The sequence below is a fragment of the Globicephala melas genome, chromosome 15 (genome assembly GCF_963455315.2).
Source record: "Globicephala melas chromosome 15, mGloMel1.2, whole genome shotgun sequence".
NCBI lineage: Eukaryota > Metazoa > Chordata > Mammalia > Artiodactyla > Delphinidae > Globicephala > Globicephala melas.
In genome coordinates, this window is record NC_083328.1 from 392,620 (window position 1) to 671,404 (window position 278,785).

Here is a 278,785-nt window from a genome sequence, read left to right on the forward strand (position 1 = left end):
CATGTTGGGAGCAGCCTTCACTCTGGCCCATCCGGTTCCTGGGTCACTATTTTCATGCTGCCCTTTCCCCTTGGAACGGGTTAAAGCCCCCAAGCAGGTGGGTTTTATAATCAGTGGGAGGATTTCATCCACAGGAGGTACCTCGGGGAGGCTGCTTTCCAGATGCCACAAAATTGTACTAAAATTCACATAACATTTACCAACTTAACCATTTTTCAATGTCCAGTTTAGGGGTATTAAGAATGTTCACATTGTTGTGCAACGTCACCACTGTCTGTCTCCAGAACTTTCTCATCTTCCCAAACTGAGACTCTGCCCCCATTAAACACTAACCCCCATCCCCCTCCTCCAGCCCCTGGTGCCCACCCTCCTCCTTGCTGTCTCTGTGACCCTGACTGCTCCAGGGACCCTCCCCCTGAACTTGCTTGCGCCGTCCACACGCCCGCCGTTACTCGGTGTCGTCCACTCTGATGGTTGCCAATCTGATGGGGGTAGAGTGGAGTGGAGTTACTTGAATTTGCATTTCTCTGATTACTAATGGGCTGAAGCAACTCTTTATTATATTCTTGTCCTGCATTTAAGTTTCTTTTTCTGTGGATTGCCTGTTCCCATCCTTTGCCCATTTTCCTATTGCATTCCTCTTTTTCTTGTTGATTTGCAGGAGCTTCTTGTATATTCTAAACAGTAGCTCCTTGTCTTTTAAAGATGGCAGATATCTTCTGACCTGTCATTTGTCTACTGGCTTGTTCGTGGTATCTTTATTGAGCAGACATCTTTCATTTTGATGTAATCAGATCCATCAATGTTTCATCATAAGGTCTGTGCTTTTGAGGTTTGTTTTAAGAAATCCTTCCCCACCCCTGGGAAACAGAGCCTCCTTCATTATCTTCTTTTGACATCGTAGTGTTCCTTTTCTTTTTTTAATTTAATTTTTTTATTTGTTTAATTTTTGGCTGCGTTGGGTCTTTGTTGCTGCACGAAGGCTTTCTCTTGTTGCGGAGCACGGGCTCTAGGTGTGCGTGCTTCAGTAGTTGTGGCGCCCGGACTTAGTTGCTCCGCGGCACGTGGGATCTTCCCGCACCAGGGCTCGAACTCACGTCCCTTGCATTGGCAGGCAGATTCTCAACCACGGTGCCACCAGGGAAGCCCCCCTAGTGTTCCTTTTCATTTAGGTGGTCATTCATCAGGAATCTTGTTTTATTTCTTTAAAAATAAAATTTCAATGAGAAAACGGCAAAATATTAGTAGTTGTTAATTTAGGACAGTGGAGTCAGTGTGCATATTACTGTACTTTTTCCATAGTTTAACATTTCTAAACTTCTAAAATTTGTAAAAATTTCTTAGTATTTTGTGCAAAATACAGGTAAAGTCAAATAAGAAAACAATTTACGAAGCCCCACTTGGATAGAATCACTGGCAATTTTCTGTGCTCTGTGTGTGTGTGTGTGTGTGTGTGTCTATACACACACGGAATCATATAGAACCTACATTTTTCAGTTAACAGCTTGTCATTTCCTGAGTACATTTCATGCCCCGTCTCTGCACATATGACACTGTGAGCGCTGTTTTCTTTTTCAAGGAAAACTAGCTTTGTTCTTGGAGTTTATCTCTTCCCTCCTGTGATCTAACTCCATAAGACATCAGGCTCCAGGTTAGCTTCCTGCACTGTGATTGTCTCACTCCAACTACCTGTCACCTGAAGAATTCTTTTGTTTTTCCATCTAGAAAGCAGTGTTTCCACCCATTTTGCTTTCTTGAATAGTGAATTCTCACTCTGTAGGCATAAGACACACGCACAAACACACGTATCTGTTACGCAAGTCTCTTCCTGCTGGAAGCAGGCGTGTCAGGTGGGCAGCAAACTTGATTTTCATCGGTGGATCCCAACACCTACTAAGTATGGGGCACACAGTAGGCATGCAGTAAACATATGTTAAATTAATGCAGTCCCAATAAGAAGAAAGACTGGGAGTAAGTGCCCAAGAAGCTGTCCAGGTGAGCACGCTGGGGTCGAAGTCAAGGGGCACAGGTGGGCACGGGTGGGCACAGGCGGGGAAGACCTCGTGGAGTAGGACCACAGCAAGAGGGAGACGGAATGCAGAAAGCATGGGCACCGGGGCCAGCACGGCGAGGGGAGGGAAGACTCCCAACGCCCCTGACGGTGCCTATGGGGAAGTCTCTTCCTGCTCGGGCCTCGGCCTCCAGAGGAGCAGGGCTGGCTGCTCTCCAGGTGTCTGTGGCTGTGCTGAAGGGCCCGGAGCAGCTGCAGTGCCAGGTGAACTCATTCATACCCACCCACCGGTACAGACCGATACCAACCAGCTGAAGCCGGCCGAAGCCAGCGTAAACGAGATGGAAGTGGTCAGGGTGGGCACAGTCCCTCCAGAGAAGACCTCCAGGCCTCACCTGAGTCGGCACCAGGGGGGTCTGTCCCTGGTTGCAGCCTCTTTCCCTGCAGGTGGAGGAGACACGAGCAGGGAGAGTCATGGGTTTCCTCCCATCACTGTGTGCTGGAGGTGGGGGGCTGTCAGCTACTGCTTCCTCCATCAGGGCATCTTGTCCTGCTTGTTTCCTCTTGCTGGTGAGTGTTCTAAGGGCCTGTTTCTGTTGTTTTTTTTGCCAGGGACATTTCCCCGTTCCCCGTGTCCCCCCGCCCCCGCCGGCTGCTCCCCACTCCTCAGCCTGGAGGCCTAAATCGTGAGCCCAGCCTTGGTGCTCACCTCCACCAAGGCTGAGAGGCATTCAGATTCCGGATTCTGAGCTGGGGAGGGAGCGGGTGGGGCTGAAGTGATTTGAGAGGCTGCTGGCCTTGCCTCGCACCACCACGGGCCCAGGATGGGAAGCACCGGCTTCTACTCTCAAAGGCTTTTTCGTGCCTTTCCCGATGCTGCCTGCACATCCTCTGCTGTTCCTCTCAAACTTGGCGGGACCCTCAGGATTTCATGAGCTTCCTTTCATCATGTACTGGGGGGTCCCATGGAGCCCCGCCAGTATCTCATCCCCTCCTTTGGCCTTATGGCATGTGGCTTTGCACGCTTCCCTGTTTGTTGTTGCCGGTGAAATATCTTTTCTTCTTTTAAGCTGGTCTCGGTCATTTCGTAATTATCGAGAGGAAGAAGATTGCTTCTGTGACCTGCCTTCCGTGTGGAATCCTTACCCAGAAGTGTCCGCGGATGTCTACACTGCTGTCCACTAGAAACACCATGAGTGCCACCTGTGAAATCTCACATTTTCTAGTCGCTGCATTAAAAACGCAGAGAGAAACAGATGAAATTAATTTGATAATGTTTTATTTAACCAACATATCCAAAATATTACAACTTAACACATAAGCAATATTTTAAAATATTAGTGAGGTATTTTACCTTCTTTTTCATACTTAGTCTTCAAAATTCTGTTTTATACACACACAGCTCACCTCAGTTCAGGCTAGCCACGTTTCCAGTGATCAACAGTTACATGTGGCCAGTAGCTACTCTAGCTACTAGACTTAATCCAGATCTTTATTCTCCTCAGTCCACCCCCCGCCCTCCCAGGCAACACTCAAAAAACACAACCTTCTCTCCTCTCTCTGCCAGTGCTCTTGTTGAACACCTACCCTGCTTATGAAACACCTACCGCCATCTGTAAAATTTATACCAGGGATGAGACTTCCTACAAGCTCAGCTAAAGCCACAGCCCCTGTGCTGTGAGTTAATAAACTAAGAGAAGAAAAAGGCCATCCTTTTTCTTCCTAAACCCTACAAGGACAGCCAGCTAACACTGCATTAGTCCATTGCCATTACTGTAATAAATATGTTCTCATTAAAATGGCCCATGCAACTGGATTTTCCGTTTCAGCCCTGGAAGTCTTTTCCTGAGCGGGCAATGTGGTAGGCTCTTCCCGCCCTCACCCGCCCCCTAACCCGCTGGAGCCGCGTTTCCTCTTTTGTAAAGTAGGATCATAATAGCTTCTTTATCTACCTGGCAAGTCGGTTGTGAAACTTAAAGAGATAGTAAAGGGCAGGGCTCAGCCACTGCAAAAACCCACCCAAAAGTGGCCTGTTGTTATCTGTGTGGTCCGTGGTTGGAGAAGCCTGCAGGTCAGGAAGGCGCAGGTGTCCTCGGCAGGCCCCGGGGCAGCAGCCGGAGGGCCCAGCTCCGCCACGTTCCGCCTCGGAGGAGCGCACCTGCGGCCAGGCGCGCACACCTGGGAAAGCGGACGGAGCTCGGAGACCGCACAGTTTCTGGGTGTGGGGAGCAGGGGCTCGAAGACAGCCACGGAGCGCAGGGACGGGTGTTGCAGGGATGGCGGCCACGGCGCGGGACGGCCTGGCTGTTGCCGGCCGAGACCCAGGTTCTCCTGAGACCGGGGTCCTCCTCTGGACAGAGACCCTCCCTGAGACTGGAGCCCCTCCGCCCCTCCTCCCGGCTCTCTCGCCCCGCCCCCTCCGCGCCGCGCACCGCCCCTGAGCCCCGCCCATTTCCCCGCCCCACGGCTCGGCAACAGTTCTCGATTGGCTGGGAGCCTAGGTAGGCCGCCTCCGCATTGGCCGAGGAGCTTCGAGTGGCGCGCTCGTGATTGGTGGACGTCCGCGTTTCTCCCAGGCGCGGCGCGCGATTGGCTGGCAGAGGCACGGTCTGCGGGGCCTGGGCGGTGCAGACGAGGCCTCAGGCGGAGGCTGCTGCGGGGGGGCGGCAACGGTGGCGGTGGCGGCGCCTGGCAGGTGAGCTGCAGCCGGGGGTCGGGGCGGGGGTCCGGGCGGAGTGGGGCCGGGGCCCGGGCGTCCCTCGTGGCGGGCGCGGGTGGAGGCGGGCTGCGGTCCCCGCTACGGCCGCCAACGGCCGCGGCGCTTCAGCCCCGCTGCCCCCGCGCCCCCTCTCAGCCTGGCATCGCCGCCCCGGCGCCTCAGTCCCCTCCCCCTCAGCCCGCTCCTCCTCAGTCCGCTGGCCCCAGGCGCCCTCTGCCTCACCCCGTCCTGCTTGAGCGCCCCCGCGCCCCCTCCCCAACCCGGCGCGCCCCCGTCAGCTCCCCTCCCCCCACCACGGCGCCTCCTCCCCGGCCCGCCGACCCCCGCCTGCCAGCACCCGGCGCGGCCCCGGGACGTCGCACCCCACGCCGGCTGCCCAGCTCGCGTGCCCGGGCTCGGCGCTCTGCCCGGGGGTCGCGCGTGCCGGCCGCTGCCCGCGGAGGCCGCTGACGTCGGGCGGGGCCCGCTCGGTGCCGGGTCCTGTGCCAGGTCCTCCGTGCACTACCCGTTCCCTCGCTCCGCCCTCCCAGCTCGGAAACGTGAGCGGTTCGGGTCTGTTTTCGTCCATTTCGCTGGACGCTTCAGAGTTCCTTTAAGTCTGGAAACGCGGGACGGTTGGGTAGTTCTGGGGAATTTTCTGTTTATTTGGTTTGACAATTCTCTCTTTTTTCTTAATCTTCTCTTTTCTGTGTGTTTTGGGAATGCTACTGTATTGGGGTACTGGACCTCTTGGACCGGTTTTCTATTTTTTCAGCTTTCTCCCCCGCTTTCCAGCTTTGTCTTCTTGTTCGACTTTCTAGATTCTTCAGTTTTGTAACTCATGTGTTGGACGTTTTATTTGGGCCATCAAATTTTAAATTTTCCAGAGGTTTTTGGTGGTTATTGTTTTTCCTCTAAAATTTAGTAACACGTTCTTGTTTCTGAATGCCGTGGCGTCGCAGTCTCCGTCCGTGGCCTAAGTGTTCGCTGGCGTGAGTCCGCCTGTCCTGAAGCGTCGGGTGATCTTGCTTGAACTCGCACAGCTGAGAGCGGGACCCTGCCCAGCGCTTCGGAAGTTCTCTGCGCCTGCGCTGGTCCTGTCACCGTTGGCTAGGAAAACGGGTGGGGTTACCTCGAGGGACGCTCAGTGTCATTGTTTTTACTGGACTTGTTAGATTCCCAAAGATGGGCTTTCCAGCCTCCTGCCTCGTTGTAGAAGTCAGGTAGAAGAGTGGGGCTGTGGCCTCCCCAAATTAGCAGGGAAGTGCTCACTTATCCCCCTTCACAGGAAGGCATTCTAGAACTCAGCTATGCCTCTTACCCTCTGGTCTAGAGAGCCCTTGGCTTTATGCCCCAGTCTTTGTTCGGGGCAGGCAGGAAGGGGATCCATGCAGAGTAGCTAACTGCTTTCTTTTTAATTGTGGTAAAAATACACAATATAAAATTTACCTTTTTAACCTGTACTGTTCCTTGGCATTAAGTATGTTCACAGTGCTGTGCAACCATCCCCACTATCTAGTTGCACAACTTTTTTTTATCACCCTGAATGGAAACCCTTTTCCCATTAGCAGTCGCTCCCCATTATCCGCTGCTCCTAGCCTCTGGCAACAGCTAGTCTTTCTTCTGTCTCTGTGAATGTGCCTGTTGTGGATTTTTTATGTAAATGGATTCATACAGTATGTGGCCTTTTGTGTTGACTTTTTTCACTTAGCACTGTGTTTTCAAGGTTTATCCATGTTGTAGTGTGTGTCAGAGCTTCATTTTTCTTTACAACTGAATAATATTCCATTGTATGAATATATTCCAATTTGCTTATCCATTCATCTGTTAATGGACATTTGAGTTGTTTCCACTTTTTGCCTATTATGAGTAATGCTGCTATGAACATTTGTATACAGGTTTTGTTTGAGCACCTGTTTTCATTCTTGCGCTATATCTTGATAACTAGGAGTGGAATTGCAGGTCACGTGGTAATTCTAGGTTTAACGTATAGAGGAACCACCAAACTGTTTTCCACAGCAGCTGCACCGTTTTACATTCCCACCAACAGTGTGAGAGGGTCCCGATTTCTCCATATCCTCTCCAACACTTATTTTCCATTTCGTTTTATTATGGCCATCCTAGTGGTTGTGAGGTGGTGTCTCATTTTGATTTTGATTTGCATTTCCTTAATGACTGATGATGTTGAGCAACTTTTTATGTACTTGTTGGCCATTTATATATCTTTGGAGAACTGTCCATTCCAGTCCATCGTCCATTTTTGTTTGTTTTTTTTGTTGTTGTTGTTTTGCGGTACGCGGGCCGCTCACTGTTGTGGCCTCTCCCTTTGCGGAGCACAGGCTCTGGACGCGCAGGCTCAGCGGCCATGGCTCACGGGCCCAGCCGCTCCGCGGCATGTGGGATCCTCCCGGACCGGGGCACGAACCCGCGTCCCCTGCATCGGCAGGCGGACTCTCAACCACTGCGCCCCCAGGGCAGCCCTTCCTTTCCAGTTGGGATGCCATCTATTTCTTTTTCTTGCCTAATTGCTCTGGCTAGAGTTCCAGTACAATCTTGAATAGCAGTGGTGAAAGCAATGTCTTTGTTTTGTTTCTGATTTTAGGGGAAAGCTTTCAGCTTTTCACCATTGACTGTGGTGTTAGCTGTGGGTTTTAGTAAATGCCCTTGCCTGATTGAGGAAGTTCTCTTCTATTTCTAGTTTGTTGAATGTTTTTGTAATGAAAGAGTTGGATTTTAACAGGTGCTTTTCCTGTACCAGTTGAGATGATCCCATGGTTTTGCCTAACTGCTTCTTAAACAGACTTTCGTCGTTTGACTCATCCTGTATTTTGATTCCACTCTACATCCTTACTCCCAAATGTTCACAGGTGTCACTATCTTAAGCCTTTGGGGTTCTGTGATGAAAATTGGGTTATTTCTAAGTGTTCCTCATTGCAGGCTTATCAGCTTTTTCTGGCCCAAGTCAGTTTTCATTCATCCATTTGCTTTCTAGTTTTTGAGTTTCTTGCTTTTGTTTTTTCTCCCTTTCAATAAATGCCAGGCACTTTTGGTAGAGGTGGTGATAGGATGAAACCATCCTTCAGCATTGCAGCACCTGCCCTTAGCTCAATATTTCAAGGTGAGGTGAGAGCCCAGGGAATTGCAGGGCATTTCGTAGGGCCCAGTGTCAGGCTAAGTGTCCTGAGCACATCCCAAATTTGAGCACCCACATTGGGGTTTGCAGGGCAGTGGGAACAAGACAGTGATGCCAGCCAAGCACAAGTGGTGTTGCAGTGAATATTTTGGTGGGTAGTTATGCTCAATGCCGCCTGCAGGAAGGTTGCAGTATTATTTTGTTGACTGAAAACACCTTCATCTTCTTCCTCGTCTTCTTCCTAAATTTGGAACTCATTGCTATTTTTGGACAGCTCAGGCCACTCGATTTCCAGTTAGGAGAGACGAGGCCTGCTGCATTTGAAACTGTTTACTTCCTTTGGGCCAAAATAAGCTTAGGGTTGATAGAGGGAAAGTACAGACCATGATGTTGCTGTTATAACATGCTGTTTATTATAATCACATGTTGTAATTGACTCTACTTCATTAAGTGACTTGTGTGATTCATTAGTCAGTTTTGTAGTTTGAATTATATCTGTAATAGTGCTCATTAGTTGGGTGCTTTGTTTTTCATTTAGTCACATAGGGGCATTCAGTGAATGGTCACTGGCTGCGAATTTTAGTTGAGGAGCTGAGAATCATGTGACAGACGGGTTTTTGACATTTGTGTGGAATAAAACTGCGGGTGCCAGACTTCGGTAGTGTGAGAGTGATTAAGTGTAGATCAGTGATTCCCACTGGGGCATGAGGGGCTCCTCAGGGGCATGCATGGCTTGAAAACAAAGCAGTGCTCTGCCTAGTTGCTTTGGTCTTAAGTCATTCTACTTGCTTTATTTGATCTTGGAAGATGGGAACTATATGTAGAATATGAAAACCGTCAATTGAAAGGTTTCTTTACTTGCTATTTATGCTACAAACCTTTTCAGTACTGGAGAGTGCTCACTTTTAGCCCCGTACTTACATGTGGGAGGGCAGAGCATTAAAGGGTGATCTCAGAAATGGTGTGGATTAACTGTTTACATTTATAGTAGAAATAAAATCCTGTAATTGTTGTTTCTGATTGTTCCCAATTATAGTTGGAAATGAAACAGAGTGGACGCCACTGTTCTGATTAGATGAGGAAACATAAGAAGTGCTTCAAATTCATTAGAAGGAGTAAGGAGGCCAAATACGTGGGACCCTCACTGATCGTCACGAATTCATCTAGCATTTGGGGCATGGTTTTTCCAGGATGTTGTCAGACGTGGAGCGACAGAGGGATGAGGGGAACCCAAGAATATTTTTGGGTTGAAGGCAAAGCAACATGATAGCAACGAGTTCTCCCATTTCTCTGGGCACCTATGAGATGTTCATTGGTTCTGCAAGTCAGGGTTAGCACCTACCCTCAGAGAGTTCATGGTCTAGTTGGAGAGAAAGACTCTAATAAACAAATATTACAATTTCTGTTAAGTGGTAAATGCCAGGGAGCACTAAAATTGGCACCTAACTGGGATATGTGGGTTGGGGGCATCCAGGAGAGCTTCCTGGAGGTGGTATCTCAGGTATAGCCTAAGGATGAGTAGAAGTTAGCTGGGAGTGATTGGGGTGGAAAGAGAACAAGGGATTGGGGAATCAGCGATCAGGAAGGCATCCCAGACAAGGAGAGAGCACAGAACAGTATGTAAATGGGGTGCGGGGAGAGGGTTACCTGAGGCCAGGTTCTCAGTGAAGCTGCGATATGGGTGGTGGGAGACAGAGAAGTGGGGTGTTGAACAGAGGGTTTACTTGCAGGTGCTGGGAAGCCGTGGTGGGATCTGAAGGGAGGGAGATGGTCAGGTCTCTTTTTAGGTGGACTGTTCTGGCAGTTTTCTGGCTTGAGAAGGCAAGACTGGAGACAGGGAAATTAAGGGCACTCCCCCGCAGGAAGCCAGCCAGAGATGGTGCAGCAGGGGACCAGCTGGAGGGAGGGCGCTGCTGTTCTGAAGAGGGGGGAGCAGTTGGACACATTGAATTTAGTTACTTGTGGGTGACTTGCAGAAATGCTCCACGAGAAGTAAAATCAGAAGCCTACCTCAGTGTATACAAAGGAATTACAAATGGATTAGGTGAATTAAAAATGGTGGGAAATGTGAAAGTCAAATCAGTAAGAGTAGTAGAATCCATGACACACTATTCATGTGTTCTTGGATTAGGAAGGTCTTTCTTCTTTTTTTTTGTTTTAATTTTGCATTGTTTTGATTCTTTTTTTTAACAGAAACTTTAAATCCACATATTATCAAGGGAATTTATTATTTTTTAAAATTTATTTTCTTTTTTTATTTATTTTTGGCTGCGTTAGGTCTTCGTTGCTGCACACAGGCTTTCTCTGGTTTCAGTGAGTGGGGGCTACTCTTTGTTGCGGTGCACGGGCTTCTCACTGTGGTGGCTTCTCTTGTTGCAGAGTACAGGCTTTAGGCGCGTGGGCTTCAGTAGTTGTGGCACGCAGGCTCTAGAGTGCAGGCTCAGTAGTTGTGGTGCATGGGCTTAGTTGCTCCGCGGCATGTGGGATCTTCCCGGACCAGGGATCGAGTCCCCTGCATCGGCAGGCGGATTCTTAACCACTGGGCCACTAGGGAAGTCCCTGGGAAGGCCTTTCTAAGCTGGACAGGGAAGGACTGACTGTGCAGCCCAAGTCACCATAAGTTTGTTCAGTAACAGACGGAGGCCATCCCAGGCGTGTGTGACATAACTACGGTTGATGTCCTATAAAACAGAGAAAAAGACAAACCTCCAGTAGGTTGAGATATAGGGCTGGCCTTCGCCTGTCAGAGTGGCCCTGCAGAGTTGACCACTTCCAGTGTTGGGAGGAGCACTGTCAGGTTAGGGGGTCCCAGAACTGCCACCCAGCATTCCTTCCAGAAGACACTCGCTGTCATTCGCTGTCGCTGAGCTCTTTCCACTGGAAGAGCCGTGCGTAGCTCTCTAACTGTACCAGTTGTGAGAAAATTCAGAGCACTCTAGGTTTGAAGCAATACATAAAACCGTGTGGTTCATGTTTTCTGTATTCTAAGAAGAAAGACCCTTTACAGTAACATGCATAAAGTAAATTGTCTTTTGCTGAAACACTGAAACAAATCTCACTGTAAGAGGAAATGCAGCTTTTATTTAAAAGATCGGGAGCACATATAATTGGGAGATGTAAGCATGTGATAATGCATCTTCACGTAGAAGGAATTATTTTCCCTAAAACTCAGCTATTAGGTAAACAAACCCATCTAGCCTGCATCTTTCCTGTTTCATTTCCAAAAAAAGGAAAGAAACATCGGATCTTGGCTAGAAACTGTCAGTACATAGTTGCTGCAGAAAATAACTAACTCCTGTTGAGTGTTTTCACCCTTGTGCCAGGAAGCGCTGAGCGGGTTAGGTGTGGTAACTGGTTGAATCCTGCAGCAACACTGAGAGTCCGGTGCCACGTAGAGTGAGTAATGGTACCAAGGGTTGAGTAAGAACCCTGCAGGTCTGGCTGCCCCACACTGCTTCACAATGAAGGCCATTTTTTTTTTTTTTGAAAATAATAGTTACTTGTTTAAATTTTTTTTTGAAAATAATAGTTAATTGTTTATATTATAAGACCAAAACCTACTCTTTTTTTTTAACTTTTTATTTTATGTTGGAGTATAGTTGATTAACAGTGTTGTGTTGGTTTCAGGTGTACAGCAAAGTGATTGTTATTCATATGCATGTATCTGTTTTTTTTCAAATTCTTTTCCCAGTTAGCAAAACCTACTCTTTTTAAAAAATGTTGAATAGTACCCGAGGGGGTAAGTGAAAAGTAGAAATCCCATTCTCTGTAATTTTACCATTAAGTTTAGTGTAGTATTTTTCCTGAAGTTTTAAAAATATATTCAAGTATATATATAACATGTATAGCATTCTGTAAAGGTCTTTCAAATATTTTTAGGTTATAGTCATTTGTTTCTCATTTGCAGGTTTAAATAACGAGTTCATTTTTAAGGACTCTCACAGGATAAATCATAGTTTTTCATAAACTAACAATGTTTTGCTTCCTTAAAATGAAAACAGGTATGTGAGGCTTATTCCTGTTTGTTATGTTGTGGAAGTAATTACACTGAACATGATATTTGGAAAACAATCATTTCTAACCCATTTTATGATTTTTTTAATCTGTAGGGAAAATAACTTAATTTTTTTAGTCTCTCCGTTATGCAGTTTTAACAGGATTAAGTCTGAGCAGAGTAATTATGTTAAGGTTTAGTACTCTGGGCTTCCCTGGTGGTCCAGTGGTTAAGACTCCGTGCTTCCACTGAAGGGGGCATGAGTTCAATCCCTGGTCAGGGAACTAAGATCCCGCATGCCACATAGCAAAGCCAAAAAAAAAAAAAAAAAGATTTGATACTAAATGTTTTTTTTTTTTTTTTTTTGGTATGCGGGCCTCTCACTGTCGTGGCCTCTCCCTTTGCGGAGCACAGGCTCCAGACGTGCAGGCTCAGCGGCCATGGCTCACGGGCCCAGCCGCTTCGCGGCATGTGGGATCCTCCTGGACCAGGGCACGAACCCGCGTCCCCTGCATCGGCAGGCGGACTCTCAACCACTGCGCCACCAGGGAAGCCCTTGATACTAAATTTTAAAGGGCACCTCTGAATTTTAGTTTTAAAATTCTTCTCTACAAGGCATGGAACACCTGATTGCGCAGGTGCGCATTGAAAACCAAGCCCTGGGTGATGAAGAGTTGGCGGGGGTGGAGCTAGACCGCGTTTGCGGGTGCAAGGCCCTCAGGGGGCCCTGTGGGCCTGTGCTGTCAGCTCACGGGGCCCTCGGAGACGGCCCTGTGGCAGATGGCAGTGTCTGGAGCTGTGCCCAGAGTGGGGAGGAGGGTGCTGCTTGGAGCCGTCCCCTTGGACTGCTGTGCTTTCTGTGGACGGGCTGCAGTGCTGATGGTGGATTTGGACGGGGCTAACGAGGTCGGTCTGTGCAAGCTACTCCTGAGGATTTATGCCGGGGAAGCCGTGTTAGCCCGTGTCAGCCGGGCTCGCTTCTTGTCTCAGCCTACTTGGTCCGCGACCCCATCAGTTCATAGAAAGCTTGATTTGTAACATGCTTGTCTTTATAAACACAGTGCTTTCAGAGCAAATATCTAGTTGCCTTATACATGGTTTAATACAAAATAATTATTTACTAGGTGACGATGCTTGTGGTTTATGATGATGAGAAGAAATGCTGCTCACCATTTTTAAAGTTTGTCTTTTTCTAGTTTTATTTTAGAACTGGTAGCGTTTCCTAAGAAAATATTTTATGCTAGTTTATTTCAGGACCATTAACAGTTTTATTTTTTCTTTGGTTTTGCCATTTGCTGCAAGCTCTGTTTTCAACCTTGTGTGACTTGTAATTTTTGATATTTTTCAGACATGTTTTCTAGATTGTTACTAGTTTAGTACAGATGTTCTAAATAGTAGAGATTCAAATTATATGTGGTGGTTGAACTAAAATCCATTTTTGACCAAAGCATTCAAGAACAAAAATGGAGCTTTATATTTCATTTCTACCTTGTGATGCAGATGTTGCATACAATATGTACTAGGCAAGGTAAAGGGTATTAAAGGAGAAACCAAGTGTCACTTATGAAGCATCTTAACTCAGATTTTAAAACCCTGCTAGGACCTTCATGTTTGTAAAGATACTTAATTTCTTAGGTTTGAAACCAAAGTTTGCTCCCTATACAGAGGACCTCTTTTGGCTGTGCTTGCCGGCTCATGTGTGCTTAGTCACTAGTGAAAGCGAGATAGGAGGGAGACACCGGGGTGATTTATGATGATAGTGCTTCCTTTTCCGCTGGAAGATGTCGCTCTTGGCCCACCGTCTCCTGAGGTGAGCACTTTTCCCTCTTGGGACTGGCTGCTGCAAATCGAAAGCCGTTAAAGAGCTCTGTTTTCTGGGACGTGGGGAGGCTCCCCTGAGCGCCCTCTCCCTCCCCCCATGTTAAGCCGCTGGGCCTGGAAAAGGGGGGGTGCCTGGTGTGAGCCCGGGCTCCGGCTCTGCTGTGCAGTCCCTCCCTCCCATGTCTGGGACAGTCACGAGCACGTGGCCTGTGAGGAGGTCATCCCAGTCGTAACACTTTCGGGAGAAGGGAGTGGCCAGGAAGAGTCTAGAGAAATGAGGACAGTGAAGCCTGCAAGGGCACGTCTCTGTAAACAAACGTGTTTACAAAGTGTTGACTTTGTATTCATTCCAAGATTTTCTGATGTGTTGAAAACATTTTCAATCCATTTTTTCACTTGCTCTTTCAATACTGCTCAGATTATAAATGCAAATCAGATCTCCCTTGAGTCACAGGCTGAGGCCGCCTTTAGGCCATGCAGCAAGTAGGAAGGCTCTAATGTTACACGCGGGCTTGAAGTAGCAGTGATGTAAGGGGAGACTGGGAACGGCATTGTGAACATGCCAAGCACTGTTAGCGGGAGAACTGGTATCACAATTGCACTTTTGCTGCTGGGGTCCTGATGAGCTGAGAGAGACCGGACCTGGTGTTCTAGTCTGCTGGCCCCAGGAGCCATCTGAGCTGCTGCTGGACTTCGTCGTTTATTTAGGTTGGGGCTGAGTGAGTGTTCCATCTCAGGGATTGTCAACTCAGAAGGAAAAAAAAAATGCTTTATTTTTTTTTTTTGCGGTACATGGGCCTCTCACTGTTGTGGCCTCTCCTGTCGCGGAGCACAGGCTCCGGACGCGCAGGCTCAGCGGCCATGGCTCACGGGCCCAGCCGCTCCGCGGCATGTGGGATCTTCCCGGACCGGGGCACGAACCCGCGTACCCTGCATCGGCAGGCGGACTCCCAACCACTGCGCCACCAGGGAAGCCCAAAAAAATCCTTTTTTAAAAAAAAATTTAGAACAGGCTATGTAAGTTTATTCCACAAACTAATTAAAGCTAACTTTTCGAGTGCTTGTCATGTGTCAGGCACTGCTTTACAGACATTATTTCATTTAATTCTCTCTTTTTTACTTTATTTTATTCTATAATTTTATCTAATGCTCACATTTTACGAGAGGAACTAAAGATTAATTTTGAAGTGTTCTGAGTCCATATCATTATCTGTCCAGGGAGGAAGAATGAGGCAGCAGGGTTGATGGCGGACAAGCCGGGTGTGGAAGGAAGCAGCAAAACGCATTCTAGTAAGATACATGATCACACTGTGTGATGCGGTCCACAGTGAACGCAGGAGACGGCGCTGGTCATCACTCCCTAACTCGTTACTGAGTCACGCTTGGTGTGGCCTCTGCTGCTGCTTTTGGAGTGTCTGCTTGGAGAGGTGGTCTTCCGGGCTGTGGAGGAAGTACTGGCCAAAACAGCATTTACCTGGGCCATGGGTCTGATTAAGCAGGGGCAGGATTCTGCGTATAGTTGTATAGTTTTATACGTACATGTGTTTCACTGGAGAACAGAACATAAAATTCACATGGTTACAGGAGCGAAATCAGAATGAGTAGAAAAAAGTGAGGGCATCCAATCGCATGCTCCCTTTCCTTCCACTGTCATAGCCACTGAGCTCTGACTGTGACGGGCCTTGGCCTCCCTGCCCTGTCTCCTGTCTGCCTTTCCTCCAGAGCCGCATGGCCTGCTCTTCCTAGAGTTGTGTGTGTCCACACTGGTGCTCTCTTGATGGTGTTATCTTTGGGCATTTTATTACGTTTGAAGCTCCTCTCATAAAACATTTAGCCAAAAGTCTACCACTGTGCCTGCCACTCAGCTCGTGTCTCTGTGTTGTCACCCGCAGGACTTTTACGTGGTCACTCTCCTGTAATCCTGTCTTGCTTGTGATAGGCTTGTGATGGCCAGTAGCTGCATTTGGTTCTTTGATAGAATTTTATTTCAGAGACAAGAAATTAAATTTCTTTTTAAATTGTGGTATAAGGCCTTCATTAAACCCAACTAGGGTGGTGTCGCACAGCTTTATCTGTCTCATCGATTGGGAGAACCAGGTTGAACAGTGTGGTCCACTGTGTCTCTGACAGCTTTTGAAAACACCGTTTGTTATGCATTAGAAATTAACCTCTCTTTTAGGTAGATGAAAATGTGAGAACATATTGATGTAACTTTTAAAAGTAAAAAGACTGTAATAGATAAACAACATGGACCTTTGTATAGCACAGGGAACTATCAATATATTCAATATTTTGTAATAACCTATAACAGAAAAGAATGAAAAAGAATATATATATGTGTATATATATGTTTGTATGTATATATAACTGAATCACTTTGCCGTACACCTGAAATCTTGTAGATCAACTATACTTCAATTTAAAAAAATTAGGAAGCATTAGGACTTCCCTCATGGTGCAGTGGTTAAGAATCCACCTGTCAATGCAGGGGACATGGGTTTGAGCCCTGGTTTGGGAAGATCCCCACATGCTGCGGAGCAACTAAGCCTGTGAGCCACAACTACTGAGCCTGCGTGTCACAACTACTGAAGCCTGCATGCTAGAGCCCGTGCTTCGCAACAAGAGAAGCCACCACAATGAGAAGCATGCACACTGCAATGAAGAGTAGCCATCACTTACAGCAACTAGAGAAAGCCCGTGTGCAGCAACAGAGACCCAATGCAGCCAAAAATAAGTTAAAAAATAAAAAAAGTATGAAGTAAAGATGTCCAAAAAAAAGAAAGCATTAAAAAAATACATTGGGGCATCCCTGGTGGCGCAGTGGTTGAGAGTCCGCCTGCTGATGCAGGGGACACGTGTTCGTGCCCCGGTCCGGCAAGATCCCACATGCCGTGGAGCAGCTGAGCCCGTGAGCCATGGCCGCTGGGCCTGCGTGTCCGGAGCCTGTGCTCTGCAACGGGAGAGGCTACAACAGTGAGAGGCCCGCATACCGCAAAAAAAAAAAAACCACACAAAAAAAACACATTGCATGGGACTTCCCTGGTGGCACAGTGGTTAAGAATCTGCCTGCCAATTCAGGGGACACGGGTTCAAGCCCTGGTCCAGGAAGATCCCACATGCCGCAGAGCAACTAAGCCAGTGCGACACAACTACTGAGCCTGTGCTCTAGAGCCCGCGAGCCACAACTACTGAGCCCGTGTGCCTAGAGCCCGTGCTCCGCAACAAGAGAAGCCACCGCAGTGAGAAGCCCGTGCACTGCAACAAAGAGTAGCCCCCTCTCACCGCAACTAGAGAAAGCCTGCTCACAGCAAGGAAGACCCAACAGAGCCAATACATACATACATACATACATGCAAGTGAAATAAAAAGGCTGTTAGTTCTTGCACATGTCCTCCTCACCAGGCTCTAACTGCTCCTTCTGTGCTGAGTCATGGGCTGGACCTCCTTGGGCTGGACCTCCTTGGATCCCTTCAGTGGCCTTGCCAATAGCGCCGCTGCCACCCTGCTTCACAGATGGAGCTTCCTGTGTGCGAGGAGCTGGCCTCAGGGCAGTCAGTCAGCTTGTGGGCAGAGCTGGGATCAGAGCCCAGATCTGTAGGGGTCAGTCCCTGTTCTTAGCTGGACGCTCTATTGTCTCCATGTCATATTCATGATGTTTAAATTAAATGCTGCTTTCGGGCACCTGCCATTCACTTGTTTATAACACTGTAAACCAGTTTCTGTAAACCGGTCCAAATACTCAGTTCACTAAAGACATCTTGAATTCTTTTTTTTTTCTTAAATAAATTTATTTGTTTGTTTATTTTTGGCTGTGTTGGGTCTTCATTGCTGTGCACGGGCTTCCTCTAGTTGCGGCGAGTGGGAGCTACACTTTGTTGTGGTGCGCAGACTTCTCATTGCGGTGGCTTCTCCTGTTGCAGAGCACCGGCTCTAGGTGCGCGAGCTTCAGTAGTTGTGGCTCGTGGGCTCTAGAGGGCAGGCTCAGTAGTTGTGGCGCACGGGCTTAGTTGCTCCATGCCGTCTGGGATCTTCCTGGCCCAGGGATCGAACCCGTGTCCCCTGCGTTGGCAGGCGGATTCTTAACCACTGCACCACCAGGGAAGCCCCCGTCTTAAATTCTTGAATACGAGTTGTAGAGAAGTTGGTAGAAGTTAGCAGCAGTTAGAACTGCTTTAACCGGGGGTTGGTAATGTGGATGTAGTAAAACATGGAAGTGAAAGATCACTTTGAGAGTTAGGAAGTAAAAATCAGTTACATCTTCTCTAGAGGATGAGAGCAGTTTTGGGGTATTAGTATTGTTATGGTTGCTTAGTAAGTCATTACTAACCACAGCGCAGTCAGAAGCCATTATTACACAGCTGCTGGGTGTGGCTGTGTTCTGCGGGGAGCTGGGAGGAGAGGTGAGCCAGGAGGCTGCCCCTCGTGTGCTGTTCCTCAGTCTATGTGCCCTTGAACCTGGGCTCCAGTGCTGGTGGAGGAGACAGAGGGGAGCTCGAGGCAAGTGAACAGGTACTGAACAAATACATGGACTCGTTCTCAAAGGTAAGTATTTGCAGCAAGAGATTTACGTGTCTATTAATAGAATGAATTGTACTTGTTGAGTGTGTATTCTACCTGGGCTGGCAGGCCAGGTCCCTGAGAGGAACTGAGCAATGTTGAAATTAGTAGGCACAGTAAAGTTTTTATATATAAACAATGGTCCTTATTTCTATGGGTGCTTAATTTTTAAAAGAATATTTGGGGCTTCCCTGGTGGCGCAGTGGTTGAGAATCTGCCTGCTAATGCAGGGGACACGGGTTCGAGCCCTGATCTGAGAGGATCCCACATGCCGCAGAGCAACTAGGCCCGTGAGCCACAGCTACTGAGCCTGCGCATCCGGAGCCTGTGCTCCACAACGAGAGGCCGCGATAGTGAGGCCCGCGCACCGCGATGAAGAGTGACCCCCGCTTGCCACAGCTAGAGAAAGCCCTCGCACAGAAACGAAGACCCAACACAGCAAAAAAAAAAAAAAAAAATTAATAAACTCCTACCCCCAATATCTTCTCTAAAAAAAAAAAAATATATATATATATTTATATATATGAACTGTTTCGAAGAATATGGAGTGAATTTAAGTATTTTTGGCTTAGTTTATAGAAATCAGTCATTTATACCTGAATATTTTTTGTCTAGGTTTATCTTCCTTGATCTTTCAACAGCAGATTATGATTCACATTACTCCTACGAGGGTGTGGGGTTTTTTTTGAAGTGTGTGTGTGTGTGTGTGTATTTTTAGCCAGAGGAAAGTTTGAGTCATTCCAAAGAAATGTAGGTGATAACATGAAAAACAATATGCTCAAAACTTTTTAATTTAAAAATAATCTGTGTTTTCCTTTGGGGAAAAATAAAAGTATTAACAGTGCCTTAAGCTTATCTCTTATTCACCCTGCAGTTTTCTGATTCTGAGCTGCTTGTAAAAATTTTGCTGTCTAGGAAAGTATGGGAGTGTTTCTTGACCACGGAACAAGAATCAGTTCTGCTTTACTAAATAACAATAAAAATTTATTCCAGAAGAATGAGAACATTTTGACACCTTCAGGAATTTAAAAGTACGTTTTAGAAAGGATTCTGAGTGACTTTCTGTATTCTTTTCATCATTTTAAGTCAGTTGATCTAGGATTTCCCCTTGTTGCTTTTGTAGATTTATAATCCTAGGGAACTAAGTATGACAACTGTGTTCTGGACTTGCACCCGTGAGAAAACTTGTCTCCTTTGCTTAAAAAAAAAAAAAACCAAACCAGCCCTGCTTTACTGGCCTTGTTTAATCAAAGTGTTGACGGTGACTCTAGTCAGTCTGCATTGGGCCACCACAGACAGGGCTCCTCTGTGTGTTCCAGCCTTTAACAGACTGCATTGCTTTTCCCGCCTTCTGCAGTATGCTTTGAGACCGTGAACATGGACTTTTCTCGGCTCCACATGTACACTCCTCCCCAGTGTGTGCCCGAGAACACTGGCTACACGTATGCACTCAGGTGAGCTGCTCGCGTGCGTGTTACGTTGTCTTGCCTGGGCTGTTCTTGAATGCCTTTGGGTTAGTGGGGGCTTTATGGTACTTGCACCCAACTGCTCTGTGTTGAAAGTGAAAATATCTATGAACTTTATGTTATGCTCTGGTTTTACAAAACTGCCAAACTGACTTGGAAATTATGAGGTTGTTTTGAAAACCGAAAGTTTCTGATGACTCAGTGATTAGTCATTGCAAATGAATGACTGTTTTTGCCTCCACCCAGGTGGCTGTGGTCTCAAGAACACATCTGTGTGGTTATGGTGGGGTTTTGTGATTTATATTAATGGCTGAGTATTTTAAAATTAACAGAACTAACCTGGAAAGTGACTTGGCTTTGAGAGGAGCCATCATAAATAGAATTTTGATGAAGCCCACGGTTTCGAGACCACAACTTCTGTCAAATGCACTGAGTTTTCTGTTTTTATTTGTATCTGATTTGATGCTGAACCTTGAAGTTTGAGTCTTAGAAGCTGTTGACTTGCTCTTTGCCTTTCTAGTTTACCAAGTATTGATAGAAAGGATGATTGAGACGAAACTTAAGTGTTATAAAATTATGGGCTACTGCCAAAGGGAAAACATTCCTGGATTGGTGAAGATTTGATTGGCAGATAGAAAAACCTTTGCATCCCGGCAAGATGTTTGAAGCACACAAGGAAAATGCTAGTGTCAGTTTTATCAATGGCTTATCTTCTAAAGGGTAAAAATGTAATTGAAACTTAAAGAAAATTGGAAGATATTTTAAGAAAACTGCTTCTTAACAGCATTAGTCAAATCTCATATTTAATGATTGAGTTTTTAGTCACAATTTTAGATCATGTCACACTTTCTGTAGTAACACACTTTGTTTTTGTTAAAAGTCCTGTAGTATTTTAGAACAAAATGAGTGGGCCAACTCAAGTAAAATTCCTCCTTATTCTGTATTGTGGAGCATAAAAAATAATAGTTCCTGGTAATTTATTTTTAGCTTTTATAACCCATTTTATTTTGTTTTTATATTTATTTATTATAACCCATTTTAAATACAGTTTTTAAAAGTTGCCTATGTCTGGGTCTCTACAGAGAACCCAACCCTCGTCCAGTGAGGCATGCAGCTGGATCGGAAGTGGATGAGAACTGAAGTGGGAAAGGCGGGCGGACTGAGCTGTGCTGGGAGGTGGGCCTGTGTTTGAGGGCGGTGGGGGGGGGGGGCGGGGAGGGCAGCGAAGGGTTTCAGCCGGGCGGGGTGGGTGGAACCAGGGTTATGCAGATATGGAGAGTGGGGCGGTGCTGGTCAGAGACCGGCAGGAGTTCGGGGGCCCTGACCACTCACTGCAGTGCTGGGCAGGGCGTGGGGAGGGAGGGATTCGGGAGGGAACGCTGGGGGCCTTGTGCTTGACTGGAGGAAGGGGATGAAGGAGGAGGCAAGCGTGACAGTCACGGCTTGGCGTGGGCACAGGAGCAGGACCACCAGTCAGCGGGAGGGGGTGTGAGACCCAGGCTCAGGAGCCATGTGGGCGGCAGTTCTGGTCTGGCCATCAGCAGGCCATGATGGCAGCCCGAGGGTGTCCTGGGTGCCGAGGGCCCACAGAGGCCCAGGAAGCGGTGATGGGCGGGCGCCGCAGCACGAGGAGCAGAACTCCTGCCGAGGGTCCCAGCCACCCGACACCCAGTCTGGAGGGGGCACGCCCAGCTGTGGACTGGCCTCACGTGGCAGTGCTGAGGCGGCTCTGTCCTTACCTGCCCTTCCCTCTCCTGCCAGTGTGTCTCTACGTCCCCACCCTTCAGTGAAGCCTCTGTTTACCGTCCAGCTCCAGCAGCAACTCATGGTCCCTGGAGGCTGGGTTTCCCTGTAGCCTTTCCCCGCAGCCCTTGGCCACCTGGCCTGGCCCAAAATTGTCCTCCTCATATCCTTGTCCTTCCAGACCCTCCCCTTCCACCTGCTAAACTCCCAACTCTGACCGTCTGTCTCATTACCACCTGGGTAGCCCCTGGCTGACCACCCCATGTCCAGCACTGCTGGCCTGCAGCCTCAGCACTTTTAGTAAACACGTAAAGGATCCTGCAGCATCCTGGTCATGCCATTTCTTTAAGATGTTTTTCTGTTATGGAAAATGCCAAACAGTGTGAAAGTTTGGAGAATAGTGATGATAAGCCCCTTCGCCTCTCACTTATTTTCAGCAGTTACCAGTACTTGGTCTCCCCTCCCCAGTGGGTTGTTTTGAAGCAAATCTCTAAAAGATAATGATATTTTTAAAACAACTAGTCAGAATACCAGGTGTTGAGAACCCAAGGTAGAAGGAGGGGAGAGGAGAGAGTCTGGGGCAGGTGACTGTCACACATGTTGCTAGGCAGTCGGGACCTGCTGGGCCCTGGGTGCATCTGTCTATAGGAACCTGTTACAGATGATGGTTGGGATCCCAGCCTAGGGCAGGAGGGCACAGGCGCTGGTGGAGCGCTCACAGAGTCGTGGGGTGGGCACCCCTCAGGTGCAGACAGAGGCGCTTGTCAACATTCAGGTCTGAACTCAGCACAGAACTGTTGGTCCCCGCCTCCCTCCCTCCCCCACTCCCTCACTCCCTCACTCCCTATATCCCTCTCTCTCCCCCGCTGTGAACACTGCTGCAGCTTCTGTTTAGCTGAGCACTATCCAGCTCAAAGTGAAAGTACACATGGTCCTACCTCCTCTCAACTCCAGAGGTAACTATTGTTACCGGTTTGGAGGTGTTTTCTGAGCTCTTAACCATCTGTGTTGGTAATATGTGCTTTTATTTATTATTGAATATTTAATTTATTTATTTGTTTTTGGCATTGCTGCACAGCTTGCTGGATCTTAGTTCCCCGACCATGGGTTGAACCCTGTGCTTTTATGTTATATATATATTTAAAAACATGAATAGGATGATAATAGAGTATTTCTTTTTTCATTTAACAGTATATCTTGGAGGTCTTTCTGTGACAGTATATATAGATCTTTTATGTTTTCTAACGGCCTCACTGCATTACATAAGGTACATGTATCCTAGTTTATTTCATCATCCCCTTATTAATGGACATTTCCCAGTCGTTTGCTCTTTTCTTTTTTTTGGCCATGCTGCGCGGCTTGCAGGATCTCAGTTCCCCAACGAGGGATTGAATCCGGGGTCATGGCAGTGAAAGTATGGAATCCTAACCACTAGGCCACCGGGAACTCCCTCATTTGCTCTTACAAACAGCCGCTATACTGGCTTCTTCCCAGGGCCCTCTCTAATCAAAGTAACAGGTATTTGGAACACCCTTCTGCCGGCAGGGGCATTGTGTTAGAGGTCCTGTGTTGGAAAGCCAGGACCCTCTCCAGACTGGCAGCGTTGTCATGTCCCCTGAGTTGCAGCCTCTGGGGCGTGTGGGGGTGGGAGACAGAGGTCTGGGTGCCGTCGTCAGCTTCTTGCCTTCTGCACGTTTGCGTATTTGTCTAGGTTGCTCCTCGAGACACACACCTGGTCTGGGGCCTGACAGAGGCCGGTGGACTTGAACTGCACTGTCCTCTCTTGATGTTCAAGTTCATAAATGGCCGTCCTCTAAACCCAGGACTTAGGTTAAGAGAAAGATGGTGGAGGGGTACTGGTCCATTCTTACGTGGTAGATTCTGACTTGAAATAACAATTTTCTTAAACGAGAATTGTAGTTATGTAAAATACTAAAAATAATCTTGGAAGAAAAGTAAGCATATTTTATACTAAAATTAGGTAGAGTTTAGCATCCTTGCTGCTCAGTGTGGGTTAGGGCAGCCTCTGTCTTGCCCCACTCCAGCCTCTCAAGTTGAGGAGGACCTTTTCCTGAAGTTATGTGTGACGCCTCAAATGGATATGACAACTTGAAGCAATTTGTAATAACTTTCTGAGGGTTTGATTTAACAGTTTCTAGTGTCATATCTGATAAGTTTATGATGAATTTGATTCTGAAAATATTTTTATAATATAAAATAAAACGCGGAAATGTTCTTAAGCCCATTTACTTTAACTCAGATACCCCTGGTTACCGTGGATTTCCAGACCCTTAGCCCAGTGGTCTGCTGTCCTGAGCGGGGTCTGTCCTCCCACTGCCTGCTGGATGTGCCCCCAGCGTCTCCACCTCCTCCTGCGGATAAACTACCTGAGGGGTTTGGAGCTCCCTTCTCTGCCACAGCGGGGCCTGCCCAGGGCCTCCAGGGTGCAGGCTGTCCTCTAGCGTGCATGCGCACGAAGGCCCTTTGGTTGAAGCCAGGACCGAGGTTCTCTTGCAGCCCCACCTTCTGTGCCTTGGGCTGCAGTTCCTCTCTTGGCCTGCTTTGCTTCCTGTGGCAGTCGTGGCCTCTCCCTCCCTCTCTCACCTTCCTCCTTCCTGTCGGGTTGTGAGCTCACCTCCTGGAGGTGCGGAGTCCTCACTGTTTGGTGGCCCCGGCTGCTGGACTGTCTGTAGGATCCCCACCCCCAAGGAGGCACAGAACAGGTTCTCAACTCACGTTTCTGGATTTGGAAAACTTGCTGACAGCACAGAAGGATCTGTGTTTTGGTTTAAGATAATAATGTGGAAGGGTAGTGGAGTGGCTTTTCTGTGTACTAGTTTGTCTCTGGGTTTATGATGAATTAAATGCAAAGTGCGCCGGTGGCTCAGTCACTGGCTTTTCCTTTTCTCCTTACATGGATTCATTCAGTGACGTACTGGGATCTCGGGTTAAATGCCACGTAGTGGTCACTGTCTTGTTAACTGCTTTATCAGACAGTGTCTGCTAGTAAACGGTTATCATTTTCTAACAACGTTGATCTCATTCCTAGGTGGGGAGTCTCGTGAATTTAGCACGTCCTCACGTGCTCCCCAGGGCCGGGTGTAGCCTTGAACACCAGGCAGCTGGGGGATTCATTTCACATGTGCTGTGATCAGAGCAAATGTAGGGGCATCAGTTGTTGAGCAAGTTGGGTGCCAGCTTGCTTTTGCTCTGTCGGAAAGGCTTCACATAGTGATGGCTGTTTTTCTCGTTTAAAAAAAATATATTTTATTTATTTATTTATTTTGGCTGCGCCAGGTCTTAGTTGTGGCATGCGGGATCTTTGTTGCAGCATGCAGACTCTTAGTTGTGGCATGTGCTGTTTTTAAAAATTCATACTAGGTTGCACGTTCTGTTATTTGTTTGTTTTTCAAAGTGGTGTGGTAAGCGGTGTTCATCTATGATGAGGTTTTTTCCTTCTAGTTCAAGTTATTCTTCTGATGCTCTGGATTTCGAGACTGAGCACAAATTGGATCCTGTATTTGATTCTCCAAGAATGTCCCGCCGCAGTTTGCGCCTGGTCACCACAGCCCGAGCCGCTGAGGATGGCCCCGCTGGGGACAGAGCGGCCAGGTGAGCGAAAACAGTTAAAACCAAACACATGAGGTTTCGGTCTGTAAAACTTCACTCTCTCGAATTTACAGATATGTGTGTACACACACAACTGCACACATGGTCGTAGCTTTACTGTGAATGAGGCTGAAACCAGGGCTGGGGTGTGCGGGTTGTTTGGCGCTGGTGTAAAGAGGGATGCGGGCACCCATCCCGTTCGGGGCAAGTGTTCCCAGCTCATCTGCGTAGCAGGCCCCACCAGCAGTTAAGGGAGGAGCCCTGCCCATCATCATGTGGCCTTGCAGGTGTCTGTGTTGTTAGTGCTTTAAGTCTGTATACAAAATCTGTGTGAACTGACAGATACAGGCGTGAAGTTTAGATGTTTACCTGTATTTATGATTGTCCTATTCACTTGATTTCTGAACTCTCCACGTGCCCATCACTTATTTGTGCCCAAGAAGGGGCAAAAGTGTGCAGGATCTTTGTGCCATTTAGAGATAAAGAATAAAAGTAACAGCTTTCCTTTAACATCACTCATGTAAGAGTGACGAGCTTCCTGCCTGAGTGGTCCACTCTTGGGAGTGGGATGGTGGCTGTTGAGAGGTGATGGGACACTGGCCTGACAGCAAGGCTGGGTGCTGGTGTCTGTGGCGTCACCTCCCCATCTGTGGTTCACACTCACACACTGCACGCCCAGTGGCCTCCTGGGGTTCATTTGCAGTGAGGTTCTTGGATATCCTGGTTTGGGGTGTTCATGCAGGTACTGCTATGGGAACCACGGCTGTAACAGGCTGGTTCTCTGTCCCTGAGCAACGCTGGAACCAGGTTTCCCGGTGCATCTGCTCATGGGGGCCTTCCTGTCTCTGCTCCCTGCCTTTTGCTCACTTCTCGCTCCCTCAGTGGGGAGGGTCTTCAAGGGCTTTGTCTCCATCCTTGTGGTAGATCCAGTACAGGAAGGATTTTGGCGACAGCCTCTCCTCGCTGTACCTGATGCTGTTCCACCTTTACTAGTGACTGAGAAACAGTGCGGAATGTGCCTGTGGATGCAGTTACTTGTTTTAAATGGTGGGGGGGACACTAAATCTATAAATCATATAATTTCAAAATATAGGTCATTTTTATTCTTAGGTTATTTTTAGTTTGAACCACTTTTGGGTCATGAGGCCCCAAATAATCTGAGAACTACTTTGTGTGTACAATTTTAGGAGGAGTTCTTGAGCCCAGCTTAACAATTCCTTTTTTAGATTAACATGTCTCATTACAGCAGAAAGGGCATAAGAACACGTTGCCTTAACAGTAGTATATTCATTCTCAGGCAAAGATTTTGTGTTGGTAAAATGTAATCATTTGTATATACTAGAAAAAGTCTGTAGACTTGCTCCTTTCTCCTTCCTTTTTAGACTAGCAAAGCAGCACAGCAGTGCACACAAGCCGGCATTTAGTATCAACCACACCTCGAGGAAGGTCCTGTCCTTGGCTGTCAGCCAGAGCGGCTCCAGTGCCATGCGGGCTGCGGCTTGTCTGCGGCCTCCTGTGCTGGACGAGTCTCTGATCCGCGAGCAGACCAAAGTGGACCACTTCTGGGGTGAGTCATCTCCAGTGCTTTCTCCGGTTCTTCTGGGAAGAAGGGGTGTCATGGCCAGGTTGTCCCTTTTCCCCTTACTGGGGGGAAGGAGCCCCAGGAAGTTTGGAGGCCTTCCTCTGGACTGAGATGGGAAACACAGGGAAACTGCTTCCAGCTGCCGATTGTGTGTCGCGATGTGGAAGATGGAGTGGAGTGGTCAGGGCAGTCTGATGAACTCTGTGTGTCTAAATGCATGACTTGTGGGGTGTTTAAGCAAAGTCATTGGTAAACTCACCGGCATGATGTCAAGTTCCAGACAGCAATTTTTGTCTCACTGGAAAGCATCTAGTGTAGATGAATTGACCCTAGGAAACGATGTGGCTTGTGACCTGTATTGACTAAGGCAGCAGCGTGACCCCGGTCCTCCCTGTGGAGGACTCGATGGCCACAGGGGCCATGGCTTTGAGGGGCCGCAAAGCTGCTTGTGTCCCCTTGATGTTCCGGTTGGCCCTTCTGAGAAGAATTAAAGGTTAGATTAGTTCCAGAAACCTCATGTGCTGAGTTGGGAAGCCCTGGAGCTCGTATTCTGTTTTGCTCACTAGCAAAGTAGCCCGCGGGCAGCAGAGGAGGCGAGTGTGCTGGTGCTGAGGTTCCTGCCTGTTCTTCTGTGCACAGCGTGTGTGTGTGTGTAGACAGTGTGAGAGTGCGTGAGAACAGAGCGTGTGGGAAGGTATTTTCTCCAGAGCTGTGCTTTCACCTGGAATTGAAAGCTAGCATCTGCATGTACCTGGAGACATTTCTGTTAGTTCTAGGCGTTGTAGGAAGTCAATCTTGACCAGTGCCATGATACTGATTTATTAACCATTGTAACCTTTACTTTTGAGTTTGTGTATTTTGTTCTGTTTTAATAATTTGAGCTCAACAGCAAAAATATGTGTGTGTTTTAGGTCTTGACGATGACGGAGAGCTTAAAGGTAATTTCATCCTTTTCTTCCCCACATTTTTCAAGATGGAGGTTTTAGTTAGGTGTTTGCAGATTGTAATAAGCAGGTTCCATCTCCTTCTTGCAAACTTCAGGTGGGAATAAAGCTGCCATTCAGGGAAACGGCGATGTGGCCGCAGGGGCCGTAGAAGCAGCAGGGAGCAACGGCTACACCTGCAACGACTGCAGCCTCCTTTCTGAGCGCAAAGGCGCGCTCACCGCGTACTCCGCTGCCCGTGGCCCGGCCTCAAGGATTTACTCGAGGGATAGGAGTCAGAAACGTAAGTCTTGCTCTTTTAAAAGTTAGAAAAAGAGTTCACGTCCAAATATTAGATATTTCCTTTTCTTTTCGTCAACCTTGTCTTATAGGCCTCAGTGTCTGCACTGTTTCTACTGTAGACTCGAACTCAAAGTTATCCTTTAAAAGTTTAAGAGATGCACCAAAAATTAGCTTTGTTCCTCCTCTCTCAACTTACATCTGATGTGGTTGGTCTTTTTGTACCTGGGAGTGTTTGGAATTCCATAAATTTGAACTTGGAGTAAGCAGGAGAAACCTCGTCCTGAACTGGACCTGTGGGCTGTGCAGTCACCTGCAGACGCTCCTTCTTTTCCTAGGGGCGCAGATGCCAGGCGCCCAGGGAGTCAGGGTGGGAGGCGGTGATGCTTGAGGCAGGGACGTGTTGTCTCTGGTCTCTGTTGTGGGTGAGAGTCCGTGACCGCAGGGGCAGCTTACCGGGAGTGTGCAGCTTCTGGGGGGCACATGGCACACCAGCCTTGTTTGGGAGGGCGGCAGGCACGGTGGAAGGTCTCGCGGGGCAACCTTGGCCCTGCTGCCCGGCAGAGGAGGCCCTTGGGACCCCGGTGCGCCAGCTTGACCACAGAGGGCCCGGGCCTGCCCATGTTCCCAGCTCTGATCAACACCTGGGCCAGACTGAGTCGGCCTCGCTGCTGGGCCCCTGGGGAGAACACAGCTACAGAGGCCCTTCTGGGGGCCACCGTGTGACCGATGTGCCCCTCCAGGCTCGGGGCTCCGCGGCTGCTGTGATCACTGTTTGCCTTAAGGGAACACATAGGGAGGCTGGGAGTCCTCGACTTGAAATGTGTCGCCTTGTTTCCAAGCCCTTGGTACCTTGTCTGTTTAATCTGAGCACTGGAGTGCTTGGCAGAGCCAGAGGACATGCTCGGGCAGGTGGACAGGGTCTGGACAGAACAGTGCAGGAGGGCGGGGCGCTGTCTGTCTATCCCTGTGTTCCTGGCTGTGCCCTGCGCACGAGGATGCCCAGTTCATACTTCTCAAATGGTGACTTTGACATGATGAAGGATGATGCCTGGACTGACAGTTATTTCTATTTCGGCGTCTCATCGTCGTTTCTAGGCCTTTGGGTTTTGGCTGCTGTAGTGTTGCCGACCTCCTTAGCGTTGATAGAGCAGTGTGGGAGTACAGTGAGGGGAGGGGGTGGCAGAATCAATGTGAGCGTCTCCTCTGCAACAGTTTCTGGATCGTGTGGGTGCTGTAGAGACCAGCATCGCTGAGCGCTCACTCTGCCTCCTGCGCTCTGTACCCGTGACCTCGCTGACCCTCATAGCGGCCCTGCTGGGCAGTTGTCACCCTCATTGTACAGACCAGTAAACTGACGTTCAGCCAGCTTCAGACACTTGCTGGTAAGTGATGGAGCTTGGACCTGGCCCCAGGCATCTCGCCTGCAGGGCGCCCTCCCCGAGACGCTGTGTCCTCTGAGTGCTCTCCCAGGGCCGGGACTCCGCGCCTGGCATGCCGTGTATCGGGTTTTGAGGCTGCATTTTGAAGTGTGCCGTTGCTGAGTTGAGCACAACACCTTTCTCAGAGTAAAAGCACGTTCCGCAAACGGTACCTGGTGGAGTCGTGGTGCTCACAGGTCGCCGCCTGTCTGTGGCAGTGTTTGCTGCTGTCCCCCAGCTACGTCTGCGTCACCAACAATGCAGCCACTTGTTCTGACAGCATGGAGGATGGTGGGCCTGAACCCAGCTGTGTGGTTGCTGTGTCTTCAGAGGGAAGGTCAGCCGTGGTAGCTTTGGTGGCAGCTTCTGGAAACTCATCCCACTTCCTGCTTAAATCGGTCTTAAGTATTTTGGTGGAGTAAACAAGTTACTATACTGTTATTTGCTTTGAGCTTCTATTCTTATCATGCCCCTTGCTCTTTTAGATTATAGCAGTGGTTTGTAGACCCAATGCTAATTTGTTACCTTTGAAAAAATTAGTTTCTAATTATTTGAGTAAAACATTTATCAAAGAACTTTTGAAAACCACAGAGGTGTGCAAGGAAGAAAATTAAAATCACCCATAACCTACACCCAGAGGCTTTTCACTCTTATTGCGTGGTTGAGGGCACACCGCATGAATTTGTTACATGGGCATATTTACTCAAAATATGGGTAACTCTTCACAATCATAAGTTAACCCCCACCCCACATTTCCTTTCTTTCTATTCTTTTTCTTATATTCTCACTGTGAAATCTTTAAACCTTTAAATTTATCTATTTATTTACTAGATGAATTAAGTCACCCCTTGTCCCTCCCCAGTCCCTGTCTGGTTTCCCTTCTGGAGGGAGCTGCAGCTAATCCTGTTCATTGTGGGTTCTCCTGCCTTTTTAATGAGGTGAAAATCATATAACATGAAATTAACCGACTATTTTAAAGTGTACAATCCACTGGTATTTCACAGTGTTGTGTAAGCACCACCTGAATTTTGCTTTCATGTTCCTACAGAAACATGGAGTGTGTTTTTGTCTTTACTTCAAATACATGGTTTTGCAATTTTTTTCATTTTAAATGGTAATTGCGATGAACTTCATTCTTTTTGATGCCTGTCTAATACTGCATTTATGGTTGTATCGAAATTTGTTTAGTCAGTGTCTAGGTGGACGTTCAGGCTTTCTTGTTTGTACACTTTTAAAAGCAGTGTTTTCTTTGGGTGTATTTGTGTATGTGCACAAGTCTTCGGGGTAGGCAGGCCAGAAGGAGCGTAAGTGTGCATTAAACATCATTCATCCCGCCTGAGCCACGTAGTTTCTGATTCTGAAACCTTTTGAGGTTCAGGTTGAGTGCATTGTTGACAAAACGTGATTTTCTGGGCCACGTCAGAAAGGCTTTAAAAGCCTTCCATGTGTTTTCCCTGGGACATCGAACAGCGCTCACCAAAGCAAGGTGCTGATAGGATGCGTGCAGATGGACAGATTCAGTACTCCTGTGAGGGCTGGCACCTGTGTGAGAAACCTGTAGGGGCTGGAGACCCGGGAGACCCGGCTCTGCCAAAAGGCGCTCCTATGTGGGCCAGCGCGCCTCGGGCCTCCCTGGCCCCTGGGCTAACCGCACAGAAGGACCCAGGGAATTGGAATCTGAAAACACACACTTCTGTGTTTTTTCTCTTGCCTAAGGCAATGCTTGCGTCCCCCAGTAGAAGGTGTAAACTAACTTAGAAAAGATAGGTCTGAATGAATGAATGAGTGAATGAAAAGTCATTCCTTTGAAACTTTGTCGGTTGTCTTGGGTGCTTTGAGCAGAATTTTGCTAATTGAATCAGCCTTAGTCTTTAGAGAAGTAAGGACTGAAACGTCTGCTGCTTCCGGGAGAGGGACCAGCCAACTTGGCTGACTTCGGGGTTGGACAGCTGTGACTGCCGAGCGGCTGAGGCTGAAGTGGGCGGCGTGGCACGCTGCGGCTTGGCCTCTGAGCTGAGCAGCTGAAATACTACTGACCGGCTTTATGGAGGAGCAGCTCTGATGGAGCCCGTCCTCCTGAAGAAACCGCGATTAGCGACTAAATATATTTTAAAAAGTGTTCCGCCCAGCAGCTTCTAAATAAATACTTATCACTGCTGAGAAAAGAAGATTGTTTACAATTTCAGTTTAAATAGATTCTTCCAGTTGACTTCCCAAAAGACTGACCAGGATTGCCCTCTCCCTATGGCCACGTGAGGGTCCCCATTCCATGTACTCTTGCTAAATAAGTGTTTATATTTTTGTTCTTTTAAAATGTTGCCGATTTGATGAATGAAAAATGGATTTTGGTGTCGCTGATTGTCAGTGAGACAGATCCTGCGTTACCTCTTCATGAATTTTTCTGTTTTTGTCCGACCTCTGTATAAAGTTCATGCTGCGGTGTAAAACAAAGAAGAGTGTGAGTGGGGTAACACAGAGTTGGCCCTGACACTCGGGGGCTCCTGGCCCCAGGTTTACATTTGTTTTGGTTCAGGGCTCCAATTCACAGATAGCCTACTCCTTTATTCAGGCTATCTGCGGGGGGAAAGCTCTGATTTTATTTCTTCTGAAATCACTCCAACTCAGACCTCTCCAGTCCCCACTGGCCTCACGCATGTACCCTAAACTCAGGGAGCTGAGCCGGGGGTGAGTGAACGGGCTGGGTATTTGTGCATTTGGGTACGTTGGCGAGCAGCCCCGGCTGCAGGCCGTCCCATGGAGTCACTGTGCAGGAACAAGCCTCATACTTCAGCTGCCACTCAGTGAAGAAACTTTTTTTTTAAACATCTTTATTGGAGTATAATTGCTTTACAACGTTGTGTTAGTTCCTGCCGTATAACAAAGTGAATCAGTTATGTGTATACATATATCCCTATATCCCCTCCCTCTTGCGTCTCCCTCCCTCCCACCCTCCCTATCCCACCCCTCTAGGTGGTCACAGAGCACCGAGCTGAACTCCCTGTGCTGTGCGGCTGCTTCCAACTAGCTATCTATTTTACATTTGGTAGTGTATAGATGTCCATGCCACTCTCTCACTTTGTCCCAGCTCACCCTTCCCCCTCCCCGTGTCCTCAAGTCCATTCTCTACGTCTGCATCTTTATTCCTGTCCTGTCCTGCCCCTAGGTTCACGAGAACCTTTTTTTTAGATTCCATATATGTGTTAGGATATGGTATTTGTTTTTCTCTTTCTGACTTACTTTACTCTATATGACAGGCTCTAGGTTCATCCACCTCACTACAAATAACTTTTTTAAGAATAAAAACTTCTAGCCACTGTGATTTGCAGACTGTCACCCTGCACATTGTAGGTTATAGAGGTCGCACTGTCCTGGTGCTCCAGGTGCTGAGGAAAAGGAGCCTCAGGTGGCCACGTCGGGTGTCTCTGTGTACCCTGCGGCACGTGCTGTAGCGGACGTCCTTGAAGGGGCTGCTTCTCGCTGACAGGCCTTCTCGAGGCTGGGAACACAGTGGGATGGCTGGGCCGGAGGTCAGGGAAGAGAAGTCGTTTGCCAATTTCTAAAGATGGTAGCGTGTGCATAAACAGCATTGGGGTGAAGTGACCTCAGATTGGATGTTTTATGGAAGACGGCCTGTGGGAGAGATGTGGTGCTGCTGGCGCTCCAGGATGGGGCTGGTTTGCAACTCGGCCCGAGTGTGTGTCTCTGGTGTCCATTTAAAAAAGTGGGTTCCAGGGAATTCCCTGGCCATCCAGTGGTTAAGACTCTGCACTTTCACCGCCCGAGCTTATTAGGTTGGGGAACTAAGACCCTGCAAGCCGCAAGGCACAGCCGAAAAAAAAGTGGGTTCCACTTTGCCCAAAGTGAGTAATCAGGCTCTGACATAGGGAGCGCGTGCTGCGAGAGGAGTAACTGTGTTCACGGTTTCTCACTAGGCCGCGCCGCTCGCTGCAGGGATAGCATCTTGTCGCTGGTCACGCGCACCTCGGCGTCCTTTCCTTCGTTCTTAGTTCAGCTCTTCCAAGTGGCTTTAATGAAGCTCAATTATGAATCAGAAAATTACAAATTGAAAAGTTATGAATCAAAAGATCGCGAATCAAAAAGCTGTGAGTCAAAAAGCCATGAATCAAAAGGTATTTAAATACTTTCTTCCTTCTTTTTCCACCAAATAGAGCTTTCAAGGTGGAGAAAACACTCTTTTCCCCGCGTGGCGCTTCGCTCACGCCCTCTCCTCGCGTCGTTTGCGGCCTCGCTCTCTCGCAGCCTTGCTGTGCATCTCTCTCCCTGTTCTCTGTGCAGTTCTGGATGTTTCCTGGAAGTTGATCAGGGTTTAAACATTAAATAAAAAGTGAACACACTCATCTTTTTATTCTTACGACCATCTTCAAAGCAAAAAATTTATCTGACTGGCATTTAGAATGATGTTTCAAAAATGTTTGAAGCCGGCCCATCCTGTGTGGTGGTCGGGGCATGCCCAAGGTTGGCGGGACTTGACGGCATTTCCTGAGCGAGGCAGTTACCTCGCCCCCGGCCTGCACCCCCACCACCACCCCGACCCGGCCACTCTGCAGAGCTCCTGTCCCGGGCTCAGGCCCCTCTCGCCTGTGTTGCAGCTCATTCCAGTCACTGTGGGAGGATGAATGTGAGAGAGCCCCTCGGCGAGGACGGCCACCTCCGTGCAAACGGGGCGTCGCTGTGTAAGTATGGCTCGGCCGCACCTGTGCCATCCTTTTAGGCCGTCCTGGGGCCCCACTGGTTAGGACGGGGCCGGGGCTCTCACTGCCCCCTTCACACCAGGAGCCTACAGCCACCAGGGGACACTGGCTGGGATTTTGGTTTTTCATAATTGAGTTTCCTAGTTTTTTCAAACTGCCGTTGCTGCGCACCGTTGAGATTGACAGGGTTTGCGTGTTCATCTGTCCAATTAACTGCTTGTCCCACCCCACAGGCGATGACTGTAAGGGGAGGAAGCACCTGGAAACACACACCGCCACCCGCTCGCAGCCCTCATGGCCAGGAGGGCTGGCAGGGACCGTGGGGCTCGCCTTGTCCCATGCAGGTTGTCTCTCGCGCTTTTGTGTTTTGTTTCTGTCGTGTTTTCGCAAATGCTCCTTGTTCGTTGTTTCTTTGTGTTTGGAATTCAGGTGTTCAGTAAAAACAGGAATATAATAACTGTCTTAAAATATGGAGAATATGGCTCTTGAAAAGCTTCTTTGTAAGTGTATTTAGTATAAAGTAAGCGTATGGGAAGTTACGTATTTCAGGTGAAATGAACGGTTTAGAAGAAGCTGTGTCCTGCATGGGGTACAGTCGGCCTGCGCCCGGGAAACGGGCCGCGCCCTGAGCCTGCGCAGCCGGGCTGCTATGGAGAAATCCAGTTTGTACCTGTCAGTGTCTTGCCGAGGGGTGCCTTTATAGCAGCTTTTTTTAAAAGCTGAACTTCAAAATTTGTTGTCTCTTAACTGTTAATTAATAAACATAAAGCAATAGATTTTTTAAAAACCGTTTCTTTGCACGTCAGCCGTGTTGGAATTGCTTAATGTTTTCAGGAGTCAACACGCAAATGCTGGTGTGGGTGTATTACTTCCAGCGGTCACTCTTTAAAAATGAAAGGAATTGATTTCACGAGCAGTTTTCTGCTTTATATGTGTGGCTTTCGGTATAAAGTTAATTGTGTTTTATTTTGTCATCCAGTGGGACTACCGGTTATAATTCCAAAATATTTTTTCACTGGGCTGTAGGAAGATTTTCATCTTGCTGTTTGCGTAACTCTTGTCTCACCCAGAGCATGTTAACTGCTGGTGTCCATGGAATCTTACTTGCTTTAAACGATTGTGCTGTCTTTCCAATACCCATTCTGCCAGCAGCAGCTGTGCACACGTGTAGGGTAGCTGCCAGCCAGGCCCCGCGGGTTTATAGGAAACGTCTGCATTTTACATCCTACGTGTCGATAGGCAGAAGCGAGTGAAAACTGTTCAGACACAGAGCAGGGTTTTCATAAGTTAGTTTCAGCATCTTGCTTGGACTTCAAGTAGTCGATTGTTTTTCTTGAGGAGAGACTGTTGACTGTCTGATGCGAGAGGATTTTGGTACAGTGCCACGAGGTGGGTGTCTCTTGCCGCGTCGGGACTGTGGGGCTGGTGTTTGAAGGTGCCCCTCCCGCCCAAATCTTCTCCGGCACAGGTCACTTCTCGGTGCAGGCGCTGCGCGAGGTCGGAGCCACGGGAGGGTTTGTGTCCAGGACGGTGTCAGCGGTGCTGTGGTTGGCGGTGGCCTGTCCAGGTGGTTATTTTGGCTTTCCATGTTAGCGTTCGCTCCTAGGCTGTTGGCAGTTAAGCACCTGCAGTAAACTGTTCACCTAACCAAGTCAACATTGCATTTTCGGTTTACGTGCTTTGATCCTTGATGTAACGTGTTCCATCCTTTATTACTTAGAAATGCTAACATACTGTGCTTTTGGCTGCATGGCATTCATTGTTTCTCCAGTGTATTGGGTGTTGTTGTAAGTACTGTACTTGAGAACGCATGGGTTTGGTGTTTACTCTTTTGTATCTTGTCTTGTGTATGACTTATTGCTTTGTGGCTTATTTACGTTCCTGTGTTTGAGTTATGGATATTCCTGCTGTGATGACTAAGCATTGTCCTAATATACTTCATCCCTAACTTCCTTCATCTTAATATACTTTCAAAGCATCTGCTAGCTTGGCCTTCACAAAACCAGTCCATTAGGAGTTTGGTTTTCCTACGAACGTTTCCTTAGAATGTGTGGTGTTTTCTCTTTTAGGGAAGGCAGCATCTGAAGTATTCTGGTGGCTTGGGGTTGGATGGTACCAGTTTGTTACTTTGGTTTCTTGGCTGAATGTGTTTCTTCTTACAAGGTAAGGAAACTGATACCGTGTCAGCTTGGTGTTTTAAAGAACTGATTTTGTGCTAATTTCATGGTATCATTTGATTTAATCATTTTATATTTTGCAAAGTGCTTTCATAGTCTTAATTTTTCAAACCACTCCTGTTAGAAAGGAAAAGCAGGTGTCATCCTTGAAGAAAACCGGATGCGCAACGTTTAAGTGACGTGTCCAGGATTACACAGCTGGGAGGGTGTGCTCGGGACTGTAGGCCTGGACCTTCTGGTGCACTTGCCCCAGCACCAGGTTGCCTCAGTGGGTCGATGACCAAGGTCCTTAAGTGCCCTCCTGTGCACCCAGCCCAGCGTGTTGGCAGTTAACTGACCTGCTGGGTTGTTCGCATGGGCCTGGGAGACAGCACCGTGTGGCCAGGTTTTCCTTCAGGCAGCCACTTACCTTGTAGATAAAACTAACTGCATTTCTCAGCCTGTGACTTCCACTTTAAATTAGGGAGGGGGTATTTTGTATAAAATTATCTAGAGAGGTCATATAGAATAGTGAGCCCTGCCTTTTACTTTTTCCAAGTTAAATGTTTTGATTTTTTTTTTTTTTTTTTTTTTGCGGTACGCGGACCTCTCACCGCCGTGGCCTCTCCCGTTGTGGAGCACAGGCTCCCGACTCGCAGGCTTAGCGGCCGTGGCTCACGGGCCCAGCTGCTCCGCGGCATGTGGGATCCTCCCAGACCGGGGCACGAACCCGTGTCCCCTGCATCGGCAGGCGGACTCCCAACCACTGTGCCACCAGGGAAGCCCTAATGTTTTTCTTTTCATTCCTTAGGTGCCTTCGAAATATTTGCAAGTTTTTAATCTTGCTCATTCCAGTATTACTTTTACTAGGTAAGTAAAATTTTACTTTGTTACCTAAGATGACTAATATGTACACGTGCATATATATGTAAATCAGTGAAAGAATTGAACATTTAAGTACACCTTTTGAAAAGCACTGTATGTACATGTGTATACAGTTGCTTTTCTCTCCTTCAAGGTGCAAGTATTTCATTATGGGGCCAGGGTGATGTTCTTTCACTCCTGCCTGTGTTAAACTGGATGCACAGCCACAGAGCACAGAGGGTGGATGACCCTAGGACCATGCTCACACCCGACACTTCGCACCCGAACCAGCCTCTGCAGGTAATCAGTTAGGATGTGCTCTTCCCTGGCGTTGCCAGTCTGTGTTCTCCAGAGTAAGTTTCCATATTACTTGTAAACTGCAAGGTAGTTCAGCTGGGCACTCTGTCTTAGAAAATATTTTAAAACGTCAAATAAGCATGTCTTACAGCTCCTTAAATGTTCCGAAACACTTCAAGTAATGCATACAGGCGCACCTCAGAGATACTGCGTGTTCAGCTCCAGTATCATACGAATTTTTTGGCTTCCTGGTGCATATAAAAGTTATCTTTACAGTGTACTATAGTCTGTTAAGTGTGCAATAGCATTATGTCTAAAAAAATAGTGTACAGACCTTTATTGACAATACTTTATTGCTAAAAAATGCTAACCATCATTTGAGCCTTTAATGAGCTGTAATCTTTTTGCTGGTGGAGGGTTTGAAATATTTTGAGAATTACCAAAGTGTGACACAGAGACACAAAGCGAGCAGATGCTGTTGGGGAGATGCGAGGACAGACTCACTGGGCGCAGGGACCCCACAGCCCTTCATTTGTGAGCCATGCAGTATCTGCGAAGTGCAGTAGAGCGAGGCGTGCCTGTATTTCAAGCAGTCTCATTATTTAGTTCATTTTCATTAAAAAAAAAGCTTTCATTACTTTGGAAAATACAGAAAGCATAAAGAAGAAAATAAAAACCACCCATAGTCTGCCACGTAAAGGAAATCACTAATGATGAACATTTTCATGTCTTTTCCTTTGGGGGTGTGTGTGTATTGTAGTTGACGTTTTCCTGTAATGCTCTGTTTCGTTGTTTTGACTTATCCTGTACTGTACTCTCCTTTGCCAGGTTGACCTTCTCATTTGTGTCACCTTTGGAACCTCTTACTGTTTCAGGTTGGCGATGAGGTTTTCCACTGGCATCGGATGAGTGAAGTGGAAAGGCAGGTGGCTGCATTGTCGGGACAGTGTCACAGCCATGACAAGAAGCTTGGAGAGTTGTCAACCTTGCTCCAGAAACTGCAGGCGCGGGTGGACCGGGCAGATGGCAGCAATGAGGGGGTGTGGCCCCCGGTGAGGAGCGTGGTGGGGGCAGCGTCTCAAGGGGGCTGGCACTGGTGGGCTGTCGGGCTCCCAGGTGATGCCACCTTGGAGTTCTCGGGTGTTGTGTTTTCCTTTTGGGGACAAGGAATAGGAGGGCCCTGCAGTGAGAGGTGGCCGCACGGATGGCAGGTGGGTTCCTGGCCTGCAGTGGCGGGGAGCTGCGGTAGGTGCCCCCGGAGGAGATGCCACGTCTGAGGCAGGGTAGGGGGTGGGGTGCACCCTGGGAGCAGGCAGGGTTGGGGGAGGGGGTGGAGGCGCGTGGGTGACGCCCAAGAGTGAGGTCAGGCTGCGGCGGGACAGACGGGTGTCCCTATCCTGCGTTTTAATTGGTGAATGGATTGAACACAATTCGATGAAATTTTTCTGGCACTGAACGGAAAAGCTCAAATTTGTGATTTAAAATATCTCAAGATCATGAAATAGTTAAGTAGCTACTATTCCTTATGAAACCGTAGGCCTGTATATATGTGTCTCACTTATTTGGTTCTCAAGGAAAGGCTTGTCAGTCCATTTTCCTCAAAACTGATGTTTATTTTCTTAAGTTCCACAATAATTCAATTTAGGTATTTTGGATTGAAATCTTTAAAATAGGCATTGCCCCTTGTCTCCACAAGTGCTTTTCCCTGATCCTGTTTTCTCAGCAAAGAGCCCACTACCCACCCAACTGTTCGCACTCCGACCGGAGGGGACCCTCCACCCCTGATCATGCATGTCTTGTCAGCCTGCGGACCCCTCAGGGCTCCCCGTGGCCCCACCGTGCTCTCGAGCAGCCTGGCTCTGCCTGGCTTCGCCGGAGCCTGCCTCGACTTGTCTCGGGGTGGGTGCCCCTTGCTGGCTGTTTCCTGACTGGGCTCGGGAAACTGAGCTCTCCTGTCCCGGCATCAGCTTGCGCCCCTGTTTGTAGCTGCCGCTGGCTTAATCCACTGTGTTCCACCTGTTGGGGGCAGAATGTGTGAATCTTCTCGATTCCGGTTGGGTCCCTGTAACGTGCTGACAGGCACTGGTTCCCAAAGTTACTAGGCGTGTTCCACCTTCTCTGCGTGGCCCCCGGGTGCCTGCTTGGGGTTCTCACATCCAAAGGCCACCGGGCGTCCTGCGTTGATTCCTCACTAGTTGCTTATTTTTGGCTTCTCAGCCGTAGAACTGAGATGATTTCAGTGAGATCCAGTTAACACCGTTACGAGTGTTCTGTTCCTTGTTTTAAAATGAGATTCGAGATGTGCTGAGCTGAGTGCAGATTTAGCTCATCCTTCCCACGCTGTCCTCCACCACTTACCCCTATTCAGGTGTGATTGTGACGGTGACCCTGGGAGGTTGAAGCTTGGTTCTGCGGCTGCCACACACTGGTGGTCAGCGTGCTGACTACCTGTTACCCTTCCCTGAGCGGCTGGCACAGGTTTATCCCACGTGTGTCTCCAGGAGAGTGGGCCACCTGCTGCATGTGGCTGTGCGAGTTTAAAGTAACTAACGCTTAGGGACTTCCCTGGCGGTCTGGTGGTTAGGGCTCGGCGCTCTCACTGCCGTGGCCCGGGTTCCACCCCTGGTCCGGGAACTGAGATCCCACAAGCCACGAGGCCCCCCCACCGCCACACACACAAATTAACACTAAGTAACATTTAGCTTCTCTTTCAGTTGCCCCAGCCACACATCAGGTGCTCCGGGGCACATGTGGCCGCCATGCTGGGCAGAGGCCGTCCCGCTGTGCCCAGGGCCAGCGGGCTGTACAGTAGGAGACCCGGCCTGGCCGTGAGGACGTGCAGCCGAGTCCAGCGGCTGACCCTCCCGCATCCCAGTGCCCTGGGGTCATCCTCCCAGCTGCCCTTCATCCCTTAGCTTTGCTTCACCTGATTTGTCATCTTATGTTTTTATAAGTCATTGTGGTTATATTTTGGAACAAGGTGGGGTATAAAATCAGTGGATGAAACTCCTGTAATAAGAGTGTATAATGACTTACTGTTTTTCTTTCTGACTGGATTTTAGTGGTTCAGAATGTGCAGGCGTTCTTTGCTGCTGGTGGTGTCTCCTGTGTGGATGTCCTTTGATTATATAACTGGCAGAGATTTTTCTAGACCTTCCCAGGGAGTGTATCTGATACGCTTACTCCAGATTTACCTTCTAAGAACTGCTGAAGAGATGGGTGGGGATGTGCTGGACAAAGGCTGTTTTCAAAGTTACTTATGTTGAGAAAAAAATCTTATTTTCTCTCTGCCGCTGTGCTGATCACCTGTGTCCCTGGGCCGGGGGGTCGGGGGGGGAACGTGCCTGTTGGCCGCCTGATCTGAGCTTTCTTCCCCTGATCAGCACTGTTCTGAGGGCTCTAGCACCGGTTCTGATGACCATTGAGATGTCACACACTTTATACGAATATGAAAGATCAAGAAGGAGTGAGTGGGCCCTTGGTGGTTGTGGTGTAAGTGTCTGGGTACAGCAGGTGCCTGGGGAGTGTGTGTTGAATGAATGGTAATTGCTCTGCTGTCCATGCAGGTGTTTTTGATAATTACCAGTCTTCTGAACGAATATTCTGTGACTAGAAAAGCTGTTTGTGCCTTTTATCTTAGGGCAGGTCTCAGAGGCGGAGATGAGGACGTCACTGAGGTCACCCCCATGGGATGCTGTGCCCAGCTGTGACCACAGTCTCTGGCTGCTGTGCTGTGTAGAAACGGCGTGGCCTGACTGGCCAGGTTTGGGCTTATTTGTTGCTTAACTTTCTCTACCATTTGTTCATTCATTTTCCTTTTCAAGACCGACTATGTGACTCTCCGCCAAGAACATGAATTGCGCATCTCCAGCCTGGAAGATATTCTTGGAAAACTGACAGAAAGATCTGAGGTATTCATGCTCTTGACCTTTCACTTGCAGCCCCAGCACCGTGATTTCCTTGAGAAGCGTCAGCTGCAGTTACTGTGCTCACAGCCCCCAGCCTTTAAAGTGCTTCTTTTAGGGTGTTTGCTGCCATCCTTTATAAAACGAAAGGGAAATATTCTTTTTTTTTTTAATTTTTAAAAATTTTTCTATTTATGTATTTTTATTTTTGGCTGCGTTGGGTCTTCATTGCTGCGCGCGGGCTTTCTGTAGCTGCGGTGAGCAGGGGCCACTCTTCGTTGCGGTGCGCGGGCTTCGCACAGTGGTGGCTTCTCTTGCTGTGGAGCACGGGGTCTAGGCGTGCGGGCTCAGTAGTTGTGGCACGCGGGCTTCAGTAGTTGTGGCTCGCGGGCTCTAGAGCGCAGGCTCAGCAGTTGTGGCGCACAGGCTTAGTTGCTCCGTGGCATGTGGGATCTTCCTGGACCAGGGCTCGAACCCATGTGCCCTGCATTGGCAGGCGGATTCTTAACCACTGCGCCACCAGGGAAGCCCCCATTGTGTTGCTTTAATGTTTTGTAAGTGTGTCCAGCTCACTGGCTCCCAGGTGGGGGCGGTTCTCCTCGCTGTCACCCAGCCTCCACAGGGTGACGGTGTCTGTGGGCAAGGGAGTGAAGGTTCACCCTGGACCTTCTGACCGGGGATTTTCTGGTCAGAAAGCCTAGTCTTGTCAGGTGTTGGGCAGGCGGAGGGAGGAGACGGCACCTGCGTGGACATGGACAAGGACTGGGGGCGCCGAGTGGGTGGCCTGGACCCCCTGATGGGCCTCAGGGGAGACGCACAGCCCTCGGGAGCTCAGGACTGGCCGCTGCGTTGCTGACAGTGTCAGAGGGGAGCAGTTCAGTCCATCCGTTGATGAGATGTTTCCAGGGTGCCTGAGGAGGAAGCGCACCTCCGTGAGGGAGCTGGCGTTGGTCCTGTCTGTGTCGCCCGCCTCTGTCGAGTTACGGCCTCCGTGGCCGCTGGGCCTCGGCTCGCGTGGGGCGGTGCGCGCCCGCGCCTGTGAACAGGCCGTGTTAATAAGTCGTGCCTTCATGTGTGAGTCTGCCGTCCTCCTCCTTGTCCAGCCACGCTGAAAGCACTTACCCGAGGTGGTGGCGGCGGCAGCGGCGGCGTCTGGCTTCCTGGCCTGCGTCCTGGTTACAGGAGCTGCTTATTTTGTATGACCTGTGCACCTCTCTAAGTATACGTTGTGTGTCGTCTTTTAAAAGTCTGCTTTGAAAAGTGAACATCCCTTACCTGCCTGCCAGCAGGCAGGTCTGGGCTTTAAATTAAGGGGGGAAAAATCCTAGATAAATATGTGTATTTCTATTTCTGTTTATAGAGTCAAGTATATGATTTTATGGAAAGTTGGTATGTAACTTGTGTATTTAAACGGATTGTTTCTCCTACATTTTAGGCCATCCAGAAGGAATTAGAACAGACTGCACTAAGAACAGTCAGGTAGGATAATTCCAGATAAATTCCTCTTCTGTCTTCTGTGCTCCTCTCTGTCACGTGGGGCTGTGCCGTCCTTAGCAAGGGGCACTGTTTGCACCTGGGATGACTGGGCTGTGTTGGTGGTAACAGTCCCAACTGTTGTCTTTCTGGGAGACCCTTCAGGGCACCTGAGGATGGAGGAGGGGTCGGGGAGCTTGTTACCATCCACCTCCATGCAGCACCAAAGACAGCGGGGTCCCCGGCTTTGCTCTGGGGGGAATCCCTGCCCGGATGTGCCGGGAGGGTCCTCAGGGCGCGAGGAACGGGCCGTGAGTTCATGGCACAGCGTGGAGTGGGCTTCCTGCCTGGACCTCTGCTGGCTCTGCGGGCATCACAGTTCAACCCTGGTCCCCCGCTCGGCAGCCCCTCGAGGGGGCCAGACATGCGCCTTCTGAGCTGCAAGGCTCTCACCAAGGCTGGGCCTCCTCTGAGCCCTTTCTTTGTTGCTAAACAGCCCTGGTCCCTCAGCAGTTTCAGGGGGGTGGCGTTTGGTCCCTCGTAGCCTGGTTGCTTTTCTTCCGCACATTTGTCAGCTTCCCTGAAGTCCCCTGGCAGCATGGAGCTTCTTCCTGTCTCAGAGCCGCTCACCGTTTTCACACCCTTGGTTTTGTCACCTGGGTTCTCTCCACCCCATTATCTGAATAGGACACTGTTACCCTTTTGTTACTCCAGCCACTCCAGTCACCGGCTCAACGCTCAACTCAGGAGAGAGCAGATGACGAGCGTTAACCTCTCATCTTCCCGCTCTCGCTCCTGTGTGTTTCTCTGGGTCCTATCGTGGGATTTGAGACCTCACCCACCCTCCTCTCGGGATGGGTATGAGTGTTAGCACGCTTTTAACTTTCCTTTAGAGCCTTTACGTATCAAAACACCTTTTGGCTGAAGCCATGTGGCTCCTGCAGTGTTTACCCCAGAGTGCACTCTGCTGAGATATGAGCTGTTGGTGTCTCAACAACTATAACTACCTATAGACAACTATAAATGTAATATCGTAGTATTTCATCATGTGCAATACCTACATTAAAATAGAATTGTTAATGTTGTAGTTTATCTTAGGACAGGGCCGAAAGCAAGCTCATCCCACGAGATGGACTGTGCCGAAGCCCAGCAGTAGAGGGCCGCCGCCCGCTCAGGCAGAACAGCGCCGTCTGTCCTGCTGCGGTAGCTTTTATTGGAGCATTATCTAGGTTTACACTTTAAGACTTGTTTTCTTAACCCTTCAGAAGTGCCAAAGCAGCACCCTGTGTTTTGATTAATTATACAAGCAATAATTCGCTTTCTTGAGAACCTGCCGTGCTTTGTCCTTGAGCGCAAAAGCAGCACAGAGTTCCCACCATTATTTTGATTAGACTGAAGTAGCACAAGGACATCTCCTTGCGTTCCCACCACTGATTATACTAGGACATCTCATGGATCAGTGCCCAAAGCACTCAATGCTTCTCTGCAGACCCCCGGTTTGCTGGGGGTGCTCAAAGCAATCAGGACTGTTTGCAGTTCTGGCTTATTCGCCAGCCCCCAGTTTGCTGAGGGGGGGCTGATGGGTCACGTCTCCTTTCCATGTCCTCAGTTATTCCACTACAGGTAAAACCCTGAAGCCATATGTTTTTAGTTTTCTCTTCCAGTAGCATGAAAAATTCATATTTAATTTTATAGTGATTATCAGTAAACACTGTCACTTCTCTGAAGTCTTTTTCAGAATTTTAAGGCGATAGGTACAGGTTTAAATATTAAATAGTATATGAGAGTCCGCACCAGCACCCAGAGAAGCATAACCGCTGCCCATGGCAGGTTTGGCCCCCGCCCGGGCAGGTGTGCGTGTCTGTGTGCGTGCGGACCTTGAGGTGGGAACAGTCTCCGGGGCCTTGGCTTGAAACTTGTGTGCTGCTGAGGGACAGGGTGGTGTGTTCACAGCTGACCTGCCCGGGGAACACGGGCGTTTCTCCTGCACGTACTGTTGGCAGGACTGACCTATCCTGTCGTCACCCCCCGCTGCAGCAGAGCCGACGAGGAGCCGCGCCTCCTTGCCGTGGCCCGGCGTCTGGAGCAGGAGCTGGGGCGTCTGAAAGCAGGCTTGTCCGGGCGGCAGCGGTTGGGAGCCAGCCGGGAGGAGGTGGACGCGGCATCCGAAAGAGTAGGTGTCCTCAGCTTTACGTTTTGTTTTATCATGGAAGATAAAAACACTCGAGTTGATATGTTTATTAAGTTAATTTCAACTTCCTTTAAAAATTTTGTTTTACTATATTTGAAGTTTTTAACCATCTTGAATAGAATAATTAAAAATTCAGCTCCCCTCGAATTCCCGCCTCTCCAGTGACACGAGATGTCTTTCCTTCCTTTACACACGCATGGCCAAGGGCTCACCTTTATGGGGGGCAGGGCCAGTTGTGTATCTTCTCACCAAAGTAGAGTCATGCTGCGGTTTCGTATCACATCCTCACGTCACGGACATTGCTTCAGGCCTCTATCCACGTGCAGAAGAAGAAATCTAGACATTCATAGCTACGTGAAAATGGAAACACGGACATTGGAGTGGCACAGGTCATCCTAAGTCAAAGGCGGATGGTTGTTGGGGAGGAGGTCTCGCAGGCCCAGGGTGACAGTTTGCGGTGCAGGGAGCTACTGAGGCCGACGGGGCAGTGCAGCAGAGATGTGGCCCAGCCCGGCAGGCAACCCGTCTCCCTGAATGGGTTTGCAGGTCACATGAATGACTGCTCCTCAGTCCTCAGGATGGCGAGGTGGTGACAGTCTCCTCCGGGGCTGGCTCGGGACACAGGTGTCCTCATGGCTGGGGGACTGTGAATGCCTGCAGCCTTTGGGGGGAAGATCTTGAGATGGTCATGGGTCACAGAGGCACACAGGCTTTGAGACGAGCAGCCACTCTCCTGGGACTCCGGGCGCAGAGGTGAAAGCGCCAGTGCAGGGGCCACGGACGAGTGTGCAGTGTTGTGACAGTAGCACTGAGGTGGCCCAAGTGCCCGCGTCCGGGCCGCGGCTGAGCTGTGCGGCGGAGCATTCCAGAGCCTGCAAGTGAGGAGGTCGATGTGCTCGCTTTGTCACAATGCTGTGCTTTTCCTGGTGCTTCTGCCCCGTCTTCCGCTCTCTGTGGGGCAAGGAGAGGAGCTTATACACATAACGGTGTGTGTGTAGAAATAATGCACTTGGACGCTTCCAGCCTGCGTAAAGTTACGTTTTCAGTTGTGTGTGTGACTGTTTCCTTCTCAGACTGAGTTTGAAGACGAGGGGCCCTGTCATCTGCACCTCACCTGGGGCAGGGCCCCTCTCCTGCTGTCCCGTGGGCACCCAGGGCACCTAGGCTGTGCTGTCCTCTATCCCTGTTCCCCTGAGTGTATTTCAGCCTCTTTGGAGGGTTCTTAAGTTTCGGAAGGGAAGGGAAGGGAAGAAACCGTGTCAAGTTTCCATTATGGATTTTGAACTGCTGTGTGATCTTTCCAGGGTATCTAAGGTGACAGAGTGAAGAGTTGAAATGATTTCGCTAAAACAGTAGATTCATGTTATATTCACCAATGATTTTACTAGGTGGACGCCCAAGTCAGAGAAACTCTCAGACTCATGTTCTCCGGAGATCAGCACGAATCTTCTCTCGAGTGGCTGCTCCAGAAACTGTCTGCTCAATTTGTAAATAAGGATAACTTGCAGATTTTATTACGAGATTTAGAGCTGCAGATACTGAAGAACATTACCCACCACATTTCTGTGACAAAACAGATGCCAACTTCTGAAACTGTAGTATCTGCTGTGAATGGAGCGGGCGTTTCTGGAATAACAGAAGCGGTAAGTAGACGATGAGAATTGTTTAAAATACACATGGTAGTGAAACTGATCATCTAGGTATTAAGCTAGCAGATTTTTAAATTTATTTATTATGCATGTATGTATGTATTCAGCTAGCTAGCTGCGCCTGGTCTTAGTCGCAGCACGCCGGATCTTTAGTTGCGGCACGTGGGATCTAGCTCCCTGACCAGGGATCAAACCCAGGCCCCCTGCATTGGGAGCGTGGAGTCTTCCCCACTGGACCACCAGGGAAGTCCCAAGCTAGCAGATTTTGATGTTTTGTTCTACGAATGGTCTTCTAGGGATGTGATTATGATATAAAAAGTGCTTAGCACCATGCAGGGTGCTGGGAACGGTAAGCTTCGGGTGTTATTGTTATCACACTACTTCTTAGGAGTACTTTATACTTTATTAATCTTTTTGTCCCAAAGACTTGGTCTCCCTGGGTGGCCACATACCTTCTGGAATTACACAAAAATTTCCCATAATACAGTCCCAAGTTACCATCTCTAACGCTAGTCCTTGCTTTGTCCACTTTTTATGGCACTGGGAGTTCCGGCTCTGAGACTTTCTTGCCTGTGTCTGAGCCGGGATCCCCGCAGTTGAGAGCAGGACTGAAGTTTGGGATTGCTGAGACAGCCCCCGTGCCTGTTGTCCCCAAATAGAGTTAACTGAAAACATGTCCTTCATTTCTGGGGTCGTCTCCGTGTGTGCCTCCACTGCCCAGCAAGCGCGTGCCATCGTGAACAGCGCCCTGAGGCTGTACTCCCAGGACAAGACTGGCATGGTGGACTTCGCCCTGGAGTCCGGGGGTGAGTGCCAGACCCCTGACCCAAAAGTGCTACTGTCAGCGGGAGACCACTCAAGAGGCTGTTACCTGCCCCACGCCCAACAGTAGGGAGCTTGTTAGAACTTTCAAAGATCTGAGAAAGAGCATTATTCTAGGCGGGCCCCTAGTGTTCTGCCTCAGAGCACAGCCAGGTTCCCCCAGGAGCTCTGGTGGCTGTGCTTGCAGCTCACGCGTCAGCTGTGGGTGTGAGCCTGTGAGATGACACACATCAGCAAAATCTCAGTTTGGGGGCCTTTCAGTAGCTTTTAGGTTTTTCTGGCCATATGAGAGTTTACCACCACAGAAATTATTGATTATTCACTTATGATCTTGTGTGTTGTAAAGTGTGTGGGTTTTTTTAAGTATAGAGTTCAGTAAAAAGAAACTGACCCTAGAGCAGCATGGGTCAAGCTGAATGAATAGAGGGAAGGATGGGGGTGCTATTCTGGTTTCTCGAGGAAGTGGTCCATTGAGTCTGGAAGTGCTGCGTGGACATGGCACAGGCTCTGGACCAGGTGTATTGGATAAACCAGACTTGGTTTAGTGAAGCATCGTGTCCGTGGACTTCTGTCACCATCCCTCGGTGGCGTCCAGGGCAGCACACCCGGATCACACATGGGAACACGTCTGTGAAAACGGGAATGACGTCTTGTCAATGCAGGGAGCATTTTGCCACCATACGTGTTAGAGAAAATCTTGGTTTTCTGAATTTTTAAAACTTAGGAATTGCAGATGAGGGCTGGGTGACTAATACGGTCTCTTGGAGGAAAGGAGGTTCTTGATAACACTTCAGTAATAAAGGGTGAGGGCCTGTGGGAGGGGTGGGGACATCAACCCACAGTGAGTGTCAGTCACCTGCCCCAGCCATTCAGAGCACCAGGCGATGGGGCTCAGAGCGGCCTGGCGGGAGCTGCGGCCCGTCCCCATCGCTCACCTTCTCACGGGGGCTGAACAGACAGTGCAGGAGGCTGCCGCTCCCGGCAGACACCGCCAGGTTCTTCCAGCATCAGAAGTTAGTAAGGCTGCTAACTGCTCTTCGGTATATTTTGTTTAGAATGACTGTTTTAGAATATTAAATGATTTTAGTTTTGTGTTTTGAAATTCAGTGATTTCTGAAGAAATCATTTTTGCAATTCAGAGACATCAAATGACGATTTAACAGTTCAGTGGGACCAGTAGTTGTCATTTTTTCTTAGAGGCTTAATGAGTCCTCACAGGTTGGTATGTTATTAATTCAGAATTCTGATAATCCTGACAAGGCTGAACTGAACGTTCTGTTACTGAACAAAACATACATTGGCTCTTTTTAAGTGAAAAAAGTGAGTCAGTGTATTTAAGAAGACACTTTTTTAGAATGAGAATAAGATATTTTAAAAAGAATTCAGTGGTTCAGAAGTTTGGACCTGCTGATCAGCTATGTCAAAATCACATTGTTTTCTTGTTTAAAATTCCATCCCATCCAATCCCCTCCCCCGTTATCGGGTGAGAAGCTCTAAAAGGGGCCTGCGGCTGCGTTTGCAGATGTTCCGAGGGGTCGTGATGTGCAGCCAGGTTAGGGACTGTTGGCTCTTAGCATACAGACTGCTCAGGACTTTTTAGTTTTATTACTCACTTATTTGTTTTTCTTTTTAATTTATTTTAGTTGATGTTTCTTCCCACACCATGTTGTTTTGGCCTGCTTTGGCACCAACATCCTGTCTGTCCTGTTTCCGGCAAAGTGGACTTTTTTTTTTTTTTAACACTCTTTATTATTATTATTGAGGTATAATTCACATAACAAACTTCACCATTTTCAAGTGTACAGTTTCATGGCTTTTAGTATATTTATTATGTTGTACAACAGTCACCACTACCTAATTCCAGGACTTTTTTTTTTTTTTTTAATTTATTTATTTTTTGGCTGCATTGAGTCTTCGTTGCTGCATGTGGGCTTTCTCTAGTTACGGCAAGCAGGGGCTACTCTTTGTCGTGCGCGGGCTTCTCATTGCGGTGGCTTCTCTTGTTGCAGAGCACGGGCTCTAGGCACGCAGGCTTCAGTAGTTGTGGCACACAGGCTCAGTAGCTGTGGCTCACGGGCTCTAGAGCACGGGCTCAGCAGTTGTGGCGCTCGGGCTTAGCTGCTCCGCGGCGTGTGGGATCTTCCCGGACCAGGGCGTGAACCCGTGTTCCCTGCACTGGCAGGCAGATTCTTAACCACTGCGCCACCAAAGAAGCCCCAGGACATTTCTGTTTATTTCCAAATAGAAACCCTGTCCTTGTTAGCAACTTCCTATTTACCCCAGCAATTGGTAATCGTCATAATATTTTATCCCTTTGGCCTATTAAGTAGGTCCTCTGAAAACCTGACAGGTAACACTGGTGCCGGGTTGAATTCGTCATTATTTATTTTAAAACGTGAACAAAAGTTCACTCAGTCGCTGTCCCTACAGTGGCAGGCGGGGAGCCCAGTGTTTTAAGAGTCTTTGGTGGGTGGGAGGGACTGCGTGTCCTAAAGTAGTTGTGAGCTGTTGGCCCTGAATTTGGAAACAGTAAGAATAGAGCCGACCTGCAAGCAGAAGGTTCTTCATGGAAGTTAGAGACGTGAGAACTTTAGAGCACTTCAGATAAACCTCTACAGGTGGGCAGTGATATTGTTTCTGAGACAGTAGGACAAGATACTGAGACACATTTCAACTCTGCTGTAGGTGGGAGCATCCTGAGTACCCGCTGCTCTGAGACGTATGAGACCAAGACCGCACTCATAAGCCTGTTCGGTGTCCCGCTCTGGTACTTCTCCCAGTCCCCCCGCGTGGCCATCCAGGTGAGCAGGTGTCCGGATCATCGTGTGCGGGTCGAGGCCTCCAGCACAGTCATGGTGCCGGCTGAGCCGTTTTAGGGGTGTGCTTGCTTACCTTGTTGTTGAGGTGTAAGCTGGAGCATGCGGACCCTCAGTCTACAGCTCAGGGGATCTGCATCAAGCGGGCACGTCTGTGGACCCAGGAGCACAGTCCCAGCGCCTCTAGGTCCCCTGTTGCCCCCTCTCACCTCAAAGGTGACTTCCGACGCCATCTGTTGGTTCTGCTTGTGTTTGATTGGTGCAGGCGAGGCTGCCTATCCTGTCCTGTGTCTGACTTCACCCATTTCTCTGGGGTGTCGCTCACCGTCAGAGCTGGAGGGCCTTCCACGAGGAGGTTGTGTGTTGCGCTTCCTCGGTGTTTCAGGAGGTGGAACGGGTGGAGACGCGCAGGTGGCGTCAGGAGGAGCCCCTCTCCCTCTGCATGTCACACCCACGGCTGCTCAGGGGACTGTAGGGCCCTGTCCTCCAGTGCCTTCTGCAGAGGCGCTGGGCGCCCCGCTGCTGCAGAGCCTCCCTTCACCGCCCGGGCTGTGCCCACGCAGGGCTCAGGGACAGAGAGCTGCAGCGCTCAGCGACGTCCACCGGACCTCGGCGCTAACGTTAATGACAGTGTTTGAAGGAAGGTCCAATAACTCCCTCTGTGTGAACCATGCACACAGTAGCCGTCTCTCACTTAAAAAGCGCAAATCCGATCTCAGAGTCGGGAGTTGACTTGGGCATCCAGTCAGGGTCAGTGAACCTCATGTTTTGGGTGCTCCAGTCCCGTCCTAGTGGCCGTCTTGTCCTTGGGGGCTGCCCGGCTTGGCATTTGTCGTCTGAGCTGCTTGGACTGACCCCGCTGCCCTTGGCCCCAAGCTGCAGGGCTGTCCCAGAGGTCGAAGGGCTCCAGAGGTCTCGACGTTCTGCAGCAGGTCCACAGCCTTGTCCCTGGGCTGCAGGTTGGGTCTGGAGCTTAGGTAGCGGCCAGTACCTAGGTGCTGGGTGGATGTGAAGGGGCAAGTGGAGGCGGGCCTGCTGGGAACAGCCTCTCGGGAGAACCGCACGGCACCCTGGACGGGAGAGTTGACACCGAGGGACTGTGAGTCATAGGTGAGGGGCTGCTCACGGGAAGCCAGAGTCTGCAAAGGATCCAGGATCGGCCCCTCTGCTGCGGCTCAGATCCAGGCCTGTCTGAGAGGGCACAGCCCGGCTCACCCCAGTGGAGCCTGGCAGCCTCTGCGGGCGGGAGGGCTGTGCCAAGGGCCTGAGCCCCTCACGCAGGTGGGCAGCGGCGTGTTTGGAGGGGCAGGAGACGCACGCGTGGCATCAGGATGAACGGGGAGTGGGGGCCCACATCGTCCTGGCCTCTGAAGACACGCGGCTCCGCCGACTTGACCAAGCCCTGGCGTGGGCTTGTGGCTCCTCTGCTGCTGTTAAAAGTGCTGTCACGCTGAGTGTGCCGCCTCTGCGTCTTGTGCCTGTGCCCACACGCGCTCGGCTGGAGGTGGCTCTCCCGTCAGTCAGAGGGTAGCCGCATACGCCGATGCTTGGTCTTCCCGGCGCTGCTTCCCTCGGCGACTGTGTCAGTGTGCAAGAGTGCACGTCCTCGCAGCGTGCACAGCAGGTTTTGTTCGGTTCAGGGTTATTGGCAATCTGTGAGGTGAGACATGGTGGCACCCCGTCATTTAAATTCGTAATTTCTTGTTTTCTGTAGGGCGGCGCATCTTTTCCTGTCTGAGGACCACCGAGAGCTGTGTTTCTCTGAGATGTGTGCCGCCCTTTCTCTTTAAGGTTCTGGCTGACTCAGCACTCGCCTCACACTGCACACAGTGGGCCTTTGGGATTAAGTCACAAATGCCTTGCCTCACTTCATCTTTTGATTTTGCTCACGACCGTTTCTTACCAGCAAAAATTCCATTTCCACCCCCCAATGTTAACCAGTTTTTTCTCTTACTGCTCCTTTTTTTCGAGTGGTTAAGAGCTTGTTCAGCTATTGAGTTTTAGTGTTTGCCTTTTCCCCAGCCTGACATCTATCCAGGGAACTGCTGGGCGTTCAGAGGCTCCCAGGGGTACCTCGTGGTGAGGCTGTCGATGAAGATCCACCCGACCACCTTCACCCTAGAGCACATACCAAGGACTCTGTCACCCACGGGGAACATCACCAGCGCCCCCAAGGACTTCGCGGTCTACGTGAGTGCACCCCGTCCCGGGGCGGCCCTCCTCACCCCGTCTGGGAATCTCCTGGAGACGAGCCCTGCAAACGCTGGGGACTTGAGTATATTACCGGTGTCGCCGTCCCCCCCTCTGCCCACTGACCTCTGAGTAGCCAGTAAATGTGGAGGGAGATGTTCCAGGGCTTCCCCAGGGAGGGAGGCTTGGGGCGCAGGGGGACAACAACAGCCCGGCTGTGGGAGGACTGGCCTCTCATCTGCTCGGCCGTAAAGTCTGTTCTGACAACAGCGTGAGGCTGAATGTACAGAACAGCACGAGGACGTTGGGGAAAAGGACACCCAGAATCCCAGCACCACAGAAGTCACCACCAACACTGGTATTTTCCCTTAAAAAGTGCAGTGGAGGGACTTCCCTGGCAGTCCGGTGGTTAAGACTCCACGCTTCCACTGCAGGGGCCACGGGTTCAGTCCCTGGTTGGGGAGCTAAGGTCTCGCGTGCCGAAAAAGAAGTACAGTTGAGACAAAACCATTCATAAAATTTCACTTCCTGCCTTAAAGAAACAAATTGGCCGTTAAGTATTTGTCCATGGCATTGAGCTTTACTGTGCCAGTTTCAGGTGTACAGACAGCAGCAGCATCTGAAATCTGAACACATTAGAGCGTCACCACCAGTCACCCACGCTGGACCCCTGGCCCTCTCACCCACAGGGTGTGAAGTGAGATCTTCACATGCTTCTTTAAAGAGCAGCACAGAGTGCCCTTGTCCACGTCCCCAGTTCGCCGTTGTTGACTGTTTCCACTCCCCACGTTTCAGGATAAGCCTCTTCACTTTTTGGTGATCCTTCAGGCTAGACACTCAGGTGGCGTTATGTTTCAGGGGTTCAAAGGGGGCCTTGGATTCATCGCACCATACGCATTGTTAGTATGAGAAGCGTTCCTTATCTTGTAGTTCCCTTTCTAATTGAGTCCTCTTCTTTCTAAATCTCTGCTAATTCGATAGATCTTACTTTAATCCACATTTCTATGTATTTCACATGCATGTTTCCTTTTTTGTAGATTCTGGTTTTGTTTCTATTCATTTATCTTTCGGTATCTTAGTTTCCTTATGAATATTTGAGCTTTTTAATATAAAAATATTAATCATGTGTTATTCTGTTACAGATATACTTCCCACTGTCAGTCTTAATTTTGTTTAGTTACACCTGCTCATTACCTGTAATTTCTTCCATGGCATTCTTGTACCTAGAAAGTCCTTTCCCTTTATGAAACAGACATTCAAATTAGTCACCTGTACTTCCTACTTGGTTACTTCTTTACTGTGGGAAAATACACAGAACATAAAACCTACCATCTTAAGCGTTTTTAAGTGTGCATGCAGTTCAGGGGCATCAAGTACATTCACACTGTCGTAAAGCCATCACCACTGTCATCTCCAGGATGCTTGTCATCTTCCCAAACTGAGACTCTGTCCCTGTTAAACACTGTCTCCTGTCCCCCAGCCCCCCGGCGCCTGTCCTCCTCTTCTTGGCTGTGTGAGTTGACCTCCTTGGGGCCCCACACTCTGCTGACCTGCTCTCCTTTCCCCAGGCTCATCACGTGCCCTTGGGTTTCCACTTGGGAGCATGGAGGGCTACAGTGGGCCACGTGGGTGTCGAGTGTGTTCTGCTACCTGTTAGCTTGCCCTCTCCCAGCTTCAGTTTTCCTGATCTGTATAACGGGAGGAATAATGCCTACCTCACGGGCTTTGTGATCTGCGAGAAGCCCTTAATAAAATGCCCAGCACACAGAGGGCCTTACTTTAATGGAACAGTAATTTCCCTCTCCCAGTTACCTCACTAACCGTTTTTCCTTTATTTAGTGACTAGATGGTTTTGTTTCAGGGATTAGAAAATGAGTATCAAGAAGAAGGGCAGCTCCTGGGGCAGTTTACCTACGATCAAGAAGGGGAGTCACTACAGATGTTCTCTGCCCCGGTAAGGATCCTTGGCTTCACACAGGCTTCAGGCTCCCGGGTCTCCTCCCTGCTGCCTGCATCCACAGGACCTGCCAACACTCACGAAAATGCCCACGGGGTGTGAGGGCCAACTTCTGAGAAAGCGGATCTGAGCTTCCTAGCTTTTCTGTTCCTGAGTGAGCCTTTTTAGTATACAATTTGTTCTGCATAAATGTGTCAAGGGTGATGAGTTCTCAAGAGTTTCACCTGAACTTTGCGTCCTGTGATAGATGATATAGTTCACGTTGAAAGCTTAATCTCCAACTTGGCTGTTTGATCTCAAATCTCTTACCTGGGGAAGTGATTGGGCTTGGTGGTAGTAATATGAAATAAATGTGTTTTGTTTTTGTTTTTTTCCCCTCCTCAATTGCAGAAAAGACCAGAAAGAGCTTTCCAAATAGTGGAACTTCGGATTTTTTCTAACTGGGGCCATCCCGAATACACGTGTCTTTACCGGTTCAGAGTTCACGGAGAGCCTATCAAGTAAAGAGACTACTCACTGTTCTTGTACATTTTGTATATACTGGGACAGCCTGGAACACTGGAATCCTTCACGGACACGGGCATACAGAGAGCAGTATAATGTCACCCCTGAAATAAACGCACTGACTGCCAGCAGGACGTGGGTGTGGAAGCGATAAATGCCGACACCCAGCTTGCTGTTCTGTCCACAGGAAACACTGCATGTTGACTGCTTGGGCTCAGAGACCCGCTAGCTACAGGTGGTCTCTGTGGAGATTCATCTGAATGTATAGTTCACAAAGATACTTACTTTTGGCCTCTGGGGGATTTGTTTTTGAACATAAAACTCTTTGTATTTGCTTGACATCAGGAACAAAGCAAAGGAAGTTAAAAGGTTTGGAGTGTTCTTGAAGCCTTGACAGCGGCCTTCACTGGCCCTTTTAAAAAGGACCTTTTGGGGCAGATATGTGTTCAACCCAGCACACGTTTCTTTCAGGGAAGAACAGTGTCACCAAAGTTCAGAGTTCTGAACTCCCTTTCTTTAGGGTGAGATTCTCCTCTGTTCGGCACCAGTAGTTCTTTCAAGTCACCAGGTGGGGAAGTAATGAAAACGGGTTCTCCTGCCTAGTTTGCTCCCACTTCTGAGAACGATTTTCCGTCAGGGCTTGGCGTGTGAACATCCGTTCAGGAACCCTGGAGAGTTTCCCTTTGCAGGTTGAAGTGGGTCTGCTTCGAAAGGGGATGGTCTGGATCTACACAAACATGTAAATAGAGTTCTCAGGTCTCCACTGGGCTCATCCCATCAGATTTTCCCTGCAGTTTTACTTCACACTATGAATAGGAACCAAGAAATCCAATCTTTTGGATATGTTCAGGTTTTGTTTTGAATTTTTCTGGAAAAGCAAACACTAACATGCTCTACGTCTTTCAGAGGCTTATGCTTCTATTCCACTGATGGTTATTAAAGGAGATTGTCCGGTGTGGCAAATTCATGAAACCAGGACATTTGGTGATTAGGTTTTCTTACAGCAGCACTTTGTACTGGCTCTGGTTGGGATTTGCCTTTTATTATAGCTGTTGGCCATTCTCTCTCAATTCCTGTGAGACTTGCTTTGGTTATAATTAGTATTTAATATTTAGACTATTTTACTGAGCAGACTTTATAAATGAGATATCTGCAAGGCACTTAAGGTGTTACAGATGTTTTACCTTAAAAATTATTTAAGTTTTATTGGGTTAAGACAGTCTTTTGGTGTCCCATACATGTTGTATTTTCAGAAAAAGATAAAATGATGGTGCTGACTGGTTTTCTGAAGAGTTTTATGTATATTGCACAACAGTCCTCAGATATACAAAAACTACATAAACTAGCATTTTTTTTCACTCTTGTTAGAATTGAAATTAATGCCTATGCAGTTAAGTTGGGTAAAACGTATACAGATGTTTCATATATTACAGGATACATATATAGATCAAAATTTCCTATATAAAACTAAATTTGGGAGATGGGGTGGAAATATTTTGAATATTAATTTATTTTTAAAGATGAGAGATAGGACTTTGTGCAATGTATTTTTGTAAATGCTTTTCAAAATATTTGTCATTGGTAGAGCTTCTTTTCGCTGCCACCAAATTGGTAAGATGCTATCGAAACGTTTAAATAAAGAGCTTTAATTTTTAAAAAAATGCATGTGATATTTCAGATGAACAATAAACAGTGTGTTTCTTTTCTGTACCTGCTTGGTCTCTGCCCCGGGCGGGGAGGGGAACACAGCGCGTGGAGCGGCCCCTCCCAGGACCACTCTGGGCCGGGAGCGCGTCCGGCCCGCGTTGTGGGGCCGCCGGACTCGGGGCCGCGTGCGTCCCTGCCGTGCGCGCCCCGCTCGCGGGCGTGTCTCCGCGCTTCCACACGAACCACTTACGAGAGAAGAGCGGCGTGTTTGGGTCTCGGACGTCGGGGCGAGCGCTGATCCCGAGCGCCCGAGTGGGAAAGCTGCCCGGGACCCCGAGCCGCCGGCATACCCGGAACGTATTCATTGGAAAGTCTAAATACCTCAGCGGCCTCAGTTACAGCAAGGACCACCCTCCCCGCGGCTGAGCTGCATTTTCCCAGCCGCCTGCCCGCCATCGTAGTGCCAGCTCCGCCCCGCGGAGTCACGTGTCCCCCTCAGCCGCGCCGCCGCGGTCGTCGTCTGCAGGCCGCGCCGTCACTCCGGAGCCCCGCCCTTTGATTGTGTGCCCGCCCTCCCCGTGCTGCGCGGGCACGCCCCTCGGTCACGTGGCCGCCCGCGTACCGCCCGCGGCTCCTCGTGAGCCACCGTAGAAGGCTTCGGGCGGCCGCCGGGACGGAAGCCGCGAGGCGCCGCCGACCGCGCCTGCGACAGCGTCGGCCCTGCGCGGAGCGCCGGCCTGATGGCGGCGGCGGCGATGGCCGAGCAGGAGAGCGCCCGGAACGGCGCCCGCAACCGCGGCGGCGTCCAGCGCGTGGAGGGCAAGCTGCGGGCCAGCGTCGAGAAGGGCGACTATTATGAGGCGCACCAGATGTACCGGACCCTCTTCTTCAGGTAGCCACTGCGCCGCGGCCGCCGCCTTCCAGGGCTTTCCGCCCGGCCGCCGAGTCCGGTGCCCCGCCCTCGGCCGCTTCCCATTGGCCGCGCCGCGCCGCCCCGCGCCCCCATTGGCCCATGCCGCTGTCCGTCGCCTGGGCGGTGGGAGCAGGGGCCGTGCGGCGTCCGGGGGAGGGCTGCGGCCGGGGAGCGAGACCCGGGACCCCGACCCAGAACCGTGACCGAGACCCCAGACTCCGCCCAGACTCTGGACTCAGACGCAGACTGAGACCCCAGACCCAGCCCGGACTCTGGAAGCCGACGCAGACCGAGACCCCAGACCCGGCCCAGATTCTGGACTCCGGCCCAAACCCCTGGCCGAGCCCCAGACCCAACGCAGACCCCTGGTCAAGACCCCAGACCCGGCCCAGACTCCGGAGCCCGCCCCAGAACCCTGATCCGGCCCAGACTCCGGACCCAGACCCAAAGCCCTGGCCGAGACCCCAGACTCCGGACCCAGACCCGAACCGCAGACGCAGACTCCGGACCCCAGTCCCCGGCCCAGACCACCCTCCCCCTCCCCCGCCCCGAGCGCCTTTGGGTTTGAAGCCCCAGCTCTGAGTTCCACGGTTTTCCTGCCTCTGGGAGTCCCGTCGCGAGGCTGTAAACGTCTTTCTCCTCTTGTTGTGTAGCCCTTGCTCACCCGAGTGTCTTGTTACTAAACCAGCTGTTCCCATAAAGCCGGTATTTTTGTTGTACCTGCGCTGCCTGGCCACGTGCGGCAGTTGAGCTTCTGAAATGTGAGTCCCTAACGGCCTGGGCGGTGAGGGTAAAAACACGGCCTTCAAAGACTTAGCGCAGAGAAAATGTCAGGTATTAGGAACCTTCAACTCTTGATCGCACGTTGAAGTGATGCTTGAATATGTTGGATTAAATAAAATGTCTTTTTTTAGTGTGGCCTTAGGAATTTAGGTTTTCTTAAACCTAGCTCAGTTTTCTTTTGGACTGCAGTGTGTCACACCGTTTCTGCTGTCACGCAGCTACTGCTGTAGTTTTTTAGTTCTTACATGTGTAAGGCATTCCTGTATATTACACACGTTCTGTTAGCCTTCAGGTTTCTTGCCAGAAAACATTTGAGACACTCGTTAGCATTTAAAGATAGTTTTAGAGGATTTCGTCTGTTCTGTGGAATGCCTTTTCGTTCTAAACTGGTGCAGAACAGCAAATACTTTGCTGTGATATCTAAAGGCATTCATGCCTGCCTTACACCGTTTAGGCCTAGATTTAAATTTCTTCTTCAAATAGCAAGTTGAATCAATATTTTGGGAACTCTGGCAGTACTTTCTGCTTTGGTTGTAGTTGGGTTTAGACGTAACGCTTCGTGTCCCAGACCGAGTTTGAGCTCTGGCGCCAGAGGACCCGGTAGGGGTGAGTTGATTGTTCTTCACGGGATGAGCCAAAGATGTAAGGAGGCTCTAAGGTCTGTAACGTCGAGCTTTCGGCCTGGCAGCTTAGCCAGTCAGATCTGTGTGATGGGGAGCTTTCGTAGCGCTCAAGATTTGTCGTGGTGCTTGCTTTTCTTGGGGACTTTTATATAAAGTATTTGCCCCGGTGACTAGTCAACAAAACTGGATCTTCCCAAAGATAAACATGGTGTTCCTTGTTTTGAGCCAGTTCTGCAGTTGCTGCCGTACCAGGAGCGTGATTGTTGATTAGCTTTGAAGAGGCCAGTCTCTGTGCGCAGAGTGTGCTTTGTGGTGACGTGGGGACAGATGCAGGCCGTCCACCAGCCCGGCCTTGACCTGGGTTCGCATTCTCTCTCTGCTCTGTGACCTGTGATCCAGGACAACTTGTTGAATCTCTTCTCTGAGCCTTGGCTTCCTCTTTGATCTTTTAGGGGTTCTTACACCTCTTCAGAACTCCTGAGAAGTAAGTGGTCTCCTGTGGGCCTCTTTGGGGGATGCGGTGAACTCAGGCACCGTAGCAGTTGTGGCCGTCCGGGGGCCCAGCTGAATAGGCCTGGAGTCGTCCCTGTCTCTGCTGGGTACCGTCCACGTTCAGACCTGCGCTTGCAGCCCTGGTTTAGAGCTCTGCACGGGGGCCCTGAGAAGTCAGCTTCGCTCTTTTGATGTCTTTCTATAAATAAGTGCTTTTAAGTGTTTATAGAAAATGTAAAACTTGATGGGTTTTGACATATGTGTACACCCAAGAAATTATCACCAATCAAGGTACTGAAAATACCCATCATCCCCAAAAGCCTTCTCACCTGCCTTTACGGTGAATTCTTCACCACTTGCCCCCAGATGCCCGCTGATCTCTCTGTCATGGTAGATGGGTTTGCGTTTTTGGACTTTTATGTACGTAGGATTGTACAGTACGTCCTCTTTTTATGCGGCTTTCTGAATTCCCTCAGCACGATCATTTCAAGATTCGCCTTTATGTGTATCGTTAGTTAATTTCTATTGTTGAGTGGTGTTCCGTCGTATGGGTGGACTACAGTTTGCCCATCCACCTGCTGGATAAGTTCACCAATCTGTGCTATTTTAATTCACTTACACTGTGTCCCCCAGCAGTTTGAGGAGGAGAGGAGGAACTGGGCAGCCCGGGAGGTTGGACTTATGGGGGGTGGGGTGCCGCCGCCCGGGGCAGGAGCCAATGGTTCTGAGAGAGGCTGAGCTCCGTCTCCTCGAAGGTGCGGGTGCCCAGGGCGCTCCCTTGCCTCTCCAGCCTTCTCTCTGCAGGGACGGGGGAGGGTCCGTTTTCCAGGCCTGATGGGTTGTCGGTACTTTGGCGACTGCTCTGTAGGGTGGCCTGTGGCCTGGAGGGGCCTCTGCACCCGCCAGGATTTAACTGTGGAAGGGGCCTCGCTGCCCAGGGGCCTTCCTGAGATGAGTGTCGATTGTGGGTGTTTTGTGTCTTAAATCAAATGAAGAAATTTTTTGAAAGAGGAACTTCAAACCTGTGTACTCAACCACCTGGGGGTAGGATGGAGCGCCCGGGAGAGGGCGTCTGCGCCGTTAGTGTTACGCTTGTGTCTATGCTCTGCTTTAAAAAAAAGTGCAAAATGAACGATTGCACAGACGCAGCGCGGGGGGGTGGGGGGCTGCGGTGGGGGAGGGGCGGTGGTGCTCTGAGCCCCCAGGCCTCGGTGGCACCCCGCCCCCTCTGGCTCGGGCACCGGGGAGCCACATCCACCCTTGCCAGGGCTCTGCGGTGCCCAGAGAGCACGTCCGGCTTTCAGGGTGCCTGTCGCTGCTGCGGGGTTTCCAGCTCCAGGCCCCCTCCTGCAGGGCAGGGCTGCCCAGGGCCGTGCGGCTTTGGTCACTGGGGAAGCCGCCCCAGGAATCCAGCCTGTCTGCCTCTCAGGGCTCCGCTCCCTCCCCAACCTTCTAGGCATTCATCTCTTGCTGTGCCTGGGGAGGAGAGTCCGGAGCCCTGTCGTGTCCCCAGAGCTGAGCGGGGCTGCGTGACTGTCCCCTAGGAGGCGTGCCCGCCGTCCGGGCGTCTGTGCCGGTGGCGGCGTGAGGGCTCATTTTTCCAGAAGGCCCCGTTCCGTGCCCACGCCCCCAGGTGCCCCGTCTGCCCCGCGAGGTGCGCGGGGTTCTCCTGGTCCAGCCCGGGTGCTGACTGGGACGGGGCTGCTGCTCCCGAGCCTGGTGCACAACAGTCCTTTTCTGTGGTTGGTCCCGGCCTGAGCCTCGGGCCGCGAGCCAGAGGGCAGCGGGGCTCCCCTGGCTCCGTCTCCGCCTCCAGCGCGCGCCTGCAGGCCTCGTCTCTGACTCCGCTTGTCTGGGCCGGGACGCAGGTCTGACCGGCTGGGCGGGTTTCCTTCCTGATCGTCCCTGAGAGGAACGTGCAGCCGTGGGCTCCGTGTCCTGCACTCCTCTCGGGCCTGGCCCCGCCCCCCTGAACGTCTGTCTCACTTATCGTGGACGGAGCATCCTTTCTGTCCCGTGTGTGCCGGGTTGCCTGTCAGGCTCTCATCCGTCTGCAGTTCGGCAAGCCGGCTTTTCCCAGCTTCCGTCCCTGGTGAGAAGCGTCCCCGGTGGAAAGTGGTCGGGGTGGAGGGGGCAGCAGAGGGGGCGGCCCGGCAGGCCCTCGGCCCCAACGTGTGGCCCTCGCCCCGTTCTTGCTGCTCCTCACCACAGCCAGGCCTGTGCTTGAAGCTGGAAGTGGCCCCCGGCCCCCCGCTGGTCCCTCTGCTGAGACCCCTGCCCAGCTGCAGGGAGGCTCTGCTTCTGGTCCGTTTGGGCGGAGAGAGTGCCTGGCACACTGTCATCAGACGGTGCTGCTGCTGCCGCGGGGCGCCTCGTGGGCGGGAGGGCTGGGCCGTGGGCGCCCAGCACCGGCCTGGACAGATGGGGGTCGGGGGCAGCTCCGGGAGGTGCCCTCGGGACCCGAAGCCCAGCTCCGCTCCGTTCTCAGCGGAGGCGTATGTGGGGCGGGTGCTCGCTTCCTACTCGGAGGCCGAGTCTTTGGGATCTCATCTCTGAAACGAGCCCTGTGAGATCCCGGCCCTGGCCGGCCCTGCCCTTCTCTCCGTGCAGGTACATGGCCCAGAGCAAGCACGCCGAGGCCCGCGAGCTCATGTGCTCAGGAGCTCTGCTGTTCTTCAGCCACGGCCAGGTGAGCCGTCTGCCCGGGGCCAGGGTTGGCGTGGGGGGCCAGGGAGAGGCCTGGTGAGCAGCCTGGGCTGAGCGCCCCTGTGTCCCAGCACCAGTGTGGGGCCTGAAGGCTAGTGGCCTTGGTGCTCAGAACCATCTCTTAGGTGCAGTCGGTCGCTGGTTTCTAACTGGAAACCAGAGCCACTGCCCAGCCTCACCGTCTTCTGAAAACGGGCCAGAGCCTCGCGTCCCACTGACAGTCCTTTTGTATGTTTTATAGCAAAACAGTGCAGCTGATTTGTCCATGCTGGTCCTGGAGTCGCTGGAGAAGGCAGAGGTCGAGGTGGTCGAGGAGCTGCTGGGTGAGATGGAGTGGACACGCGTGCCGTTGCCACATCACCACGCCATTCCCCCGCCCCCACCCCCCCAGACGCACCCAGCCTCCCTGGCGCGTGGTGGGTGCCACGTGGTCTGGAGCCCCTGCCCCGTTGGGCGAGCCCTGCTGCGAGCTGCCCGGCCGGAGAGGCGCGCGCGGATCCCCACTGGGGCGGCCCCCCTCCCTTCTGCTCCCCGACACAGGCTCAGCTGTGGGGAGGCGTCACAGTGAGGACGGTTGGGGTGGCCCCAGGACCCCCCCGGTGTGCCTGCCGCTTCTGCGCTTTCTTTCAACGTGAACCAGTTGTTCTTAATTAATTTCTGTGAGCTGCATAACACGGCAGCAGCCGCGGCTTCCTCTGGCTCAGGCTTGTGTGGGTGTCGTTTGCAGAAAGTCTGGCCAAGCTGTTCAGCCTGATGGATCCCAACTCCCCGGAGCGAGTGGCATTTGTGTCTCGAGCCCTGAAGTGGTCCAGTGGGGGGTCCGGGAAGCTGGGCCACCCCCGGCTCCACCAGCTGCTGGCCCGCACCCTGTGGAAAGGTAGGCCGTGGGTGGGCGGGGGCCCCTGCGGGCAGGTGGGCCAGGGAACAGGCGGCCCTTCTGATGCTCTCCGGGCTGCTGCTGGCAGGGTCCGTTCGGATCAATTACAATCATCTGCGCTGCTGACGGGGGTTGGGGGGTGGCCCTCAGAGTCCCAAGCCGCCGCTGCTCTGAGTGTGAACACCTGCTGCGCTCGGGTGGGCGGGGCGTTCCCTTTAATGGAGCTTCCGGTCCCCTGCCGGCCACCCGCTCCCCCGCGCTGGGGCCTCCTTCCAGGACGTCCTTCCCCCGGTCCTTCCGCCGCTTCTGTTGTCTTCTAAGTGAGCGTTTGCGGGGGCTGTTCAGGCCACGAGAGGGGGTCAGGCCCGGGCTCAGGCAGAGGAAGGGGAGCGGCCTGAGTCACTCTTGGGCGGGTGTGAGGGAGCTGTGGCACCTGGGGCCTCGCGTGGCGGCCGTGTGTGCAGCTCATCCACGTGGTGGTCCAGGGGTCTGGGCCCCACCGGCCAGGTCGGCTCTGTGCCTCGTCCTCACGGGCCGTCACCCGGGTGGGGTCAGGCGGAGGGACGGCGACCTTGGGCAGGTGTCTTGGGATCGCGCGAGCGGGCCCGACCTCGTCTGTCTGAGGCTGTGGGAATTTGGAAGGTCTAGAGACCTCTGGACGCTCGTGCTGGGGCTCTGTCGATGGTTCCGTTCAGCCAGCGGCCGCCCTCCGCACTGCCTCGTCGGCCGTGCGGGCCACCTGCAGCATCAGTGCCTCGATTCACACCCGCCTCACTCAGCCTGTGTGCCAAGGTGCCAGGCAGAGCTGGAGGGGGCCCGTGTCTGTGGGACCCGTGTTACTGGGACCGGCGCCTGGCGTGAAGCAGGGAGTGTGGCACCTGCTCAGTGGCTGAAGAGCTGCTCAGAGGCCTCGCTGGGGTCGAGAGCTGTTAAGCTCTCGTATATTTAACGTTAAATGTTTGAACCTCAAGACCCAGGCATCTTACGGTGTCACGTCAGGAACGGATGGCGAGTGAGGCCAGCGGGCCCCGCACCTGTGGGAGGCCGTGCTGAGGGGCATCTGCAGGGCCCCGGCGGTGGGCGGCCTCCAGGCAGGCGTGTGGTGTGGCCCGGGGCCCGCCATGCTGTGCAGGGCGCCGTGGGAGACCTGCCTACTCTCGGTGTCCCCGCTCCGCTGGGGTTTCGCGCAGGCGCCTCTCCGGGGCTTGAGGGCGCCTAGTGGCCTGCCGGATTTCTCTTCTCACGTGGAGGCTCTAAAACCGAAAGGTCGCTCTTGGGGCTGGAGGGAGAGGAGACCAACAGAACACAACGACACAGAGCACGCTCTTCTCTGAAGTCACCTGCAGTGCTGGCAGCTGATGCTGGGGGGCAGTGGCGATCTGGGGGTGCCCAGGTGGGAGGAGAGTGCTGGTGGAAGGTGGGAGAAGGCCCAGCCTGGGAGGCGTGCCCTCTGTCCGGAAGGAGAGGGAGCCAGTGCGGCGTGTGAGTGGGAACTGGGGGGCTGCCCTGGAACTGGGTCTCTGCCTTAGCACCGCTGACCCCGGGCGTCCTTCCCGCGCTGCAGGGTGCCGAGTGGCATCCCTGGGCTCCCCAGCTAGGTGCCAGAAGCACCCCCAGCTGTGACGGCTGACGCCGGCTCCAGACCTTTCCCTGCGTCTGGAGTAGGGGTCGAGTCGCTCTGGGTGAGAGCCATCGGCGTGGAGGGTGGATCCAAGGGGGAGGAGGGGGTGTGTGTGTCCAGGTGAAACTGGGGAGGTTGGGAGCTTGGTCGCTTTTTAAGAAAACAGACCATTAGAACCCCCTTAGAGCTCAGTAGCCGGTTTAGAGTCAAAGGCTCAGAACAGCAGAGCATCAGAGGAAGCACCGTCCTGGAGGGCTGGCATCCAGCCCTGTCCTGGTCCTCGTCAGAACGGCAGACTCGGGGCCAAGAGGGCCGCTGGGCTCCGTCGTGCACACACCGCACTGGCGGGATGCGGGTTCTGCCCCAGGGCTTGAGGCCGCCTTCCTGTCCAGCTCCCAGGTGACCCCGATTCGAGTGGGGACAGTCTGGTCTCTGCTGGGGACACAGCCCAGGTGGAAGTCAGCGCGGCGATGACGTAGGACCGCCATCCTCCCTGCCTGCGGGGCAGGGGGAGGAGGGGCACTCACAGCTGCCTGCTTGCCTGCCTCCGCAGAACAGAACTACTGCGAGTCCCGGTACCACTTCCTGCACTCCAGCGACGGGGAGGGCTGTGCCAACATGCTGGTGGAGTACTCCACGGCCCGGGGCTTCCGCAGCGAGGTGGACATGTTCGTGGCCCAGGCTGTCCTCCAGTAGGTACCCGCTTGCTGTCCGGCCCTTGCGTCCGTGGCCTCCTGGGGTCCAGGGCTAGCCTCTGGTTGAGCCTCGCGTGAGGACAGGCCTGAAGTCACTCAGTGTCCCACACGCAGCTCACGTCCCCCAGTGTGACCCCTGCTGCTGACCTCCGGGCACCCCAGACGTGCCCCTCAGCTCCCCTAGGCCGACTTGTAACGTTTCCATTGGCGGTAGAAGTACTTTCTGTGCTTTAAATTAGCGTTTTGTTGCCGTTGATTTTCTATTTTCCCCATTATCTATCACGTTTGGGGGCGGTGGTTAGTGGTGTGCAACTATTTTTTTTAGGACACGTACACTTACCAAATTTTCAGCCTCCTGGGATGTTACGTGCGCGTGCATCACAGCCTTTGTTCAAAGGCCGTTTGCCTTCCCAGGTGTTTTGTGCGTCCAGACACAGTGATGGGGGAGTTGCCCGCCCACTCCGCACCCCAGCTCTGTGTCTCTGCCCCTCTGTCCCCGTTGGGCCTCCTCTTCTTTTGTTTTCTCTCGACAATTTATTTTGAAGATACTGAAACAGCAGAGTCGCTAGAGGCGTGAGCATCCTGTTGGGCTCACACAGCCGAGAGCACGCGTTGGGTGACCTGGGGCCTGACCTCCCTTGCCACTGGACCATGTGTTTGTCCCACCACATGTCTGTCGACGAGATTACTCCCTCCCAGGGAAGCACTTGCATCTGGTGGCCGGGCCTTGGGATGGGGTGTGTCCCTGAGTTGGGGTGGACGGGGAGCTTCCGAGCTCTGACATGTCACCACTTGTTGCTGAATCTGCGACTTTGAAAACGAAACCTGTTTAAAATCCAGGACTCGCTGGCCCTGGCTTTGGCATGTGCTGGCAGTGTTTCCTCTGGCGCGAGCCCTTTCTCGCCCATCCACCTCTGTCGAGGGCGTGCACCACAGTGAAGTCCGGCCGTGGACACGCCCTCCACGGGGCGGAAACAGGAGCCCGGGCAGCCTCTGGGCCACCGTGCTCTCGCGGGCAGGGGCAGACAGGTGTGGGACAGGTTCAGGGAGCCCTGCCGTCTCCTGGATCTGCTGAGCTTGAACACGTCACCTTCTCAAGTTAGTTCTCCCCGGCCATAAACCTTGGGACTCCCTGGGGTGGCTGGTCCATGCGAGGGGCCTGGCTGGTGCCCTCGGTGTGTTGCACGGGGGCACGGGCCACATGGGGCCCTCTGGGCAGGCGCTTGTAGAAACCCGTTTCCTCCTCCTCCGGTCAGGTGTGCCCACTCACTGGGATCTTATTTGCAGGTTTCTCTGTTTAAAAAACAAGAGCAGCGCGTCAGTGGTGTTCACGACGTACACACGGAAACACCCGTCCATCGAGAGCGGCCCTCCCTTCGTGCAGCCCCTGCTCAACTTCCTCTGGTTTCTGCTGCTGGCCGTCGATGGGTGAGCGTGCCTGCGTGCGTGTAGAGGCGTGTGGGTGAGGCGTGCGCACGTGCTTGTGTGGAGGGGCGCACACGTGTGCGTGGAAGCACGCAGAGATGTGTGGGTGAGCGCGTGGGGGGGTGGAGTCGTGCGGTTTCTGTCCACGTCCTTGGTCTCGTGTGGGCATCGGCTATGCTGCGCTCTGTCCTGTTCCAGGGGGAAGCTGACGGTGTTCACGGTGCTGTGTGAACAGTACCAGCCATCCCTCCGGCGGGACCCCATGTACAACGAGGTGAGGCGGGGGGCAGCCGCTGGAGGGGGAGGGGGAGAGACGCTGTGCGCGGGGTCCGCGTGCAGCCTCGGGCTCAGCGCCCTCCGCGACCACGCCTGTGCCTCTTCCAGTACCTCGACAGGATAGGACAGCTCTTCTTCGGCGTGCCACCCAAGCAGACGTCTTCCTACGGAGGCTTGCTAGGTGAGGGGCTCGTGGGGCGGGGGGCTCATAGTGGGGGCTTGTGGGTGAGGCCGAGTGTGGTGTGCCGGCCGGGGGAGCGGAGCAGGCAGGGGCCTGGAGCGGGGCCCAGTGCCAGCAGGAGGGTTGCGGGCTCCTAGCTGTTTCCCTCTGCGTGTTCCCCTAGCAGAGCTCGTACGGCCCCCGATGAATAATTGTCCCCTGGGGTCCCTCTCCGTTGGCCACAGGATCGAAGCCAGATTTCTTTTTTTTGTGGTAAAGTACACATTACGTACAATTCCCCACCTTAACCGTGCTTAAGCACGCAGGACAGTTGTGTGAACTGCATGCACACTGTTGTGCAGCGGATCTCCGGAACTTTCCGTCTTCCCAAACTGAGACTCTGCCCCCATTACACACTGGCTCCCAGTGCCCACCCCCTACTTTCTGTCTCTGTGAACCTCCAGGGACTTCACATAAGTGGAATCACACAGTGTCCTCCTTTGCCGGCTTATGTCACTGTCAGGTTCAACCCTGTTGTAGCAGGTGCCAGGATTTCCTTCCTTTTTAAGGCTGATTCATGTTCCATCGTGTGGATAAGACTGCATCTTCAGTGGACACCTGGGTTCTTCCACCTTTGGCTGCTGTGAATGTGGGTGTGCAAGTTACCTCCTTAAGGCCTTGCTTTCGGTGCTTCTGGGACACCCAGAAGCAGAATTGCTGGATCTGTTTAATGTTTTGAGGAAACGCCATACTGTGTTCCCACAGCAGCTGCTCCCCAGCAGGGCACAGGGGTCCCAGTTCCTCCACGTTCTTACCAGCAGTTGCTGTTTTCTGGTCTTTTTGACAGTTGTCATCTTACTAATGGGTCTGAGGTGGGTCTCTGGTTTGATCGTCCTGATTTGCATTTCCCTAGTGACTAAGCACGCGGCGTATCTTTCGCGTGCTTATTGGCCATTTGTGTGTTTGCCTGTTCGTGTCATTTGCTTAGTTTTGAATCGTGTTGGTGGTTTTACAGGTTCTCTACACTGGGTATTAATTCCCTTCCAGATACACGATTTGCAAATATTTCTCCCATTCTGCGGGTTGCCTTCTTTATTTTTTTTAAAGACTTTATTTTTTAAAAGCAGTTACAGATTGACAGCAAAATTAAGAGGACGGTACAGAGATTTCGCATAAATACCCCTTCCCCGCCACAGGCGCGGCCTGCCCATTATCAGCGTCCCCCAGCAGAGGGTACATTTATTATGGGTGAACCTGTATTGACATGTCATTATCACCGGAAGGCCAACATATTGATACATAAATTAGGGTTCGTTTTTGGTGTTTACCTTCTGTGGGTTTGGACAAATATGTGATGACGTGTATCCACCATTATACTATTGTGCAGAGTCGTCGTGGTGCCCTAAAAAATTCTCTGTGTTCCACCTGTTCGTCCTTCCCTCCCTTGTTGCCTTTTTACTCCCTGGAGTGTCTTTTGATGCACAAAATATTTTACTTTTCATGAAGTCTAATTTGTCTATTTTCCTTTTGTTGCTTCTGCCTTTGGTGTCATTTCCAAATCCAGTGTCACAAAGCTTTTGCCCTGTGGTTTCTTCTAAGAGTTTTATTATTTTAGGTCTTCCATTTAGGTCCTTGATCCATTTTGAGGTGGTTTTTTTATGTGGTGTTCTACTTATATAAGGGTCCAGCTTCATTCTTTGGCATGTGGATTTCCAGTTTTCCCAGCACCAGTTGTTGAATAGACTGTCCTTTCCCCATCAAGTGGGCACAGAACCCTTGTCAAAAATCATTTGCCCATACATGCGAGGGTTCGTTTCTGGGTTCTGTATTCCATTGGTCGATATCTGTCTCTATGCCAGGACCACACTCTTTTGACGACTACAGCTTTGTAGTAAATTTTGAAATGAGGAAGTGTGAGACTTCCAGCTTTGTTCTTTGTCAAGATTGTTTTGGCCATTTGAGTTCCCTGAGATTCCGTATGAATTTTAGGATGGGTTTTTCTATTTCTGCAAAAGAATGTTTTGGGGATTTGAGCTTTCATTAAATCTGTAGGTTGCTTTGGGTAGCGTGACATTTTAACAATATTAAGTCCTTTAGTCTAGGAACGTGGGATGTTTGCATTTATTTACGTCTTGAATTTCTTTCAGAATTTTTTATAGTTTTGATTGTACAGTTTTCCACCTCTTTGGGTCAGCTGATTACTAGGTATTTTATTCTTCTCGAGGCTGTTGTAAATGGAGTTGTCACCGTAAAGAAGTTATTGTGTAGACTCTTCAGAAATGTTTACGACAAGTAAAATCGTATCACTTGCAAGCAGATCATTTCACTACTCTTCTTCAACTTGGAATTCTTTTATTTCTTTTTCTTGCCTAATTGCTCTGGCTAGAACTTCAGGTTCAGTTGACCCTTGAACAGCGTGGAGGTTAGGGGTGCTGACCCCCTGCACGGTTGAAAATTGGCATATTAACTTACAGTTGGCCCATCGTATCTGTGGATTCAACCAACTGCAGACCAGGTAGTACTTCAGTATGTATATAGAAAACAGTGCACAATAAGTGGGCCCGTACAGTGCAAACCCGTGTTGTTCAGGGGTCACCTGTACCATGTTGGACACGAGTGGTGGGAGCAGCACTCTCGCCTTGTTCCTGGTCTCAGAGGAAGAGCTTTGACTCTGTCGCCGCTGAGCGTGATGTCTGCTGTGGGCTGTTCATATATGCCTTTTATTACATCGTAACATGAGATGGTTTCCTTATGTTCTTTCTGGGTGAGTGTTTTCATGAAAGAGTGTGGCATTTGTCCCGTGCTTTTTGTGCATCATTTGAGGTGATCACTGGTTTTTCCTTCACTCTGTTGTGGTGCATCGTGTTGACTGATTTTCACATGTTGAGCCGTCTGCACTCCAGGAGCAGATCCCACTTGGTCATGGCGTCTGATTCTTCCACTGTGCTGCTGAATTCGGTTTGCTAGTATTGTGTTGAGGATTTTTGCATCAGTGTTCATAAGGGATATTGGTCTGTAGTTTTCTTTTCTCATAGTGTCTTTTCTGGGTTTGGTAGTGGAAGGATGGGTGGTACCAATTCAGTAGCTTCCCCAGTGAAGCCGCGAAGTTCAGGGCTTTCCTTGTTGGGAGAGATTACACAGTCTCCTTACTCATTAGAGTCTCTTCAGAGTATGTATTTCTTCGTGCTTCAGTCTTGGTAGGTGCTGGTGGCCAGATCGCTGACCCTACCTCTCAAGGCCAGGCCACCTCCCCGTGTCCTGCCCGTTCTTCTGATGCAGCCTCGGGGCTCCTAATCGGACTCCTGCCCTCCAGCAGGGTGGGGACCAGTGTAGGCCTGCACTTAAAAGTGGGTTTTGCCATCCTTAATGTTTTATTTTTGAATAGGTAAAGCTTGTCTCACAGAGTCCAGATGTGCAGGCTCGTACCCAGCCCTGCCACTGTCCCATGGTGACTTGCAGGCCAGGCAGTGCTAGGTTTCCTTAGCTTCCTTCCAGGGGGAACTTTGCAGGCACGCGGACGGCCTGCAGTGGCAGGACCGCCAGGCTGGCCCCTCGGCGCCTGGTCTCGCTGCTCCGACGAGTTGCTGCTCCTGGCCCTGCCTCGTGGGGCTCTCCTGGGGGGAGGGTGGAATGAGCGTTTGTCGTTTTCGTTGCCATCGTCAAACTCTGCTCCGTGGAAAGGTCTTCCTGTCTCCCAGATTATTTGAAAGGCTGTTTCCCCTTAAATACAAGTTGGACTTTTTACCTGTAAACTGGGTCTGTCTGGAGTTTTAGTGGAAGGTGTGGGGGGCCACTTCCCTTCTCCAGGCTCTCATGTCACAGCCACTCGTCTCGGTGGCTGTGTCCTGTCCTGCCCACGCCTTGGGCTTCTGCAGCGTCTGTCCGTCCACAGTCGTGGTGACATTTTAGCATGTTCAGTCTCGGGCTGCTGTGGCTGTCAGCTACTGCGTTCCGTCTGACTCCCTGCGTTTTCCCACAGAACTTCCAAGCGCGTTGGCGCCAGGCGCGGTGACGGGGCCGAGCTCGCCGCAGCTCGAGGCGGCTTTTACCCTGAGGGCGCCGCTGGCCCTTTGTTGTTCCCCTTCGCGAGTTGGTTTAGCGCACTTTTTAAACTTCGCTTTTCTATTGACATGATGGTTCTTTGGATAAAAATTAGGTAAAAAGGAAAAGTGTCCATCCTGACAAGGCCCACAGCAGTTAACGTTGTCACGTGTAGCCTTCGGAACTGTAACATGTGACTGACTTCTGTGTCACTTGAGAGTTAACACGTGAGCGAGTTACCTGCCGATCGGCCGCCCGTGATCCTCCCAGGCCCGTCCTGGCGGCTGTGCAGCGGCCCCTCGACAGGCACCTGGGTCTTCTCCCCTCGCGGCCCCAGCAGGATCCCTGCGTCTCCAGGCGCGGCAGACGCGTTTCTGTGGACAGACCCCCGGAGGGGGCTCCGGGGTTGGGCTGCTGTTGTCTTGCCAGGCCCCGGTCACGCGCCGTGGGAGGAGGCGGCGTCCGGGGGTCGGGCAGCGGGCGAGGTGCGGCCGTGGCCCTGACAGCGCCGTGCACCTCCTTCCAGGGAACCTTCTGAGCAGCCTCATGGGCTCCTCGGAGCAGGAGGGCGAGGACAGTCAGGACGACAGCAGCCCCATTGAGCTCGACTGACGCCCGCGGACCTGCACGGACTCGGCCTGGACTGCGGCGGGTGCGGCTCCCGATGCGGGTCCAGACCTGGGCCCCCCGGGCTCCGGCCAAGGCCGAGGGGCCGCACGGCGGGTGTTCTGGGGCTGCCGGGGCCGTGCTGGCCAGGCCGCCGTGTACCCTGAGATGACCCCAATAAAGCACAGGCCCTGCCGCGCCTCCTCTCCCGGCCCGTGTGTCTGGTTTGCTTGGGGAGGGCTGGGTCTCGCACAGGAGGGCCCTGTGGCACGCGGCGGGGGTGCCATGCCCTCAGGCGGGGCGGGGGTGGCCTGGCACGTGTCCTGGGGAGCGCCTGCTCCGTGCTACACCCCAGGAGCTGCAGCCGAGCGCCCAGCCGTCGGAAAGGCGTCTCGTCTGGGAGGCTGCAGGACCGTCCGCCATCGTGGGGCAGTATTTATTGTCTCCAGGTGACAATGTTTTAGGGTTTAACCAAATGATCGGCCCAGGAACGAGCGGGTCTGTCCCTTCTCACCGATTGTGTCTGTCAGATGCCCCAGGATAGTTACAAAATGGGAAACACTTTTATTTTTTCACAATTATAAGAGTCGTAGATTAATACCCAGTGATCATGCATGGGAAGGAACGGAATACACAATTTTATTATTTACTGTAAAAATGGAATTTAAAGGAAGGTTGGTGTTCGTGTTGAGTTTAAATAAATCCTTTATACTGGGCTTGGCAGCACTGGTCCTTTCTGAGTGAGCTCCTGGGGCTGGTCGTGGGCTGGGCCACGGGGCTGGGGCTGTGAGCAGTGGCCAGGGAGCCCCCCGCGAGGGGCATGGGCACCGTGACCGGTGTTGTCCAGTTCTGTCCGGAGTGTGTCCTTGGTGGGCGGTGGCCGGTGTTGAGAGTGTCGCGACTGTAGACGTAAATATACAGTGTTTTATTCCAATCTGCGGACAGGTGAGGCCTCCCAGGCTCTGCAAGCAGCCTGCGGGGCTGGGGCGCCCTGCGGTCTCAGCGCTGTGATGGGGACACGTCGTGCTGTTGTCGCAGGCGGCCGCCTGTGTCTGCGACTCCCCCACCTCTGTGCAGGGGCTCCCCAAGCCTGCGCCAGCCTCGGGCCTGAGGATCAGGGCGGGGGCCCTGCCAGCAGGAGGGGCGGGCCTGGTGTGGACCATACGGGTCCTGCCTCATCCGAGAAATTCTTCCCAGCGGTCGTGCAGCTGTTCAGGGTGTTTTGTCGTTTCTCTCTGGACTTCTTTTCTGGGTAGAGCGTGTGGGTGTGCACACGCTCAGACAAGGGCACAGACCTCACACTGGTGCTGAGCGGGCGCCCGAGCTCCCAGGGCCTGAGGCTGAGTCCACGAGGGCGCGTGGGTGGGTGGGTGGCCCTGCATGGTCATGAAGGTCTAGGGGAGCCCGGGCTTTCGCTTCTGACCCAGGGCGAGTCCTTCTGCCTCATCTGGAAGACAGTGGACCTGGGTTCTCAGGGAAAGGGTGGCCCCCGCAGCCTCGCCTGGGCTAGGAGGCACTGCCTGGGGCAGGAAGGGTTTAGGGGAGAAAGGGACCATGGCCCTGGGTGACCCTGCAGCTGTTCTCACCCCCAGCCCAGCCATCTTGGGGCCCCCACTGCCAGGGGAGGGGGGCCTTGTGCTCCCCCTTTTACCCTGCAGTCCCTGCTCAGAATCCAGGTGCACGATGGGTCTGAGCTGTGGGCGTTTGCTCAGATGAGAGGGGAGATGATGATGGGGGCTCGGAGGAAGGGTGCCTTCCCTCATCCTCTGCGTGTCGCCCACAGCCGGGCCGAGGCCCTTGGGTGCCCCTCTCCTGGGGGTGTCCCTTTCCTGGCAGGTCCTCCTGGGGGCCCAGAGCCCCCACTTTATTCCAAGATGTGACATGGAGGGGGGGGACACCCTGGCTCAGGGCCCCTCTCCTGGTCCCAACAGCTGGACCAGGGCTCCCCTGGGAGCACGTCTCAGCCACACAGGATGCCGCCCAGATAACCCAGCAGGTGAGATTTCCTGGGGAGACGGGACCCCTATGCACGTCCTGCCCCCAAGTTCTCCACCACACAGGGTCCCTTCCCTCCCTCACCTCCTCCCCCAGGTATGTTCTCATAGATGTCCCCCATCCCCCCAGGGCACCCGGGGAGAGGCACGCTGGGGTCCGGGCAGCGGCGCGGACGCGGGCCTCCATCCTCCAAGGGTTCGAAGACCGTGAGGGCAGGCGGAGGGCGGGTCATGTCAGCACGGAGTCCGGAGCCGGTGTGGGAAGTGCCCCGGCTGGGGGCGGGGGTGGGTGCAGCCAGCCCTGTGGCCCAGGCCCGGGGGGCTCCAGCCGTTGGGGCCTCTGACCCCCGGGACCCTCGCGGACATGGGGTCGGCGTGCTGAGGGAGCCAGGGCCCTGTCTGCCACTCCAGCCCCTGGGACCCCACAGCTGACAGCGGGTGTTCAGTAAGTACTTGCTGGGGGAGGGTGGGGGGAGTGAGGGGACACGGCGGGGTGGGGGGCATGCAGGCAGGCCCGCTGTCCCCGCAGCCCAGCCTCCTGGTCAGGGGTGCGGTCCCGCGGAGGTGGGTGGCGGCAGCTGGGGGGCCTCAGAAGGAGGCGGTCTGGCGGGCGGGGAGGCGAGTGGGGGGCCGTGGGCGTCACACCGGGGGCAGCGGCACGGCGGGGTCGGGCTGGGCCGGCTCCCGGTGGCGTCCCAGTGGCGTTCCAGAGAAATGGGTCCTAGCAGCTCGAGCTCAGGCCCCACCTGACCACGTCGGGGGCTGCCGAGTCCCTCCTTCCGCTGCCGCCTCGCCTGCCACGTCTGGCGAGTCCGGAGCCCTCAGGCCTCCAGGACCGTCTCGTGCTAGGGTTTGTGCTTGAAGTGGGCTTCCACTGGAAAAGGGACAGGGTGCCAACCGGTCAGGGCCGCTCGGGGCCATGGGACTGGGGCCCCAGGCCGCCCCGCCCACCTCACCTGCGTACTCCTGGGGCAGCATGGGCCTGTCCACCACCTTCCGGAAGGCCTCCATCCACGCCCGCTGCTCCGACTCCGTTTCGCAGGCTAGTAGGAACCGGCGCTCTGGCGTGACGATGGTGATGCCGTGCGGCCAGTGGTGGCCCTGGGTGGACGGCGGGAGCCCGTCCAGCACTGTGTAGCCGCTCTCCCTGCTGCCGATGAAGACCTCCCCACGGGCGAAGGCGTCCTGGGTGGGGGGACCGGGCTGAGCGCTGCTCAGAGCCGCGTGCGGCCCCCAGGCCCGGCCCCTCCTTGCCAACCGGGCCTGCCACCTCCAGCTCACCCAGCAAATGCTGGTCGGCGCCTCCCAGGCAGGCGGGTGACCCAGGAGGGCGCATCCACGCCGCGGGGGCCCTGGGGCCGCGGCCCATCCTTACCAGGGGGTCCTTGAAGTACATGAGCCTCCGGTCGTCCATGGTGAACCAGCGCTTGCGGAAGCCTTCCGTCTGCTGGGGGTCGAGGGAGCCACTGGTCGGCCCGAGGCAGGCCCTGCCCCTACTGCCTGTCCCCCCTCCCTCAGGGCAGGGCCGCCAGCACGTCCACTCCCCTTCCGCGCGTGCTCGCGGGGCCCCATCTGGGCTGTGGGACCACCTGGGTCCTGGGAGCCGAGTCCCCCGTGTCTGCCCCCATCCCCCACGTGGCAGGGACCTGGGGGTGCACAGGGACACGTTGGGGGGGGGTGGGGCCAGGGCAGGAGGCAGGGCTCGCAGCTGGCTGGGGCTGGACCCAGAGCCCCAAGTCAGTGGAGCCCGCGCTCTCGCAAAGCACTGGGAGTGGGGGGGGGGGGCGCAAGTGTCACTGGCTGGCACTGCTGACACGCCCCCCCCCCCCCCCCCCGGGATACGACCTCAGAGTGAGGCCTGGGCATCTGGGGTTCCAGGTCAGACCCACCTTGGGCCCCGTCTTCTCCATGTAGCCTTCCTGAAGGTAGTTCCTGGACAGCTTCGGCACCAGCTAGGGCAGAACCACTTGGGCTGGGCCCTGGGAGCCCCTCCCCAGCTGCCCCCTCCCCTCCCGCCCTTCTCCCCCCTCGCCCTCCCAGCGAAGCTAAAACACCCCGGAATAAAGCAGGTCTGCAGGGGCCTCAGGCCAGTCAGCAGTGGGGGTCTCGGGGGGGGAGGGGTCCACGTGGGCCCTGGGTCGGCTCCCAATCCCGTCCCAGCCTGGGGCACACGTCCCCCGACCCGGGTCAAAGGTAGCAGCCACTCACGTCTGCGTCGCTGGCCCCTGGGAAGGCCACCTGCAGGTAGTGGAAGCGGGCAGCACGGAGCGCGTTGAACCAGTCCACCATCTCCTGGGGGGTCAGAGGCTGGGTGTGGGCTGCGGCCTCAAGGCTCCTGCACACACACCCCATCCCTCAGCGCCCGGGCCTGCTCGGGGGACACCCCCGGGGTGGCCGGTGGGGGTGGACAGGGAAGGCTCCACCGCAGGGGCACCAGGCCTCAGGGCCAGTGTGGCCCGACACCCAGGCAGCAGGAGTGGGCCGCGCCACAGACAGCCACCTCCGGACAGGCGGGGACAGCGGGTGCGGGGCTGCCGTCCAAGCTGCCCCCAAGCCCTGCTGCTGCTTCCGGCACGGGGCGGTCTCTTCTCCTCTCGGATCGTTCTGTCTTTATGACCTGCTATCTCTAGCCTAGAGGGAGGCCCATTTATTTATAAACCCACCCGGAGCTGCCACCTCCCCGCCACCGCCACCGCGGGAAGGAGGGCAGAGCTGTTCCCGGAGGCCGGCCCTCGCCCCACGGGGGCGTGCAGAGGACCGGCTCCCCAGGCTGAAGCGTCACAGCCCAGGTGCTGCCACACCGTCCCTCCCACCCCAGGCCCAGCGCCCCACCCTCCTGTTACCTCTCATTCCTCCTGGCTGCCATGCTCGCTGCCCCAGGGACCCCTGCCCACCCCTCGTCCCCGCCACAGGCTCCCCCATCTCTCCCCTCCCAGGCCCTTCCAGGCCGAGGTCTCCCACAACCCTGGATGGACCGAACATCTGCTCTCCCTGCCGACACCTGGACAGACAGCGCCCTCCCTGATCTCCAGGTCCCCTGGGTCCTGCAGTGTCACCCCGACGCCCACCTCCAGCCACACCTGAGGCCCCACTCACCTCCCTGCCCACCTCAGTGCTCTGTCCCTCCTGCCTCGGCGCACGGGACCCCCAGCCCAGCCCACACAATCCAGGCTGCGACATAGCCTCTGGGCACTGCCAGGGAGCCCTGCTCGGGCCTAGGTGCCCCCCAGCCCCATTCCAGCGCACCGAGTCCCTCTGGCCCCTCCCCTGCCCGGTCCCTAGCACTGCCCCCCGCTCGGCTCAGGACCTCGCTTGACTCACGGAAACCAGAGGGATGCTCCGGAAATTCAAGTTGGGCGGCAACACCCTCCCCCCACTGCATCTCCAGTATAGATGGACATCTGCAGGGTCGGGCCAGCCCCCTCAGCAGGACCGCCTCATGCTGTGCCCCACCCCTTCCTCTTCTCCTTTCCCCCATCCTCAGCAGAGTCTCGGTCACGGGGCCTTTGCACGGCCGTGTCCTCACCCCTCAGGACATCACCTGTTCTCTCACTCTTCCCAGCACTCGGCACAGTTGGGGTTTTAGTCGCCCGTGTGACAGACTCTATCTCCTGCCAGACTGTGCTGTCACTCACCAAGACAGAGCCACATCAGACAGGCTCAGCTGCACCTACGCACAGGCCCTGGTGCAGAGCAGGTGCCCACAGCCCTCTGGGGACGCGGGCCAGGCCAGCATCCACTGCTCGTGCAGAAAGCGTCTGGGCTCCCGGCACCTACCCTCTGCCTTCCCTGGGCTCAGTCTCCCCACAAGGAAAGTGAAGGCAGAGGCTTCTGGGTAAAACTGCAGACTTGCTCACGTTCCTTGAGCCAGGTTCCCTCCCAAATCCTGTTAGTACTGCATAAGGGATTGTTTTTTCAGGGCTTAACCCCACGAGATGGCGAGAACGGTCACAAGGTGCCAGGAGCTGGCAGACAGGTGGGGGTGTGACCCGCAGGGGAAAGCGGAGGCACAGCCCAGTCTGTACTGCAGGCCCCAAAGGGCTTGGGAATGCAGAGCTCTAGGCTCCCCTGGAAGTGAGGGGGGTTCTCAGCAGGAGAACTGGCTAAGAGACGGCCCCTCCGCCACCCTGGCAGAAGATGGGCCTTTACTCTTTGCAGGGGGTAGAAATAGAGGGTCTCAGGGGAGAGTTGTGCCAGGCACAGGGTGTGTGTGGGGGCGGGGGAGGCACCATTCCAGAAAGAGTGAAGCTACATGACTGCACACCAAGCTTGAGGCCCCTCCTGTTCCCTCTCAGCTCCCTCAGCGCTGGGACTCAAAGGCATCTGCACCAGGCAGGAGGGGTTTCCTCCAGAGAATCTGAGCAGCCCCAAAAATCTCTCACATGGAAGTCAGAGAACAGAGCACACAAACAGGAAATAGCCACTTAGAAGAAATAAACATTGTTCAAGGGTAAGTAAGCTTCAAATTTAACATTAATAATCAGAGATAAGACACTACAATCAAGAAACAAGAACAATGTACTCTGAAAAAGGGACACTGCAAAACCCAAGAGCAGCTCTGAAGACTGAAACATTGAGAGCAGAAAGAAAACTAAATAGGAAAGTTGCAAGACAAAGTTGAAATTTTCTAGAAATGAGGGAAAAAGTGGGACTAGAATGAGAGAACCAATCTAAGACAGCCAATATCTGAATAACAGTTCTAGAAAATGAGAACAGAGAAAATAGAGGAGGAAATTATTAAAGAAATAAGAACTATTCCCCCACCTCATGGATGTAAATTACTAGGCAAGGAGGACTCACCAAGCTCCCAACACAGAGAAGGAAGACAGACCCAAGGCCAGGCTGTCATTGGAAAACCCTGAAGTGGAAGTTAGGATTTTCAGATGTGCAAGGTCTGTGGAAGCTTGCCTCCAAGGCACTCCTTCAGGAAGCTACTAAAGGGTTTGTTCCACCAGGAGGAGGGAGTAAACCAAGAAAGACTTAGGTTCCAGGAAATGGAATCAGCCCAGGACTGAGATGTGGTCACAGGAGAGAGGATTCCAGAAGGGTGAAGTTGGTTGCTGCCCAGGACATATCCAGGGACTTGGACAGTCGGTGGCGAGGTGAGTCAGTAATGAGGACGTGGTTAACTGGGGGGAAAGGCAGCTCTTAGCTGTAGGAGAAACGAAAGTGCAGGAAGGGAAAAGTCACGGCTAAGGCTTGAGAGCATTTCTGTGGTCATGGTAACATACACTCTGAGTACACGTGCGGACAGAATAGCAACGTAAGGGTGACGGGTGAGGTGGGAGAGGCGCAGGCCTGGGCGAGGTGAGGGGTGGGGACTGGAGAAAGCCAGCGCCTCATCCGCGTGCTGGGAAGTCATCAGGCGATGGGAACGTGGACAGGTCTGGCAGCAGCTCGAGCATGTTATGCACGCACCTGGATGTGGGTTCCCAAGGGATCAGCTAAAAGCTGAAAAGAGGATTCTGGGAACATGGGGTAGGAAGCACTGGGAATCTGTCTCCCCACCTGGAAAACAAGGGCACTGGCAGAATCTGACTGATGTAACCATTCTGTAATTCTGAAGTCTGTTGAAGTCTTAACAACTTCCAGGGGAAGACTTGGAGAGTACATTGTGGTTAATTTCAGTCAATTTCAGCTCTGACAACAGATGCAGCTACCCATCCTTCCCCACCCCCCTCCCCCAGGACAGCCCGCTGTGCAGGTGTCCTGGAGCAACTTACACAAGAGTTTGCAGGAGCTAGGGTGGGCAAAAAGGACTCTGTCCTCCACATATCAGGGATCTGTGCTCTGATCACAGGGAGACAAAGGAGGGGGGCATTGTTGCAGCCCCTACCCCTCCAGCTCAAGACCTCCCAAAGATTTAAAGGGTGAGCACCCAGTTTCTCCCCTTCACTTTTGGTTTTACCCCTTTGGGAGCCAGACATCAAAGACTAGGACATTCAGAAACAGCAGCATATACAGGGGAGATTAGGAAGTGACCACACACGACCAGGGAAAGGCTCGGAAAAAACGTGAGCAGAAACTAAGTTTACACTTCAGGCTGATCCTTGGCACAGACACGGCCTCCAACAACTAAAACAAAAAGCCCCAAAGCAACAGCTAGCTAGCCAAACAAACATAAATAAATAGATAGCAAGCCTTGGGGAAGGGGGAGAATCTGATTTCCAGAGTTACCACATTATCAGAATCAAATGTCCAGCGTTCAACAAAAAAATCACAAGGCACACAAAGAAGCAGAAAATGGCCCTTTCAAAAGAAAAAATAAATCAACGGAATCTGTCACTGACAAGACTTAACGGCAGATATACTAGACAAAGACTTTAAAACATGGTCTTAAATATGCTCAAAGAAAAGAATATTTGGAGAAACTCAAGAAAATGCATAAACAAAATGGAAATAACAATACAGAGAAAACCTAAAAAGAAACCAGTAAAGAAATTCTGAAACTAAAAGTACAATCATGGAAATGAAAATTTCACTAGACGGATTCAAAGGCAGAAGAAAGAATCAGTCAACTTGAGAGGAAAATGGAAATTATCAAGGCTGAGAAACAGAAAAAAAGATTGAAGAAAAGCAAGTAGGGCCTAAGAGACCTGTGGGACACCACCAAGAGACTGACATATGCATTGTGGGAGTCTCAGAAGGAGAAGAGAGAAAGGGGTGGAGAGAATATTTGAGGAAATAGCTGAAAACTTCACAAGTCTGATGAAAGACGTGAATATAAACATCTAAGAAGCTCAACAAACTCCAAGTAAGATGAACTCAAAGAGGTCCACTCTGAGAAACGTTATAATCAAACTTTGAAAAGACAAAGAATCTTGAAAGCAGCAAGAGAGAAATGACTTGTCACATATAAGGGATCCTCAAATAGATTATGAGTAGACCTCATCAGAAACGCTGGAGGCACAAGACAGCTAGCCAATATATTCAAAGGAGGAAAAAACAAAACTCTCAATAAAGAATCCTAGGGCTTCCCTACTGGTGCAGTGGTTGGGAATCTGCCTGCCAATGAAGGGGACACAGGTTCGAGCCCTGGTCCAGGAAGATCCCACATGCCGTGGAGCAACCAAGCCTGTGCACCACAACTACTGTGCCTGTGCTCTAGAGCCCGTGAGCCAGAATTACTGAGCCTGTGTGCCACAGCTACTGAAGCCCGTGCACCTAGAGCCCATGCTCCACAAGTGAAGGCACCGCAGTGAGAAGCCCGCGCACAGCAATGAAGACCCAACGCAGCCAAAAATAAATAAAATAAATTTCTAAAAAAGAGGAGAGATTAAAGGTAATATTTAAAAAAAAAAAAAAAAAGAAAATGCTCAGGGAGTCCTACAGGTGAAATGAAGGAACACTAGACAGTACCTCAAAACCTTGTGGAGAAACAAAGATCTCAATGAAGGTAAATACATGGGCTATTATAAAAGCCGGTATTATTGTAACAATGGTTTGTAACTGTGCTTTTTGTTATCTACATGATTTAAGAGACTAATGCTTTTAAGGATAAAGCAAAAAAAAAATTAAGGTAAAAGCTAGTATTACAGTAAGTTTGGGTTGTGACTCCTAACCTTGTTTTTTACATACTTTAGGAGATAGTGCATTTTAAATAATTAGTAGGGGGTTTTTTGTTTGTTTGTTTTTTGGTTTTTTTTTAATCACTCATTGTACAGATGTAATTTTGTGACATCAACAACCAAAAGCAGTGGGGATGGAGCTAAAATAGTAGAATTTTATGCTATTGAAAAAACATTCAAAAAGCTTCTATATATTCAGTTTAGAATGTTTTAACTTTAGTATGTTAAATGTTATCCCCATGGTAACCCCAAAGAAAACAGTGAAAGAATATATACAAAAAGAAATAAGAAAGAACTTAAACGTTTCACTACAAAAAATAAACACAAAATAAGACAGGAATGCAGGAAATGAGGGACAAAAAATCTACAGGGCATAGAAAACAAATAGCACAATGACAGAAGTCCCTCCTTATCAGTAATTACTGTAAATGTAAATGTATTAAACTCCCAATCAAAAGACAGAGATTGGCAGAATGGCTATAAACACATCATCCAACTATATCCTTTCTCCAGGAGACTCACAAAATTGTGGAAGGTAAAAAACCAACAGATCAAAGAAGAAATCACAATGGAAATTAGAAAATATTTAGAGGTACATCAAAATGAAAACACAGCATACCAAAACTTACAGAATGCAGCAAAAGCAGTGCTAAGGGGGAAACAGATAGCTATAAATGCTGACATTGAAAAACAAGAAAGATACCAAATCAGCAGCCTAACTTTATAACTTAAGGTACTAGAAAAAGAAGAACAAACTAAACAAACTAAGCTAAAGGAAAGAAGGAAAAAAAGATTAGAGATCAATGAAATAGAGAACAGAAAAACAATAGAGAAAATAAATGTAAACAAAAGTTGGTTCTTTGAAAAGACAGAATTGAAAAAACTTTAGCTAGATGGACTAAGAAAAAAAGAAGACTCAAATTACTAAAATCAGAAATGAAAGTGGGTGCATCACTACTAATTGTACAGAAATAGAAAGGATTATAAGAGAGTACTATGAACAACGGTATACCAACAAATTAGATAACCTGGATGAAACTGGATAATCTCCTAGAAACACAAAACCTACCAAGACTAAGTCATGAAAAGAACAGATAATCTGAAAAGACCTGTAACTAGTAAGGAGACTGAATCAGTATCAAAAGTCTCTCCACAAAAAAAAAAAAAAAAAAAATTCTCCACAAAGAAAAGCCCTGGACCTCATGGCTTCACTGGTGAATTCTATCAAACGTTTAAATAAGAATTGATACCAGTCCTTTTCAAACTTTCCAAAAAATCAAAGAGGAGGGAACCCTTCCTAACTCATCTGTGAGGCTAGAATAACCCAGATATCAAAGCCAGACAAAGTCACTACAAGAAAACTACAGACCAATATACCTTATGAACACTGGTGCAAAAATCCTCAACAATACACTAGCAAACTGAATTCAGCATATTTAAGGATTATACACCATGACCAAGTGAGAGTTATTCCTGGAGTGCAAGAACAGTTCAATACATGAAAATCGATCAGTGTAATACACCACATTAACAGAATAAAGGGGGGGAAACTACATGATCATCTCAATTGATGCAGAAAATGCATTTGACAAAATTCATATGGAGTCTCAAGGGGATTCAGACAGCCAGAACAATCCTAAAAAGGAAGAACAAAACTGGAGGAATTCACTTTTGATTACAAAGCCACAGTAATCAAAAGAGTATGGTCCTCATAAAAGACCCAAATTGCCACAGATATCCTGAAGGAAAAAGGACAAAGCTGGAGGCAAAACCCTCCCAGACTTCAGACAGTACTGTAAAGCTACAGTAATCAAAACAGCATGGTATTGGCACAAAAACAGACATATGGATTGTGGAACAGAAAAGACAGCCCAGGGGACTTCCCTGGTGGTCCAGTGATTAAGAATCTACCTTCCAGCAGCCGCATGGCACAGGGATATCAGCTCGGTGCTTTGTGACCGCCTGGAGGGGTGGGATAGGGAGGGTGGGAGGGAGGGAGATGCAAGAGGGAAGAGATATGGGAACATATGTATATGTATAACTGATTCACTTTGTTATAAAGCAGAAACTAACACACCATTGTAAAGCAATTATACCCCAATAAAGATGTTAAAAAAATAAAATTAAATTAAATTAAAAAAAGAATCCACCTTCCAATGCAGGGGACACGGGTTTGATCCCTGGTCGGGGAACTAAGACCCCACATGCCACGCGGGACAACTAAGCTCGCCTGCTGCAACTACTGAGCATGCAGGCCACAACTAGACCCCAGGTGCTGCAACTACAGAGCCCATGTGCCACAACTAGAGAGCCCGTGCACCACAACAAGGAGCCCACATGCCTCGTATTTTTTTTAAAAAAGAGCCCAGAAATAAACCCACACACCTACAGTCAATTAACCTTCAATAAAGGAGGCAAGAATATACAATGGGGGAAAGACAGTCTCTTCAACAAATGGTCCTGGGAAAGGTGGACAGTTGCATGTAAATCTATGAAATTAGAACACTCCCTGATACCATACACAAAAATAAACTCCAAATGGCTTAAAGACTTATAAGACATGACACCATAAAACTCCTAGAAAAGAACATAGGCAAAACATTCTCTGACGTAAATCGTACCAATGTTTTCTTAGGTCAGTCTCCCAAGGCAATAGAAATAAAAACAAAAATAAACAAATGGGACCTAATCAAACTTACAAGCTTTTGTACAGCAACAGAAACCATAAACAAAATGGAAGGACAACCTACGGATTGGGAAAAAATTATTTGCAAGTGATGTGACCAGCAAGCATTTAATTTCCAAAATATACACACAGCTCCTACAACTCAGTAACAAAAAACCAAACAACCCAATCGAAAAATGGGCAGAAGACCTAAATAGACATTTCTCCAAAGAAGACATATAGGTGGCCAAGGGGCACATGAAAAGATGCTCAACGTTGCTACTTATTAGAGAAATGCAAATCAAAACTACAAGATACCACCTCACACTGGTCAGAATGACCATCCTCAAAAATTCTACAAACAGTAAATGGTGGAGAGGGTTTGGAGAAAAGGGAACCCTTCTACACCATTGGTGGGAATGTGAATTGATGCAGCCACTATGGAATACTATGGAGATTCCTCAAAAAACAAAAAATAGAACTACCATATGATCCTGTGATCCCACTCCTGGGAGTGGGATTACGGAAAACTGCTTTGAAAAGATACACGCACCCCAGCAGTCACAGCAGCACTATTCACAATAGCCAAGACATAGAAGCAACCTAAGCGTCCATCGACAGAGGAATGGATAAAGAAGATACGGTACATATATCCAATGGAATATTACTCAGCCATAAAAAAGAATGAAATAATGCCATTTGCAGCAACATGGATGGACCTAGAGATTAAGTCAAATAAGTCAGAAAGAGAAAGACAAATACCATTTGATATCACATATGTGGAATCTAAAAGAAGACGCAAATGAACTTTTATGAAACAGAAAAAGACTCAGAGACATAGAGAACACACTTGTGGTTGCCAAGGGGGAGGGGAGTGGGGGAAGGATGGTTTGGGAGTTTGGCATTAGCAAATGCAACCTTTTTTTTGCAATCTATTATATATAGAATGGATAAACAACAAGGTCCTACCATATAGCACAGTGAACTGTATTCAACATCCAGTGATAAACCATAATGGAAAGGAATATGAAAAATAATATATATATGTATAACCGAATCACTTTGCCGTGCAGCAGAAATTAACACAACATTTTAAGTCAACCATACTTCAATAAATTTAAAAAAGCAAACAAAAAACCCCCAGTATGGTCCTGTTATAAAGACAGACATACAGACCAATGGACTAGAATAGGAAGCCCAGAAATGAACTCTTACATATTCAGTCAAATGATTTTTGATGACAGTATCAACAGCATTCAATGGGGATTGAATTTAAAACAAATGGTGCCGGGAAAACTGAAAATCCACACACCAGAGAATGAAGCTGGACCTGGGACTTCCCTGGTGGTCCAGTGGTAAAGAATCCGCCTTCCAATGCAGGGGACGCGGGTTTGATCCCTGGTCAGGGAACTGAGATCCCACGTCTCGTGGCAACTAGGCCCGTGCATCACAACTACTGAGCTTGCATGCTTCAGTGAGAGCCCACGTGCTGCAACTACAGAGCCCACGCGCCCTGCAGCCCACACGCCACAGCTAGAGAGAAGCCCACGCTCCACAACAAAGAGCCAGCGCGCTGCAACGAAAGATCCCACGTGCCTAAGTGAAGATCCCACATGCCACAACTAAGACCCAATGCAGCCAAAAGAAGAAAGAAAGAAAAGAAATAAAAATTTAAAAACAAACAAAAAACAATGAAGCTGGACCCTGACCCAATTAACTCAAAATGAATCAAGGACCTAAATGTAAGTCCTAAAACAATAAAGCTCTTCCAAGAAAACATGGGGCAAAAACTTCACAACATCGGACTTGGCAGTGATCTCTTGGATGTGACACCGAAAGACACGCCCAACCGAAGAAAAACAGACGGATTCAACGGAAATGAATGTTTAAAATTTGTGCATCCAAAGACCGCTCATCGAGTAACAGGCAGTCCACAGGACGGCAGGGAACACTTGCCAGTCACCTGTCTGATAGGGGATTCACATCCAGAATATAGAGCGAGCGCCTAGGACAGACTTTGCGGGGCTTGCGGTTCCTCCCACACTCGCTGGGTGGGGACACAGAGGCGATGGCCACGGGGTGGGGTGCGGCGCTCTGCCAGCCAGCTGCCACGCTCATCTCTTCACGAGGCCTCCAGGCTCCCTCCCCAAGGGCCCGGCTGGCTCCCCACTGCAGCCATGGCAGGGTGGTCTGGCGGGCCCTTGGCCCCGCGCCTGCCACCCTGGGGGTCCACTGGGTTCTCCTGAGACAGTGGGGGTGGTCCAGCTGCCACCACCCCGCCGTGCACCCACCTTGCCGTCCTCGTGGTAGACGAAGATGTTTCGAGTACTGTTGTCTTTCAGGTAGGTGACCTGCAGGCCGTGCGGGTGACCGATCTTGGCCGGCTGGAAGGTGGCGTTCAGATGCTCGATCTTCATGATGGCCTTGGGCTCCTTGGCCTGGGAAGCAAGGCCCGGCCTCAGCGCTGGCCTGGCAGGGAGTCTCCAAGGGCGAGGGAGCAGGCAGGGTGGGCTCCGGATGCCGGCCACACACCTGCTGTCCCGCGTGGCTTTGAGCAAGTTACTTACCCGCTCTGGGCCTAGGCTCCCTGGTCTAAGTCTAAGATAACAGCATCCCTTCCTGGGGGATGACAAGGCGGGCGCTCAACATGTAGGCTGACCCCCTCTGTCCCGTCTGGTCCGCCCTGGCGCGGCCGGGCGCCCCCCCTCCCTGCTCCCATCCTGCCAGGCCTCTCTCCTCTCCTTGCACTGGGGGCCGGCAGACGGCCGCGTGGCGCGCTCGGGCAGAGGCGGCGGGCCTGAGGGCCATGAGCTGCCGTGGTTACTGCATCACAGGGTCATGTTCTGACCCGGAGCCGGTCTGCTCCGGGTGTGGGTGGGGCTCGGCCAGCTGCCCCGCCACACTGGGACCCCCCCGACGCCTCCCCACGCACTGCCTGCGGCACCCGGGGTCACCCCGGCGTGCTTGCCAGGTGCTGGTCCCCTCTGTCCCTCTCAGGCCTGGGAGTGTCTGCCAGGGGAGGGCTTGCCACCTCTGTGCCCCAGGATCACCCACAGCACAGGGAGTGGCTGTGAGCGGGGTGGGTGGAGGGGCCCCCACGGGGGCCGGCAGATGCCCACGGGAGGGGGCAGCTCATCTCCCAGGAGGGCACGAGGGCCGCCGAGGAAGTGGCGCTGCTGTCCAGGGCCCAGTGTCCAGCCGCCCCAGGCCCCGGGTGGGAGGCCTGGCCGCTGCTCTTGGCCCTGTGCCCAACTCACGTCACTTCTGTTGAAATACTTGAGAGCCCCCTCGCGTTCCGTCAGCACAAACTTCCGGCTTAAGAACTGCCCGTTGTCCCGGCCGCGCTTCCAGAGAAAGCCTTCTCGGTACCCTGGGGGAGAGGGGCCCTGTCGGACGGCCGCCACCCTGGCGAGGCAGAGGCCGGGGTGGCCCCTGTTCCCATCCCCAGGGGACCCGCAGCCCCCAGGTGCCGGGAGGCCGGCGGGTGTGAGCGGGCATCAGCCTGTCCTTGGACCCCAGGCCACCCCCTCTCCACCGGGCTGCACGCTCCGGCCCTTTGTCTTTTCTTTCTCTTGGCAGGTGTGACAGGCACGCGGGGATGTGAGCGCACCGGGCGGGCACACGGTGTGTGCTCTTTGGGTGTAAGCAAGGGCCTGGGGACGGGCCAGTGTCCTCGACCATCGGGGGGGGGGCCCAAGGGTGCCACAAGGGTCCTCGAGAGAGGGGGGCAGAGGGAGAAGTGAGCCCGGCAACACTGGGGCGATGGGGCCTCGGCCAAGAGTGTGGGGAGCCCCCCGGGGCTGGGCGGTGCAGGGGGAGACCCCCCCAGGAGGAGCCAGCCCTGCACTCTCCTCAGCTTTGGCCCCGAGCCTCATGGTGGAGCCCCGACCTGCAGGGACCGCAGGGTCCGTGCACGTCGCTTGAAGGCACGCAGCCCGCAGTCAGCGTCCCAGCAGCAGTGGGTGAGAAGGCAGCCCCTCAGGCGGCCGCGGCCTTTCCCCTCTGCCTGTTCTGGGGCTCTGTGTCTGAGGTCTGCCCCGCACGTGCCTCCGGGGCTGGGCCAGCTCCCTCTCAGCACCACACTCCTGGACGTGCTGCTACTGCCTGATCAGGGATTCGTGCCTCTTTGTCGCCAGCGGGGCCCTGTGGATGCCGGGCTGTCCACCCACGCCTGGCGGACAGACGCCTGGTCGTGCCCGGCCTTCTTGAGCAGCTCTGCTGCGCCCAGCGCGGCCGTGTCTTCCAGGAGGCGTCCCACTGCCCTTGGGCATAGCCCAAGGGGGCACATGGCTAGGGGCAGGGGCCCTCACAGTCATTGCCCTACAGCTTTCCCTCTGCTCCTGCCCCGGGGAGAGGGTCCCGATGCCCACGTGCGCTGAGTGAGATCCCTGCCAGGCGCCGTCTGAGGCTGGTCCGTGCCGGGGGTGACGTCAGTAGGGGTGGTGCCCGGAGCCCAGAGCCTGACGGCGTGGCTTTTGTAGTTTGGACGCCACCGCTGGGCCCTGGCCCCCGGCCCCCCTAGCCCCCAGCTCCAGCCTGCTGCCGCCCGTCGGCTGTCCTGGCAGCCCCACGCCCAGCACCATGGAGGCTAGGAGCTGTTTCTCTGCTCTCGAGATGTGTGGTCCTGAAGAGGCAGCAGTCTGGCGTCGGGGATGGGGCAGCTGGCTCCTGTCTGTCTGCGGTGGGACAGTGCCAGGTGAGGCCTGCTCCCTTCCCCCTGCGACTCAGAGGTCCCCCGGGTCCCCTGCACACAGCGCCAGCAGGCACATCCCCTCTGTGTGCGCCAGGGAGCAGGGCCACCACCGTGTCCCCAAGCTCAAGCAGGGCCCTCCCTGACTCAGTGAGCATTTGGCTGGAAGTCCACTTGCCGTCGGCTCGAGGCCGGCCCCCCTGGACCCTGCACTAGCCACACAGAAAAGTGCCCAAGGCGCAGCTTTTCTGCAAGGACGTTCCCCGCCAGCATCCCTGACCACGCCTGAGACACAGCAGGCCGAGCACGTGCACACCCGTCTCATGGCCCCCACGTGGGCCTCTAGGAACATCCTGTGGTCATCCCCACTGCAGAGGACGAAGCTGAGGCTGGCGTGGAGTCCTGTCCAAGGCCAGTGGCCAGCAAGGCTGGAGCCGCCGGCCCGGTCAGCGGTTCCCAGCCCCCAGGAGCCCGCGCCTGCCTGCGGGGCCCAGCAGGGGGCAGCAGCGCCTCGGGATGCCGGGCCCGGAACGGGGGCGTCTCTGCCGCAGCCGGAATGGCGCTCCCATGGTCACGCCTGAGGCGGCTCTGCTAACATGTCCGGGGCCAGCCCAGCGGAACAGACGGAAACGCTGGCCCGAGTCTGCCTGGCTCCCAGGCCCGATGGCGAGCCGCCAGGATGCCCGATTTGGGTCTGAGATGTGGCAGCAGCATTTTCGGGTGGGTGCCGGCCAGGTCCCTGACTTTGCCCCAGCAGATGGGCAACTCTTTGGCCGCAGCCTGAAGGTGGCGGCCCCCGACCTGCCCGCGTCCAAACTCGCCCGAGCCGTCCTCTCTCAGGGCCCCCCAACCCCGTGACGTGGGACGTGCGCAGCCCAGACTCTGCCGTGGGGACGCCCGCCCACCGTGTCCCGGGCTCCAGGCCGCGGGCCCCTGGCCACCCACCCTGAGGCGGGCCCAGGCCCTGGGAGACTCCCGAGCCCACTCCCGGGCCGTAGCGGCGCAGCACCCGGCACACAGCCGCGGGCTGGGGGTCTGCTGCTAGGCCTCCCGCGTGACCCCTGCCAGTGGCACCCCCCTGCCCCGGCCCACACCCGGGGCCCGGCTGGCTGGAAGGGACTGTTTTCTCCCAAAGGACTGGCCGGTGCTGGGGCAGAAGCCAGAGCGTTCACCCAGCGTTTACTGAGTGCCTACTGTGTGCTGGGCCCAGTGCTCGCTGCAGGGGAACTGGAGGAGGCAGGCCGCTCCCGGGCCCGCTCAGCCGCCTCTTCTCACGCCCTGCGTGGGGTGGCCCGGGACGAGCCCAGAGAGACCGTGGACGCCGGAGCCGGCGACGAGATGCCCACTGGGGTGGACCAGTGACCAAGCCACAGACTGACCACCCCCCAGTGGGCAAGCAGCAGGGCAGCGGGGCAGCGTCTCAAGTTGGACATGCACCTCCCACGTGACCCAGAGAAAAACACAAGCGTGGTGAACACACACTCACGTGTTCACAGCAGCTTCACACATCAGCGTCACAGACTGGACACGACCCATGTCCCTCAGCTGGGGACCAACTGGTCCCTCGCACAGCGGACGCTGCGCTGAGACGGCTGCGCGCCAGGCTCGCGGGGCGGCCGGGCAGGGCTCAGACGTGCAGCGCCGAGGGGAGCCATCCGTGACCTTCCAGCGAAGGCGCACACGCGGGCACAGAGCAGACCAGGTGGGTGGGGCGGGGTACCCAGGCAGCTCGTGGAGCTGTTCATCAAGTGTGCAAGTCACACGTTAACGTCGTAAAACACTGGAGCAGGGACCACGTGGCCGTGCTCCAGGGAGGCACAGGGCTTGCCGGGGGCCGGGCCAGGCGTCCTGTGCCCAGGCCCCAGGGTGGCCCTCCCTGGCTAGGAGGTGGGCCCCCACACCGGGTGGCTTCTCCTGGGCGGTGCCCTGTGGAGGGTGTCCTCTGGGCACGGGTGGCACTAGGGATAGCCCCTCCAGCCACCTCCCCAGAAGGGCCAGGACCTGGTTTCCGGGTTCTGCTCCCCAAGAGGCTGGCACGAGAGCCCTGGGAGCCCCGGTCCTCCACCACTCAGGTTCCCAGCTGCTCCGGCTGAAATGGCCAAAGGGGCCGGTGGGGAAAGGTTGAAGGCCGAGGGTCAGTGGGCGCAGGCTGGGCTGGGCGCGGTGCTGCTAGGACTCAAAGCCCCTTGTCCGGTGTTCCAGGAACATCACAGGCTTTGGGAACAGCACACGTGGAGGGTGCTTCTGGGTGTGAACGTGGGTGTGGACACAGGTGTGAACCTGAGATCTGTGTGTGACTGAGTGCATCTAAGAGCACACGCTTGTGAACATGTGTGATCTGTGGCTACACGCACCACGGGGGTGTGTATGAGCCCGCGTGAACACGCAGGGGTTGTGTAGGGGCGGCACCAGGAGGGGGATCGAAGCGCCTGCCTCGTGTGTGGTTCCAGCCCCGCCAGGGATGCCTCGGGCCCTGTATGCCCCGCGCCTGAGCTCCCTCCACGGTCCCACCGCGTCCCCACCTCACAGACGGGGACGGCGGCGGGGGGCCCGCCACTCCCCCCGGGGGCCCCCGGCCCACCGCCCCCAGGGCTCCACGCTCTCCGAAGGGGGCTGAACCCGCGAGGCAGGGCCGGCCGCGCCGCGCAGGAGGCTGAGCGTTTCGGCGACGGGGGCGGCCGGCCCTCCGGACAACAGGGGCCCTTGTCGCCCGTGAAAGGCGGCCATTGAGGCTCCGGCTGCAGGCGGGGACGGCCCGGGGACGGAGCCAGGAGCAGTTGTTACCCGGGGTCACCCCGGCGAGGGGCCTGCGGAGCGGCAGAGGCGCAGCCCGGCCCCGGCGCGCCCAATCCTCGGTCCTGTTATCCCGGGGCGAGCACCTGCCGCCACACCCACCACCACAGCGGAACCGGCAAAGCCAGGCTGGTGCCCCAGCAGCGCCGAGGCCGCCGCCGTCCTACCCGGAGGCCGCACCCCCACTCTGGGGGTTGCTGGCCAGTCCCCACCCCGTTCACATCTGTCCACAGCGGTTTCGCTGTGGTGACGTTTCCCCCACGGCCACTCAGCGGGAACTTGTGTCCCCTCCCTCCCCTCACAGTTGGGTTCCTTGTTATCACAGGGACCCGTGGAGACGCCCTTCGCTCCGGCTCAGATCCTGTGACGCCGCTACCGTGCTGTTGCTCAAACCGTCCAGCTTGGCCCGGCAGCGACACTTCCTCCGCGGACGCCCTAAGCGCACCGGGTGGGGCTGGGCTTGCCTGAGGCCCCGGCAGGCGTCGTGTTGGGAGGGATCCCCGCCCACGACCGAGGGTCCCCAGCAGCCCCCCGAGCCCACCCCAGGCAGCTGGGCGCCCCAGCCCGGCCTCCCTTGGCCACGTCACACCTTGGAGCGGCCCTGCCCTGGCCCCGCGGTCCCCCTCCCTGGAACATCTCCATTCTCGGGGACCGTGGGCGTGTCGGCCCCTGTGCCGTGGGAAAGGCGCTCCTGGGGAGGCTGGGCCTTGCGAGGGACGTGGCCGGGGCGGGGGGAGGGGCGGGTGGGCGAGAGGAGCGGTGGGTGGGCCGGGGGCCTGGTCGCCCACCATCCCAACAGAGTGCCGGGCGGGGCTCTGGTCCAGGGGCCCCGGCCAGCCAGGCAGCAGCGGCTGTGAGAAGCGGCGCCCTCTCTCAGGAGGAGGCCGGGGGTTGGGGGGGGAGGTGGCGGGCTCTGGGGAGACAGGTGGGCGAGGGGGGGCTCCGCCGGGAGTGAGAGTCAGAGGCTGTTCAGGACCTGCGCACAGAGCCAGGGCTCAGGCACCTCTGGGAACCCAGGTGGATCCCAGCAGCTGGTGCCCCGGGCACTCCCCATGTCTCCTTGAGGGGCCCTGCCCTGCGGGTGGCTTGATGAGCACTTCCGTGGAGTCAGGGGACCAAGCTGACGGTCCCCAGGGCCCCGCACACCCAGGACTCTGTGCCTGTAAATCTCAGGGCGGGGGCGGTGGGGAGCCACAGGCGTGAATTTTCAGGGCTCGAGGGAGAGGGGGCGTTAGCGTTCTGGGCAGGGTGGGTGGGCTTAGAGAAATGGGAATCAGAGCCCCATTAAGGGTCTCTGCACCGAGGCCGCAAGCGGCTGCCGCCTCGTGTGGCGAGCAGAGACAAGGCCTGAGGCCAGGGCCCCCCACGCCGGAGGTGACGTGTGAGTCGGGGGGAGGCTGCAGAGCTGCAGGGGCCGGGCAATCAGAGATGGGGGCACGCGTGCACAGGGCCCTTCCAGCGGATGAGCTGCTGCCCAGTGGGAAGCCAGGGCCCCCGGGGTGGGGGCCGGCGCCGGCCCCGCCTGCTCCAGCCAAGCTCTCACCATCACCCCCTGCGGGGCCTGCACCCCGCCCGGTGCCCCCTCAGCAACACCCCAGCAGCGTCCCTGGGCCCAGCTGAGCTCGCCCCCCTTGCGCCCCGTGAGGGTTGGCCCTCTGTGGCCAACACAACCTATCCAGGTGAGACAAGGGCCCGCCTCCGCAGGTGGGCCCCAGCCTTTGCTCTTCGCTGCCCCAAGGGTCTGACGGAGAAGCCATGGCCTTCAAAGGCCGCCCGCTCCATCCCGCCACGTGTGCACCCCCAACGGGCTCTCCCCATCCCAGTCCCCTTGCCCGGCGCCACAAGCACTCCCGAGGTGTCGTTTCACGAGAGGAATGGCAGCAACTCGAGACGGGAAGGTCTGTGGTCGTGCCACCCTGTGCACAGCCCCACTTTCGCGGGAGGGCTCCAGAAGCCGGTCGGTGCGCACTCATCTCCCGGCCGTCGTGACTCGGTCACACGCCCACCCCTGACCAGTCGGGACCAAAGCTAAGACTCTTCCTGACACTCGGGTGAAAGTCACACTTGCCCTTTTCTCATGGAACCCAAAGGCGTTTCCAAGCTGGACCTGCGGCAGTAAAGCCACCACCGGCAGGGGCGGTGCCACCCCGAGAAGCAGAACCAGAGCGGGAGACACGAGCCAAGTCCTCACGGCGCTGACTGAGCGCCTGGTTCAAACTGTGCCTGAAGCCAGGGCAGCTGTGCGAGCTGCTCTTTTCCCTGTTCTCCTTACACCCACCTGGGCTGGACAACTGCTGCTCACAACCAGAGGTCCTGATGCAGCAGCAGGAACAAAATCCTGTACCTGCCTCTGAATCGAGGCCGCACGCCACGCGTTATAAACTGCTGAGATGTTTATGCCTGGGGTACAAAGGCTGTGGGCTGAGCCTTCCTGGGGTCCCAGAGCAGGGAGGCCGGGTTTCAGGCAGGACGGGACACAAGCGCCCCAGGGCTGAACAGGCACGGGCGCCCACGTCCTCTCTCCCTCGCACGTCGGGGGCATCAGGAGAGGAGGAAGTGGCTCTCTGGGGTGGACCGTAATTGAATCCCGGCCACGTCCCAGCCCTGGGCCACATCAGGGGCTCAGGAGGAGAGGGGACCTGGAGCCGCCTGCTGTGCAGGAGCATGGGCTGCACGCAGAGCCCCTCCTGGCCAATGGAGGATAAAGGGGCCAATCCCGCAACAGACACCTGGGCCGCTCGCATGTCATCACCCCCAACCCGTGTGCTGACAGAGCCCCCGGGGCCTGGCCCCCCCTTCCCCGGGCCCACCTGGCCCAGGCCCATCCACATCCCTCCTGCCAGGACCCACCCACCCTGCGGGCCCTCCCAGGGCAGAGGTGCTGCCGCCACCAGCCTGGAGGGCCCCGGGCAGCCCCCCACCCCTCGGTCGGGGTTCAGGGCTGGGCTGTGAGCAGCTGCGGGGACCCCTGGTGCCAGGTCAGCCAGCTGGTGTCAGGGGCCGACGGATGGACACGGATTCAGCCCACTTAAGCGGTTGCCCAGGTTCCTAAGGACCCTGCTCCAGCTCTGGGAGGTAGGGGCAGGGGGACAGAGAGGGCGGAAGGACAGACGGACAGGTGCCGGCATCCTCACCTGCGGAGTAGGGTTCCTGCCGCTCGGGGTAGGTGAACTCCTGCCGTTCGTACTTGGCCCGGATCCACTGTTCCCGCAGGAGTCTGGGGAGAGAGGGGACGGGCTGGGGGACAGTCCGGCCTGAGCGCAGGCCCGCGGGAGCTGCCGCGCGGAGGGGTGGCCCTGGGCTTGGTCCCACCGCCTCGCAGGTGGCGGGGCTGAAGGGCCACCAGCTTTGGGTTTTAACACTGCTAATCGGATAGTTTCACCACTTCATAGAGTCCCCTTTTTAAAAACTGAGATATAATTCACGTACCATAAAATCCACCCGTTTAAGGGTTCGATTCAGCAGTTCCTGGTACGCTCACAGGCTGTGCAGCCACCACCAGGATCTAGTTCCACAACAGTCCATCACACCAAATGGAAACCCCATCCGTTAGCAGTGCCCCCGCATCCCGGCCCCAACCGTGAGTCCGCTTCCTGTCGGGACGTCTCCTGTGCCTGGAACGTGCGATGTGCTCAGAGTGTCTGGGGCTCAACCACGTGGCAGCTCAGTCACCCCACCCTCCTCCTCTGTCTGGGAGGCCAGGCTCACGCTCGGGTCCAGAGAAGGAAAAGGCCCGGCCAGCACCTGCCCGCGGGGCCCGCCCCATGCTCCCCGGAGAGCGGCTCCCCAGCGCAGCAGTGGTCGCGGGTCGCGGGAGGGCAGCAGGCAGGGGAGACAAGGCAGTGAGCAGGGGGCTTGCCCCACGGGGGCGGCCTGACGCCTGCAGCCCCCAGCCGCTCCCCTCTCCCAGGCCGCCCCCTCCCGTGGGGTCCCCCACGAGCAGCCAGCTGGGCTGTCATGGGTCACATTGTGTCCCCATCCCACCAAATATGTATGCTAGAGTCCCAACCTGCACGACCTCAGGCCTACCCTTGTCTGGAGACACGACAGCTGAGACCAGTGGGCCGGGACGAGGCCATGTGGTGTGGAAGCCCTAACCCCACGTCACCAGGGCCCTCAGGAAAAGGGGCGTCTGGACACAGGCCGCAGAGGGATGGCCACGCGAGGACACGGGTGCCGGCCCCGGAAGGACCCCACGCAGCCCCGGGACCGGGAGATACGATTTCTCCTGCTCATGCCGCCAGCCTGTGGCCCCTCTTCGGGGGCCTCGCCTGGGACCCGCCAAGGGAGGGGCACCCACAGGCCCACGGCTGCCTTGGGGGGGGTGGCTCCCAGCTGCCCCAGCCACACAGCAAGCAGGAGGCCCGGCTTCTAGCAGAGGCCAAACTGAGGGGGCCGGACTGACCGCCACCCACGACGCTGGGGTTGAAAGTCAGGGCACGGGTGGCACCGGAAGGGAATCTGGGCCCCGGCCCCGCTGAGTCACACGGCCAGGCCCTCTGCTCCTCACATTGCCCCAGCTGGCGGGGTGGGCTCCGAGCTCCAGAGAGCAGGAGCTGGGGGACCACTGTGTCCAGAACCCACCCTGGGCCAGACCCCGGCCACCTGACTCACCACCTCATGGCACCCTCGCGATGCCCCGGGGGGGTGGGGGGGAGGGAAGGTGGCATCCTTCCAGCTTCACAGCTGAGGAAACTGAGGCCACTGGGTCTTAGACTGCCGGGAGGCTGCTGCAGCCCCTGTGCTAAGTGTGCATAGCTGAGGAGGTGTACTTTCCAGTGTACACGGGCATTCACACCCCCTCCACCGCTGCGCGGCTCTCCACAGTGCACACGGGCATTCACACCCCCTCCACCGCTGCACGGCTCTCCACAGTGTACACGGGCATTCACACCCCCTTCACCGCTGCACGGCTCTCCACAGTGTACACGGGCATTCACACCCCCTCCACCGCTGCACGGCTCTCCACAGTGTACACGGGCATTCACACCCCCTCCACCGCTGCGCGGCTCTCCACAGTGTACACGGGCAGACCTGAGCACCTGAGTCTGGGGAATGGGGCGGGCTCGGGTCCTGTGAACCTTCACTCAGTGGAGGTTTCCGGAAGGTGGGGCCCACTGGGGCTCAGAGTACCCTCCCAGTGGGGACGCCTGGTCACCCGAGAGGTCCTGACCACATAGCCCTGCATGGGGGCTTTGCAGGGATGAGGCTGCAGAGGGGCTGGCCGAGCCCTGGGCAGGAGGCAGGCGTGTGGCCACACGCTCAGAGCGGTGGGGATGCAGGGTGTGCATGCAAATGGCCCAGACAACGGAGGAGCCTGTGGCTGGGTGATTAAAATCGGGTCAGAATCAGCGGCCATCTTGCTGATTCATACCGAGATGGAGCCCAGTGGGGCGGGGCGCGAGTTCCCCGGGAGCCCAGAGCCCAGGGTGCGCCAGGGCCTGGGGGGCCGGCCTGCCCGTGAAGGGTTGAAGCGGTGGGCGCGGCATGCTGAGGTGAGGCCAGCCTCGGTCTCCCTGCCTGTGAAGTGTCCGAACTGGACGCGCCTCCCAGTCTCCCCACTGCGGCCGCCAGCAGCCCCCCGGTGTCCCACCCCTCGTTCACACAGAACTAGAAACACACAGCCCTGCGTGCAGCCTGGGTCCAGGTGCTGCCGGGCGGGGTCCCCGGGGTGTGGGGTACACCAGTGAGTCAGGAGGCGACAGCGCTGAGCCAACAGGAGGGAGGTGCCGCCCGGGGGCCAGGGCTGGACGCAGGGCGCCCAGGGGCCTCGCAGCCGCGGGCGCATCCCCGGCCTGGGAGGAGGTGGGGCTGCGTCCCTACCCTCCTTTCCCAGAAAAGGAAACTCCGGGAGGGGCTCTCATCACAGAGGGGCCCTTCATCTCCGAGCCGCAGCTGAGCAGCTGTGACACCGGCCAGCTGAGGAGGGGCCATCAGGGGCCTGAGTGACCCTTGAGGGCATAGGGAGGGTTGCCAGGGATGGATGGGTGGGTCTGATATGGGTGGAGAAGGTATGAGGGGTGCTTGGGGGGGCCAGCTAGTGAGACGGGGGACAGTCCCCAGGAGCCCCCCAGGAAGGATCCGGAGACCCCTGGTGGGCAGGTTCCCTGCTGGTGCTGAACCTGACTCGGGCAGCTGACCCCACGCACCTCCCCTGACTTCCAGAACCTTCTGGAACCCCACAGTGTGCTGCCCTCTGCTGGGCGCCAGGAAGAGATTTGAGGAGCCCACCCTCCCTTGAGCCCATGGGACCCAAGGAGGAAAGGCCTCTGCGACCCCTTGGCTCTGAGGGGCCAGAGGAGGGGGGAGGGGTCCTCAGGAATGAGCGGTGGCCAAACGGAGCCAGCCTGGGGGCTGGGGTCCTGGGGGGGGCTGGGGTCCTGGGGGGTCAAGCAAGGGCCTCGGGTGGAAGGAACAGCGGGGGATGTTGGGGCGGGAGGGGCGTGGGGAATGGCCATCCAGCCCGGATGGGGAGCCACTCAGGGACCAGGGGGTTGGGAACCCAGGTGGGGTGCAGATGGGGACACTGAGGTCAGTGCGGGGGCTGGGGTCCCACGGGAGCGGGCCCCCTACCTCCCCAGGTCCACACCTGGCGCACCAAGAACCAAGACCAAGCGGAGGACAGCCTGGACGGGGCCCCCAGGACGCAAGGCCGGCGCCCACCTTCCCCCACCCCGGCCTCCCGCCCGCCAGCGGGTCGTCCCGAGCCATCTCCAGAGCCTGCGGGCTGTTTACCAGCGACCGTGACAGAAGCCCTTTGTTACTCACTGGCAGTCGGAGGCCGAGGGCCGGTAGTAGAAGGGGGGCACTTTGGACTCAAATGCGGCTCTGGCGACATGGTTTCCGCGGGAGGTCATGAACTGCAAGAGAGAGGGTGGGTCAGGGCCCCAGAGGCCAAGGCCAGCTGACCCCAGGGCCCTGGCAGCTCGGCGCCTGGAAGGGAGTGAGCAAGGGTTAGGGGACTGCCCTTCCCCGCAGCTGGCGGGGGCCAGGTGCCTCCAGAACGGGGCCCTCCTTGGACGAAGGCCCTTGCCCCTGGCCTCACACGAGGCCTGGCTTGTCTACTCTGCCTGAGCGGCACAGAAGAAGCCCACGTTCCTGTAGGGCAGCCACGCTGCAGAGACCAGGCATGCAGCTGCAAGCTGTGAACAAGCTGGGGGGGGGGTGAGGGGGAACCTCTGGAGCAGCCGCCATGCGGGGCGTCCCGGGCCCAGAAACAGCACATGCAAAGGCCCTGAGGTGGAGCGAGCTGGGCATACTGGAGGAGATGCCCTGCCCTGGCCTGGCCGGCGTGGGTGGGGGCCTGACCACAGGGGCCTCAAGAGCAGGGAGGGAGTGTGGGCTGCCGGTGCCCTAACCCCTCCCTCTAAGTCATCGCATTTGAGGACCGTCAGGCCGTGGATGTGGACGATCAACGGGGGAAAATCACAAACAATAAGATGCTTCAGCAAAAGGCTGGCACCAACTTAGAATCCTAAAAGCGATGGCTTTTCTATACAAAACACCGATCTGCTCAGAGGTCTAATAGGAGGAAAGGCCGCCGCTAAGAGCAGGTGGACAAAACACCTAAGAACTAGCTCTCATGAGGGTCACTCAGTCTCCATGAAGAAACTGTCCCGTGCTCCAGGGCAGCAAAAGCAACTCCAGAGACATACCAAGTTCGTGGTCAGGGAGACAGAAAGCGTGCTGTCTCCCTGTGTTGGTCTATTTTTAGCAATTCTCAAAAAAAGAAAACCAGGAATAGAATTTTCAAGAGCTATTAGCAAAGATTCTAAAGTTCATTTTAAAATTAACAAGCAAAAGCATCCTAGAAAATTCTGAAAATGAAGATGCTTCCTACCAGATATTCAAACCTGTTATAATGCTACTATGAGTCAACAGTACTGACCAGAAAGCCTAAAAGGTCCAGAAACAGATCCAATGGGATCTAATGTCCAATATTAAACAGGTTTAGTAGGACAAGTGGTGTACAACAGTGGTAACATCTCAGGTCGACGGGGGAAGTGCCCATTACTTGATGACCAGTAAGAAACTGGAAGCTACTGGAGAAAAGGGGGTATGCCTTTCAGCAAAGTAAACTCCAACTGGATTAAAGACTGAATTTCCAAAGTTAGACAATACAAATAGTAGACGAAGGGAATTCCCTGGCGGTCCAGTGGTTAAGGCTCCACGCTTCCACTGCAGGGGGCACGAGTTCAACCCCTGGTTAGGGAACTAAGATCCCGCATGCCGTGCAGCATGGCCAAAGGTAGATGAAAATCACGGGATGATTTAAAAAATAATTTTGGGAAAATATGGAAGGAAATCTTCATGACTTTGGGTTAGGAGTGGTTTCTTAGAGGTGACACCAAAAGCACAAGTAACAAAAGAAAAAAAAATCAATGGAACTTCATCAAAATTAAAAACTTCTGTGTTTCTAAGGACACCATCAGGAAAGTGAAAAGATTTATGAACCTTAAAAACACGAGGCTCATGAGAAACGGACACAAAATGCCACACAGCATAGGACTGCTTTTGTATGAAACACCCAGAACAGGCAAATCCAGAGACAGAAAAGTCAACTGGGGGTCTCGGGGGAGGGGAGTGGCCACGAAGGGGGACGGGTCTCCCCTGAGGTGAGGCGAATGTTCTGGAACTAGACGGAGGTGACGGTTGAACAAGATTGTGAATATGCTTATTTATTTTTTTACTGCAGTGTAGTTGACATACAGGATTGGTTTCAGTTGTACGGCATAGTGGTTCGACATGTATACACGTTACGAGATGACAAAGTTATTACAACATTGTTGGCTGTACCCCCTGTGCTGTACGTTACATCCTGTGACTTACTTATCATGACTGACGTTCATGCCTCTGAGTATCCTGCACCTACTTCTTCTGTTCCCCCGCCCCCTTCCCTCTGGCAACAGCTGTTTGTTCTCTGTACCTATGAGTCTGTTTCTGTTTTTTAATATTTGTTAATTTTGTTTTCCAGATGCCACGTGTAAGGGAGATCATACAGTACTTCTCTGTGTCTGACAGATTTCACTTAGCATAGTACTACCCTCTAGGTCCATCCGTGTTGTCGCAGATTGTAAAATATCGCTCTTTTTTATGGGTGAGTGATATTCCATGTATATATACACCACATCTTCCTTATCCATTCATCTGTAGGTTGCTTCCATATCTCGGTTATTGTAAATCACGCTGCAGTGAACACGGAGGTGCGTGTATCTTTTTGATTAAAAATGTTCTAGTAAACACCCAGGAGTGGGATTGCAGGATCATATGGGAGTTCTATTTTTAATTTTTGGAGGAACCTCCATACTGTTCTCTGTAGTGGCTGCACCAACTTACATTCCCACCACCAGTGTAGGAGGGTTCCCTTTTCTTTACATACTCTCCAGCATTTATTACTATTATTATTTTTTAATGAATTTACTTATTTATCTATCTTTGGCTGCGTTGGGTCTTCACTGCTGCGCGTGGGCTCCCTCCAGTTGCGGCGAGCAGGGGCTACCCTTTGTTGCGGTGCGCGGGCTTCTCACTATGGTGGCCTCTCCTGCCACGGAGCACAGGCTCTAGAGTACAAGCTCGGTAGTTGTGGCATGCAGGCTCTAGAGTGCAGGCTCGGTAGTTGTGGCGCACGGGCTTAGCTGCTCCGCGGCATGTGGGATCTTCCCAGACCAGGGCTTGAACCCATGTCCCCCGCGTTGGCAGGCGGATTCTTAACCACTGCGCCACCAGGGAAGTCCAGCATTTATTACTTGTAGACTTTTTAATGATGGCCATTCTGACTGGCGTGAGGTGGTACCTCATTGCGGTTTTCATTTGCATCTCTCTAATAATTAGCGACAGTGAGAGCCTTCGCATGTGCCTACCTATTGGCCATATGTATGTCTTCTTTGGAAAAATGTCTGTTCAGGTCCTCTGCCCATTTTTAATTGGACAGTTTCTTTTTTTGGTACTGAGTTGTATGAGTTCTTTGTATACTTTGTGCAATAACCCTTACTGCATAAATTGTTTGCAAATATCTTCTCCCGTTCGGCAGGTGGCTTTTGCATTTTGTTGGCAGCTGCCTTCGCTGTGCAAAGCTTTTTAGTTTGCTGTGGCCCCATTTGTTTACTCTTGCTCTTGCTTCCCTTGCCTGAGAGACAGATCCAAACGATATTGCTAAGACGGATGTCAAAGAGCATATGCTGCCTGTGCTCTCTTCTAGAAGGTTTATGGTTTCAGGTCCTATATTTACGTCTTTAATCGATGGTTTCAGGTCTTACACTTAGGTCTTTATCCGTTTTGAGTTTATTTTTCATATACGGTGTAACAAAGTGGTCCAAGTTTCATTCTTTTGCATGTGGCTGTCCAGTTTTCCCAACACCATTTATAGAAGAGACTCTCCCCCATTGTATGTTCCTGTCTCTGGATTATTCGCTTCATTTTTTAAACATTTATTTTACTGAGGACTTCCTTCGTGGCACAGTGGTTATGAATCCACCTGCCAACGCAGGAGACACGGGTTCAAGCCCTGGTCCAGGAAGATCCCACATGCCACGGAGCAACTGAGCCCGCGAGCCACAACTACTGAGCCCGCGAGCCACAACTACTGAGCCCGCGAGCCACAACTACTGAGGCCCACGCGCCTGGAGCCCATGCTCCACAACAAGAGAAGCCATCACAATGAGAAGCCCACACACCACAAGGAAGAGTAGCCCCCGCTGGCCACAACTAGAGAAAGCCCGCGCGCATCAACGAAGACCCAATGCTGCCAAAAATAAAATTTATTAAAAAAATTCTTTTATTGAAGTATAGTTGACTTACAAAGTTGTGTTAATTTCTGCTTAGAGCAAAGTGATCCAATTACACATACTGTATATTCTTTTCATATTCTTTTCCATTAGGTTTATCACAGGATATTGAATATAGTTCTGTGTGCTATACAGTAGGACTTTGTCGTTTATCCATTTATACATAATAGTTTACATCTGCTCATCCCAAACTCCCAGGACTTCCCTCCCCCAGCTCCCCTCCCCTCCAGCAACCTCGAGTCTGTTCTCTATGTCTGTGAGTCTGTTTCTGTTTCATAGATAGGTCCATTTGTGTCGTATTTCAGATTCCACATATAAGTGACATCATATGGTATTTGTCTTTCTCCTTATGACTTACTTCGCTTGGTAGGATAATCTCTAGGTCCATCCATGTAGCTGTAAATGGCATTATTTCATTCTTTTTTATGGCTGAGTAGTATTCCATTATATACATGTACGACTTTGATTGTTCACTTTAAAATGAATTTTATGTTACATGAATTTCACCTCAGTAATTGAAAAAATTACATAGCTCCTTAAGAATATAAACTGCACTTTTTGCATTTTAAAAATATTATTTTAGGGCTTCCCTGGTGGCGCAGTGATTGAGAGTCCGCCTGCCGATGCAGGGGACGCGGGTTCGTGCCCCGGTCCGGGAAGATCCCGCGTGCCGCGGAGCGGCTGGGCCCGTGAGTCATGGCCGCTGAGCCTGCGCGTCCGGAGCCTGTGCTCTGCAATGGGAGAGGCCGCAGCAGTGAGAGGCCCACGTACCACAAAAAAAAAAAAAAAAAAAAATTTAAAGTAAAGTTAAAATACAACCAACAGGATGAGAAGAACTACTTGCAAATACTAAATCTGATGAGGGATTTGTGTCCAGAATACACAAAGAACTCAATAATAAAATCACCTAACTCAATAGTAAACAGACAACCCATTTTTAAAACGGGCAGAGGATTTGAATGGACATTTCTCCAAAGAAGATACACAAAAAGGGACTTCCCTGGTGGTGCAGTGGTTGAGAGTCCGCTGCCGATGCAGGGGACACGGGTTCTATCCCTGGTCTGGGAAGATCCCACATGCCGTGGAGCAACTAGGCCCGTGAGCCACAGCTACTGAGCCTGCGCTCTAGAACCCGTGAGCCACAACTACAGAGCCCACGTGCCACAACTACTGAAGCCCGCGCGCCTAGAGCCCGTGCTCCACAACAAGAGAAACCACCACGATGAGAAGCCTGCACACCACAATGAAGAGTAGCCCCCGTTCGCCGCAGCTAGAGGGAGCCCGCGTGCAGCAACGAAGATCCAACACAGCCCAACATAAATAAATAAATAAATAAATAAATAAATAAATAAATAAATAAATAAATTTATTAAAAAGAAGACACACAAATGGCCAAGAAGCACATGAAACGATGCTCAACGTTACTCATCGTTAGGGAAATGGGAACCAAAACCACAAGAGCCCGCCATGCACCCAGCAGGACGGCTGAAGTCAGACAGATGGCAATGGATGCTGGAGAAGACGCAGAGAAACTGGAATCCACATGATCGTTGGTGGGGATGGGCAGCCGTGCTGGGAAAAGCCTGGCAGATCCCCAAACATTAAACACAGAGCCACCGTAAGGCCCGGCAGTGCCACTCCCTTCTGAGAGGACTGAAAGCACAGAAATATTCTGAGCAGCATTGTTCGGAAGACCTGGAAAAACGAGACAACCCAGGTCCATCAGCTGGGGAACGGATCAACAAGATGTGGTCCATCCATGCGATGGAAATGACCTCGGCCATAAAAAGCAACGAAGTGCTGCCACCTCGGTGACGTAGATGAATCTTGAACACATGGCGCTCAGTGAAAGAGGACACAGGAGCCGCACGTGGTGTGAGTCCACCGACTCGAAGTGTCCGGGTCAGGCAAATCCACCAGGACAGAAAGCAGAGGCCCTGCTCTCAGGAGGAGCTGGGGTGGGGACAGTGCTGGGAGTGGCGGCTAGTGGGTACAGGCTTATCTGGGGATGTGAAAATATTCTGAAATTAGATCGTGGCAATGGTTGCACAGCCCTGAGAATTCATGAAAACTACTGAATTGTACACTCTAAAAGGGTGAGGTGTATGGTGTGTGAATGACAGAAATCAGGCTGTTGTGAGTAAAAATAATCTGAGGGTAGGGCAGGCCTATCTAAGTGTGCTGTAAACCCTAAAACCACAAAAGGCAAGGTTGAGAAATGTGATTACTTCAAAGTAAAAACGTTTCCACTGCAAAAACCACCATGAGCAGAGTCAAAAGACACCCTTGAGAAAAACGCCTTCACCTACCGTCTCTGAGGGCTGCAGCCCTCCTACGCAAAAACCCCCGAGAAAACGGAAGCAGCTCACAGCAGCGGCCCGGGGCCCGGAAATTCACAGATGGCTCTGAAATGTCTCCTAAGACGCTGCACCTCACTCAAGACGAGAAAAGACCCCGCTGGGAACAAGGGTTCACCTCTCTGTCGGCAAAGACGGGCCCTGGGAGACAGGGGTCGGCAGGAACGCGGGCAAACGCTCTCACATGTGCGGGTGCAGGCGTGGCTAAGAGGGGGAGACTGGCAAAGTCCTTAAAACTAGTCACAGAGCCTCTGAACCCCCCTTCGAGGAATGTGAGCCCCGTCGCTGCCCCCCGCAGGAGGTGACGCTTCCGCTGGCCCGGTGGGCACGGTGGGAAGACCCCCTGCGCCCCTGTGTGCACGGAGGAGCCTGCTGGGTAACTGGGACTCTCCAGGCAGGGGTGCGCTGGGCAGCCACGGCCTGCGACACACGGCCGTCCCAGGGGCACCCGCATTCCCCGGAGTCTGTGCACGCGGACATGGGGAAACGCGCCAGGGTCCGCCACCTGTGACCGTGGTGTGTCCACACAGTGGGTGTCACTGGGCCTTTCTAAAGTGGGGGAAGCGCTCGCCTGGTGGCTTAGGCCTGGGGGAGGGGTGGGAGCTGAGGGCTCGGGGTTCTTTCTGAAGTGATGAAAATGTTCTAAAATTGACTGTGGTGACGATTGCTCAACTCAGTGACTGCCATAAACCGCTGAATTGGGCTTCAAAGAGCGAGCTGTGTGCCTTGTGAATTATATTTCAGTAAGCTTCTCTAAAGGAGATGCTATAGAGAAATACAAAGTTTGGGGGGAAAATCATGAAAAGAAACAAAAGGAAAAGGCACGGACGAGGGTCCCGCGCGCCTGGCCCACAGCCAGGGCCGAGCTCCCCGCATCACGGCCGCCCTCCCGGGAGCGGGCTGGCTCACGCAGGCTCAGGACCCCCAGCCAACCACCAGCCCAGGGACTCACGGGCAGAGTGAGGGGAGGACCGGGGCCGGAGGCCCGGCAGGTCCCCGTCCACACCGCCCCGCCCCACCTTGGGGCGGGGGTCCAGCACCCTGCAGGCCAAGCCCTTCCAGCCCCTCGAGGTCACCTCTGTTTTAATGGCGGAGAAGAGGGGCAGACGACAGAAAGGGGATGAAGGCCCCTCTCAGCTCCCAGCGCCCCTGTCCCACGCCTGCACCACTGGCACCAACCCGGCCTCTCTTCGGACCTTCTCACGAGCGTTCGCAGGTGGAAAGCAGAGCTTTCCTGGTGGCACCCGTGTCTAGGACCCTCTCCCTCTCTCCTCACGAGGCATCACCCCCTGCGGGGCGTCAAGGCAGCCTCCGCCTCCGCTGTCTGACCACTGGGGTAAGGGTACCTCCAGCCACATGTGTGAATGTTCCACGTGCACAGGGCGGCTTCGTTACCTGCAGACTGACTTGGCAGGAAGGCCTGGGTAGGCCCGGGAGGCTGCTGTCACCAAGGCTGCATGGACAGCAGCAAACTGCTACTCCCGGAAGCAGGGGGAGCACACAGGGAGCACCGAGCCTGGATCCCCAGCCCTGAGGCAGCCACCAGCCAGGGAACTCCTCCTCTCGCTGGGTGGGCATGGTCACCACGCCCCCGAACCCCTGACCCTGGAGTCAAATTTGAGGAGTTAGGGGGCCTGCCCCTCGGCTCCCACACATCTCCCTGCAGCCTCCGTCAGGGGTCAAGCCCCACCTGGGCAGCCTCCACAGCCACAGCCCTCTGTCTGGAACTCACTACCCCAGGCTGTGCCCTGCTCTCACCTTCAGTCAGGCTGGGGGGCCCTGCCTGCCACCCCGGCCCAAGTCACCACCCCCTGCCCACCAGCAACCTGCGTGTCCCCCTCTCTAAGGCCTTCTCCAGGGGCCAGCCACTCGCCAGGCCCCCCATAGCAACTGTGCAATAAACACAGGTCAGGTGGGTGGATGGGTGGGTGGGTGGATGGGTGGGTGGATGGGTGGATGGGTGGGTGGATGGGTGGGTGGATGGGTGGGTGGATGGGTGGGTGGATGGGTGAGTGGATGGGTGGGTGGATGGGTGAGTGGATGGGTGGGTGGGAGGGTGGGTGGGTGGATGGGTGGGTGGGTGGATGGATGGATGGATGGATGAGTGGGTGGATGGATGGATGGGTGGGTGGGTGGATGGATGGATGGATGGGTGGGTGGATGGGTGGGTGGGTGGATGGGTGAGTGGATGGGTGGGTGGATGGGTGGGTGGGTGGATGGGTGGGTGGGTGGGTGGATGGGTGGGTGGGTGGGTGGGTGGGTGGGTGGGTGGATGGGTGGGTGGGTGGGTGGGTGGGTGGATGGGTGGATGGGTGAGTGGATGGGTGGGTGGGTGGGTGGGTGGATGGGTGAGTGGATGGGTGGGTGGGTGAGTGGATGGGTGGGTGGGTGGGTGGATGGATGGGTGGGTGGGTGGGTGGGTGGATGGGTGGGTGGGTGGGTGGATGGGTGGATGGATGGGTGGATGGGTGGATGGATGGGTGGATGGGTGGGTGCGTGGGTGGATGGATGGGTGGGTGCGTGGGTGGATGGATGGGTGGGTGGGTGGATGGGTGGGTGGGTGGGTGGGTGGATGGGTGGGTGCGTGGGTGGATGGATGGGTGGGTGGGTGGATGGATGGATGGGTGGATGGGTGGATGGGTGGGTGGGTGGGTGGATGGGTGGATGCGTGGATGGGTGGGTGGATGGGTGGATGGGTGGGTGGATGGGTGGATGCGTGGATGGGTGGGTGGGTGGATGGATGGATGCCTGGGTGGATGGATGGATGTCTGGGTGGATGGGTGGGTGGGTGCGTGGGTGGATGGGTGGGTGGGTGGGTGGGTGGATGGATGGGTGGGTGGGTGGGTGGATGGGTGGGTGGGTGGGTGGGTGGATGGATGGGTGGGTGGGTGGGTGGATGGGTGGATGCGTGGGTGGGTGGGTGGGTGGATGGGTGGATGCGTGGGTGGGTGGATGGGTGGATGCGTGGGTGGGTGGATGGATGGATGGGTGGGTGGATGGGTGGCTGGGTGGGTGGGTGGATGGATGGATGGGTGGGTGGGTGGGTGGCTCAGTGAAGGGCTTGACTTTCATTACCTTCTGCGACTCTCCATAAGGTTAATGGCAATAAAACCCGAACAACAAGAGGGCCTGTCCCATTGCATAGCTGCTCCATATGCTGTGTTCCCTGAGCACCAGAATGCCCCAGGTGTGGGGAAATGGGCCCAAAGCCGCAGGCTCTGCCCACGGAGAGGAATCAACAGTCCCCCGCACTCACTCGCTCATTCATTCACTCTGCAGCTGCCGCAAGAGGGAGGCAGGGAGAGGCAGTCCTGGGACCGGGTGCACAGGGCGGGGGCAGCGGCACAGGAGGGCCGAGGTCCAGCTGCTGGCCCCTTGGCCTCCCGACACTTGTGGATGGTCTCCCCACAGCCTGGAATCCCTGACAGCCCAGGCCCCCTTGGGGCACCAGAGATGGAGCGACCTCTGAGGTGTCATGACCCAGAGGGTGGCGCCGAGGTCACCCAGGGCAACGGGACAGGCCTGTGTCCTCCCCTCCCCACCTGGCACCCCTGCCTGGCCTTACCTCCACTTGGGCATCGTCCCAGGTGTCCAGGCGGACGGACTTCACCTTGCTGACCTGAGGGATGTTCCGGTGAATTCCAGAGCAGCTCAGACAGATGAACACCCCTAGGGTGTATGAGGCCCAGTCAGGATCTGGAAGACAAGGCCAGATGTTCAGGGGGCGCTGACCCCGAGGGTCCCCCAGAGGGGACAGAACACTGGACCAGGGCCCACAGGGCTGGAAGGCCCCCTCCCTTTCTGGCCCTGGTCTCGTCTGTGCAATGGGAGGCCGGCCAGGAGACCAGGTTCACAGGCTCTGGGGGCCCAGAGTGGGGGTCCCTGCCCCCCGCACAGAGGAGCAGCCCCACCTCATCATCCTAGCTGCTCCCGGGGACCGAGGGAACCCTGAGTGGACCACAGTAGCGTGGGAGACACTGGGGCGACGTGCTGATGAGAACCCATGATCAGTGCCTGTCCGGCAGGCGTGACCAGGACACGCCAACATGTGTCACGTCCTGCAGTTGAGGCAACGGAAAAAGCAGAATAAGGCTAGGGCGGGGCTGTGGAGGCCCAATTGTGTCCACACTTCGAGAGGTTTGAAATTTTTCAGCTGGACAGCGGCACCGTAGACAGTGAGGGACGTGATGCTTGTTCAGTTGGGCGGAGGGTAAGTGGGTGCTGGCGCCCGAGCCCCCAGTTCCTCCCCATCTGTGCATCCACGTGGTAACCGCGTGGGGGGCTGGGCCGCGGAAAGGAGTCCTACAGAGGAGGTTTTCTCTGGAGAGGACAGGTTGTCCAGTAAAGGCTTCCCGTCTCTCAGGGAATCTTCTGTATCAGACTGGTCTAAATCAAGATGCCCAGTGGCTCCCAGCCGAGGGCCACCAGCTTGAGCAGGCTTCCCTGGGAGCCCCTGGGGGGCTGGTCTGCACCCAGCCCCTAAACTAGCAAACACCCCCCACGCCCGTGTGAGAGCACAGCACTGAGCCCACCCTGCGGTCACTGCCACCCGAGGGGCCCGGGAGCCCACAGACCCGGGGGTCGCTGGGATCAGCACGTGGATGCCCCAGCCCTAGGTCAGGAGGACACTTTCTTCTGTGATAAGACAAGGCTGGGGGACTTCCCTGGTGGTCCAGTGGTAAAGAATCTGCCTTACAATGCAGGGGACGTGGGGTCGATCCCTGGTCAGGGAACTAAGATCGCACGTGCCGCGACTACAGAGCCCACGCGTCCTGGAGCCTGTGCGCCACAACCAGAGAAGAGAAAACCCGCATGCCGCACCTAGAGAGGAGCCGGCGCACCACAACGAAGAGCCCGTGCGCCGCAACGAAGGCCGGACTCAGCCAAAAATAAATAAAAGAAAGACAAGGCTGGGAGGTGGCTGTGCCCACGGGGGGCCGGCCCAGGCCCCCACCCTACTGAGGACACAGCCCTGCACCTCCCTTTAGGGACCCCCAAGAACCCACCCTGGTGCCAGAGGGTCAGAGCCCTCCTCAGAGACCAAACAGCAGCCACAGGCCCACACAGCGTGCGTGCGTGTGGCGGGGGGAGGGGATCCGTAGGGGTGGCAGGCACCTCTGGTTCCTGGGTCAAGACCCCTCCAGCCCGGGGCCCTGGGCCCCAGACACACCTCCCTGCCTGTATGGAATGAAGGGTCAGCTCGCAGACACGGGGGCCCAGGCGGCTGGCGGGATGGGCAGGTGAGCTCGGGGGAAGGAAAAGCCCCGTTCTGGCACTCACGGCCCAGCTCACAGCCATCCAGTCCCAAGGCCGCACGGGGTGTGACCGCTCTAGGGTCTCGTGGAAGAAACTGGAAGCCAGGGAGGTAGGTCTCTGGCCCGTGACACACAGTCTAGGTGGCACGTGGAACAGAGGAGCTTCGAGAGTCAAAAGGCCGTGTCATCCCGAGGCCCCTGCCCCAGCCTCTCGGCAGACGCTCCACGGGGCGCTGCGGGCACCGGCGAGCCCGGCCTCCTGATGAGGGATGCTGGCCGCTCTCAGGGTCGGGGGCTGGGCTGCAGTTGGGCGGCGGGGGAGGGGCTGCCCTGCCCAGGGACACAGAGGCAGGCGCTCCAAGGCCTCCGGGGGGCCCCTGCCCTGCCTCCCCGCTGCATGGGGCTGGCTGACAGCGGTGGCTCCCAACCGGGGCCAGCACGGGTCGGGGCAGCCCAGAGACCCGGGGGCCTCGGGCCTCACCCCAGCTCAGAAGGGCTGTGAGCGGAGGGGCCCCTCCATCCTCCTGACTCCCAGCCTCGCGCCCTGCTGCCCTGCGTCCCCCCGGCCAAGCCTCTGCCCGCTGGGCACACAGACGCTCATCACGTCAACTCTCTGGGTGGAGCCTTGGGGACCTCTCCTCTGCCCCGGCACCCCCGCCCCAGCTCATACGTCCCCCCCGGGCCTCCCCGACCACGGCCGGGCCCCATGCACCCCTCGCAACACCTCTCTCTCCCCAGCATCGGCCCGTCCTGGCACTTAGGTCCCTGTTCACCACGGGCTGTCTCGGCCCCCGGAACGTACATGGGTGGGGGGCCTGCAAGCTCCCTCCCACTGACCCAGGGTGACCGCTGGGGGGATGCCAGGGAGAGGCCACCACCCCACTGCCCTGAATGTGACCCGGGGAGGTACTCTGGTGGCAAGGGCTTGGCAGCGGCCACAAGTCAGGCCCCCGATGTACTGGGGTGCACGGGTGTGTGAGGACCCTGGTGGGTGGGCACAGGGGGCTTGGGTAGGGAGGAGGCCGCATGCCCCAGCTCTGAGCCTCTGGGGAGGGGGCGGAAGGAAACACTGGGGGCCAGGGAGCCCCAGAAGACCTCCAGCCCAAGGGCTCCTGGACAGAAGACCCCCACTCGTGACCAGTTTCCACTAGCTCGTGGGGCGGCGGAAAACGTGCGTCTGCAGGAACCGACGTGCCACATCAGCCCTGTATCTTCAGGACGTGCTTCCCCACGGGTGTCACTTTCAAGAAACCACTTGGCTGCTGCAAAGAGGACCCAGGAGAGCACCCACCCGGGGTCCCCCTGCCAGGCCCCAGTCCAGCCACGTTCCCCCACCCCCCGCCGGGTCCAGCAGCGGTGCCCCCTCTGCGGAAGTGAGGAAATCCGGACGGAAAGCTAGCAGGTCCGAGAACAAGTGAACGGAGAAGACAGGCACCCGGGGCCCGAGCGGGGTGGCCGCTGCATGTCCCGTGGTGCAGGAACCCATTTGCAATGGGGATGGGGACAGGACCGCTAGAAAACTGAACCGGGGCAGGGGGAGGGGCTGTGGCACCCTTGCCCAAGCTCCTGGCACCTGGCCGCTCACTGGGACCCTGGAGGACTCCCGACTGAGCCCCGCGGCCCTGTTATACCCGCCTGCCAAACGCCGGGTGCCCCCCCCTCCGCCATTCCGGGCTGTGCGTCCCGAGGCCACTGACAGCACAGTTCTGGGCACAGAGGTTCCCTGCCCGGCGGCCACCACAGTCCGGCTGGGCCAGCCGCACCGCTTGTCCTGGGGGTTCCAGGGGCTGCTCCAGCTCGGCCCACCCTGGCCCGGCCCCCAGCACCTGCCAGCTCGCCAGCGTCTGCCCCTCCGTGGGGTCACGGCGCCGACACTTCCCGGCCTCGCCTGCAGCTCAGCGTGGCCACGGGATCCGAGTCTGGCCAGTGAAGCGTGAGCAGGGGGACCCACGTGCCCCCAGGCCCGGCCGACAGCCACACACCCCGCACGCCGTGCTCCGGGCCCATCCTGGGCTGACGGGGGACTCGGGGGCCGGGGCAGGGGGAAGAGCTGGACCCCTGAGTCACTGCCCGGAGGACAGAGGCCCGGAGAGAGGGGGACGGACACCGCCAAGGGGACTGCTGTGAGGACAAGTCAGGTCCCAGAGATGTGGGGCTGTCTGTTTAGCAGGGAGTCTATCTGCCCGTCCTCTATGGCATCCTGAGGCCCTAAGTCCCAGCGCCCGGGATCCGCATCAACAGACGTGTGCCAGCGGGGTGAGGGCGCGCTGGGCAGGCACCACGGCTTCCGGGGAAGAACGCGCTGCAGGGAGCGGCAGTGTCCCAGGGGTTGCGGAGAAAGACTGAAGTGAGGTCCCGGAGGGCGGTCCCACCCTCACCCACCGTGCTCCGTCCTCCCAGGGCCCGGGGCCGGGGGGTGGTCCCACCCTCACCCACCGTGCTCCGTCCTCCCAGGGCCCAGGGCAGGCGGCACCGCTCCGGGCTTCACCCTCCTCCTCTGTGTGCTGGGACGATGGCAGCCACTTGCTAGGGTGATGGGTGAAACGAGCCCCCGGGAGGGCCCTGGTGCAGGGGAGACCCCCTGTGCACAGCTCGGTGATGCTGCTGGGTTCTGCTCTGAGCGTGGACCTTGGCTCCGGGCCCCCTCACAGCCTTTGTCTACTGAAGTGAAAATTCTGAGATTGGCTGCACAAGGGCCACCAGAAGATCCAGCCCTGCCGCGGGGCCAGGACCGGTGCCCACGCGACCCCATCCTCTCACACAGGCTCCAGCAGGAGACTGTCTGTCCCCTATCCCGGAAGCCCTGTTTACAGGACACTTTAGCAGGGACTGGACTGGCAAACAGCGGCCCTCGGGCCTGGTCTCGTGAAGTTTTACAAACCATGGGCGCTCAGCCATGCCCATCATTTACATTCTGCTCATGGTTGCTTCTGTGGCGCAGGGACAGAGCTGAGTGGTTGTCACAGAGAACGTGTGGTCCACAAAGCCTAAAACAGTCACTATCTGGCCCTTTACATCTGCCAAGCTCTGCTCTAGAGAGAAAAATAGGTGTGACGCAGAGAGCAGCCTAAGGAAGCAGGTGATTAGAACTGATGCCTCGAGGCCACTGCCCACACCGTCCATCTCTGATCACAGATACCGAAGTTCAAGGAGAAGCGACACACTTGCCCAGTGTCATGCGACCGGCACCGGGACCCACTGATCCCCGCCCGCCCGCCCACTGTGTGTGTGAGGGTGTGCACAGGTGTGTGCCCACAGATACAACCTGGGCGGCCTCCTTCCAAAGAGGGCTCACAGAAGTTTAAAATTAAGGAACGGAGACCCTAAGCCTTTCATATAACAGTAAGAAGACAAGACACGGCGAAATCAAGTGTTGGGGGCAGGGGCAACAGAAAGTCGTCACTTAAAGAGCAGGAAGTTGGTGCCTTTTTAAAAAGCTATGGTGGGGGGCTTCCCCGGTGGCGCAGCGGTTGACAGTCCGCCTGCCGATGCAGGGTACGCGGGTTCGTGCCCCGGTCCGGGAAGATCCCACATGCCGCGGAGCGGCTGGGCCCGTGAGCCATGGCCGCTGGGCCTGCGCGTCCGGAGCCTGTGCTCCGCAACGGGAGAGGCCACAACAGTGAGAGGCCCGCGTACCGCAAAAAAAAAAAAAAAAGAATAAAAAGCTATGGTGATAAGACACTGTCACACATTCACCAGAAAGGGTAAAATTTACGAGACTGGTACCACCCGGTACGGATGAGAGCGCAGAGCAGGGTTCTCAGACACTGCCGGCAGGAGCATGAATTGGTTCAACCCACCTTGGAAAACGGTTTGCAGTTGCTTACATAATTAAACATGTATCTCTCCTATCACCCCGCAATTCTACTCCTCAGTATCTACCCAAGAGAAATGAAAATATGTCCATAAAAATTCGCACATCCGACACTATGTAAAAAGCACAAAGACTGCAACCGACAGGGGTTCATACCAAGAATGCAAGGCTGGCATAAAATCTGAAAATCAGTCGGCGTGATTCACCATATTTGCAGATTAAGAAAGAAAAGCCATACGATCGTCTCCACGGATGCAGAAAAAGCACCTGACGAAATGTAACACCCTGATAAAACTCCTCAGAAAACTAGGAATAGAGGGGAACTTCCCTAACTAGATAAAGGGCATCTGTGAAATACCTACAGCTGACATCATACTCGACGGAGAAAGGCTGAGTGCTTCCCCGCTAAGACGGGGAACTAGACAGGAATATCTGCTCTATTCACTTCTATCCAGCATTACCCCGGAGGGAACAGTGGATGTCGAGGGTTGGGGGGTGTGAAGAATGGGGGGAGATAGCATTTCTTCTTGGAATAATGAAAATGTTTTTAAGTCGACTGTGGTGACAGTAGCCCAACGCTGTGAGTACACTGAAAACCACTGAATTGTTCACTTCAAATGGGTGAATTGTATGGTATATAAATTACATCTCAATAAAGCTAGTAAAAAACTTAAAACAACATAAACACTACACTCACTACACTAGAGGTTCCGGTCAGTGCAGTGAGGCAATAAAAATAAATAAAAAGCATCCCGGTTGGAAAGGAAGAAGTAAAATGGGTCTATGCAGAGACAGCATGTTTATCCATATAGAAGAGCTGCTGGAGTCTACACAAACACTACCAGAACTAACCCACGGGGTGGCAGGATACAAGATAAATATACAGAAGTCAGTCGTATTTCTATAAACCAGCAACAAGCAGTCAGAAACTGGACATTTAAAAATACAATTACATCCTGGAGACGGTTGCACAGCAATGTGAATGTTCTTAACACCACTGAACTATACCCTTAAAAGAGTAAAATGGCAAATTTTATGTTACATGTATTTTACCACAATTTAAAAATTCTGAATACCATTTATAATAGCATAAAAAATATTAAATACTTAGGAGTAAATATGACCAGATATGCAAAACAGTACGCTGAAAACTACAAAATATTGCTGAAAAAATTAAAGACCCAAATATGTGGTGAGAGATGCTACTTTCATGGGTTGGAACACTCTATATTGTTACGATGTAAACTCTCTCAAATTAATCCATAGATTCAATGCAATCCCAATCAGAATTCCAGCAGGATTTTTAGAGCAGAAATTAACAAGCTGATTCTAAAATCCGTAGGTAGATGCAGCGGACCTAGAAGAGCCAAAACAACTTTGAAAAAGAACAAAGATGAAGGTTTTAGAATTTATTTTAGAATTTATTGCAAAGCCACAGTTATCAAGATGGTGTTGGTATCAGCAAAAAAAACCAAACAGATCAACGGAACAGAATAGAGGGTCCAGAAATAGGCCACACATGTGTGGACAACCAATTACTGACAAAGGTGTACGGGCAGTTCAGTGGAGAAAGAATAATCTTTCAACAAATGGAGCTGAAACAGGTATCATCTGCAAATATTAGACTTCAATCCAAACCTCCCGCCATATACAAAAAGTAATTCAAAATGCATCAGAGCACCAAATGTAAAACCTGAAACCATAAAGCTTCCGAAGGAAAATAGGAGAAAAATATTTGTGACCTTGGGTTAGGCAAAGACGTTTTAGCTATAACACTAAAAGCAGAACCCATTTTTTAAAGAAAGATACATTGCTTTATCAGAATTTTTTAAAAATCTGCTCTTTGAAAGGCACTAGTCAAGGGAATGAAAAGGCAAGTCACACTGGGAGAAATTTTGCAAATCATATATCTGATAAAAGGTTTGTGTCCAAAGCATATAAAGAACTATTCAGGGCTTCCCTGGTGGCGCAGTGGTTGAGAGTCCGCCTGCCGATGCAGGGGACACGGGTTCGTGCCCCGGTCCGGGAAGATCCCACATGCCGCGGAGCGGCTGGGCCCGTGAGCCATGGCTGCTGAGCCTGCGCGTCCGGAGCCCGTGCTCTGCAACGGGAGAGGCCACAACAGTGAGAGGCCCGCAAACCGCAAAAAAAAAAAAAAAAAAAAAAAAGAACTATTCAAACTCAGTAATAAAACAACCCAATTACAAAAACAGGCAAAAGATTTTAACAAACACGTGATGGAAGACGGCAAATAAGCACAAGGAGGATGCTCCCCATCTTACGTCATCAGGGAAGCAGGGCTGACTGCACAGGACCCGCGGGGGCTTGTGGGGTGATGGCGGATACTTCTCCCATATTCCAAAGGGGTGCGTTTTATCCTCTGTAAGTCACACCTCAATAAAAATGAATTTAAGAAAGATGTGTCTACAACCCCGGACCTGTCCCAACAGACAGGAGAAGCAGCATAAGTCAGGGCTTCCGCCCCCTGCGTCCCGCCCTGAAGGGGGCAGGCACCTGCTTCCTCTCGAGGGGTGCGTCCCCCAGAGTGACGTCCAGCTGGCACCCGGGGGCCACATGGGCCGATCCAGAGGTCTGGTCTGTCCTGGGCGTCCTGCAGATCCTCACACCTGCAACGGTGTCCTCGGGACTCAGCGCCTGCCGCCCGGCCTCCTGCTGGTCCCTTCAGCCGCTGTAACAGCTCTACGGCCTCATCACACTCACGGCGCAATAACCGACCATGTTACCTTGCCGCTCCTCTCCACTCCCTCTGAGGCTGTGTCCTGCTGTTAGTCCAGTTCTACACAATAAGGCAAAAAAAGCCCAGAGAGGGTCGGATGGTGTCTGAGGTCACACAGCGGCAAAGCTGGGATCAGAGGGCAGGCACATGTCTCCCACCCTCCACCCCGGAACCACCTTCCTGGTTCAAAGAAGGTGGGCGTGAGGATGTGTACGGGTGGCCGGCGCCCACGGGAGCCCCAGCCCAGCATCCAGGCTGGTGAGGAAGCCTGTCCATCATCTCGGGAGGTGACCACCCCGCTGCTCCCTCCTGGGGCTCCCCCAGGGGCTGGCGGGGAAAAGTGAGAAGATGGTTTGAAACAGGTTTGAAGCAGGAGGCGTCCTGACCCCAAGCCCAGCCTGCGCACTGCAGTTCGGGAAGCCCCGAGTCCGGGCCTGGGGGAGTCCCCCCAACCCTGCCGTCACGCGTGGCACCATGGCAAGGCCAGCGGGAGAGGAGAGGCCTGCCTCTGCTCGGGGGAGGCACCGGCTGCTCCTCGCCTGCCCAGCGCACAGTGGGCCTGCAGTGCCCCCGACGCACGGGTCACCCTTGTCTGTCCTCTGCCCCTGCAAATTGCTGCAAAAATCCTAAAGGCAGTGAGAAGGGCACCAGTCCAGGGCCTGCCGGCCCAGCCCACAGACGACCTGCTGCTCTCAGGACTCACCGTCCCGGAGGGCCGGTCAAGCAGCACATGCCAGGAACGGCACCCCTGGGCGCCAGGCCTTTGGGCCCCGGGAGGGCTTTCCAATCAAGAGCCCCTACTTTAAGGAAGTATTCAGGCCCTGGGAGGCGAGTTCTGGGGGTGACTCTGAGAAACAGTTTAAGGTCCCTGGGGTCAGGCAGAGTGACCGCCCCCCAAAGCCCCCAAAGCAGTACATGGAGACCAGTGGGGTGTGCGGGCCCCTCGCCGTGGCCCTGCAGGCAGCTCCAGGACAGTCTCCTGTGTGTCCATCTGGTCGATTAATGGATTAACTCTCCCTGCGCTGTGCCTGCACTTCAGCTGATCGGTAATTCACTTGACGCCAGCCCCTCCCTCCTTCCCACAAAAGGCTCTCAGCACAATCTCGGGCAGGAGGGCCGCCCCGGCCTGTCCACTGGCGATGCCGACCCTGAGGCCAAGGACCTCCGGGGTGGGCGCATGTGCACGCGTGCAGCGGGGGCAATGAGGGGCTGGATAATGGCTGGCAGGAGGTCCCCAAGGGAGGGGGTGGGTGACCTTCAGCTTTCCTAGTGGACAGGCTGTTCCTGCAGGCTTCCCTCCCAAGCCGCTGGGGCACAGCCAGGTCCACCCCATCTGCACAAGCCCCCCTTCCCCAACAGGGCCAGGAGACAGGCACAGGGCTGGGGTGTCCGTGTATATGCGAAAGCCCCACATTCCTGAGCTCCTGGGGTGGAAAGGGGCCCACGGCGGGAGGAGAGCTGGTAGGGGTACCCCAGCACCAGGACCCCCTTAGTCCCGGGCAGGAGGGCCCCACTCCTGGTCCGGGCTCCACTCTGGCTGCACCCCGTCCCTGCAGGGCAAGGGGCCGCCGAGCCGTCCAGAGCCTGCCCTGCCCCTCTGTCTACTTCTGAGCACCCAGGACTCAGGGATTCCTTGCCCAATGGCCCGGGCCACGGGGTGGCCAAGGGCATGGGCTGGTGTGGGTGGAGCGCACGGGGCCCTGCAATAAGAGGGGGCGGGAGAGGGGCCAGGCCTGAGTCTCCACGTGCACTCCTGCCCCGGCCCCTCAAGTGCCGGGGCTGCTCTGTGCTTCTCCAGGCTCCTGCCGCACCCTCTCTGAATCAGGGTGACGGGACCCGCCGCCCAGCAGGCTGCTCCAGGCCGCCAGCTTCCGCCCGGCTCCTCTCCCGTCTTCTGCCCTCCCTCTGCCCCGGCTCTGCCCGGCTTTCTCCTAGGGCACTCTCAGTGACTCAGCCCCCTGACTACTTCCGTCTCCGGGAGCCCGACCGAGGCCAGGTGAGACACGTCCTGGGGCTGAGCCAGCAAGAGCAGGTGTGTCCCTCGGCCAAGGCCCAGCAGGGGGAGGAGGGTGTGCAGCGGGACCTGTCAATGGCACGGTGGGTCTGGCCGAGCCCTGTGGCCCGGCTCCAGGGACCTCGGCCCCCGCAAGGCAGAGGAGGGCCGAGTCCTGGTGGGCACAGCCAGGCAACTGGCTCTGGGCAGAAGGCCCAGTGGCCGCCTAGGGGCCCACAGCCTGTGCCCACCGCCCATCACAGTTACTCATCTGCTGGGGCCGGGCCCTCCCCACACGTACAGCGCCCGCCCTTCGCCTCAATCCGGGTCCCACGCCCCGTTTCCACTGTTGGCGCTTCCCAACACACAGTGCAGCCTGGGCTGTGTTTATCCTGTCTCCCGCTGGAATCGAAGCTCCGGGAGGGCAGGCAATTGGCTTCTGTGCCTGGTGGTTCCCATCGCCAAAGCCGGCACCCTGTATACAGCAGGCGCTCAGTGAATACCTGTGGTTCACACCTCCTCTCTCCCGGCCCCAGTGCCCAGTCCACTGAGAGGCAAGCACGGGACCCAGCCTCGCTCAGCCTCCCCTCCTGAGCCCTCCCCACCTGCCTGGCCTAGTTCCCTCTTCTCTCCCGCACCGTCCTTCCCCAGCTCTTCCATCACTCCGGCCAGCACCACGCACACTGCCGAAGTCCCTCTCTTGGCCCCGAGGAACCTTCCAGACGCCCCCCATCCCTCTCAACCCCACCGCTCCACCACCCCCATCGCAGACCCCTCTGGCCTCCGTGGCACTGACCCCATCCTTCCTGGACCAGGCAGCCTCTGGCCAGGCCGCCTGCCTCCCAGGGGTCCTCCTGCCTTCCAGGCCGCGTGCGTACCCCTCCCCGCCAGGCACCCTCCCGGCATCTCATCTGGTCTCTTGGCTGTGAAAACTGTACTTTGAGCTAGACGGAGGCGGTGGTCACACAACCTGGGGATGTTCTAAATGCCACTGAATTGTTCACTTTTAATGGCCAATTTTATGCTATGTGAATTTCACCTCAATCAAGAAAAAGAGAAAAGGAAACAGTTACACCCAAACAGTGACACCCCTCCGGCTATTTTCTGCCTGGTCTCTACCTCTGCCCTCCTTCCCCCAGGGCCGTCCGGGCGCCGGGCTCGCGCCTCCACTCCAGGTCTGTCGCGGCCTCTAAACCAGCCCCTGGTCCCCAGCCCACCTCCCCAGGCCGGCCCCAGCCGGCGACGGCGCCTCACCCTTCCTTCAGCCTCGGCCCAAAGCCGGGGCGCCCTTGCCCCCCCCCGCCCCGTTTGCCAGCAAGCCCTGCTCCCCAGACTCCACAATGCATCCGGGACTCCATCATTTCCCACCACACCACCGTCACCTCCAGTCTGGAGGATTCGTGAGCATCCTAACAGCCTACCTGCTTCCATCTCGCTTCCGCGCCTCGGGCCCTCCGTCCCGCTCTGAGGCCCCGCCTGCGCCCCCGGTCAGGGCCCCTCTGAGCTCATGCCTCCTGCTCTGGACACACCGGCCTCTCGGCTTCTGGCCGGCCCGGGGCCACAGCAGCTGGCGGGCCCACCCGCTTCCAGAGGAGCCATGACCCCCGGGGGACCCCAGATGACCCTGGTGCCCGGGCTTACCCACCTGTCCCCTCGTCACATCCCAGTAACACCCTCCTCCCAGTGACCCCCACCCAGACCCCAGCCGCACCCAGGGCCACACCCTCACCCTGTCACCACAGAGGCCGCCGCTCCCACTCAGGGGCCCTGTTCCGACCCGCCTGCCCTGCACCTCAAGAGCACAGACCCCGAGTCTCCACCGCCCTCCCTCTGCTGCACAACGCGGGCCGCCTCTCACCCACCAAGGTCTCGCCCGGGGGCGCCCCACGCACAGGGAAGGGCCCAGCCACGTACAGGTGCGCAGGTTGACCCAGGACCATGCATCACGGGGACATCCAAGGGCATGTGGCCAGGGCCCCCCTTCCCGGGGCTTCCCGCATCAGAGCCGCTGCTTCACGCTCTCCTCCCCGCCCACCCCTCCACCTCACGCCGGGGACAGAGGCGCCCCCGCCGCCTCCTGTGCTCCCGGTCCCACCTGTGTCCACGGAGGTCTCGGCTCCTTTCACAGGGTGACTCCAGGCACTGCCGCCGGCTCCCACCATCCCGCCCCGTCAGCCAGCAACCCCTGAGCTGCCCCGCCAGGGCTCAGTCCAGTTTGCTCTCTTCTCTGACCCCTTCGCACGCAGGCGTCCCCTCGCATTGTTAACAGCTGTCTTCACGGGGGTCTCCACCCTCCCCGGGGGTCCCTCACCATCTCCTCTGCTGGTGCGGCTCCAGCAGGGAGTGCCCAGTGCCCACACCTGTCCTCCACCTGTCCTCCCCGGGACCCCAAAATGTGGATCAGGCTGCTCCCCACCAAACCCACCCCAAACCCGTCATTAGATGAGGTGACCCTTGCACAAGGTGACCCCACGCTTCCCCTGTTGTCCCAGAGCCTCCCTGCAGCCAACCCCCCGCCTCCAGCTCCCTAGAGAGGCCAGGCCTGGACCCAGGCATCTGGGCAGCTGCTCCGAGAGTCCAGAATGCTCCTCCTCCAGATTCCTGCAGGCCCAGCTCCTTTTCACAATGCAGGCCCCAGGCGGCCCATCATCCTCCCTGCCCGCTCTTGATGGGCAGCCAGCAGTGCTCACCACTGCACTAGCCACCCTCTGCCCGTCCCGTCTCTGCATGGGACCGCTTGCTCACCATCCGTCCTCCCCACAGAATGCAGACACATGAGCAAACAGCCCGGGCGACGGCACAGGACAAGGTGCTCCTGCACACGCATGGGATGGGGTAAGGGGGCACCCGCACTGGAGTCCGGGGTGGTCGGCCAACTGAAGGCTTGGCCCTCACAGGCCTCTGGGTCCGTGGGCAGAGCCGCGCAGCCACGAGCCACCTCTGCAAAGTGGCAGGATGCCGCGGACCAGGGTCGGGGGCCAGGTGAGACTGGCTCACGGCTGTCCACCTCTGGGCCTGGATGGAGTGCCCATCCCGGAGAAGATTCTGGAAAGATGGCTGGGCAGGAAGCACCAGAAACCTCTCCCCCCACCTGGAAAACGACGGTACTGGCAGAATCTGACTGACGTAACAACTGTTGAACTCCAGAGCCTGTTGAAGTCTTACAACTTCCAGGGGAGAACGTGGACATAAATTGCAGTTAATTCCGCTCAGTCTCAGCTCTGAGCACAGCAGGCCGCTGGGCATGTGTCCTAGGTGCAGCTGGCACTCAGTTCGCAGGAGCCAGGGTGAAGAAGGACCCTGTCCCTCAAATGTCCGGGATCTGTGCTCTGATTGCTGCTTCTGACCACAGACGCGCAGAAAAAGGGGGAGGCAGCCTTCGCTGCAGCCCCTCCCCCTGCATCTCAAGACCTCCCAAAGACTTAAAGGGCCAGCACCAGCTTTCCCCCTTCATTTGTGCTTTCCCCCTTTTGGGAGCCACTCATTAAAGACTAGGACATTCAGAAACAACTGCATATACGAGGAAATCTAGAAAGTGACCACGCATGACCAGAGGAAGGCTTAGAAAAGACCTGAGAAGACATTAAATTCACTCCTCAGGCTGATCCACAGCACAGACACAGCCTATAACAGCCAGGGGAAAAAAACAATCACAAAATAATAGCAAACCCTGCGGAAGGGGCAGAATCTGATTTCCAGAGGCACCATATTATTAGATTCAAATGCCCAGTGTTCAACAAAAAACACAAGGCACACAAAGAAACAGGAGCGTATGGCCTATCCAAAGGGAAAAATAATTAAACAGAATGTGTCCCTGAAAAAGACTTAATGGCAAATATACTAGACAAAGATTTTATAGCACAGCCTTAACTATGCTCAAAGAACAACAGGAATATGCAGAGAAAGTCAAGAAAACAGTGCATTAATATAAACAAAGTAGAAATATCGACGAAGAGATAGTAAGCTAAAAAGAAATAAACAGACAAAAAACCTGGAGCTAAAAGTACAGCTGAAATGAAAAATTCACTAGAGAGATTCAAAGGCAGATACGAGCAGGCAGAAGAAAGAATCAGTAAACGTAAAGATATGAGAATAGAAATTATTGAGGCTGGGGAGGAGAAAGAAAAAAGATTGAATAAAAGTGAGCAGTGCCTGAAGAACCTGTGGGACATGACGAAACAGAGCAACATATGCATTATGGGAGTCCCAGAGGGAGAAAAGGCAGAGAAAGAAACATGCAGAGAAAATATGTGAAGGAATACTCACTGAAAACTTCACAAATTTGATGAAAGACATGAATATAAACATCCAAGAAGCTCAACAAACTACAAGGAAGATGAACTCAAAGAAGCCCAAACTGAGAAATATTATAACCAGACTTTCAAAACACAAAGAATCTTGAAAGCATCAAAAGAAAAGCAACCTGTCACATACAAGGGATCCTTGAATAGATAACGAGCAGACTTCTCATCAGAAATGTTGGAGGCAAAAGACAGCCAATATATTCAAAGTGCTCAAGGCAGCGGGGGGGGACCTCTTAACAAAGACTCCTCTATCCAAGCAAAACTGTCCTTCAAAAGTAACGGGGAGAGAATTCCCTGGTAGTTCGGAGGTTAGGACTCCGTGCTCTCACTGCCAAGGGCCTAGGTTCGATCCCTGGTTGGGGAACTAAGATCCCACAAGTCATGCAGTGCGGCCAAAAAAAAAAAAAGTAAGGGGGAAATGAGGACATTCCCAGATAAACAAGAGCTGAGGGAGTTCGTGACCACTAGGACTACCTGCAAGAAATGCTCAGGGAGTCCTGTAGGTGAAATGAAGGAACACTAGATGGTACCTCAAAGCCATGTGGAGAAACAAAGATCTCAATAAAGGTAAATACGTGGGCTATTATACAAGCCAGTATTGCTGTAACAATGGTTCGTAACTTTTTGTTATCTACATGATTTAAGAGACTAATACTTTTAAAGGAAAAAACATTAATGTTAAAGCTGGCATTACTGTAGCTCCGGGTTGTGACTCCAAACCTTGTTTTTCACATACTTTAGGAGATAGTGCATTTAAAATAATTAGTAGTTTATGTTTTAGGGCACACAATGTATAAAGATATCATTCTGCAACATCAACAACTGAAAGAGGTGGAGACGGAGCTATAAAAAAGCAGAGGTTTTGTAGGTTATTAAAGTGAAGCTGCTATAAATTCAAATTAGAATGCTATAACTTTAGAATGTTAAATGTAATTCCCATGGTAACCACAAAGAAAATAGTTATAGAATATACACAAAAAGAAATTAAGAAAAAATTAAATATTTCACTAAAAAAATAAACATAAAATATGACAGGAATGCAGGAAATAAGGGACAAAAAAATCTACAGGGCATAGAAAACAAATAGCACAATGACAGAAGTGAGTCCTTCCTTATCAGTAACTACTGTAAATGTAAATGTATTAAACTCCCAATCAAAAGACAGAGATTGCCAGAATGGCGAAAAACACATCATCCAACTGTATCCTTTCTCCAGGAGACTCACTTGAGATCCAAAGTCACAAACAGGTTGAAACGAAAAGGATAGAAAAAGATATTCCATGCAAACAGTAAACAAGTTAGAGGAAGAGTGGCTACACAAAACAGACTTTAAATCAAAAAAGGCTACAAGAAACAAAGAAAGACATTATATATTCATAAAGGTTCAATACAGCCAGAAGATATAACAATTATGAATATTTACATAGCTAATGACACACCATCAAGATACACGAAGCAAAAACTGACAACTTGAAGGGGAAAATAGGCAATTCTACAGTAACAGTTGAAGATTTCAATATTCTACTCTCAATAATGGACAGAAGAACCAGACAGAAGTAAGGAAACAGAGGACTTAACACAATAAGCCAACTAGACCTAACAGACACACAGAGAACTCTCCACCTGACAGCAGCACACGCGTTCTCACAAGTGCACATGGGACATTTGGCAGGACAGACCATACCTTAGGGCACACATTAGGTCTCAATAGATTTTAAAGATAGACATCATACAAAGTATCTTTTCTAACCACCACGGGATGAAGTTAGAAATCGATAACAAAGAAAACTGTAAAATTCACGATTTTGTGGAAATTTAACAACACTCTTTAAACAACCAATGGATCTAAGAAGAAATCATGATGGAAATTAGAAAATACTTAGAGATGAATGAAAACAAAAACACAACATACTAAAACTTATGAGATGCAGCAGAAGCGGTGCTAAGGGGGAAATTTATGGCTATAAATGCAGACATTAAAAAAAAAAAGATCTCAAATCAGTAACCTAACTTTACAATGTAAAGAACTAGAAAAAGAAGAACTAAATCCAAAGCCAGAGGAAAGAAGAAAGAAATAAAGATTAGAGCAGAGATAAGTGAAATAGAGAACAGAAAAACAATAGAGAAAATAAACGAAGCCGAATGTTGGTTGTCCAAAAAGATCAACAAAATTGACAAAAATTCAACTAGATGGACTAAGAAAAAAGATTCAAAATACTAAAATCAGAAATGAAAGTGGGATGGACCTAGAGGTGATCATACTAAGTGAAGTAAGTCAGAAAGAGAAAGACAAATACCATATGACATCACTGACATGTGGAATCTAAAATATGACACAAAAGAATATATCTACAAAACAGAAACAGACTCACAGACGTAGAGAACAGACTTGTGGTTGCCCAGGGGGAGGAGGGTGGGGGAGGGATGGCATGGGAGTTTGGGATTGGCAGATGCAAACTATTACATATAGGATGGATAAACAACAAGGTCCTGCTGTAGAGCACAGGGAACTATATTCAATATCCTGGGATAAACCGTAATGGAAAAGAATATGAAAAAGGATACATATACACACACATAAAACTGAATCACTCTGATGTACATCAGAAACAAATAAAACACTGTAAATCGACTATACTTCATATAAAAAAATTAACTTAAAAAAAGAAAGAAATGAAAGTGGGGATATTATTACCAATTCTACAGACATAAAAAAGATTATAAGAAAGTACTGTGAACAACTGTACACCAACAAAGTGGATAACTTGGATGAAACAGACAAATTCCTAGAAACACAAAACCTACCAAGACTAAATCAGGAAGAAATACATGATCTGAATAGACCTATAACTAGGAAGGAGATTGAATCCACAATCAAATTCTCCATACAAAGAAAAGAACTGGACCTCACGGCTTCAATAGCAAATTCTGCCTAACATTTAAAGAAGAACTGACACTGGGGACTTCCCTGGTGGCACAGTGGTTAAGAATCCGCCTGCCAATGAAGGGGACACAGGTTCGAGCCCTGGTCCAGGAAGATCCCACATGCCGCGGAGCAACTAAGCCCATGCACCACAACTACTGAGCCTGCGCTCTAGAGCCCGCGAGCCACAACTACTGAAGCCCACGTGCTTAGAGCCCGTGCTGCGCAACAAGAGAAGCCACTGTAATGGGCAGCCCGGGCAGCACAACAAAGAGTAGCTCCCGCTCTCCACAATTAGAGAAAGCCCGCGTGCAGCAACAAAGACCCAACGCAGCCAAAAATAAATAAATTTATTTAAAAAAAAGAAGAAGAAGAACTGACACCAATTCCTCTCAAACTTTTTTTTAAAAAATTGAAAAACTGAAGATGAGGGAACACTTCCTAACTCATTCTATAAGACCAGCATAAACCTGATACCAAAGACACTATAAGAAAACCACAGACCAATATACCTTATGAACAGTGGTGCAAAAATCCTCAACAATGGGCTTCCCTGGTGGTGCAGTGGTTGGGGGTCCACCTGCCAATGCAGGGGACACGGGTTCGAGCCCTGGTCCGGGAGGATCCCACGCGCCACGGAGCAGCTGAGCCCGTGTGCCACAGCTGCTGAAGCCCGCAGGCCACAACTACTGAGCCCGCACACCTGGAGCCCAAGCTCTGCAACGGGAGAGGCCACCACAGTGAGGGGCCCGTGCGCTGCAGTGAGGAGTGGCCTCCGCTTGCTGCAACTAGAGGGGGCCCGTGTGCAGCAACGAAGACCCAACACAGCCAAAATAAATAAATAAATAATTTAGGAAAAAAAGTCCTTAACAAAATACTATCAAACTAAACAGAGACAGACTCAGAGATATACAGAACAGACTTGTGGGTGCCAAGGGGAGGGGGCTGGGGAGGGTTGGATTGGGAGTTTGGGACTAGCAGATGCAAACTATTATATACAGGATGGATAAACAACAGGTCCTACTTTAAAGCACAGGGAACTATATTCAATATCCTGTAATAAACCATGATGGAAAAGAATATGGAAAAAAAGAGTGAATGGTTAAACCTGGGTAATGGGTATATTTGTATATGTTTGAAATATCCATAATAAAAGGCTTTAAAAAGTTTTAAAAAACACTATCAACCTGAATTTAGTACCATATTAAAAGGATTATATACCATGACCAAGTAGGAGTTATTCCTGGAATGAAAGAACAGTTCAATACATGAAAATCAATCAATGTTAACACATCACTTAAATAGAATAAAGAGGGGAAAAAACACATGATCATCTCAACTGGTGCAGGAAAAGCATTTGAAAAAAGTCAACACTCTATAAAAACAATCAACAAGAAAGAAATAGAAGTAAACTAACTCCACATAATAAAAGCCATATACGAAAAACCCACAGCAAACATAACAGTCAATGGTGAAAGACTGAAGGCTTTTCCTCTAAGATCAGGAACAAGACAAAGTTGCCCTCTGCACCACTTGTGTTGAACACAGTACTGGAACTTCTAGCCAGAGGAATCAGGCAAGAAAAAGAAATTAAAGGGCTTCCCTGGTGGCGCAGTGGTTGAGAGTCCGCCTGCCGATGCAGGGGACACGGGTTCATGCCCCAGTCCGGGAGGATCCCACATGCCGCAGAGCGGCTGGGCCCGTGCGCCATGGCCGCTGAGCCTGCGCGTCAGGAGCCTGTGCTACGCAACAGGAGAGGCCACAGCAGTGAGAGGCCCACGTACCGCAAAAAAAAAAAAAAAAAGAAAGAAAGAAAGAAAAAGAAATGAAAGACATCCAAATTGGAAAGGAAGAAGCAAAATTATCTCATTTGCCAATGATATGATCTTATATGTAGAAATTCATAATGACTCCACAAAAAAGCTGTTAGAACTAATAGACAAACTAAGCAAAGCAGCAGGATTCAAAGTTAACACACAAAAATCAGTTGCATTTCTATATATACAGAACAATTTGAAAAGGAAATTACAAAAACAATGCCATTTACATTAGCATCAAAAAGAATAAAATATTTAGAAATTATCTTAACCAAGGAGGTGAAAGACTTGTACAACGAAAACTACAAACATTCCTGAAAGAAATTAAAGAGGACATAAATAAATGGAAACACATCCCATGTTCATGGACTAGAAGACTTAATATTGTTAAAATGTCAACATTACCCAAAGTGATCTAAAAAGTCAGTGCAAACCCTACCAAAATCCCAAAGACTTTTTTGGCTGAAATAGAAAAACCCATCCTAAAATTCATAGGTAATCACAAGGGACCTCCAAAGCTATAGTAATCAAAGCAGTGTGGTATTGGCATAAAAACAGACAAATAGACCAATGGAATAGAATACAGAGCCCAGAAATAAACCCTCACATATATGGTCAAATGATTTTTGACAAGGGTGTAAAGATCAATCAATGGGGAAAAACAGTCTGTGCAAGAAATGGTGCTGGAACACTGGATAGCCACATGCAAAAAAGAATAAAGGTGGACCCTTACCTAACACCATGTACAAAAATTAACTCAAAATAGATCAAGAACCTAAATGTGAGACCTAAAACCATAAACTCTGAGAAGAAAACATGGGACAAAAGCTTCATAACACTGGATTTGAAAATGCTTTCTTGGCTATGACACCAAAGGGCACAGGCAAGAAAAGAAAAAAATAAGCAAATTGGATTTCACGAAAATGAAAAAAAATTTTTTCTTTTTGGTTGCGCTGCACGGCTTTGTGGGATCTTAGTTCCCTGACTAGGGATTGAAACCAGGCCCTCAGCAGTGAGAGCACTGAGTCCTAACCACTGGACCGCTAGGGAATTCCCTCATGAAAATATTTTATATTTTGTGCATCAAAATATACTATCCATCGAGTAAAAAGGCGACCCACAGAATGAGAGAAAATATTTGCAAATCATATATCTGATAAGGGATTAATGTGCAGAATATACAGAGAACTCCCCAAACTCAACAACAACAACAAACAACCCAATTTCTAATGGGCAAAGAATTTAAAAAGACATTTCTCCGAAGAAGATGTACAAATGGTCAATCAGCACACAAAAAGATGCCAGCGTGACTGATCATTAAGGAAATGCAAATCAAGACCACAGTGAGACACCACCGCACACCCACTAGGATGACTACTAACCAAGAAACAGAAAACAAGTGTTGGTGAGGATGTGGAGAAATTCGAACCCATGTGAACCGTTGGTGGGAATATAAAATGGTACCGCCACTTCAGAAAACAGTACAAGATTACTCAAAAAAATAAAAACAGAATTACCAAGTGACCCAGTAATTCCACTTCTGGGTATATACCCAAAAGAACTGAAAGCAGAGTCTTGAGATGTCTGTACACCCATGTTCATAGCAGCATTATCCACAATAGCTAAAACGTGGAAGCAACCCAAGTGTCCATCTGTGGAAGAATGGATAAGTAAAATGTAGTCCATTCATACAATGGAATACTATTTGACCTTAAAAAGGAAGGAAATGGAAATCAAAAGAGAGTTAGGATAGCTATACTTAGAAAAAATACTCAGAAAAAATAGGCTTTAAAACAAGTACTGTAATAAGAGACAAAGAAGGTCATTACGTAATGATAAAGAGGCAGTCCAACAAGACGGTATAACATTTGTAAATATTTAGGTACCCAACATAAGTGACACCTAAAACTGTAAAGCAAATATTAACAGACCTAAAGGGAGAGATAGACGGAAATACAGTAATAGCAGGGGACTTTAACACCCACTTTCACCAATGGTTAGATCATCCAGACAGAAAATCAACGAGGAAACACTGGCTTTAAACAACACGTTAGACCGTGGACTTAACAGACATACATGGGAAATTCCATCCAGAAGCAACACAGAATACACATTCTTAAGTGCACGTGGAACATTCTCCAAGACAAATCACTTGTTAGGCCACAAAACAAGTCTAATTTCAGAGGACTGAAATCACATCAAGCATCTTTTCTACCCACAAGGGTATTAACCTAGAAGTAAAAAAACTGGACGACTTGGAAGAAATGGATAATTTCCTAGAAACATGAAACCTACCAAGACTGAATCATGAAGAAACAGAAAATCTGAACAGACCAATCACTAATAAGGAGATTGAATCGGTAATCAAAACCTCCCAGCAACCTAAAGTCCAGGACCAGAAGGCTTTGCTGGTGAATTCTACCAAACATTTAAAGAAGAATTAATACCAGTCCCTCTCAAACTCTCCCAAGAAACAGAAGGGGACACCTTGAAACTCATTTTACAAGGCCAGCATCACCCTGATACCAAAACCAGACAAAGACACCACAAAAAAAGGAAGTTATAGGCCAATATCCCTGATGAACAGAGATGCAAAATCCATAACAAACTATTAGCAAACTAAATTTAATGATGCATTGAAAGGATCATATACCATGACCAACTGAGATTTATTCCAGGGATGCAAGGATGGATCAACATTCCCAAATCAATCAACGTGATCCACCAAATGAAGAATAAAAATCGTGTGATCAGGAACAAAGACAAGGAAGCCCGGTCTTGCCACTGTTATTCAACAAAGTACTGGAAGCCCTAACCAGAGCAAACAGGCAAGAATAAGAAAGAAATGGCATCCAAATAAGAAAGGAAAAAGTAAAACTGTCACTGTTTGCCGATGACATGATATAAAATACGGAAAACCCTAAGACGCCATCAAAATGTTAGAACTACTGCACGAATTCAGTAAAGTTGCAGGGTACATAATCAATATACAATAATTTGCTGCATTTCCTTACACTAATAAAAAGAACTAGCAGAAAGAAAGAAAGCAATACGCTTATGATTGCATCAAAAAGAATAAAATACCTAGGAATAAATTTAGCCAAGGAGGTGAAAAACATGTACACTGAGAACTATAAGACACTGATGAAAGAAACTGAAGAAGACACAAATGAATGGAATTATATTCTGGGCTCATGGATTGGAAGAATTAATACTGTTAAAATGTCCCTACCCCCCAAAGCGATCTACAGATTCAATGTAGATATCTAAAGAAATCCCTATCAAAATTCCAATGGCATTTTTGACAAAAACAAACCATCCTAAAATTTGTATGGAACCTCAAAGAAGCCCAAATAGCCAAAGCAATCTTGAGAAAGAGGAACAAAGCTGGAGGCATCATATTTCCTTATTTCAAACTGTATTAGAAAGCTATAGTAATCAAAACAGTATGAGAAAAAAGTATGGTATTAGCATAAAAAAAGACACACAGATCAGTGGAATAGAATAGATGGCTTAGAAATAAGCCCACACACATACAGTCAATTACTTTACAACAAAGGAGCCAAGACTATATAATGGATAAAGGACAATTTCTTCAATAAATGGTGCTGGGAAAACCAGACAGCCACATGCAAAAGAATGAACTCGGACCACTGTCTTACACCATACACAGAAATTAACTTGAAATGGATTAAAGACCTGGATGTAAGACATGGAACCATAAACTCCTAGAAGAACACAGACAGTAATAAGCTCTTTGACGTCGGTCTTAGTGATGATTTTTTGGATTTGACACCAAAAGCAAAGGCAACGAAAGCAAAAATAAACCAGTGGGACTAAAAAGCTTCTGCACAGCAAAGGAAACCATCAACAAAATAAAAAGGCAACCTATGGAAGAAAATATTTGCAAATCATATATCTAATAATGGGTCAATACCCAGAATAATAATGGGTCAATACCCAAAAAGAACTCATACAATAGCAATAAAACGAAACAAAACACTTCAATTAGAAAACGGGCAAGGCCTCCGAAGAGACATTTTTCCAAAGAAGATATGCAGATGGCCTGGTACATGAAAAGATGCTCAAATCACTAACCATCAGGGAAATGCAAATCAAACCCACAATGAGGTATCACCTCGCACCTGTTAGAATAGCCATCATCAAAAAAAGACAAGAGGGGGCTTCCCAGGTGGCGCAGTGGTTGGGAGTCTGCCTGCCGATGCAGGGGACACGGGTTCGTGCCCCGGTCCGGGAGGATCCCACATGCCGCGGAGCGGCTGGGCCCGTGAGCCATGGCCGCTGAGCCTGCGCGTCCGGAGCCTGTGCTCTGCAACGGGAGAGGCCACAACAGTGAGAGGGCCGCATACTGCAAAAAAAAAAAAAAAAAAAAAGACAAGAAATAACAAGTGTTGACAAAGACGGGGATAAAAGGGGACCCTTGTACACCTGGGTGACAATGTAAATTGATGCAGCCACTATGGAAACAGTATGGACGTTCCTAAAAAATTAAAACTAGAACTTCCATACAATCTAGTAATTTCACTTCTAGATATTTTACTGAAGTAAATGAAAACAAATTCAAAAAGCTATCTGTACCCCATGTTCATTACAGCCTTATTTACCATAGCTAAGATATGGATGACTGGATAAAGAAAATGGGATGTATAATATATGAATATTATTCAACCATAAAAAAGCAGGAAACCTGGCCATTTGTGACAACATGGATGGATCCTGAGGGCATTATGCTGATAAAATAAACCAGACAGAGAAAGACAAATACTGTATACGCAATCTAAAAACAACCCAAACCTCCAACCAAAAAAACCCCAAACTCACAGATACAGAGAACAGATTGGTGGTTGTCAGAGGTAGGGTGGGGTGGGTGAACTGGGTGAAGGGGGGTCAAGAGGTACAGACGTCCAGCTACAAAATAAATGAGTCCTGCGGATATAACACACAGCATGGTGCTACAGTGAAAAACACTGTGCTGTATATTTGAAAGTTCCTAAGACAGTAGATCTTAAAGGTTCTCATCACAAGGAAGAACTCTGCGTGTTGAAGGATATTAACTAGGCTTACCATGGTGATCATTTCTCAACACGTACAGATAGCGAATCACTACGCTGTACACCTGAAACTAATATGACGTGACAGTCAATTATAACTCAATTTTTTAAAGAAGGTAGGAAATTCTGACACCTGACACAACATAATAAACATTGAGGACATTACGTTCAGTGAAATAAGCCAGACACAAAAGGACAAATACTGTGTGATTCCACTTATGTGGGTCAAATTCATAGAGACAGAAACTGGAAGGGTGGGGGCTGGGAAAGAAGTGGGAGTCAGTGTTTAATGGGGACAGAGTTTCCGTTCTGCAAGATGGAAAGAGCTGTGAGATGGGTGGTGGTGATGGCTGCACGACAGTGTGAATGTACTTAACACCACCGAGCTGCACGCTGAAAAATAACTTTTTTGTATAGTTTACCACAATGAAAAAACAATTGAACCCAAAACCCAAGTGGGCTGCTGCTCCAGGGAGCAGGGACTGACTGCCCAGCCCACTCCTCAGCAGCCCCCTGCCAACCACGCTCTCAGAGGACCCTCTCCCAAACTAAGCCAAATTCCCGAAATTCCTCTCTGCCCAGGTTTACAGCGAAGTCTGAAAAGTCACCTCTGCCTTGAAGCCTTCCAGAGTTGAGGGAGGACCTCCCGCTCTGAGTTCACCCCCTTGGTCTTGCAGGCAGTTGCTCCAGTCCTGGCAGAGTTGCGAGGACGGGCCCCCAGGGCCACTCACACCCAGACACCCCCGGTCCAGGAGCAGCAGGGTCTCCACACTGCCGTCCCAAACCATCCGTCTTCTCAGGAAGCTCTCCTTAACGAGCCCAGACCTCACCGCCAGTCAGAAGGCCCACGTGTGCTCAGAGGTGGTCCTGTCTGGCGCTCTAGGCGATCCCAAGGTCCAGGTGACGTGCATTGAAGCCCCACAGAATGCTCACCCACACCTCAGCCCAATGGAAGAGCTCACAGGCCATGTCCTTCCTGGGCATCAGACCTGAGCTTCAAAGGTGACACTGTCATTTGTCCCAACTAGGCAGGTGACTCAGAGGCAGTAAGAGGCACAGCCCCCTACCCACACCCTCCAAGGTGGAGGACACCCCCTCCACCACCACCAGGCCTGCAACGAGAGCAGCCTCTCCGGAAGCTGCTAGACAAGGCCCTGTGTTCAAGGGCAGGGGACCCACTCTTGGAGCAGACAATGGGAGGATCTGGGAGCAGGTCCCATGGGGGCTACAGCCAACCCCAGACTGCGTTCCTCCCAGCAGCCCTTGCATGGCCAGCTGTGAGGTCTTCCCAGATCTGCTCTGGTGGTTAGGGGGGCCAGGGACCACCCCGTGTCCTGTGGTGCAGAGTGCAGGCCATGGGGACCCTCACCCTTGAGGCACCCAGCTCCTGGTGGGCTGCAGTTGAGAAGAGCAGCCATGAACCAGTCCATGTGACGGTGTTCTGTCCCCCCTCCAGCCCCCATCAATGCCAGAGCGGGCCCGAGTTGCCTATCTGGGCCACAGCAGGGATGGGAGGTCCCAGTGACACCCCACAGTGGCACAGACTATGGACGGACCAGCGGGGCTCCAGCAGAGACCATACGCGGGCATCACATGGGGGTCACGGGAGGTCAGGGCCCGTCTGCCTTTGAGGCCCCAGGTCCCCTAAGACAGCTCAAGTTCTCAGTCTCCCCAGCTGTAAAATGGGGGCAACAGCCCGTATCTTGTCTTGTCAGGCTGCCAGACAAGATGAGGCAAGATGCTGAGGTCATGGACCGAGTCTGAAAAGCAGAGGCGGGCCCGACGCCAGGGAGAGCCGGCGACTCCTGACCCCCTGTACCTGCTGGAGGGCCACACCCCTGGACCGAGTGGGTGGGTGGGCACGGCAGCTGCAGGGCCCACCACACCAAGGAAGCCCACTGTCCCTCCTGCCAGGGAGGCTCTGGGTCCAGAGAAGCCCCCGCTGGGCAGGGTGGCCAGGAAGGGGAGGGCCGGGGCCAGCTCCCCGCTGCCCGGGCCCCCCAGGCCAAGTCTGAGAGCAGAACATGCTGACCGCCCTTCCTCACCAGACTGCTCCCTGGCACGGCCGCTCTCCCAGCAAGTGGAAACACAGGTCTGGGAGAGGGAGGTGGGACGGCGGAGCGGGCGAGAGCAGGCTCGGAGGGGACGGTGCTGCCGCCTCACTGCACAGACAAGGCGAGGCAGGCCCTCAGGGCGGCGGGGAAAGGCCCTCAATCTGCCGCCCCTCTGGGACACTCCAGCTCTGGCGTGGTCTCTTGAAGCCACACTGCAGCTGCCCAGCAGATGCCCAGCACTCGGCAGGGGCGGGGGCTGCGCTGGGGACCCCTCCTAGCCCAGCGGGCGAGCAGCAGAGGAGAGCTGGGGGGGTGTCCTACTTGCGGGGTGTCCAGAGACTGTGTCTCAAACAGGAGTCTCAGAACAAATGCAGAGTCTTCCCACCTTCCCCCCCGGGGGCTCGGCCACTCCCTGCTGTGGTAGGTTTGTTCTGAGGGGCTCAGGCTAGGAGCCCCCAGTGGAGCGCCCCGTGTGTCCCCGCAGAGCCTGGGGACAGCGCCTGAGCTGAGCCGTCCTCCCTGCTGGGGGCCTGAGCAGGTGAGCCTCTCGGGGCTCTTCCACCCCCCACCGCAGCGAAGCCGCGCCAGGGGCTGCCAGCCCAGAAGCAGGGCGCCACTGGTCCGAGAGCAAAGCCTTCTCTCCTCCTGCCAGTCCCAGCACACGTAGCCCCAGGGCTCTGGCGCCTTGGAAATCAACCCATAGCGGGCACCACCCAGGAGCAAAGTCTAGGAGATGCCTGCTGGGAGGATGGGGTGCAGGTAGCCTAGTGCTTGTTCCGAGCTGCACCTGCCCCTCTGCCCCACCTGAACTGGCCACCTGCCCCAGAGCAGTGAGGCCGGGTGGGGGGAGGGGCGCCCGTTCCCACGGGGTCCACGTGGAGGCGGCAGGTGCTTCCTCCCCCTGCCGCCGGGTGCAGGGCTAGAGGGGGGCTCCAGGCGGGGGCCCATGACGTCACCCGCAGGTGGGGGGCAGGGCCAGGTGGAACCCCACACCCACGCACAGAGGCCCGCGGCCCGCTTGTCCGTCCCCTCCCTGCAGCCGGTCGCCCGCCGCGATTTCCTCTTTCTTTGCGGAGCCCCAGGTTTCGCAAGGCGGCGGCGGTCCGCGGGTGACAGCGAGACACGCAGCCTGGGGGAGGGGAGGCGGAGACACAGCCGCAGGCCAGGGGCCGTGGGCGGGCAGGCGATGTCCGGGTCCCGGCAGGTGCCCTCGGGCCCGCGCCCCACCCGAGCGGGGACCAGGCTGCGCTGCCCGCGCCCCCCTCCAAGCAGGCGCCGCAGCACCCCTCCCCGACCCCGGGGCTGGCATCCAGGCCGGCACCCACCCCGGGCCGCATCCACTCGGGCCCTCCCCCACGCGGGCCGGCCACTACCCGTCCCGCACCCATCCAGACCCCCAGCTACCCCGGGCGCAGCCAGCGGGCCCGCACCTACCCGGGGCGCCGCAGTCCGCGCAGCGCGCGTTCGCCGGCCGCTGCAGCAGCTCCAGCACGGCCTTCCGCCGCTCCTTGGCCATGGCCGCGTTGCCGCCCCCCGCGACGCCGGGTGGGGAGCGTCCGCCCCGCCGCGCTAGGGCCCCGCGCAGGCCGCCCGCCGCCGCCGCCCCTGCGCCATCCTGAGCAGCTCAGCCCGCGCGCCGGTTCCGCATTCCTGCCGCCCGGCTCGGCTCCACCGCCGCCGCTCTCGTCGCCGCCGCGGCAGCCGAGCGTGTGCCGGCGCGGGGCCCGGGGCGCACGGCGCGCTCTGGCCGGCGCGGCCCGCGGGCGGCCCCCAGCGGCGCGGGAGGGCGGGCAGCCTCCTCCCGCGCCGGCCAGGCGTCCCAGCCCGCGCGCCCGGCGTCCCAGCCCGCGCGCCCGGGAACCCGCCCGCCCGCGCGCCCGGGGACCCGCCCGGGGAGGTCTGCCCGCCGCCGCCGCCGCCGCCGCCGCCTCCGCCCACCCTATCCCAGCGCAGCGGCCCACCTGCCCGAGCGAGAGGCCACCAGCCACAGTGGTGGGGGGCTTGAGGGAACCAAATAACCACAGGCCTGGGTGGGATCATCCTTCGGTCATTTGGGCCCCAACAGCGCCTGGACACCTACTGTGCACCCAGGGGGTCAGCACACCAGGTCCAGTGGGCACGCTGGGAATGCCTGTTGGAGGGAGGGGTGTGTGCCCAGTGCTGGGGGCCGGGGCTCACACCATCCCTGCCCTGGGAGATGGCCGGCAGGTGACAAGGCCCAGTGAGTGCGGTGGGTGCTCAGGCTGGAGAAGGGCCCCCGCCGTCCACCCAGCAGAGACAGGACAAGGGGTGGGCCGCGGTGCTCCCGATAAAGCCCGTTCTGAGTTAGGAGGCCAGGACAGAGACACGGGGAGGGAGGGAGGTGATGCGCCCCCCCCCGCATTTTTTCAAATTCTTTTCATTTTCTTCTTAAATTGTGAATGCAACGATGCATCTTGTTAAAAACAAATTGAAACAGTACCAGACTGAATCTCCCCACCTCCACCCCCGCCCCGGCAACTGTGAGCCAACCATTGTTAACACCATTAGCATCCTTCCAGAATGGTCCTCGGCCTGTTAGAACACCAAGGGAGTCCCTGTTCCTCTGGTCTGCTGCTGGGGGTTTTGGGTCGGTTTATTTTCACTGAGTAAACCGTACGTGCCCCTTTTCGAGTCCATACACACAGATCTGCCCCTTTCTTTCCCAACGGCTGCGTTCTACTCAGAGCTGAACAACGACTTGTTCCCCAGGGACTGGCTGAGGGGCGGGCGTCTTCCATCTGCTGGGATCACAGTCGGACGCTCTGCAATCGTCCCGGGTGGGTCCACATCCGGCAGTGGCACCTCCGGGACAAGGGGAAGAGCATCCCAACTGGTGACAGGCCTGCCACCTCGTCCTCCGTGGAGGCTGTGCTGGTGCCAATTCACCAAGGCCTGGCCCCTGCCCGGCCCCCAGCCGCCCACTCTGCCCAACAGCAGGGACGCAGCCCTTCTAGGGCCTTGTGGGAGGGATGGGTGGCATTTTCATCTCTGGGTCCCCGTGCCAGGGTCAGAATCTGCCACACAGCAGAGTGGAGCACGTCACTGAAGACAGGCTGACGCCAATTACAACAACAGCTACTCTACCAACAGCACCAGGCATTAGGTCAGACCCCTCACATGTGTTTTCTTATTTAATCCCCATTTAAAGATGGGGAAACTGAGGCACAGAGCAGTTCAATCACACCCAAGGCCGCACGTGGCTTCTAGGTGGAAGGGCTGGGATGAACATACAGCTCGGAAACAAAGAGACACCCCACTCCTCAAGCAGGGCAGGGTTGCTGAGGGTCCAAGAGGGGCAGGGAAGCTACAGGGGCCTCAGAGTAGGGCAGGTGCGGAGCAGGCAGGGCTGAGCGCACAGCCACGCCCTGTTTGGCGGTGGGTTGTTCACTGTCTCTGTCTTCCCATCCGGCTAAGGAGGTGAAGATACTGTCCAGGTAGGCAGGAGGAAGTGAGAATTCAAGAAACAGACTCTTAAAAGAGGAGACAGGCAGGTCAGGATCTGCAGCGCCCCCCACCCCCCCGCGCCCAGGCTGGAGTGAAGGCACGGGGTGCAGTGGGGCTGGGGTGCAGGGCTCAGGACTCACAAAATTCAGAAGGTGACAGGCAGCCCAGGGTGGGCCACAGCCAGACACGGGCTGGCCCAGGGTCCTGGGGCTGCTGGGGGCCAGACCCCGGGGTCCCTGAACGGCCCTGGGGGTCCGGCTCCTGTCCTGAGGGGGATGGGGACGAAGGAGAGTGACCACTCTGTCTGCTTTTGGGGGGGCACACGAGGGTGAGTGGGGAAACAGCTGTGCTTGCCTGGGTGTAGGGGATGGGAAATGCCCGGGACTCAGGGCCTCGTGGCCCGAGGAAGGCGTTGGGGATGGTGGGGCTGCCAAAGCCCACAGAAGATCCAGGGAGGGGTCCACTCCAGGGCTGGGGACAGAGTCCAGGGCAGTCGACGCCGAGGCAGCTACAGCGGGTGGGTTGCCCAGGAGGGGGCCGGGGCCCGCTGGGCAGCAGCACCAACGGCCTGGGCAGCAGAGGGCCGTGCGGGAGGTGGGGAGATGGCCACGAAGACGGGCGGTGGGAGGAGGGCCCAGAAGTTGAGGTGGGAGGGCTGAGGGGGGCTGCAAGGCGGTGGGGGTGCTGGCAGGCAGAGGACCAGCACCGGGGCGGGGGTGCAGCAGGCATCCTCATCCCCACAGAGGGCAGTGCAGCCCCCAGCCACCGGCAGCTGTCCCCAGACTCCTAAGGAGCTTCTGTAGAGCAGGTGGGTAGGCACTCCTGCCCGGACGGGGAGGGGAAGGGAGGGGAGGGGACACGCCAAGCGCAGAGGTCGCCAGCGGCAGGGGCACAGCGATGCTCAGAGCTCCCTGGCTGACGCGTGTGCCGGCCTTCTGGGCAGCCGGGTCCTTCCTTCCATAGGCCCCTCCCCTCGACAGCATTCTCGCAGCGCCTGCTGTATGCAGAGCCCTTAGCAGCTTGACCCGTCTAAGTAGGGGAGAAGACGGGGAGCCCCAGGCTGTGCCAGCACCCCTGGCCTGAGACCCGGGTTTAGGATGAATTAGCCCCAGCCCCGGCACGGGGGTGGGGAGAGTGGGCGCTGCCTTCCAGCCCTTCCCTGGACGCGCTGTGCTCGGGGGCTGAGCAGCCACTAGGTTCCGGGGTGGCGCTGGGCGAGAATGGGGCAGGGCAGGAACCAGGCCAGAACCCTCCTGGGGCCTCGCAGGGCTGCAGAGGCATCCCTCCGCCTGCGCCCACCCTCCTCCCCGTGCCTGCTGAGCCAGACCCAGAGGGGACCCCCGTGGGTCTTCCCAGGAGCGGGGTGGCTGGGGATTTGGGGTCAGCCCTCCACTGGGGGCTGAGGAAGCAGGCACCCCCCAGAAGGGTGGAGATGGCACGAAGATGGTGGCGAAAATGAGCGACGGGGACACGCCTGGCCACGAGGACCAGCTTCCTGGTGTGGCTTGGGACAGTTCCTGTTTTAAAGCCCTCACCCAGTGCAGCTCCTGAGCCTCTGCCCTCAGCCTCCGGCCCCACCCCCAACAAAAAGGATCTTTTTTTTTTTTCTTCACCAAGAGAAACACAAACACAGAAAAACCCAAAGGAAAGGGGACCCTTGGTATAGCAGGGCCACTCAGGAGCTTTGCGTGTGCTTAACAGACACAGGTATGGAGGCCCCTCCCCACCCTAAAGCCAGGGGGCAGCAGGGACAGGCCCCTGGGACCAGGACGGTTTCTCCATCTGAGAGCGGCACCGGCCCTGGAGACCCCCTGGGAAGACAGGGTCTCAGGGTTGTCCCCAGAGGTGACATGTGGGGTGGGGTGTCTGTGGGGGCAGGGCGCTATGGGTTGTTTAGTGGGTTTGGGGACATTTAAAAATATTTTTTGCTTGGTGTCCCTAAGAGAACCAGCATCTTGCAGGAGGAGGAGGGTGGAGCATCTCTCGGGCTTGGAGCGAGGCTGCCAGGACGTGGCTTCCCAAAGGCAGTGAGCACGGGCGGCCTGGCTGGGGCAGGGGCGGGAGCCGCAGGGCAAGGTCCCAGATGCAGTCTGGGGAGCCCGCAGCAGCAGCAACATCCGGCCGTGGATCTGCAGTTCACACACAAATCAGCACAACTCAAACTCACTGATAGGGGCTCCCCTGCTGGCACAGTGGTTAAGAACCTGCCCGCCAATGCAGGGGACACGGGCTCGAGCCCTGGTCCAGGAAGATCCCACATGCCGCAGAGCAGCTAAGCCCGTGCGCCACAACCACTGAGCCTGCACTCTAGAGCCCACAGGCCACAACTACTGAGCCTGTGCTCTAGAGCCTACGAGCCACAACTACTGAGCCCACGAGCCACAACTACTGAGCCCGTGTGCCACAACTACTGAGCCTGTGCTCTAGAGCCCACAAGCTACAACTACTGAGCCCATGTGCCACAACTACTTAGCCTTGCTCTAGAGCCCACGGGCCACAGCTACTGAGCCTGTGCTCTACAACCCACGAGCCACAACTACTGAGCCCGTGTGCCACAACTACTGAAGCCCGTGCACCTAGAGCCCGTGCTCTGCAACAAGAGAAGCCACCGTAGTGAGAAGCCCGCGCACTGCAACAAAAAGTAGCCCCCGCTCGCTGCAACTAGAGAAAGCCCGCGCGCAGCAACGAAGATCCAACGCAGCCAAAAATAAAATAAATAACTAAATTTTAAAAACTCACTTATAAAGAACTCTTACAAGCCAACGGGAAGAGGATCTGCACAGAGCCTTCTCCAAGGAAGACGCACAGACGGCCAGTGTGCACGTGACGCCGCTCAGCACCACGCGTGGTCAGGGAGCCGAGACACGGCCGCACACACGCTGGGACGGGGGCAGTTCAGCCAGAGACTCGCCAGTGCTGACACTTAAACACACTCACCACGCAACCCAGCAGTGCCACTCCGAGGTACACACGCAAGACAGAAAACACACGTTCACTCAGAAACACGCACGTGCAGCGTTACTCACAGGAGCCAAAGGGGAAAGACCCGCGTCCATCAGCAGATGAATAGATACACACAACGTGGTCCCTCCCTGCAGTGGTACAGGACTCGGCCACAGGAAAGGAAGGAAGTGCTGACACAGCTAGAACCTGGACAAACCTTGAACACGCGATGCTCGGTGAGAGAACCCAGTCACGAAACGGCAGGGTGCGTTTCTACTCATGTGAGTCCTCGGATCTGAAGAGTATTTCCACGTGACAGTCCCAGCCCCTGTGCTGAGCCCACCGGGTCCACTGAACGGAGGGGTCCTTCATTCCGCCCCTCAGCAGCCCTTAGTGACGGGGAGGCCCTGGGTCACCTGCCTCCTGAGGCTTGTCTCCAGGATCAGACCACAGGCCTGAGGACTGAGCACAAGGGACCCCCCACACCCCCAGAGGGAGGCGGCGGGGAAGCCCGCAGCCCCTTTGGACGCATCTCACAGCTCACCAGGCTCTGCAGACTGCAGACAGAGCCGGGCCGGGCTCTGACCCAACCTGTCAGGACAGGCCTCGGACAGGGGGATGGGGCGGGGCGTGAGGGGTCCTGGATTTCCCAGAGAGGGGTCCTCTGTCTGTGCCCCACCCTGTCCATCCATCATCCATCCATCTCCCCTCCCCCAGGATCTCGCACCACGTCACTGACATCCCCCCCAGCTCCCACTGAGAGGTGGGACCTACCTGCTCGCCCCCACCTGGGGCGGGAGCCAGGAGTACTCCCACCCGCGGAGGACGGTGCTTCCGGGGCTGCCGGGAAAGGATGCAGCTTCCACCGGGCGCACTCTGTCTCTCCCTCTCTGCGTGTCTCTCCTTCTCTCTGTGTCTCTCCCTCTAGCTCTCTGCCTCGGTCTCTGTCTTGCTCTCCTGCCGAGGCCCCGTGGAGGCCACTCTGCCTGAGTCCCCTCCGCTCAGGTGCTGGCCACGCGGAACGGCCTCAGGGAGCCTCAGCCACCACCTCACCGGGGGTGAGAACCCCCGGCTGACCGCAGCCCATCCCAGGGCCGTGAGGGTGGCAACCATCGAATGCTGGGGTCAGAAGCCAAGTATGGGGCGCTGCCACCCAGCGAGGGCACGGGGGTCTCTGGAAAGCCGGCCCCACAGCCATCACGCCCAAGACTCTCTGGTCAGAGTGAGGCCGGGAACGGAGGCCCGGCGCAAGCCCTCCTCCAGTTCCCTGTGCCCCAGGGTGGTCTCCTCTGGACGGGGCTCCACCGCCCTCTGGCACACAGCCCGTGGGTGTGGACGGCGAGGCCCCTGCCGCCGTCACTGAGCCCGTGCTGGGCAGGGCGCTGGCCCAGGCGCTGGGGGGCAGGGGGAGTTGATGAGCCTCAGCTGGGGCCCCCACTGCACTCAGGGCCCCCCAGCTGGGCCGTCGTGTCAGCAGGACCTGGGGCCTCAGGCATGCAAAGCCCTGGTCCAATCTTTAGGTCCTGGAGTGTGGAGGCCACTGCACATAACACTGTCCCCTCAGGGGGGCCCCCGGGGACAGCCCTCCCACAGGTGTCTCTCAGGTGCTGCAGTGCCGCCACCGTCCAGCAGGGGCCGCCACGCCACCACATTCTGTCCCCCAGGCACCAGGACCACGGTCTCCAGAAGGGGAAGGCCCCCAGGCTTCTGTCCTTCAGTAGCAAGGCCAGCCCACCCCCGGCCTAACCAACCCTAACTGCCCCCACCCCTGCCCTGACGTGGTAACGCGGCTCAGCACCCTCAGAAAGCTCTGTCCCCCCAGCGCCGAGGTGCCGGAGACCCTCCCCGTCCGGGAGGGTCTGCCTGTTCCCCCAACACAGTCTGCAGCCCCCAGCGCCCATCATGGGGCCTCACTCTGTCCCCAGTGCCCAAGAGATCTGCTTCCCTTCACACTCAGAAAGCGGCCATCAGAGACACCGCTGGGCCCCCGGAAGCTGAGTCCTCATCTGCCATCGCACGTAGCTCTGTAAATCCCACGCAAGCGCAGCTGGCAGAATCCTGCAGATGGAGGCTCCCGGAAGGTGCTGGAAGTCGCGGGTTTATCGCTGGGCCCTGCAGGGAACACGGCAGGAAGCCCGCTGCTCTGAGATTCCCCGACGCCCGCTTCCCCCCGGGGCTCTGCAAGAGCACCCTTGGCCCTGTTCCCGGGGTGAGGGACCCCCACTCCACAAGCACAGCTGAGACTTGATTCCATCCCTCCAGGAGAGACTTTATTCACAGCGTTAAGACAAGGTCACTTGCTGCACGGGTTAACAGAACGTTCCTCACGCCTCCTGCAACAATAAAGCCCCATTTTATCTAGTCCATAAATACCCAATTTCACTAGAAGACTGACTTCAAGCACCAGGCAGGTAGAATGACAGCCACCAAAGACAGGAGCCCTTTCTTCCCCAGTAAAGGCTGGGGAAGCGGCACCGCAGACGGGAAGACATGCTCGTGGGGGCCAGCCTGTCCCCCGCCCCGGGGTCACTGCCGGAGCTCCCACTTCCCACGGGGAACCAACGCGGCCCCTCCCTTAAGAGCTGACAGGGTCCACGCCCTGGTGGCGGCCAGCCTGCCCCTCAACCAGCAAGGCCACACGGCACCCGACACACAAACTAGCACAGTCTCTGCTCACGGGCCGCAGCAAGTTACAACCACGGGCACGCAACTTGTAGAGAATATAAAATACAACTAAACACGATGAGTTTTAAACTAATGATTTTATTGTTTCTATCGAAATGATATGTGCATGTTATAAAATACAGCCATAAAGAAAAGTTCCCTGCCGCTCAGCCTGAGGTGGCGGACTGGTCCGAAGGTGTGCAGGTGCCCTCTGTGCCTGTTCAGCGGTTCCCCGCTGCTCAGGCCACTGAGTGGGTAGGAACCGCCACCGAGCGGTCTTAAGCTGTTCTTCCACAAACTCTTAAAATGGAAATAGGTTGACGGAAAATAAAGTTTCTAAAAGAAAAATATCAGGAAACCACCCGGACTGGCAGGCGTCCTGAACATCTGCTGTTCAGGGTTCCAAACCCGCTCACACCTGCAGAGAACCAGGGGACGTCCAGACAGACACCTGACAAGAAGGGGGGCCCCGTCCCACACGCCACGCTGGCAGTGACTTTCCGATCCCGGTTATTAAGTACGTACCCATTCTCCGCCGTCTGCCAGCAACAAGCCCAGCAAAGCCAGGGCCAAAGATTCCGAAAAACACAGGGATTTAAACTCAGCCCTGAGAAAATTCGACCCACACCCGGGCTACTGCGCATCATGAGGACAGGCGCTCGGCCGTCCTGGAGTCCGAGCAAGCCGCCCGCCGCTCGGCCCCGTGCCGCGCCCCAGCGTCCTCCCAAAGCGCCGGCAGGTGCTGCCGCCGGCAGAGGACCAGCCTCAAGTGCACACGTCCTGGTCCCGGAACCCGAGACTCTGCGGCCCCACGTGGCAAAGCGGACTGTGCAGCTGTGGTTAAGGGTCTTGAGAAGGGAGGCGGGATTATGCCGGGGGGGGGCGGGCAATGTCATCACGAGGGCCCTAACAGGAGGGAGGTGGGAGGGCCAGGGCCAGAGGGAGGTGTGGGGAGGAGGCCGAGTCGGGGATGAGAGAAGCCACTGGCTCAGATGGAGGACGGCCTCGGGCCACGAACCGCGGTGCCTCTAGGAGCTGGAAGAGGAGGAGACGGACCCTCCCCTTTGGACGTGAGGCCTCCGGGCTGGGGCAGGAATGTGTTGTTTAAGCCACCAGGTCTGTGCTGACCTCTTAGTGGGGAAGGAGCCTGACTTGCCTTTTTAAAAAATGAAAACACTGCCTTCCTAACAGTAGACATATTCCAGCCACCCTGTGTGCTGCCTGAGGTTTTCACAGAGTTGCTAAAAGGACCTGGGGCCCAGCCAGCAGAGTGGAGGCCCGCGCGAGGCTGTGGACGGAGGGTGGCCTGGCCCTGCGCCCCGAGCTTCCGCCCCAGGGGCTGGAGTGAGAGCCAGGTCAAGGGGCTCCGTTGGCCTCACTTGCCGGGAAGGCAGCTGTGGGCCCAGGTCTGACCTGATTGCTCCGGCTTACCTCCTGCCTAAGGAGGACACTTGGAAAACATTCTGGAAATTGTCTTCTAATAATGTCGCTGGCTCATCGTGACGAGTATGTATGAGAAATAAAAGACATTCTTTACGTGACAAATGACGGGCAACTAAAAATATCTCACAGGAGCTTTGGCAGGACCAGACAGGACGTCTGGACCCCTGAGCCTGGCATTTTTAGCAACTGAGACCCAGGAGACAGCAGGCAGCGCGGGACGCTGCTGCCCTTTGTCAAGAGCCCGACCGTCCCCTCCTGGCGCAGAAACCACTGCGTCTGCATTCTATCCGAGATTCATGAATATGTTTCAAAGTGAGTATTTACCCAATCACGTATATAGAAAGTTCAACTACAAACAGCTTAGCACAAAACATTTTTTTAAATGATTCCAAAATAATTTCAGACTTCCAGAAAGTTGCAGAAACAGGCCAGTTCTGTCTGCCTGCTTCTCCCGACGACACCCGCTGCGAGCACAGGACAAGAAGTGCTGTGACTGACGTGCGGGCCCTCGGGCTCCCCGGTGGCCCTAGCCTCCCTGGACCCTTGGCCCGGGTCAGCCCCTCCATCTGTTGTCCAGGACGCGGCCCTTCTGGGGAGCGCTGTTCCTCACTCTGCAGCCCGTCCCTCACGTCAGGTGTGTCTGCGTGTGCTCATTAGACTGAGGTGAGGCACTCCGGGGAAGACAACGGCAGAAGCAATGCCGCCTTCTCAGGGCATCGGTTGGGGCAGGCGCTGTGGGGAGCGGGCAGTCAGGCAGCCACGCTGAGAAGCCTCAGCTGCTTGCCAAGTGCCTCGCAGGGCGCCCTCCAGACCAGGCAAAGCTGTTCCACGTCACGCTGCCCACCAACCTCAGGACCACCGACGCCCCTTCCTTCCATGTGGGTTGGGACCCGGAGGAGGGGTGTCCCTTCCTGCACTGATACGTTTACCTCATTCATTATTTCCATCAACGGGGGCTCCTGGGTAGGAACTGATTCTGCAGCCAAAGCCCACAACAGTCCTTCCTTCTTCTGCTCCACTGGTCCCCGATCGGGCCACTGGGAGCTCCATCGCATGTCCTCTCGACAAGCCCATCATGGTTCCAGCAATTCCTTACTTTCTGACACAAGAGGGTCCAGGCTCACCTGGACTTTCCTGCCCCTGGGTCCTCCTGCTGGAGAGAGGCTCAGATCCGTGCTGCCAGAGGTCACTGCCCCTGGTCCCTTGGTGCCCAGAGCGAGGGGACGTCCGTACGAACACGCGCGCACGCATACACACTTACACGTCTGCTTCTCTACCCGCTGCCCTGGCAGATGTCCGAGAGCCAGGATCCCACAGCCCCGGCTCTCATCACCCACAGCACAGCTCCAGCTTTTTCCACCTTAAAATTCACAGCCTCAGAACCACTGTCCACATGAAGAACAAACATACTAACCAGGGTACAAATCTCGTCTTTTTGTTTCTAGCTTTAATCAAAACACTATTTTCCAAAGCTACCTGGACAAGTCCCGTCCCACCGGCCCCTCTGCCGTGGGCAGAGTCAGCGTTTGCGACACGGCTGGGCTCGGGGTCACTGCCGCTGTCCCACGGTGGCCCCCCCACGTCCCGGTTTATCTTTTGAGCACAGAAAATAAGAACATGGCTCCGAGTCAGGAGCACTCAGAGAGCTGCCCCCCACCCCACACCTGTCGGCAACCATCCTCACTGGTTTCCAGTTTGCCTTCCGTAGTTTCTTGCTGCTCAGGCACGCGGGTGTTGTGCTGGTTCCTTCTCTCTCTCTCACCACGACGTTCTCTGGGCCCTGGTTCCCTCTCGGAGCCCGCTCACGGTGAGCCACCCTGGGGCAGCGCGGGGCGCTCCGTTCTCTCTCCCCCAGTCCTTCCTGTGGCCGCCCAGGGCCCCGTCTCTAAATGCTTTCCAACTGCAGACAATGCTGCGATAAATAACCTTGTGTGTGTGTGACGCTGCACTGTTGGAAAACACAAAATATTTTCGTGCCTCACTTTGCTGATAGAAACCACGGCTTTTCATAAACTAGCTAAAAATATGGAAACCACCTGCAGAACAATTAGAAGCACAGACAGAGAGCCGATGCTGAACAGTGACAAACCACAGATGAAGCCCTTGGTGCTGGGGAGCCCCGTGGAGATGGGACCAGCCTCAGAGGGACCATCAGGGAGGGCCTGACCTAGTAATGGCCATCACCGTAGGACCGAGGCAGAGGGACGTCAACACAGAGAACTGGACACGGCCGAGGAGCAGACCACGAGGGTTTCCCGGAGCCTGGCCTGGGTTGCCAGGCAGAAGAAGGGGGGGATCAGGGCCGGCTGTCCCCACCAGCGGGGACACACCTGGATCCTCCCAGCACTGGCCACACTGGGACAAAAGCCAGCTGACTGGGGGGGTCGGGGAAGGCAGTCCACAGGGCAAGTCCGGGGGCTCTGCTGTGGTTCTGAGCCCACACGACAAGGCGCCCTAGAAAGGCCATCGCGGGGTCTGCACCCCCAGGAGGTCTGTCCTGACAGCGCCCTGGGCAGCTCTCAGCGGGAACGCGCTGCCCCGACCACGTTTGGCCGGGAAGCAGGGATGGCTGCCGTCTCGGGGGCTTCCTCGGAGTAAAAGCACTGGAGGCTACTGTGCACATCGATCGACGGGGGGACGTTCTGTTTCTCAGTTACGGCAAATGAGTTCTTAAAATTAAACCATCTAGTTTAACAAGTATCGTCTGATCCAAATCAGAAAATGCCCCTGGACTAGAAAGATACGTGGTGTTTGTGCATCAGCAAAAAAAAAAATCAAGAAGTCAGAAAAATCAAAAGCCAGGCTGCTTCCCACTTCCAAGTTTACCCTCAAAAAGAAAGGAAAAAAGAAAGAAAAGGCACGTATATTTATGAATACAAAGAGAAACGCATTTGCTAGGAAACGTTTTCCTGATAATCTCTGTCTACATGACAGACCACAATTCGTGAACATTTATCACTTTTGCACCGAAAAGACACGCAGAACCCGTGATGTGAATCCAGCGTCTCACAGGAACCTGCGGTGTCCACTCACTAGGCGGACGTCATCCGGCACCTCACCTTCCCGGGAGCCCCATCGCACACCTGAACTTAAAGATAAAACCTAACACTCCTGGGGGAAAATGGGATCTAAAAGGGACAACGGTTTTCCAGAATCCCTTTGGGAGTTTCAGAAGACGAGCCATCTCCCAGCCACGAGGCGCATCGATCAGGGAGGGGTGTATGTCTTTATTTCGAGTGGCACCTCGCGGGCGTCACCAAAGCCCCTTCCTGAGCCACGATACCTACAAGCAAGCTGCTGGGGCGGCAGGTCATCGGACAACCCACACAGCTCTGCGGGCTTCTTCCCATCACGGTTCCGATTTTGTCTCTGACTTTCCATCTATCAAATCTCCAAATCCCAGTTTTTCCAGGGGTTCTGGTACCATCAGCTGCCTGAAAGGAAAAGTGAGAGCTGTCAGGGTGGCCGGGAGGACAAGCCCTGTCCACGCGGGGCCGAGGTAGGCCCTGGGCACCCGCCACCATCTCACCCCCAACCACTCCGTCCTGGGAACAGACCCCGAGCGGTACCCTTAGCCCTGCACCCCCGAGGGGCAGGAAGCAGCCGAGGCCGGGACAGAGGAGCCCCGCCGTGCTCCCGGCCACACCTCCCTCGTCATGTGGCCCCGGAACTCGCGGGGCCGGCCGCCTAGACAGCCAGCAGGAGACCAGAGGCGGAGCGCGTTGAGGTGCAGGGGTGAAGGAGAGCCTGGCAGCTCCGGGGTGCAGTCCCTCCATTCCTGCCCCCTTTACCTGCCCCCGATTGCCATGCGCACGAAACCCAGTGGCCCAGCAACAGTCCTTAAGACGATGTCCCCAGAATCGCAAACCCCAGGTGGCACAATCTAACCTGGCAGCAGATTAAACCAACTGTACAGTGATGGGATGCACAAGACACTCCTTAAACCCAAAACAGGCAAATAATGATAAACCTTCCCACACCTTTGCCAAAAGAGTACAACTGGCCGACAGCTCTTACAACTGACTGTCAGCTCCACTGCGGTCGGCAGGACCACGACTCCCAAAGGACACCCTATTCCCTAGAGCTTGTGAGTGCGACCTTACACGGGAGGGGGGTTAAGGCTGAAGATGAAAATAACGTCAATCAGCCAGTCTGGAGATGAGACCACCGTGGATTATCCAGGTGGACCCAACCTAATCCCATGAATCCTTAAAATTAGAGAAACTTTGCTGGCTCTGGTCAGAGAGAAAAAAGGTAAAGAGGAGAGAGGAGGGACCGGATGCAGCTCTGTGGAACGTGAGGGTGGAGAAAGGGGCCTCAGGCTGAGGACACGGCGTCGCTGGGAGCTGGAACAGGCCAGGAGACGGCGCCTCCAGAGGGAACCTGCCCGCACCTGGGTCGGGCAGAGGGCTTTCCCAGGACTGTCTGCTCTACCCTCTGGCACCCGGTCAGGAGGCCCGGCCTCAGGCGGGAACCGGACCTGAGGTCGGGGATCACACGTGTGTTTGCTGGGTCTCTGCCGACAGTGCAACCTCAATTTTAACAGTTGCTGCTGTGAGAAAACGTGCCCCCACCTAAGTCGCAGACACGTCCACTTCAGGCTGACGCCCTGTCCTCACGAGTCCTCGTGAGGCGACTTGCAAACCCTACCACGGTCTGGTTTTTAAAACGACACACGTGAAGTAGGTAGGGGCAAAATAAGGTTTGGAATGTCGGCAGAAAGGAAAAAAGAGGACGAGAAAAGAGGCTTTAAAAAGGGTGATGGATGAGGGCAAAATGGGAAAAACCTTGATCCTGAATCTGGGTGATGGTTATGGAGATCTAGACGATCCTCTGCTTCTGTACGTTTGAGGATTTTCATTGAAAACAAACTGAAAGTCTCCAGTCAAAATAAATGACCAAGTCAGAAACACATACATCCCCGTACATTCATCCAAACGTCGCCTGACCAACCAGTGAAGCCACTTGAATCGTGGGACCCACAGAGCGGCCGGCCGCGTCCCCGTCTCCCCACGTCCTCAGCGGCCCAGGGAGGATGGTGCCCAAAAGCTGCGCTGGGTGAGGGGCCACCACATGGAGGCGCGGGCAGCTCCCTCCCAGGGGCAAATGGGGAAAAGAGGGCGCTTCTGCTGGCCCTGCCTGGAAGCCCTGGTCAGGCAGCAGGAGCTGCTCTGGGACCCAACCAGCCAAACCCTCCGAGCAACCTCACGCAGGAGCTGCTGGGCCGCGTGCTGGCCCAGGGATGACTGACCCAGGGACAGTGACCCGAGCTTCGGGGAGGCGGGCGACCTGCTCACACCCTCACACAGGGCGGAGACCAGCTCCAAACTCAGTCTCGGAGGCGTGGCCACACCAAGAAGAAACTCAAGGAGTTCAGGTGTTTTGAAGACGCATCAATTTGAAAGAGAGTGACTGGAACGTGCAGATCCGACTGATGCGCTGCTCGGGGCCGGGGCCGGCCCGTCGTCAGATGCCAGCACCGCGAGCCTGCGCGACTCAGGAAGCCACCTGAGGGTCCGTCCCCCTCAAAGGCCCCAGTGTCCCCGACAGCCCTCAACACACCGGGGCCTGAGAAGCACAGCAGATCTTGCCTGGGGCGGAATGTCTGAGTTTGTTAAGGGAAAATGAAAATGAGGCTCAGCTTTATGTCAACCTGTCTTCAGACAAGGCCTCTGATGACTCGACTCCTTAGTGAACTAACGAAGGGCTCAAAAGGCAGAAATAAAAGTTCCCACCCAAGGACGTAATTGTACGTTACACACTTTCCCCGTGAAGGTTTACAATAGTACTTATTATAAGGAAAATCTCAACAGATCAGTTAAGAGCGTTCTTGTTTCCTTTAAAGGTGACATCCAGTAAATTCTGATTAAGGCAGGAAGAATCACTCGTCGCTCATCGTTCCTTACAGGGCCCACTGTCTCGCCTGTCACGCTGCAAACAGCTCTGAGCCGACGTGGAACAAAACAACAGAGCACATACTTTTGTTTCAAGAAAAGTATTTAAAGGAATAAGCTGTGTACCCACAAATCTTCAAGTCTTTCGACTCAGTCAGCATTTTTATGATGTGCGATTCTGAAAGCTGAACGACATGTCAGTAGCACCCAAACTTGGGAAGAAAAAATACTCGGAGGAGGGCAATCATGTCCAATGCTATCACGGGAGAAAAGGTTCCCGCGATTTTGCTAAACGACTCGGAGTACAACTGAATCTCTGAAAAGCCTCAACTTCGCGGGCAAGCAGCCCTACAGTTCCGAAACACAAGCTGAACTGAGGCCTCTGGGAATCAACATTTTAGCCAGAGACGCGGGAGGGGGGAGAAGCCACAGATAACCCGTTGGCATGTACTTGCCTCTCCATCCTGCACTCCAGATACTCTTTTGACTCGTTTCTGCACAAAGCATTTTCGAAACTGTTGTCCCGGAGGCACTTCATGAATCTCTCTTTAAAGCTTTTACATTCCCCTGTAACAAACAGAAAAGCGTTTCCTTCTTAAAGTGAAAACATCACAGGCCCGCCCCGCAGCCTTACTGGCAGAACCCCTCCTCCCCTTTGAAAACTGGTTTCCTCCCAAACACGCTGGAAACAGACTGGAAAAAGCAAATGTACCAAGTGGCAAAGCAAGTACAGGAGAAGGAGGGCATCCAGGCGGCGGCGCCGGGCAGCTCACGCGGGATTCTCCCGACGTTGCCGCGTGTGTCTAACATTTCTCAGTAAAATGCTGGCACACGAAAAATCCATCCAGAAACCTATCTCCGAAGCCTTGGTTTCCACGTAGTTTGCGACGATCAGGAGCGTCCTTCGCTCTCGCGCGAGACACCCGTTTAACCCCGCGGGCCTCACACCCGCGAAGGACCCTGTCAACGCAACGTCGGCCCCAGACTGGAGGCCGGGACTCCGCGTCCCCTCCCCGGTTCCGAGGGCCCAGCCCTGTCCGGCGCCCACTCTCGGGCCGCGGCGGGAGGCCCTGAGCCGGGACCGGACGCGGCCGGGCCGAACCCAGCCTCAGCGGCCCCGCCCGCACCGCGAGCAGACGCCAGTGCCTCCCCGGCCGCGCGGCTCCAACGAGCCGGCCCACAGCTGCGCCGGTCCGGCCGGGGAGCCCCGACCGGCCCCGCTCACCGAAGTGATCCAGCGGGAAGCTGCCCTTGTCCGGGGGCCGCGGCTGGAAGCTCTTGGACCCGAAGTTCATGGCCGTCGACATGATGGCGGCGGCCGGAGTCGCCAAGAGCGACGCGCGCTGTACGCAGGACGGCCGGCCGAGCGCCGAGCAGGCCCCCGCAGGAGCGCCGATCACGTCGAGCGGCGAGCCACCCCTGGTCGCTTGGCCCCGCCCCTCGCCCTATAGGGCCCGCCCTCACCACCAGGGCCCCACCCCCGGGCTCTAAAAGGCCCGGACCCTCTGCCAATTGCTCTGCGGGACCCTATGACCCTAAGGGCAACCCAGCGGCAGAGGGTCCAGCCGTCACCCCCTCACGATGAGGAAATGGAAGTTCAGAGACGTTCAGCAACTTGCCCAAGGACACACAGCAGACTTGCACGGTCCTGCAGGCTGTGCCTATGGGTCTCTGTATCCCCGAGAGTCTGCAGGGGCTTCTCCCCACTGGGCACCAGGGCCTAATCCTGGTGCTTGCCTGGTGAGAAGGAAGGAGCGTTAGCTTCCTGCGGCTGCCGTAACAAAGTGCACGCTCTGGGCGGCTTAGAACAACAGAAATTCCCTCACAGTTCTGGGGGCCAGTCGTCTGAGATTGGAGCGTCCACTCCTGGCCTCTCCCATCCCTGCTGGTGGGTTGCTGGCTTGTGGATGCATCACCCTATCTCTGCCTCATCACGTGGCAGCTCCCTGTGTGTCACTGTCCAAATCTCCTCCTTTTATGAGGACGCACTTGTATTGGGTTAGGGCCCACCCCGATGACCTCACCTTAACTAATTACATCAGCAAGGACCCTGTTCCCGGAAAGGTAGGGGAAGCTAGGACTTCAACATATGAATTTGGGGACACAATTCAACAGATAAGAGAGTAAAAATGCATCATAAACAGGAAAGCCCCTGGTGGTCATTTATTATTGTTGTTATGACAACAGTAACAACAGGGAAAGCGCTCAGTGGGGACCCCAGCTCTCCCCAGCCGAGCCCCTCCCAGCCCTGCACCCTGGGCAGAGCCTCTGGCTTTCATCTGGGTGACGGGGAAAGTGGGCGGCTGCCCGCCCAGCACACCCTGTTGTCTGTGATTCTGCCCTGAGCTCCAATCCCCACCTGCATAACAGTCACTGGCACCCACCGTGTGCCAGGCCCCAGACGTAAGCACAGAGGGGCCTTAGCATCACAGAGTCACCACTGGCCCCTCTGGACAAGCTTTCCTCCCCCCAGGCCCTGCCCCTTGTAATGTCAGGAGCTTGCCAGCCAGTCCCAGCAGCCCCTCCCCCACAGGCCTGCCCCCTTCCAGGGCTGACTTGGGTGCCCCCTCCTCCAGAAGGCATCTGCTTGCCTCCACCCACTTGAAGCCCGCCCCCCCACCCGTGGTGCCCTCCACCGGATCTCTGTGCCTGAGGCTGGATTCTCTGTCCAGAGCCAGCACAGAGCTCCACCAAACGTTTGTGGGCCGACAACAGGGGTCTGCAGGGAGAGCCCATCCCGTTGTCTGGGCCTTGGTCGACCTGGGGCTCTGGGCCCACTTAAAACTACAAAAGGAAGATTGTACCTGTTCCTGCCGTATTAACAACCAACCGTTCACACCGCTGGGGCCAGGGGCCGCACACTGGGTTATTCATTAATATGTTTCCAGGGCTGGTGAACAATGGAAGCTTTTATTACCCAGCAAGTAGCACTTTTCCACTTGACTAGATCGTACCACTTAGCAGTAAAAGGAACAGCCCATCCCCACCAGGGCTGCCCGTACCTCTCCGTCTGGCGGCCCTGAGGGACCAGTGAAGCACCAGAGGCCCAGTGACCTGGAGGTGACGGCCAGCTTTTAACTGACATGTCTGTACCTGACAAGCGGTTATTGCTTTGTAGGAGATGTTTAGCAGTGCACAGATTTGAAAATTGGGGAAGGAGCTAATGTTTTTGGAACCCCTCTTACGCGCCGGGCTGTTTCGTGTGGGGTCACGGGGCCGGGAACAGTGCCCAGAACACAGTAGGTGTTCTGTTAATATTTTTTGAAGAGGGAATCCGCTGGCGGTCCAGTGGTTAAGACTCCGCGCTTCCACTGCAGGGGGCGCAGTTTCGATCCCCGGCAGGGAAACTCAGATCCCACATGCTATGTGGTGCGGCCAATGAATCGATCAATCTATAAAAATAAAAAAATATTTTTGTAGAATGAGCATAGTTGGGCAGGTATTATTACCCTCATGTCACACGCAGAGACAGAGAGGCCAAGCCCCTTGGCTTGAGGTCAAGAGACGCCACCGAAATGAGAAGCCCGTGCACCGCAACGAAGAGTAGCCCCTGCTCGCCACAACTAGAGGAAGCCTGTGCGCACAGCAAGGAAGGCCCAACGCAGCCTAAATAAATAAATAAATAAAATTAATTTATTAAAAAAAAATGTTACACAGCATTGCCTCCGCCGTGGTCACAAGCTCCCACCCAAATTCAAGGGCAGGGCCCCTGCTCTCCACGGGCGGAGGGCAAGTTATATGAAGAACTTATGGGCTGGGTGCTGTCATTGCAACATGCCGTCTGCCTCAGCTAACAAGTGGATGGAAGCGCTGAGTGTGGAGCCAGGTGTGTGCAACTCCAGACCCCTCTAGGGAACACCCTGAACCTCGGGTGTCAAGGCCAGGTGTGACCTAAGCCCCAGTAGGAGCCTGGCGACCCCTGGCCAGCGGGGGGCCTGGCCAATCAGGTCTGACCAGAACAATCCCCAGGCTTCTGCCTGAGCACCAGGACAGAGCCAGTGGAACTGCACACTGGACTGCGGCTAGGAGGACGCGAGCCTGGGCGGCCGGCTGTCGTCTGGCCACCGTGACTCGCCCCAGAGTGCAGCCAGCAGACCCAAGAGCAAGGAGAATTCATCCAAATCCTAATAACATCATCTGGTCCCTGGATCTACCCTTGCCTGAAACGAAGAGCTGATCTTCCCACTTTAACACATTCTGCTGTCAAAGTGTCATTTTCAAAAGGCTTTCAGCCAAACATATACTGAGCACGTGTCAGAATTTTATCTCACCCGTTAACAAGGTGAACGAGTCTAGATGGCAAGGCTGGTTCAAAGAAGAATGTCAAACCCTGACGGATCCACGTGCAGTCAGAGAAGGAGCTCCGGAACGAGGCTGCTGAGCTGGGCTCAGGAGGTAACGTCTACCATCGATGTCAGGTTAATGTCTTAACAGGACAATAAAGCCACAACCTTGCTTATCTTCTCCGCCAGACAGAAGTCACCTGCATGTTTATGGGGGAAAATCACCTGCACTTTTCCTATTTTCCGCAAGGTAACCTCCAGCTTCGTGGCACCTGGGCCTGGTCGATAGTAAATGGCAAGTCAAAGAAAGCAACCCTCCTGGGCCGAGCGACACCCGGCAGGCTGGTTAGACAGTGACCCCGTGAAGGGACACACGTCACCCATTCGCCTCGTTTCTGCGAGTGGGGTAATTTTCTGAACTCTGCTTCCACGGTCTCCTGGGCCTGCCCTAACAGGACCACAGCCTAGGGGGCTGCAAACACCATCAACTCACACCCTGTCAGCTCTGGAGGCTGGTGTCGCAGGGCCATCTCCCAACGGCGGCTCCAGCGGAGGGGGGGGTCCTTCCTGCCCCTTTCAGCTTCTGGGGCTCCCACGCTCCTTGGCTTGTGGCTGTGGCCCGCACCTCTGCCTCTGTCACTGCGCGAGGGGCAGGATGACCTCTCTAAAGACCCCCCCTCCAAACAAGGTCCTATTCTGAGGCTCTGGGTTGGTGTGAATGTCGGGGGGATGCCCTTCGACCCAGTGCCCTGCTCCAGCCACTTCGGGGTTTCTTCCCTATGAAGAGTCCCAGCAGGCACAGAACCCTTGGGTTCAGGTGATGCAATGCAGAGGCAGGGGGCCCTTCTGGACTCCAGGGTGTGGGCGCCACCTCAAAGTTCAGGGGTCACGAGCTTGAAAAATCACTCTTGTTGCCGAGAAAAGGGACCGGCTGGCCTGGAGCAGAGCTCAGGAGACCCCCCAGCATTTGGTGTCAGATATCGGGGGGCAGGAAATGAAGGCGCGGCGGTGACCAGGGACACCCGGAGGAGGCGGCTCCTCCTGAGGCCCTGCAGACGCGGGGGCAGGAGGGGCCTCACCTGGGGTGTGGGGCATCGCGGGTGCAGCTGCTTCCCCGGGTGGGAACGTTGCCAGATCTGACGAGAAGCAGCCCTTGGCTCGGGTAGCGCTGCCAGGAAGTTATCTTACAGCAGCCGGGCAGCTGTGCACAGGGACGGGCACACAGGTCTTTTTATTTTTTTTTTTTATAAATTTATTTACTTTTGGCTGCGTTGGATCTCCGTTGCTGTGTGTGGGCTTTTCTCTAGTTGCGGCGAGCAGGGCCTGCTCTTCGTTGCGGTGCGCGGGCTTCTCACTGCAGTGGCTTCTCCTGTTGAAGAGCATGGGCTCCAGGCGCGCGGGCTTCAGTAGTTGTAGCACGCGGGCTCAGTAGCTGTGGCACATGGGCTTAGTTGCTCCGCAGCATGTGGGATCTTCCTGGCCCAGGGTTCGAACCCGTGCCCCCTGCATTGGCAGGTGGATTCTTAACCACTGCGCCACCACGGAAGCCCCACACAGGCATTTTTAGCAGGAGGTTCGTAAGGGCCTGAGACGGACTGACGGACAGGCAGGCCCAGCCCGACGAGGCAGCAGTTACACAGTGGGAAGGAGGCCCCCGCTCGGTCCTGGCTACATCGTTACCGTAAAAATAAAATGCAGAGACTTTGGTTGATGGAGATGTTCCCTGTCCTGAACGTGGCGAAGGGTCCCGGGCTGTCTATGCATCTCAGCTCATTCAATTGTACGCTTCTACGTGCGCCGTTTACCGTACGTGAATAAACCTGTAAAAACAAAGCGTGTACACGACAGGGTGCATCTCTGAAGGATGCACGAGGAAGTGGTACGTCGGGGAGGGTGCTCACCTTGCTGAGGGACTTGCTGGACTTCCGGATTCTTTGCTGGTGTCTATCGCCTACTGGAATAGACAAATATCCCAACTAATACCTACATTCATCAGAGTCTGTGTGGGAGGTTGTAGTGGCTTCACTGGTGGCCCCACAAGAGATGTACCCGCCTGGCCTGGGCCGGTGTCACAAAGGGAAGGGTCTCCAGATGAGGCCATCCTGGATCAGGGCCGGCCGAGGGGCGCCAGCAGCCCTCTGGAGCTGGGAGACGAGCACCCCGCCTCGCCCCGAGGAACCAGCCCTGCCCACACCCACCACGCAGCTGAGGACACTTTCCTGCTGTCCAAACGCCCAGTTTGCTGCGGCCCCTGGACCTCACGCAGGCGGAGCCTGTGACACAGGTCGCTGGGAGGCTGGCAGGACCCTTTCCGAGGGCTGGGCGGGGGCGAGGGGGGCGAGGGGGGCGGGTGGGCGCAGCAGCTCTCTCTAGGAGTTTGTCTGCGAAAGGAGTGGAGCGTGAGGGAGGGATTTTATTATTGTCATTGTTGTTATTTCAGGGTGTGGGGCGGGGAGAAGGCGCTAGGTGAGCTGAGGAAAGGCGGCAGGGGGCTGGCGGTGCCGGAGAGATGCCCGCAGGCCCTGCCGGCGCCACCCCCCGCCTGTGGGGACTGCCAGGCTCGGGGCCCCGGGACGCTGCAGACAGAGCAGCGCGGGCGCCCCAGGGGACGGGCCCCGGAAAGCTCGGACTGGACCCTTTGAGAACCGTCCACCTCCCCTGTCCCAGACTCTTCTAGAACCTTGCTCCTCCCCCATCCATTCCCCCTTACCTTGGCTCCCCTCCTCCAAAGGTGACCCCAAGGCTAGGTCACAGGTCATAGATATCGGCTGTGGTCTCTGTCTCTCGGATACTCACTCTTGAAGCCTAAAAACACAAGTCCTCCCCCAGCCCCCCACCGGGTTCCAGAGGCTCGAGCCAGCTCCCCGCCCCGCCGGCCTCCCTCCTCCCCGGGGCCCCTGTGGTTCCCCCAGGATAATCTCCTGCCCTGTAGTTGGAGGACGACACCAGCAGCCCCAGTCCATCTTCCACCGAATCACTTCCCTGGGACCCGACGCACTCACATCCTGGGGCCTCACTGCCGACCCCCCTGCTCCGCCCCGCCCGTGACCTTCCCCCGCTGCGCACCCCGCGCTGGATGGGATGCCTCCCAGCTGAGCCTGCTTCTGGGTGACCCCGCCAGCCTGTCGTCGGGGGCTGGACACGTCCTCCCCAGCGGCACCGTCCGACTGTGGGGGCCGCCTGCTCCTCGAGGCCCCCCACAGGGACCCTGCGTCCATCTCCAGCGCCTCGGCCACACTGCCCTCCCACCACGAGTGTCCTTCCCGCTCGGTCACCCGGGCGGGGCTCCCGTGGCCATGACCCGGGCCTTCCCAGCGCCCCTTCCAGCTCAGACCTCCAGGCTCTGCACAGGCCGTTCTTCTGCGAGAATGCCCTTCCTCCTGTGACCCACCTCTCCAGCTCCGACACCCAAGGCACTTCCCGTGGCAAAGTCGCTGCCACACGGGGAGGGCCCTTTCAGGGTCCCTGCGCCACCCGTTTCTGTAGCCCTAGCTCCTGGCCGAGCCTGGTACGCGCAGGCACTCAGTAAATGCACACAGGACTAATTAAGTGAACTGTCCTGGGCGTACGGGAGCCCCAGCCTATGCACCCAGTAGGGGCCTTGGTACCAGCCGCTCAGCCCAAATGATCCGGAGACCTAGCAGTCAGAGAGGGGTCCTCCCTCACTGCAGCTCCACGGCTGTGTATCTGGACGGTCTGCCTGTGAGGTAGTGAGCACCCGGTCAAGGGAGGTGTGCAAATCGGGGCTCAGAGCGGGTAAGGGCCCTCAGGCTGCCTTGGCTCTGGGGTTTGTGTAGGGGTACGCATGGTGCCCCAGGAGACAGGCCCCGGGGTGAGGGGCCCAGGGGCGTGGATGTGGTTCCCGCAGCCTCGTGTTGGGGGAGGCCCAGAGCAGGCCCAGCCATTTCAGGTGCCAACAGCCCTCCCACCCCTCAGAGCTCGTTTCCCAAACAGCACCTCCTCCCCTCCCAGCTGGGCCACCAGGGTTTAGCAGGCCACAGTGCAGCCCAGACGGGCGGGGGCTCGCCCAGCCCTGCCTGAGGGGTGGGCCCCTCTGAGCGACCCACCGCCTCGTCCCGGCGCGGCCAGGGCCTCCTGCCTGGGTGACAGTGCTCGAAAAGCCACCAAGGAGCAGACCGCCACTCGGGCGAGCTCTCCGCCGGGGCCTCTGAAGTCCCAGGATTCGAGGCGTTTGCTGCGCAGACCTCGTGGGCCGCTCCACTCCTGGTCTCCCCCCCCCGGCTCCAGGCAGAGAGGAGCTGGGCGAACACAGGTGGTGGTGGTTTTGGAAGAGGCCAAGGAGCCCTTCAGGGGGAGGCTCAGAGCCTGGGGAGGACGGGGCCCAAGGCCCCTGAGCCCTGGTTCTGACGGGGAGACCGGGCAGGGGCCGAGACCTGTGGGGAGCAGACTGGCCGCCATGCTGTGCGCTCCCCAGCAAGGCGGAGCCCCCAGACGGCCCCGGCCCCACCAGCCCCCGCCACAGGCTCGACCTAACATACCACGCACGCCTGTGGCTTTAAGCCGCCTGGCTGTCCCCTGCAAACTGTTCATTCCACATTCTTGGGGTGGTGGGGTGGGTGGGGCTCCCAGGGTGGGTGGGGCTCCCGGGACGCATATAAGGCACAGGGCGGCCGGGAGGGGAGCTGGGGCCTCGCCACCGCCGTCCTCATGGCCCTGCTGCTCCTGGGGCTCTGGGGGCTCCTCCGCACCTGCACCCACACAGCCCCCCCCGGCCCCCCGCTGGCCCCCGGGGCCGTGCCTGCTGCCCCTCGTCAGGCCTACATTTGCTGTGTGTGGCACAGCAGGACCAGTCGCTGATGGAGGTGGGTCAGGGCAGGCACGTGCTCGGCTGGGCTCTGCGCCTGGGCCCCTGCCGGCCCTGAAGGCACCCCAGCCCCAATTTCCAGGACCCCCGTGGGGTGGGAGGTCCGTGCCCAGGGGACACAGGAGGCCCAAGTGCCCGCGTCGCCTCGGGGAAGAGAAAGACATTTCACCCCACAGGGAAACGGATGGGCGGACTAAGGAGCAGGGGGCCAGAAGTGGCAGGCCCGGAGGGCTCACTGGAGAAGGCAGCTTCTGATGAGTGCCTGCAGGAGGACCAGGTTTGGGGGGGCCTCATGGGACGCCTGCTGGGTGTGGCTGCTCCCACCGGGGCTGGAGGCTGAACACCCTCGCCCACCTCGAGCTGGCTGACCCGCTGAAGCAGAGGCACAGGCCTGGCCCCGCCCTCGGGGATCACCCAGCCCACTGCCCCCTCCACTGAGCTCCAGCTCCCATGATCACTTGGCTGGGGTGCCTCCAGGCCCCAACCACGAGGCTGCCTCGTGGCCCCCAGGCCCTGCAGGCGGGTGGGGAGCCGCGATGACCCGTGAAGTCAGCCTGCAGGCACCAGGGTTCTCAGGCCCTGTGCCCAGTGCCGGGCCCTGGAGGCCACTGTCTGCACGGCGGTGGCAGAGTGGGCAGTGGCCAGGAGTGGCGGGCCCTGCTGCCTCCGTGTGATCCACGGCAACTCACTTCCCACCCCCAGGCCTGTTTCCCCATCTGTAAAGTGGGGAGACAACAGCCCTCCCGTCCCAGGCAGGGGTGCCGGGAGGACAGAAGGGAGGGGCCCACACAGAGGCCCAGGGGCCTCCCTGAGTCCTCCACATATGGTGGGCGGGACCTGATGGGCTCCCAGGGGAGCTGGGGGTGGGGCCGCAGTCTGATCCCTGCCTGTCCCCACAGCTCGCGGAACAGTACGGGCCGGTGTTCGGTGTCCATCTGGGGCGCCAGAAGACGACGGTGCTGACCGGCTACGAGGTGGTGAGGGAGGCCCTGGTGGGCACTGGACAGGAGCTGGCCGGCCGGCCCCCCATCGCCATCTTCCAGCTCATCCAGGGAGGTGGGGGTAGGTGTGTGGCGGGGTGAGGGGGCTTCCGCCAGGCAGAGAGGGGCCAAGGAGAAGGGTCGGTCCCCCTACCTGCGGCAGCTGAGGGAGCGCTCCCAGTGTGGCCCAGGGGGAGCGCCAGGGTGTCCACGCGGCAAGCTGGGCCCCCCGGGGACCAGGGAACACCAGAAAGGGCTGGGCCAGCCGAGGCCAGCTCCAGGGGCCAGACTTGGGGGAGGGAGTGAGGCCCCAGCCAGGCCCCCACCCCGTCTGTCAGCCCCCCGTTGCTCCCTCCTGCATCACCCGGGCCGCTCACGGGGGTGTCCGGCCCGCAGGCGTCTTCTCCCCCTCCGGGTAGTGCTGGAGGGCCGCCCGCCAGCTCACCGTGCGCACCCTCCGCGGCCTGGGCGTGGGGAGGGCGCCCATGGCCGACAAGGTCCTGCAGGAGCTGAGGTGCCTCACGGCGCAGCTAGACAGCTACGGAGGTGAGTGGGGGCCAGCGCGCCCCCTTCCCAGGGGCCCCTCAGCTCTGAGGCCTCTCTCCGCCCCCAGGCTGGCCCTTCCCACTGGCCCTGCTCGGCTGGGCTCCCTCCAACATCACCTTCATGCTCCTCTTTGGCCAGCGGTTCGACTACCGGGATCCCGTGTTCGTGTCCCTGCTGGGCCTCATCGACGAGGTCATGGTCCTCTTGGGGACGCCCGGCCTGCAGGTGAGAGGTCGCTGCTCCCCGCTTGCTGGGTGGGGGCAGGGAGAGCCGAGCTGCCGCCTCGGGAAGCAGCACAGCAGGCCCCAGGCGCACTTCCACCGGCCACACGACCCCAGGCCAGTCCCCCGTGCTCCTGGGAAACGAGGGGCAGGGGTCCTCGCCGCCTCCTCCACACCTTCCGTCAGCAATAGAGGCATCTGCTCAGAGGTGCGGGTGGGACCCGGGCATTTCTTCCCCGGATATGGGGCTCGATGTCCCCCAGGCCCCCAGCCCTTGAACCGGGGGTCCTCCCTCAGCCTCAGGAATCACAGGGATCCATCCTGGCTCTCAGAACCCCCAGGGTTACGCCATTTCATTTTCCAGAAGGTAACTGTTGTCATCTGTAGCCCCCGTTACCAGTTTTAACCATAACGTGCTCAGGCACGCACGTTGAGGCAGGGTACGCACGTATGCTGGCACGTGGCTCACATGTACTTTTCAGCCCCGTCTCTCCAGGACCCGAGCCCGTGAGTGTGGGGCGGGCACTCATGGCTTGGTCCTGATTCTAAGTCATCCCTTGCGGCTGGAGGAGGCTCGGACGGGCAGGAAGATGTGGCCTCCGCCCGAGAGTAGCCTGGCCGAGTCCCGCCAGGGAGCCCCAGGAGGATGGAGGCCAGAGGGTCGGGGGCTCCAGGGAGACAGAATGTTCCGTGGCCTCCCGTGCCTGTGCCCCGTGTGATGGCTCGCATTCTGGGGGACACGGTGGTGCGAGTGTAGTCAGAGGGCGGCTGACAACCGTGTCAGACAGGCTGTGCCGTGAGCCCCGTTTCACGACGTCGTGAGCTGAAACGCTGAAGTTTGCAAGTCCCCGTTTTTCTAATGACCCAGCACATTCAAAGTTACTTCCACAGCGGCAGCCCTCGCCCTTCTCCGTCTTCCCCGCTTTGGTGGGTGGGGGAACGGGGGGGCCATGATGGCAGGCTCCTGCTGTGACTTGCACGGACCCCCAGGGGTGTTACCTGTCGAGCGGCCCCTCCTTCCTGCACTCAGGTAGACGACTTCATCAGAGCCCCTGTGGCTGCTGGTCCCACTGGGAGGGTGAGAGAGGGGCCCCGTGAGCAGGGAGCAGGTGCCCCCTTGTGGCACCTCTACCTGGGGTCTGGGGCTGCGCCAGGGGACCCCGGACAGGTGAGCACAGCTGCTGGAGTACGGATCCGCCCCTCACCAGGTGGGGCTGTGGCGCCTGTGCCCTCACCCCCCAACCACGCCGTCTTGCCCCCTGCCCCCAGCTGTTCAACATCTACCCTTGGCTCGGGGCCCTCCTCCAGCTGCACCGGCCCGTCCTGCGGAAGGTGGCGGCGGTGCGGGCCATCCTGAGGAACCTCCTGGAGGCACGGCGGCCCCCCGTGCCTGGGCGAGGGCCCGTGCGGAGCTACCTGGACGCCCTGATCCAGCAGGGCCAGGTGTGGGCAAGACCCACCCCACCACCCAGGAGACCTGGGGGGCCTGCCGGGGCCCCACCCAGGAGGAGAGGGGCTGGGGAGGCAGCCATGCTGGCCCCACGCCATACTGCTCCACCTCCTGGTGGGGGGCCTGCCGGGGCCCCCCCCAGGAGGAGAGGGGCTGGGTAGGGAGCCATGCTGGCCCCACGCCATACTGTTCCACCTCCTGGTGCGGAGCCTCTCTAAGCCTCAGTCTCCCCATCTGTGAAATGGGGCGGTCGTAAGGCCGCGGTGAATCCAGAATGCCGTAGTGCTCGGTGGATCCTGGCGCTATCCTTCCCGCCAGGCCTCTGTCTTCTATGCCTTTTTTGAGCCTGGGGCTGGGGGGGCGTCCATGGAGCCAGCCTCCAGCTGAGCCCAGCCCCACCCACCTCTGCAGGGGAAAGACCCCGAGGGCCTGTTTGCCGAGGCCAACGTGGTGGCCTGTGCCCTGGACATGGACATGGCTGGCACGGAGACCACGTCCGCCACGCTGCAGTGGGCCGCCCTCCTGATGGGCAAGCACCCGAGCGTGCAGGGTGAGCCCGTGAGCCCGTTCCCGCAGGGCCCAGGACCAAGGGGCAGAGGCTCCCCGGGACGCTGGCGCCCACCCTCTTGCCCGCAGGCCGGGTGCAGGAGGATCCGGACCGAGTGCTGGGGCCCGGGCGGTCCCCCCGGCTGGAGGACCAGCGCTCCCTGCCCTACACCAACGCCGTGCTGCATGAGGTCCAGTGCTTCATCACCCTCCTGCCCCACGTGCCGCGGTGCACAGCCTCCGACACCCAGCTGGGCGGCTACCTGCTCCCCAAGGTGGGAGGGCCAGGCCCCCCACCCCGGACCTGTTCCTCTCGTTCATGGCAGACGGGGCTGGGGGTCTCAGGGACTCAGGTGCCTGATGCCAGGGCTCCCCATAGGAGGCAGGAGACGGGTGGTTCATCGGGGGGCAGCCCTCGGCCGCACAGCCCCTCACAGCAGACCCGGGGCCACACCACGGGGGTCCCCTGGGGCTAAGCACGAACCCCCAGCAGATCCCTGCCAGGCCCCGCCCCGCCTTCCCACCCCCCTCAGGGCCCCCTCCCTGTGCTCCCCGCCTGGGGCCGCCTAGGTGGACGGGGCGTCCGTCTGCCCACCTGCCGCCCCTCACAGGGAACGCCTGTGGTGCCCCTCCCGAGCTCCGTGCTCCTGGACAAGACGCAGTGGGAGACCCCCCCGCCAGTTCAACCCGGGCCACTTCTGGACGCCGACGGGCGCTTCGTGAAGCGGGCGGCTTTCCTGCCTTTTTCTGCAGGTACCACAGCCCCGCGGGCGGCGGCCTGGTCCCCGGGGCCTCGAGAGCTCAGGGTCCCAAGCCCGCAGGGCTCCCCCCGCCCCGCCACGGCCTCCGGCACCCACGCCGCACCCTGCGTCCCCTGCAGGCTGCCGCGTCTGCGTCGGGGAGAGCCTAGCCCGGTCGCAGCTCTTCCTGCTGTTCTCGGGTCTCCTGCAGAGGTACCGCCTGCTGCCCCCACCCGGCCTCAGCGCCGCCACCCTGGGCACCATGCCTGCCCTGGCCTTCACCACGCGGCCGCAGGCCCAGGCCCTGTGTGCGGTGCCCAGGCTGCAGGGGCGCTGACCACGAGAGGCCTGGCCTGACTATGGGACAAAGTCCCAGGGCCGGGGAGGGTCTGAGTCACTCCCAGCTTGGGGTGCTCGGCAGGTGATGGAGACAGGACGGAAGGACGGATGGCTCCCCCCACTGGGCTCTCTGCTGTGGCCACCACAGGCTGCGTATCCCAACCCCGGCCTGAGAGCCCCACCCAGGCCTGACCCCGTTCTGCCTCTCCCAGGCCCTACACCACAGGGCAGAGCTGGGTTCCCTCCTCCCTCCATCCCTACACCCTAGGACATCGCTGCTGCCTGTCTGCACCTGGGCCCCCTGCAGACCCTCCAGGGCGCCCCCCCCACGGGTGCAGCAGATCCTCACAGGCCTCCCCGCAGCTCCCCGCTGCTCCCTCCTGCATCCCCCTCCACACTGTCCCCATCTGGTTCCCCAGCAGGGCCAGTGTCGCCAGATAACACCTGCCAGGCACAGAGGTGCCACCCACCTGCAGCTGGGGATGCAGGCAGATGGCAGGGGCTGCTGGGCCCCGGGATGACGTCCACCCAGAGGCCAGCCTCAGACCAGCGTTCCCGCTTGCTCTGTGCCGTGCCCGGCCCTGCCCCAGGTCCAGCGGGTTTCCTGCAGACCCCACCCCGTTCTCAGGGGTCCTGGGCACCGTGCTCAGGCAGCACTCTGCCCCTGGAGCCAGGCCCCTGAGCCCTGGGGCCGCCACAGAGACGCCCTTAGCAGAAGACAAGCTAGTTGAGGGGCAGCAGCCACCCAGAGGGCGACGGCGGGGCTCAGGTGGGAAGGATGAGTAGGAGTTTGCAGGGAGGCCGCCTCCACAAGCCTCTTCTCTGGTCCACTCTGACCCCCCACTCCTCTTCCACATCTGCCCCCAGACCCTCCCCATGAACCGGCTCCTTGTGTCTGCGTGGAGGTCACCTCTCCGAGGAAGAGCACAGAGGGGCCAGCTGGCGGTGGGTGGAGGGCCGGGCCCGGGACGTGGCAGGAGGCTAGCGATGCTGGCGGATTCTGCACAAGGTGCTGAGATCACACCGATGCCTTCCCAACACCTTGTCCGTGAGCTGGACGGGGGCAAACAAGCCGTGGCTTCCACCCTCCTGGAGCTCGGAGCTTGCCGCCTGGACCAGAGGGAGGCACAGGGCTCGGGGCACACAGGAAAAGCCTCTGTTCCCAGCTGGGCACCAGAGGGCCTTCCTGGAGGAGAGCCGACACTGGGGAGTGTCAGATGAGTGCAAATTGAAAAGCCTGGGACCGCGCTAAGTCGCAGTGACCACGTGGGGAGGCTACCCTTGGGATGTGAACTGGTGAGCAGGGTGGGCTGGGAGAGCGAGGCCCAGGGCTTCCAGTGCCAGCCACCCTGTGACCCTCCAGGGGCTTCACATGGAACGACCCAGGACGCACCAGTCAGCACGCAGATCTTGGGGCAGGGGGTGGGGTGTGGGGAGGGGAAGCTTCCTAATAGTGAAGGGCAGGGCTGTGGCCACCATACGTCACAGTGGGCCCGGGAAGGGGAGGGTGGTCCCCACATCCCTGGAGGGGGCTGGGGGCAGGGCAGCGAGGGTTCACTGTCCTTCTCTTCTTGTCGGTTTGGAACACCTGGCGTTGAACGCGGGGCGCAGGGAGCCCGCCTCACCCAGGGCACAGCCGAGGTACCAAGCTTCATTCTGCAGGGTGGGGGCAGAATGTTCCGGAGGCCACAGAACTGGCCCAAAGCTGCTGTGGGAAGAGACTCAGCTTCCTGGCAGCGGGCCCTGGTGGGATGAGGTGGGTACGGCTGTAAGGAGGGAAAATGCTAGCATCGCCATCGCAAGACCCCTGCTCCCTGCCGTGGACCCAGAGCAGGAACCGTGGCCGCGGCACCTCCCGGGACATCCCACTGGGCCCAGGTGCGGGACCCAGAAGCTAAGGCGCTTATTTTCTAACTTACAAGAATAGGTGACAAGATGAACCACTTTCAAAGGTGATGTTAAGTTTTCTCAAAAGAACCTGGTTGGTTAGTTGACGGTTTACGGCAGTTATTTTAATTTGCCAAAAACAAATTTGAAAAGCCGTCCTGCTGGGTTGGAAGGGGTAGATCCTGGCAGAAAAGGATTTAAAAATGTGCCGCTCGGACTTCCCTGCTGGCGCAGTGGTTGAGAGTCCGCCTGCCAAGGCAGGGCACGCGGGTTCGAGCCCTGGTCCGGGAAGACCCCACGCGCCAGAGAGCAACTAGGCCCATGCGCCACAGCTACTGAGCCTGCGCTCTAGAGCCTGTGCTCCCCAACAAGAGAAGCCACCCAATGAGAAGCCCGCGCACCGCGACGAAGAGCAGCCCCCGCTCGCCGCAACTAGAGACAGCCTGCGCGCAGCAACGGAGACCCAACACAGCCAAAAATAAATAAAATAAACTTTTAAAAAATAAATAAATAAAAATACAAACGCGCTGCTGCTCGGGGCAGCCCGGCCCCACAGGTGGCCTCGGCGGCTCGAACGCAGCTGAGGGGGCGGGGCGCCGGCGGCAGAGACACAGCTGCGAACAACGGTGACCCCGGGGTGTCCGTGCATGGCGTTGGGAGTTGGGGAACCCTGTTTCTGGGCCGAGGCTCTGGCGAGGATGGGGCTTCACTGGGGGGACGCGCCTGGGACGTCAGGCGGGGGCTCGGCGCCCTCAGGCGGTGGGCTGCTCGTCACCTGCCCCAGAGCATCTCCGCCTCACACCCCAGGGGGCAGTCACCCCAGTCCAGATGCGCATCTGTGGGGCACTGGGCAGAGGGCTGGTGTGAGCGAGACCCTCGTCCCCCCCCAGTCCAGGGCTTGGGCCCCACCCTCTCTCGGCAGGGGACCCAGGCCTCCATTCTCAGGCTCCCCTTGCCCCCGCCTTGAAATGGCCAGAGCCGGACCAGCTGGCTGGGGCCCAGGAGAGCCGAGAGCACCTGGCCTCTGGGGAAACCGATCCCTTCCCCCTGCTTTATGTCGACACGAACGCAGCACGTTTTGCCAAGTTTGACGTCTGTCGTCTGACCCACGAAACCAACCCCTGGACCCGCCTGCCGGACTCAGACAGTCTGAAAGCTTCTTCAGCTCCTCAGCGAGGGAGGTGGGACTAGGAACTGGGGACAGTGGACATCTGCCTGGCCCCTGGGGCTGCCCCCGACCCCTGCCGAAAGGCAGAAGCCCTCCCCCCTACCCAGTGTGCAGATCGACCCCTGGGTGGGAGCTGACAGGTCAGTCATCTCACATTCTAGTTGGTTTTGTTGGTTTTGTTTCTTTCTTTTTTTTTGCGGTATGCGGGCCTCTCACTGTTGCGGCCTCTCCCGCTGCGGAGCACAGGCTCCGGACGCGCAGGCTCAGCGGCCATGGCTCACGGGCCCAGCCGCTCCGCGGCATGTGGGATCTTCCCGGACCGGGGCACGAACCCGCGTCCCCTGCATCGGCAGGCGGACTCTCAACCACTGTGCCACCAGGGAAGCCCTGTTTCATTTTTTAAAGTATTTTTCTTACTGTGGTAAAACAGAGAGAACATACAATTTACCATCCTACCCACTTCTCAGTGTCCAGTTCAGGAACATCTCGCTCGTTCACGCTGTTGAGCAACCGTCACCACCACCCACACACAGAACGTTCTCGTCTTTCCAAACTGAGACTCTGTCCCATTAAACACCAGCTCCCCTCCCCCTCCCCCAGCCCTGGGCCCCACCGCCTACGTTCTGTCTCTCCAGGGACCCGCAGAGTGGAATCACACAGTGTTTGTCCTTCTGTAAGGGTTTACTTCACTGAGCATCATGTCCTCAAGGCTCGTCGCGATGCGCCCGTTCCCTCCCTTCTAAAGGCTCAGCCACGGCCCATCTTACGGATGAAGCACCTCTTAACTGCTCACCCTTCGTCGGACACGCCAAGCTTTAGATCCTGTTTCTCGCTGGCTGTGCGGCTTTTGGGAGAAGCGTCCGCGGGCAGACGTCCATCAAGGGCCCCCGGGCATCGTGGGTCAGGAGGGGGCAGGTGGGCTGGACGTGAGGACTGGGCTCACGTGGGTTGGTCAGTCCCTGGACAGTCTGTTCCTAAGGCTGCAGTGCCCCAGCCTCTTGAGGGGGAACCTCTGGGGGCCGGCGGGTGGCTCTTGGTCCAGATCTGCCTTTGGTTCCAGGGTTGGCCCCTGGCCACCCCGCATCAGCCCTAAAGCACAAGCGAACCCTCCAGAACAGACATACAGGCTGCGGTCTCAGCTCCCGGGCCTGCGGGGGCTTTGACTGGAGACGTTCTTCTGTGAGTCCAGAACCCAGCAGTGTTGCGTGGCCGCCACCCACCTCGCAGGGCAAACCCGTGGTGGGGGAGAGCACACTGGGGGCAGGGGTCCCGGCTCGGGCGTCTAACTTCCCGAGGCCCCTCCATCCCAGCTTCCTTCCCGCCGTGCAGGGACACTCTGGCTGGTCACTGTATCCTTACAGGACCGACGGGACACACTCAACACCAGTTTACCCAAAGTGGACGTGAACCTCCTGGGGTGCAGAAGCAGCTGAGTCCCCACATCCCACAGGCGAGGCCAACAGGAAACACCTGCTTCTCAGCCATAACCTTACAACTACTGGCTCCGTGGCGGTGGCTTCCTCGGAGGGCCAGGGTGCGGGGGGCTGAGGCTTTGACAGGCCAGTGAGCCTGGCCGCACCTCAGAAAAAGCCCCGCCAGCTCCATCCTGATCCCTCGGGGTGCCGTGGCCGCTGACCTGACGGACGCCTGGGACGCCCCCCACAACAGGTGGGGGAGCTCCACCTGCCCCCTCAGGGAGATGCTCCTCAGCCCACGGACGGACAAGGCGGCCGGCGAGCCTACTACCCTTGTGCAGCCACCAGGCTCAGTCCCTCCACATCAATTGACCCCTGGGGCCATCAGAGTGCCACCTGTGACCACACAGGGACCCCAGGAACCGCCTGCACCCTGAGCTTGGTCCCACACCAAGCGATGCATCACCTCCCCTGCGCCTTCTGCCGGGGGGACGCCGCAGAGGACGGCACTGCACACCCTACGGGAGCCGCCTAAGTCGGTGTCCAAGAGCCTCTGTGCACAAGGGGAGCGCCTGGCTCTCCTGGGCCGTTTCCCATTAACAGCAGATGAGGACCCGGTACCACCACGTTTCCCTTTTCGATTTGGCTGCCAGGAAACCCAGAGCTATGTTCTTGATCAGTCAACCCGGATCCCTTAAGGAGAACCTGCCCCTTCCCTGTGTCCTGTGGACCTTCCTTTACTGTACGTCTATTTCTCAGCCCGGATCTCTTAAAGAGAACCTGCCCCTTCCCTGTGTCCTGTGGACCTTCCTTTACTGTACGTCTATGTCTCAGCCCGGATCCCTTAAAGAGAACCTGCCCCTTCCCTGTGTCCTGTGGACCTTCCTTTACTGTACGTCTATTTCTCGTGTTTTTAAAATGCCTCAAAGCTTAGGGACAGTGAGGCTGGCACCCGGGCGGCGGCATCATCCACAGATTACCTGCAGAACCGCGATGGCTCGTCGTCACAGGGTGCTTTCCCGTCGGGGACCTCACCTCACCTGAGGGCCTCCAGGAGGGCTGGGCCTCCTCACTCCGTCTCCAAGGTCTGCAAGGCCAAAGGAGGTGCCTGGCCAGTGGCTCCCACCCAGAAGTGGACGTGTGTGCGTGTGTGCCCAGCGGGCGGGGGCAGGCCAGAGGCCCCTCAGGGAGCAGCACAGCAGCCCCTCATGGGGGGGAGCAGACGAGACTCCAGCGTGGACGAGGCTCGCCACGTGGGGTGGCGTGACCCTGAGTCCGGGGTCACAGGTGAGAAGAGGGAAAGGCCCCAAGTGGTCAGCGAGGGACCTGCCCGGGCCCTCGAGACGTGTGGCCCTCCCGGGCACGGGTCACCCCCCCTCGGGCCACCACCCCCACCTCCGCCATTCAGACACTGAATTGAACTGAACTGAACTGGGGATGCTGCTCTGAGGCGAGATCCCCGAGGGCCACGGTCGGGGCCCAGCCAAGCCAGGAGTGGCCACAGGAAGGCCCGGGACCTCATTCTGGAATAAAGGGCCCCTGTTACTCACGGGCTGTCAGCATGGAATTCACGACAGAGCTGCCCACGTGACGCAATCTCTCGGACTCTGCTTTCCTACTGCCCCCTGGTTGCGTGGCTCACAAACCTGCAACCGGAGCAGGACTCCGGGCTCGGGGTCACCTGGGGCGGCTCCCCCCACCCCATCACAGGAGCCTCGAAGCCACGTGGTGCCCATGCGTCTCCCAGGCTGGAAGCTGACCACGCCCGAGGGGCAGAGCATCACAGACTCGGTGGAGAGTTTCCAAACTGCACAGTCGCCCGCCACCACGTCTGACTGTCTGTGGAGACGGCCTGGCCGCACGCGCTCCTCCGGGGATGGGGGACAGAGCAGGTGCTTCCCGGCTGGGCAGGTGCGGGAGGGCAGCGCGTGTCCCCTGCCGACACCTGGAAACATGGCCTGAAGAGCAGGGGTCAGCCTGCAGCCAGAAGACTACACGAGGGGCTCGCCGGGACGCCGTCCTGGGAGGCCACGGAGCCCACGCCCCACAGGCAGGGAACGAGTCACGCGACAAGAGCCACAGCCTCCAGAGGCCGGTTTTTATTGAAAATACACCCAGGTTTTCCCTGTAAGTGGCCAGCGGAGCCGTGGCTGCCTGAGGAGGGAGGCGACATGGACGAGCCACAGCGCAGGCCCCTAGGTGAACGCAGGCAGGTGGCCAGGCGGCCGGCACCGAGGGGCCGCCAGACCCATGGGGGGGCCCAAGCCCCCACACGGATGGACCACAGCGGGCGGGGAGGGCCAGCTCTGGTGATCTCTAAGACACCCCTGGGACAAAAACGGGCATTTCCCTTAATAAGCAACTTCCTTGGGGGCCTGAGGGCCACTGGGAGGGCAGCTTATTTCAGAGTGACTGCGTTCTGCTGTGAAGGGGTTAAAACTGTCATCCCCTATAAACAATTTCTGGCCAAGGAATCAGGAGAGAGCAGTGGTCCCTGCAAGGGTCAGGGGCCAGGAGGGCCAGGGACCCCACCCCCGCACCCCCGCGCCGCCTGCTAGGAGAGCAGCTGCAGCACCTGCCGGACGCGCTGGATCCTCCCCGGCAGTGGGGCGTCGGCGCTTGCACCCGCTTCGTCCAGCTCCCGCATCAGCACCTCTGCCTTCCGCACCGTCAGCTCGCGGGCCTGGCCCCTGAGCCCCTCCAGGTAGGCCAGCAAGGTGGAGAAGTGCTCGTCGGGGACCTGGACGGGGCAGAGAACACTCGTCAGGGCTGGGCGGGTGGCGCGTGGAGATGCAGGATGTCCACACTGCGGGCCCCGGGCCTGCGAGGGGACCGTCCAGCCCTCAGCACCCTCAGGCCGGGCCCCGAGGAGTTGCTCCAGGACAACGGGCTGGGGGAGGTGGAAAGGGCGGCCAGCCCGCTGTCCTCTGCTGGCCCCCGCTCTTCTCCCCACAGACTCCGGCTTGCGTTCCAGAGGCTGGCAGACGTCAGTTTTCACGCCTCCTGAAATGCCACTAAATCAACAGTAAGCAGATACATTTTTAAAGAGATAAATCAGGCTTCCCTGGTGGTGCAGTGGTTAAGAATCCGCCTGCCAATGCAGGGGACACGGGTTCAAGCCCTGGTCCGGGAAGATCCCACATGCCGTGGAGCAACTAAGCCCATGCACCACAACTACTGAGCCTGCGCTCTAGAGCCCGTGGGCCACAACTCCTGAGCCCGTGTGCCACAACTACTGAAGCCCACGTGCCTAGAGCCTGTGCTCCACAACAAGAGAAGCCACCGCAATGAGAAGCCCTCGCACCGCAACGAACGGTAGCCCCCGCTTGCCACAACTAGAGAAAGCCCGTGTGCAGCAACAAAGACCCAATGCAGCCAAAAATAAAAAAATATAAATAAATTTATTTAAAAAATAATAAAAAATAACAGATAAATCTCTTAGAACAGAGAGAGCAGAGGAAAGATAAGAGTGACAACGTTCTGGGGTTGGAGATGAATGACGGTGACTCAGCAGATCTGACGAAGGTGAAGCTCAAGCTGAGAAACGCCAATCGCGCTGCAGACCATCCCCGCCCCCAAGCCCGGGACTCCACAACTGGCTGTGTGGGTGCTGCTGGAAGCGAGAGTTAAAGGATGGGGCTAAAAACAGGGGCGACTGCAAGTCCACTTCGAAAGCAGCAAGTGACTCACACTGACTTCAAAACCTGAGGGCCACAGGGAGGAGGGGCAGGTGCCCTGAGCTGGCCCAGTGGGGAGTGGGCGTGGGGCTGTGCAGGAGTGGGGGGTGGTCCTGGGGAAGGAGGCCCAGGCAGCATCCCCCAGCCTGGGGCTCCGATTCCTGCGGCATCGCTGGCTTGGCCCGGCCCAGGCTTTGCACCCCGCTGTCCCCCACCCGCCCAACAGCCACGGCCTGACTTCAGAACTCAGCTCACAGGTGCCTCCTCCACGGAGGGTCCCCCACCCCCCATCAAGTGCACACAGGGCCGAGTCCGCCCTCAACTTCCCCGCCGGGGAGCCACTTAACCATCATAATGAAAGCTACACAATCGTCACAGATGGTGACAGCGGCCCCAGATAAATGGATTACAAGCCACTGAATAAAACAGCACAGTCCACGCTGAAGCGGGAAGCCACAGTCCACTGGAGCGGGGGTGGCGAAGCTCCTCCTTATCGGAGACGGGATGAAGGGAACAGAAGAGCCCCAGACAGGGCCACAGCGGGCTAGTGAGAGTGACGAGAGACGGGCAGCCCCCAAAGACACGTGCCTGTTACTGCAAGAATCAGTAACTCTGGAGGAACAAACCCGACAGCCACCACCTGCGTCACGTGATCAACATCGACACCAAGCCACCACGGACCAGCTACGAGGAGGACGAACACATACGTTTATTTCCCCGAGTCCGGGTGGGGACCTAACCAACCACGCCGGCCACGCCCTGCCACACGACTGCCCTTGCAAGCACGTCAGGGTCACGAGGGTAAGATGAGGGACGTGCCAGACACCGGGTGAGCGCGGTTCTCGACAGGCCCCCGCCCAAGGATGCCACCAAGAACGTGTAGTAGTGACGTGACGTGGAGCCCTGACTCAGGCTGGGATGTTGTCCCGCAGGACGCCCTGACGTGTAGCAGGCGCACACTGGAGTGTCTGGGGGTGACGGCAGCTCCCAGCCTCAGCCTGATAGCCACACCCCACGAGGATCCACAGGGGAGGGTGGAACTTCCAAGCACGCGGACGGTGGCCCTCCTGGAACCGCAGCCGCCTCCTGCAGCTGGGAGCCTGGAGCTCCACGATGAGTCCGGCCGCTGGGCAAACCTGGCAGGGGTTCTGGCTCCCTGACACTGAGTGGGTCCCTCCCTGAGCCCGGGTTTCATCTCTGTAAAACGAAGGGCTGGACGGGTGCTCCCACAGGGCACCCCCCCCGCACCGAGTGTGCACCCACCTGGTCACGGTCGTACATATGCAGCAGCAGCCAGGTCTGCCTCGTCTTCTGAAACCTCCAGTTCTCGTGCTGCTGGGCCCAGCTGGGGAGGCAAGGACACGACGTCTCAGGTACTGCACAGGAGGAGCCGGAAGGCCTGCACCCACTGGCCTGGGTGGCCTTTCCTTGGCTGGGGGCGCGGGACATCTGCAGAGGACCCTCCCAGCGCGAGGGCGGGAGGGGGCTCTCAGGGTTCTGCACCAGGAGGACCGTCGCCCCCGCACGCCTGCCGGGGGCCCTCGGCCAGGACGGCAGGACCAGGGGGCACAAGGACACTTTCTTTCAGCCCTGCACGGCCATCGTTCCACGACCCTAACGTGAACACTCTGAATTTCACAAACTCAGTCCTTCTTCCAGAAACGTTTATCGTGCAGGACGGCAGGACCGCCGACTGGAGCAGGCGTGGCCTTCACGCCATGAGCTGGGCATCAGGGAGGAGCCAGGAGCCCTGACCCCAAGGGTCACGCAGGGGTCCCACTGGCCCAGCCTGCACGTCACCACCCAAGGGCCTCGGACGCACCGGGCCCCCAGATGATGAGGACGCTGCGGCAAAGCGCGGCTGGTCCCGTGAAGCCCAGGCTGAAGGGGCCCGAGGTGGAGGAAGCAGGCCACGTTGGGAGCTAGTGCCCAGGGGAGACCCGAACGCTGGGGCGGAGGCCCCGAGACGGACAGAGGTCTGTGTCTGGGACCCGGGCGCTGGCGGCGTGGAGTGGGCAGAGTGCGGGCTCTGGGGCTGCAGGACGGCAGGAGGGTCGGCCTCCCTAATCGCCCAGCCGGTTCACTCTCTCAGGACAAGCAGCCCCGTGGCTGGCGGGGCTGAGGCAGAAGCACACGCTTCACGCCTGTGGAGTTTCCCACATGCCGTGTCACGCGATGGCACGACCACCCAGGCCCCGCCCCACATCTGCCCGGGGACCATGGGCACTTCGCGTGGCAGCCACCGACGAGCCGGACCTGGCCACAGCTCCTGGGGGACCAACACCCTGCCTGTGCCTGGAGTCCCGCCTCCAGCGCTTAGTGGCGAGGCCGGGGCAATGTGTGGGCCACGACAGGGCCCAGCTCAGTCTTCTGCACCCGCAGGGGCGCCCCACCAAGAGGAGGGGGAAGGGAGGGAGGCGGGCGACTCGAGGGAGGGGAGGAAGAAAGGGGGAGAGGAAGGGCCACCGGGCTGGGGAGTCAGCGGCCCCTGGCCATCTCCTCAGGCTCCTCTGCTGGCCCGACTGGGAGGGCACGCTCTGTGTGGGCCGCCGCCACCAGTGGGACCGCTCCCTGCTGCCAGTAATGACGTAACTGTCTCTCGGCTCCAAACCCCCCGCTCATCCTCTGCCTGCGAAAGTGGAGATGGGCCCTTCAAGATGCTTCCTTCCCAGACGGAACGAAGTTACACAGAAGATGCTGGACACACGGGGTGGGGAGGAGGGAGCTTCCTTCCGAGCGTGGGCAAGCAGCCCTCTCTGGTGTCCACGTCCACGGGGCCCCCCGTGGTTCTGCAGTGCACCGCTTCCCCGCAAGTGTGCTGGCGCAGCTCCCGTGACCTCCCTGCTGCCCGTGAGCCCCTACGCTCCCTGGGCTCGGCCCGGCCCCTCACATCTGCTCCTCTGCAGTCTCCACAGGGCTCTCGCTCTCGCTCCAGTTAAGCAGTCTTTATAATAAAGAATGCCCCCGCACTGGCCCCAGTTCAGCTACTGTGTCGTTCCACCTGCATCGCGCCCTGGCCAACTCATCTGCCCTGGAAGACCTCGCTCTTCCCAGGGTCTCAAGGTCCCTCCTGAGCTGCCAGAGGGTTTGGGAGGGAAGGACCACCTCAGGCCTGGCTCCCTCACTGCTGCACTGGTGACGCAGACGAGCTGGGCATCGGCCCGAAGCACTCCCTCCTCCCTGACCCCAGGGCTCTGACCAGGGTCACCTCAACCCTGTGGTCCGCCGGGCCCCAGAAGCGGCTCGGGTGTCTGGAGCATCGGACTGGCTTCAGATGGGCTGTCCGGGCCCACGGGGAGCAAAGGGCACCCGGCTGGAGGCCTGGGGGTGGTGCGGCCCCACGGAAATCCACAACGGACAGAGGAGGCTCCCAGACACACCAGGACCATGTGAATGATGACCGAGTGACCACGGGGGCCCCCAGCCCCGCCCAAAAATACCTCCCCAGAAGGCAGGGACCCACAGATGGAGCATCTGCGTGACTTTGGTGAGCAGGGGAAGTGAGAGGTCAGAGGTCAGCAGGGAGGGAGCGCGGGCCCCGGGGGTGAGGGCCGAGCCCGACCCTCTCAAGGGGGTGCTGCACCGCCAGCAGCTCCCATGAGGACGCGGCTCTCAGCACCGTGAGGTCAGGGCCGAAGGATGTTCTTACGACCCAGAGGGGTGAGAGGCAGGTACGTGCGCTGCCTGCGGTGCAGGACCCAGATGTGACGGCTGCTCTGAAGCCACAGCACCCCACAGCTTCTGGTCCCCTGGGGAGCGCTGGGCAGGGCCGTCTGAGCTGCTGAGTGGGTCCGCTGTCCCCTCCCCAGGACCACCGTCTTCAGAGCAGTCCCCCGAGTGACAGCGGAGCCTGCAGGTGCCTCTCTTGGCTGCCTTGTACGGCCGTGCTCACCACGGAAAATATCACCTAAGCTGCAGGTGAAAGGTGCCGGGACGGGACCAGGTGTCAACGAGGGGCCTGCTGGCCATCCCCGTACCCCCCACCCCCTTAACACAGCCCAGGGTCAGGCCCAGGGTCAGGGGAGGCTGCCGGGCAGCTCCCTCCGCCGGTGCGCAGGCTGGGCCTCCCCTCCCGCCGGGCTCCACGTGGCCCCCACCGGCCAGCCAATGGTGGCCCCTGCAGTGCGAGGAAGGCACCCGGCCTTCCCTGGGCGGGGAGGGAGGCACTGAATCGAAGGCGTGTTTCCTACAGGGAGGCGGGCAGATCTTAACGGGAGCAGGCCCCCACGAGGAAGGGACAGCGCGCTCGGAGATTCCAGCAGAGCCGAAGAAGGGCTGCTCCTGGGGGCTCAGGCAGGCCCAGCACAAGGCCCGAGGCTCCCCAGGGCACCCGTCCCGGTTACGGCCTGTGCCCCCTTTGCGCCAGAGCAGGCTCCGGCTGGGGCTGGGGGAATGGCAAGCCCCAGTCCATCCAGCAGGTGGGAGCCCTGCCCGGGCCCAGCGGGGCCCCAGGCTTGCGAGAGACGCGGGGTAGCGTCTAATGCTCTGCCACAACCTCACGGGCTTCAGAGACAGCAGGGGGAGCGGGAGGGGGACGGGGGCAAGGAGGAGGGGGAGGCCTGGACCCTGGGCTGCCTGTGCAGCTGACTCATCGGTGCTCAGCCCGGTCCAGGAATCAGGAAGATTCCGCTTCATACAGAGCCAGGGCAGCCGGGCAGCTCCTCCTTCTTGGAAGACAGGGCTCTGAAACGCCCCCTCCCAGCCTATCGCTGGGTTCACACACGTCCTCAGGCCCCCCTGCCCTTCCAGAATCCTCTGCAGGGCCCCCAGGAACTCTGTTCTTGAACCGGCTCCAAGCCACCAACCCCAACCCTTGGCTGGATCTCGAGGACTCCACGAAAGAACACAGGTTCCTGGAGGGAGATGTGGGGTGTGTGCGACCTGTGACGAGAGTGATGGTGGAGACAGCAACAATGCTGATGGCAGCAATGACGATGGGGTGGTGACGTGGATGGTGATGTCAGGGGGGGGTGACGTGACGTGGTGGTGGTGACGTGAATGCTGACAGTGGTGACGTGGGTGCGGGTGGTGATGTAGGTGGGGTGACAAGGTTGACAGTGGTGGTGAGATGCCATCCTCAGCACATGGCCCATGAGTCTTTCATGGTAGCTCCAAGGCCATTATTTTGTCAGGTTGTCACAACACTATGAGGGGCAGGTGAGTGAGACTCTTCACCTGCATTTGGTTAATTTGAGGTGGAGGCTGAGGGGTAGCCTTGCCCAAGCGCCCGCAACTACTGACCTGTCACCGCTGACCCCGACGGCTGAAGCTGCGCTTCCGGGCGCCAGACGCCCAGGCGGGGAGCAGGCGGCTCCCCTGGCCCCAGACACAGCCGCGGAGGCTGCGACCACCCGCCCCCCCGGGGGCCCTGAGCCCGCAGCCCGTGTCGGTCTGCCTGCATCCCTCCGGGGTCGCGCACCTGCACAGGTAGTCCAAGGCCAGCGCGGCCCCCGAGCGCCTGGCTGCTGGGCTCTGGGCCACGGAGATGCCCGCTTCCTGCAGCCGCCTCCGGGCCTCTTTCTTCCTCTCCTTCTTCAGCTTCCTCTCCAGGACCCTCTGCTCCTCCGGGGACGCGGCTCCCTGGAAGCAAGGGCACCACCATCAGGGCTTCGGGAGCAGGTGCCACCGCGGCTCCCTGGACCCCGTGGCCCACGCTGGGCCGCTCGTCCCGGGATCCCGGGGGAAGTCCTGCAGGGTGGGGCAGGTGCTGCACGCACCCGCCGAGGACCCCCCCCCCAGGCTCCAAGGGCGGCAGGAGGTGCCTGGGAGAGTCTCTCTGGGGCTGAGCAGGAAGGAGGCGCTGGGACCTGTGATGCGATCCCCTACCCCACAAACCAAACAAGAGCAGAGTCCAAGGTCTCCTGATCACCCCAGAGGCCAGACCCAGCGAGTTCACTGTGATGCAGGCCGGAAGCCCTGGGGACCCGGCCACGGCTCCAGCACTTCCAGGGAGGCCTCTGGCACTGGCCCCGCACACCCAGCGTCCACAGCCCCCATCCCGGAGAGCAAGGCCCAGCGGGGACCCTCTCATGCCCCGGCAGGCAGGCCGTCACAAATGCCAATCCCTGACCACCTTTGTGTTCCCACTCCACTCCCGCTCCTTCCGGAATCTTCTCAAACAAAAGAGCTGCTTTCCCCAGCTCCTCCTCCTCTGTAAACCATCTGGGATTTACCTGCCGTGGAGCTTCAGGGCTGCACCGGGTGACTCCTGGCAGCCCTGACACGGGACGCACAGCCCACCTGCCCAGGAGGCGCCTCCGTATGGGGCTCAGGGCTCCTCTCCCGGGGAGGAGTGGCGACCCGCCGCCTCGCATGGATGCTCCACGCAGACCCGACCCACACTGCACTGCAGCCGGGCGGGGGGAGGGGGAGGGGAGGGGGAGAGGGAGGGGGAGGGGAGAGGGAGGGGAGGGGAGGGGAGAGGGAGGGGAGGGGGCGAGGCAGGGGGGCAGTGAGGGGGAGAGGGAGCAGGGAGAGGCAGGGGGACTGGGAGGGGGAGGGAGGGGCCAGTGAGGAGAGGGAGAGGGAGGGGGGAGAAGCAGGGAGACAGTGAGGGGGAGAGGGAGGGGGAGAGGCAGGAGGCTGGAACACCCTGGAGGACAGGGCAGCAGGGGCTCTGACCACACAGCTGCCCGAAGGGTGTGTGTTTGCTTTAAAAATCACAACCATGCCTGAAACACCAACGCCAGTATCAGCCAGACTTCCGCTGACAGGGAATAAAATCAGATTTTTAAAACAAGGTATTCCTCACTGGAGTAACACTGGCTCATAACGTTACGTAAATTTCTACTTCTGCGGAGGCAACGGTGTGCTCACAACCAAACCTTTAGTTTCCATCTGTCACCCTGGGGTTGAGCCTCTAACTTGCCCCGCCCTCCCCCGTCCCTCCCCTCCGGTAGCCGCCACACTGATCTCTGCATCTTTGGTTTGCCTCCTTGTGTTTTAGATTCCACGTGAGTGAAATCACACTGTCTGACTTATTCCAGCACTACTACACCCTCCAGGCCCTTCCACGTTGTCACAAATTCGAAGTGGGGTGCACTGGGGTCTAGGAGACACACCCGCTGGCTCACAGAGAAGCTGGCACTAAAAGCAGCAGGCCAGCCCTGCCCCTCTGAGCCACACAGGGGGGCACTGCACCGGCCAAGAGGCCCTAAGTCCCAGGGAAGGGTCAGGGCTGGGGACTGGCCAACACTGACTCCCGAGGGAGGCCAGCAGGTTGGGCAGGTCTGGGAAGGGAATGGAAGGGTCAGAGGCATCTGCCCCCAGGGTGGATGCAACTCCCCCCATGGCTCCCACTGTCACTAGGACACGGTGGTGTCCTCCAAATCCAGGTCCAGGCCCCTGCTGCCCAAGCCCCTCTGACCCTATGGGGTGCTGGCTGCTTCCCCGAGGCTAAGCCTGGTCACACAAGAGACGGGAGCCAGGTCCCACTCCCTGAGGGCTCTTGGGGTACTCTGCAGGCCCAGTGATGGCCCGAGGTGCCACTGTCCCCACGGAAGGGCACAGGAGGGAGGCTGGAGGGGGACATGGCCAGGGCTCTAGTGTGGGCCTGGGAGGGAGGGGACGTGGACCCCGGCAGTCCCATGGAGGGGGGCACCTGAAGGGTCCAACTGCCTCTCCTGGGGCTGCTGGCACGTCCAGCGTTAAGGATCTAGGTCTTGTGTTAGGCACGGACTCTGGAAACTACGAAAAGAGCTTCTTTCAGTCACTCTCGCTTTGGCCGGTGGTGCCCCTGACGTGGCAGTGGGGGGAGCCCACACTCCGTGGCCCCCGAGAGGAGCTGTTCAGAGCCATGAGGCCCAGGGGCCAGGCAAGACACAGGGGCGCAGCATCCAGGGGAGCTGGGGGCCCGGGGCAAACGTTGAGCTAACTGGACTCTCAAGAAAAGCTAGAAACACATGTTTACAGGTGAATCTCCTAAACTTTAAATGCTGGCTATTCCAAGTAAACAACGTAGGCTACCGGGCCAAACCCTGGTGTGGACCACGTGAGGAAGCCAGCACCTCTGAGCCCCTGGGCTCTGCACACCTGCCCAAGCCCGAGGGACGGTCCCCCTGTGGGACCTGTGTCCTTTTCCTAAACCCACTCAGGCCTGGGGGCCCCCGCCCCTCCCGCTGGTACTGCTTGCGGGGGGACAGCCCACGAAAACACCAAGACCATCTGGAAGGAACGCAGGAGTCCACAACCGCAGCCTGTGAGGGCCCTTCTGGGGACCAAGTTTCAGGGAAAGGAGAAGCCTCACCCCCAGAAAGCCCTGCGGACCACAGCCACCCCGGGACTCCCCACAGGCCAGGCCCACTCCTGGGGAAGGCCTGGGGGCAGCAGGGTCAGTGCTGTTAACACGACTGCTCTCTGGAACACAGACCCCATCTCCCCAACTTAGCACAACCATGGGGAACTGACCGCTGGGGTCTCCTCGGAAGCACCACACCGCGCTGCTGCTCCAGACAAAACACAGGCCCCCCCACGAAGTGAGGTGAAAGCTTAAGCCTCAGCACATAGTCCCCTCTCCAATTAGAGCTCTTCAGGCTATGTTTCAAAGGGCACAAAAACAAGTCAGCCCGTGTGGAAGGCCTCTGGCAGATGTGCACCCAAGCTGGTGAGCCACGGCCACCCTGGAGGGCCCCGAGGGACCCTGGAGGACCGCGGTGGAGCCTGGAGGGCCCTGGAGTCCAGGCACAAATTGCATCCACGCGTGAATGTCTGCACGCACCGTATTAAGTAACGCAGCACACGGGTGATCAAAGGTGCATTTAGCACTTAAATCCTCACCGGCCTCCGGGCAACACAGGCACTGAGTACATCCAGGAAATGCACTAAATAAACAACAAAACAAAAGGAAACGTGCTGACTTCTTACGGGAATAGCGACACAGAGAAAACACAACTACATGAAGGAAGCATCCAGCCCCGTGACTCTGGGCAAGAGACACAGAGCAGAAACGGCATGACCTCGATCTGGAAGGTTTCCACAGGCTCACTTCAGGCAGAGAGCCCTCTGCTTTGAAGAAGGACAGGCTCGGGTCCTTCAGGCCAGGAGGCCCATCAGCCCTTGTCCACAAGCAGGGCGCCTGGACCCCTGGCGGGCCTCGTGCTCTGGCCACCGGCCCTGCCCTGCCCCCGAGACAGGCAGTGTCGCCGGTCACACCCCAGCCAGAACCAGAAAGTGAAAACCCACAACCCTGCCCCTATAGGAGGACCCCGGGGAGCCCAGGGGGTCCTGCAACTTCAAGGCACTGGAAGCACCAGCAGAATGTGCAGGGGGAACCCCTCTCCCTCCGTGATCCCTTGAAGCGAGGCTGGCACCGACCACTGGCGCCACAGACTGGACTTCAGTCTCCAGTTCCTTCGTTGAGGACTGGCCAGGAATGCAGATGAAAACGGGACACTCTGGAAGGACGGTCACCGTGGGACCGCTGCCACCACGGGAGGACCCCTTGCCTCGCACCTCCCTAGCCACTTCCGTGATGGGGACAGGCCTGCCCTGCCCCTGCCGGTGACACTACGGGGGTGGGGGGCTGAGGCCAAGATTCAGGGAGTAGCACCACAGCCTCGGTCCCTGGCCTGTGGGCGCGGGGCCATCAGGAGACACTGACAGGGCAGGCGTCCTGCAACGCTCCATCGACCGGGCACAAGTGGCCCCCCGTCCCCACTGCCTTGTGAGGGTGTCCCAGGTTACAAACGGGCCTCTCTTCCAGCCACCTTTTTCCTTCCCTCCAGTCTCAGGGAGCGAAGTCTTCCTCTATGAACCAAGGCTGACCCAGGAGGGTGGGGCAGGCCCGGCACAGGCCCGGGAGGGCACAGAGGAGCCCGTCTACTAGATGGGTCGGTTCTCCTTCTCTGGGGTCCTCCTGCACCCCGACCACGTGTCAGGCTTTCTCGAGTTGTGTGTGCATTTGGAGGCGGGCGGTCCTGGGGACCCTTCTGTCCCACTGTGGTTCCCCCCAGGGCCTTTCAGGCCCCACTCTGGGAGGGGCGCCTAGACCACCACGACCTCCCCGACCTCCCGCGTGGGCTCCCACTGGCCTGGCTCGGATCCTCTAATCAGCTCCTGCCCAGGGTTCTGAACTGGATTCTCCCGGAGGCCCCAACACACAGGAAGGGGTGGGGGTCTGGCTCTCCACACTGGGGGTCACGGGTCTGTGGGGGAGCCAAGGAAGGAAAGGTCAGCTGGGGTGGCCTGAGACGGGCCATGTTTGGGGGGCCCCTGCTGCCTCGTGCTCACAGGTTACACTACACAGCTGCGGGGGACAGTGTAGCCCGCAGGGAGGGGGTCTCCTGCCTGCAGACCCTCTGGTCCCCCACCAGCTCAGGAGGAGAAGCGCGGGGAGCCAAGCAGTTCTGAGCCCCGTGCTGCCGGGGCTCCGTGCAGGGGCCGTTCTCTCCGCCTCCGAGCTCAGGCCCAGAGCCAGGTCCTGCTCAGCTGGGAGGCCGGGGGGGGGGGGGGGGGAGGGGACGACTGACAACGGGATCTCTGATCCTGATGCCAGCAGAGCTGGGGGAGCCCCAGGGGCGTGGGCTCAGAGGGGCCAACACGGTGGGGAGAAGGCAGTGCCCGTCACCCACGTGTTCCTCAGAAGCCTCCTACTTCAAAGAGCATCAGACTCAGCGTCGGGGCCCAGCTTCCCTTCTATCACCCGGCAAGTACCACTGGGCAGTGGTGGCCGCGGACGTGCTTGAGGAGGAGGCTGCACTTGGCTGGAGCCAGCAGTGCAGGGACCACCCCCCGGTGGGACTTCCCGGCCGGGGTCGGGGGGGCTGCTCCTTGCTGACCACTGACACACGGGGACAGGGTCATCGGCCAGCCTGCTGACAGCAGAGGCCGGGGTGGGGCCCCTAACCCACCCACTCCGTCCAGGCGAAACCCATCAACCACAGAATTAGGGGACTAGAAAGGTGTGCGTTAAAAATCCTTGCCAATGAAACATAAGCCTGAACCAGGGACGAGCTGTAAGGCGTGACCTGACCCCAGTGTGAGGGCTGGGTTTAGGGGTCAAAGTGACCCTGAGGTGGCGGGGGCAGGGGCCCGGGCAGCACAAGCAGTCCAGCCACTCGGCTCAGCTGTCTGTCCACAGGCCAGACAACGTCCCCAAGGGCACGGCGACTCTCCAGAGGTGGTCAGAGCGCAGGTCCCCGCCAGGCGCCCCCCCCAGAGTGACCCTTAACCACAGGTCTCCGTCCAAACACCGCTGAGGCCAGAAGCACCGGCTTCTCTCCCGGAAGTCCCATGGAGCCGGCTGAACCTTGAAGCGACGGGAGCTCAGGGGTGGAAGGGAGGGCACCTAAGAGGAAACTGGTCCCAGACTTGGCGCCTCCCCAGGCCACACAGCCCCCTCTTCCTTCCGCTTCTGAAGCCAGGCATCCGCGGGCAGGACGCCCAGTCCCCGCCTGCAGCTCCTTTGAGACACTGCTTCAGCTTGAAAACTGAACCTTAATCAGGAGCATTACTGCAATTATTAAAAGTCAAAAGGGAAACTCATGGTAGCCAATCAATTCCTTTTTCCTTTCCTGAAAACGATGAAGAACAAAAGAGAGAGTGTTTCCTAATATTTAAGTAAAACTTTGTGTTTTGAAATAACTAGACGCAACTTGAAGGACAACACAGACGCCATGAGCCTTCCCCCCCACAGCTTCCCTGCAGAACAAGAGCAGAAACACACAGGAGACACTAAGATTTCAGTTACAAATTGTTAGATTCTTTAAACGCTCATTCCCCCAACCTGTGAGCGATGCTGAGTTTCCTCTGCTAATTCAGAAACAGAAACAGTGATATGTACCCTCCTCATTTTATTTGCAGTACTCTGATTAAAACTAGGCCAATTCCAGGGAGTTCCCTGGTGGCCTAGCGGTTAGGATTCCGGGCTTTCATTGCTGCGGCCCGGGTTCAATCCCCGGTCAGGGGACTGAGATCCCACAAGCCTCGCAGCTCCGCCAAAAAAAACCAACCCAATTCCAAACAACTTCAGAAAGCATGCACACAACGCAGGACGCTGCTCTGATCAACCCAGCGAGCGGCTGGGCTGGGCAAGCAGGGACGCTGCGAGCGCTGTGGGCCGTGGGTGACGGGCCCAGTGCCCTGCAGAGCTGCCGCTGCTGCTGCCGGTGCCGGTGCTGAGGCAGACACGGGCTCTGGCCTCAAGGAGCGCACGGCCGGAGGTAAGTGAGCTCCTGGAGGACAGGGACAGCGGCTGCCCCGGGCTGAGCGGCCGTTCAGAGCAGGGCACAGCTCCTCCATCCAGATGCTGCAGACACCAGACGTTCCCAAATGCCTGAACCAGGATACACAAGCACAGGGGCCCACGCTGAAACAGATACCAGATCACAAAATACAGCCTCCGCGCTTCATTACCGCCCCCAGGGCAGATCCACGTGAGGTGACGCTGTGAGAGGTCCCCGTACAGTACTTGAGAGCCTGGCCCCGCCCCCGCCCGCCAGGGCCACCGTGGTCTGCTGTCAACACGCACAGCACAAGGAAACGCTCAACCCCAGTGGGTCCCAGAATCAGTGAGATGGAGCCCCCAAGAATCCTGCCCAGCGCCGCCCCGCCTGCAGCCCTGGGCTCTACCACCACACAGCACCTGGGAGGAAGGGCGTCCTTTCCCTGGCCCACGTCTCTCCCCTTCCCAGCCCATCACCCCCTGGTCCCCTTCCACGTGGGTCTTGGACATTATGACGAAACCGTCAGACGCTCTTGGCCAGAAACACACGCGGACCCCGCTGGAGCCCAGCTCCTGGGTTACAGAGGAAGAGGTGAGGGTTTCGAGGGGTGGGGGGGTCGCCACGGCCACGGCCCAGGCGGGGGGCTGTGCCACCGAGGGACGGTGGCCCTTGCGGACAGGCCAGGGGTCTGGGAAAGGTCTTCCACATCAACCGTTTCAAAGCCTGTGGCCTTGGCTGCCGGCAGGACCTGCTCCCCACCTGGGCTGGAGACACTGGCCCTTGTCAGAGACCAGCTTCAGAACAAAAAACTCTGAGCACGGCTGCACGCTCAGCGGGCCGGGGGCATCGGTGACCAGAAGACTTAACTTCTATTCTGCTTCTCTCGTAACCCAAGGATTCAAATGAACGTGTGTTACGTACCACCGTGCACTTGAAAAGCCAAAAGACACACGAAACACAGATTGGGGTGCCAAAGCCAGGGAGCAGATGACCACCCAGCGCTTCAGCCTGGATGACGGCAGGACTCCTGGCTCTCCCGAGGCCGTGCTGTGATGACCAGCCTATAAAACCCTCTCAAGGTCCCCCAGAACCTCAGCCTGGATGACGGCAGGACTCCTGGCTCTCCCGAGGCCATGCTGTGATCAACTTCTCATCTCCTCTGGACGGGGGTCACGGCCAGCAAGGACAGCCTCTCTGCAAGGCCCACACCTGCAAGAGGAGGGGGGGCGGGCAGGACCCCCTCTGGCCTGTAGACAGCAGGAGGCCTGGTTTAACTGCCCTGCGACAGGAACCGTGTTTACAGAGATCAAATTCGTTTCTGGAAGCAGAAAGTCCTGAGGTATTTACTCATTTTACCTTTTCACAGGCTGTCCATCCGTTCCTGCCCTTGGATGGACAATGGAGCAAAGCCAGGCTACAGCTTCGGGGGAGAGCCAGGATGGGGGAGATCCCTCGGCTCCCTTCAGAGGCTGCGGTCTAGGGAGGAGCCAGGGGGAGAGGCCGCAGGGACACGTGGTCAAAGGAGAGCCAAAGCCAGTAGGTGCACGGGCAGGTCAGCACCAGCACGCGAGGCCCAGGGCCTGGACGCGGGAACCTGGTGCACCCAGCACCTCCCCCACCAAGCACCGTGTCCCACAAGCCCGGGCCTGGGGCCTCCGGGGACACAGGCTGAGCTGTGGCCGAGCTGCCGCAGGCCTGTGGGGGAAGGGTGAGGAGCACCCGGCTCAGGTGTAACATGGGCACCACAGGCTGGGGGCGGGGTGGTCACGTGCTGCCGAGGTGCGGCACGGGGACCTCAGGGCCACTGAGGTCTTAGCTGAGACCGCAGACCCCACGGCAGAGGGGGCAGGAGAACAGAGAAGATGCAGCACGTTCCATCAGGGAGAGCTCCAGCCCAGCAGGAACGAAGCTGGTAGGAGGGCCACACGACCTACCCCTCCCCTGGCAGCACTTCCATTTCCAGAGCAGCTACCCTGCTTCCCCATGAGCCCCGGGGCGGGGGTGGGCGGAGGAGGTCCACCGATTCTTCTTACCAGGCATTTATGGGGGGTGGCTTTCGTCGGCTGACTTTTAGCAGGAACCTGGCTCCTACACACCCAGTCCTTAAGGCCTCCTGAGGACAGGAAGAGACTGTCACCCACCCCCACTGCCCACTGGAGACCTTCATTCACAGCCCCAAGGTCTCCCACCAGCAGGCCCAGGACAGTGGCCCAGGGCCAGGACCCCACACCCCCTCCTAGCTGCAGACGGCACAGGCCTTCGTGGCCCCCAGATCCCAAGGGCCACCTGCTCTCACTGCTTCCCAGAATCTCGGCTAAGCTTTTGGGTTGATCTCGCCCATATGCAGGGAGCAAACAGGCCCTGGCTGGTTGGCCTCTGCAGGAGCTCTGATGTCCACGCGCAGCAGGACCAGCCCATGGGCCCTCCTTGGTTCTAGGCAGGAGGATGATGTACAACCCTCCCCATCGCTTTCGCTGCTGAGAGGCCAACACAGGCTTGGGGCCCAGCTGCGCTCTGCACGGTCAACAGCCTAATGTGGACTGTCCCGTTATCGGAAGGCAAAGATCACACAGGGTCTGCTTCGTGTATTCAGAGAAGCTGCCCCCGGCTCTGCAGGCCCCGGCCACGCCCACCTCCTCCCTGCAAGAAGCTGCTTTCCTTCCATCTTTGGAAACGTGTGACTGACCAGGAGTTCAGGCTGCATTTTGTGTGTAACCTGGAAATGCAGTTCCGGGAGATGGACAGCCAGCGTGGGCAGAGCTGAGCGGAACATCAAGCGAACGAGCTGCGAGTCTAGACATAACATTTAACACACAGAGAGCGTAACTTCTAGCAACTTCTGAAAGACTAGCAGACAGTCGTTCCTAATCTGACAGTACTGATCTTGCCATTTTAATGAAAAGCATACCACAAGACCACAAAGACCTCTCTCTCCCCCACACTCGAGGTGGGCCTGGGGCGCCAGGCTTCCCACAGCGTCCGACGCTGCTTCCCTCAAAGCAAAAACAATCCCACTTTTGCTCAAAATTTTCAATTACGTTTTCACCCCGTGTCAACCCAGCAGACTCTGGACTGTCTTCCCCAGCGGCTTCTGCGCCTTGCGTCCTTGGGAGAGAAAACTGCACGGCCGGGCACAGAGTGGATATACCCGTTTGGGGCCGCGTCCTAACCCACCTCCACCGCGGGCCTTACAGGGGCCCAGCTGCCCTCCAGCCCCACAGGCACCAGGCTGCAGGCTCTTCAGGCAACAAAACAAAACAAAACATGTTAGTGGCTCCAAAAGAAGGAAACAGGAACATCCAAAGGCTTCGTTAAACGTGCATGTAACACCTCACGATGTCAGCTCCATCCGCTGTGCTCCATCCGCTGTTAAGTGTAACTTCCAAAGTCATTTCATCACACTAGGAAAATACCCCCCACACTTTGTAAGAGTTCCTGAGTGTAACAATGAATTAAAAAACTAAACACTCACATTGCCAAGCAAAGAGCTACGCATACCCAGGTAACTTCACAAGCAAAATGGTAGATGCCCTGGTGGGTTCCGCCCCCAAGCCCTGACACTCAATGCGCTGAGTGGCGGTGGACCTCGCAGGGCTACGGCCTCCGGCTATAAAGGCCCCGAAGGCGGGTCGCCAACGGTGATGACAGCCCAGCCTGGGGGAGGGGGCACCGACGTGGTCCAGACCACTCCCCGTCCTTACAGAGAGAAGGTGGGGCCGGCAGAGCCCAGGGGACTGGCGTGGGTCCCGGGATGGAAGAAGCAGCCCACGGTCGGCGGGCACCCAAGGCCTCGACCGGGGAGAGGGAGGCGCGTCGAGTCGCGTCTCAGAGCCCCGGCCCCACGCAGCCTGTCCGCGGTTCAGGACCCCGGGCCCGGAAGGCGGGGCGCTCCGGACCCTCTCGTCTGGAAGCGGGACTAGGCGGGCCGGGCCCCTCCTCCTCCCCGCCCCCACCGCAGTTTCGGCTCTCCAGGGCGCCGCCGAGACCCCGCCCCGCCCTGCAGCACGGACCCCCGCGCCCCCCAGCCCCCACGGCCCGCTCCCGGCCCGGCGCACTGACCTCCGCGTCCCAGGCCGCCAGGTGTGCCCGGGAGCGCGGCACCTCCCGGCCGCCGCAGCCCCCGCGCACTGCGCATGTCAGGCCGGCTAGGCTCGGCTGGAACCAGATCCAGCCGGCTGGGCGGTGACGCAAGCACGCGGCTGGGCGTGTGGGCGGGACTCCTGGCGGGGCGGGGTCAGGAGGTGGGCGGGGTCGGCCCTGCACGGGGGTTGGGGGGCGAGGACCACCCCTCCCCTCCAGGCCGAGTGGGCGGCGGCTGCTGCGCGGCCCCGGGCGGGGGAGGGGGAGGGGGGGAGGAGGGCCCTCCGGGCCAGGGGAAGGCCCAGCCCAGGGCTCCGGGCACTTCCCGGCCCACAGCTCGGCCGCCGAGTGGCAGACGCTGAGCCCCCGCCCAGGGGTCTGCCTGTGGCTCTCCTCACGGCGCGGTGGCCCCGGCTCCCTGGCAGGTCCCCACAGGGGAGGCAGGAAAACAACGCGGTGCAGTTAACACGGACGCGTCTGCCGACCGCGGGCTCGGTCCCCCCCCCCCATCTCCACCCCCTGCAGCCGGGTAACCTGGCCTGCTGTCTCCTCCCAGGGCGTCTGCGCATGCGCTTCCCCTGACTGGAGCGCTCACTTCCAGCGCCTGTCAACCCTCAGCTTCGGGGAAGCCTTCTCTGCCTCACCCGCTGAACCCGCTGTGTAGAGCCCCTAGAGCTCCACCCCCCCCAAACTGAGCTCCACAAGCGTAAGGCCGGGTCTGCCCACCGCAGACCCACCCAGCAAAAAGCAGGTGCTCAATAAAGGCTCACGGAGTAAATGAATGAACGTGTCCTTCTCCTAAGGCAATACTGCAAATCAATTTTTATAGTCCGAGGAAAACCACGCTCCCGCGGCCGGAGCCTGCTGAACCCGCCCAAGGCCTGCAGCAGGCTCTGGAGGCGGGGCTGGTTTCGGGGGGCTGCTCCGGCACCCTGGCGTGAGGACACGCTGTCCCCTGGGTGCTGAGGCCGTGCGCTGGCTGGCGGATGTGGGTGTCCCAGCTTCCCAGCCCGATGAGGACCTCCCAAGGTCCCAGAGTCATAGAGGATCTGCGTGCTGATTTCCCAGTGCATTTCCTGTGTCAGCCCTGCAACCCAAGAACCCCCAATCTGGTTTCTTCACGGTACTATTCTGGTGACTCTAATGGGCCACCGTGGGAGGCTGGACAAAGGAGAGAGCCGGAGGGGAAGAGCTGGCCTGGGGCAGGGTGAGGGTCGGACACCGCACACAGGGACACGCAGCGCAGAGGGAGCTTCGTGCCCGCTCGTCTCACACTCCCAGCTGCCCTGTTACCTACGCTGTGCAGACGACGTAAAGGGTGTGAAACGGGCCGGGTCTGCCGCTCCCGACCCAGCTCCTTCCCAGGCCCTTCTCTGCCCAGGGACCTGCCTGCAGGACACACTCTGTCCCCGCAAGCCCTCACACAGAGGCAGGTGGGGCTCACCCCCAGAAGGTGCTGCTGGTCTGTGCTACCCCCTGGTTGTCTGTTTCTGGCCTGTGTCAGACAGCAGCAGGCACAGGGCCACTCCGTGCACCCTGGGGCTACCTGTAGGGACCCCAAGAGAAAGGGCGCTTGGTCCAGCCCCGAGGGCCTTCGTGGCCAGAGTCCAGCTGGTGGAGCGGGACAGTGTGGCTGAGAGGCCTGCCTGCCGTGTGGCCCCGGCAGCAGCACACTGGGTCTACCTCTGAGGGGCCACCGAGGCCCCAGAACCCCATGCAACTTGGCCCAGCAGCTCCCGGCCAGGAAGCATGGGTACATAACAGACCTGGCTGCATTCCACATACGTTCGTTAAGCAACACCTTCACATGAGATGTTCTTCTAAGTGCTAAGCTTACTGTGGGGAACGCCTGCTACCACAAACCATGTTCCAGTGCCCCCACAACTCCTATATCATAATGCTACCGCCCACCCCGCGATGGCACTCGGAGGTGGGGCCTTTGGGGGGTAAGTAGATCCCGAGGATGGGGGCCTCGTGAAGGCGATCAGTACCTTCATAAGGGAGGGCACTGGCTGTCACTAAGAGAGCTAGCTCCTCGCCCCTCCACCACGTGAGGACACAGCAAGGAGATCAGGGAAGAGAACCCACCGGACACCAAAACGGCCAGTGCCTTGGTCTTGGGCTTCCAGCCTCCAGAACCGTGAGAAAGGCATCGGTTTCTTATAAGCCACCCAGCCCACGGCATTTTGTGATAGCAGCCTGAACTAAGACCCCCCTGCCATAGTCAGACTGCCCTGAAAGGCTATAATACTAAGGAGGAAATAGGGACAACAGACAGAGAGTCGGTTGACTTACATTTTGTCATTTTAAATGGCTGGAGGAGGACGGAGGTCAAGGAGACAGCGTCAGGACAGTGACACCTGAGACCCAGAGGTGAGGGCACGGCCGTGGATATTTGGGAGAGAGGTGGTCCAGGCAAAGGGAGCAGGCAGCCACATCCCGGGGAGGGGGCACAGAGGCCCACGTGAAGCAGAGGAGAAGCCAGGATGGCTGGAGGTGTGGGGGGCAGAGTGGAACACCTCTGCTGAGCTGGTGTTCCAGAAGCATGAAGTTGCCACCAAAGCCTCCCCCAAGGCAGGAAGAACAAGCTCTCGAAACCAGCACCCCAAGATCACGGGGATCATTCGGAGTCATTCAGCAAAGAACAAATATGTCCCACGCAGACATCATTAGCCGGAACGTCCGGCCCATCAGCAAGCACAGTGTTCCCGGGCTTGGCACCTCCCGAGAGCCAACCACTGGTGAAATCACAGGAAATGCTGCAGGGGGTTTGGAACACCCGCCTGGATGCCCGCATCTGCTCGCAGCCCCCAGAGCTCCCGCACACACCCCTTCCCTCACACGTGGCCCCGCCAGCGGGTCAGGCCCTGCTTGGAAGCATTTGGCGGGTGGAAATCGTGAGTGCGCGTGTGAGTATGGGGGGAGCCCCCGCCCCAGGGGAGCAGGGTCCGCCGTCGGCCACAACAAGAGGAAGCAAAGTGCTGCTCAAGGTCTTGGTGCAGCCGGCCCGCCAGCCCCTCCAGGGACGGCCATCGCAGGGCCTGGCTGTCACTAAAGCTATCGCAGGCCTGACTCCAGAACCTTGTGTCCAAGCCCAGATGGTTTCGCTGGAATTCTATCAAACACTTAAAGAGGAATTAACACCAATTTTATATAAGCTCTTCCAGAAAACGGAAGCAAAGGAACCATTTCCCAGTTTGCTCTGGGAGGCCAGTGTTACCTTGCCACCAAAGCCAGACAAAAATAGTACCAAAGGAAAAAGAATGAAAGAGAAAGTAAAATATAGACCAAAATCTCTCATAGATGTAAATGCAAAAATCCTACTCAGCAACACATTAGAAAAATTATACACCATGACCAAGCAGAGTTTATTCCACAGACGCAAGGCTGGGTCAGTTTTCAAGAGTCAATCTAATAAACCCATCACATCAACGGGCTGAAGAATAAATATCACATGATCATATTAACTGATGCAGAAAAAGCGTGTGACAAAGTTCAAAACTCATTTATGATATACATTCTCAGAAAACTAATAATAGAGGAGAGCTTCCTCAACTTGGTATGTAACATGTAAAACGGCCCCTCCCCCCACCAGCTTGGGAACAAGGTGAGGAGACCCACCCTCACCACCGCTATTCAACACAGCACTACGTGTTCCAGCCAGGGCAAGAAAGCAAGAAAGCGCAAGCGAAGGCACTCGGATCGGAAAGGAAGAAATACAACTGTCTCTGTTTACACGTGGTGCGACGGCCAACATAGAAGAGCCCAAGGAGTCAACACACTTGTCCCCTGTGTATGCCTTATTACTGCAGCACGGCTTGTTGAAAAGACTCTCCACTGAATTACTTTTACACCTCTGCTGAAAATCAAGGTGCGGACGTGGGACAGTTTCTGGGGTCTCTATTCAGATCCGTGTCTTTCCCTCCATTAATACCACACTGTCTGTTTTTGCTTACCATTAATAAACAGAGTTATTTGGAAATTTCTAAACCTGCCATAAGTGGCGCTTGCCAAGCCCTAGGCCCACCCTCCTTACCAAGCTCCGAGGAGCAACAGTCCTTCCCCCCTCTCCCCTTCACCTCCCCCTGCCTTCCACCAAGCACGCCCACCCACACCTCAGGCCACGGCAGAGAACTAGAGTGCGGTCGCCCTCTAGGAGGCATTACCCCTGGGCCCAAGAGCCTGGGTGGCAGCCCTCCGGCATCCCAGGAGATGATGGCGGCCAGAGGTGCTTGCATAGGGTTAGGAAAGAGAATAAGGAAGGAGGCACCTGAAAAACCCTAACTTACCCCTGAACAAAAGCTCCTGCGTGGAAAAACCTGCTCCACGAAGAGTGCAAATGCCCAAAGGGTACGGAAAACCAGCAGCAAGGCTGGGCTGGTAGGAATGGTACCACACTGCCATGTTAAATTCAGTTTCAGCATTCACAGCGAACGCACAGAAATACGGTTGACTTCTGTATGTTGATCTTGCGTCCTGAAATCTACTGCACGTCTCAGTGATGGCCATCCATCCAAGGCAGAGGGAGCAGGGCCATGGGTGGGGAACCAGCCTGCACGAATGTCCAGCGTCTAGCCTCGGCCCTCAGCCCACGCTTCTCTGTATAGGGGAGCCTGCCAGACCCAGCCCCCATCATTTCCACAGGTCACGTGGGGTAAAACCCCCCACCCCCACCCACCCTCCTCTGAGTCCTCGGGCAGGATCCTGGCACGGGGCAGGCTGCCTTCCCCACATGGCTCGGCCAGACCTGGGCCTGGGACCCTTCACTGTAGTGGGGATGGTGCCCTGGCTTCTGGGGCCACGCCTGAATGGCAGGTGGCCAGCAGACTCCGGGATGCCCCCAGCGCGGGCTGCTGAGAGGAAACCCCGGGCCATGCACCCTCCAGCGACCCTGCTCCTGCTCTCCAGGAAGCACTGTGTCACGTGCACTATTTTTTTAAATTAAGTAATTAATTAGTTTAATTTTTTTTGGCTGTGTTGGGTCTTCGTTGCTGCACGGGGGCTTTCTCTAGTTGCCGCGAGCAGGGGCTACTCTTCATTGCGGCGCGCGTGCTTCTCATTGCGGTGGCTTCTCTTGTTGCAGAGCACGGGCTCTAGACGCGTGGGCGTCAGTAGTTGTGGCGCCCGGGCTTAGCTGCTCCGCGGCATGTGGGATCTTCCCGGACCAGGGCTCGAACCCGTGTCCCCTGCATCAGCAGGCGGATTCTTAACCACTGTGCCACCAGGGAAGCCCCACGTGCACTATTTTTAATGTCGATTAAAGGTTTGCGAAAAGAAAAAATAAACTCCCAGAATAAAAACTCTGGTTCTTTCCCCTCCTAACCCCAGATTCGAGGTGCGTGCCTGCGAGGTCCTACCCGGCAGCAGCAGCAGCAGTGCTCAGTCTGGCAGCGATCGACGGGCTCCCTCGAGGGACAGGGCATGACAGAGGCTCCCCGCCAACCGTCAGCAAGACAGCGAGTCCTGCTTTGTGAACCCCCTCCTGCAGGAGGAGTGGAGGGGTGAGCGCACATGGGGCAGGACGCAGGTCCCAGCAGGCGGCCCCGGGACGTGCTCAGGCCCACCACCCTCCCTCTTTTCTCCTCTTTCTGTTATTAAGGGAAGTGTGGTGACCCCCTGTGTCCAATGGTGTGGCCCATCTCCCCGTCCGCCCCTCACTCCCAGACATCTCATCATTTCTTCACACGCACCTGGAACACTTCAGTGTACGGCTCTGATGTGATCCGTGTGTTTTATACCACACACACACATACACACACGCAGTTCACACAAATGAAAGCCCACATGACTACAGCGGAGCAGCTTTTTCTAAGTAACGGAATATCGTCATTGATTGCGTTATTTGGAAGCCGGACCGTGAGCTCTTCTTGGCTAAAAGTGTGGCAGAAAAGTTTCGTCAGCAGAGCTGGGTGACGTGCTCCCCTGACTCTGGGGAGCGCTGACTTGACTCCTTGGGAAGGAGCCTCTGAGGCTGCACCGCGGAGGCCGGCCTCCCAAAGTCAGACAACGACTGGGCGTCGCACGGGCTCCCACCATCAACTTCCTCCACGTCCTCGGCTCCGAGGGAAGATCCAGCTTCGAGAAAACCACCGAGCGGACGTGGCCCTGTAGCCACGCTGGCTCTTCCCCTCCAGGACCGCTCAGACGGCCACGGGGAAACCCGCCCTATCCAAGCGGGGGAGCAGCCTGGGGCCCACGGGCGGGGCTGCACAAAGGCTGAGGCGCTGCGCCCACCGCAGACGACGGACAGGGAGCACGAGGGGCCACCAAAGCCCACCGACCTGGTACTGACCTGGGCTCCAGCCCACGAGCGTGGCAGGACCCTGTGTAGGTCAGTTCCTCTCGGGGCCTTGGTCTTCCCACCTGCAAAGCGGAGCTGCCGAAGCATCCCCGGGAGCTGGGAGGCGCTCTGATGAGGCTGCCGGGCCGCACGGAGCCCCAGCTGTCTGCTCTGGTCAGGGGTCTGTTATCCCCTGGACCCTGGCCTCTCTAAACCGGGCCTGGTGGCCACCGGGAATCCCACTCAAGTGCAGGAAATCACTCCGTAAAGACTGTGGCACAAGGCCAGCCATCGGGGCCCCTTCCCAGGTCCCGCGGGCGACCTCGCCCACGACTACCCGCTCGCCCTGCACCCTCGTGTGGTGCAGAGAATAAGCAGGCTCAGCGCCTGTTTCTCTTGGACACAAGAGCCGACGTGCTGAACAGCCGGGGCCGCGACGAACCTCAGTTAAGCACATCGTGGGTTAACCTACAGTCCCCGCAACGATCCGCGCTGCTGCTGCTGGGGGAGGCGCCCAGGTGCGGAGCCCCCACGTGCCCGTGCTCCCCCTGCATGCGCGTGCCCCGTAGCGGGGGTGGGGACGTGCCCTCGTCTCCCCACCCGCGGCTGGAGCGGCCGTGCGAGAGCCGGGGCAGCTGAGCTGGCGAGGGCTGCAGAGCAGCGGCAGCGCGGGGCAGTGCGGCGCCGGAATCGGAGTGGGCAGCGGGGCCCGTGCGGCGCGTCCGTAGGGCGGCATCCTCGCCACAGCCGCCGGCTCGGACACGGAAGAGACACAGCCAGGCTCGTGGCCCACCACCGTGGGTCGGTGGTCCCTCGCACATGGAGGCCAGGATGAGAAGACGGCCACGGGGCAGGGGAGGGCAGGCCGCTGTCGGGCGAGCGTCGGGACACCTGAGAGCCGGAGGGGCCGCCCTATTGCCTAGCCGGCTGCTGTCAGGCAGCCGCCCAGGGGCTCTCGGGAGGGGCCACATTTTCCAGACCTAAGAAGCACCACGAAGGCCGTGCCAGGGCTGCTAGGTGTGCGGGGCGCTCGTCGGCCTCAGGCTAGACGGAGCACCGGGACCAGGCCTCAGCCTCGGTGGCCCTCCTCCAGGTTGGCCCAGCCGCACCCCTGCCGACTGCCGGCGTCCCTGGTGCTCGCCGTCGGGGACCAGAGCCCCGGCTCACGGCCTGCCTCGCGCCGGCCTGGGGCTCCTGGAGGGCGGGCCCCGTCAGCGTGCTGACCTCTCAGAGCCACTGGTCTCCCCCAGGCCAGGAAAGGCGCAGCTCGGGCAGGGCTGACACCGGGTGCCGCTCCACTGCCCTCCTGGAGTCTGGGTGGTCCCCGCGCCAGGCTGCACGCTGAGGGCAGGGGCCCTGTCACACACCCACCCCGGGCACCTCTCACATTAATAATGGGGAGGATCTGCTTCCACGGAGGACAGAAGAGGTCCCGCGGAGGCCGAGTAGGGTGGGATTTAGAAAGGAGGGGGAGGCAGTGAGGCAACTGCGCTGACAAGGGTGACGACCCAGGACGACCACACAGAAACCACGGGCCCAGCTGTCAACTGACGTCCACCCCCGGCCCCTCCAGGGTGGGACTCAGGTTCTCACCAGACCCTCACGCTTCCTTACCAAAGTCAACTACCGGGGCCTGAGCAACACGACTTACAGTAACAGAGCCACAGAGACATCAAAACACATAACCTCACTACAAGAACTAATAAGGGAACTTTAAACGTTCCTTGCCCTTGACCCGCGTTTCACATAGAATCACATTTCCTCGTAGGTGTGAAACTCCTAAAAAGGTGCATCTCCTAAACGTGCAGAACTCCTAAAAAGAAAGACCCACCTGCCTTGTCGGTGAGGGCAGCCGTCACCCTCCCCGCCCCTGAGGGAAGGACCAAGTGCGGCCCCCGCAGCAGGTGACCCTCGAGTCCCTGACCAGCAGTCCAGAGCCCCCCGCGTGGGATCGACTGCCGCTCGAGGACAACGAGGAAGACGAGTCTCAAGACTGGTGAGCAGTCTCCATCCACGGAGAGTCATGCCCATGACCCCAGCAGAGCACTGGCCGGAGTCTCTGCTGCACAGTGTGGCGCAGTTAGGGCACCAGCCTTGTGAACACGGCGCGTGCAGCTACAAAGGTAGAGGCCTGGGGCCTGGGAGCACTTCACTGCTCCTTGGGGGCCTCAACCAGAGAGCAGGGGAGGCCGACTCCTCGCGGTTTTCAAAAGTCAACACCAGACGATGCAGTTGGAAACCCAGGAACCAGGACCAGCTTCCCACACCTCCCACCCCCAGGACGGTACAGCTGTCCCTGCAGACACCTGGGTCTTGCCCAGGAGTTGGCCTGAACTCTGGGAGCAGCTAGCAGCAGGCCACAGAGCTGGGGCCCCACGGAGCGTGTTTACATTCCCCAGCTAGGGAACTGCTGATCTGGGCTCAGCTGGAGGGTGGGTCCTCTTTGAAGATCCCCCGACACACACAGACTCTGCCATTCTCCCTGGCCGGGGCCTGCTTGGTGGAGGAAGTCTTTCTCTGCAGATAAGGCAATGGGGTGACCCGAGGGCTGAGGGGCTGGGACGGGGCTGAACGCCTGCTTTTCCCAGTTACGATCAGCAGCTCACCAGGCGTGGGCACCCGTGGGCAGACCTTGTTGAGCCTGGCATTCCAGGGACTCTGACCAGGAATTCCGGGGTCCTAGGCCTTTCAAAAAAGTAGACAACAACACGTCTTAGGCAGATCGCTAGGACGACGCAAAGTCCCAAGCCCTGATGGAGAAAGCGGAGGCCACCTGAGTGCAAATTCCGGCTCCACTCTGCTGCATGACCCCGGCGCGCTGCTGAAGTTTTCTGAACCTCAGTACAACTTAAAGTGAGCAGGGCGCCGCACTCCGTTGATGGTAAGGCGCATTTCCTCACTTTGACGACCCTAAGAGCAGCACGCTTCTTACAGCAGACAGCGTCCGACTGTTTTCTTGTAGCGGTCCATAGCGTTTTGGCGTGCGCAACGCGCACGGAGTCTCCGACTTGATGAAACATGGCGCATATACCTTGAAAGGCTGCTCTGAGGGCCCAGAACAGAAGCTGGCACACAGCCCGTAGTCCCTCGCTGCTGGATGTCAGTGCCGGCTAACGGGATTAGCCTTCCCACGGCTGGATGCCTGCCTGCTGCCACAAAGGCCTGGTGTTGGCATGGCGAGCTAGTTACGGTAATGACAACGGGGCCAAGGGGAGGGTGGGGGCCCCAGGGGTCTGTACATGACCCTGACAGAGAGCGAGAGGCAGTCTGGTCCCCCAGCTGACCCCCAACTTCCCTCTCCGATCCCTTGGTCAGGAAGCTGTCCTGTCAAGCAGGATGGCCCAAGGTGGAGCCCTGAGCCCAGCCGGCAGGACCATGACACCCAGGGCCAGCCTTGGTTACTATTCCCATCATTCCTGTTCCGTCCACCCCTGGTCACACAGCACACGTGGATTTTCAGAAATGTTCTTAGCTCTGGAGCCAGATCGCGTTGCCAGGAGCACTATTACAGCACAAGCCTTAGAGCAGAGAAAACGACCTTGTTCTGTAACTTTCCCAACACCCAATTAGAACAGCAGCTACGGAATTAATGAGGCTGCAAACAGTGCACTGTCTCTTTAAATGGTTTTCCTGCGGCCAGTTGTTTACAAAGAAATTCCTCAGGCCAGGAAGTAGGAGGTGAACCTGGAGCCAGCAACCACACTTGGGGAAGAGGAGCAGGTGCGCCTGGCAGGCCCCGATTACAACCTCCGAGGGCGGGGTGTCTGTCCCCTGCGGATTAGAGCGCGTTCTGACTCAGCAATCTGGCCCGCCCAGGACCTCGGCCGGCCACCGGCGCGCCCCCGGGGGCGGGGCGGACTCCCGGGGCGGGGCGGGGCGGGGCGGGAGCGGCGCGGTCACGTGTGTACACAGGCCCGCGCGGCGTGCGCGCCGTCAGCCCCGCCGCCTCTCTCGGAGCCCCGAGCTGCCCCCCTCGCGGCGACTGCGCGGTCCGCGGCCCAGCGAGCCGGTGAGTGGGCGCCGAACGCGGGGCGGGGGCGGATGGGCACACTCGGGGTCTCGGCCCGCGCGGCAGTAGCACGGGACGCAGCGGCCCGGGGCCGGTGCTCCGCTCTGAGCTCTGACTTTCGGGTCCCCTCGGCCCCGCCCGGGCACTGTCCCCCGGCGGGTGGGAGCGCTGTCCCCGCCCGTGGCTGCCCTCCAGCCGTGCAGAGCCCAGCCGGCCGGGGCCGCTGCCCTGCGGTCATTCACCTGTCCGGGGCAGCTGAGAGCTGCTGGCCGCGTAGGAGGCTCAGCAACACCGCCGGCTCCTCACATGTCCTGCCGGGGACCGACCGCCTGCTCCTGGGTCACCGTGGTTGTAACTTTCGTCCCCTTTTATGATTACAAAATCTTAGGAACTTCTGGAGCAACGTCTAAATGGAAATATCAAGTGTCGTTAATGGTCTAGGACACTTGATAAAAAGATAAAAACCCCTGGGCATAAGGCTCCTTCAAAACTTGAGAAGAAGGCAGTGCCCCAGCCTCTGAGCGCCCATCTACCCAGGACCAGAAACCCAACACCAAGTTAATGACATGAACACGGTAGCCGGGTTCATGGTCTCAGTGGGGCCCTGGTCTCAGTGTCGCAGTCTGTCCGGGCTTTGGGGAGACAGAGGGTGCGTCTGGACCTGACGGACTGTTCCCCCATCGCTGGATGTGCGCTCACTTGGCAGCTCCAGGCCACCTGCCGACAACCAGCTCCGTGCCTCTGCGAGCAGCGGCCCCCTCCTCCCCGCTCTGTTTGCAGCATCTAGCGGGGCTGGCCTTCAGTCACCCGGGGGCGAGCAGCCTGCTTTCCAGGCCTCTGCAGACGCGAGAGTGTGAACACGAAGACTCTGACCATGCTCCAGGCCGCCCACGCGTAAGGGGGACCAGACACTAACACTACCGTCGCAACTGGCTCCCCACCAGGGCGCCACCGAGAGGGAAAAGAGGCCCTATTGAAAATTATGCTGAGGGGACGGCCACACACTCCATGACCCGCTGCAGGGTCCAGCTCCCCACACCGGAACCTCTAGTATCTTCCTAAATGAAAAAGTCCTCTCTAAGATAACAGGCTTTGAAAAACCATAGCTTCATCTGGTGAGTGCGTACTGTGCCGAGTCACGGAGAGGAAGCTGGGGGGGCCCTGCCCTTGACCACTGCTGTCCTGCCTCCCTGGGGGGTAGGGAAACACCCTGAGACGAGCACAGCATTAGTTCTGCACTGACTTGGGGTCCCTGAACTCAGAAGCCCCTGGCAGGCAGGTGACGGGAGAAAGGCACGCAGAGCCGCCGGATGTGGGCGTGTGGGGTTTTAGGTTAGAACGGAGAACTGCTTATACCTATTATATAACGAAAAAGTGACATGCTTGCAAAGATCCCTGCCAGGAAGCACGCGTGCATGATTGCCGGTGGGAAGACGGACCGGCCGCTTTCCGGGGCAGGGAGGGGAAGGTGCTCCTTGGGCAAGCTGCATCCATCCTCCAGGCCCTAGCATGTCATCTAGACCCTGAAAATACAACCTGCCGCCGGCAGGTTGCACCCCAGGGCTTGTCTGGGGTGAGGGCTGCTGTGCTCTGCGCAGGACACACCCAGGCTGCTCCCTCCTTCGGCAGAGCGCCCAGCTACCTCCCCCTGCTCGCCGCCGGCTCCTCAGCGCTCTATGGCTCAAGCCTCTTGCACGACTGGGCCACACCAGGCTGCGTCTGTCCACGGGGTCTCACAGGCCCGGGACCCCAGAACACCAGCCAGGCATCAAAGAGCAGAAGGGACTCAGTGTAGGGAGTAAAAGCAAACTTTCTAATTTGAGAAGCTAGAACGTGATGCTGCCAAGGGGCCGAGTTCGACCCCCAAGACCTGCCAACAGAACACCCCTTGAGTAGCGGAGGGACGGGGGGCACGGGCCGCCTGTCCCATGCGACCCCGCGGGTCCCCTTCCTCCCACACACGTGGTGGGAGGGCGGAGCGCACCTAGGAGGTTCCCAGTTTTAATGAGAACCGAGGAAGGCTGTTACACCAAGTGTAATGGGCGTTCCTCCCTTGGAAAGAACCACGGGCAGCGATAAGATCTGTGGCTCCGAGCACCCCTCAGGTAAGAGCACACCAGGGAGAGGCAGGGCGGGGTGGGGGAGCCCAGCAGGGTGCCGGGCTGCGGAGCCTGAGCGGAGGCCCGGTCTGTTCTCCGTGTGGCCATTGAATTTCTGAGCGAGTCTTCCTGGTTCTGTTTTCCCCTGGTTGAGATTACCTGCAAGGAGCACTAGCCTCAAACCAAGGTAGTCAGTGGACAAGAAAAAGGCAAGAAACCAGAGCTCCACAAACAAGAGAACACGTGTCCCATATTCTCCCAGGGTGAAGAGCCTGGGAGCCCGGGCGGGCGTCCCGGGCCGTTGGTCCCCATTCCTGCAGCCCTTCCCGAGCGGCGGATGTGCCGTTCTCTCCCACGGAGAGCCAGAGGCAGCTCGGTTTATGCCTGAGGCAGGCTGCCTGGTTCACACTCACCACTCTTCGGTTCAGAACCTTAAAAAGCAACAGGCTACAAAAATCAGGACACCCCATCTACATAATGGACCGTTTCTTATCACAGCCAGGAAGGCGCAGCGTCTGTGACAGGAATCAGAGGCGTAAGCTCTCTACATTGAAGACCTATGAAAACATCAGCCTTTCCGGAGCGTCTGGCTCCTACCAGCTGCATGTTAATTGTAGCTAGAGCCTCTATCCACTGTTACAAAAGGAAATAAACATTCAGGAGTCGTTTTCAAAGCATTTTGAGGGCTCCAGAGCATTCAGCTGAAGTCCAGGTATTACCGTGCGCGCGGGTCTCCAGGACTAAAGCCAGGCCGAGCCGCACTGCCCAGGCACTTTGGGGAAAAGCCTGTGACACCATCTCAGGCCTCCTCTTCCCGGACACAGCCAGCCAGGCTGCAGGGCACGGATCAAGGAATGCTCCCCCTTCAGGGAGCTCTCGGCAGGTGGGAACAGACGAGTGCAGTGGGACAAGTTCAGCGACCTCGGACGGGAGTTAGCTGGTTCTGCGGGCTGTGTGCGTGCACACGCTCACACTCGTGCATGTGCACACGCTCACTCAGGACCCCCTGCCCACCACAGCCGCCCGCTCCCCGCCCCCTGCCAGGTTGCTGCTCTGACGTGCTCCTGGCATCCTCCAATTTCCACAGAGATCACCGTGCACTGTAGCCCTGAATTTGAGCAAGGTTTTTAGTTACCTGTGGACATTCACTTTTCAAGGGTTGGTTTATACCGTTCTGGGTTCTTTTTTAAAAAAAAAAAAAATCATGGAAGAAAGACGCTGACATCGGGCCTCAAAACACTTCCAGCAGCTAGCCCAACTGACGTGCAGTCCTTGCCAGCAGAGAATGAAAGAAGGGACGGCGGAGCATCTGTAAGCAGGGGTGCCACTGGGGTGGAGACCAGCCCCATGGGGCTGGGACCCCAGCTCAGCGAGCGCAGCCCCAGAGACTCGCCGCCTGTGTTGTTACCGAGGCCCTAGTGGGGTCCCAGGGACTCTGAGCTGTGATGTGGGGTCTGATGGGGCCCGCAGCCTCTCCCCGTGAGAACTCGCACTCAGCCTGTGCCCGCGCTCAAGCTCTCTGTCCTCTCTCCGCCAGCTTCCTCTCCCCACGTGTCAGCTGGCAGAGAGTCTGAGTGAGAGTTCACGCAGCAGCTTCCTCTGCAGTAACGGACCGTGGAGGAGGATGAGGAACTGCAGCCCACTGCGCACGCCGGGGGCTGGCCAGGCTCATCCACTGACCGCACGTACTCCACCCTCGCGACAACCTCCTGACCCAGGGACCAAAGCCAGGCAGCTGTGAGCAGGGTGCCCAGGGAGCCCGGTCCTCAGCCATGTGGAGTCCCGGTCTCGGCCCCTCGGCCCAGTTCACAGGCCACTGCTTGGTTCCCTCGCAGCCCTCGGGCAAGAGCTCTCAGCAGGCAGTGTGGGTCCCTCCGAGGGGAGGACTGAGTCAGGCAGGGGGCGCACCCGAGCTGCCTTCTCTAAGTATAAAAGCAGGGCCCTCGGTGCAGCAGGGCTTGGACGTGCGCCCCGTGGCCCCAGGTCCCCAGGTGGGCACCGCTTCACAGCTGCCCCGGCTGTTCCGCTCCATTGACCAGGCCTGTGGCCAGTCCCCCGCCAGGGCCCCGCAGTCACCGATCCTTGGCGGGGAGCTGCTGCCTCACTGCGCTGCCCCCACGCCCTGGACACCGCGGCCCCTCCTGGGCTTCAGGGCTTCCTGGGCCGCTGAGCAGAGGCTGGCCTGTCAGCTCACTTTCCCTGAGGCCCAGCCACGCCCACCTAGAGCGGGCCTCCACACTAAGCCCGCAAGACCCTCTCGGCCCACATGTGACTCCAGTACCCACCCAGGCCACAGGGCCATCCGACGGCCTCCTGGGTGCCAGAGAGAGCGGCAGACATCCTGGAAGTGCCTGCTCAGGGCCCAGAGCAGAGCAGGGACCATCTTCTCCAGAATTGAAGACAGCAGGAGAGCTGCCCTGGGGTGCTCGGCCAGCGCCGCACACTCTGCGCTCATGTCAGCATGCACCTTGGAGCCCGGCGGCCGTGGGTTTTCCTCTCGTGGTGTCTCCGCTCCTCCCCGCCCGAGCCTGGAGCAGACAGCTCTTCAGTGCCATGCCGACGACCCCGCCAAAGAGCCTCCCGCCCAGCACAGCCGGGGGAGCTCCCACCCGAGGGGCACACAGCGTGACCACGGGGTGGCTGAGCCTTCCCGGGGCTGGAAGTTGGAGAGTCTGGGAGAACGTCTTCTTGAAAGATAATTATTGGAACCCAGAGAGTGTCTTGGAAGAAAACTATCAGTACTTCTGTGCACGGGAACATCTGTGATGAATGACACTCACTCCAGTTGAGGGTCAAGGAAGAGAGGGGGCTCTAGAGACAGCTGAGTCCTCAGAAACGGGTGCGGTGGGACAGAACCCCAAAACGGCTCCGTGCCCTGGGCCTCCCGTGGAGACAAAACCACTACTTCCACGTCCGGCAGCCCCGAGCAGGGCTCGCCCTGCCTGCCCCGTTGGAGGTGGCCGCCCTATCACCATGCCCTTCCGATGGGCTAGCTTGAGGTCAGTGGCAGTGCCGCTGCCCAGGTACCACAGGTGGATGCCAGCTTGTCTGACCGTGAACCTCTGGCCTTGGGGCCTCAGCCTGGTTCACTCCAGAGGGCAAGGCCACTGGGGCCCGAGAGGGGACCCTCTGTGCTGTGGCAGTGGTGACCTTGGCTGTGTTCCCTTGAAGGCTTCCCTCAGCCCCCGGTGCCGCACACGCAGCAGGTGGGCAGGGAGGCCTGAGAGCGTCCCCATCACACTCAGAAAGCAGCAGCCCCAGCAGGCCACGCGCAGGCCAGCTCGTTGATCGGGCCCAACGCCGCCCGACTTCCTGGTCCTCTCAGATTCTCTGAAAAAAGCATGATTTTTGAGCTCCAGCCTCTCCCGAGGCTACCCTCTTGTGCCATGCATGCAGCCAAGCCTGCAGAGAAAGACCCTGAGCAGGTGCTTCAGTGTCAGGGGCAACGTTCTGAGCCAGCTGAGCCCCCCGCCCACAGAGATGACCTCCACCCTGGAGTCTCAGGCCGGCGGTGCCCTCCCGCGGGCGAGGTACTCTCTGCTCTGCCAGGCTGGCCACCCTCCTCTCTCCTCTCCACTGCTGGCCCCAAGCCTGGAACCACCCTGGCCCGAAGCTAAGGACCTCTCCATCCCCTCGAACAAGACTGGCCAGACGCCCGCCGCACAGCAGCCACGCCGGGACCAGGCAGGGGAGCGGACGTGGTGAAAGCCGCCGTGCTGGCAGGGCCGAGGCTGCTGCTTCAGGAGCATAATCAGAAACAAGACAGCGGGGATGCAAGTCACCTTTAGATCAGTGATCAATCCCCTTATAGGAGGAACAGGATAAAGCTGTAACGGGACCACCACGGACAGCCCGAGGCGCATGCCAGGCCCAGCCTGCGGAGCTGCTTCCCGCTTCTCTGCCGGGCCAGGACACTGGTGCCGACCAGCCCGCTCCCCCGGCCCAGGGCCACACGCCGGCCGAGCAGATGATCAGGGCTCGGCGGTCCTCCCACTGGCATCGCTGTGATCCCCGAGGCAACACGCCTGCACGCGTCAGGTGCAGCCCTGCTCTGTGGACCGAGGCTGGTTGCAGCCCTGGCTCGGCACGCCTGCCGCAGAAGAGAGGCGACCGCGCACACACCTGTATGTTCCCTGGGCCCAGCGGAGGGAAGTCAGGCAGGGTCCCTGGGAGGAGGCCAGGATCCCAACCAGGCAAAAGAGAGGTTCGGGCATGGAACCGGGACCCAGCTGGGCTGGCAGGAGTGGGAGTCCACGGAGGGCCCCTGGGTGCAGTCCCGTGGGAGGACAGGAGGTCGGGGCCACTCCTGGTGTCTCGTCTGACGAAGGGGCTGTGGACGAGACCTGGTGTGGGCGCTGCAACTGGGTGCTGGTGCCGGAGGAGGCATGGGGGAGATTTGGAGAGTGGAGACACAGCGAAAGCATGAGAGGAAGGTGGCCACCCCGGCCAGCGAGTCTGGAGGCGGGCCCGGAGGAGGCGAGGCGGGAGGGCAGCCGGACAGGACAGAGCCGGGAGGACAGGACAGAGCTGGGAGGACGGGGCAGAGCCGGGAGGACAGGGCAGAGCTGGCGGGGGCGGGGGGGGGGGAGGGGGGAGGGAGTGAGGGCACAGAAGAGGGCAGGCCCGGGAGCATCGAGGGGCCCAGCGGGCAGCAGCGCGGGCAGCTCTTACTAGGAGGTGTCAGGTAGGCCCCAAGGACAGGGCGACAGGACCAGCCTGTTCCTAAGGCCAGCCTGGACAAGAGGCCACTGGGGTCCTTGCTTGCGCTGACCCCTGGAGCTGAGAGGACTGCAGCAGGTGACGGGGCCGTCAGAAGTTGGATTATTAATCCTGCCACTTGGGGAGAATGTGGCAGCTTTCAGAATGAAAAGCGCCAAACGCTCCACATTCGGCACCACCAGGGACAGCCCACCGAGGCACCGGGGAGAAGGAGCCCAGCCACTCAGGGCCTACCTGGCCTCTTCTCTCCTGCCTCTGGGAGGGGCAGGACCACAGAGAGGGCCCTTCCTGGAATCCTGGTCTCTGCGCTGGCAGCCGTTCCAGTTCCTCTTTCTCGGGAAGGAAGTGAACAGAGCTGGTAACTGGAAAGACAGCCCAGCCCAGCCCAGCCCTGTGGAGGGGGTGAGCCAAGCCATTGTTCTCAGGCCCCCTCCTCACAGGGCCTGGGGGTGCGGGGGTGGGGAGGAGGGTCTTGTTCCCAGATTCCTGCACTTGCAAAACCAGAGCACAAAGGGAAGTGGGGGGACCGCAGGCGGCGAGGGGAGGAGGCAGGGCCAGTCTGCGGCCAGCAGGGCAGGGCACCCTGCAGGAGTAGCACCGGGACCTGGACAGGGCAGGATGGCCGCCCCCACCACCGTCCTCGGGATACCCGGCTGGGCTTCGAGCGGGCCTGACCGGCTGCCCTGCCGCCGGGGCGGGCAGTCACTTCCCGACATGACCGCTGCTCTCCCGCCAGGCTCACTGCCGCTCGGCAGGTCTGGGGGTGTCACAGTGCCACGTGCCAAGCGTCCCCAAATGAGATCCCCCAGCTCCCCTGCAAGCCCACAGGCACCGCCCGCGCAGTCTTGAGCCAGGTGGCCCCCCACCCACGGCCTGCAAGTGTCCCAGTGACACGTCCCCTCGGTGCCAGTGGTGTCACCCGTCTGCTTCCTTCCCTTCTTCTCACTCTGCGTGCCCACGCAGGTGAGGATGGGCCTCCCCACTTCAGAAAACGCCAGGCACCTTCCTCTGTGCATGAGGCGGCCCGCCCAGCAGGTGTCCCTGCCCTGGGCCCTCTGAATGACACCTGGAGACCAGGGGCCTCCAGGAAGAACGTAGGAACAAGAAGCAAAAATGGACGGAAAGCAAGTGCAAACTGGTACTTTGAGCTCGCGATCTGCACCCGAAATCAGAAGTGTCCTCACGGTTCATAACTAAGAGGACGCACGCAGAGCTGCTTGTAGCTCATGGGGCAGGGTTTCTAAGTTCTGTGTTTATGAACTGCCAGAACACAAACTCGGGCAGGTTCTTAATCTAAAACCCGGCACTGACTCCTGAGACACTCACAGCCCCTCTCGGGCCGAGAGAGCCAGCCGTACGAGCACATGAGCGTGTGAAGGAAATTCTCAGTAGGCTGACTCCACGTGACCACCTCCCAAGAACGGAGCCATTTTTCAGCCAGGGCAGGGCCCCTGGCAGCAGCTCTGCCCCTCCTCCGACAGTGCTCCCCCTGCCCTCCTTGGCCGTGGCCCACGAGCCCACAGGGCCCCCCTTCTGTCCTTGGTTTCCGAGAACCTCTGCTCAGTTGACTTCCCCTGGCTGAGCCCGCCCTCCACATGGATGGGGACCCCCAGGAGGGGCGGGGGCGCCAGCGGACCCGCCGTGGGGCCATGGGGGGAGCCAGAGGGCAGGGCTGCCCATCCCACACGCTGGTCCTTCCAGACACAACCCTCGCGCCTCAAACTGGCTGGAAACAGAGAGGGAAGAGCCGTTGCACCCGCCCCGGGAGGAGGGGCGTCACGAGAACCCACAGATGGACGCCCACGCGTGCAGAGATGTGGCCCAGGCACCAGGAGACGTGGGGCCCGGAGTGAGGCAGGGCAGGCATGGCAGGAGAGTGAGAGTGTGTGGACGGCAGGAGGGTAGGGACTGAGGCCCAGGGGCCGCTGGACGCCCTGCGAGCCATGTGAGGCCAGAGTGGACGGGGACCAGGCCGCAGGCTGGTCACAGCATGCACAGGCCGCTCTGGTGGACCGGCTCCCCGGCCCCCAGCCACTTTCCAGGCCGTGGCTCAGCAGGCAGGAGCCTGCAGGCATTTGGGACAGAGATGGGAGAGAGCGAGCCAGCACTGAGTCGGCAAGAAGAGGACGCAGAGGGCTCCGAGGACCCCACGAGGGCGTGTCACCTGCCTGGAGCGCCCGCCGGCTCCCCTGACCCCAGGACTCTGGAGGGAGGACCCGTGTCCCTGCAGCGGCCGTGCCCCTCCCAGATGTGACGGAGCCGGCAGGAGGGCAGCAGCTCGGGACCTGCGTCACCCCGACCCGGCACGCCTCGGCCCAGACACAGGACGGCGGGGAGGGTGGAGCAGGGTGATCGCAGGATTCCGCGACTGATGTGGGAAACCAGGGATGCGCCGGCAGGGCTGCAGCTCCCACCGAGGGGGCTGACGGGGCCGCGGGAGGCCAGGCCTCGGGTCCACCCCCTCCTCTCCAGGCTTTTGTCACCATGGCCCACCCAGTCACCACCCATCACCAAAAGGTGACAGCAGGCACGTTATGGCTCCAAGAGCTGTACGTTTCCCTGGCAAACGGGGCCAGGGAGGCTCCCGCGGCCAGTAGGGTCCTCACAGCTTCCAGCCACGCCACCTTGCGACCACAGAAAACACGCATGCGGCAGTTTCTGGCCGTCCCAGCTGGTTCAGGGGGCAGGGAGGGGCCCAGGTCCGGTGGAGGGCAGGACTCACGCGCTGCTCTCCCCACAGCCCGCCATGTGGAGCTGCCCACTCAACGGCACGGGCGGCGAGGACCAGCTCCCCTGCCAGCACGTCCAGCGGGCCCTGTCCGCCCTCTCGCTGCTCTACCTGCTTGTCGGCGTCCCCCTCGGCCTCGGCTACAATGCCCTGCTGCTGCTGGTCAACCTGCACGACCCGGGCGGTATGACCATGCCCGACGTCTACTTCGCCAACATGGCCGCGGCCGGCCTGGTCCTCGGCGCCCTGGCGCCTGCGCACCTGCTGGGCCCCGGCGCCGCCGGCTGGGCCGTGTGGGACGCGGGCAGCGAGGTCCACGTCACGCTGCTGGTGCTGTTCAACGTGGCGGCGCTGGTGACCCTGTACTCCACGGCGCTGCTGGCCCTCGACTGCTACATCGAGCGGGCGCTGCCGCGCACCTACATGTCGAGCGTCTACAACACCAGGCACGTGTGCGGCTTCGTGTGGGGCGGTGCCCTGCTCACCGGCTTCTCCTCCCTGCTCTTCTACATCTGCGGCCACGTGGCTGCCAGGCTGGCCGAGTGCTCCCAGGTGCGGCACACGGAGGCGGCCGACGCCATCATGCTGCTCAGCGGGTACCTGGTGCCCGTCCTGGCCGTGCTGTACGCGCTCGTGCTCCTCACGCGGATCCGGAAGGAGGACACGCCACTCGACCGGGACGCGGGCCAGCCGGACCCCTCGGCGCACAGGCTGCTGGTGGCCACCGTGTGTGTGCAGTTCGGGCTCTGGACGCCCCACTACCTGACGCTCCTGGGGCGCACGGTCCTGGCTGCGCGGGGGAGGCCAGCGGACGGGCACCACCTGGGGGCGCTGCTCCTCGCCAAGGACCTGTCCAGGTTCCTGGCCTTCGCTAGCAGCGCTGTGGTGCCGCTTCTTTACCGCCACATGGACAGAAACTTCCCCGGCAAACTCCGGCGGCTGATGAAGAAGCTGCAACGTGGGCCCCAGAGCTGCTCCTTGGACGAAGCGGGGGCACAGCCGGCGATGGCGTAGACGCTGCTCCACGGGCCTCGGCCAACCGAGGGGCAGACGGCGCGTGGCAGAAGGCACAGCCCGCAGGGACCGGGTCCCCCGCGCCCGCTGCTTGCTCCCCCCCCCCCCGCGTCCAGGAGACTTGCTGGCCCTGCATCACCCGCTCCCTCCCTCCCTCTCCCCAGGAGACCAGGCAGAGCCAGGCGAGTCCCCCACAAGAAGCCACCCTCAGGCCGAGGCCGTGATGTCCGAGCAGCAGGTGCCAGGCGTGAGGATGAGCTGGGCCATCGGGGTACCTGGCCGCCCGCAGGGTGTGTGCTTGTCTCCTACGGGCGCCTTTCTGGTCCACGCCTGCAGCAGCCTGCTTCCCTCAGCCTCACGTCTGGCTTTCAAATGAGTGATGAAAATCTAACGCCACTATTTATACTTTGTATTGTTAAAATACTCCATCCCCCCTCCCTCTTGTTTTGTTGTGTATGAAGAGACGTTTGGTAGGAAAGTCAGAAGGTATTAAAATGAAGGAGACACACGGAAGCGCACTCGGGGGATGGGTGGGTGGTGGGCTCGCGGGGCCGGAGCTGCTGGCGACTTGCGTGCATGCGGACGTGGTGGGCGAAGAGTCCGGACGGGGCCTCTCCTGACCCTAGGTGTGCCCCCGGGTCACGTCTGCTGTCGCTGGGCCTGCGTGGGTCTGTCCTAAACAAGTCCCCAAAGCGCACAAAAGTAAATAAACTGAAGGAAGAAAAGTGCTGTTAGGATTTCTAACCTAACCCGAAAGCCGATGGGACTGCCGACGGGAAAGAGGGATTTGGACAGGCGGGCGTCACTGGGGCCACAAGGGTGCTGCCTGCTCCCGGGACAGACAGACGAGACGGTACAGACCAGATGACCTGACCAGACGGGGCGGGGCGCAGAGGAGCCTCCCTTCCCCCACCCCAAGTCTTCACGAAGAAATTACTGCCCCACAACCCTCTGACCCTCAGTTCTGAAACCCCCAAACTCCCTAGAAACAAAGATTCGGTTTTCAAGTTCGCAGCAAAGGTACGAGGGTACCTTTCTGAGGAAAGATGAATGTGATGGTGGGCGCTGCCCCAGCCCCTGGGCTTCTGCCACATAAATACATGCATGTTCACTTCTGACCACCCAGCTGCCCCGAGGAGGAGGCTGGCTCTTTTCTGTGGCATCTACCGGGGAAATCGCCCCATTTGGTCCCAGTCTCTTGGGAAGTTGAGCCCTGAGTGAGCTGCAGTGCTTTTCTACGTGCAGACTGTTTCCCCTCCCGGCTGAAGAGCCTGTGCAGAAAAGCACAGACACACACTGGATGCCGGGGATGGTCCCCACCCTGCCCGACGTGGCCCTGGGGATGGTTCTGGACAGTAAACCTCGGGGATGGGGAGGGAGGGACTGAAGAGGTGTCTGGGTGGCTCCGGTCGGTGACAAGAGCACAGCTGCCTCCAGGGCCCCGGGCTGTGGTGGGATTTGTCTTCAAATTCCCCATCCCCTCGGCTCCTCCAGCAGCTGCCCCAGCAGTGGGCTGTGCTGAGGGCTCCCCACAGGGTCCCGGCAGGTACGGCAGCCCCGTGGGAGCTGAGAATAAAAGCCCACCCCCACCCCCCGCTTCCCTTTCTGCTCTTTGCTCCCACAGCTCCTGGGAAAAGGTAAACCCCCAGCGCCCAGATCTCTGCCTGCAGTCCTGCACCGCTCAGCCCAGCTGGTCTTCCCCAAACAGGACGGGGGGCCTGAAATCACTTTATTTCTGATCAATTTCTCAGTGGCTTTGGTCGCAAGCTGTCTAGTCTCTGGGGGCCTCCTGGGTGGGGAGGTGTCAGACAGCAGCAGCCACGCGTTTCTGTCCCTCCCCCGTCCCGGCGTCCACCTCTACTGGTGACAGAGGGACATAGTGGGGTCTCAGCTGCAGGCCCCTCTGCTGCATCTCAGATCCCCCCCCAGGGCCCCCGCACCTCAGGGCACAAGCCCACCTTTGCCTCGGCCGCTGGTGCCACAACACAGAACCTACTTTCTGTGGACATTTGCTTGACGATCTCATGCTGAATTCACCTCGGTCACTTCCTGCCGTCCCAGTATGTTTGGTTTGATTCCCAGTACTCCTGCCACGCTGCCAAACACTGCAGTGAACTTTGGAGCCCTTCTGATTTGGGGGCTCGGGGTGGTGTGGCCGTGGACTCGAGCCACTTAGAAGAGAAGGAGGAGCTACTTGGAAAAAGCCAAGGTGAAGGGTACACTCAGTCCTTTTTTTTTAATCTCTCTGTGTGTTTTAATTAATTTATTTATTTTGGCCGCACGGCATGTGGGATCTTAGTGCCCTGACCAGGGATTGAACCCATGCCCCCTGCAGTGGAAGCAGAATCCTAACCGCTGGACCACCAGGGAAGTCCCCTCAATCCTGTTTTCTTAACTTACCAGTCCTATATTCTTCAAATGCATTTGCAAGATACCAGAAGTTTTCCAGCTTATGTTCTAAGGTCGTTAATTCTGCTGCTGACACTTCTTGACTATGATTTTAAAGTTAACGATCTTATTTTTGTCAGTAGACAAAAGGTCACCTACCTTGCTTGCCATGCTCCATTATTTAAGATCCCAAAGGTGAGTTTAACCTTGAATTTATTTCATGAAGGTTATAAAATTTAGTGTAGGAAACTGGATCTTTTGCTAATTGTAGCAGATACATCAAGATATCAAACATTTGTTCCATTATAAAAAGCACCTGAGGGGCTTCCCTGGTGGCACAGTGGTTAAGAATCCGCCTGCCAATGCAGGGGACATGGGTTTGAGACCTGGTCCGGGAAGATCCCACATGCCGTGGAGCAACTAAGCCCGTGAGCCACAGCTACTGAGCCTGTGAGCCACAACTACTGAGGCTGCATGCCCTCAACTACTGAAGCCCGCGCGCCTAGAGCACGTGCTCTGCAACAAGAGAAGCCGCTGCAATGAGAAGGCCGTGCACAGCAACGAAGACCCAACGCAGCCAAAAATAAATAAATAAATAAATTTTTTTTTAAAAGGCACTTGACAAAGGATAAACCAGGAATAAGAAGTTAAACTACACATCAAGCTATTGAATTTAAAGTCAGTTGGGAGATTTGGGGGCTTTGTCATTTCTAACGTGTTACGTCCACCCAGATGGCCTGTGCCTGAGAAAGAGGAAACTGCTGAAGACGACTCACAGGCTTGAAGATCAAATTATTTGCTCGTTATCAGCCAACTTCTGAATTCTTCTGTGTGTATTTCCAGGGGTGTGTGACATGTCGGCAAACAGCAGAAGGTATCACAGAAACAGGTTTTTCCTGTCGTGACTTAAACCCCAGCCTCTTCAGTTACCCCGTGGCTCCTCCGTCCTCCTCCCAGCTGACCCTGCACCACGTGGGTCTGGACGCCCGCAGCCGTGGGGCCCGTAAGTCCTACGCGGGTCAGCTGCCGAGCCGTCCAAGGGCCCACGGTGCGTCCACGGGGCCAACGGAGGTCGGATCCCACATGCCTGCGTCACTGCGGGGCCAAAGCCGCGGTACAGACGGTGACAGAGCATCTCACTCCCGCTCTGCACGTCACGCACACAAGCCTCCAAAGGGGACAGACACCCACTGGCTCGCTCAGGGCTCCCGCGAGGCCAGGGCTCCTCGGAGGGCTGCTCACACGGCTGTGCCATCTGTCAGCACTCCTTGCCCTGGACACTGAGAACCCAGCGCTTCCTTCACGCCTGTGGGTTTCTCAGCTGTCCCATGGGGAGAGGGGGCAGGGCCACTGCAAAACCGCCCGCCCTCACCACCACGTGAGCCCACGAGGCAGGTCGCCGATGGACTGATGGACTGCGCTTTTAGGTTCTAAGCAGGACAACAGGCGGCTGGGTGACCGACTGCCAGCCTCCAAGCAGGCGTGTTCGCGGGGCGCCCTCCAGTGGCCGCCGCGGCCCTTCACTCTCTGCGCAGGCGGGCCTGCGGGACTGGCCCCGGGCAGCTCCTAACAGCGTGAAGCGCTGACCCCAGACGAGGAGACCCCATCCGCGTCCCGGAGTTTCCTTCAGAAGTCGGGCTGTGCAGATGCTCTGGCCCAGGAGCCTTGGGGCTCTCAGGACTCACAGCAAATCCTGCTTTTACAAGACACGCCCTCACAGCAGTGGAGGTGAGCTCAGTCCATGGGGTGCCGCTCCGCGTGCGCACGCACATGCACACACACAGCCCCCGGCGGCACTGAGCCCATGGGGCCCGGCTTTCACGGGGGCAGCCCGACACTGGACTTCGTGCCGAATCTCTGACCTCCAGCAGTCGGGTCTCTAAGGCAGAGCACTGCACGCAGGGGCCGAGCCACAGCAGGAAGGTAAAGAGCGAGCAAAGCAGTCAGGGGACGTGGACGTGTAAGAAGTGCTGGAGCTTTTGTAGAAAAACTTTTTATCGAGAAAGAGGCAGCAGCGACTGGTGCAACGGGAAGGGGCCTGCTTACGCTGGCCAGCTGCCAGCCCCGCGGGGACTGCCCGTCACCTGTGCACACAGGAAGTTTCCAGATCTACAGAGGGTCACACGAAGGGTCAGCGTTCCTTAGAGATTTGGCCTCGGGCATCTCTCTTCACCGGAAAGCAAGAAAGAGCTAGAAGACGAATGGGTCGTGTCAACAGGACCGGGAGCTCTCCCCTCAGCCTCGCTTGGGACTATCTGAGCGTAAAAACAACAGCGAGCGTGGAATTAAAAGTCTATGCAGGGCTTCCCCAGTGGCGCAGTGGTTGAGAGTCCGCCTGCCGATGCAGGGGACACGGGTTCGTGCCCCAGTCCGGGAATGTCCCACATGCCGCGGAGCGGCTGGCTAGGCACGTGAGCCATGGCCGCTGGGCCTGCGCGTCCGGAGCCTGTGCTCCGCGACAGGAGAGGCCACAACAGTGAGAGGCCCGCGTACCGCAAAAAAAAAAAAAAAAAAAAAAAAAAGTCTATGCAGACACTCAGAGGGAAGGAGGGAGGAAGAAGCAGCAGCAGGAAGTCGCCACCTTGTGACCCAGGGCCACCAACCCAGGCAGGACCCGTGAGAGACCCGGGGTCCGCGTGCATACCATCAACCACGCTGCCGCACCTGGCCTCTCGGCCCCCGGTCTGTGTAGCACAGGGGACTTGAGCGGACATGTACGCAGCCAGGAAGGCCCTAAAAGGCCGAGTCCTGCCGGTGGGCACGAGGCAGGCAGCGACTGGCCGAGTGGAAAGGGCTAGAGAGCCATGTGGCCCGCCCGCCCCCTCCCACCAGCAGGCTGACACGAAGGGTGTGGGGGTGGTCACCATGTCTCATGCGCCTTCAGGGTTACAAGTCAGCGTGCTGAGACCCTTCAGAAGACGCAGCCCAAGACAGTTCCCAAGAGGTCAGCATGCGAGTCAGATGGGACCACAGGGCAGCGTGGTGACAAGTGCTCGCAGGAGAGCCTGGCAGAGGCCGTGCCCCGTCCTGGCCAGCTGAGGACGCACAGAACCACTGGGGCGACCCTGACTGCACAGGTTCACACTCAGGACCCAAAAGCACCCATGATGGCAAATATTCAGAAGCACGCGTCCACAGAGGCCGTGGTTAGTAAGTGATGGTCACCGCGCTACCGGAGCTACGTACCCATGAGATGTCTGCAGAACTGCGTAGGAGCACACAAAGCACCGAGGGGCTTGGCCGCACTCCCGCCAGACGTGGAGCCTGCTCCGTGTAGACACAGGACCACCCAAACCCCACACAGAACCCCCACCACTGGGACGGGCTCGTCTCCCCACCCTCTGACCCAGGCAATCCTGGTGAGCGAGGCCCGCTTTGTAGACCCTCTCAGGACTGTGTCGGGAGCGGCGGCCAAGAGCTGCCACGGAGGGCACAGCATCCTCTGGGCTCGGGCCGCGGGCACTCCCGGGGAACCCGGGGCTGGACCTTGGTGACCCTTTTGCAAGGCTGAGGGAAGGGCCCCAGAAGCCCTGGCCCTTGGTCTGAAATTGGCACCAGAACAAGCCGGGGGTCCGTCTTCCTGGGAAATTCCAAGCCTCACATAAGAGCCTCCAAGGGAGGCTCCCGGCAGGAGGGCAGGTGGCCGGCCACGTGGGAGAATGCTGGCTGCTTCACGTGCCTCAAACGCTTGCCCTGTGAACCCACGAGCACACCCTCAGGCGCTCACCGGGGAAAGGAAACTTACGCTCAGGTGAAAACCCACCCACAAATTCTGATGGTACCTCTGCTCATAGAGCCCAAACCCAGAAACGACCCAACGTCACGGCGAATCCTGCTCGGGCCGCATCGCGCGGCTGCCGAGAACAGGCCCCACCTGGCCAGGCCAGACGCCGACCGTCGAGGACCGGCGCCAGGATGCCAGGCGCCTGGCGTGGGTTGCGCTCACAGGCCAGATGCCCCCCGATGACAGACCTCACGTGGGCACATGCTGACACACCCTCCGGCTCCTGGGTCCGGCAGTCCAGGCGCAGGGCTGGACGCCACCAGCGACCCCCGCGTCATCGCTCTGACTCACAGCTCAGCTGTAAGGTGGGATCACGCCTGCACCGCCTCGTGTGGACCCCCGTCAGCTCGGAGCAAATCCGTGCAGAAAGTGCTACCACCGTGTCTGCCCGTGGTGGGCGCCCCGACTCCTGAGAGCTCGTCCACCCCTCTCTGTGCCCTGTCCCCCCGCTTCTCATTGGGGGTGAAGGGGAGGGGAGACCCTCAAGGCTACAGTGGATCCCAGGCTACAGAGGGGTGGGAACGGGGGGGTGGGACGGGATCGTGGACGATTTCCGGAGAAAACGTCTCCAGCGTTTCACGCTATCTTCCCAAATACACCCAGGAATGGAGCTGAGGACAGCTGGTCAGCCCGGCTGGTGAGGAGGCTGTCGCTCGGTCAGGTGTGTGGCCGGGGCCCCGCTGGGAGGAGGGCTCGGAGCCCCTAGACCCACCATGCTGCGCCAGGCGGGCCCTCCAAGACCAGGGACTCAGGGAGCCAGGTCCCAGGTCCCACCCGCCAGGACACCTGGCCCCCGGGCCGGATTCTGAAAGCAAAGGAAGGCGTGGGCATCCATGTGGGTCTGCAAGGTACTTGAAGCCACGAACTCTACCCTCTGCTCGCGTGCCTGGGGAGGAGAGGGAACGGAGCCCTGCCGGGTGGGCTGGCCGGATGGGGAAACCAGCGCCCCAGTGCCCACCCCTGGCAAGGGGCTCTGCAGGGTCTTCCTGTCCGTGAAGCTTACCAAGCCTAGGAAGAGGCTGTTCTGGTGTCCGCTGTGCAGATGGGGAGGCCAGGACCCGAGAGTTCAGGTGGCCCAGGCGCAACAAGCCGTGGCCACGCCAGGACACCAACTCCCATCTGTGGACCCCACGTCCACGGCCCCCCGCCAGAAAGCCCACGGCGTGGGGGAAGAAAGATGATGCTGTAAAGCTGGGGTTCACTCTTCTTAAGTTAGCGGTGGAACGTGGAAGAGCTGCGTCCTCCAAAGCGGTAAACCAGCACCTCTGTTTGTTTGCTTTGCCTTAGCTCCACCACTCCAAACCCACCCACCAGGACTCTGAATCTGTCCACCCCGGGCGAAGCGAGACCTTCCGGCTGGGTCCCCGGATTTGGGCCGACTTTGCCCCTCCAAACAACCTTAGCACGATGCCTTATCTTAAGCAACCGCCTTACGCAGCCAGTGGGCTGAGTCTGACCACGTCGGGCATGGGCTTGCTGCGCCCCTTGATGGGCTACCCGGCCACCCCTTGGGAACAGCGGCGGGAGAGGACGACGTTCACCCGGGCGCAGCTAGATGTGCTGGAAGCGTTGTTGGCTAAGACCCGATACCCAGATGTCTTCATGTGGGAAGAGGTGGCACTGAAAATCAACTTGCCCAAGTCCAGGGTACAGGTGTGGTTGAAGAACTGAAGCGCTAAGTGCCGCCGCCAGCAGCAGCAGCAGAATGGAGGTCAAAACAGTGAGGCCTGCCAGAGAGAGGACGTCTCCTCTCGGGAAGTGAGCTCAGAGGGTGGAACAAGTGGCCAGTTCACTGCCCCCTCTAGCACCTCAGGCCCAGCCGTTTCCAGCAGCAGTGCTCCTGTGTCTATCTGGAGCCCAGCTTCCGTCCCCCCACTGTCAGATCCCTCGTCCACCTCCTCTTCCCGCATGCAGAGGTCCTGTCCCACGACCTATACTCAGGCTTCAGGTTACAGTCGAGGATGTGCCGGCTCAACTTCCTGCTTTGGGGGCGTGGACTGTGGATCTCATGTGGCCCCTATGATCACCAGCTTCCCGTGGAGGGACCACGCTCAGTCCCACGGGCACCAGTGCAGTCTACCAGCCATCTCAATCCGTCCCCAGCTTCTCTTTCCACCCAGGGGTATGGAGCTTCAAGCTTGGGTTTTAACTGAACCACCGACTGCTTGGATTATAAGGACCAAACTGCCTCCTGGAAGCTTAACTTCAATGCTGACTGCTTGGATTATAAAGATAGACATCTTCGTGGGAATTCCAGGTTTTGTGGGGACCTGCAGAACCTCTTTTTGTGGGTGATTTTTAAATGTGCTGAGCTAGACATTCCAGTTTTAGCCGGTTTTACCAGGCACTGGTTAGACACGTAGGATGGTGTGATGCTCAGGCTCATCTTCTGATCGATGTCCCGGGAGGCAGAGAAGGAAAAATGAAAGGCCTTAGGGGGCCTGCCAACCAGCTACCTGAAATGGACCAACCATTCGATACTTAAGATCCTACCATAGTTATAGCTCATTGGTTTTGCTGATTCGCAAAGTGATCGAAAGCATTCTAGCCACGTGCAACCAAATACCACCAAAGGTAAACAAACAAAACGAAATTGTGAGGGAAAGGCGGGAAGGACATAGCCTTCTCAAGCAGAGGTTCCAATGTCTCAGCCAATCCTTGGGTGGATCTTAGGAATGGACAGGGTCTCAAGCTCACTCACGCTTCACGACCAACTGGTAGTTGGCACTGAAAACTTTTCAGGCTGTGCGAGTTGTGTGACCGACTGTCCTAGACGCTCTGCTTTTAATGTTCACGAGGAGTCAGTATGTGCTTACGAGACAGTCAGTGCGCGTCTTACACACACGGTGCGCCTGCGGTTTTTAGTCTGTGCTAGGCTTCAAAACGGGGATCTCCTGTTATCGTAGAGCAACCTTGAACTCCGCCTCTGCAGGGGTTCTTCTGTGGTTAAATGGGTTATGATTACAAGCAAATTCAGAGCAACTGAGTACTCATCTAGAAAGATTACCTTTGGCCGGAGGTGAGCCGCACTGAAACTTTACAACTAAATGTCTCTGGACAAGGAGAGTGAGAGAAGAGAAACAAAAGGACACTAACTCATCTGTACTTTGCTGCTGGTAAGCCCAGCAGTAAAGAGACGTTGGTCAATGCTCTGACCCTGATGAATTTACAAGCTGAGATCCTCGCTGTTTATGCTTGCAGGTGTTAACTGGAAAAGTTATACACGAATGAACCTTTCTTTCTGGATTTCGCAGGTACGTATAATTATATTAAAGTGGTTCTAGCACGCACACACACGCGCGCGCACACACACACACACACACACACACACACAAACACTGGGGTTCTCCTCACCCAAGGAAGGCCCTGGCCTTGGAGGGAAGGCCGGGAGGCACTCTGGGGCCAGGTTCGGACACACACCCTCCCCCTGCCCGGCCACCAGGTGACAGCTGACAGCCACAGCTGCGTGGCCCTGACCCCACACCACCGGCAGGGACCAAGGCGCATGCCCGAAGGGGCCTGAAACGCCGGCCGCCGTGGAGATCAGACACCAGGACAGCCTGATGCCGTCTTCCGACCTGGGGTCGATGTTCACGAGATCTTTTTTCCAATTTGCCTTAATTAAAGAGACAGGCCAACTCATTTCCTCTCAGTCTGGTCACCAATCTTAATTCTGACGTCACCCAGCATCCTGGCAGTCGCTCACGGCCTTAAGCACTGGCACATGGAAAACATCACTATGCACTGTGTCTCTCGGACGGAGAAAGCCAGGCACATACCTGGGAACGAGCGGCTCCAGGGTCCAGACACCCCTGCCCGCGCGTGGGGTGGAGAGCAGGGTGAGGACGTGGGCAGTGCTCTCTGCGGGTCAAAACAAAGCCAGCACACCAAGCAGCACTCAGGCAGGGCATCGGCGTTGTACACACGTGTACAGGCATGTGTGTACAAGCACACGCGTGTGCCAGAGACAGCAAGGAGGAGGGCCACAGCAAACCCGTGGATGCAGAGACCGCAGTCAGGCAGCCAGTGTGCCCGAGGACGCCGTCGAAACGCAGGGCCTGTGCCGAGTCACGCAGCACCGGCAGCGCGGCCGCGGCCCTTCCGTGGGTGGAGCCGGCCCCCCTTCGGCGTCTGTGGAAATGGTTTCCAGCTTACTGCCTTCAGTTTCCTCTGAGCAACAGCAGCGCCCTCCCTCCTCATCAATTTAGGTGAAGTTTGCGGAGGGGAGACATTTACGTGGAAACAAGATGATTTCCAAGCCGGGAAGGCTGAGCCCGCGGGCACTGTCACTTCAAGGCCTCCCTCTCCAGGACTCAGGCCTGAGCAGAGCCCCCATCCCCAGGGAGAGGCCAGAACTGGTCAGAACTTCTCTGGCTCCAAAGGCGGCGACACCCCGCCTTCAAGCAGCGTGGACTCTGGCTGCTCGTTCCCGTCACGAGGGCAGAAGCCCCACGAGACCCGCAGGACGCGCCGACGGGCTGGAAATGGAGATCCTTGAACCCCATCCTGGACACCTTGCACTGAACCCTTCTGCGGCGCACACGCTATAGTGATTCTCAGAATGCGCTCCATCAGCACCGAGGGAGGTGGAGGGGGGTCCTTGTATCCCACCCTGCTCCAGTGCGACCCAGCTTGAACCTGCCCAGGATCCACCACTTCCCATGGCCGCCCACCCTCCTCGGGAATCGGGGTGGGACCCAGAAAACTTTTCAATGAGGTCACAGGGCGTCCCTAACTTAGGGCAGCCCAGGTCCCCCTGGTGAGAGCTGGCTCCCATGACGTGTGTCCACAGCCAGCGAGGACGTCGTGGCCGCGCGAGGTGTCGCGTTGGCTACGCGGCTACGTGGCTCTGTCCCTGTGGGCTCTTTAACCCCGACCGCCTTCCTCCGGGGCCTCGCCAGGCTGGGGGGCAGAAGCCTGCCTGCTGGACCTCACAGCCCCGGCCTGCTAGTGACGATGCTGTCACTCGCGGCCGTCGGCCGACCAGACTTCCTGGCCACGGCCGACCTGGGCTGTGCCGTCCTCTCCTTTCTGTCCAACATCTGCTACCTCAACACGCAGGACGTGCAGCTGGCGATGCCATTCGCATTCCTGCCGTGGCGCCCTCTGTCCTGTCCGCGGGGGCTGGCCTGGTGGCCGTCGGGGGCAGCGGCCCTGCCTGGGCACGTCTGGAGAGCTTTGCGAAACCAGGCTGTGTCAGGCAGACCAGCTGACAGCCTGGCCTTCGTCCCGCTGCCGGCGTTCGGCGTCCTGCTCGGCGTCCAGCGGACCAGGCAGGCAGCTCCTACCCAGGGGGCGCGGCCTCCGCTCAGCTGGTGGTTCCTGGTCGCCCTAACCACCATCGCCCTCCACCTCCCCTACCACAAGCCTCTCCTCCAGCAGGCCAGGCTCGAGCTGCAGAGAGACGGAGGCTCCCCCAGGGACGAGCCGCTTGGGAACCTCGCGGAGCTGGCCCTGCCTGGGGAGAGCTGTGCAGGCTCCCGGCCACCCTCCTCCCCACAGCCGTGTGGCTGGGCCCTGCTGAGTGTCGGAGCATCTCTGGCAGAGGTGCAAGCCGGGCAGGCCGGCAACAGCTTCCCCCTGAAGGGGCTCAAGTAGGAGCCCCTGCCCGTGGACATAAGCCACACAGGCCAGCGGGGGCTCTCCCAGCCCTGCAGAAACCCAGAGCGGCACGCTGAGAGCCAACAGGGATGCGGCTGTCCAGAAGGTGCTTACTGAAAACGAGCTTTATGGCTTTCAACTCCGTTTATACAAAAGCGTGACACCTTAGCCCAAACCAATACTCACACCTGAGGCTGGTGTGGGGCGGGAGTGCGGGCTGACACCTGACCAGGTGGAAGGTTCTAGCCTGTCTGCTGGCCAGCATCTCTCCCCTACCCCAACCAAAGGGCAAGGAAGGAATCTTGAAGATAAAAACATTACTCAAATAACTTTATGGGCTTGTCATACCCTGGCCCTGAACGGTCATGGCTGGTTGACCTCCAGCTCTGCCAGGAAGCAGGGGCCGCACAGATCTCAGCAAGAACGAACATTGGTTTTGTCTTTTTAATGCAGCATCACTGGGAGTCTGAGGACATCACCCACAGGCACAGGTGTCCAGCACTAAGACGACGGGTGTGAGCCCGTGGTGACCGTCGCACACCTGTCATGCTGTCCGTGACCCGGCGGACAGCGGGGGCCCGTCACCAGGAGCTCTGGATAGACCGGCAAAAAGCCGTTTCAAAAGCCTCATCTGTTCTATTCGACAGTACGTGCAGAAAGGCTAGTAACACAGGAAACATAAAAATCCAAGGGAGGTAATTAGTCTCATTCCAAGGCTACATCCATCAGTCTCACTGCGTTTACATCATGGTTTTCTTGGTTGAGCAGAGAACAGGGACACGCCAAGGAAAGGCATCTTTCTGGCTTTATGAAACCTCTACCTTTGACAGCTTCGGTTTTTAAATTTTTTATTAAGGCCTTGCTTTTTTAGTTTTTAGATTCACAACAAAAATACGAAGAATTTAAAAATTTTGCATTTATCTCCTGCCCCCAAACAGGCACAGCCGTCCCTCTCCAGGTGTCACGACTGATGAAGCGGCACTGACACACCTCCACGGCCCCGGTACAGCCTCTACACTGGGGCGCACTGGGTGTATAATGACATCTACTACCTCTCTGTCACTTACTCACATATTCGTGAAACCTCTACCATGGACCCCATGCAGCACGCCCACAAGGGACAGAGTTGGGGGTCAGGGGTGAGCCGCCCCCCGACCCAGACCATCAGCAGGACACGCAGCGTCGGCGCCGACGTGGAAAAGGCTGCTTCTTCGTGTGACACACTTACCACCAGATGCTGGATGTGACATTTTCCTTGCTGAGCCGTCCTTCCAGAGCACTGGCTCTGTCTGCCTGGGCGGGCAGGGCTCTCTGGAGAGCTGTGCTCGGGCTGTTAGTCGGGGCGCAGAGCAGCCTCATACGCGGGTCCATCCTAGGGTCTCCGCGCACTGTCATGACTGCTCACAGACGGTGCGGGGCTAGAACAGGCCGCCTCTGGGGGCTGGGGCGGCAGGGGAGGCTTCAGCCTGTGGCTCCAAGGACGCTCGTGCCCCGCAGGCAGATTCAGCCAGAGTCCAGGGGCTGCTACCCAGACCCGGCCCCTCCCCGCCAGGACCGTGCTCAGCCTCCCAGAAGCCCAGCCCTGTGCCCCCAGCGCCCGGGAACAGCCCCTCCTGGCCCAGGGGCAGGCACACAGACTCCCCAGCCCACCTCCCTTCAGGTCCACCCGCTGCTCGGCCTGTGGTGCCAACACCTGAGAAGAGCCCTTTCCTAGAGTCCATCCAGTTTTCTACGGTGTGTGGCAGGAGTGCAGGCCAGAAGGGAAAGGACCTCAATCAATCAGTTCCCAGTAACAGACGCCAACGGCTTGCCAGTCTTAGAACCAGACGAGGCGACGGCAAGTCCACGAGCGCGCAGGGCTCCCTGAAGAAATGGCAGCCAAGCCTGGAGGAGCTGCTCACGCTGCGTTTCTAAGTATGTCGGCTAAAGGAACCATCTTAGGACCCGCCACAAGAATGTAAACTGGTGGCTCCCAAACTTTCTTTTTAGCAGCAGGAGCCTTTCTTTAAACAAAGCCTGAGACGACAAAGGGCTGCTCTGGCTGGAGGGGGGGCGGGGCTGACCGCTGGAAGGTCGAGGCCCCCAGCCCCCCCACCCTGTCCCCGCCCCCGCGGCTCTGCCCCACTCAGCCCGCATCCTGCACCCCGTGAGGACACACAGAGCCGGAGAGAGAGCTCCAGAGCCAACCGAGAGCTAAGCAAACACACAGGCTCTCTGGCGGCGGGGGGGCACCTGACTCCAGGAGAGGGTGTGTGGGATAAAGCGGGGCTGACGGGGTGGGAAGCCACCTCCTGGGGCTCCTCGCCCCTCCCAGGACACTGCTGGGGCCACTAGCATGGGGCTGGGACAAGGACCTGGGCCTGCAGCCTGGCCTTCTAGAGCATTCCACCCAGAGCCCCCAGGGACGGGACAGCCCCTCCCTGGGCAGACCCCTGTTCCCGTGCCACCGGCAGGTCCTTCTCAAAGGCCAAAAGGAAACATCCAGGAGGCTCCTGGCAACGGCACAGAGGAGCCAGCTGCCTGAGAGTCAACACCAGCCGGGCCCCGGGCCGCTGCCTCGAGTCGTAAATACCGTAAATACCGTGGGGCCATGCGCGCAATGGGCGCCTGTGCTGGGGCTGGGGAGCAGCAAACCCTTCCCACGGGGCTGCCCTCCGGGAAACGGCCGGGCCGCAGATACGCCGGCAGCTGTCGGGCACACGCACTTGCGCACGTGCAGGACCGGGACTCGCGACACCAACAGGGGCATGACGGCTGTGTCGAGAGGCGAGGAGCCCGGTGAGGGGAGCCAGCCGCGGCTCCGGCCGCCCCGCCCCGCAGCCCCACACAGAGCAGAGAGCTGTGTGAGGCGGGGCAGGGGCGGCGAGGGGCACCACCCAGCTGCTGACCCAGTTCGGGGATGGACAGGAAGATCCCAAGAACTGCAGTTCTGCCCCAAGACGAGCACCCTTCAGGCCAACGGTCAATGTGGGAGGCTCCCGGCGAGGAGAGGAGACCTCGGGCTCGGAGGCCCTCAGATGGGCCGAGCCCCAGCTCCGAGGCCCCGGTACCGTTCCTTCTGAGCTCGGTTTTCCCATCAGTACACAGGGATACCGCCTCACCTGACAGGGAGCTCACGGAGGGTTCCGAGACGGTGGGCGCCACGCTGCCCAGTGCGGAGTAAGCGCTCTTTCAAGGCTGGATGTTAAAACGTACAGACGGGCTTCTCGCCTCACGAAAACGTCTACGAGGCCTCTTGGGCCCTGCCCGTGCGAACATCAACTGGGGTTCAGTGGCCTGATGCCCCCCCAACACCGTGGGCTGGCCCTCACGCTGACCAGCTGCAGGAGGGTTGACCATTACTTACCCACCCGGGGCCACGAGAAAAGGGGGCCCGCGGCCTAGCGGCCCCAGGTGAGTTCGGGAACACACGGACGAGAGGCGGGGCTGCAGGGCGTGTGTCCCGCCAGGAGGGAGCGGCTGTGCTTCAGTGACGTGACTCGGCTATTTCAGGGTCTGAATTTGTGTTTTAGTCGTTTATTTAACTCAAGGGGAAACTGTACTTTCTCATGACTCACTGCTCTCAAAATGGTGTCTCCAGCATTTCTAGTGTTGAAGCCATCTTGCGTGTGTAGCTGGCCAGAAACAGGTCTAAAATCAAATCAGCCCCATTTATGTGATCGCGCCATTCTTTAAAAAGCGAACCTATTAGAAGCACAGCTGGAAAGAACCCTGAACACTAGTACTTTTCCATAAAAAATTCAACACTGTCTTCTGTGGAAACGTGTACATTTCCCAAAGGATGTTAAGTCAGCATCGCTCAAAAAACACCTTCAAGCTCACGCGCACTCAGCTGGGAACAGAGCAGAAGGTTCGCAGCGCGCTGACCCCGGGGCTCAGGGACCCCGCCCTCGCCCCACACTCCGTCCCACCAGGCGGGGGCTCACACTGCAGCGGTGTGCTTCGTTCCTCCACTCGGAGTTCAGTCTCACAGCTTCAAAAACCAACGAGGTGAAAACAGGGACACCCAAGAGGAAGGTAGGAGCTGGATTAAAATGCAGTGCTCATGACAACCACGCAACTCTCCCGGCGGGCCTGCAGCGCTCTCAGCCCCGAGCTGAGCGTGTCCGGGGACGCTTGGGGCGGTTTTCCCAGCCTCTCCAGACCGATGGTGACATCCATCCGCCGGCAGGTGGGGTGCATGGTCAGTCGGCACTGGAAGTGGGGTCAGGCCGGTCCTGCCGGCACCAGGGCAGGCGCACAGCGGGAGGGCGGGAGCCCTGGCGAAAAGAGGGGTCTTAGGCAACACCTGCAGGACAGGCACCTCCAGGGACTTCGGGAGCAAAGGGAAGGGGAGCGGAGGCTACTCATCTACCCGACTCTGAGCTCACCTGCCGAAAATACCTGCTACTTGCTGGGTTTACATTTCTTTCTACAAGTGTCTTGTGAAACTCCTAGGTGAAATGCTCTATGTATAATTCACATACTACTCTCCGAACTTAGGAAATCTAGTTTTAGTTTTAAAGGCAGTCCATTGCTAAAACAAGCAACAATATGTAAGCTTCACCAAAGGATGATAGATTTTTATCTAAAAGATAAGACCCATTTACAATCCCTTCAAACTTGAAAAGAGGTTTGTATCAGTGGGTAAAAAAAAGCTGTTCAACTGGAAACTTCCCTGAAGACTCTTTGGTGGGACTGAGCTCAGTGCCAGAGGGGGAGAAAAAGGCCCAGCAAAAAAGGGGTTACATCCGGACCTGTGGGAGGTGCCCGCCCGCCAGCCGCGGGCCTATAAAGCCTGCCTGCGGCCGCCAGGGGCCAACCATCCGACAACCGCCGACAACCGCCCGGGCTGCCTGCCGAGGACAACGGGCTGGCCTCCGGAGCCTCCACGCTCCTCTCTGGCGTCCCGCGAAGGTCCCGATTCCACTCCCAAGTCCAGAATCGCTGCCGCCCCCAGCCGTGAGCGCATCCCGGAGGCTGGCTGAGCTGCCCTCCCAGGGACGGGGGACGGGTCTGCTCAGAGGACACACGCAGGTGGCCAGCGGCAGCCGCGCAGGTAAGCGTGACTGACCCAGGCTCTGGGTCTGTGTTCGGGTCGGCACCGGGACAGACAGGGCTGGATGTCTCGGCTGGGCGCAGCACAGACCGGGCACGCTCAGTGAGGGCGGCTCAGCACAGACCGGGCACGCTCAGTGAGGGCGGCTCAGCACAGACCGGGCACGCTCAGTGAGGGCGGCTCAGCACAGACCGGGCACGCTCAGTGAGGGCGGCTCAGCAGGAAGGGTCTTCATGGCGCTGGCTGAAAACAACGCTAGCTGCTTTCCGTCCTGTTTTGTTCAAACGAGCATCTTCTCCAAGAAGATCGCCAGGGCTCTGACGGTGGCGCGTCACTTACTCCCTCAATGAGGATCCCCGCCAACCCGAGATTGATTTAATACACAAAAGATACCTCGTAGATCTGACCAAAATGTGGTTCATTCTTCTAGCTCTGGACAAGCAGTGGCAATCTGAAACAAAATGATACCTGACTGCTTTATACTCAACTTTCTATTTGTAAATTCGTGGCCAACTTTCATGAGGAAAGTGTGTCAGCAGTAAGATTCATGCTTATCTTTTCATCAAACCACCATGAAAACAGCACTGGTCAAGGATCAAAGACCCATTTACCCGGGAAAGAAGTGACGGCCAACACCTAACGAGCACAGGGGAGGGCAGGTGCGTCTCAAGGGCTCTGCTCGCCTTGGAGTTTCCTGAGAATCAGTCCAAAACTTGCCAAAATTCCCACGTTTAAAAAGCAAAACAAATACTCTAAGCGGTTTTTACAGAGAAATTTAAAAACAGAGGCTTTAAACATTACAGATGGAATCTGAGAACAATGGCATTTATGTGGTTCAAATTGGGAATACCTACCAAAGATGAATAAAGAACACAACACAACTAGTAAAATCCAGTTGATCAACCCCAGTGAAGCAGAGGTTATTGAACCCTTTTAAAATAACTGACACCAAGGTCCCGATCCATCTCTTTCCTCCTTTTTTTTTAGAAACTCTATTTTCAAGCAATAGGTCAGTAAGCACCTGCTGCTCTGGCAACTTTGAAAACGCTCCCTGGCCACCTCCCAGGAGAGGCAGAAACTCTCCAAGGTGGTCACTAAGGCTCCTCCGCCCCGGCCCTGCCGACGGGGCTACCCCACAAAGCTGGGGCCACCTTGCCGCTCCCCAGCCGTGATGCCCGAGACCGCAGATCCTGCCCAGGGTGGCCCGTCAACGCCGCAAAGCCTCTGGGGAGCGCGCTGAGCAGAGCCTGTGTCAGGCCGAGCGCGTGAGCGGCCACCAGGGCGAGACGGTCAGAAGCAGAGGTCTTGGAGGGTTGCTCTCCCCAGCCTCCAAGTCACAGCGTTTCCAGGTTGCAAACAGCAGTGGAGAAATACATTCGGTTTTACAATAATTTGTCAAAACAGTTAAAAAAATTCAAATCTTATTTCCTAAAACAATGACCACCTTTATTTCTCATGTTCTCTCATTCCACGTTCTGAAAACAGTTCCGTGTTCGGCACCCAAACTTAGGGTTAGCCGAAAATGCTAGACTTCTTTGATCTGTATTATTGCAAGAAAAAAACCTCTGCTCCACCTCTCACCAAGCGTGCTGGGCCCGCTCCCTTCCAGAAAAGGCCGCTTTTCCCCTTCCCGTCTTGGTTCTCTTCCAGCAGCCGCCGAAATAAAACCATTTCGTCTCCTGACCACAACCCTCCTAAGGCTTCCACGCGAACATCCAGCCGTGCGCCCTCCTGAGCTGCGTGCGGGGGCCTGAGCACGAGTCACCGCCAGCTGCACTCAGACCCACTGGCCCTGGGAGCCCTGGGGAGAGGACACGGGCCGTGTTCTGCGCTTGACTCCCCTGCTCCAGCACAGGGCCGGCCGGCCCTCCAAGCGGAGGGCACACGTCCAGGCCTGCCCCGCGTGCTCGTGTGCTGCACCCGTCCCGCATCATCAGCAAGCCCTGGAGCCGCCGGGCTTGAATCCTCTGCTCTTGCTTCCCCAGGTGCCCGGGAGTGAGGGGCTCAGGTGTGGCGTGGACACAGCCGCAGACCCAGAGGCCAGGCAGAAGCACAGGCCAGAGCGCAGGCGCCGACCTCCACCTCCGGTTGCACAAGTGCCGCTGGGGCCTGCTCCGCTTTTCCAGATGCCTGGCTCGCTTCCAAGAGCATCCCCTTTCCTTCTCAAGAGGGATTTCCTGTTAAAAAACGGTTTCTGGGAGCCTTGCGGCAAATCCTGAGAGGCCGGCTGTCCCTCCGGGCGCCCGGCCCAGCATGGAGACGCCGCCGGGCGCCTCCAACGGCTCCTCCAGCGGCCTCGGCCTGCCCCGCGCGCTGGCCAACAGCTCGGCCGCGCTCTCGGAGCAGCAGCAGCGCGCCGTCGGGCTCTTCCTGTCCTGCCTCTACACCATCTTCCTCTTCCCCATCGGCTTCGCGGGCAACCTCCTGATCCTGGTGGTGAACATCCGCTTCCGGGAGAAGATGACCATCCCCGACCTGTACTTCACCAACCTGGCGGCCGCGGACCTCGTCCTGGTGGCAGACTCGCTGATCGAGGTGTTCAACCTGGACGAGCAGTACTACGACATCACCGCGCTCTGCACCTTCATGTCGCTCTTCCTGCAGGTCAACATGTACAGCAGCGTCTTCTTCCTCACCTGGATGAGCTTCGACCGCTACCTGGCTCTGGCCAAGGCCACGCGCTGCGGCCCGTTCCGCACCAAGCCCCGCGCACGGCTGAGCTGCGGCCTCATCTGGATGGCCTCCGTGTCTGCCACCCTGGTGCCCTTCACCGCCGTGCACCTGCAGCACAGCGAGGACGTCTGCTTCTGCTTCGCGGACGTCAGGGAGGTGCAGTGGCTGGAGGTCACGCTGGGCTTCGTGGTCCCCTTCGCCATCATCGGCCTCTGCTACTCGCTCATCGTCAGGGTCCTGGTGACGGCGCACCGGCACCATGGGCTTCGCCCGCGGAGGCAGAAGGCTCTGCGCATGATCCTGGCCGTGGTCCTGGTCTTCTTTGTGTGCTGGCTGCCCGAGAACGTCTTCATCAGCGTGCACCTGCTGCAGCGTGCGCCGCCCGGGGCCGGACCCTGCCAGAGGTCCCCCCGCCACGCGCACCCGCTGGCCGGCCACGTGGTCAACCTGGCCGCCTTCTCCAACAGCTGCCTCAACCCCCTGGTCTACAGCTTCCTCGGGGAGACCTTCCGAGACAAGCTGCGGCTCTACCTGGAGCAGAAGACCAGCCTGTCCGCCCTGAACCGCTTCTGCCACGCGGCCCTCAAGGCGGCAGTCCCGGACAGCACCGAGCAGGCCGAGGTGAAGTCCAGCAGTGCCGTGTAGGGGGGTGGGGTGGGGTGGGCGGGAAGGGCCGGACACTGTGCCCCGCGCGGCCCTAAGGCACCCTCCCGCTGGCCACTCACACACAGAGCTGTCCATCCATCTGGGTCATGAGCACGGGGCACGGACCCCCGCACACACTGGATCATGTGGCAGACGTTTCTGACACCGCCAACGAGAGCGAAAAGGAGGGGGACACTGGGACGTGCCATAAATTTGCCATTTTAGAGGAACAGAACTCACGCAGCTAGCGTGAACTGGAGGTGGCGGAACACTTTCCGCGCCTGCGTGTGTGTGTGTGTGCGTGTGTGCTAAGTGGGAGGACGCTGGGTGCCCTGCACCTCCTGCCAGCCTGGGGAGGGACGCTGCTGTGCGCCTCCTGAAGGGCAGAGTGAACGCAGCGGTAACAACAACGACAACGCAGACCCCTCTCGTCAAAACGTAAAAAAGAAAACCAACTGAGTCTGGGAATGTCCAGTCTTTGTCAATAAAGTACAGCCATGCTGCTTCTTCCGAATTCTCCACCTGAGCAGCTCCCTAAGGGGCCGGGGGGGGGGCACTCAGAGCCCCAGCAGCAGGACCACCCCGTCCTCACCAAGAAAAAGCTCCCGAGCGTCTGGAGGCGCCCTCACTGCCCGGAGGACTCCGGGGACTCCAGCCCACGCCCCGGATGCTCCTGGCACCTGGACGGTGCCTGACACGGGTGCCGCACGCTCTCTGGGCGCCAGGATAATCTCTACTGCGAACGCATCACACAGCCTCGCTCTTCTAGCAGTTCTGCAGGGCTGGGCCCCCTCCTCCCCAGAAGCACCACCAAGACGGGGCGCGGCTGGCCTCGCCGGGAGGACGGTGAGCAATGTTTAAGTGACAGGAAGCGAGCCATTTTTAGTTTTAACAGTTCTCGATGAGTGCAAACCTCCGACAGAGTATCTGTCCCAAGGAAATATCTGCGTTCAACAAGCGCCGTCTCCAGCGGCTCAAGCCCCACCGAAGCCTCGCTTTCCACACAGACTCGCATCTTCCGAGGTGAGAGCTGTTATTAAGTTCCCTGACCCCCGCAAGTCCCCATCGCAGGAGCCCCAGCACTGAGGGCTCCATCAAGTGCACACTTGCTCTCATCTCCGCTGGGAGGGTGGTGATGGCCAGGACAGGGACAGACAATGTGTTAGTGAACGGGGCCTGTCCCCGACCCTCCAGCAAACCCAGGAGGTGCACGCGCGGCCCCAAGAGTCTGACTTGACCGCTGGAAACCTTAAGCAGTAACGACACAGCCGGGAACCAGGCCCCCTCCCTGTGTGCTCGGCTCCCCCTGGTCTCCAACAGGTAGGAGCAAACCACGCGGAAGCCATGCAAAGCCACCCGAGGTCATAGTCCCCGTCCTTCCCCAGAGGTGCCCGACATCAGGATATCTGGGTCCTGGGCGTCCGATCGAGGGCCCAAAGTGTTGATCAGGGATGGGGCAGCCCTCACTCCGTGGCTGGCTGGGTGTTCACAGAACCACCCCCCACCCCCGCTGGCTAATCAGAGGCAGCTTCCATCCCGCAGTCCCTGGTTCACCTGAGATCACAGAGCAAACCTGTCCTCCTCACACCTGACACACACCCAAGCAAGCACCGAGGCCTCGAGAGCTCTGTGGGCAGAGACATGAGTCACACAGGCCCCCGCACAGCACCTGCCACTCAGCTCTGGAAGCCCACTTCCTGACCTGCAAAACCAGCGGCACAACGGCTCCGAGGGCCCAGCGGGGGGGAAGGCAGGTACAAGGCAGAGGCCCCGACTTAACCAAAAGGGGTTCTTACTGAACCAGAGGCTGGACCCGGTGCTCCCGGAGTCCCTTCTCACCCGAGACCCTAGAGCCCTGGCTCCGGGGGCAGAGCCACGATCAGCGCCCCCGGCGGGCTCCGAGCACGCACAGCCGCCCGCCGGCGCGCACACATCCTTCCCGGGCGTTTATCTGAGAGCGGAGGCTGGTTTCACGATTTTCGCTGGAGCAGCACAAGGTAAAGTCAAGGCGTCCGACAGCTTTGCTGTTTCCTGGTAACCCCGCTCTCCTGGGCAGCAACGCTCTCCGAACCCCACCAAGAGCACAGAAGTGGAGAGCAGCCAGCACGGAAGGCACGGTGTCAGCGCCGAACGCGACTTCCTAACGTCCTCTGTGCTTAGTAACTCACTCCCCCGAGCCTGGGAGGGCCCTGGCGGGAGGGCTGTGTACCCACCCCGTCGGAAGGAAGGCTGGGCCCTAACCTCCCTCTTGGCCGGGGTGTTGGGGCACCTCTGAGACGACCCTAAACCACCATGACCGAGCACATTAGCGAGGGCGCTGCCCTGACGGACGCGGAGACGGGAGGGGGAAGGGCAGGCGGCGAGCACCCGTGGGCGCGGGTGGGAACTGGAGTTTGGGCTTCAGCCCCAGTGTCTGTGGCGGGAACGTGCACGGGGGCGTGTGGTGTGCGTGTGCCTGCTGGGCGTGAGCACCTCAGACGCGGACGGGGTGTGTGCGGACACACTGCCACGGGCACCTGTACCTTCTCCAGCCCACCCTGCCCAGGCCTGGGCCTCCAGCACCCATACCCTCACAGGAGGCAGGCGCCTCGGGGTCCTGGACAGGGTGTCCTGCCAGGAGGCGAGAAGCATCAGGACAATGACAGGGTCACATCACCAGGACACAGGGACCCAGCTCAAGGGTTCCCACTGGACGACCTGGGCAGTTTGAGCATCGAGATCATTAGACGGGTAAGTAACCCTCAACTATTGAAAAATGAGAATCCACGAGTCCATCCGGTAACAAACATAAATATCACCTACATAAACTAAGCGATGAAGTAAATACAAGAACCCACAGGAACGAAGGAAGGACTGAAGGGAGGAGCGAGTGACTAGACGGGAAGGACCCTGCTCAGAGCAGAGGCCGGCTGACTGGTCCGGCAGAGGGTCCTGGAGGGCTCGTCACACACGACTGTCGCGCAGCCTGGGACAGGCGAGACCCCTGACGTGGCTAAAGCAGGGGCACTCGCTGGACCAGGAGCAGGATGCCCGACCGCTTTACCGCGGGGAACAGTGACCAACAGCACAGAGATGGGACGGCCCGCAACTCGCGGCTTCCGAGGAGCCCACCCGACGGGAGTCCAGACGCAGACCCCAGAGCAGGGAGTGCATCCCCACGTCCGAATCTGGGATCACAGCCAGAATCTAATGGGAGGGAAGCACCACCCGGTCCGAAACAGGGACAGGAGGCAGCCTCCACCCACAACACCATGTCACGAGAGACAAAGGAGGCGGAGGGCTGCTCCAAATTAAGGGACGGTCGGGAGACGAGCATCAACCAGAACGTGGTCCTGGGGAGGACGGTCCCAGGAAGAAAAAGTGCTACAAGCAGGGGGTCAGCTGGTGGAAGTGGACCCCCCAGGAGACTAAAGTATCACCTCGACGCTCGACTCCCCGAGACCGAGGGCCACGCTGCCACTGGGGGAAGTGAGGTGATGCCCTCACGCTAAGGGGACACACACAGAGCGAGAACGCATGAGCACTTTAGGCGGCAAAGCAACTGGGACAAGTGTGTGCAGTGTCAATTCCATGCTGGGGTGCACACTCAAAGGGGTCGGAACAGACGCTCCAACAAGTACTCGTGCACGAGTGTCCACGGCAGCTCCCATCACAGTAGCTGGCGGTAGAAACAACCCAGCTGTTCATCCACAGGTGAACACAACTTGGTCCGTCCACACGGCTCCTTGGCCCCAGGAGGGCATGAAGCACTGACACCTGCTGCAACACGGGGGGGGCCCTGAACACACAGTGCTCCGTGAGAACCAGTCAGGAAAGGACCGCACCGGGTGAGTCCGCTGACGTGAAACGCCAGAGCTGGCAAATCCGCAGACAGGAAGCAGGAAGTGGGTGCCCGGCGCTGGGGGACGGGTGGGCAGGGGCTGCAAACGGGCACAGGGTGAAGCAGGCGTCTCTCGTTAGTGACCCTGACGGCCACACCGCTGGGAGCCCCTGAGAATCACCGTCGCACCCAAGTGCAAAGGGTGCGGGGACCGCAGGCAAGCTGCACCTCAGGGAAGCTGCTCCTGGAAAGAACCGGGCGCAGTACTGGGTCCCCTCCCACGCTGCCTGCCCCGCTGGACGTTCAGCCCTGCAACACGGCTCGATGCCACCGTCCGCTTCTGCCCACAGAGGGGAGACAGCCTGAAAACGTTAAGGTTTAAGCCGTCTGGAATCTGAGAAGCTTCCGCTAACGTGTACTGCAAGTGTTCTCAATAAAGTTCTCTCTTCTTCCTTACTGCCTAGTAATCCAAGTTTTCTTTTCTTTTCCACAGTGGGAAACTAAGCATCTGGGGTGTCTTTTGATATGTTTTTAAATCAAAAATAAAGGGAAAAAGTCTTCAGTAAAAACTACAGCTGAATTTACTAGGTCACGCTCCGGCGCTTCATCAAGCCACGAAGGCCGGTTTTGTCCCTGTGACGACTCTCTATGGGGCACCCAGGGACCTGCGGGCCGGCAGTGCGGCCAGCACCCGGGCAGGGCCAGGGGGGCATCCCTCACCCACCGCCTCCCCAGGCACCCCCAGCTCTCTGCGGCACGAAGGAAGGGCGCGAGGGCAGAAGGGTGCGATCGACCGCCGTCTCGCCGGGGCGCTGGCACCGGGGCAGCCTGCTCAGAGCCCCGGGAAATAGGCACGTCCCAGCTACTCCTGTGCCACTTCCTCGCCAGCGACTTCCTATCTGTGATAGAGCGCGTCCTGAGCCGGGGCGCGGCGGCCGCACAGAGCGCCTCCTCTCCGGCCAGGTGCGGTGTCTGTCTGAACACCTCCTGTATCAGTCGTTATCACGGAGGCCTGCCTGCCACGCACCCTTCTGGGGCATCACCGAGGCCTGTCTGAAGATGATGTTGGCACTTAGCCTCGCAGCTGGGGGGACTCCAGGGACAGTGGAAAGGGGGAGGAGGAGGGCAGAGTCACCTGCGCCAACCCCGCTCCCCACTGAGTGCCCACCAGCCTCCTGGTCAAAGGTGTCTGAGCCTCTGAGCCCACCTTGCCCGCTGGCACAGCCTGCATCAACCAGCAGGCCCTCAGGGAACGGCTGTGGGTCCCCAGGAAGTGGGGACAGTGGCCATCAGAGCAGGACCCGCCCAGGCTCCTCAACAGCAGGCGCTGGGGCCGACACAGCACCACGAGGCCTGGAGAGCCTGGGAAAGGCTCTTCCGTCCAAGGACGCTCCACGCGCCCCACGGGCACCTGCTGGAGCCTTTGCCTTCAACGCCCAGTTCAGTGTCATCAGAAAAGGTCAGGTGCTCTGAGTTCATCTGATTTTTGCCAATGTCCAGTGGGTGGGGATCTCATCCGGGAACAAGGGTTTTAAAGGCCAAAGGAACAGAGAACAAAAGTGGATGAAAACCTGACTGTAATTCTAAGCCTTTATAAGTGGGTGGAATCGATCTAAAACTTATCACAAGAAATCAGCTGTAGGGAGTCCTGGAGAGTCCAGTTATTAGAAAGAGCGCCGTCCCCGTCTGTCCAGGGGGCTGGCCCCGAGTACAGTGGACATCAGATACGAGGTCTCTGAAGAGGGAACAGACCCTTCACGCAGAGTCCCTGTTCCCGCACAGCTCCCTCTGCCTGGACCCCACTACTGCACTCTCCCACCTCCTGCCGCCTGGGCTCCGGGAGAGGGTGGGCCATACCCTGGTCTGGACAGGGCTCCGCACGACTCGGGCCTCCTGTACGGGCTGGGCCCCTACATGGAGGGAGCCTCGGTCCCATGCTGGGCCGCCCCTCCCGGACACATGTGGGTCCCCCGCCCCCAGGAGACTCGGGCTCTTCCAGGGAGGTCACAACAAACTCCCACAGCCAACCAGACAGGAGGTGGGCCCCACCCCCTGCTCAGAACATTCAGTCTTCAGCAGATAGGACAGTTTTCTTTGCCGACTCAACAATGTAAACCGCCCAGAAATGAGGAAAATCACAGCAGCCACGGTTTCAGGTCGCTAGTCTCACCCTTCACAGAGTCAACAGCACGGTTTTGTCCCTGAAGCCACAGCGCAGAACTCTCCCCAGGGCGGCTGCCGTACCTTCCCTGGGCGTGAAGAGTGGCTTGCAGGGCACGTCCCGCTGAGCAAGTCCAGTGAGGTCCCCCGGAAGTCCCATCATCCCACCCTGACAACCGTGGTAACCTCTGCACTGGGCAACATGTGTAAAAGTCAGCCCCTTAAAGACATGGAAAATCGGAAAGGCCAGCGTCTCCCAGACCAATTTCTGGAAGAAAGCTTTAAACGGGGGATGTGAGTGATGGAGTGTGAAGCCACCACAGGCCTAGCTGGGAAACACCATTAACAGTTTTTCGAAAGCAGCGGCTGCGGGTGGGCGTGGGGGAGGGGGAACTGGATGAATGCGTCCAGCGGGTCCAAGGAGGGGACGCAGAGAGCAGGGAGAGGCCGCTGCGGCGAGTGGGGCGGGGCTTGGACCAGGAGGGGGGCACTTGGCGTGGTGAGGGCGGCTGGACTCTGGGTACATTCTGAAGTCAGCAGGGCTCGGCAGGACGCCCGGATGGAAGAGACGTGGAACATGAGAGACAGAAGGACAGACTGTGTGGTTCTACTCACGGGGCTCCGGGGGAGTCAGGGTCACAGAGGCAGAAAGTAGAGGGTGGGGGCCAGGGCTGGGGGAGGGGAGGGGGTGTCCGTGTCTCATGGGGGCAGAGTCTCAGTTCGGGAAGATGAGGAAGTTCTGGAGACGGACAGTGGTGACGGCTGCACAACAGCGAGAGTGTACTTAATGCCCCCGAACTGGACTCTGAGAAATGGCTAAAGTGGTTGATTTGATTACGTTATGCATATTTTACCAGAACAAAATCAAAAAGAATAGAGACAAGGGTGTTTGCCTGAGCAGTGATGTTGCCGTTATTTCTCTGCGGAAGGTGGTGGATGGAACGCTCGGGGAGATGGAGACCTGGATTTTGGGCAGCTAAGTCTGAGGTCACGGTTAGGCACCCAGGCGTCCACCGAGGGGCGAGGCTACAGGTGTGGCACACGCGGAAAGTCTGCGGGAGCCATACACGCCGGGCATGTGGCAGCAGCCCCGGGAGCCAAGATGCCAAGGCGAGCGCGGGGCGGCGTGGGGGGAGAAGAGGGCTCCTCATGTGGAGGGAGCAGGCGCCATGGAGCGCGCACCCCTCGGGGAGGAGCGGAGGGCAGCCTGTGGCTGACAGTGGGCGAGGCCCTTGGTCCACGGCAGGCGAGGAGCTGATGGGGAGCGAGGGTGGGGTGTGGAAGCAGATGGTCCCCGTCCATCCCTCAGGCGAGGCTGCAGCCCAAGGGCTGAACCAGACAGTGTAGAGAGGTCCCACCCAGACCGCCACGCCCAGCTCTTTGAAGCCCCAGAATTGTGCAGTAATTTGTTACACAGAAAGAGGTGACTAACATATAGGGCTTATCCGGCAGAAGCGAAGACCTGCAAATCCCAAGACCTTGCAATTCCACCCCAGGCCAACACCCCAGAGAAGCTGTGTCTACCTATGAGGGCGTCACCCATAACTGCCAACAACTCAGAGGACCTAATGGATGAACTATGTTCCTGCGCCAATAAAAAGTAACAATCTAGAGCTATAACAACAGCATAGAGAACGCTTACAATAAACGTTAGCCAGAAAAGCAAAATACAGGGGCTTCCCTGGGGGCGCAGTGGTTAGGAATCCTCCTGCCAATGCAGGGGTCACGGGTTCGATCCCTGGTCGGGAAGATCCCACAAGCCGCGGATCCCACTAGCCTGCGCTCTAGAGCCCGTGAGCCACAACTACTGAGCCCGCGCGCCTAGAGCCCGTGCTCCACAACAAGAGAAGCCACCACAGTGAGAACCCTGCGCACTTCAACGAAGACCCAACGCAGCCTAAATAAATGAATACATTTATTAAAAAAAAAAAAAAGCAAAATACAGGAAAGCGGGGATGGTGGTGGTGGTGGGATGAACTGGGAGGTTGGGATTGACATGTATACACTAACATGTATAAAACAGACAACTAATAAGAACCTGTGGTATAAAAAAATAATGATAAAATAAAATTTTTTTAAAAAGCAGCAAAATACAAAAGTAGAATGCAATTCCAACCACGTAAAGTTCAACTACAAGCAAAACCAAACTATTCCTTAGGGCTGCATCACAGGAAGTACTGCTACAAGCCTACAGAAAAGCAGGGGGATGAGAGAGGCGCTGAGTTCTGTTTCTCGACCCAGCTGTGGTTTCCTTTAAGCTGTATGGACCTCCTATTTGCTTACTTTACAATAAAAAAGGAAGGGAAGAAATCCACCATACAAAGTATGCCTGTCTGCGGCCATAAATGAAATTCTTCCACGTAAATCACAGCTGCTCAGTTTAAAACTCCAGGCTCAAATCAGAATTCAATACCGAAAGTCACTACCATTTCCCAGGTAAAGTGGTCACCTTCACTAACCCACACTCCCTGCACCTGTTTCTGAAAGTTAGGTCAAGTAAAGGCTAGAAATTAGATACGACGCTGGTAACACCAGACCCAGAATTAGAAACTTCAATGAGAAAAGGACAGCGATTCTTTTTTGCCTCAAAATACAGTCTGAAGGAAAGAATTTCCCCGAAATGGGTAAGCTTGAGAAGAAAGAGCTGCACATGAATAGAGGAGCGACAGGGCAGGAAGATGGACTGGGGTGCGAGGGTAGCAGCCCACCACGCTGACTTAACCCAAGCCCCACCCAAGTCCCCGGGGGCCCCCCAGGGCTCCAGCCAGGGGAGAACACGGGGCAGCGAGACACACAGAAAATGGCACATGGATGAGTGTCTTTCTTACAAACTACAGGGAAATGCAGTTTACATGCACGGGGATCTTGGAACCTCCCCGCCAGTTACAAATTCCCACTCCCTCTTCAGACACATGGGGCACCTGGGCGACCAGAGAGAAGAGGACGAGCGTGCCAGCAGCCCGGCTGCTCAGAAAACCCGCCTCCACCCCGGGGACCCCGATGGTTGGCAGGGCTCTGGCACCAGCTACACAGCCCAGGCTCCAGGGCCAGGAGCCCTGCTCGGCCAGATGGGGCGGAACGCACGTCCATGCCCAGGGAACACAGACTCTGCCAGGGCCGGAGCCCAGCCCACGCTCGCCAGTGTGCCTGCACACACGTGCACACAGACACAGCCACACACACATGCCCTCATGACAAAGACCCGCAAGCACACGCTCGTGCAGACGTGCACACACGCACACACTCCCCGTGCGCCGTCCACATTTTGGCTGGCAGGGTCCCTGAGCCTGCCCTGGGGGACCCTCCGCGCCATCAGGAGGCACATTTCGAAACCCCCCTCTGGTCCCCCAGGCGTGGTGCTCCACTAACCTCTCCCGCACAGAGCCCACCGCGGAGGGCCCCGTGCTGACCACACGGCAGACATTCAGGGCGAGGCCAGCGGCCGGCCTGGCTGGAGGGCTCGGGGTGCAGCCTTCTTTCGGGCGAAGGAAGAGCAAGAGCTGCCCGTGTGGAGAAGCACCGTCTGCCGCACGCGGGCCAACAGAACTCACTGCGCTTTACCTAAGCAGGAGGCCCCAGCCTCCAGGGTCGCCAGCGGCCACCAGGCTGCCACGGCGGCAGACGAGCTGTGGTCCCCTGGAGGCTCCGTGCCCGAAAGGTCACTGTCACACAAGTCACCCTTCATCTGTCCGCTGGCTTCCAGCACTCAGCTGTATCGTCAGGCATTTACTGATGAGACTCTTGCCCAAGGCTGACTTCCTGGTATGAAGTCCAGGACGCACACTTTCATTCATTACTTATGTTAAAACACAAACCGCCCTCCCCTGCCCTCCCTCCCGTGAACTCCTGGCACCGACACAGGCTGTGACTCCTCTGCAGCACAGAGCCGAGGAGGGGGGGCCGGGGGTTCCTGGGGGGTCTGACCCCGCAGCCAGAACTGCTAAACCCCAGCAAATGTAGAAATTTGCTCCAATCAGTCTCTATGCCCCTACACAAACATCAGTTCCACCCCCCAGAAAGGACATACGCCAACACGCCTCCCGCTCTCATCACCACAGAACACACACAGCTGCTGCATACAGCGTGTCCTCCAGGCACCGTGTCAGCTATTAGCACGTTACCTCGTGGCAGCCTAGGCGACCCCGTTGATCAGGCCGTACTGTCTCCACTTGACGGTGTCAGAGAGAAGCGTGGTGCCCAAGGTCACGACCCCCCGGCGCCCTGTGTAAGCCTCTGTCCACCTGAGCCAAGTGGTACCACGTCCTACCCCACAGCCCTGCTCTGACCTTGGAAGTGGGGCGCGAGCCCTGGCCAGCGACAAAGGTGGGCACTTTCCCCGGCACCCCCTGTCTTTCCAGTAACGGGTGCCTGTTCTGACTGGGCTCCTTGCTGCCCAGCTGGAGGTCACAGGCCCAGGCTGCCCGCAGCTTCCTGGTCGGCTCCGGGAGATGAGGCCGCTGACCCTCACTGTCTGCCTCCGCCCGGCACTAACCGCACACGTGGGGTGGGCTCCCACTGACCGTACACCAGGGCAGCGGCCCAGGGGCGTCAGGACGGCGAGGCCAGAGGAGCCGGGTCCCTGGACGACCCCAGGAACCAGCCGCGCCAGCCCGGGCCGCTTGCCTCCGCGCTGTGAAATTTCCATCCTGTGTACGGCACTGGATGTTGGGGTCTCCGCGTCACGGCAGTTGGCCTGTGCCCTGACACGTGTCTGTCCGTAAGCCTCCATCTGCGTCCAGTTCTTGGTCCTTCCTGCATGCTGAGCCCTGTGCTGGCACCCGCCCCATTCCCGGTCATGGAACCACTACACACACCCCAGACCCAGGTCCCTCAGTCACACACTTCAGCCCCTGCCCCATGCCAGGTGGGGCCTGGTTCCGGCCGTCCCGCACCTCCAGGCCAGGCAGCTGCTGCGTGGAGGCGCCTGGCTTTGGTGGCCACCGTGCTAAGCCCTCAAGCACGGGCAGGGCTCTGTCAGGCCAGCAGAGGCTCAGGACGCAAAGACAGCATCATCGGGCCAAACCTGGCGTTGGTGGTGAGCAAGGACCTCAACCGCCGCTTTCCTTTGCCTTTTAAGACATCACCTCTGAGCACACACTCAGAGCTGATCCATACCTAGAGGCCAGGGCCTCCGGTACATGCAGGTGTGTCCTGACACCCACACCTCCACAGCCGCGCTCAGGTGTGCATCTGGGCAAACGTCCGTCAGTGTATGTTCCTGGGGTCGGCCCACCTTAGACCAGCCATCCTCGGCCAGCAGAAGCCCCCCAGGGGCCATACGTTTACACCAGACGCCACTTCTGCCCCTCACAGCGGGAGACATGAGCGCTGTGCCTGGGAAAACCATCTTCAAAGCAGCAACTGTTTTCCCAGCTGTGAACACCCCATCCTGGGAAAGCTTTTCATTCCACTGCAAAAATACTTTTGAAAAGACTGAACAAACATTCGGCTTCATCTGTCCATTCTGGTATCTTAGACCCCAAACTGGAGAACTTTCTTGAGTACGTGGTCTGATGAACCAGTGACTAACGTTCCTTGTAATCATGAGTGAACCTTCTAACGAAATAAGCTTCCTGAACTAAATGTGGTGTCAACTCACTTAACCGAGGACGATAAACCAAGTGGCTTCCTGTCAACGGCGGGAAGTGGAGGTGATCTCAGCAGAGACAGAACCCCAGGCCAGGGGGTCACAGTGACGTATAAGTTCAGGGAGTGACTGCGGCCCCCTCCCAACGCCAGGACACAGAAGACCCCCCAGCAGAGCCCCCCGGGAGACCAGGCTCCGGGCAGCCCTGCCATCGCCGCATGAGGGCCCTCCTCGCACAGAAGGGGGTGGTCCCAGCCCCGGCTTCCCTCGGGGACGAGGGGGGGCAACCCTGGGCTTCAAGGGATGCGGCAGAAGGATGGGGCTGCCTGACCCCAGGTCAGAGTGTGGTTCCGACCCCAAAATGGCCAAAGGACCACACAGCAGTGAGAGTTTAATCGTTACTCACGTCACGGACCATCTGGGCTAAAGAGGGGTGGGGAGGCCTGCAAGCCAGGCGGGAGGAAGGCCCCGGCTCAGTCAGTGGGCCGGCCCCGCTCTGTGCTCCTTCACGTTCCCTGTGTTTCCCACAGTGGGTGTGTTCTGCTTGTATAAGGTGGTTTTGAAAATTCAATTAAGGACGATGCTGGAAATGACGCTATAAACCGAGCCTGCACCAAGAGGCCCCTGTGGCAGGTGCGCTTCACAGAGGGACCTTCACAGAGGGACCTTCACAGAGGGACCTTCACAGAGGGGCCTTCACAGAGGGACCAGAGAGGGACCTTCACAGAGGGACCAGAGAGGGACCTTCACAGAGGGACCAGAGAGGGAGAGAGCGGGGCTTTCAGGGCGGAACTGGGGGGCAGGAGGGGGGAGCTTCCCTTTTTCAACTTTCCTTTATGATTTCGACGCTCTATTCAGGAAGTAGGCACAGCGGCGCAGGGCACGCAGCACGAAGTCCTCACTGGGATGAGGGGCTTTCATTCCCACAATCTTAGATGCCGGGGTAGTGGCCCGTGGGGACGTTACAGGACCTCCCGGACTCCAGGGCGCATGTGGGCACCAGCGGGAGACCCGGACCAGCCAGAACGAGGACCTGCCTCCTCGTCCCAGGTCTGCACTGGGGGAGGGGACAGCAGAGGCCATCTGTCCTGGCTGCCCATGGCCAGAGGGGAAGGCCGACAGGCAGGCAGAGGCTGGAAGCCTCTGCTCACGTGGGAGGGAGCGTGGGCCAGGGCGCGCGGAGGGAGCGTGGGCCAGGGCGCGTGGAGGGAGCGTGGGCCAGGGCGCGTGGAGGGAGCGTGGGCCAGGCTGCGTGGAGGGAGAAGAGTCGGGAGGAGCGCAGTCCGAGTGGAAGGGCTTGGGGGGAAGCGGTCAGATCTAGGACGTCCTTTACCATAGAGAAGACAGTGCAAAAGCGGCCAGAGAACATGCTACCCGGGGGACAGGGACCCTGAGACCTAGCTGCTCGCTCAGACACGAGCCCCGTGAGCACCTCCAGGCAGCCCCCCACGCTGGTCTTTGGGCAGCTGGACCAAGTGAGAGACCGGTGGAGAGGAGCCAGACCACAGTGCACCCAGGCAGCAGAGAGAGGTCACTGGCGGGGACGAACAGGCCACGTTCTGACAGGGGGCGGGGGGGGGGGACGTTCCTCCAGACCTTACAGAAAACGGAGCAGCTGGCGCTCCTGGGAGCCCCCCACCTTCCTACACTGACCAGGGAACCAAAGGGCCGGCACAGGCACCAACCTGGCGGCCGGCAGCGGGGCCCTGCAGCCTGGGAGTGGCCAAGGGGCTGTCTGTCTAGGGCAAAAGCCATAAAAATAACTTGGCTGGAAAAATATCTGAACCATTAGGACAGAGCTCTCAGCACAAGGGTTTTCTCAAATCTATACAGAAAAGGTGAACTTTGTGACAGAACTGGTAAAAACACACAGGCAGCTCACAAGAGAAAACCAAGTGACGGTTCACGGTAGCAATCAAAGAAACCGAAGTTACAACAACCGCGAGTGACCTTTCTCTCTCTGTCACACTAGGAAACGAGAAAGACGTTATGACACCCAGATCTGGTGTGGGCACCCTCACGCACGGAGAAGACACTGTATCCACTGGAGGACACAGCCCAGAGCATAAACCAGAGCTCTCTCGGGGTGGCAGGATTCATCTGTCTGGTTTCTTCTGTATGTTTCTATTTCTTTTTTCCATTTGGCCATGTATATATAACTCAGGAAAAATAATAAACATTCCTTTTTTAAAAGTACATTTTGCTGAGCTATTTTCTGCTGACCACGAGGAAGCAAAGCTCACAAACACAGCCCTGGCTGACCAAGCGGCAATTAAAGCATTAGAAACCGACGTGTGGACAGCTGGACTTGGGGGCGGGGAGGGGACAAATGCGATGGGTCTCCACGGCAGCAGGACGCTGAGCAGTTTCCAACTCTTCCCTAACGGTTCAGAGTCAACAAATGAGCCGACAAAACCCATTTGAGAGACAGAGGTACACAAGCTCGCAGCCAGCCTCCTAACAGAACAGGGGCCCTGGGGCCGCAGCCGCGAGGAGCTCCTGGAAAAGGGGACAAGGACGTCACACAGCAGGGATGACAAGGGCCACATCGAGCACGGACGCAGCAGCACGGCGCCGCCAGCAGGCCGGGAAGGCTCTCCCGTACGGCCCACCCAGCAGCACCCAGAATTGATAAGGCCAACAGCGCACATATCACCAAACTCTGGAAAAAAGAGAGTTTAATTCTGCTCCTGCCAGTTCCCAGGACAACTCCAGCCGACCTCATCAATGTGAGCGCCGCGATCAGAAAGACTGAAATATTAAAGCAGCGAGACGCCAAACACCAGTGGAGATGCAGAGAAGCCGGATCCCTCGCACGACAGGGGCACGTACGGGGCGACCGCCCCGAAGGTGGGTAGCTGCCGAGCACCGACACAGCACGGACCACACGCCCAGCCGTTATGCTCCCGGGCGACTTCCCCAGAGAGAGGAACACACGTTCGTGGACGTTCACAGCACTTTGGTGGGAAAGCCAAGACGGGAAACCACCCGAGTGTCCTTCACTGAACAGCGAAGGGCTGCAGACAGTGGCCCAGGAGCCAGTGGTGACAGCAGCTCTGTGTCACGACACCTGCGGTAAAACTCCGCAGAAACACACGCGCGCCCGCAAAACTAATGGCATGTGAGCGAGCTCTGTGGGCGGCATCGATGTCCCTCCTGGCTGAGACACCACAGTCTGTTACCAATGGGGCAAACCGGGCACAGGGCACACGGGCCTCCCTATAGCTTCTGCAACTTGCTACGTAACCTACAGTTATTTCAAAAATAAATTCTCTTTAACGAAAGCGAGAGCCCCAGGCCCTCGACATGAACGCTGAGCCCCTCGGCCACCCGTCCAGGACCCTCCAGGCAGGCCTGGGGCTCAGCCCGGCATTCAGAACGCGGCTCCTGTCACAGCGAGAAGAGTCCGCACCAACACCACCCGACGCCGTGATGCAGCGCTACGCTCCAGGGCACACGTGGTGGAGTAAGATCTGGAAGGACCACGGCAGCCCCCTGCCCACCGGGCATCTCACCTCAGTGCTCCCCGGTGCCGCGGTCCTCCTGTCATCAGCCCTGTTGGGGCGGTGCCCGCGGCAACCTTCAAACGGCAGCCAAGAGCCCAGAGGCCCCCGACCTTCCCGGGGAGGCGGCAGGTCGGTGAAGCCACGGGCCCAGGGAAGGGCTTCCTGCCGTCGGAGACCAGGAGAGCCCGGAACTCGGGGCAGAAAGATCTAGTGCCTGAGCAACCTCGGCTGGGGAGGGGCTGCTCTGCAGCCGGGGAGCAGCTCAGACTCGGGGTGCCCGGGAGGGGGTGTCCTCCCGGCTGTGGGGGGTACTCCAGCCAGACCAGGGCCCCTCCACCGCCAATCTGGGGGCGTCAACGTCGTCCCCACGCCTGGCACCGCCAGCCTGCCCCTGGGGGCTCCTGCCCCGGAGGCAGCGCTTGGCTGCGACAGAGACCCCGGGCCACCGAGCCCCAGATGCCCCCCAGGAGGGGCTCCCCAGATCCTGAGCTGACTTAGACTGACTCTGACGAGGGGGGAGAGGGGACGGCAACCAAAACCATCGACAGAAGTACAAAACCAACCATTTCTGGGAAGCGAAGAGCCGGCAGGAGGGGCGGCTTCTGGAGCCCAGGAACCACGGGCCGCCACGGGGCTGCTCCAGCCTGAGCGATTCGCAGGGCCGGGAGTTTGCCCTTGGGCTCAGGTGGCCTCCGGCAGCGGTGAGGGGCCGGAAGTGCAGCTCAGGGCCCCCGGGTGGAGGGTCAGAGGGCGGGACTGATCCACCTCATGCCTCCCAACCGGCTGCAAGCACCCAGCCCCCAGCTATGCCTTCTGGCCAAGGGACCGGGGCTCCTGTGTCGCCCCTGTGTCACTGTGCGCACGTGTAAGACATGTGTCTCACACTGGGCTGCGGTCAACAGTCAGCGTTTCAGAGTGATTGATCTGGCGGAATCACATTGAAGTCTCTGGTTTCTTGAGAAATGCTCACCTTTTGAGATAAAAAAGATTCGAAAAGATGTATCTGACTTTATAAGCCGTAACTGGTTCTTTGGGGAGAGGTTTTTATTGAGGGGAGGGGTTGTGTGTTTTCCATCGCATTGGTAGCTTGAATCTTACCCCGTGCTCTCCAGGCGTGTGTGGGGACAGAAAAGCCTGCCACCATCCTCGCGGACACGTCCGACCTAAGGGCTACCGGTGGCCAGGCTCAGCTTCCCAAAGCCACCCACCCGCTGTCGGCTACTTAGTGCAAATCAGAGGCAACTGGCGAAAAACAGCCACTACTTCCGCGGTCGGAAGCCGCTCGCTGTCAGATTTTCTGTGTTGCGTGAGATTTTCCCACCCAAACAGGAACCAACGTGCTTGTAAACCCGACATTAAGCGACGTGGTAAGTTAACCACAGCTCCATCTAAAAACGAGTAGAATCTGACATACCTGCTATTTTTTGGCTTACAAGTATAGGCTGAAAAAGCCACTGCAAATCACTATCACTAGGAGGACACCTGAAGCTCCCTAACCTCTACCCCACTCCCCACCTCACCTTATTCCCTGCCTTTAGAAAACTCTCAGCAGGTTATCAGAATTCGTTGAAAAAAAGATGTAATAATTAACACTCCCACAACCTATTACATTTATATTACATATAAATTAATGCAACATTAAATAAAATCTGTTTTTAGCAGCACAAAAATCCCAATTTTTAATATGTATTTGCTGAACACGTGTCCCAATTTGATCTCAGGGAGCTGCTGCTAAGTTTTATCGGTTAAAGAAAACTTAGGTTAAGGGTCAACATGGAGAATGTGAGAAAACGGAGAAGAAGAAAAATCAGAAGGTTGGCCAGGCCAAGAGGATCAATTCCAGAAAGGAACTGGGGCAGAGGGAATGTGCCGGAAGGTGGAGGAGCACAGCACGTGGCTGAGTCAGGACTGACGGGAAGAAGGGGGGGGTACCGAGAACCCCAGGACATCTTCCACCCTGGATCACAACAGGCGTGCAGTCCTGCACAGACCCGCCTTCACCACAATGGTGCATTTTAATGGTATGTTACACAGAAAACAGACAAACGAAGTCAACACCAGGTGTGCTATAGGGACACTGTCCAGGTCACGTACTCACTGAGAAACAAGTTAGATCTCTCCAGAGAAAACCATAAAACTTTCCTGAATGACATAAAAAAACAACCTCAATAAAGCATGAAAGATTTCTCAGGAAATCTGAAAGTGGATTGCAAAATTCAAACCAAAAAGAAAATATGACAAAGGCCCAGAACCCTGTCCCAAAAAACAATAAGTACTTAGTGTATTAGATATTAAAACGTATTTTTGAGAACTAAAGTATTAAACAGTGTGGCAAGGAGCAAGTTAAATTATGGTACAACAAGATAACAGAATATTATACAACTTTTTAAGAGGATATAGGCTATTCCAACAAGAATTCTAAGACAATTCAATAAGAATAGTATTTTCAACAAGTGGTGTTGGGACAACCGGACACCCGTATGCAAAAGAATGAAGCTGGACCCTTACTTCACACGAAACACAAAAGTGAACTCAAAATGCATCAAGGACTAAAATGTAAGAGCTAGAGCTATAAAACACAGAAGAAGGTACATCTTCCCCTACAAATCTCCACGATCCTGGATTTGGCAATGGTTTCTTAGATATATATGACACCAAAAGCACAGGCAACAAAAGAAAAAACAGATTAATTAGACTCATCGAAATTTAAAATGTCTGTGTTTCGAAGGACAAGAAAGTAAAACAGATGGGAATTCCCTGGGGGGTCCAGTGGTTAGGACTTGGCGATTTCACCGCCAGGGGCCTGGGTTCGATCCCTGGTCGGGGAACTAAGATCCCCCAAGACGTGCAGCCAAAAAAAAAAAAAGAAACAACAACAAAAAAACAAAACAGAGAGAAAGTAAAAAGGCAACGGACAGAAGAAAATGTCTGCAACCCACATATCTGATAAAAGAATTGTACCTAGCAATCATAAAGAACTCTTACAACTCAATAAATGAGACAGGTTTTTTTTTTTTTTGCGATACGCGGGCCTCTCACTGTTGTGGCCTCTCCCGTTGCAGAGCACAGGCTTTGGACGCGCAGGCTCAGCGGCCATGGCTCATGGGCCCAGCCGCTCCGCGGCACGTGGGATCCTCCCGGACCAGGGCACGAACCCGTGTCCCCTGCATCGGCAGGCAGACTCTCAACCACTGAGCCACCAGGGAAGCCCCAAAATGTGACAATTTTTTAAATGGAGAAATGTCTATTCAAACCCTTTGCCCCAAGAAAATATATAAATGGCCAAGCAGCACATGAAAAGATGCCCAACGCTATTGACCACTGAGGAAATGCAAGTCAAAACCACAAGAAGACACCACTTCACACCCAGCAGGATGGTGAGAATCAGATAGAGAACAGTGCTGGCAAGGACGTGGAGAAAGTGGAATTCTTACACGAGGCTGGTAGTGGAACGAGACGTAAAACAGGGCAGATGCTGCAGAGAAGTCTGGTGGTTAGGAGTTAAGTACAGAACTACCATACGGTCCAGCAATTTCACTCCTGGGTCTAGAGCCCAGGAATTGAAAACAGGTATTTAAACAACAATGGGCACATGAATGTTCCCAGAAGCACTGTTCACAGCAGCCACAGGTGGACACAGCCTGACCAGTAACGAAACAGAATGCAGCGTATTCACATAAAGGAATGTTATCCAGCCACGAAAATTCAAGAGTGAAGCTCTGACACACACGACCATATGGATGAACCTCGAAAACCTGATGCTAAGTGAGGGGACTCAGACACGATGTGTGACACAGGTCACATACTGTACACTCCCTGTACAGGAATAGGTAACCCAGGGAGACAGAACGTGGGGGAACCGGGGCTGGGCGCAGGGTCGGGAGGGAGCGCCCCGCAAGTTCAGGGTCTCCCTCCAGGTGAGGACGATGTTGTGTGGCTAGACAGAGGGACGGTCACACAACACGTTCGTGTACTGAAGTGTTGCTGTAAAATGGTTAGCTTTATATCCGGCCTGTCAGCTCCCATCACAATCCTGGACGTTTAATTCAGTCACCACACCCTCCTGAGCTCCGCCTATGTTAGTGTTGCTGTGTCCGTCTCTGTGCACCAACAATCCCCATTTCAATTCTTAAATATATGCATTGAATATCCTGGCAACCAGCACTTTATAAAACAGAACTGCCCTAAAAAGGATGCGTGACTGTCTGCTTAGAAAAAGTCTCCACAGGGTCAGTCTGGATAAACAGACGGATGAGAGATTCAAAAGAAACTAAGACACTTCTGATCTTACAAATCAGCAGTAAAAAGACAAAGGACCCAGTTCAAAAATGGACAACGGGTCTGAACAGACGTTTCTCCAGAGAGAGATGACAGCCAATGAGCAGCTTAAAAGATGCCCAACATCAGTCACAAGGGAAACGCCAATCAAAGCCCAGGGACACGCCCCACGCCCAGCAGAGGGACCATAGCCAAAATCAACCATGGACAGCAGGGCTTGGCAGAGAGGTGGGGAAAATGCGACACAAAAACTGTACTCCCGGAAATATAAATATGAAAATACATGTCTCATATAGAGAACAGACTTGAGGACACAGGGTGGAAAGGGGAAGCTGGGATGAAGTGAGAGAGTGGCACTGACATATGTACACTACCAAACATAAAATAGCTAGCTAGTGGGAAGCAGCCGCATAGCACAGGGAGATCAGCTCGGTGCTCTGTGACCACCTAGAGGGGTGGGATAGGGAGGGTGGGAGGGAGGCTCAAGAGGGAGGAGATAAGGGGATATATGTATACATATGGCTGATTCACTTTGTTATACAGCAGAAACTAACACACCATTGTAAAGCAGTTATACTCCAATAAAGATGTTAAAAAAAAAAGAAAGAAAGAAAGAAAATATACGTCTCACAAAAACATGTGTTCATAGCAGCATCACCCATAACATATAAAGTGAGAAAGAGGACGGGACAGACAACATGCTACCATTTGTGTAAACACGTGCACAGACATGGCTGTGCACAAAAAAATGTCTGGAAAGAGACTAACACCCATAAAAGTGCGAGGAAACGGAAGAAACTGGTGCAAGTCTGGCCTAGTGGGAGAATGTTTTGAATTTTGTATCATGTCCTGCATTACCTAATAAAAACATAAATATTGTTTTTAAAGCACTATAGAAAAAAACAAGAAAAGAAAAACAGATTAGTAGAACACAATGTAGACCCTAGAAAATTTGGAGGGTCGAACATGTTCTATCAAAAGGACAGAATATTCAGTAAATGGTACGGGACAACTGAATCTTTCTTTAAGAAAAAAAATGTCAGATCCCTGCCTCACATAACACAAATTTCAATTCATTTAAAAAACTACAGGGCTTCCCTGGTGGCACAGTGGTTGAGAGTCTGCCTGCCAATGCAGGGGACAAGGGTTCGTGCCCCGGTCCGGGAAGATCCCACATGCCGCGGAGCGGCTGGGCCCGTGAGCCATGGCCGCTGGGCCTGCGCGTCCGGAGCCTGTGCTCCGCAACGGGAGAGGCCACAACAGTGAGAGGCCCGCGTACCGCAAAAAAAAAAAAAAAACTACAAAAAGTGGAGAAAAATATAAGAAAACGTTTGTAACTGTGCAAGAGAGGGCTTTTTAAGGGAACAAAAACAGACACCACAAAGCAAAACTGACAGACACTCGCCTGCACTACTGAAAGCCCCACGGAAACATCAAATTCAGGAGACAAAAGACACATGGGGAGAAAGTCCATGTATTAGACACACAAAAAGTCCTTTTTTACAAAAGGTGATCAATTCAACAGAAAAAAAAGCGAAAGATGTGATGAGGAAATTCATAGAAGACAAATGATTAATAACTAATCAAAAAATGTCCATCTCACCAAGGATCAGGAAAATATAAATTAAGAACAGATTCTACTCTTCACCCACCAGATTGGTAAGAATAAAAGATGGAAGGTACCCAGTGCACGCTATAATGCCAGGACATGAATTCTGGGGCCCTGAGGCATCATGTATCAGATTTCAAATGCTGCGTCTCCAAGAGAAGCGTCACACAGGCAAACAGACCTAAGTGGGCCTCTCTCCAAGAAGACACACAGACGGCCGACAGGCACGTGAAAAGGTGCTCAACACCACTACTATTAGAGAAACGCGAATCAAAACCACAACGAGGTACCACCTCACACCGGTCAGAATGCCCATCATTAAAAAGTCTACAAACAATAAATGCTGGAGAGGGTGTGGAGAACAGAGAACCCTCCTACACTGTTGGTGGGAATGTAAATTGGTACAGCCACTATGGAAAACAGTATGGAGGTTCCTCAAAAAACTAAAAATAGAGTTGCCCTATGATCCAGCAATCCCAGTCCTGGGCATATATCTGGAAAAACACTAATTCGAAAAGATACATGCACCCCAGTGTTCACAGCAGCACTATTCACAATAGCCAAGACACGGAAACAACCTAAATGTCCATCGACAGATGAATGGATAAAGAAGATGTGGTGCATATATACAGTGGAATACTACTCAGCCATAAAAAAGAATGAAATAATGCCATTTGCAGCAACATGAAGACCTAGAGATGATCATACTAAGTGAAGTAAGTCAGACAGAGAAAGACAAATACCATGTGATATCACTTCTATGTGGAATCTGAAATATGACACAAATGTACTTATCTACAAAACAGAAACAGACTCACAGACATAGAGAACAGACTTGTGGTTGCCAAGGGGGAGGGGAGGTGGGGGAGGGATAGAGTGGGAGTTTGGGATGAGCAGATGCAAACTATTATAAATAGAATGGATGAACAACAAGGTCCTGCTGTAGAGCACAGGGAACTATAGTCAATATCCTGGGATAAACCAGCATGGAAAAGTATATGAAAAAGAACGTATATGTGTAACTGAATCACTTTGCTGTACAGCAGAAACTAATACAACATCGTAAATCAACTATACTCAATAAAACTGAGAAATAAATAAATATATACAGTCTGCTCTCTGTCAATTACACCTCAATCAAGCTGTTTTGAAAAACCACACACACAGTAAGACACAACTACACCCACAAGAGAGGCCGACAACACCAAGTGGTGGCAAACGTGCGCAGCACCGAGAACCCTCCACGTGGCTGGCGGGGTGCACAGGGGCGCAGCCTCCTCAGAGGACAGCTTAGCAGTTTTGTAAGGTAAACACACACTTCCATACGATCCCTCCCAGTCCTCGGAATCTACCCAAGAAAAATGAAAACAGAGGCCCTTGTACACAGCACACTCAAAACGGCCCCACACTGGCAACAACCCAAATGTCTAGACCAGGTGATGGAGAGAGCAGTGTAATGAGTCCAAAGGAAAGGGGGACACGGGGAGCGGGGCAGGAGGGGGCGGGCTAGCGGGCTGGCTCCCCCAGGCAGGAACAGGGCCTCGGGGCATCACAGAGCCTCTCTGGTCTCAGGGTCCCAGTCTCGGAACCCCTCTTAGCCCCGCAAGCCCACAGCTTACAGCTCCCACGGGCTGACCACCGAGCACTCAGTGCTCACAAAGTAGGAAAGGAAAACAGTGGAACAAGGGAATTTCTGCTAAAGGAAAACAAGTCAGGCTCCCAGGGGGCTGTCTGTAAAGATCACACCCCCTCTCCCGGCTAGTTTAACGACCAGGAGTCTGCCGCCAGACCAGAAACGTTTCTTGAGGCAAAATACCATCGGTATGCAGTCATCTTGCTGAGCAAATTCTCAAGGCCATGAAGTTCACAACCTCCGCTGATGGTTTTGAAGCACTTGTGGGCTTAATGCCCATGTAACTCCTCTGATTTTTCCAGGTTGAAAAGGAAGGAGAAAAGATGCCCCATGTTGAGCTTTGCTTCCTTTCCACACGAAGGACACGGCGTGGCCTCCTACAGCCCAGCTGCCCCGTCACGTGTCAGCAGGACCCACGAGGACACGAAAGACACACATGGCTGCGCTGGGCCCTCGGGAGCCCGGGGCTTGGGGGTGGCACACATCGTGTTCCAAAGGCACAAAGTGGCGCCCATTCCTCCAAAAGTACGCGTCACTCCCCACTCCAGAGGGTCACTCCAACCAACGGAGGGCCATCTGGTCAACACGTGCGAGCTCTTCCTCCCTGGACGTCAGCGCTTACAGCCAAGGGCGAGCCGGACGCACTCCCCACACGGTCTGGGCCAGGCGGCCGGGGAGGGCAGTGACACCTCAGCCCGTGTCCTTATACGACCACAGTCAGGAAACCCAAGCAAGGGCCTCTCCTCTCCACCAGCTGCCCAGGGACCATGCCCGTGACCCGGCCTCTGGGGCCAACTCCCCTGTGAAGCGGCAGCGCACCCACACCTCCGCCCCTAGCATCTCAGGGCTGCCAGAACCCAAGGTCAAAGTGCTTCTGTGAACGGAAGCGTGCTTTGCAGACATGAGAGGTTCTTCTTAGCGAGACCCGGAGCCAAGAGCTGAGCTAACCAGCCCCCGGCTCCCCCCACTCCCCACCCCCCGCTGCACCCCCAGCTCCCCCACTCCCCCCGCCCCCCCACTCCCCCCGCCCCCCCCACTCCGCCCCCCCAATCTGCAGACAGCCTGAGTGCATTTACAGCAGCAGGAGGCAGCCAGCTCAGCCTAGGTGCCCGTCCAAGGCGGCAGTCACTGGCTCCAAGGGTGACCGCTGCTCTGGTGTGTCTCCCCACCCCCCAGGACCGGCTCAGCATCTGGGGCGGTACCTCCCCAGGGAGGGCAGGGTGGGGGGGCTGAGGCCTGCAGACCCCTCACCACCACACAGCCGTGCTCGCTAGACCAGTCCGCCCGACCCTGTCAAGCCAGAGCCTCCTCTGGAAGGGGTCCAGGGACGTGAAGACAGAACCGGACCCCATCTGCCCAGCCCTAAGCCCAGCTCACGGGGAGGGTTAAGAAGCTACCAGACGGGCAGACATGGGCCAACTCCGAGAACCCTGTGCTCGAGCACCACCCTCGGAAGAGGGAAGACCCTCGAACCCCCCACCTCGCAAGCCCCTCCAGCAGGACAGGGAAGAGGACAGGCGCGGGGCAGGGCCTCCCGGGAGCAGCAGCCGGCACCACAGAACCAGCGCCGGGAGGACTTGTCCCCGCCTCGGCGGCACCACAGGCCACCCCTCCTCCACCGTCCCAGCCCACGCGCCTCGGGTCAACGGCAGGGGCAAGAGGTGGACGGGGGGCTCAGCCACACAGATGTCACACGCTGTGGACAAGGGCACCAGGGCAGCGGGGACTGGACAGGACAGGAGAGGGATGGGGCCCCCCCGCCGAGCCCCCCACCCCCGTGGGGCTCCCAGTGCGTGAAGCATCCCCCCTGGGGGATCCTTCAGCCCTCCTGGCGCAGGCTCAGGGCCTGGGCTGTGGGAAGTGACTGCACAGGGACCTGAGGGTCCCTGGACGGGCATTTCCGGGAGGACAGCACCATGGCCCAAAAGGGGGCAGAGGCTCCTTGGGGCTCCTTGCGGGGGTTGGCGCAGGAGCTGGGGCGGGGACGGTGCAGTACTTTTCCATGGGCTCCCGGCGACGGGAACGCTCTCTCCAGGCTCTGGCCACCCACCCTCTGCAGACGGAAGGGTCCCTCCTTTAAAAAGGCCTAACACAGCAGCTCCCCAGCTTCCCACGAGAACCGAGAACCGGAGAGAGAGCGGGTGAAGAGGATTTTGATGAGCAGAGACCAGGATGTGGTCTCGAGGAAGCACAGTCTCCATTTCCTCAGGACACCAGCCCCGAGTCCAGCACTGACCGCGCAGGGACCCACCCGAGCTCCCCCAGCACCCCTGGGGGCCAAGGCGAAGCAGCAGAGCACAGACCCCATGGGGACCATGTGCACAAGTTACTAACCAACCAACCAGAAACCGAGGCAGCAAGAGACACTGGAAGGAAACATACCCAAATTCTTCTTCTTGCTTTTGTTTTCCAAATTTCTTTTAATCAACATGTACTCAAATAACAAAAAAAAAAATCACTTTTTAAAAAATTGCCTGAATTTAAGAATCATTACCCATCTCAGGCAGAACCTTTAAGCTCTGCCATTACTTATCATAAACCCACACAGTCTGGGGGGTCCTGCCAGTGACCAGTAGCCGGCAAGCAGAGACCACTCAGAAGCCTAGAGATTTATAACAAAATTACAGGTCACCAGGACTTGTCACTTGGAGTCACTTAGAGTTCGTTTTAAAGAAATTGGAGGAGTCTAGAAAAAGTAGGAAACTGTCCAGGAAAGGCCCAAGAAATTCACATGTACTGGAGGTTCTGCAGGGATTGGGGGCCAGACCACCAAATGGGAACTGGAATAGCTCTAAAAAAACAGTTTCCCTCTAGGGTCTAGAAACCAAAAAGGCCTGACAAAACTGGGGCTCCAGTGGCACAGAAGGCGAGGACGACGAGAAGGGGCCCAGGGGACATGGGACTGGCTACGAGCCCGGGTGAGAGCAGGACGTGGGGGCCAGCGATGCAGCCCGGCTGGCTGACCTGGGTCCTGTAAGCGCGGGCCTTCTGTGCAGGGAGAGGCGCCCGGGCTCGGGTGGCGCCAGACCTGCGGTTCTCAGCCGGAGAGAAGGCAGAGAAAGGGGCACCCAGGACGGGCCTGAGTGCTGGCCTGGCTTCCTCCCCGACACCCAGAGGTGGCAGCTGGGAGACGACCCCGGACCCAGTGGAGCCGCTCTCTGTCGGCACAGGCCCTGCACCTGCCCACCCACCACAGAGGAAAAGTGCCGTCACGCGTCCCCCTGGCACAGAACTGCCCAGCCAGCCGGTGTCCTGGGGGTCGGACCAGCAGTCCTGCACGGAGCCCGCAGCACAGTGGCCTGGGATCCACCCCAGGGCCCGGCTGGGCCTGCAGTCGAGGAGGTGCTGGCCAACGGGCAGGCCCTCCTGCCCCAGCCCCTCTGCTATATGAAGGGGGTACATGCGCCCCGAGTCTCAGCAGCGTGCACGGCCCAGGCTTGAAACAAAGGCAGAGCTGGAAACACTAGGGCGTAGGAGTGACCAAACCGGGACTTCCCTGATGGTGCAGTGGTTAAGAATCCACCTGCCAGTGCAGGGGACATGGGTTCGAGCCTTGGTCTGGGAAGATCCCACATGCTGAGGAGCAACTAAGCCCGTGAGCCACAGCTACTGAGCCTGTGAGCCACATCTACTGAAGCCCGTGAACCTAGAGCCCATGAGCCACAACTACTGAAGCCCGCGCACCTACAGCCCGTGAGCCACAACTACTGAAGCCCGTGCACCTAGAGCCCGTGAGCCACAACTACTGAAACCCGCGCGCCTAGAGCCCGTGAGCCACAACTACTGAAGCCCACGTGCCTAGAGCCCGTGCTCCATAGCAAGAGAAGCCACCGACTGCCATGAGAAGCCCGCGCACCACAACAGAGCAGCCCCCGCTCGCCGCAACTAGAGAAAGCCCGCGTGCAGCAACAGAGACCAAACGCAGCCAAAAAACAAAAAAAGAGTGATGAAACCCACCAGCCACACACCACCCATCCTGTCAGGGGATTTCCATCGCCTCCTTTCAGAAAGACCCAAACGAGGACCTGATCTAGTCGCCGATTAATGGTAGATACTCACAGGCAAGTCTGACAAGGGCCCCAAGTCACTCGACAAGCTATGCGGCGCAGCTCTGACGACACTTCCCTCCCCGTGGATCAAGGATGAGCACAGGGTCACCGGGCACTCACGTGGGATGTGGGCTCGAGGCCACACCAGGCAAGCCTCATGCACGGTCGGCACCTTCACCCACCGCTCAGGGCCCAGCAAAGCCGCCCCTCATGACATGAGTCGCCCACCAGCTTTTACTTCATGTTGAATAACTTGTCAAGATTTGTAACATCTTATGCCGTTTTGATCAACTACACACTAGGAATTGCAGAGTCAGCTCAATACAGAAGAAAAACATGAACACTCAGAACCTGAGAGGTAACAGCCAACAAATTCAAACGTAGACACGTGTTTCTGTGGTGGAGCCTGACCACTTTTAGCTGTGATCTCGTAAATACAGACCCCAGGCCACGGCCCATGCAGCGCCATGTGAAGGGCCCTCCCTTGTCTGACAGGCTCAAAGGCCCGGCTGCGGCCAGGCCAACAGAGGCCTCCACCGGGCCACCATGCCATCGAAACCCTGTCACACCTGGGACACCAACAGCAACCTGAGGTCTGGTAGCTGAAGAATGGCCGTTGTGCGGTTCCAACCTACAGTTTACTGCAAGTCTTATTTGCCCTACAACTGCCTCTAAAAGGCACTGGGCATGTCTATGGGGGCCTGTCCACCCCCTGACGCCTGCCACGTGACCACTGAGTCCCCCTCCAGGTCCAGAAACAAGGCGAGGCCAGCGCGCCCACGTCACCTACCTCGGCTGGGGCCCCCTCAGTGCCCGGCGGGGCCGCAGGTGCCAGAGGCATCTCTCTTGCTACCGCCTTCTTCAGTTTTTTGTTCTTTTTCTTTGTCACTTGGCTATCTTTTCTCTTCTGTTTTGCCATCCTGCAACAGAGAAAGTCAACTATAAAGACACAGGAAATAAAAATTCTCAATTAACAGAGAGGGGAGGGCATTATAAAAGATACAAAGCTATTTCAGAAAGTGTGGGAAACATACAGTCACTGTTACAAATTCCAGCTCTCGTTTCATCACCTGTGGACAACTTAACCATTGTGGTGGATTTCCTGTCTTTCTTCTGAGTGTTTTATTTAACACAGCTGCCACCACACACAGATTATATACTCTGTTTCTAACTCAACATGAACATAAGCTTTTAAGAGTAAAAGAAGGGACTTCCATAGCGGTCCAGTGGTTGGGACTCCACGCTTCCACTGCAGGGGGTACGGGTTTGATCCCTGGTCGGGGAACTAAGACCCTGCATGCCACGCAGTGCAGGCCCCCTCACCAAAAAAAAGAGGAAAAGAAATAGCATTTTTAGTGACAGTATCCAAATTTTCCAAAAGTGAAAACTGCGAGCATTTGTCTATTCCCTAATTGATGACTATCTGGGATTATTTTCATTTTCTACTATTACGGAGTAACTCACTTCCCCATCAACTAGGGATGCTGCAGCCCCACACGGGCTGGCAGTGACCACCATGCAGTCACTAGGCCCTCGGTCACCTGTGGCTGGAGGTGGCCATGATGAGTCTGGGGTGGCCTCCTTGGACTGTGGAAGCAGCCCCAACCGGGGCCGCATTGAAGGAGTGACACAGGTCCAAGAGGTTCTGATTACATCTCCCTCCTCAAGCACAGCAGTATCTAGAACTCCACGCACAAGGACAGAAGAACGCCCGTGAACATGAACTGCAAACCCAGCTTCCCCTGTGGGGCCGGATGATGGGAGCCAAGGGAAACGGTCACGGCACCAGAAACTAGGCAGGGGTCGGGGGAGAGGCCTCCACCCGAGGGTCACTGGCTGCGGGGACCTCCGAGGGGCGTCATGAGGGCTGGGGATGGGGGGAGGCCGCCCGCAGGGCCCCAGGCCCACCCCGAGGGGGACGTGGGAACTGACCGGATCCTCCCCACCCCGCCCCTTTGGATGGAGCCCAAAAGGAGCTGAAAACACAGGAAAGTTTCGGAGTCCCAGCAGCTACAGCGTGAGCACCCTGAGGTGCAGGGTAGAAGGCGCTTTGGCACAGAGGCCATGGCCAGCTCGTACAAGCCACACACACACACACACACATACGCGCGCGCACGCGCTTCTCGTCACACGTCAATCAAGCTGGGGGTGAGTAAGTCAGCATAAACCTGGAAAAGGAATATCACTCAATAACTGAGATCAATGAGGCAGCGCTACATGTACAGGATGGAACAGAACACGACGAGCAGTATCACACTTTTGTATTTGTTTAAGAAAATTACAACAGAGAAAGCTATGCACGTACTTACAGGCAAATGTCTGAAGGACATAAGCCAAAGCTCTCCTTTTCTGTCTCGGGACGGGACTGCGAGGGACTCCCCCACACCCACAGCTCAGTCTCATTTTTTTAATACTAGTCCTTTAAAACTCTATCTACAAGGGCTGCTAGTATCAGCTTTTATTCTACCAAGTTACAAGAATGTATTTTGTTTTGTTTATCCTAAAGTCACTCCACTGGCTGCATCTGCATGTATGTGTACTGTATGTATTATACAGACACAAGCATGTAACATGGATGTTACACGCACCCACAACATTCACGCTCATGTCGCTATAACACAGGTGTTTTCGCTTCGGACACGCTGTCCCAGGCTGTCTGCACGGGAATGGACACACAAACCCAATGCCTTCTTCCTCTGACACAGAGTTCATCGTGGACTCCATCCACAAACGCTCGAAAATGCAGCTCATTCACTCCACACGTGTTTGTCGAGAGCCAGTTCCGTGCCAGGCACTGCTGCACGCCGGACACAGAGCCAACAGCAAGGGAAGAAGAGCCTCGATCTCGGGAAGCCTCCTTCTGGCGTGAGATCCAGACCTATTTAAGTGAACGAGCCAGCGCTTTCACACAGAGATAAACACTGCCGAGAAGGGAGAACCGGGCTGAGTGAGCAGGCGCCCCCGAGGCTGGCAGCCAGGGAGCGGCGGCTCAGGGGCCTCTGAGGGGCCAGAGGCAGACAGAGGAGGCAGCGTGTGAAGAGCTGGAGGGGGCCCCGGGCCAGGTAGCGTCCCGAGGAGCAAGGTCCGCAGGTGGAGGAGGGGCGTCCGGAGCAGAGCTGCCTGCCCTCAGGTCTCTCACCCAGGCATCAGTCTCACTGAACCACTTACTGAGACCTTAACTTCCCCCAAAGCAAAACTTTCCACAGGGACAGACGGACAAATGACATCAACATGGGGGGGAGGGGAAGCGCGCTCAAGTCACCAGCAGCCCCACCCCACAGGCCCCTGCACTTCGTCACTTGTCGGTCACCGTCTCCACCGCAGAGTGCTGGCCACGTGCAGGAGCGGCTCCAGGCTGGACCACGCGGTCCAGAGTGCCCACCCACATGCAGCTCACATTCTGATGGGGGAGACAAACATGTCAGAAAATGAGAATGATGCTAGGCAAAAAAAAAAGGAATGAAGGAAAGGGCTATGGGAAACGGTGATTATGAAAAGGGTGATCATAGCGGAAAGGGCCCAGAACCCAGATTTGAGTTCTAAATACCACTCTCTATAAAAAAGAGCCAGACTGCCTTAAGATTCCCATCTGGAGCAAGGAACGTGTAAGGTGAACCAGCGTATCAAGCTGCACCACAAACCAAGCCAGGCAATCACAGGGCCACGGCGGAAAGGACACGGAGCCAGGGTGAAGGGCCCCTCTGCCCGCTTTGGGGCCATGACTGATTACAGCACACCGAAGGAATATCACTACTGTGCAATCAGAAAACTGCCAGGCGCCCAAGGTCTTTAATTAAGCCTTATCTTAAGAAAGTATCCCAAGCCAGAGGCTGCAAGCTTCAATTAGCAGTGTAATAATAAATCTTGAAAGAATTAGACTGTTGACACAGGGTTTTGAAAAGACAAAGGGCTCTGCCAGCCAATTACCTTGTTGGAGAGGAAGAAAAGTTTAGCAAATATTTACACACCGGTTACCATAAAAGTTAAATCTACATTCATTCTGAGAGTTATCGTTAAAAAGTTTAATCAGGGGGCTTCCCTGGTGGCGCAGTACTTAAGAATCCACCCGCCAATGCAGGGGACGTGGGTTCGAGCCCTGGTCTGGGAAAATCCCACATGCCGCGGAGCAACTAAGCCCACGCACCACAACTACTGAGCCTGCGCTCTAGAACCGCGAGCCACAACTACTGAGCCCATGTGCCACAACTGCTGAAGCCCGCGCAACTAGAGCCCGTGCTCCACAGCAAGAGAAGCCACCGCAGTGAGAAGCCCATGCACCACAACGAAGAGTAGCCCCCGCTCGCTGCAACTAGAGAAAGCCCACGCGCAGCAACGAAGACCCAACGCAGCCATAAATAAATAAATAAAGTTTAATCACTAAGTCTATTTGCTAAAAAGGGGGAGAAACTTTTCCATATTTTAAAAAGCTTTTGGGCTTCCCTGGTGGCGCAGTGGTTGACAGTCCGCCTGCTGATGCAGGGGACACGGGTTCGTGCCCTGGTCCGGGAAGATCCCACATGCCGCGGAACGGCTGGGCCCGTGAGCCACGGCCGCTGAGCCTGTGCATCTGGAGCCTGTACCCTGCAACAGGAGAGGCCACAACAGTGAGAGGCCCACATACTTAAAAAAAAAAAAAAAAAAAAAAAAAAAAAAGCTTTCTTTTTTAGTCCCAAGAGACAGTGATTCATACCTTTGAGACAAGGAGTGTTTGTTGTAGGAAAGACATTTCCTTACATTTACGGTCAGCTGGTCTTCAACAAGGGGGCCACAACAATTCAATGGGGAAGAACAGTCTTTTTAACAGGTGGTGCTAGGACAATTGGATATCCACATGCAGAAGAATGAAACTGGACCCCCTACCTCACACTACACAGAAGAATTATTCAAAATGGAGCAAAAACCTAAATGTAGAGCTAAAGCTATAAAACTCTTAGAAAACATAGGAGTAAATCTTTATGACCTTGGATTAGGCAACAGTTTCTTCATTATGACACCAAAAACATAAGGAGAAGAAAAAAAGATAAATTGGATTTATGAAAATTGAAAATTTTGTGCTATAAGTGATGCCAGCAAGAAAGTAAAAAGACAATCAACAGGAGTGGAGAAAATGTTTGCAAGTCGTATCTGACATGAGACTTGTATCTAGAATGTATGAGGAACCCATAACTCAACAAAAAAGGCCAACAACTCACTTTAAAAATGGACAGGGACTTCCCTGGTGGCCCAGTGGCAAAAAATCTGCCTTACGACACAGGAGACGTGGGTTCAAGCCCTGGTCAGGGAACTAAGATCCCACATGCTGTGGGGCAACTAAGCCCGCGTGCCACAACTACTGAGCTCCCGTGCCCCAACTAGAGAGCCTGCGTGCCGCAAAGTACAGAGCCCATGCGCTCTGGAACCCGCGTGCCACAGCTACAGAGCCCACGCGCCCTAGAGCCTGCGCGCCACAACTAGAGAGAGAAAATCCGCATGCCACAACTAGAGAGAAGCCAGAGCACCACAACTAGAGAGAAGCCCATGCACCGCAGTGAAGAGCCCACATACTGCAAGAAAAGATCCCGCATGCCTCAAGGAAGATCCCATGTGCCAGGACTAAAGACCCGACACAGCCAAAAATAAATAAATAAAAACAAATAAATCTTTAAAAATAAATTAAAAATTTACAAAAAATGGACAAAGGACTTGAACAGACAATTCCGCAAAGAAGAGATACAAATGGCCAGGAAGCCATGAAGGAGCTCAACATTGGTCCTCATTAGGGAAACGCAAGTCAAATGACACACTTCACACACACGAGGATGGCTGAAATCAGACACATAATAGGGAACGTTGGTGAAAATGTGGAGGAATTGGAGCGCTCATCACTGCGGGTGGGACAGAATACGGTGTGGCCACTTTGCAGAACAGTCTGGCAGTTCCTCAAAAGGTCAAACAGTTGGGACTTCCCTGGTGGCGCCGTGGATAACATTCCACGCTCCCAATGCAGGGGGCCTGGGTTCAATCCCCGGTCAGAGAACTAGATCCCACGTGCATGATGCAACTAAGAGTTTGCATGCCACAACTAAGGAGCCCACCTGCCACAACTAAGACCCAGCACAACCAAATAAATAAATAAATATTTTTTTAAAAAAGAAGTCAAACAGTTATGTGACGCAGTACTACCTACAGATGTAAATAATCAGTGAAATGAACAGATCCACATAAACTCTGAACTTGGTTGTTCCCAGCAGTGTAAGTCATAACACCCATAAGGGGGAAACAATCTAAATGTCTATCAACTGATGAACAACGGAATTCTATCCACACAACAGATTATTCAGCCAAAAAGGAAGGAAGCACTGACACCTGCTACAACATGGATGAACCGTTTTGAAAACACGCTAAGAGAGAGAAGCCAGTCACAAAATATTACAGACTGTATAATTTCATTTATATGAAATGTTCAGAATAAGCAAATTACAGAGGCAGAAGCAGATTAGTGTTTGCTTAGGGCTGGGCAAGGGGAGGAGTGGCAGTGACTGGTTGGTACCAGGTTTCTTCTGGGAAAAGAAACATGTTCTAAAATTAGCTTGTGGTAATGGTTGCACACCCTGTGAATATACTTTTAAAAAACCCCTCTAGGGCTTCATTAGTGGCGCAGTGGTTGAGAGTCCGCCTGCCGATGTAGGGGACGCGGGTTCGTGCCCCGGTCCGGGAGGATCCCACGTGCCGCGGAGCGGCTGGGCCCGTGAGCCACGGCCGCTGAGCCTGCGCGTCCAGAGCCTGTGCTCCACAACGGGAGAGGCCACGGCAGTGAGAGGCCCGCGTACCGCAAAACAAAACAAAACAAAACAAAAAAAACCTCTAATCCCAAATTATTTGCTGTAAATTAACACACATAATGCCCCAATACTGTTTGTAAAAATAAACAGCGAAAAATACAGTTTCCTACCACCACCACTTCAGCGAATGTACATACGCCGTCAAAGGCGTTCCTTGCGTCCCCCGGCCTGTTGGGACCTCGCTGCCCTCACTCTGTCCACTGGCCGTCATGGGTGGCCTGGCGTTGCTGTGTCACAGCATCGAGACCTTTATTGTGTTTTCTTTCCTTACCGGCCTTTCTGCAAAAATCCCAGTGACTCAGGTTAACTTCTATGAGCAACACCAACTTAAGATTTCCCTGTACCTGGTGGTCAGGAGGACCTGGGGGGCAGGAATTAGAGCTGGTCGGCATCATAACCATCACTAAAACTGGCCTTGACTGAGAGCTTCCCGTGTGCCAGGCCCTGTTCCTGGTGCTTTCCACGTGTTAGCTCGTGTACTTCTTGTGACTGACGAGGCGGGCACACAGGTGAGGTCACGGAGGCACACGTCTCAGGGGAAATCAACAGATTGGGCCTAAAATTGGTAAATCAAAAAAAGTCACCCAATTTCCCTATTATTCAGAAATATGGAAGTAATTCCAGTAGAAACAGTGGAAAGATGAAACTGTGCTCGCCTCTGAGGAGCAGTCTGCCTGCTGGTTTGTGGTAAGTTCCAGGACCACTGAGTTTCTTAGCCATATGCACACATCACTTAGTTAATTTGACAGATCAAATGTCTTTTACAAATATTTTTAAAAATTACATTATTCAGCGTTAGCCAGAGGATGATGAAAAGCACATGATCATGCCCTGCTGATGGAGAATAAATCGGTACAGCCGTTCTCAAGGTAATTTGATAACATTTAATCAAGTGCTTTGGCCCAGTGGTTCCATGTCAAGGAACTTACCCTAATGAAATAATCACAGACAGAGATTTATGTAAGGATGATAATGACATGATATAAAGGATGATACTACCTCTAATATTAAAAAGTGGAAAACACTGTAATTGTCCAGCAGCAGGCTGAGGAACGGCTGACTCCTTCGTGCCGGGGGACGGGCCCATACACCCATCAACAACTGTGATCTCAACTGTTCCATCACTCGAGTGGGCGCTCACGACACAACGTAAAGTGGAAGGATGGACTATAAACCTGTGTACGTGCAACACGACCCTCGTCTTTAAGAACAATTATATGCAGATATGCACAAAGGAGAAAACTAGAAGGTAATACATTAAACATCAACATTTTAGGGGGTAGAATTATAAGTATTCTTTTTTTCCTTTATACTTTCCAGCAATTTCTACAATAAAAGAAAAGACATTTTGGGGAATTCCTTGGTGGTCCAGTGGTTAGGACTCCGCGCTCTTACTGCCAAGAGCGCAGGTTCAATCCCTGGTCAGGGAACTAAGATCCCGCAAGCCATGTGGCACAGCCAAAAAAAAGAAAGAAAGAAAAGCCATTTTAAGATATCAGCTCAGAAGTGTTCAGTGAAGCAAAATAAGCTCACCAGCAGAAAGGTGCTAACCCAGGTCAGACCGACAGGAGGAAGACAGCAAAGCGCCGGGCTGGGCTGGAGTCACTGATCAGGACAAGTGAGCACCCACAGGCTGAGGCTGCCCGGGCTCCACAGGACCTAAAACAGAAATCAGCCTCAGGGAAAACATCTTTTTTAAAATCTGAAAGTATCACTCGTAGCCCCTAACATCCCCTCTCACCCGGTGCATCTAAGTCACCTCTGATGTGAGCCGGCAGGTCCAGGGAAGGCCCCCTGAAGGAATCCACAGGAATCAGTGCCTGGAGCCCCAGCTCAGACGCCCAGGACACGGCCATGCTCCTGTCCACCCTGACCCAGGACTATTCAAAGTTCCCACTCGGATGAACGGCCTCCAGCTTCTGCTCTTCTGCTACCTGACCCCACACCCTCCCTCCTGTGGCCTAAACCCCGTAACACCAAGCATCCCACCCACTGAGCCCACCTCCCATCTTGCCAGCTGGCCCCCCTCGGTGCCCTGGGGCTCAGCGATCCTCCAGCCTCACCAGGACCCGCAGTCCACTGACCCTACACGTTTCAATGCCCCTCACCTCTCATGTTCCCGTTCCCACAACTTCATTTCCACGGCCCATCATTACAATCGTGCCTTTACAAACACTCTCAGCCCCTCACCTGGCAAAGCCCCAACTCTAGCTCTGGTTCCGGCCTGGCCGGGAAGTCCCCAGGGCCATGCGGTTGGTCTCACTGTACATGGCACAGCCCCAGCCTCGAGGGGTGCCCAGCAAGCCCCGCGGCCCGACTCCGGCCACTCGCCCAGACGACCAGCTCTTCCTCTTGCCTCTCAAGCTCTGCGACCTCCAACACGTCCTCGCCTCCTCCGTTCATTCCTGATCACTGAGCTTCCAGAAGCTCCCCTCAGACCCTCCCACCGTTCCCTCGTGCGACAGTGCAGAACCGTGCCTGCTCCGAGCAGGGCTGAGCCTCTGCCGCGCTCTGGTCCCAGGGGCACGCATGGCTCTAAGCAATTCCCATTCCCCATCAGCTGTCCTTCTACAGAGTCAACTGCAAGGTCCCACAACTAAAAACCCTGATTCCACGTGCTCTCCACCCCGTTTCTGGTGCTTTCTGCAGGAAAACCCTCAGGAGCTGTCCACTGGCACGGTCCCTACCTCCTTTCCAGCCACTCTCCCATTAGGCTGCCATCTGACTTGGCCAGATGGTTCTTACTGAAACCACCAACGACCACCAAGGACACCCGTCTGCTAACGACAGACTCTCTGATCACAGCCTGGTCGGGGCCCCTCTAAGCCCTCCTTCAACAGGCCTCAACCTGGGCCTGTACAGACTTGAAAAGTTTCTAGCAGCTCAAGGCCACATCTTTACAGTGACTCTAGCCCCCCTAAAAAGCTCCTGCCTGAGAGAACTCAAGGCTACCAAGAGGATCCAGCCAACACCTGAAGACACAGCCCCATCCTCAGCCCCACCCCTGTGGGAGGGCAGGAGCCTAACTTCCCGAAGCACCGCCCCCCCAGGTCAGCAAGCCCCGAAGGGTTTCACACCACCGACCCCCTTCTGCTCACTGTAATTATCCAGTTCCCAACTTTACAGAGTGCCACCCCCGCCCCCCTCCACTCCCTCACCCTCCCTTTAAAACGCCCTCTCCCCTGCACAAGTCCAAGGCCCCTGCTGCAGTAGTTACCCCTGATTAAAATGCGACCTCACCACTTACACCACCTCCAGTCCGGCTCTGCTCATCTCTGTTCATCACTGACTGGACATAACTGACCTCCCAGCAGCATCTGCCACAGCTGGTCCCTCCTCTTGACTCTGCCCTTTCCGCTCCACTTCCCAGACACACCACGCTCTCCCGCTTTCCTCCCACCTCTTCACCTCCCCGCCCCCTGGACACAGAAGGGCCCTGAGCTCAGCACTCCCCCGAGATCTCACCTAGTCGTGTGGCTTTAAACACCAACCATAGGCTGATGACGTCCCCATTTCTCCCTGAACTGCACAACTACACTGTCAACTCATGTGTATCACCTACACACACATCGTCTCAAACTAAAACGTGTCAAGTCCACACTCCCCATCACCCTCCACAAACCTGATCTTCCTGCAGGGTTTGTCCCCTCAATAAAAGACCAGCTGGTGAAATGCGTATTTCAGCTCAAGTTAAAAACCGTAGTGTCACCCACAACTCCTCTTTCTCAAACACCCGTCCATCCCACAGTAAACCCCGGTGGCCCCACCCCCAAAGTACATCCAGACGTGGATCTTCACTGCCCCTACCGCGAGCATCCTGGTCCAACCACGTCTCCCACCTGGATCATTCGAAAGTCTCCAACTGGTCTCTGGCCTCCGCCCCGCCCCTAGCCCCTCCAGGCCATTTTCCGACTCAGCATCCTGAAGGGCTTGTGAAATACCTAAACCAGGTTAGGTCCCACCAGTTCTGGGACCCTCCCCCAGGGCTCTCCTCCCCTCCCCCGGTCGGAGCCCCGCCCCGCTTCACTCCTCTCCGCCATGCTCAGCAACGTCTCCTTTCCTCATCAGGACCACTCCCCCCAACCCCAGGCGAGCTCACTGGCTCGGGGCTGCCGGTCGCGCGGACACGCGGGAGGCACCCATGGGGCTGTGGGGAGGTCCGGCGCGGCCGGCGCTCGGGGCCCTGCGTCCTCCTCAGGCCGCCGACGGGAGGACAGCCAAGACCCCCGCGCGCCCCCGGTTGCCCGGAAGGCCTCGTACCCAAGCAGGACACCCCAGACCCGCCGCCCTCGCCCACCTGCGCGTGGCTGCCGACGCCGGCTTCCGGCAGACGCGGCGCCCAGGTAACGCGGTCCCGCCCACCGGAGCGGCACCGCCTATTGGCCGGGGCCCGCCTCCGTCTCCCCGCCGACCAATGGCGAACGGCAGCCACGAGAGGGGTGAGGCGGGGCCGGGCGCGGGCCTGTGGCGTCATCGCTGGGTGCCGCTGGGCGCCGGGAGCCGCCGGTTGCCAGGCAACCCTCTGGTCGCGGGCTAAGCGGGTTTTTCCCCAAGGTTCCCGGGACTCAAAGCGGACGACGCCTGTCCGTCCACGGGGATTGGTCTCAAACAGGATGTAGATTATAACTGCTGTCACTTAAAAAGTGGGCGCAGTGTTGCGAGGTCGCCAGCGTTACACCTGCGCGCAAGTTTGCCAGTGCAGCGGTGTGTCTGCAGACACCTGTAGACCCAGGTTAGGTCACCTGGGGAGGGGATGAAGGCAGACGCGGGCCCAACCGCGGAGGGTGTCTGGGGTCGGAGGCTACGCCACGCCGGTGAAAGTAACCACGAGTTAAATCGTTGTTCGGTTCTTAGAAATATTTTATAGTCTCGACACCGAAAACGGGAGAGAAGGGAGAGCGGGTGCGGCGGACTTTTAATCTGGGGACAGCTGGACGGGGTTGTACCATAGAGGGGAGGTTCTGGGGGTGGGAGATACGACAGCAAGCCAGGATTCTCTAGTTCCACTCTCTACGCACAACTAACTTGTTTCTAATCGAGTAACAGACACCCTGCTTTTCTCTTGTGCACATACGTGAGAGTCTCTGAAAGGCACATGGAGACTGGACCACAGGTATAAGCATGTCCAACTTCACCAACTCCAGGAAAAACCATTCCGTTTTCAAACTGCTCCAACTGGCTTCATGACCACTGAAATAGAAAGTTCTCATCCATACCTAAGCTTAACTAATATAGAATATAAAAATATAAAAATGTTTACCTTCTATTGTTTACTTTTGCTTTTATTTTTAGCTCTGGTACCGTAGGGGTGTAACCAAGCAGAACTCTATGGAGCCTTCCTGGAAGGGAACAGACCCCACTCACCCAATGTCCTCTGCCTGCCTCTTGTCTGTAGAAAAGCTTTAGTCGAAGAATAAGTTTAATCTGAGAAGTGAGAAAAGGCAGAAAGGAAAATAGTCAAGCAAGACAAAATAATAATAGTTTAGCCATTAAAGTCAAGGACCTTTGGTTCCTCCTCAAGGGCTATGGATAATATTCTGAGCCACGTCCTTTGAGCTGTTTTGCCGATACTGAAACCCCACCAGGTGGAAGAAGGTAACTCCATGCTGCCCGCGAGCACGTAGAGCCCAGACCGGTTGGAACCAGAAGGCTGATGATGTTGACTCCCGACGACCTCACCACCAACCAATAAGAAGAATGTCCACGAGCTGGTCATGCACCCCACAACCCTCTCCCTCACCCTGTTTTTAAATACCTTTCCCTGATTTGTAGTGAGGTGGATGGGCCTAGAGTCTGTCATACAGAGTGAAGTAAGTCAGAAAGAGAAAAACAAATACCATATGCTGACACATATATATGGAATCTAAGGGAAAAAAATAAAGTCAGGAAGAACCTAGGGGCAGGATGGGAATAAAGACACAGACCTACTACAGAATGGACTTGAGGACACGGGGAGGGGGAAGGGTAAGCTGGGACGAAGAGAGAGAGGCATGGACATATACACAATACCGAATGTAAAATAGCTAGCTAGTGGGAAGCAGCCGCATAGCACAGGGAGATCAGCTCGGTGCTCTGTGACCGCCTGGAGGGGTGGGATAGGGAGGGTGGGAGGGAGGGAGACGCAAGAGGGAAGAGATAGGGGAACATATGTATATGTATAACTGATTCACTTTGTTATACAGCAGAAACTAACACACCATTGTAAAGCAATTATACGCCAATAAAGATGTTAAAGAAAAAACAAGAAAAACCTTTCCCTGAAAGAACTTGGAGAGTTCAGGTCTTTTAAACACTAGCTCCCAGGCCCCTTGCTTGGTGCAACGAGTCCTGCTTCTTCCTTCACCACGACCCCGGTGTCAGTAGCCTGGCTTTGCTGCCCCCCACCCCACCCCGGGGCAAGAGGACCCAAGTTTGGTTCAGTAAAAGGGAGAGGTGACTCAGGTCAGCCTTCCATTGAGAACAGCTTACAAAAATGTTCAAAACTCTATGTAACAGGGCTTCCCTGGTGGCGCAGTGGTTGAGAGTCCGCCTGCCAATGCAGGGGACACGGGTTCGTGCCCCGGTCTGGGAGGATCCCACGTGCCGCGGAGCGGCAGGGCCCGTGAGCCATGGCCGCTGAGCCTGCGCATCCGGAGCCTGTGCTCCGCAACGGGAGAGGCCACAACAGTGAGAGGCCCGCGTACCGCAAAAAAAAAAAAAAATCTATGTAACAAATACATATATATTGATGACATCAGAGTGCTAATTTGACAGTGAAATATTATGGGGCCAATAACACGGGAAGAAAGAGGAGCCCAGAGAAGTGAGCCTTCCAGTTGGGGCCGTTCTTCCCTCAAGGGTCAGTCAATCCGGAAGAAACAGCTGAAAGGCTGAGAACCTGAACAAAATTTGGTCAGCTTTGCGGGCTTAGGGCTGCCAAGGGGGAGGGTTCTTGTAAGTGTCCCATCTTTGGGTCGAAACCCTGAAAGGCTACAAGGTCGGTGTGAATATGAACAGAGACCAGCCCTTGCAGGAACTTCATCAAATCCATTCTGAATTCATTTCCATTTCTGAAACTGTATTTAAGTGATTCAGGGTTTACTGTCGGTGCCTCTAGCCCGCTGAAAGAAGAAAAGTTAAAGTCTTTGTAGAAGACCATAATGTCCTATACCCCAAATTATAATCGCTCATATAGCATGCCCCGTGCTCAGTAGAAAATAGCTATGTACACGAGGAGACAACGTGATAGAAAACCAAGAAAAACCACCACTGTCAGCAGGCACGGGATCGCTGACACACCCACCCAACGTGGCTTCATGGATCCGAAGGCAGACCGCCCCAGTTACTACTGGACCAGGTGCATTTTGCCCGAAGCACAGCAAGCCGAAACGCTGAGATGCTGCGGTTTTCAGGAAATCAGCCAAGCAAGGAGGTGGGAGAACAAGCCTCAGCTCCACCTCCCTGAAGGCAAGGGGCTCAGGGTATTTACGGGATAAAGAAGCAGGGCGGTCTGAGGCCTGGGAAGGGCGGGGGCGTGGGCAGAGGCGACTGGAAAAACCTGGGATAATCTCGTTCCGCAAAGGTGTAGCTGAGCCACAGGCCTCTGCACGTTCAAAGATGGGAGCACTGACTGGAGGGTGGAGTGTTCAGCTCTCTGACGTCAGAAGGTCACGGAGAGGACCATGGCCATTGGAGGGTCGGTGGTCCTCCCATCCGTTCTTAACCAGCTCAGCTGGAACCAGACACAACTGACTCCAAGTTCCTGAAAAACCACGCAGGCGAGCATCTCATCGTTTAGGGTCCATGCCGCTTGGAGGACATGCAGTCTTAAAACGACCTTGACCAGTGGAGCAGGGCCCTGACCCAGGGCCTCACAGTCACGTGCTAACATGACGCCCCCGGTCAGGGGCTCCGTCTCTACTAAGCCCTGGAGCTTCTTAGCCTGGCGTGTGATTCTCTGCAGCAGAGGCCTGGCTTTGCTCCACACTCTGGGGGCCTGTGCCAGACACCACCCCGCCCCCTGCCAGGGTCTCACTCACCGCGTGCGCCTCTAGCACTGTTGGATCTCCCAGGTTATGTGACCCAAGTGCGGGACCACTTGTACTACAAACTGGATCTCTTGCTTTGGGCCCCACTCAAAACCAGCCCATAAATGGGTGGTGGTCATATTAAATGCGGTCTATGCTGCCTGCAACCCGAAGGGGCCAAGCATGGGCAGCAGGGCTCTTTCTTCGTGACGGAAGATTGCGTTGTTCTCTGTTTCTTCACAAAATTTAGTAGCTGAAAACTACAAACATTTATTAGCTCACAGTCTCCGCAGGGCAGGCATACGGGCGCAACTTAGCTCTGTGCCTTGGCCAGAAGGGCTCCCACAAAGGTGGGGTCAAGGCGGCCGCCAGGTCTGTGGGCAGAGGTGATTGGAAAAAACTGGGATTTTTCCATCCTCTCCATCCTTTCCTACAGCCTCCTGGGCAGGCTGGCCTGGGGGACGTCGCTACCGGGAGGATTTGCCCCTCGAAGCTCGTGGGGCCGAGGGTCACCTCCTCGCTGGCCGTCAGCCAGAGGCCTCCCTGAGTCACCTGCCCCGTGGGCCTCCCCACAGGGAGGCTTGGAGCACGGCATGGGCTTCCCCCGGGGCAAGCGAGCAAGAGGGGCCCAGAGATGGTGGAGTCCCAGTCTCGTAACCTAACCTCAGAGGGGACACCCCATCATTTTGCTGCATTTGGTTCACTAGCAGCAAGTCCCTCAGCCAGCCCCACTCACAGGGAGGAGGTTGCAGAAGAGTGGGCAGGTCATGGAGGTATCGAGAGGCTTCCTAGCTAGGGGGTGGAAGGTGCAGTAGCAGCGGCCTGGCCTTGTAGGGATGTTCTGACTCCCCCAGACCACCAGTCCCCTAAAACCTCAGTGATGTGGCAGACGCACACGTCTCAGAGGGCATCCACAGCTCACACCACTCATGCCCCACCAGCTCCGCCCAGCCTGACACCATCAACACAGTGACCAGAGGAAGGTGAGGTCCCGTCCATTAGACCCAACAGGGAGCAGAGACTTACCATGGCCCTGAGCCGACCCACAAGCATGGGCTCCGTCCCTCCCACGGGAACCCAGACAGGGACAAACCAGGTGCCCAGTGCTGTGCTCTGTCTGGACAGACACAGCACAGCTTATAATCGTGGCAGCTGTGGTTTGGGGCTGCCGCTTAGCCGCCTGACAGAGCTGACTGCCACCCACCACGACCCATCTGGAAATCACTCGTACCTGAGGGGCCCAACCTCTCAGCTCCACCCAGGACCAGGTACCGCGTCTAACGGACGCACCCGGCCGGAGGGCAGATCCGAGTGGCTGCCATGCGGCCTTTGCTCCGCAGACCGGAGCGCTGACGGGAAGCTTCTGTCGGCTATTACGCAAGCACTCCCCCCATCAACCGGCATTTAGAGACGGGTGACCCGAGGGGGTCTGTGCGGCCACAGGACCTACCGTGAGACAGGCTCGGGCCAGGACCCTACTTACCACCTGGACCCTGTCAGGTCACTGGGACCAGTGTCAACTCCAACCCTGCGTCCACCAGCCAGCAGCTCCGGGCCACGCCCTGCTCCACCCGGCGGTGCCTCAGGGCGTCGGTGCCCGCGGGGAGGGGCGAGTGCACACAGACGCCCGCCAGCGGGTGAACGGAGGGACGAAACGTGCCCCGTCCACCCGACGGGCTGTTACTGGGCCACGGAAGGCATGACCTTCTGCTACGCGTCACCCCGAGGATGAACCAGGAACGGGTGACACCGTCAAGAAAGCCAGTCCTGAGGACCAGACAGAGTACGATCCTGTCCCTAGGAGGCGTCCGGAACAGGCGAATCCACAGAGGCGAGAAGGAGACTGGAGGTGGCCGCAGGGGGCAGGGGGGACGGGGAGAACGGAGCGAAGGCTAACGGGTACAGTGTCTCCTTTGGGGGTTGAGAATGTTCTGGAACCAGATGGTGGCGCTGTAACATTGTGAATGTGCGAAATGGCGCTAAATGACCCACTTCAGGATGTTTGGAGTGGTGAGTTTCATGTGTTTACAATAAAGGGTTTGTTCCTCCTTTAATGTGGTTTTGTTGTTCATGTGAAAGAGACCTGCGTTCATCTGTTTCTGTTCGTCTCCAGTTCTAGGCGCCTCCGGCCCGCTGCGCCTTTGTTGATTTTGTTGAATACAGAAAAAGCTCACCGGAGGGTATCGTTCCCCCCCCCCCCCCCCCCCCCCCCCCGCCTCCGACTCAGGGGCCCAGTTTCATTCGTTTCTGCGTTGTGCTGTGTTTCTCCCGGCAGAAGTCAGCAGGTACTCGGGTGTTTATCCCTCTGTCTTGCCCAGAAAAGTAGCATGTTACGCACTCCTTTACACCACCAGTACATCATGGAAATCTTGGTCGGTTTACCGACATCCTCTCCGTCCTTTCCTACGGCCTCACAGTGCCCCGTGGGGCGGGGGGGGCTGCCACCATCACTTAACCACAGTCCACGTGAGGGCAAACGTGGAGATCGTCTCCAATTCTGCAACGGTAAACCAGGCTGCAGTGCACGTGCCTCTGAAGATTGCTGGTGGTAAACCAGGTTGGGTTCCTAGAAGTGGGACCACTACGTAGACATTCATTTTGCCAACTTTTCCTCTGTAGCGGTTGTGCCATCTGGCATCCCCACCAGCAGGGTGTGGAAGCGCCTGCCGCCTCCCAGCCTGGCCAGCACGTTTGCTAATCTAACCTGAGGAACAGGAACCCGGTGTGGTTTCCGTTCACAGCTCCCAACACGTGTGAGGTCAGACACCCCTTTAAGGATTCACCCTTTCCGGTCAGTTCACGTCCTTCACCCATCGTTCTATCTGGCTTCTGAGCCTTCCCCCTCAATGTTCCAGTCCTTTATGTGTTAGAGAAATCCACCTTTATCTGCGATGTGCGCTGGAAACACCATCTCCTGATGCGAGCGTTCTGCGTCCCGTGAAGGCCTCCCTTCCCCTCACCTGACTTCTGAACCTGAGTGAGAAAGCCCTCCCACACCCAGGTTCGGAGAGACCACCCGTGTTTTCTTCTAGGGCTGGCTTGGTTTCATTTTTTACATTCAGATTTCTGATATGAGTCCTTTTTGGTGGGTGATGGAAGGTATATGTCGAATTTTACCTTCTTCTAAATGGCTGTCCAGTTGAACCAACACCAACTTTGAAAAAATCCATGTTGGCTCCAGTGCTCTGAGACAGGCCTCCTCTCACACGCTCTGTCCTGACGCACCCGGCCGGGCTCTGCGCTCCCTCCTGCCTCCTGCACCAGCAGGACACTGTCGTGATCACGGAGGCCGCAGGGGCCCTCACGGCCCCCTTTCCAGGGCTGCCTTTGCTGTCCCATCACGGTGACTTTCCCTGTAAACTTGAGTATTGACTGGTCTAGTTCCAGAAAGCAGCCTGTTGGTATTTTTATTGGGATCATCTTAGACTTAAAATTAGTTTAGGCAAAACAGACACCTTACAAGGTTGACTCTTCCTAAGAACAGGACTTTTTCCCCACGGATTTGTGTCTTTCATGAGTGTCTTAAAGTTTTATCTCATCTAGGTCTTGCATATATCTTGTTTATTCCTAAGTATTTAATCTTTTTTCTGTTGTTAAGAAATGAAATTCTTTAGTTTATTTATTTATTTTGGCTGTGTTGGGTCTTCGTTTCTGTGCGAGGGCTTTCTCTAGTTGTGGCAAGCGGGGGCCACTCTTCATCGCGGTGCACGGGCCTCTCACTGTTGCGGCCTCTCTTGTTGCGGAGCACGGGCTCCAGACACGCAGGCTCAGTAGTTGTGGCTCACGGGCCTAGTTGCTCCGCGGCATGTGGGATCCTCCCAGACCAGGGCTCGAACCCGTGTCCCCTGCATTAGCAGGCAGATTCTCAACCACTGCGCCACCAGGGAAGCCCCCTAAGTATTTAATCTTTATTGCCCTTGTAAATTGGATTTTTCTCTTCCATTCTATCATTTTTTAATAAATTTATTTTATTTTTACTTATTTATTATTTTTGGCTGTGTTGGGTCTCTGTTGTGGTGCGCGGGCTTCTCACTGCAGTGGCTTCTCTTGTTGCGGAGCAGGGCTCTAGGCGCACGGGCTTCAGTAGATGCGGCATGTGGGAACTTCCGGGACCAGGGCTTGAACTCGTGTCTCCTGCATTGGCAGGCGGATTCTCAACCACTGCGCCACCAGGGAAGCCCCCCATTCTATCTTCTGCTTATCATTTGCGGGAATGAAGGCTATTGGTCCCTGGGAAGCAGGCTGCCTGCCCGGCCCGTGTCTGTGGTGGGCAGTGCAGGTGGCACAGCGTAGGCGGACGTGAGGAAGCAGACACTCAGCTAACGGCAGCCAATCACCACCCAGCAAATGATTTACAACTGGGCACGGTGTATGCCAACGCCTGGCGGCTCTCCCTCTCCCTGGGGTCCCATAAGCTTCTCCTTGACCGTGACGGGCACAGTGACCTTGCTAATAGCTCTTTCTCCAGGCAATGTCTGCATAAATGTACAAGTAGCTTCAGTTTAGTTCAGAACGACGAAGAACTCTCCAGAACGTGAAAGTAACCAGCTGCTCTGCCATCGGCATGGGATTTGAAAAAGACCATTTGTAAAGGTAATTTGTGTAGCATTTGTCGCAAGATCTTAGCTTTTAACGCATTCTAAGGACGGCTCGTCACGTAGATAGGGATGTGTGTGAATTCTACGAACGTGGGTTTTAGGGGAGCCCCCAGACGCCCTAACGACAGGGAGGGAGAAATCAAAGGAGAAGAAACTGAGGCAAACAGCAAACACGCTCTTCACACAACATTTAACCCCTCCTGCAGCACCGACGCTCTCCTCTCGGCTCTTCCAGGGCATCTACTCACCTCGTACAGCAAACTGACTGCTGTTCTTACAGCCTTTCAGTGAAATAAAGCAAACAAATGAACATTTATTTATGTTCATTTGCAAAGGTGAGTAAGTGTCCACGGTCCTCATTCTCAAGCTTAAAACTTGGAAAACTACGAACATTTCAGGAACTCGTTTCAGAACCTACCTTTCAGATTTGGTCATAGCATTACTGCCAAGAATGAATGGGGAAGCCGGATTAAAGATACATTTAAAAACACCCCCGATCACTTTTAACATGAATGACCTGCAAACACTGACTTGGGGCTGACGGGCTGATCGTGTCTGTCCTTCCCAGGATCCTGGGCCCAGTTTCCAGCAAGAACTAAGGTCCTACCTAGTCCACCAGCTCTCAGTTCTCGGGAGGCCCTCTAGTGACACCTTGTGGGCACTTCTGATACCGCAGCCACGCACCACCTCGGCCGGGGGACCAGTCACCGGACACTGGGCAGGCAGCCTGGCCTCTCGCCCTGCTCGGAACTGACAGGCAGGACCGCAGCCTCGGCAGGGAGGGCGCGGCCGCACGTGGGTGAAGACCCCAGCCAGTGGGAGAAAACGCTCAGCTGCTCCCTGGCTCTCCCTCCCCACGAGCCAGACCCTCTCCAGAGACACGATGGACTCCCTGAAAAGGCCGACCTGACACCCACTCGTCCAGTAGGGCAGTGGTGGGCCCACCGCCGGGCACCGAGGCCTAGACAGAGCCTGCACACCTGGAGAGCCCTGTGCCTCGGGGCACCTGTCAGAGTGCCTGTTAGCCTCGCCCCATCCCACCTGAGGCTGCCATTTGTAGGGGAAGAAACTACAGCCAATGCTACACAACATGCTCAAGGTCACTCAACAAGTGGCCGCGCCACGACCTCATCATCCCACGTCTTGCAAACATTTCCACTGAAGCGGCCCAGCAGCTAAGGAAGTGAGCCCTTCCCGCCCGACGGGTGACCACAAACCACACGACTTCCTGCCAAGCCTTCTCTCAAAAATGCATGCGAACTTGTGACACTCAAAGGAATTCTCTGAACTTTCTCATGTTAGCACTCTCTACGAAAATTTAAAATACACTTGTGGCTTCCCGGTCCCTCGGCCACGCCCACTGACGCCCTTAAACTCCTCGAATGGGCAATTCTCAGAAAATGCTTAACTTTACTAATATAAGACGTACCCATTTAAAGCACGGTGACACCATGTTTTCATCACATTAAGAAAAAACTAAGCCAATGAAACACCTGATGAGGGTGTGGGGAAACTGATGGAGAGGAAGCTGGCATGACTTTCTGGATGGCAACTTGGCACCTTCCACCAAACTCTGAAACACGTCCCCTCCCGCACAGCAAGGCCGTCCAGGAAACCCTCTCTGAGCAGCCGGGCAGAGGAGCGATGACTCGCCCAGGTCCTGGGAGACCACGCAGCAGCAGCAGCCGTAAGGATGCCCGTGACTGCTTTCCTGACCTTTCACCCTCTGCGCCACTTCAACAGGTCCTTAAGGAAAATACTAACTTCTCAGAAAACTCTTAAATACACTTAAATCCTCCAATCACAGTTAAGAAACACGAGTGGACTCCTAAGTTGATAATTCCTGATAAAACGTGCACGTCTTTTGTCCTTTAGTTTGGATGATCAAGAATGGCGCTAAAAAGTATGACGTGAGCCCCGCCTTTTTTTTTTTTTTTTTTTGCGGTACGCGGGCCTCTCACTGCCGTGGCCTCTCCCGTTGCGGAGCACAGGCTCCGGACGCGCAGGCTCAGCAGCCATGGCTCACGGGCCCAGCCGCTCCGCGGCATGTGGGATCTTCCCGGACCGGGGCACGAACCCGCGTCCCCCACATCGGCAGGCGGACTCTCAACCACTGCGCCACCAGGGAAGGCCCCGTCTACCTACTTTTAAAATTTCTAGTACCCACAATTAAAAAACAAAACAAAACCAGGTAAAACTCACTTTAATGTTTTATTTAATCCATCATATCCAAAATACTATTTCGACCTGTAAATATTTTTAACAATGAGATATTTCACTTTTTTTTTGGCATTGACTTCCAAACCCAGTGTCTCAATTTGGACACTAACCTCACTTGAGAAAGACCTGATCTGTACTTAGATTTTATAAAATTTACAGCTGAAAAACCAGATTCACATATTCATGTTCTTGACATACTCAACACGGCTTCCTAATGACTGAATGCAGGTGACAGCTCTGCGGCTACGCTGGACGCCGGCCCCACGTGCTCCCCAGCGGCCAGTGGCCGCTGCACTGGCCCTGGACCGCAGAAA

The 278,785-nt window shown here is 56.4% G+C and overlaps 9 protein-coding genes and 1 long non-coding RNA gene across 33 annotated transcripts in view; 5 read left to right on the plus strand and 5 right to left on the minus strand.

Moving 5' to 3' along the window:
• The first annotated feature begins 4,588 nt into the window (after positions 1-4,588).
• On the plus strand, positions 4,589-56,500 carry SUN1 (Sad1 and UNC84 domain containing 1). 15 transcript variants are annotated; one of them, XM_060285348.1, is made up of 24 exons: positions 4,680-4,706; positions 19,572-19,668; positions 22,615-22,690; positions 24,886-25,035; positions 26,415-26,599; positions 27,526-27,552; positions 27,656-27,841; positions 33,191-33,388; positions 33,869-33,952; positions 34,204-34,314; positions 35,439-35,537; positions 36,040-36,133; positions 36,938-36,996; positions 37,145-37,290; positions 38,163-38,339; positions 41,112-41,198; positions 42,628-42,671; positions 44,706-44,838; positions 46,245-46,499; positions 47,227-47,311; positions 50,013-50,128; positions 52,166-52,333; positions 54,195-54,287; positions 54,681-56,500. In XM_060285348.1, exons 2-24 carry the CDS (start codon positions 19,659-19,661, stop codon positions 54,792-54,794), a joined length of 2,697 nt encoding a protein of 898 aa, XP_060141331.1. In that variant the 5' UTR covers positions 4,680-4,706; positions 19,572-19,658; the 3' UTR covers positions 54,795-56,500. The 15 variants fall into 15 exon arrangements, with proteins under 15 accessions (XP_060141332.1, XP_030706926.2, XP_030706927.2 ...); XM_060285347.1 differs by having other exon boundaries at positions 4,681-4,706; positions 44,703-44,838; XM_060285349.1 differs by lacking the exon at positions 22,615-22,690 and having other exon boundaries at positions 4,589-4,706; positions 44,703-44,838.
• Positions 56,501-57,097: 597 nt separating this feature from the next.
• Positions 57,098-71,854, plus strand: GET4 (guided entry of tail-anchored proteins factor 4). Its single transcript, XM_030851079.3, has 9 exons — positions 57,098-57,333; positions 61,863-61,941; positions 62,200-62,281; positions 62,686-62,835; positions 65,010-65,148; positions 66,439-66,579; positions 66,775-66,850; positions 66,961-67,033; positions 71,580-71,854. The coding sequence occupies exons 1-9, from the start codon at positions 57,182-57,184 to the stop codon at positions 71,663-71,665; spliced, it is 978 nt and encodes a 325-aa protein (XP_030706939.1). The 5' UTR covers positions 57,098-57,181; the 3' UTR covers positions 71,666-71,854.
• Positions 71,855-72,199: 345 nt separating this feature from the next.
• Positions 72,200-148,419, minus strand: ADAP1 (ArfGAP with dual PH domains 1). 4 transcript variants are annotated; one of them, XM_060284964.1, is made up of 11 exons: positions 148,282-148,419; positions 108,076-108,206; positions 98,138-98,229; positions 94,504-94,586; positions 87,144-87,256; positions 86,178-86,324; positions 75,862-75,945; positions 75,543-75,605; positions 75,029-75,100; positions 74,610-74,838; positions 72,200-74,527 (listed from the first exon to the last, which is right to left on the minus strand). In XM_060284964.1, the coding sequence occupies exons 1-11, from the start codon at positions 148,373-148,375 to the stop codon at positions 74,499-74,501; spliced, it is 1,137 nt and encodes a 378-aa protein (XP_060140947.1). In that variant the 5' UTR covers positions 148,376-148,419; the 3' UTR covers positions 72,200-74,498. The 4 variants fall into 4 exon arrangements, with proteins under 4 accessions (XP_060140947.1, XP_030706936.1, XP_030706935.1 ...); XM_030851076.2 differs by lacking the exon at positions 148,282-148,419 and adding an exon at positions 135,914-136,155 and having other exon boundaries at positions 75,029-75,097; XM_030851075.2 differs by lacking the exon at positions 148,282-148,419 and adding an exon at positions 135,914-136,151.
• COX19 (cytochrome c oxidase assembly factor COX19) lies at positions 147,842-152,261 on the minus strand. Its single transcript, XM_060284965.1, has 3 exons — positions 152,114-152,261; positions 151,340-151,455; positions 147,842-148,424 (listed from the first exon to the last, which is right to left on the minus strand). Exons 1-3 carry the CDS (start codon positions 152,193-152,195, stop codon positions 148,344-148,346), a joined length of 279 nt encoding a protein of 92 aa, XP_060140948.1. The 5' UTR covers positions 152,196-152,261; the 3' UTR covers positions 147,842-148,343.
• A 1,258-nt stretch (positions 152,262-153,519) lies between these two features.
• On the minus strand, positions 153,520-157,384 carry LOC115850411 (uncharacterized). Its single transcript, XR_009559075.1, has 4 exons — positions 157,221-157,384; positions 157,073-157,125; positions 155,160-156,991; positions 153,520-154,280 (listed from the first exon to the last, which is right to left on the minus strand). It is a non-coding gene; the product is annotated as an uncharacterized lncRNA (long non-coding RNA).
• A 1,592-nt stretch (positions 157,385-158,976) lies between these two features.
• Positions 158,977-165,755, plus strand: CYP2W1 (cytochrome P450 family 2 subfamily W member 1). The gene is given in 12 exon segments (XM_030852155.3): positions 158,977-159,003; positions 159,693-159,890; positions 159,892-159,944; positions 159,946-159,994; positions 160,896-161,058; positions 161,373-161,522; positions 161,590-161,747; positions 163,013-163,186; positions 163,605-163,743; positions 163,830-164,014; positions 164,351-164,492; positions 164,620-165,755. Coding segments are annotated over 12 exon segments (1,635 nt in total). The 3' UTR covers positions 164,817-165,755.
• A 5,610-nt stretch (positions 165,756-171,365) lies between these two features.
• On the minus strand, positions 171,366-267,992 carry CHLSN (cholesin). Of its 4 annotated transcripts, XM_060285067.2 has the most exons (6): positions 267,945-267,992; positions 265,181-265,306; positions 257,617-257,746; positions 178,385-178,545; positions 174,229-174,310; positions 171,366-172,028 (listed from the first exon to the last, which is right to left on the minus strand). In XM_060285067.2, exons 3-6 carry the CDS (start codon positions 257,743-257,745, stop codon positions 171,843-171,845), a joined length of 558 nt encoding a protein of 185 aa, XP_060141050.1. In that variant the 5' UTR covers position 257,746; positions 265,181-265,306; positions 267,945-267,992; the 3' UTR covers positions 171,366-171,842. The 4 variants fall into 4 exon arrangements, with proteins under 4 accessions (XP_060141050.1, XP_060141047.1, XP_060141051.1 ...); XM_060285064.1 differs by lacking the exons at positions 257,617-257,746; positions 265,181-265,306; positions 267,945-267,992 and adding exons at positions 187,160-187,239; positions 189,186-189,331; XM_060285068.2 differs by lacking the exons at positions 257,617-257,746; positions 265,181-265,306; positions 267,945-267,992 and adding an exon at positions 188,599-188,997.
• Positions 199,364-210,766, plus strand: GPR146 (G protein-coupled receptor 146). Of its 3 annotated transcripts, none has more exons than XM_030849564.2 (2): positions 199,364-199,495; positions 209,054-210,766. In XM_030849564.2, exon 2 carries the CDS (start codon positions 209,060-209,062, stop codon positions 210,053-210,055), a length of 996 nt encoding a protein of 331 aa, XP_030705424.1. In that variant the 5' UTR covers positions 199,364-199,495; positions 209,054-209,059; the 3' UTR covers positions 210,056-210,766. The 3 variants fall into 3 exon arrangements, with proteins under 3 accessions (XP_030705424.1, XP_060141046.1, XP_060141045.1); XM_060285063.2 differs by lacking the exon at positions 199,364-199,495 and adding an exon at positions 199,513-200,610; XM_060285062.1 differs by lacking the exon at positions 199,364-199,495 and adding an exon at positions 206,212-206,715.
• GPER1 (G protein-coupled estrogen receptor 1) lies at positions 223,595-230,184 on the plus strand. Of its 2 annotated transcripts, none has more exons than XM_030849608.2 (2): positions 223,595-226,866; positions 228,852-230,184. In XM_030849608.2, exon 2 carries the CDS (start codon positions 229,120-229,122, stop codon positions 230,182-230,184), a length of 1,065 nt encoding a protein of 354 aa, XP_030705468.1. In that variant the 5' UTR covers positions 223,595-226,866; positions 228,852-229,119. The 2 variants fall into 2 exon arrangements, with proteins under 2 accessions (XP_030705468.1, XP_060141197.1); XM_060285214.1 differs by lacking the exon at positions 223,595-226,866 and adding an exon at positions 227,500-227,525.
• A 10,457-nt stretch (positions 267,993-278,449) lies between the features above and the next one.
• Positions 278,450-278,785, minus strand: part of ZFAND2A (zinc finger AN1-type containing 2A) — an 8,847-nt gene continuing 8,511 nt past the window's right edge. The window contains exon 6 of the mRNA XM_060285176.2: positions 278,450-278,785. This exon is cut by the window's right edge and continues 927 nt beyond it. The gene's annotated coding sequence lies outside the window, so the exon portion shown is untranslated.

Excerpts from the sequence above, each read along its gene's own strand:
- ADAP1 (XM_060284964.1), bottom strand. The coding sequence starts at position 148,375 with ATGGAAAGTCAGAGACAAAATCGGAACCGTGATGGGAAGAAGCCCGCA. Across the intron at positions 87,257-94,503 it reads GCAGGAACCCTACTCCGCAG|GGTACCGAGAAGGCTTTCTC; the intron begins GTGAGGATGCCG and ends CCTCTCCCCCAG. Across the intron at positions 75,946-86,177 it reads TCTACCACGAGGACGGCAAG|GAGATGGTGGACTGGTTCAA; the intron begins GTGGGTGCACGG and ends CTGACCCCCCAG.
- SUN1 (XM_060285347.1), top strand. Across the intron at positions 25,036-26,414 it reads GCTGGGGACAGAGCGGCCAG|ACTAGCAAAGCAGCACAGCA; the intron begins GTGAGCGAAAAC and ends CTTCCTTTTTAG. Across the intron at positions 38,340-41,111 it reads ATGAGGGGGTGTGGCCCCCG|ACCGACTATGTGACTCTCCG; the intron begins GTGAGGAGCGTG and ends TTCCTTTTCAAG.
- COX19 (XM_060284965.1), bottom strand. The coding sequence starts at position 152,195 with ATGTCGACGGCCATGAACTTCGGGTCCAAGAGCTTCCAGCCGCGGCCC. Across the intron at positions 151,456-152,113 it reads CTTCCCGCTGGATCACTTCG|GGGAATGTAAAAGCTTTAAA; the intron begins GTGAGCGGGGCC and ends TGTTTGTTACAG. Across the intron at positions 148,425-151,339 it reads AGTGCAGGATGGAGAGGCAA|CTGATGGTACCAGAACCCCT; the intron begins GTACATGCCAAC and ends CCTTTCAGGCAG.
- CHLSN (XM_060285064.1), bottom strand. The coding sequence starts at position 189,261 with ATGCGCAGTGCGCGGGGGCTGCGGCGGCCGGGAGGTGCCGCGCTCCCG. Across the intron at positions 178,546-187,159 it reads CCACCCCCCATAAATGCCTG|GGAGCCGCGTCCCCGGAGGA; the intron begins GTAAGAAGAATC and ends CCTTGCTTCCAG. Across the intron at positions 172,029-174,228 it reads ATATGTACGACCGTGACCAG|GTCCCCGACGAGCACTTCTC; the intron begins GTGGGTGCACAC and ends TGCCCCGTCCAG.
- GPR146 (XM_060285062.1), top strand. The coding sequence starts at position 206,458 with ATGAAAAGCGCCAAACGCTCCACATTCGGCACCACCAGGGACAGCCCA. Across the intron at positions 206,716-209,053 it reads AGCCCAGCCCTGTGGAGGGG|CCCGCCATGTGGAGCTGCCC; the intron begins GTGAGCCAAGCC and ends CTCTCCCCACAG.
- GET4 (XM_030851079.3), top strand. The coding sequence starts at position 57,182 with ATGGCGGCGGCGGCGATGGCCGAGCAGGAGAGCGCCCGGAACGGCGCC. Across the intron at positions 62,836-65,009 it reads GGCCCGCACCCTGTGGAAAG|AACAGAACTACTGCGAGTCC; the intron begins GTAGGCCGTGGG and ends CTGCCTCCGCAG. Across the intron at positions 66,580-66,774 it reads CTGCTGCTGGCCGTCGATGG|GGGGAAGCTGACGGTGTTCA; the intron begins GTGAGCGTGCCT and ends GTCCTGTTCCAG.
- GPER1 (XM_030849608.2), top strand. The coding sequence starts at position 229,120 with ATGGAGACGCCGCCGGGCGCCTCCAACGGCTCCTCCAGCGGCCTCGGC.